Source organism: Megalobrama amblycephala, linkage group LG1 (assembly GCF_018812025.1).
Source record: "Megalobrama amblycephala isolate DHTTF-2021 linkage group LG1, ASM1881202v1, whole genome shotgun sequence".
In the NCBI taxonomy this organism is placed as follows: Eukaryota; Metazoa; Chordata; class Actinopteri; order Cypriniformes; family Xenocyprididae; genus Megalobrama; species Megalobrama amblycephala.
This window is the reverse complement of record NC_063044.1, coordinates 26,983,640-27,271,997: the sequence shown is the minus strand read 5'-3', so window position 1 is coordinate 27,271,997 and position 288,358 is coordinate 26,983,640. Positions and strand designations below refer to the sequence as shown.

At 37.6% G+C, this 288,358-nt stretch overlaps 10 protein-coding genes across 17 annotated transcripts; 8 read left to right on the top strand and 2 right to left on the bottom strand.

Moving 5' to 3' along the window:
* The first annotated feature begins 16,194 nt into the window (after positions 1-16,194).
* LOC125266458 (tripartite motif-containing protein 16-like) lies at positions 16,195-32,455 on the top strand. 2 transcript variants are annotated; one of them, XM_048187108.1, is made up of 6 exons: positions 16,195-16,846; positions 17,779-17,874; positions 17,983-18,204; positions 22,524-22,683; positions 27,929-27,976; positions 30,729-32,455. In XM_048187108.1, exons 1-6 carry the CDS (start codon positions 16,274-16,276, stop codon positions 31,244-31,246), a joined length of 1,617 nt encoding a protein of 538 aa, XP_048043065.1. In that variant the 5' UTR covers positions 16,195-16,273; the 3' UTR covers positions 31,247-32,455. The 2 variants fall into 2 exon arrangements, with proteins under 2 accessions (XP_048043065.1, XP_048043054.1); XM_048187097.1 differs by having other exon boundaries at positions 16,199-16,846; positions 17,971-18,204.
* A 2,941-nt stretch (positions 32,456-35,396) lies between these two features.
* baiap2l1b (BAR/IMD domain containing adaptor protein 2 like 1b) lies at positions 35,397-109,308 on the top strand. Its single transcript, XM_048187124.1, has 14 exons — positions 35,397-35,739; positions 40,626-40,701; positions 44,279-44,365; positions 62,284-62,345; positions 66,833-66,904; positions 69,147-69,281; positions 81,621-81,773; positions 85,118-85,273; positions 85,375-85,477; positions 85,856-86,069; positions 92,125-92,184; positions 97,181-97,349; positions 107,699-107,739; positions 108,159-109,308. Exons 1-14 carry the CDS (start codon positions 35,689-35,691, stop codon positions 108,229-108,231), a joined length of 1,452 nt encoding a protein of 483 aa, XP_048043081.1. The 5' UTR covers positions 35,397-35,688; the 3' UTR covers positions 108,232-109,308.
* A 5,158-nt stretch (positions 109,309-114,466) lies between these two features.
* bri3 (brain protein I3) lies at positions 114,467-123,933 on the bottom strand. Its single transcript, XM_048187086.1, has 3 exons — positions 123,436-123,933; positions 119,785-119,941; positions 114,467-115,623 (listed from the first exon to the last, which is right to left on the bottom strand). Exons 1-3 carry the CDS (start codon positions 123,569-123,571, stop codon positions 115,491-115,493), a joined length of 426 nt encoding a protein of 141 aa, XP_048043043.1. The 5' UTR covers positions 123,572-123,933; the 3' UTR covers positions 114,467-115,490.
* Positions 123,934-126,169: 2,236 nt separating this feature from the next.
* tecpr1b (tectonin beta-propeller repeat containing 1b) lies at positions 126,170-180,037 on the top strand. Of its 4 annotated transcripts, XR_007184494.1 has the most exons (26): positions 126,170-126,325; positions 127,475-127,707; positions 128,657-128,842; positions 131,379-131,501; positions 131,676-131,798; positions 138,206-138,380; positions 140,882-140,979; positions 141,390-141,491; positions 150,717-150,838; positions 152,844-153,325; positions 159,039-159,124; positions 159,227-159,382; positions 161,467-161,616; positions 162,037-162,194; positions 164,200-164,327; positions 168,162-168,240; positions 168,321-168,417; positions 168,576-168,655; positions 168,740-168,796; positions 170,614-170,788; positions 172,065-172,200; positions 174,070-174,162; positions 175,175-175,281; positions 178,933-178,976; positions 179,111-179,230; positions 179,468-179,489. XR_007184494.1 is itself a non-coding variant. In XM_048187061.1 (25 exons), exons 2-25 carry the CDS (start codon positions 127,480-127,482, stop codon positions 179,585-179,587), a joined length of 3,381 nt encoding a protein of 1,126 aa, XP_048043018.1. In that variant the 5' UTR covers positions 126,170-126,325; positions 127,475-127,479; the 3' UTR covers positions 179,588-180,037. The 4 variants fall into 4 exon arrangements, 1 of the variants encoding a protein (XP_048043018.1); XR_007184495.1 differs by having other exon boundaries at positions 178,933-179,230; positions 179,468-179,496; XR_007184496.1 differs by lacking the exon at positions 179,468-179,489 and having other exon boundaries at positions 178,933-179,039.
* Positions 180,038-180,204: 167 nt separating this feature from the next.
* Positions 180,205-227,285, bottom strand: lmtk2 (lemur tyrosine kinase 2). 2 transcript variants are annotated; one of them, XM_048187041.1, is made up of 14 exons: positions 226,724-227,285; positions 208,327-208,457; positions 208,047-208,197; positions 207,155-207,231; positions 206,528-206,646; positions 205,972-206,059; positions 192,310-192,440; positions 188,770-188,854; positions 188,556-188,677; positions 187,901-188,050; positions 184,935-187,815; positions 184,708-184,840; positions 182,613-182,867; positions 180,205-182,527 (listed from the first exon to the last, which is right to left on the bottom strand). In XM_048187041.1, the coding sequence occupies exons 1-14, from the start codon at positions 226,803-226,805 to the stop codon at positions 182,499-182,501; spliced, it is 4,434 nt and encodes a 1,477-aa protein (XP_048042998.1). In that variant the 5' UTR covers positions 226,806-227,285; the 3' UTR covers positions 180,205-182,498. The 2 variants fall into 2 exon arrangements, with proteins under 2 accessions (XP_048042998.1, XP_048043006.1); XM_048187049.1 differs by having other exon boundaries at positions 208,327-208,454.
* Positions 227,286-231,151: 3,866 nt separating this feature from the next.
* Positions 231,152-235,195, top strand: pvalb5 (parvalbumin 5). The gene is made up of 5 exons (XM_048187030.1): positions 231,152-231,312; positions 231,572-231,651; positions 234,144-234,276; positions 234,392-234,501; positions 234,925-235,195. Exons 2-5 carry the CDS (start codon positions 231,591-231,593, stop codon positions 234,945-234,947), a joined length of 327 nt encoding a protein of 108 aa, XP_048042987.1. The 5' UTR covers positions 231,152-231,312; positions 231,572-231,590; the 3' UTR covers positions 234,948-235,195.
* A 1,675-nt stretch (positions 235,196-236,870) lies between these two features.
* Positions 236,871-242,519, top strand: pvalb1 (parvalbumin 1). The gene is made up of 5 exons (XM_048186996.1): positions 236,871-237,026; positions 237,433-237,512; positions 239,601-239,733; positions 239,821-239,930; positions 242,228-242,519. Exons 2-5 carry the CDS (start codon positions 237,452-237,454, stop codon positions 242,251-242,253), a joined length of 330 nt encoding a protein of 109 aa, XP_048042953.1. The 5' UTR covers positions 236,871-237,026; positions 237,433-237,451; the 3' UTR covers positions 242,254-242,519.
* A 2,745-nt stretch (positions 242,520-245,264) lies between these two features.
* On the top strand, positions 245,265-246,777 carry pvalb4 (parvalbumin 4). Its single transcript, XM_048186983.1, has 5 exons — positions 245,265-245,403; positions 245,830-245,896; positions 245,982-246,114; positions 246,200-246,309; positions 246,492-246,777. The coding sequence occupies exons 2-5, from the start codon at positions 245,836-245,838 to the stop codon at positions 246,515-246,517; spliced, it is 330 nt and encodes a 109-aa protein (XP_048042940.1). The 5' UTR covers positions 245,265-245,403; positions 245,830-245,835; the 3' UTR covers positions 246,518-246,777.
* Positions 246,778-247,236: 459 nt separating this feature from the next.
* On the top strand, positions 247,237-253,001 carry pvalb8 (parvalbumin 8). Of its 2 annotated transcripts, XM_048187009.1 has the most exons (6): positions 247,241-247,472; positions 250,427-250,512; positions 251,105-251,169; positions 251,347-251,479; positions 251,845-251,954; positions 252,716-253,001. In XM_048187009.1, the coding sequence occupies exons 3-6, from the start codon at positions 251,109-251,111 to the stop codon at positions 252,739-252,741; spliced, it is 330 nt and encodes a 109-aa protein (XP_048042966.1). In that variant the 5' UTR covers positions 247,241-247,472; positions 250,427-250,512; positions 251,105-251,108; the 3' UTR covers positions 252,742-253,001. The 2 variants fall into 2 exon arrangements, with proteins under 2 accessions (XP_048042976.1, XP_048042966.1); XM_048187019.1 differs by lacking the exon at positions 250,427-250,512 and having other exon boundaries at positions 247,237-247,472.
* Positions 253,002-272,888: 19,887 nt separating this feature from the next.
* Positions 272,889-282,258, top strand: aimp2 (aminoacyl tRNA synthetase complex interacting multifunctional protein 2). Of its 2 annotated transcripts, none has more exons than XM_048186970.1 (4): positions 272,889-273,054; positions 273,598-273,804; positions 277,716-277,950; positions 281,530-282,258. In XM_048186970.1, exons 1-4 carry the CDS (start codon positions 273,040-273,042, stop codon positions 281,916-281,918), a joined length of 846 nt encoding a protein of 281 aa, XP_048042927.1. In that variant the 5' UTR covers positions 272,889-273,039; the 3' UTR covers positions 281,919-282,258. The 2 variants fall into 2 exon arrangements, with proteins under 2 accessions (XP_048042927.1, XP_048042919.1); XM_048186962.1 differs by having other exon boundaries at positions 272,889-273,162.
* Positions 282,259-288,358: the final 6,100 nt, after the last annotated feature.

The window sequence follows — 288,358 nt, the reverse complement described above, 5'->3', positions numbered from 1 at the left end:
TCCTTAGAGGTGCCAGGAGGTGCCTTATCCACTCTTGGGACCTCTCTGTAGTTTTGCTGGGCCTAGAGCTCAGTTTAAGCTCCTATATATATATATATATATATACCAATCAGGCATATCATTATGACCAGTGACAGCACCTGGGATAGTGGGTGGGATATTTAAAATAGACAGCAAGTGAACATTTTGTCCTCAAAGTTGATGTGTTAGAAGCAGGAAAATGTGCAAGCGTAAGAATTTGAGCGAGTTTGACAAGAACCAAATTGTGATGGCTAGACGACTGGGTCTTGTGGGGTGTTACTGATCTGCAGTGGTCAGTATCTATTAAAAGTGGTCCAAGGAAGGAACAGTTGTGAACCGGCGACAGGATCATGGGTGGCCAAGGCTCAGTGATGCACGTGGGGAGCGAAGGCTGGCCCGTGAGGTCCAATCCAACAGATGCGCTACTGCAGCTCAAATTACTCAAGAAGTTAATGCTGGTTCTGATGGAAAGGTGTCAGAATACACAGTGCATCGCAGTTTGTTGCGTATGGGACTGCATAGCCGCAGACCAGTCAGTGTGCCTATGCTGACCCCTGTCCACCGCAGAAAGTGCACATGAGCATCAGAACTGGACCATGGAGCAATGGAAGAAGGTGGCCTGGTCTGCTGAATCACGTTTTCTTTTACATCACGTGGATGGCTGTCTGTGTGTGTGTTGTTTACCTTGGGAACACATGGCACCAGGATGCACTATGGGAAGAAGACAAGCCGGTGGAGGCAGTGTGATGCTTTGGGCAATGTTCTGCTGGGAAACCTTGGGTCCTGCCATCCACGTGGATGTTACTTTGACACGTACCACCTACCTAAGCATTGTTGAAGACCATGTGCATCCTTTCATGGAAACGGTATGCCCTGGTGGTTGTGGCCTCTTTCAGCAGGATAAAGCGCCCTGTCACAAAGCAAAAATGGTTCAGATCTCAAGCACTCGAGCATATGTGAGATGTGCTGAACAAACGAGTCCGATCCATGGAGGCCCCACCTCACAACTTACAGGACTTAAAGGATCTGCTTCTAACATCTTGGTGCCAGATACCACAAAACACAATCAGGGGTCTAGTGGAGTCCATGTCTTGACGGGTCAGGACTGTTTTGGCAGCAAAAGGGGGACCAACACAAGATTAGGTACTCATAATATTATGCCTGATTAATGTATATATATATATATGTATATCAAGATTTGGATTGTTCTAGAAATACAGCTCTAGAAAATTCCAGAAAGTTCTAAACAGTTCTAGAAAGTTTTAGGAAGTGCTACTTACTTATAAGCAGTAGCGTTTTTTTATACAGTTGTTCCAGTTTTTCTGGCGTGACCTTTTTTAACTTGGAGGAATTAGTGCCTTTTTCGTTATTTTTAAGCAAAAGTTCATCGATTTGTGATACAGGAAATCTTGTATTTGAAAAATAATCAGCTGATCTGTGACCAAGTTTGGGTTACTTGATGTGTGCTTAACTAGATTCCCACAGAAAATGCTGTATTCCAATACAGTGACATTGCACAGGCAACAAACTCGGAGTGCAGAGATTCAGAAATGTCCAGCTCGTCGGTCAGCTCACATATCCTAATTTGATACAATGCCTCAAAACCAGAGTCCCCACATCAGTGACGACTGCTCATACACCTGTGACAGCAGAGCAAGACGAGTACACATATTTCTTACTCACATTTGTCTCTACAGGCGTAAATGATTTCATTTTATCATTTTACAGAGGATTCAGGGTGGTTTGGTACCTGCTGAGGAGCTGCACTCATAGGAGCTGCTTCACACTCTGATAGGATATGAAGAGTCTGAGATGCTGCCGGAAATGAGACTGAGGACAATGAGGAAAATGGAGAAGCAGTAAGAGTGTCTGTATACTACTGTTCAAAAGATAAAAAAATATATAGTAAAAACAGTAAAACTGTGAAATATTATTACAATTTAAAATAACTGTTTTCTATTGTTGTATATTTTAAAATGTAATTTATTTCTGTGATCAAAGCTGACTTTTCAGCATCATTACTCCAGTCTTCAGTGCCACATGATATTTCAGAAATCACTCTAATATGATGATTTGATGATCATGAAACCTTTCTTATTAATATCAATGATGAAAACAGTTGTGTTGCTTCATATTTGTGTGGAAACTGTGCTACATTTTTTTTCAGTATTATTTGATAAATAGAAAGTTCAAAAGAACAGCATTTATTTGAAATAAACTTCTTGTGTAACATCATAAATGTCTTAACATTCACTTTGATGCCTCAATTTAATGAGTCTTTCTTTCTTTCTTTCTTTCTTTCAAAAAAAAAAAAAAAATCATACTGACCAATAACTGTTGTTTGGTAGCATATGTTTTTCTGTAGCACTGCAGGGGCTCAAACTCACCCGTACATAGAGGGCACTGATTTAATTACTGATACTGACTGTAGACAGGCAGTGGAGTTTTAGACCATATCGGCTGTCTTTTACAATCATGCAGGAGAGGGAAAAAAACCAACTAGTTAAACAGTCCTGTTTCAAACAGAAGTTGTGATATCAGCCATTTTTATTATAATTTATTATTACAGGTTAAAAAATGTATTTTAGCATTTTTATTAACATGACGTCAAGGTTTTTGAAGACCGTCTCAGCAGCCTCAAAGGTGGAGTAGTGGACGGATCTGTATCCCTGGAGCCATTCTCATCCCCTTGATGTTGTACATTTGCACCTGAACTGCAACTCAACTGCTCAACTGCAGATTTTTTTTTTGCAGGACAGAACGTCACTGAAGGAGGAGGTTGTGGCACTGATGGGGTAACATCACACTGAGAGGAGCGCATGACCTTCATCTGTTTAAAGATGAGGGTGACCAGGGCATGCTCATCTGAACGAGAGGTTTAATAATAACACGCAATAAAAGATAAAAGAGAGTTGACTGTTTGGCTTTCATAACAGTTGCATTTCTAACTTTTTTACCTATCTGTCTCCACATGGATCTGATTAAAGTTCACTTCCCATCAGGGTGGGGCCCACAAATGAATCTCAACCGTGGGGCCCGAAGCAATAAAAGATATTCATTTTGTGTTTAATTCAATGTGTTTTTAACCCAGTAAAGCCTGACATATGAAATAATAGTGCAAAAAATATTTCTTTTTTAACTTTTGGACCTTTAGATAAAAAGAAAAGAAAAGAAAAAAAGTTGACATTTGTGTTTTACGTTTTATGTCATATTTGATGTCATATTTTATGCCTCATACAGTATGATATAGTGAAAATGTGGAGCTCACACTCGAGGAGGAAAAAAACAACACACTTTCATTCAGAGTGTAATATAATACTTATATTATATTATATTATAATACTATAGCAGACTACTTAAATAAAATGCATATAAGTATCAGTTATTTCTCTATATCTCCCAGTAATATTGTCATGGGTGCATTTACTATGAATCCCAAGGATGATGTGTCACAGAATGAACAATAATAATAATAGTAGACTTTTAATGGACACTAAGATATACCATATTGCCAAAAGTATTGGGACACCCCTCCAAATCATTGAATTCAGGTGTTCCAGTCACTTCCATGGCCACAGGTGTATAAAATCAAGCACCTAGGCAAACAGATTGCTTCTACAAACATTTGTGAAAGAATGGGTCGCTCTCAGGAGCTCAGTGAATTCAAGCGTGGTACAAGTGATAGGTTGCCACCTGTGCAATAAGTCCATTCGTGAAATTTGCTCACTACTAAATATTCCACGGTCAACTGTTAGTGGTATCATAACAAAGTGGAAGCAATTGGGAACAACAGCAACTCAGCCACAAAGTGGTAGGCCACGTAAAATCATAGAACGGGGTCAGCGCATGCTGAGGCGCACAGTGCACAGAATCGTCAACTTTCTGCAGAGTCCAAACTTCATGTGGCCTTCAGATTAGCTCAAGAACAGTGCGTAGAGAGCTTCATGGAATAGGTTTCCATGACTGAGCAGCTGCATCCAAGCCTTACATCACCAAGTGCAATGCAAAGCGTCGGATGCAGTGGTGTAAAGCACGCCACCACTGGACTCTAGAGCAGTGGAGACGTGTTTCTGGAGTGACGAATCACGCTTCTCTGTCTGGCAATCCGATGGATGAGTCTGGGTTTGACGGTTGCAAGGAAAACAGTACTTGCCTGACTGCATTGTGCCAAGTGTAAAGTTTGGTGGAGGGGGGGATTATGGTGTGGGGTTGTTTTTCAGGGGTTGGACTTGGACCCTTAGTTCCAGTGAAAGGAACTCTTAATGCTTCAGCATACCAAGACATTTTGGACAATTTCATGCTCCCAACTTTGTGGGAACAGTTTAGGGATGGCCCCTTCCTGTTCTAGCATGACTGCGCACCAGTGCACAAAGTAAGGTCCAGTTAGTGGAGGAACTTGACTGGCCTGCACAAAGTCCTGACCTCAACCCAATAGAACACCTTTGGGATGAATTAGAGCGGACACTGTGAGCCAGGCCTTCTCATCAACATCACTGCCTGACCTCACAAATGCGCTTCTAGAAGAATGGTCAAAAATTCCCATAAACGCACTCCTAAACCTTGTGGAAAGCCTTCCCAGAAGAGTTGAAGCTGTAGTAGCTGCAAAGGGTGGGCCAACTCCATATTAAACCCTACGGATTAAGAATAGTATGTCAATAAAGTTCATGTGCAAGTAAAGTCAGGCATCCCAAAACTTTTGGCAATATAGTGTATATCAGGTACTACCCATTAACATATCATTAACATGAGATCATGAACTGAAGAAACTGAGGGCCTGAAAACACAAACTTTTGAAAACGGGTTTCAAAGTGCTAGTTTTTGAAAAGGATACTGTTATCGTCTATGTGTAAACTACAAAAACGTGAATCGGTGAAAAAGGTGACGTCATGCTCATGAGTGTTACATGTTCAGGAGTGTAATGTTTCATTAAGTGTCATCGCCAACTACTGGCCTGACATGAATAATACAGCATTTTTAGACGTTTTTGACAACATTGTCATCTGTATGCAAAAAATGCAAAGAAAAGAAATGTTTTTAATACAATTCAGTAAAGATTTTACAGCAAAAAGATTCATGTATACCATGACCTGAAGGGAGATGTTTTTACTAATTATACTAAAAGACCTTTTACTTGCTAAAAAGTATGAACTATCAATCAGACGACAGAAAGAATGTAGTAGATTGTGTAAACGGGTTTTTCATCAAAGTTTTGATCATGTTAATAATTTAGAGTCTTTAAAAATGTGGTATCAATTCTATTAAATATGATACAGTAGGCTTTATAGGGTTAAATATGCTGACAGTTTTTCTTCCACAGTTTAGTTGTTGGATAGGACTCATTTTTCCCAGAAAACATTTTAGGTACTGGAGTGTTTTTATGTACTGAACCTCTCTTTTTTGTAAAGTGATGATTCACTCAGCACACACTTTTAGTTGCCTCACCCTCACCATTGCGCTTTACGCTTCAGCCCTGAAGCTCTATAATGTGAATGAGCTCTCACGTGTTGGAGCCGCACAGCCTCATAGCAAAAGGCCATTCTTTGTTTGGCTGTAAAAATCAGATTGCTGAGAGGCTCTGCATCTGGTGGAGCAGAACGCAGCAGATGTCCTCCCACCCGTCTCCTCACCACTTACGACTTAACACTGGTTGTGAACTCTTCTCTGAAGCCCACTTTAACAGTGTATCAAAGATAAGACTGCAACATTCAGATGATTAACTAGCAATAGACATGAAAGCTTCAGAATACTGTCAGTCAGTGGTTTTATTCCTTTAAACTACACATGAGCAAATGTTTCAAGTGTAGAAGAAAAGTTGGCTCTGAAAGCTCAAGGCCTTGGAGAATTTAATACTTTTTTTTTTTTTTTTTTTTTTAAATTACATAATTTTTTATAACTGTTAAACACATTTCCCTAAAATATTTATTATGCTTTTTTATCTCAAAATTCACATTATTCTTTCTGTTGTCTGTGAGGGTGGAGCTTTGATTGGCTGCTTTGTTTCAGCTCTGAATATTGGCACTGATCATTTATTACAGACATGAACCATTTATTTTATTAACCATCTACCATTTCTTAGCTTGTTTAAACATTTTAATTCTTTTCAGAGCATATCAGACTGCCTCAAAGACTCTTTAAAGAATAATGAGGTGGTACATGCCAAAGTCAGGGACAGATGCTGTAGAAATACCACAAAGTAACCTTTGTGTGACCTTTAATTGCCATTTATTTTCTCTGCTTTAAATTCAGTGACATTCTGTATAGATGGACGGTTACAGACAGTGATTTTTTCATTAAATAAGAGATTTTATGATTTTCTGAAAATGTTCTATAAAGTTATATAGCCATAATTTATTACACTATATGTATTTATTACACTATATATATATATATATATATATATATATATATATATATATATATATATATATATATATATATATATATAGAATGTAGTAGATTGTGTAAACAGGTTTTTCATCAAAGTTTTGATCATGTGCTGTACAATATATATATATATATATATATATATATATATATATATATATATATATTGTACAGCACTTTGATCAGAAGTGTCTGTTTTAAACTTGCTATAGAAATAAAAGTGCCTTGCCTATATGCAATATCATTATTAATTCCAACAAAGTGTTTTATTTACAGAACGAAAAATAAAATCAGTTGCACACCTTGCAGCATTGATCTAAATAGAAATGTTTTCAAAAGGAGTTAGCTTTTTTGTGTGATTGTAAAAAATAATTTCACTGTATTCATGGTTTCTGCTGATCGAGAATTGGTCTAGATATTTTTAACCGCAGATTAAATTATGTGGTCATTTTATGTTGATGCAACGTAAACACATTATGTAATGTAAACTCTCATTTAAAAGCATTGCTACATCTGCTGCAAAATATTATATTTTAAATTGTCTATTGACATATATCTAGTCTTAACCATCTGAGGGACATCATATAGGCTAATGTACAAAAATGTGACATTAAATTTGTTAAAATCTCTGGTCAATGTTTGGCTCATGTTCCTGCTCATGTATATGCATAGTCATTATTCATGATTGTGGTGACCTCTTGTGGAAGGAAAGGGAAACACATACACAGTCACATTAATACAGCTATAGCCATTCAGCTATATTATTATAGCAATATAAACGTACTTTTGTATTCCACAGAAGAAAGTCACACAGGTTTGGAACAACATGAGGGTGAGCAAATTATGACTGTTAAAAATGATCATTTTTGATAACCTGATTAATGGTATCAACATTACAGTTATTCAAATTCTATATAATTGTATTAGCATGTTTGTGGAAATATGTGGAACGTTCAAAATGATAAACGTAGCAAATTATTAATCAACAGTAAAAGAATAATTTACATACCACATGAAAATTTATGTTGCTTCATATATGGAAGATGTAATTTAAATATTTAATGAAGGGTTTTTGCCAGTGTCTGAGATGCAGCTGTGTGTGAGTGAGACGTCAAGGAAATTAATTTCACAAGCACCGCTGAACATCTATTTTGGCCCTTATGAGGTTTCGTCATGAATTGTGGTGTAACTTTGTTATAAAAAAGTGGGTGGGGGCAGAGGGGTAGCAATAACAAATGCAGAAAAAAATAGCATTACAATCTCCAGAAATCCATTTCAATAGTAGGCAAGTAGGGCTATATTGAGTTTTATTTATCATCGACATATTAGTCCTGTTTAACATGACAGTTTAATCCGTACATCTACTATGATACAATATACAGTGGAGAAAATTATTATTTGATCCCCTACTGAATTTGTAAGCTTGCCTACTTGCAAAGAAACGAGGAGTCTATAAATTTTATGGTAGTGTTATTTTAATGGATAGAGACGGAATTTCCACCAAAAAAATCCAGAAAAAACACATTACACGTTATACATTGATCAGCATTTCATCAAGTGAAATAAGCTTGTTATGTGTATAAAAGATACCTGTACAAAGAATCTGTATCTTCCATTCAAACCCGAGGACATCAGGAATGAGACTGTAGAGCTGCACAAGGCTGGAATGGGCTACAAGACCATCAGCAAGAATTTGGTGAGAAGGAGACAACTGTTGGTGCGATTATTTGGAAATAACCATCAATCACCCTCGGTCTGGAGCTCCATGCAAGATCTCGCCTCATGGGGTTAGGATGATGATGAGAAAGATGAGAAACTACACGGGAGGAGCTTGTAAATGATCTCAAGGCAGTGGGGACCACAGTCACCAAGTGCTGTGTAATGTTTGTAATGTTATGTGCTTTTAGACATGAGGTAATTTAACGCCGTCTCTTGTCTTGTGATGCTTTGTAGACTATGCTGTGTGAGTTCATGTTTTTTGAAGGAGGTGTGGCTTTGTAGACGCGCTGAAGGGAGGGTGTGATCTCATGCTTTAAAGCTAGCTCGCTATTGCTAGCCTCTCTAGAATTGCCTATCCTACCTTTAATGGTCTGGTGGTAGAACTTTTGTTAAGTGTGTCAGGATCTGGGTTCCCATTAAAACCAAGAGCATGGACCTGTTTGTGTGCTTTTTGTTTTGTGATTTCACCAGAACAAATAGTCTCCGCAATGGCGTTAAGCGATAGACTGAAGCACCCATCTGTGTGAAGTGCACGAATGCCAAGAGAACACTGTTGCTCTCCGCCACTGATAACAGCAGATCCAGGGGTTTGGCCAGAGAAACCTGATTGGCCCCTGAAGTGCCCCTGCCTTGGCCCCTGTCACTAAGATCGTTGTTCTATGTCACTTCAACCCTTGTAGACAGCGCTCATTCAAGGACATGCAGTTCAGTTGAAAGATTTCACGAGTTCACACTTACAAATAATCAGATAGAAAAATGTATGCGTAGTAGTATGCGTATTTGGCGTGCTGTCCGAGGAGAGGGCTCCGAGCTCAGTATTTTGGCCCGAACCCAGATTACTCCCCCCATTCTGGTTAGTATTCTGGAAAGTAACCAGTGCAGGTGTGAGGAGACGGGGTGGTGGAGGGATGCTGTCAAACTGTCGAGGAATATGGGTGAGTCGACCGTGTCTTATATATATGCTTTCACTTGTGCTGATTGGGTAGATATGTTGACTACTGATTGCTGACAGCTGGCCGAGATGAGGTGATGATTAGTCAGAATATTTGAACGTTGCTCCTCCCGAATTTTGTTAATAAAACATCATAAAGTTTAGAGTGGAGCTGATGAGGGTGAATGGCAGGTGTAATGTGAAGGTGACAGGTGATGGTGAAGTGACTGAAGATCGCGACATGGACATTGTTATAAGAAACATGCTGAAAGTCGCTGCAGAAACATGGCTGTGTAACTTGTGTTCTTGCAAAGTGCCAGATGAGCAGAAAATGATGTTTTAAGTTCAGGAGGAGCACGTTCAGATAATCAACCAACGTTTTCCAGCATCCCTCAACCACCCCATCTCCTCACTCCTAACTATTCCTATCTCAGCCTGGGATGGGGGTAGTACTCTGGGTTCAGGCCAAATTCTGAGCTCGGAGCCCTCCCCTCGGACAGCACACCAAATACACATAAGCTTTACTCTATCTGATTATATGTAAGTGTGAACTCGTGAAAGGACAATATAACAGATACATGTTTTGAAACCGGTGGAGATGACAACACAGAATAAAGCCATACCAGCCTCTTATGGTTAGGCTTGGGTATCGAGTATCGAGTATCGATTGGAACCGGGACTAGCTTTGCGATTTTCCCGGAATCGTTCAAAAGTTTAAGTTTCGATTCCTAGTTTCGATTCCCAGTCCGCCGACTGGAAGAAGAAACCGCTTAACACCAACGAAGAAGCGTCCACCGAAAGTGTTGGCATAACCGGGCGAGTCGAAAATGGATAGCGTGCGTCGGCGGTCCAAAGTGTGGCTTCAATTTTCTAAATAGAACGAAATCTCGGCAAAATGCAACATTTGCGGCAAGATTGTTTCATGCATAGGAGGGTGCACGTCGAACATGATAAAGCACCTCCGAGTTCATGGAGTAGAAATAAATAAATCTCTTTGATGCGCTGCGCCGACCGTCCTCCGCTGCCTCTTCCTCTGGCTCCGACCCCCAGCCTGGCAATCCACGCGAGATCCGATTTTTTCGTATCCGATCTGAGCCACTTCCAAATGTGGTTTTAAATCCGATACATATCCGATCTCTGAACATGCGACCTACGTCTAAACACGCATATCCGATTCCTATTGTAATTCCAAGCCATCAAACGGCGAGGGCGGCACGTTTGCTCACTAAACTATAGCTTCAATGTTGTATTATGAAGCAGACGTGCATGTATGCACTTGCACTAAAAATTCGCAGCTCAATATTAATGTGGGAACTTTGTCTAACATATAAGAAATTGCGCACACACATTTATTCAGCAGCTTCGCACGCGCGCGCTCTCTCCCTTGCTCGCTCGAATTCATTCAAAAAACGGAATTCTAAAACTAATAAATGTAGATAAAATATAAAACACAAATTACCTTTATTTTCCGGTCTATATCCGTTCAGTCAGAATTCGCGCTGCAATACACCCATGACAGCTGTTAACTTATCCATTCTGACAGGCTAATCATGGCCACTCCATGAATTATATAAATAATTTTAATAGCACGGCCATTCAAAACCCGAGGATCTACTATGTGCATATCAGTGACGATCATTTTGGGGCAGGAAGTAGCCTAATGTAAACACAGATATCGATACCAGTCGCGTCTAAAGTGAGTGTAAACACACTGGCCAAAAAATCGGATATGGTCAAAAGATCGGATTTGTGCATTAAGACTTGCAGTGTAAATGCAGCCTATACTGATGTGTAAATGTGTTTTCAATATATTCATAATTTATAATATTTATATTCAAGTTCATAGATTTGATATTTATATTGTAGTTGAAAACAGCCCTGTGAGAAATTCATAGTAAAGTTCATAAAAAGTAAAAAGTTCATAGAATTAAAATTGATGGACAAGGTCAGACTATTTCCTTCAGAAAGACCGTTGGTTAGCTAGCTCATTTAAAATATCCTAAACTTTTTTTGACTCTGCCTCTTAAAAGAATCGGAATCGAGAATCGTTAGGAACCGGAATCGAAAAAAGGAATCGAACTCGGAATCGGAATCGTTCAAATTCAAACGATACCCAACCATACTTATGGTTCTGGCTATGCCTCATAAATTGCACATATTCCAAAAGACAAAAGAGCGGCATGGACATACACATTGGATCTGAACACTTGCGATACACTATGTGGACAGTCAATCATTTTAGATCAGATTCCATTCGGATACACAAATAATCAGATTTGGACTGACAGTGTGAATGTAGCCTGAGATCATGTATGTGTGACGAGTAGTAGTATGGTAGTAATAGTAATACTCGAGTAGCACAGTTTCGTTTCACTTTTGTTTTGTTTGCTATTTTGTGGTCTAAAACAAGAATAAAAGCCATTATAACATTTAAATGAAAAGTATTAAAAATTAAAAATTGGACACAACTATGGGACACTGTCGTTGCATCCCACCAGAGAAAGGAACCTCAAGGATGATTCAGGTAATTGTGTGCAATTATATAGGGCCCCATTCCTATATTTTGCTTGGGGCCCCACCATAAACACAAATTACCTTGATCAAATGACTAGCAGTATGAGCACGATCTTCTAGAAACTGTTGTACATAAAACATACAAAACTGCTAAATTGTGTTTATGGTCGTAACTTGTAATAATTGCTTTAACTCTTTCCCCACCATTGTCAGAATTTTCTGGATTTCCGTGTTTTACTGTTAAATGGTAGGGGGCGCTATTATGCATCTTCTGAAAGAGTACAGAATCTCCGGATCAAAATAGACAAAAAAGAAGCAGAAACTAGCTATAAAAGAACTGCTTATGCACTTTGTAGTCTTTCAAAACAAACACGATTTCTCAGCTTTTTCTCAGTTTAAAATGTTTTTTTATGAAACTCACTCACATTCAAGTGTTGATAAAAAAAGGATTCCTAAAGGTAGAAAAAAATATTGCTGTTTAAAACCAGAGGTTTCTGTTAAAAAAAAAAAAAAAAAAAAAAAAAACAGATTTCTTTTGATATATTGCATGTTCAGATATTCATACACTGGCAGTGGCTGATAATAAAAAAAATAAAATAAAAAAAAACGCTGGCGGGGAAGAGTTGAGCTCATTGTTCCCTTACAATACTACACTTCGTACTGCGTCGAATGTCTTATTATTCAAAAGACAAGACACATATGGGGAAAACTCCTTTTCTTCGAATACTGAAACCTTTTTCATTCACGCAGTGAAAACTGCATGGCTGTTGGTTTGTGGGGTTAAAGTAAACAAACTAACGAAGGCGCAGTGGAGCTGTGCGAGCGAATGGTGAGTGAGCCCGCTCGAGCCCGCCAAAAGGGGCAGGGTACCAGGCTATATAAGCAGCCGTCTCACCATGGCAAATCGATTTATTCTCCTTCAGTGATGCAGATATCATCTCTTCTCTTGATCTATGAGACTTGAAGCCATCTTCACCTGCAAGCAGCTGGAATTCGCCGCTGATCAGCTCACCGCTCTGCAGCAGTCCCTGTTCTCCCTGCTCGCCGCTCTCTAATCTGTTCGCCGCTCTCTAGCAGCCACTGAGCAGCCTGCAGCTCTGCTCTGCCAGCTCACCGCTCTCATGCAGCTCTGATGAATGCGCCACTTCTCAGCAGCTGGATCGGTTCACCGCTCTCAAGCAGCTCTGTTCTTCATGCCGCTCTCAAACAGCCTGGTCAGCACTCCGCTCACGAGCCACCTGCAGCGCTGAGTTCCCGCATCCCGCATTTTCCTTCTGTTGCCAGTTGGAATCTAAAAGAGCTTATTTTTAAAGAGCAAATTTCTGCGAGATTGTTGCAAATGTCGCGCCACGGCTGTGGCACGTGCAGAGCCCCTCTGCACGTCGATGACAGGCACAGTGAGTGCGTGCTATATCTGGGGAAGTCCCACGCAGAAGCTGTGCTCACTGAAATGACCTGCTCTCACTGTGAGAGCATGAGTCTGGCCTCTTTGCACTCGTGGATCACTTTCTTTTCAGAGAGTGACTCCGCCCCTTGCACCCTCCTGTTTTCTTCCTCCCAGGAGCCTGTGAGGAAAAAACAGCGGGGCAGAGGATCTCAGCGCTCGAATGAGAGTGAGCTCACGTCGGCTCAGGTTCCGCGTGCCTCAATCTCTCCACACAGAGAGGCTTCCCCCATCCATTTCTCCCACCCAGACCAGCACCCCTCTGCCATCGTGAGCGACCTTGTCTTATTTGGGGGGATCTGATGAAGAGCCGGATGACAGCATGTCCTTGGTGGCTTCTGATGCCGAGGAGTGGTCGGGCTCGCCTCATGACCCCGCACCCTTGCCGTCTCTGGAGCCAATCGACGCCAGGGCATCCAACGACACGGACCTCACCCGTGTGCTGTCAAAGGGTGTCGAACAGCTTGGTTTGGAGTGGTCTGCGCCTGGGGAACTCACACGCAGCTGCTTAGATGAGTGGTTCCTGCCTGGACGCCACCAGGCACCTCCTCGGTAGTCAGCGCCCTTCTTCCTGGAGGTCCATGACGAGCTTACAAAGTCATGCCGCACCCCTTACTCTGCCCGCCTGCATCCTTCTGCCTCTCACGCTCTCACCTCCGTTGATGGCGCTGGGCAGAAAGGTTATAAGAAGCTGCCTCCTTTGGATGAAGCTGTGGCTGCACACCTGTGCCCTTACGCTGCCATTGGATGGAAGACAAAGGCCGCCCACCCATCCAAGCCCTTCCACACTACGTCAGTCCCATGACTGGCCCAGCCTCCTCCTTTAAGCCTTTCCCCCGATCGCTCTGATTCCCCAGATGATCAGAAGAATCTGGTACGATGCTCACAAGGTCCTCCTGGTGGCTCCTCTGTGGAAGTTCCATCCGTGGGTCTCAGACCTGTCTCAGTTATCGCCCATGGAGCCATGGTCGATTCCTCTGAGACAAGACCTCCTCTCTCAAGCGAGAGGAATGATATGGCACCCCAGACATGAGCTGTGGAATTTTCATGTGAGGTTTCTCAAATGGAGCCTGCTAGCCTCCCAGAGAATGTTTTAAACACTATCTCACAAGCTAGAGCCCCGTCGACTAGACGTCTCTTAAATGGTCCGTCTTTGCTGCCTGGTGCACAGCCCGGGGCGAAGACCCATTGACTTGTGACATATCCCAGATATTGTCCTTCCTTCAAGACTTTATGGACAGAGGCCATACTCCCTCTACCCTTAAGGTCTATGTCACAGCTATAGCAGCCTCTCATGCTCCTATAGCAGGGCAGTCGATAGGAAAAACAACCTTGTTGTCCGCTTCCTGAAGGGATCCAGGAGACTGAATCCTCCTCATCCCCTCACGGTTCCTGCCTGGGACCTGTCTGTGGTTCTTAGAGGCCTTAAGGGCCCTCCCTTTGAACCAATCCAGACTGCTGGCCTTCGACCCTTGTCGCTAAAAACTACCCTACTGCTAGCTTTAGCATCAGTTAAGCTTGTGGGGGATCTGCAGGTGCTCTCGGTGAGCCCCTCTTTTCTTGAATCCGGGCCTAACGACTCCAAGGTCATCCTGAAACCAAGGCATGGATATGTCCCAAAGGTCCAATCCACACTCTTTAGGGTGCAGATGATTGTTCTCTCCGCTCTTCCTCCATCCTAGGATGAACAAGAGTTGAACCTACTCTGTCCTGTCAGGACCCTGAGGACTTACATTGACCGTTCCGCCTCCTTTCGTCAGGCAGAATAGCTTTTTGTCTGCTTCGGTGGCCGCACAAAAGGTCCTCCGGTCACGAAGCCCAGGCTTTCCAGATGGATAGTCGATGCTATAGCACTCGCTTACTCCTCCTTACTTCAATGCTCTTTAGGTGTGAGAGCGCATTCCACTAGAGGCATAGCCTCCTCATGGGCGTGGTCCTGTGGCGTTTCTATCGCCGACATCTGTGCGGCGGCTGGCTGGGCATCGCCATCCACATTTGTCAGGTTTTATAATCTGGACGTTCCTGAGCTTCAGACGCAGGTCCTTTCTGCATAAGCCTCGCTGCTGTAACCAGCTTATGTTTTTCATTTATAACTCCGACCACGTCCGGGTGTAACTATATTCTGTGCCCCCTATATACGCCCTGGCCCCACTGGTGCCTTGGCTTAGGGGTTCAGGAAGATGACTACAGTGTTTTTAGACCTGTTACTCAGGGTATCCTGTTTTATGGGTATCTGTTGCACCCTTTTCTAGCACTCTGCCCTGATGCTCTGTCATCCCCCTGCATAGCACGGCGAGATGGAATATCGTCCCCATATACGTCTTATCTTATGAATAATAAGACATTGGACGCAGTACGAATTGTAGTATCATAAGGAAACGTACTCAGTTACTAAAGTAACCTCACTTCAATTAGATACAGAACAAGTACTGCGTACTTTGCCACGCTACCCGCTTCAGTCGAATCAATCGATTTGCCATGGTGAGACGGCTGCTTATATAGCCCGATACCCCGCCCCTTTTGGCGGGCTCGCACGAGCTCGCTCACCACTGGCTCACGCGGCTCTACCGCACCGTCCTTGGTTTGTTTACTTTAACTCCATGAACCAATGGATGAAAAAGGCTTCAGTAATGGGAGAAAAGGAGTTTTCCTCATATGCGTCTTGTCTTATAAATAATAAAACGTTCGATGCAGTACTCGTTCCCTATCTAAGGGAATCGAGGTTACATTAGTAACCGAGTACGTTTCTGCCTAAATGAAAACATAATGCTAACTGCATGATCTGTGTAATCTTAGAACTGTACATTCTGACATATGGACATTACTTTGACACAGCATGTAGAAACATGCATTTTCTATAAAGCTGATTTGAAACAATATAGGCTACATTGTGAACAGCACTATACAAATAACTGTACAATAAAAGAAATGAAAAAACTGACAATGCTGTAGTCTAAAAGTGAATACACTACATCAATTTTGTCCAGTTATTTGCCCAATTTCCAGTCTGGAGAAGATCATCTAGAACCCATAATTGCCATGTTTTTGACTCTAATTGAAGGGCACATAGCAGGAAACACAGCAGGAAAGTGTTTCTCCTTGACCAGCGCAAGAAGCTGCTCTACAGACACGCCTGTTTTCCACACGTCACTCAAACACAGAAGCAGGAAACTATTTCAACTGCTCAGTTCAGAGAAACAGAAACTGAAAGTATTGTTGAGCTGTTGTGTGTTTGTGTCTCTCTGTATTCATGCAGTAAAATGGCAGAAGCCAGATTTTCTCAGGATGAGTTCACATGTCCAGTGTGTCTGGATCTCCTGAAGGATCCAGTGGCCATTCCCTGTGGACACAGTTACTGTATGAGCTGTATTACAGACTGCTGGGATCAGGAGGATGAGAAGAGAGTCTATAGCTGTCCTCAGTGCAGACAGACCTTCAGTCCAAGACCTGCTTTAAGTAAAAACACCATTCTGGCTGAAATGGTGGAGAAACTGAAGAAGACTAAACTTGCTGCTGACTGTTACGCTGGAGCTGGAGACGTGCAGTGTGACGTCTGTACTGGAAGAAAATACAAAGCCGTCAAGTCCTGTCTGGTGTGTCTGGAGTCTTTCTGTCAAACTCATTTTGACCGTCATGAGGAATATCACTCTCGTAAGCCACACAAAGTGATCGATGCCACTGGACGACTGCAGGACATGATCTGCCGTAAACATGATAAAGAGCTAGAAATGTACTGTATCACTGATCAACAATGCATCTGTGTGTGGTGTAAGGAGTCTGAACATAAAAACCACAACACTGTATCAACTGCAGCACAGAGGACAGAGAAACAGGTATGAACTGAGAGGGATTGTTCACGCAGAAATGAAAGTGCTGTCTTCATCCGTCATGACGTTAAGATGAGATCATATTTTGAAGAAAGTCTCATCTGTTTTAGTCTATACATTGAAAGTCAATGGGGTACAAAAGTTTCAAGCTCAAAAAAGGAGACAAAAGCATAAAATTAATCTAAACTACTCCAGTGGTCCAGGGGCCATAGCTGTAGCTAGCTCCACTAGTGGAGGTGACATATTTCTGCCCTTGAGTGGAGCTCCACTCGCCCCTTAGTCTGCAGCCAGCCCCTGTTGCTTTGCACTTGTCTACTTACATGACGTATTTTTCTGTATTTGGCTCAAAGGGGCATGAAGTGGGCATGAAGATTGCAAGTGTGTATATAACTTTTGATTACCCAATGGGACACAGAGTTTACAGAGTGTTTACAGAGTTTTTTTTAATTGTTATTTTAAAATGCACTTCTAAATGTCTGTTCAGTGGTCTCTATGTAACTAACAAAAGACACAATTTTAAAATTGTGGTGCTTCTTTAAGTGATAACAAGTAGTTACAAATGTTGTACAAAATACACATAGCCTACTCATCTTTGCACCAATAAAATGCACAACACTGTTTTACTACCAAATTATGTGTAATATAATTAATTTTTTGACATATCTGCACTTGGGCATTTTTAAGACGTGGGACAGTCTTGCGCACTTACACTTATGTTTTAGGGTGAAATATTCATATAAATCTAGATACTGATGAAATATTGCTGACATTTCAGTTTCATATTCATTCATAATCTCATTTCAGGAAATTATGAATCTGTGGTTTGAACATACAGTAAAAACTTGTGCATTTAACCTTCCACCAATTCTGGATGTAGCTTTAATTTTTGTGTGATAATAGTTTTCTGTGTCATTTCATGTTATTGGTTTGTCCTCCAGAAACAGCTGAAGGAGACGCAGATGAAGATCCGTCAGAGAATCCAGCAGAGACAGAAAGATCTTCAGCAGCTGAGAGAGGCTGTGGAGTCTCATAAGGTGAGTCTGGAGAAGAAGAGAAGTTTGAGACGTCTCAGTTTGGACTCTGTCAGTCCCGCTGAAGCCACTGTGTGATTGTGATGTGTGTCCTAACAGCGCTCTGCACAGACAGCAGTGGAGGACAGTGAGAAGATCTTTACTGAGCTCATCCGCTTCATTGAGAGAAGCCGCTCTGAGGTCACACAGCTGATCAGAGATCAGGAAGAGGCTGCAGTGAGTCGAGCTAAAGGACGACTGGAGCGACTGGAGCAGGAGATCAATGATCTGAGGAGGAGAGACACTGAGCTGGAGCAGCTGTCACACACAGATGATCACATCCATTTCCTGCAGGTAACAGAGATCTAGAAGAACAGGATCATAGTGGATTTGAGCAAGAGAAACATTTCATGAGAGCAGAATGAGACCAACTTAAACAGGGAAAAAAGCACTCTAAAGTTCAGCCAATTTCATTTAAGAACAATTTAAACTTTCACATTCATTTCATTGAAAATAACATGCAATTAATTGTCTGAAAACATTACATCCATCTGCACTTAACCCTACTTAGAGGTTGTTCCACATTATTAAGCAAGTCACAGTTCTCATGCAATATGGGGAGGAAGAAAGATCTTTCTGAAGATGAAAAGCATGAAATGGTGCAATGTTGTGCAAAAGGCATGAAAACAACTAATATTGTGTGAAACTGAATGGAGATTATCAAATTATCATAAGATTTGTGAGTGATTTAGAGCACAGCAGAACTCGGTCAGATAAAGGCTTATTAATTTAAGTTCCTATCAAAAAAATTAATTGTATTAAAAGGGCAGCTATAAAAAAGCCAGTGTTGAGCAGCAAACAGGTATTTGAAGCTCCTGGTGTCTCTGGAGTCTTGAGAAGCTCTCCATGCAGGCTGGCAGTTGTGCGTAAAGATGCATTTTAGACACCACTTACCAAACCTCACAAAGAGAAACATTTACAGTGGGTGTAGAACAGAGGTCGTGTTAACCGAAAATTTTCCGCCATTGACAGAATTTTTTTATCAATGACAGAAAAATCTGAAGGCCGTCCGTCACGGTGACAGATTACACTCAGGGTGATCTACTGTAAATTGTAACTGTAATTTCCACCCCTGTCCAGTTGGTGGCGAGTGCGCTCCAATGTAGCAGCAGAGCACTGGATCCAGAACAAAAATAAAACTGGCAGGAATCTTTTGCTATGCGTTTGATACTGATAACGCACAGGCGAGTACCCTAAAGCTACAACTCTCTATCACGCTACATTAAAGAGCGCCAAAACGGTATTTATTGCTTGAATTTCTTAATGAAATGGACAGAATTTGAAATCTGAGACTTTTGTTCCATATCAAAAGCAACACAAAGCGTTAAGCCTATTGCGATTTATTGGATGGGAGGCGCACAATGCACTGTTTAATCATCAACTGAAAACAGCATATAGCCTACCAAGAGATCGATTGTGATTTACGAATCGATATTGGTCTCATGAATGCGCAAAACAGCAAGGAGACATTTTAATTGTTTATTAATAAAGTAATGTTTTCTGAATCAGTGTCGGCTGCAAAGATGAAGATATTTATCAATATTGACTCTCATCATCTCCTCATGGATGCGCTAGAGAGAGAATGCACTTCATTCGGTTTAGTCTACATAATCAGAGTAGCCTATTTCTTTTCGTTTTGAATTAATTCGTTTTCGTTAAAGTAGGCATTTAAAGCTTTCTGTAGATATATTTCTCATGTCTGTGAGGCAAGCAGCCGCTGAGTTTCGATTCATTTAGCTGACGCGTTCCAGTTCACTCGCCAGTGATCGCGCCCGCGCCTCCATGTCATGATTATATTGTCTGGTATATTTGCTTCTTATTTTATTACATCCAGGCAATTGGTTAATGAAACATTAATTAAAATTAAGATACAATTTTTACAAAACGAAATTCACTTTAAAGAAAGGCTTTCTACAAAATAAAACTTAATGAAGTGTTTAAAATCATGTCTGACCCTCTCCATGTCTCCCGATATATTGCGCATCTTATGATGCATCTTACTCATGCTGTTAACTTTTCATAATCAAATAGATGAATTTAAAATATAACATAGGACTATTTAAACATAAATATGAAACTACGTTTTCTTTAATGGCTACTATCGTAGCCTATAGTACAGTACAGAGAAATTTCACGTGTGAATTACCCGTCATTTTAATTTTCATATTTTAATTATAATAACACATTTAATTACTTTTATTTTTGTTCAAATGTTATAATAACACATTTAATTGCTTTTATTTGTGAACAAAAATAAAAGCAATTAAATGTGTTATTAAAATATGAAAATTAAAATGACGGGTAGTAATAGATTATGACGGAATTTTTACGACCCTGTCCGTCAAAATGACGGACAATGTTAAAGTCTAATGCAACCTCTGGTGTAGAAATACATTTTCAAACAGTTTTATTGCTGTGGTGTTTTTTTTGCAGCATGGGATAGTGCATAGTGCATTGTACTATCCTCCTTTTTATACCATAGCTGAAAATGGCCAGTTATGAGCTCCACATATCTTGCAAAACTAATTTTAATACCCTCCATCTCACTTCCCAGTATTCCAGCCCAAATCATCACCCACCAGCTCCTTGCTGATGTCGCAGTCTTGTTGGAACGTGGTGGCCATTCACCAACCATCCAGAAATCCATCCATTTAGACTATCCATTGTAGTACGGCATTAGTCAGTGAATAAAACTATTTAAAAATGAGTCTTCATGTATTTCTAAACCCACTGTAAATGTTTCTCTTTGTGAGGTTTGGTTTGGAGTGGCTGAAATGCATCTTTACGCACAACTGCCAGCCTGCATGGAGAGCTTCTTGAGACTCCAGAGACACCAGCAGCTTCAAATGCCTGTTTGCTGCTCAACACTGGCTTTTTTTATAGCTGCCCTTTTAATACAATTACATTTTTTGACAGGAACTTTCCTCAATAAGCCTTTATCTGACCGAGTTCTGCTGTGCTCTAAATCACTCACAAATCTTATGATAATTTGATAATCTCCATTCAGTTTCACACAATATTAGTTGTTTTCATGTCTTTTGCACAACATTGCACCATTTCATGCTTTTCATCTTCAGAAAGAACTTTCTTACTCCCCATATTGCATGAGACTGTGACTTGCTTAATAATGTGGAACAACCTCTAAGTAGGGTTTCATAGATCTGGCAAATTATTTTGTCTGAGATTGATACCAGTTATCTAAAAAGACATGGATAAATAAACAAACAAACATTTTCTTAGAAAAACTAAAATCTGAATGTTTATTGTACAGAAATCTTACTGATTTGTCTCTTGCATAATAATTTGGAACGCAGTGTATTTAATAGGCTAATCCATCAAAAGATTAATCATAACTACAAGCCAAGTATACTTAGAATACTTAATTATACTTACATCTCGATCAAAAGATTGATTCCAAGTATAGGCCAAATATCCCTAAACATTTCTGTCAGTATAAATCAAGTATACTTGCAATTTTAAGTATATTTCTGAGAAGTACATAAAGTATATTTCTGAGAAGTATATAAAAAGTAGACTGAAAGTACACCTTCTTATTTTTTAGTTTAAAAGAAGTATACTAATAGCACACTTGAATAAACTTCTTTTACGTAAGGGTCCATTTATCTGCTCGACCTGTTACATGGACATTTATGATCTTAGCAGATGTTTTATCATCCAAACCATTTCCAAGAAAGTTCACACATACACTAGTAGTTAATTAATTCAAATCTAAAAAGTATATTTTTAAAACATTTCATCAAATAAAAGGCCACTTAAAGAGAGACACTTTCATGACTATGTTTCTTAACACATTTTTAAGTAGATTTTTTAAGTGCACATTGTAATAAAGTCAAATTAAACATTTTAATTTGTACATTTTAAATCGTTATGTTATATTAATCTTTTATCATGTTTTAAAGAAGTGCACTTATTTTGACATGTTGACTAAAGCACATGTAACGTGCTTGATTATAATTCTATAAACTCTGGTATGTTATTCAATATTGCATTTAAAGTTAATATATTTTAAATGTACTAAATTGCAACTTATATTTTACTAATATTTCTAAACACATCACAAACAAGTTTCAGTAGAAATGACATTAAAGTATATTTTAGTTTATCATAAATGCTTGTCAGTTCATTCAGCAGTAACTTTAACCATATTTCAAAGAAAACAGAATTATGAAATTACATTTAAAGATACTTAAATCATACTTAAAGTGTTTCAGCTCTCTAAATATTACTTAACTGCATTTAAAATAAATTTAAACTATTATACTTTCATTAATATATAATTACTTTAAAAATTTTTATATAATAATAATAATGATAATTTTAAGTGTCAAAAAGCATTAATCTGCTCTTAAGTATATATTTTTAAATTATATTATTTCTATAATCATTTAAAAGTATGCTAAAGTGTACTTCTTTTTCACCAGGATTGTAAGTGTCAAATATTAGCGTTTGTAGCATTAAATAATGAATATAAGAAGAATGTTTCTGATTGTGAAAGTGCTGGATTGAGGCGAGTTACTGAAGATCATCAAGAGCTGCAAGGATCTGATATAGAGCAGGTTATTGTCTGAAGTTTTGATTTGTGTTTTCTGTAGAGTTTCCAGTCTCTCTCAGCACCTCCTGAATCTACAGATGAACCCGACGATCCCTTCAGTTCTCTCTTCTCTTTTGATGGCATGAGAGAATCTGTCCGTCAGCTGAGAGACAAACTGGAGGATTTCTGCAAAGAGGAGATCAAGAAGATCTCTGACAGAGGTAAAGTCCTGCGCCTCCATTATACAAACGTGTATAGAAAGATCACAAATGTGAACGTACAACAGTTTCTGAAATGTTCCTACGATTTATAAAATTTGCACACACACACACACACACACACACAAATGTTCTTAAATGACATTTTTCACAGTTCATCTTAAATTCAAGTGCAATATGAACAAGTTTATCTAATCCACTAAGGCCACAAATATCCCTTGTGGGCATGAGCTTTGGCTGGGTGAAATCAGCGGGTCCCATGTAGGTTTTGTAGTACGAGTCCCACATAGGAAGCCCATATGAGCTGATTACATGGGCCCCATAAGGGACAGGCATGGGCCAAGTGGGCATGGGTTTGATCTGGGAACACATATATGGGTCTTGAATGGCATATTTATGGGCCAAGTGGACATGGGTTTGAACTGGGAATGCACATATGGGTCCTGCATAGAAATTTTATGGGCCAAGTGGGCATGGGTTTGAACTGGGAACACATATATGGGTCTTGCATGACATATTTATGGGCCAAGTGGGCATGGGTTTGATCTGGGAACACATATATGGGTCTTGAATGGCATATTTATGGGCCAAGTGGACAAGGGTTTGAACTGGGAATGCACATATGGGTCCTGCATAGAAATTTTATGGGCCAAGTGGGCATGGGTTTGAACTGGGAATACATATATGGGTCTTGAATGGCATATTTATGGGTCAAGTGGGCATGGGTTTGAACTGGGAATGCACATATGGGTCTTGCATGATATATTTATGGGCCAAGTGGACAAGGGTTTGAACTGGGAATGCACATATGGGTCCTGCATAGAAATTTTATGGGCCAAGTGGGCATGGGTTTGAACTGGGAATACATATATGGGTCTTGCATGGCATATTTATGGGCCAAGTGGGCATGGGTTTGAACTGGGAATGCACATATGGGTCCTGCATAGAATTTTTATGGGCCAAGTGGGCATGGGTTTGAACTGGGAACACATATATGGGTCTTGCATGGCATATTTATGGGCCAAGTGGGCATGGGTTTGAACTGGGAATGCACATATGGGTCCTGCATAGAATTTTTATGGGCCAAGTGGGCATGGGTTTGAACTGGGAACACATATATGGGTCTTGCATGACATATTTATGGGCCAAGTGGGCATGGGTTTGATCTGGGAACACATATATGGGTCTTGCATGGCATATTTATGGGCCAAGTGGGCATGGGTTTGAACTGGGAATGCACATATGGGTCCTGCATATAATTTTATGGGCCAAGTGGGCATGGGTTTGAACTGGGAAAACATATATGGGTCTTGCATGACATATTTATGGGCCAAGTGGGCATGGGTTTGATCTGGGAACACATATATGGGTCTTGAATGGCATATTTATGGGCCAAGTGGACATGGGTTTGAACTGGGAACACATATATGGGTCTTGAATGGCATATTTATGGGCCAAGTGGACATGGGTTTGAACTGGGAATGCACATATGGGTCCTGCATAGAAATTTTATGGGCCAAGTGGGCATGGGTTTGAACTGGGAACACATATATGGGTCTTGCATGACATATTTATGGGCCAAGTGGGCATGGGTTTGATCTGGGAACACATATATGGGTCTTGAATGGCATATTTATGGGCCAAGTGGACAAGGGTTTGAACTGGGAATGCACATATGGGTCCTGCATAGAAATTTTATGGGCCAAGTGGGCATGGGTTTGAACTGGGAATACATATATGGGTCTTGAATGGCATATTTATGGGTCAAGTGGGCATGGGTTTGAACTGGGAATGCACATATGGGTCTTGCATGATATATTTATGGGCCAAGTGGACAAGGGTTTGAACTGGGAATGCACATATGGGTCCTGCATAGAAATTTTATGGGCCAAGTGGGCATGGGTTTGAACTGGGAATACATATATGGGTCTTGAATGGCATATTTATGGGTCAAGTGGGCATGGGTTTGAACTGGGAATGCACATATGGGTCTTGCATGATATATTTATGGGCCAAGTTGGCATGGGTTTGAACTGGGAACACATATATGGGTCTTATATATATTTATACAACAGTTCTGTCTGGTTCTCGAATCTGATTGGCTGATAGCCATGCAATATTTCAGCGATAACAGCACTCCTCCTACCTTTTCACCGTTTGTATCACTCCACTTGAAGTGACCGTCATGGCGGCCGACCAAATCAACCGTAATTTTTACAAATACTACTTGTTGTACCACAAACTGTAGTTTAATAGTTTTTTAGGCGAGAATGTAGTTGTTTAGACCTGAAATATGTGACTCATATTTAATAACAGCGCCTATTTTACAACTTGTGAGCTCCAGGGCGTCAGCGGGCCGTTCAGTGCTTCTGTAACCGCCGAGAACAGCTTAATCTCGGCCAGTACTTCGTGGATTTGCCGCTGGCTCTTATAGTGGTTAAACATGAGACATTATTCAATTTGAGTACATAGAACAGGCAATCTTTGGTCTTTATTAATCTATTATTTGTTCCAGAGCAAGTCGAATTGTGCTATGTTAAATTTGATAATAATAAACGACGTTATGTTACATCATTATATATAGCATATTGGCTTCAACTAGATGGGACATATCAGACGAAGACTGTTCTCCGCTCTTCAAATACGTAAAACATTAAACTTTATAAACATAGGGTTTTTTTGAGTAAAGAAAACGATTTACAAATTTTTTTTTCAAACATCAGATCTTTATTTACCTTGGCATTGCATAAAGGAGATGTCCAAACTGCGTGCGCACTTCATTCACGAGGGGAGGCGGATTAATGTAATGAGGTTTGATTGACAGTTTGAGGATCCAATGGAGTTAAGAGGTTTTGTCACAAGCTCTTTAAAATCCTTTTCATTCGTTAAATATTTGTAAAACCCACATACAAACGTAAATGTTTTTTTTTTTTGTAAATAACTAGTGCTTTGTTTGACTGAACTGTACAATTGTGCTTATTTGTTGTTCAATAAATATTATTTTATATAAATATGTCCATTAGTAAGTAATATGGATTGAGTGAAAGTTACATTAATAATTATAATAATAATTATAATTATAATAATTATAATAATAATATAATATTATGGACATCGACTTGAAGAATGAATGTAATGCAATATATCTGACACAGGTAATAGCCTACTCTCTCTCTCTCTCTCTCTCTCTCTCTCTAATACTGTATAAAATTCAATGTGTTTCAATGAAGCGACTCGACGTTCCTTCGTTACTAGTTCTAAAGTGACGTTTTAGAGTTAGTAACGGAGGCTTGGTCCAACTGACAACTTGCGATTTGAATCCGTGGCGGAAGGAGTAGTGCTGCACAAAAGAGGGTTTTAAAGACACTCCGTTGTTGTTCTTATTTATTTACACACTCGTGCCGTCGAACTGTTGTATAAACGCAATATCACACTCGTAGCCGTGCGATATGGCTGCGGCCTCGGCCTGTGGCCTCGTGCCTACGGACGAATCACAGCGTGCTGATATACAGCCATATCGCACGGCTACGATTGTGATATTGCTCATATATCTATGGGTAAAAAAGAACATTGACAACACAAACGCCATGACTGTTTTGGATGTATTTTTTGGAGAGATGTTTTGTTTTCTTTTTTTCAGACATTTTTAAAAAATATATATTTTTTATCTATTTACCGGTACGTTGTAAAATTTAAATTGTTAAAGATAATGTTTGTTGTTCAATGTATTATATAATGAGTGTATTTTGTATTGTATTTTTGGAGGTTTTTTTCAGAGATTTTTTTAAAACATATTTTTTAGTTTACCGTATGTTGTGACATTGTTTTTTAAAGATAATTTTTGTTGTTCAATTTAATATATTTCTTGCAGTTCAAAGCATCAAGTGTCTTGTATTTATCTTGTACTTACATTCATTCTTCGTTTTTAATTTTTCTTAGATTGTTTCCTTAAATGAATGGTTGGGCTTACCTTGCATGAATTGCCCAGTTAGGACCAACATAAGATCCTTACAGAGCCCACTTTAAGCCCATATGGGCATTCACGGTTGAATCCTGGTGCAAGCCCACTTTAAACCCCTTTAGGCAGGTGGGGCCCAAATGGGTCTGACACAAATTGCCCGGTTAAGACCCATATAAGACCCTTACAGATCCCACTTAAAACCCACCTGGGCATCCATGGCTGGCCCCCATGTGGATCCCGGGTGCAAACCCACTTTAAACCCCTTTGGGCAGGTGGGGCCCAAATGGGTCTGTCATGAATTGCCCGGTTAAGACCCACATAAGACCCTTACAGATCCCACTTAAAACCCACCTGGGCATCCATAGCTGGCCCCCATGTGGATCCCGGGTGCAAACCCACTTTAAACCCCTTTGGGCAGGTGGGGCCCAAATGGGTCTTTCATGAATTGCCTGGTTAAGACCCACATAAGACCCTTACAGATCCCACTTAAAACCCACCTGGGCATCCACGGCTGGCCCCCATGTGGATCCCGGGTGCAAGCCCACTTTAAACCCCTTCAGACTGGTGGGCCCCAAATGGGTTTGGCATGAATTGCCCAGTTAGGACCCACATAAGACTCTTACAGATCCCATTTAAAGCCCATCTGTGTAGCCATGTTGCAAAGCCCACTTTGGACCCCTTTGGGCAGGTGGGGCCCAAATGGGTCTGACATGAATTGCCCAATTATGACCCATGCAGTACCCTTACAGGTCCCACTTTTAGTTTGTCTGGGCTTCCACGGCTTGCCCCAATGTGGATCCCAGGTGCAAGCCCATAATGGGGCCCACATTTGCCACCCATGAAGCCCTCATCTGGGCCCCACATGTCATTGCTGGCTGGGCTCCGGGCGGCGCCGTAAATTCTACTGTCAATCAGCGGATCCTGAGCGGACCCATGTCGGATCCGCGGACGTGCACACGCCTTTACTGTAACGGTTGTATCAATTTGCGGGTCCCAAACGGACCCGCCGCGAAGGTAAGGTTTTAATCGCGGATGCAGCGCGGATGCAGCCTTCGTTGCGGATCCGTCACTGCACGCAAGTGGACGCCGATACATTTCGCGGATATGTTCCGGAAGCCGCGATACCTCTGCGGCCTATCCGCCGCGGAGTCCTTTTGCTGTGACGTTTATATACATGATGTAGGATGAAATGCATGAAATTTAGGATCAAATCTGATACGTGTGTGTGTTTTATAAATGAGGCCTCTGGTATCTCTTCACACTCTTCATGTCTGTTTATTTCCACAGTCACTTTCACCAACATGAATCCCAAGACCAGGAACGACTTCCTACAGTGTAAGTCACTAAGAAAACAAGCAGAAAAAAATCACTGAATATGTTCATGTGTCACAGTTTGGTCAGGCAAAAATGAGAAAAGGATCTAATTGCAGCTGTTTTAATTTTAAACAAAAAAGATAATCAACGACAATGAAGGTCACAGGATGTAGCAGCGCAAACGACATAAGACCAAGAACTTACCAAAGTAAGGCCTATATATATATATATATATATATATATATATATATATATATATATATATATATATATACATATATATATATACACACGGAAGAGGTTTAGGGCCAAGCAATAATAAAAAAATAAAACCATCTCGAGATTAAAGTTGAGAAAAAAAGTCGTTAAATTTTGAGAAAAAAGTCGAGATAAAATGTTGAGAATAAAGTCATTAAATTACGAAACTTTTACCGAATAAATTCCTTAGTGCACATCAAAAAAGACATGTGACTTTGTGATGGGGCGGCATAACTGGACCAACATCTGAAATGCTTTTTCGGTCATTCTGTAATGCCTGAGCAAAGTCTGTCGTTATAGTGGTTCAGTTTAATTCCCTCCTAGAAGCGCTTCACACGAATACATTTACAAACACCTGCATCTGAATGCAAGTTAACATGACGTTTATTGTGTTTCGTCTGGCGCAAATAACTTATTATAACGTTACATGAAAATATTATATACAGTGACTTCTACTGCAGCAACTTCCATTTTTCTTAGTGATATTTAGCGCCAGTTTATCAGGAAGTGACGTTTTTTCCTGGTTGACTCACTGTATGGAAACAGTGCTTTATTTGCAAATGTTTTAAATTTGCGCTTAAGTTTAATAAGCAAATTTGGATGGAAACATAGGAAATAAAACTGAACCTAAACATCATGTTGTTCCTGTAGGAGGTGAGTAAATCATGATAGAAGAGTTTTATGATTGATCATGTAAATCAGGGCTCGTCAACTGGCGGCCCGCGGGCCAAATCTGACCCGCCAGTCGTCTTCACTGCCCGTGGCACCCCAATCTCCCTCCTCCTCTTTTCCTGGCGGTGCGGTTAAATTTGGTTAGATACGTAGCCGCAGTGGGGCATGCAGCTGTACGGCTATATACGCACTGTTCGTACCATGCATGCTCCTCCGACTGACCTGAGAAACGTTTTCCATGCGAATATTTCAGCAGTTATTATGCGTGTCCCGTATTTCTGTCGACTTTCTTCTCCGTGAATTGGCCAAACTCGCTTGCATAACGATCTGAAACGATTCGGATTCGTTCGGACCGCTCTGTCACCGAATCATCTGTAGGTATTTCTCGGTCAGTATCAACAAATACAGAACAAATAGCGCTGTTTTCATGTGTTTCACTAGTTTACTTTGAACTACGCAGCACGGCCCAGTGGATAACGGAACGAAAGCTTAAAGGAGCTGCGTTTATTCCCGGTCACCATTATTAAACAGCGCTGCGACATCTAGTGAGAAATGTTTCAATTCGACACACAACTCTCAGCTACAAACTACAAAATCACCACCCTTACAAACATTTACCATGAATGAACTGTAGTAAATTACCGTGGTTTGTGGAAATGTGGAATATTTATTTATTAGGTGGGTAGGGGAATATTTAAAGGGATAGTTCACCCAAAAATGAAAATTTGATGTTTATCTGCTTACCCCCAGAGCATCCAAGATGTAGGTGTCTTTGTTTCTTCAGTAGAACACAAATGATGATTTTTAACTGCAACCGCTGCCGTCTGTCAGTGGTATAATGCAAGTCAGCGGGAACTTGGACTATAAGAGTAAATAAAACACGACAGACAAATCCAAATTAAACCCTGCGGCTCGTGACGACACATTGATGTCCTAAGACACGAAACGATCGGTTTGTGCGAGAAACCAGACAGTATTTATATCATTTTTTACCTCTAATACACCACTATGTCCAACTGCATTCATCACTCCATTCGTGAGGTCTGATCGAGCTCTGACAACAGCAGTGATGTCTGGCGCTCATTGAAGTATATGCGCGAGACATCACTGCCGTTGTCAGAGCGCGATCAGACCTCACGAATGGAGTGATGAATGCAGTTGGACATAGTGGTGTATTAGAGGTAAAAAAATGATATAAATACTGATCGTTTCATGTCTTAGGACATCAATGTGTCGTCACGTTCGAGCCGCAGGGTTTAATTTGGATTTGTCTGTCGTGTTTTATTTACTCTTATAGTCCAAGTTCCCGCTGACTTGCATTATACCACTGACAGACGGCAGCGGTTGCAGTTAAAAATCATCATTTGTGTTCTACTGAAGAAACAAAGACACCTACATCTTGGATGCTCTGGGGGTAAGCAGATAAACATCAAATTTTCATTTTTGGGTGAACTATCCCTTTAATTCATGTCTTTGGGCGTTTTTTATAGGCCTATATAACATAATATAATATCATTTGACAGTGGTAGTAGTGAGTAGCCATGTATGGTTTTACCTGTGGTTACCAAGTCTCACTGTGAGAATATTTTCATTTAAGCCTAATAATTAATAATATAATTTTGACCGATAAGACCCCCCACCCCCACCCCTTCACTTTTTGATTTGATAATCCGGCCCCTCAAATGTAACTACTTGAAGAGCCCTGATGTAAATGATGATTCAGGATATCTGGTCAGCTGTACTGAGACACTGATGATACATTGAACATTGAGTCATGAAGAGTTCAGATACATTAAAAGATCAGATTCATAATTCCTGATTCTGATGTGTTTCTCTCCATCAGATTCCCATCAGCTCACTCTGGATCTGAACACAGTGAATAAAAACATCTGTCTGTCTGAGAGGAACAGAGTGATTACTGACACTGGCACAAAGCAGCCGAATCCTGATCATCCAGACAGATTTGATCATTATTGGCAGGTGTTGTGTAGAGAGAGTGTGTGTGGACGCTGTTACTGGGAGATTGAGTGCAGTGGGATTGTTTATATATCAGTGTCATATAAGAGCATCGGCAGAAAGGGATCGGGTAATGAGTGTGCGTTTGGTCTTAATGATCAGTCCTGGAGTTTGTACTGCTCTTCCTCCAGTTACTCATTCTATCACAATAACATACGCACTGTTCTCCCTGTAAAGTCCATCAGCAGGAGAATAGGAGTGTATGTGGATCACAGTGCAGGAACTCTGTCCTTCTACAGCGTCTCTGACACAATGAGCCTCATCCACACAGTCCAGACCACATTCACTCAGCCGCTCTATCCTGGGTTTTGGGTTGGTTCAGGAACATCAGTGAAACTGTGTTGATGTTTCAGAATAGACTGTAGAGAGATTTTACCCATAATACTTTGAGCTTCATGATAAATCAGCAACAGTGAGATATTATAGAGTCTCTTATTTCCTCTTTACATTATTCATCATTGTTCATTTGAACTTTTGCTGTTGAAATAGACAATATGAATTGTGTGTGTGTTAGTCATGGTGAGTGACAATGTGTATATGTGCTTTTCTCAAGCTCTAATTGTGTTAATGGAAATTGGATGGATGGTGGGTGGATGGATGGATGGATAGATGGATGGTGGATGGATGGATGATAGATGAATGGATGGATGGATGGTGGATGATGGATGATAGATGAATGGATGGATGGATGGATGGATAGATGGATGGTGGATGGTGGATGATGGATGATGGATGATAGATGAATGGATGGATGGATGGATGGATGGATGAATCCACTTTTTGTTCAAAAAGAAGATAACCATGCAATGTGCATGCGCACACAAGGATAGTTAGTAGACTGACGTCGGCAGACTTGAACTTGAAAAATGGTGTGTATTGACGTTTTTCAGCGGTTGGAACAACATACCTTCTGATTTTTATTGAGGTTTTTTCACATTATAACTACTAGGAAGAGATGATCGGATCACATGCAACTTGAACTGTGGCAAATTGTCACATTAAAAAACTGTCATAAAAAAAAAGAAAAGAAAACTGCGACTTTGTTTCATACCAAAATTAGCTTGCTCTGTCTTGTTTATCGGCACGTTGTCAGTGTCCTCTTTGGCTTGTTGGACGTAGCAACAGTTACTAAGAGGAGCAGGTCTTTGCCATGTTTAAAGTCCCCCTGTAGTCAATAATTTTATCCCTTAAAACACACCTTTGATCACAAATATGAATATGCAAATTAGCCTCTACTCACTCACACCAGCTCAGAGATCCACTCAACTTTACTGCAAACGCTGCACAATGGCAAGTGCAAATACTGGTTTAATTCAGCCATATATGTTTGAACCAGAAACTGATTCAGAAGAAAAAGTTGAAGAGTGCATTATACAGGCTCATATACAAGTCGATGTATCAGAATGGTAATGCGTTTTATGTTCCGCTTTCTACAACATCGGACACATAACGGTAATTAATATGATTAGCCTTTTGCTTGACTATGTTATCAAACAGCTAATGTTGCTAATGTTACACAAACCATGTTCCTGTTCGCCATCTCAGAGTCAGACAGCTGCCTTCTGAAAATCAGTATCCTTAGTAACGCTTTGAACAACTCAGAATGTCAGTGGAGAAAGGCATATGTAGTTCATCATAATATTGTAATATACAACATACACATAATTCACCCGCTATATTGCTAAATGTACCTGTATTTTTCATATCAACAGAAAAATATAGCGGGATAACCTGGCTTCTCTTGAGACTCCCCTGCTTCAGAGCAGTCATAGTTAATTATATGCTAAATCCCGCCCACATGTTGACACGATTGGTTACAAGGTAGTTTGTGACATCAGAAATCACAAACTGTGTTTTTGAGACTGTCTTTGGTTCACTGCAGTTTTAAGGAGAAAATAGTCAGCAAAGGTGTTGACTTATGAATTTGCATATGGTTTGTCTTAAAGCATATTAAAAACACTACATAGACATACAAACAACATTAAAAACTTGATTTTCACCACAGGGGTCTTTTTAGGATTGGGGGTCCTCCGCACTTGAGGATGATAATATTTGGGGGTCCGTTGCATCAGATTGAAAAGCCCTAGAAGAGAGATGAGACATAAGCTATGTATGATTTCGAAGGCTGCTCTCTCCGGAGGTCCGCTGCATTAGCCTTATTTTAGCAAGGATAAGAAGGGTAACAAAGAAATTACAGTAATTTACACTTCACAAGGAATAACAGTCCACTTTATAATGGTTATTTTTTCTGGTGTGTGTTCTCCAGAATCCAAAACATATGGGACGACTTTCTCCAGAAAATTGAGGAGCAATTTGATTCTGGCATAGATTCATTATATCTAGACTGTGAGAATTTCCTCATTAAGTGGAAAACATGTTCTGATGGCAAGACTCAAATGTTACGTCACTAATTATGTTTAGATCTAACCAATCATTATGTAACACTTGGAGTATAAAAGATCGGTACTTACACATGTCTGAGTTCGCAGATGATGAAGCCAACTTTCACCCCCATCCTCCCCACCACCACCAGGATGGTACCTGTCCATACCTCCTGGGGGTCGGCTATGCCCCTGCCTTCATCTTCAGGCAGGAAATGCAGAGTCTGCATCCCTCAGGATGTGAACTACGGACAGGGCCTACGCCAAAGAACTTATCTTACAATATTTTGCTTGCATTTGCAGATTTGTTAATAAATATTATTGTTATGTTATCTTGCCTCCCGAGTCTTTCTGGTAGAACATTGAATAGAATATTTGGCTCGATATTATTATGGACTCCCCTGATGGTGACAAAATATCTGAAGCTGAACCTCTCGATGGCCCTGAATATAAACATATGCACATGTAAATTTATACTTGTGCATAGGTGAATTGAGACATATGCATATTTATTTATATATAAAAAGAGAAAAGTGCACAAAAAATGTCAAGTGCAGAAAAAAGTGAAAAGCACAATAAATTGTAATAAAGGCATGAAAATTGTAGGTCAAAAAAAGAATATTTAAAAATATATGAGCAATTCTTTGCACCAAACAATGTTGTAAATCTGTATCATTAAGGTCATCTATCACTTTAAAGTCACTTGTCATCTATGGTCTACTTTATTTATATCCAGTTTTGGGTTAATCTGTTGAATGGAGTTATTTACTGAAGTTGTAGTAAAAAAAAAAAAAAAAAAAACATCCTGCATATGTGATTTCCTGTGTTTATTTGAAGGATTTAAGGCTCTAATTTGAGTTATTAAAAGCAACCGACATATATTTTTGTTGTACTTAATGATGTTTCTTCATCTCTTTTTATACATTGATAGTAGTCATATTAGTCATATATAAATTAATTTACTTAACTACCCTTGTTTTGTTTACACAATGGGTTTTTGCTGCTTGTTCACTAATTGCTCATTTAACTTAAAGGTGCAGTATGTAATATTTTCTGTCCGCTAGAGGTCGCTAAAGTCCTATTCAAACAAAGGCGTAGCTTGATGACGCCAAGTTTGAGCGTGGAATCTTGGGACATGTGGTCTCCACCTCACAGCCAGTGGAAATAGAATAGGGATAGGACTCGGGAAGAAATCATGTTCATGGATGTGATTATTAATGTTACTGTAGTATGAAGCAGAGCAGGACTGAGTGTTGTGGGAGCTGAACGAGGACGCTGGAGCGATTGCACAACACACGCACAACACAGCAGAACTTTTATTATGACACAGTCGCCGGCGCCACTTCTGCTTTTCTGGTCATGAGTATGAGGTAACACAGCTCTGTTTATCATATTAGATACATTTGAGTGTGTTGAAAATGATGTTATAACGTTACTCTGTGCGTTCGCTCCGCAGCTGCTGTGAGACACTTGTTTGAGACACACGACAGTAAGAGATCGATTTTAGAATATCATATTAAATACTGGATGGCTTGTGTTGATAAATGGCATGCAATTAATTTTAAAACGTATTGTATGATGGAGAAAAAAAGACTAAACATGTTGAGCTGTATAACAATAATTCGTTTTATGTCTATAAACATCAAAACAGTTGTTCCCTTGTCTATTAAAACATGTAAATATTAAAGCGTCTTTGGTGTTTCCATGGTTTCTACAAAATAAAACCGGAAACCGAGGGTAATGCAGGTATGACGCAATTTACAGGCGACTCCTCACACGTCCCGGACCCTTAGTTAAAACTGCAATTTTCTCACGATTTACAAATAGTTGGGATATTGTAAGTACTCAAGTGAACAAAATATAGAACACTGGCCTAGTAGTTTTTGGATATTTTACTGCAAAAAATATTACATATTGCACCTTTAACTTAAATAAGTGAATTTCATTAATTTTAATAGCCTATGTATGTGAAATGTTTTTGAAAGCAAGAATGGTTCTGTGTGAATGTTCAGATGTCTGCAATAACGACAATAAGCAGCAGATGGCAGCATTTATCTTTTCTATCCGTCCAGTCCACCTGTCAGTGCGTCAGACCTCACCTTATCTGTGTCCCGCCCCTGACGTCGCAGACACACATTCATTCACACGCTCATAAGTTTGAAAGCAAAGCCTAGACTCTCAGCTCAACTCCACCTGTCCGCTACTGACTAACACTGCAGTCACTTTCTGTCGGAAATCTACAGCACAGCTCTTGTTAACGGCCGTCTTGCTATGAGGACTTGCGGGAGGCGATAAGCGTGCTGTCCTGTCCGAGTTATTTTGGAGTAATCGACTGAGCGGAGAGTTTTTGGCGAAGCGAATTGTCGACATTTGAGTGCGCGCGCTCGTCGCGAGAGGGGCAGAAGAATGTCGCGCGACCCTGAGGAGGTGAATAAACTGACCGAGAGCACTTACAAGGTGAGAGAAATGACACCTGCCTCACGACAAAACACGAACATTATTCACCTGTTGAGATCACAGTGGCTAGGATAAGCTTGAAACATTCACATATATGTAGACATATCAAAACAGGTCGATAACAGTTAGGACATTTCTGGATTGAGATGGTCATTTTGCTGGTTAAGAAACTTTTAACCTGGCCAGGAAACTTTTAGTTAAACTAGGTCGTTTGATGTTTAAGCTGGTAAAGCTGAAGAAGACAAACACGATTCTCTTCAGGATATTCAAATTTCGGGTTGTCATTGGGTTTTTACCACAGCACATATGGTTGTCAAATGATTTATTGACACCCAAATGAGTCACATATGAATCCTAGATTAAATCATCCAGGGATTTAGTCACACAAGTATACTGATACTGTTTTTTGCCTATTGGGGACGTATTTTATTATCACTCCACCCTTGTGTGAATTTAGCCTATGCTTTATATCCCTTTAAAGCTAGCCAAAAATAGGCTTAATATTAGCACAAACAGATATAATTTAAATTATCTGAATCAAAGTGAGGAAATCTCCCAATATGCAACATCACATTTCATATATGATGCATTATTTTGTGTTTGCTGTTGTTTTTGTCATAATCCTAAAATGTACCCTTTAATTTTAAATTTTTATTTTTTACATAATAAAAGGAAGAATAGCCTAATAATAATGATTCTGGGGCAGAATATGTCCCAGGCTTGTTCTCGACATTTTCCATGACATTCACGCAGGTTGCGTACTGATATTGAGTAACTTTTACTCATGGAGATACATTAGATCCCACACTGTAAAATTGACAAAAGATAAAAAGTCAAGGCAATGTGATACATTCAACTTTTTTTATTCTCTCAACTATTGTCTTAAGAAGTTTTCTATGTCCATATTTCATTTTGGTAATTATATAGTTTTATAGGCATGAAAATGTAGGGAAGGACTTGATTTTGTCCATGGGGAATTGATTGGATAATTGTGGTTTTTCTATTGGTGGATCTCATGTGAGTGACAGGTTGTCCCGCCCTCGTGATGGTAAACTCATTGTCCTGCAAGAGGAGGGAAAGTTATTTTGATTAAAGGCACCTGAATTTAAAAAAAAAAAAAAAAAATACTAATGTGCACAAACAAATCCTGCAATATACCATAAAATGTCCATTTTGATTTCATGGGTATTTTAATATGTGAAGTGACCTATGCTATCTTTAATAGTTTTAAAGGGGGGTACACAGACCACAGCATATGACACACAAACAATCCTCAAGAACAGTGATGGTTGTGAACAAATGCAGAAAAGATGAGCACTTCACAACACAACAGATAATGACAAAACATCAAAAATTTAAATAAAGTGAATAAAATGAATTCATAATTTAATTTTTTTTTTCAACCACATATCGTTCCTATCCTGTATGGCAGGGGATCTCAACCTTTCTGACTCCATATAAAATATTTTAGAGCTTGGCATAGCTAGAACAATGTATACTTGTTATAAAAATAACCAAATAACCTTGATATTTTTAAAATAGGTTTAGCTTATTTTAATGCTTGTATTGATTTATCTTAGATCATTTTAAGTCATCTTGAGAACCACTGCTCTAGACTTACAGTGCTTTACTCTGGAACACAAAAAATGGTATTTTGAAGAATGTTGAGAAACAGTTTTGTTTTCCATTGATTGCCATTGTAAGGTCAAAATACAATGAAAGTCAATGGGAAACGAAACTCTTTGATTACCAACTTTCTTCAAAATATCGTCTTTTGTGTTCGACAGGTCCTACAGGTTTGGAACAACATGAGGGTGATTAAATGATGACAGAATTTTCATTTTTGGGTGAACTATCCCTTTAATATTTCAGCAGTGTTGAATTTGAAATTCTTTTAGACAGCTGTGTTTTAACATATCAGGGAATTCTGTTTGGTGTAACATGGGTTTATAATGTAGTTTATTAAGTAAAAAAAAATGTTTTTTTACAGTTCAGGGGTAACAGAACGGACATATAAAAACATTTTCTTTCATTTTCGGGAAGGATATGTTTACAGTTATTTTGTGGTTCCTGATTTTACAGTATAGCCGTGCTACTGAATGAATGCTTTTATTGGGAGGAGGTTTATTATCAGAGATCCGCTCCCACGTCATATCTGTCCATGAGTGTGTCATTCCAATATAGTTTCATTCCAATATAACATCAGCTGTGCCTCCTGTCATAGGGAGTCTCAGGCGGTTCAGTACGTGTCAGGGAGTGGAGAGGAGTGGGCCGTCTTCATGAATTAGTAAGCATTAAGTAAGCGCATGTATGCCGCTTAAAGTTCAGTAAATATAACCAAGCCCAAGACTTCACTAGTGATTCATTCAAATCTCTGCTTCCTCTCTTCCTTCAAAGAAACCAGGAACAATTGCAGCGTTGGCACCTATTAAAACACATGGTGCTTTTCAGGAACTGATCTTGTTGTGAAAAGCAGTAGATTCCTGCAGTTCTCAACTTGAGTCCAAACTTTATTATTCCCATGACATCATTACCAGACTCATCGACTCAAGGTAGTTTGCAATATTGATGGAGAGCGGTACATATGAATTTGAATTCAAGATTTATTCCACACACTCTCGCTCCTGACAGAGGAGGAACTGGCACAGCACCTCAAACCCTGAGATGTGCAACCTGTGAGAACATCTACAGAAAGTATCAAGTGGGTCGACTCATGAATAGATATTTCACACTCTGAGTTTCTTCTTGAAGGTCTCTCATAGGATGTGTGTTCAGAGTTATGTGAAGCTGATGATTGGCTCTCTAAGGCCACATTTACATTACGTGCTGATTTAAATTTACGTTACATGCTTCAAGTGACCCAATTCTGATTTTTTTTCCTCCAATGTGGATATGACCCATGAACGTGTAGGGTTGTAAAATGGCAGAAAATTTCCGTAAACTTTCCAGAAACTTTCCGTGGGTAATTAAGCTGGGGAATTGTGGAAAATTTCCGAGTTGTAAACCTAACAGGAATATACAGGAATTAATTGGAAACTTGGATAATTTACACAAACTGCATAATATGCAAACATAAATATAATTATTTTGTTTGGTTATATGCAGAGATGCATGCAAAGTAATACAAGTTAAAAAAAAAATATAACATACTCCTATGAGTATAACATACTCCCTATGACCCCCCCTCAAAAAAAAAAGAGATTCAAGGGTGTGGCCTCAATAGCCCTGCAGTAAGAAGTGTGATTGAGGAATGCGCAGAGTAGAAATTCAACTGAATTTGCATTAAATCTGGTTGTTTTAATCAAGATTATGCTGCAAGATGTTTTTTTCCCAACTACATTTAAGTTCCCTGTTATAGGCTAACCTGCAATGTTGCAAATTTCCAGTTTATTCCCATTAATTCCCATATATTCCCGTTAATTCTCATGGAAAGTTTCCAACTTTGAAAATTGCCGAAATTTTGCAACCCTACGAATTTGTAAGCAGGAAAAAAAGCATGTGGATTCAGATATTCTCAAATCGGTTTCAGGCTTCATTCATATGTGGAAATAAATCTGATATGAATCGGATACATCTGCCATGTAAGCGGACAGATCGGATATTCCCATGTCAATGTGAGTCGTGCGTCATTAAAAAAAAGCGACGTCGACTCAGGTGGACAACTGCGATCACATGACTCTTTTCAGTGGCACAAAGGAGGACGAAGGCTCAACTCAGTGTTTTGCTGACCTTTAAAGATGGTGCAGAAAGCATCATCATTGATTGTCATTTCGTCTGCATCCATTGCAATTTACGCAGTTTTTACTTCCTTTTCAGCCTAAGCTTTTCCGGGTCAGTACATTGTTTTGCCAAGTGTATAGTATTAATGCATATATCGGATATGTGTCACTTATAGAAGATGTAAGGTGGTCGTCAAAAAAATCGGATATAGTCAGCCAATTAGAATTGGGCATCAAGATCTGCAGTGTAAACACGGCCTAAGTTTTTAAGTGATTTTAATCAAAACCGACCCATATGGAAAGAGCTGCTGCCCACTACTCAAGATATCCATGAATATATTCATAAATTGTCATTTGAAGTAACTCATTATTAGCATATTATGTATATAATACTATTAGCAAAACACCGAAGTGCCTTTAAGGCAAGTCTACAAAAATAAGAATAAGAAGCCAAATTAGTTTCAGAGGGACAAAATTATTGACCAAAACAGTGTTGTTTTATTAGTGCTTCTCTGATTACCTAAAATTTGTTTTGCTGAAAAATATTGTTGCTGAGCAACTTGACCAATTTTTCACCTGAGATCATGACACTCTGAACAGCATATCAAGTTCAGTGACCCAAGACTAATTAGAGACTTTCGGTTTCAGTTTTCAGTTGGCTTAATGAAAACTTTAATTTTGGTTTCAGTGTTATTGTCTGTATTTAAGACCAAACTGGAAATTGGTCCAACAGCTTGTTCTGACTCATGGAAGAGCGTGTGTGTGTGCAACTCATCACACAAAATGAGTTACGTTGATTTGAAAACACAACTTATTTATCCACTAATTACAAACCAAAGTTATCCATTAAATTGAACCTGAACCAGGTTGGAACTCAACAGTTTGTAGTTTGTCGAGGTTTGGGTAGATACTAGATCTCCATGTTTATCATCTATACAATAACAATAGCATGCAATATGTTGTTATGGGCAGAAGCAGAAGCATTCTGCACTTTGATATACCCCTGCATGCACCAAAAATTAAAGCAGAAACATTTTAAAATGGGACTGAAGAGGTTGTTTCATGGACTGCCTCAGTCCACATAATGTCATGATTGCGACTGATTACATCAGGATTGCTCATGCCAACATTTTAACCATTTCCTCTATTTAAAATCCCTCTTCACAGAATGTTATGGAACAATTCAATCCAGGGTTACGTAACCTCATAAACCTGGGAAAGAGCTACGAGAAAGCTGTTTCAGGTGAGCCTTACCTTTCAGTAACTTCCATATAGCATTGTTCTGTATTTTAAGCATTGTCGGGAATTGTAGGGTTGCATTGTTTTATGAAACATTTGGTTATTTGTGAGTCTCTATACTCTATTTATTAGTGGTTGATAATACTGAGTGTTTAATGCTCATATCCAGAGAGCAGACTGACAGATTATTTATAATGCCATACACGTCTGGCCAATTGTTTGAAATAATTAAGATTTTTAATGCTTTTGTATGAAGTCTCTTCTGCTCACCAAGTCATTTATTTGATCAAAAGTACAGTAAAAATAGTAATTTTCTAATTTAATATATTTTATAATGTAATTTATTACTGTGTTCAACACTAAATTTTCAGCATCATTACTGCAGTCTTCAGTGTCACATGATCCTTCAGAAATCATTCTAAAATGACACATCTCCTGTTTTTCCTGGGAAAATAAAAATTATTCCAATTTATTAAGTTTTTAATAATGGCAATCAAATACAAATTTAAACAAAAGGTACATCTAATGATTGATACTTGCAAAATAGCACCTAAAACATAGAGATGAATTATGGAAAGAATGGAGATTTCCTTTTTTGTGTAACATCCCTCACTCCCACTCCCTTTCTTCAGATTGCTAAATTAGAGTTGCAAATCATTTTGAAAAAGCAGGTCTAGTGAACAAAGGGTAGGTTTCATCAAATCTTAAACAAATGTATTATTACTTGAGGAACAGGGTTAGACATAATAACCATACACACAGACAAAACACAACACCTTTTATACAGTTTGTTGTGTCTGGACTGACTGAAAGGTTTAAGTTTTTCCCTCTGCCCTTTTCTTCTATAAACCCAGTGGTAAGGCATTGACTATGTTTATTTGTTCCCCCATAATGTGATTATAGTGAGATTTAGGCAATATTGCTATTAAACTTTACCTCATTTAAACTCAATACTTCGTTGATGTGATTAAGTTGATGTGATTAAGCTCATAATCGCAGTAACCATAATCGTAGTAAAAAATGTGGCTTATGCCAATTTTAATCACAATAAACTAGTGTTGTCAAAAATATTGATATTTCAATATTGAAATAACTGAAATGGTTCTAATACTCCTTTTCTGCAGTTTCGATACACCAATATCAGCTGCACATTCAGTTCTCTCTGACGGTGAATTGACACACAACCGCCTCCTCTCACTTACTCTTCTCATTCGCTCTGGTTGAATAGTGCTTGTATTGTGTATAAATGTACTCATTCCCGCAGGTTTCGCACTCGCAACAAAAGCACACGCACCACTGATCAATAAGTGGCACGCGCACATAAAGCCTGTTCTCAAACAGCTCGCGAGTACCAAATCGATTTCTTTTTCATGGCTTATTAGGCTTAAACGGTCAAATACATACACAATATGTCAAAATGCCCACCTTGCCAAGTATTCAGGTAAATACGGTCAGTTTTGGAGTGTAATTAGCTGAGAGAACATGTTGCGTTTTAGTATATTGGATCCGTGCATAAGCTCTTAAAGTGACAGCAGTCTAATAAACCTGCTGCTTTCTGTCATGTTAGTAAAAGAAGAGAAAAAGAGAAAATCACCCGCTGCTCAAGACTGAATAACTTTTGAAACTTCAATTGTTAGTATTAATCTGTATTTAATTGTACAGTGAAATTTGATTATTTTAAATTCTGTAGTATTTCTTACCCGAATACTACTGTTAGACCCACCTGAAAAACTTAAAAGCATGTTTAAATCATTTGTCTCTTTTCATTCTGTTGTTTATTTGTTCTTATTTTATTACTGACTGTTTACTCACTTTTTTTTTTCTTTTCGTAAATTTAGGTGAATGATTCTAATAAAGCCTTCCTCTGCTGTGTGTAAGCTATTGCAACAAAACTACCCATATTATCCCAAAAAAAAAAAAAAACATTTTGAGATAACAAATTATCTATATAACAGTTTACAGTATACAGCGATTTTCCCCGTGGTATTGAATATTGATATTTTTCAAGGTATCGTATTGAAGTTGGAAATTCCAGTATCGTGACAACTAGGGCTGTAACGATATCACAAACCGAACCGAAAGATTGCGATACACCACCCACGATACGAATCGCGGAACTCTCGTGGCGTACCGCGGTACTCTCACGCCTCCTGCTGCCCATTGTTGAGGTAAATGTCACTTATCTCTAACTAACTAATCTATTAATTTAATCAAAATTTTCTTTGCATACATTTGACTAAATTGCATTAGTAACGACTAATAAGAGCTTTTTAAATTCTGTTCTAAATATTATATTCCAAAGTTCATGTTTTCCAAGTGCATGTCATGTCACGTGACTTGGGAGTGAGCGTCACACGCAGGATGGCTGCTCCGCCTGAGATTGCAGGTCCCCTGGACAGATTTAAGTCTCTTGTGTGGGAACATTTTGGTTTTCCAGTGGAGTACAGGAATGGAATTCGTGTCATAGACAAAGCAGACACAATCTGTCGTAACTGTTTCATTGCTAAATTCTAAATTCATTGCTTTAATTTTGGGCGGGTGGACCTATGCAACTCAGTTTTTCATGACAATCACGGCGCAATACATTACTAAATTTATTTTTGACTAGTTTTGGAGTTATTTATTTAATTTGAGTTTACTCCGTTAAGCTGACTGTACTAAAGAGATAAATGTTTTATTCTAACTATTCTACATTGGAAGTATTTATTTCATTTTTTTTTTTTACTCAGGTATGCTGACTGCACTAAAAATGTGAAGCCAAAGTTAATAAAGAAAAAGTCAAGTTATTTTTGTTATTATTAAGTTAAGTGAATATTGTTCCTTAGCATTGCTGGTAAAATGACATGAACCCTACCCCCTCAGCGAACCAAACCGAACCGTGGCTCCAAAACCGTAAACCGAACCGAACCGTGCCATTGGTGTATCGTTACACCCCTAGTGACAACACTACAATAAATGGGCATGTAAACACTTTAATCACATCTGTTCCACCAAAAAGTGCACATGTGCTTGTGACGTACACAGATGAATTTTTGGAGTGCTAAAGAAACAGTTCATGTTGACAGTTTTGCATGACGAATATAATGCAGTATAATGATGGTCAAAAATGTTCAATAGTCCATAGAAATGCGTTGCATTCGATGTAAGCAGATTAAAAGTGTGGCCAGTACTCAACATATCGGGAATGTGAATAATGGCGGTAAAAAAACTAAAAAAACAATTCTTAGTGAATAATCAGAATAATGAAAATTGCATTTAAAGTGTGTTGTGTAAACATCTTACTGTGATTGTTCTTGAAACTTGTACAGATTGATTAAACAAAATAATATTATCATAATGTTATACTCTAAATGTACTCAAAAGTATTTGAAAAGTTTTAAAAAGCCCTGTCTGTAGATTTTTGAATTTACACAAGACACTTCTGTTAATCGGAAAATTAGGAATGTTGATAATCCCAATGCCACTATATTGTTTTAGAACTAATATACAATGTGCAGCATGTTGTAAATATAGAAAGTGAAACAAATATCTTTGGCTATTCCACCTCAGTAGAATAACACATTCTTATCCTCTCTTTGCAGCCATGGCTCTGGCTGGGAAGCAGTACTTTGATGCTGTATCTAAGATCGGGGAGAACGCAGCCGTATCTCCAGTGTCCAGGGAACTGGGTGAGTCACGGCTAATGCTTTTTATTGAGAACTGCATGAGAACTTTTCCATTTACTCTTCCTATAGCGCCAATTCTCATGTGTAGAGATGTGAAAATGTTAAAGAGGATTATATGGTGTCTTTGTTATAGAGTTCACAAAAGACAAACATCTACTGTAGCTATCACTTCAGTTCATTTGGTTGTCATTAGTGCTGAACACAAATAGACATGTAATCTTTCATTATCACTATTTCCTCTATCGTGTTAAAGATAACATGGGTCATAATCTGTTGTGATAACGTACAGGAATGTGCCATAAAGAATGTTATGTGTCCGAGTCACGTTTCAGTTTCAAGTTCTGTTCAGCATGTTTGTTTGCATGGCATTGTGTCTGCCAGATCATAATAATGGTGGATATGTTGCGTTTATTGTCATGTTTGAGAAATCAGCGTTGATAGCACATGCTCTCACATGTATTCACGGCCTGTTTTTTTGAAAAACTGTCTGTGAAACAGAATGCTTTATGAAACTAATGTATGCAATGGAATAAACATTTCAAACAACACTATGCTAAACTGTTGTCAAATGACTTCAGTACATTGCTTTCCTGGGACCAGAACAAAACTTCTGAGTGTGCTTCTGAAATTAGTGAGGGTGCTCTAGTAGTTCAAGTGCGGACATGATGTGTAGGTAATTAATGGCATTTATATTGAATATTCTTGTAGAGTAGGAGGTTGAATTTTGAATACATTAATTGTTTATTGCTTTAATCTCAGTGGTATTGAGTCATTATGAATTATTATGCAAAGTCATTTAAAAATATTATTCATGATATGAATACAGTGTTTCAATCAGCCGAATAAGGAAGTGTTGTAAAATGCAGTCTACTGTTGCTAAACTGCGGGACGTGCTTGATATTAAACATTGTTATTAAAAGCGCATTAAGCCACAAAAGGGACACTGTTACCCAGGTGGCTTTCTGTGTGTATGCTACGAGTCGGAGCCAAATGCAGAAAAGCAAATGGGCTTTGGATACGCAGTGGGTTTTGTCTTAAGTGAACGTACACAGTTGAGAAAGAAAACGTGTGTGTAACAGTATATTATATCCGTGCAGCTCTTAAAGTGACAGCAGCCTAATAATCCTGCTGCAGTCTGTCATTAATGGTCAAACAACAAATGACAAAGGAAAATCACTCCCTGATCTTGGCTGAATAACTTCAGTATTTTTAAGAAGGGTTAATCTATATTTAATGTGTACAGCAAGATTATGCAGTAGGACTGGGTATTGACACAATTTTCACGATTCGATTTCTATTCGCATGCTTTCGATTCGATATCAATTATTTTGGATGTAGTATATCAGGTACAGTACGTGGCAAATTTTCTAGAAGATAAAATCTCTCAACTAATGCTGTAAAACTACACATGGGAGTCAGTCAGTACTACTATAATAATATTGAAGGTTAAATTAACTTATTTATATACAAACACTTAAATTACACTCAATTATGTATTTATTATAAATAAAGTTTAGAATTACATAATCATATTTCTATTCCTTTTTTTTTTTTTTTGAAATATAAACATTTAAAGGTCCCGTTTTTCGTGTTTTTTTTGAAGCTTTGATTGTGTTTATAGTGTGCAATATAACATGTTCATGTTTCGCGTGTAAAAAAACACAGTATTTTTCACATAATTTACTTATCTGTATACCGCTGTTTCCACTGTCATAAAAATGGGCTGATGACTTCCTTGTTCTATGAAGTCCCTCCTTCAGAAATGCGTAACGAGTTCTGATTGTGCCAGCGGTTCCTGTGTTGTGATTCGACAGCAGCTTAGCGAACCTTGCCCGGAAAGTGCTGCACATAGTTTTACATGTGGATTATAATTTTCGGGAACCGAGTTAAACATAAATTGTAACCATTGATCTCTAAGTACAGCGTCCCTGGGAAGGCCAAACAAAGGTAATTGGACTGCGGGATGAAAATAACAGCGTTTCGACGACATGGCGACAAACACACTCTACAAACGCAACTCTTCCTCTTCTCCGTGGGAGCGCAACAAGACCACACCCCCTTTTTTGTGTATTCCTGTGGGCGGAGGTTAGTCAAAAAACTGTTTTAGTGACGTCATTAAAGAAGGAAGTAGAGGGATGTAGTCCAAACTGGCCGTTCGATGTAGGCGACTTCTGTTAAATAAAATATCTCGCTTGGCATTGAACTTTGAGCTTTAAAATTTTACAGATTTTATTTATACTCTAACAACAACATTACACACTAACTAAAGTTTGAAACATGGGATCACGAAGAACGTGACCTTTAAATCATTGCTGTCATAACTGATTCATTCAAACATGCATTAAATATTGAAGAACATTAAAAAAATTATAATGAATATGTAACAGTGCATATATTTATCAGAATGCTGCTCTCTAGAGTGCACTTTTCTAGCTGACTAACAAGTTTACGGTCACTGAATATGGTTGTTCTGAGGTAAATGTGACGTTACATTGTTTACAAGCTGTTTTATTGACGTCTTTCCGAGGTTGAAACACTGATTGAGTGATTACACAAGATATGATACAGATTTCAGTACGTTGTACTGTATATTTTAACATACCTTCAGATGTTCATTCATGTTTATTTCGTGCTGTAACTGGTATTAAAGTGGAGGAGAGGATGTTCACATGTGCTCGTGCTGCCGCTTCTCTTATTTGAGCAGCCCTAGTTTAAGTCTAAGGGAAACTGATCCTACACCAGTTATTTTGGTCTGCTTCACCCCAGTGCAGGACTTGTAAAACGCAGGTGAGTGAGAGATTCCACCAGATTCGCTTGTGCAGATGTTGGATGAATTGTAGCCGAATACTGTTTCCCAACTGCAAATTAGGAGACTGACTTTGCAAGGTCACCCACGATTACACTTATGCAGGGATTTTGTGTGCGTGTTGACTGGGATAAACTCAGCGAAATCTGCTCTGCCAATATAGACTACTATAATTTCAGCTGAGGCTGCTCTTTTTTTTTGCATTTTTAATCCAATTTTATTTTTCTCTTGGCAGTCTGATCAGATAATGAGAAGAATGAGAAAAAAATCACAGCTGGTATTATTTTCAGTTGATTAGTCAAGCTGGAAATGGAAGGTTAGGTCAAGTCAAGTGCATTGTGGGATACAGTATTGCACACAGTGAGCTCCCTTGTTTACTGCACAGTTTGGCAAATATGCCATGTGTTCAGTGCACACAGATCATTTGCGCACTAATTACATACTGCATACTGCAGAAATGGCATGAGTGGTTTGGTATTTGGTATCATTATGTGAATGTCTGGAGTCTCTTGGGATTCCCTAAAGCATTTTAAATGTTTCTTGCATGACAAACGAGTCATCAGTTATTCCAGTTTTACTTTTTGCTCGTCTTTTAGTCGGGATGACCTTTCCTCGACCTTTTCCTTTGAGGGCCGTAACATTTGGACATCACATTAGTGGTTGTTAACACAATGCCCTCCCTATCCGCAGGCGATAAGAGCTGAAACTTGCCTCTGTTTGGGCAGATAACGTCCAAACGTAGGCCTCGCTTTCCACGTCACCGGTGTTCCTCAGCGACTGGAGCCTCTTGAGCTCTGAGTGCTCGGCTGAGCTGAAACCAGAGCCGCCTTCAGGCAGATGAGCTGACATTAGATATTCTTGAGAGTCACGGACAGATTGACAACCCCCCAATGAGGTCAGGTGTCAGAGAGATGGAGATGCTTTCATTCTTAACCAGTGGCACGAAAGACAGCACATCATCTAGGTGTCCTCTGTGTTTAAACTGTTAAGCCCAACAGGTGTGACGTCCTGCTCGCTGAGAAAAATGACGGCACTGTCGATGTTTGTAGGAGGCACCTTGTTTTGTTGTGGCATTTGACAGCCTAGACTTCCAGAGACAGATGAGCATCAAATTGCTCTTGTAGAGTTCACTGGAATATCATTCAAATGCCTGCATGTGTTTTCATGGAGGTTTGCTGGTACTGTGGAAATGCTAAGTAATGCATGAACGCACATGTGCAGCACGCTTACAATCCTGCTCGGCTACTGTGTGCCTTAGTGGATAAAGAGTCCTCCTTTTACTAGGGATGTGTGCCCGACTAATTTCATTAATGTTTAAATGGAAATTTTGTTACTGACTAGTTGAGTAGTCTAAGAAACCCACAGAAGAAAACAGTCTGTATAAGCTATCCATGTCAAACAAGCTACTTAATCTATGAATCTAACAGTCAAATTCCATACTGAATGCCACTGGAAAATGGGCCATATACATGCACTGTGCTTGCTTTGGATTACAATCATTCTACAGTAAACATAAGCATTCAACATTAGCCAATAGAGACAGACAACTGAATCAGTAGGCAGTGCAGGACAAATAAGTACCAACATGATGTTTAAACCAGTATAAAATGTCACACCGGTATTGTCTCTCATAACCGATAGCATAACAAGCCTGTAAGCAAGATTAATTCTTATATGCCAGGTTGACATGACATAGCCTACACAAACCTTTTCTGTCAAAATACTCCCTCATTTTGCTCGTCTTACGAGTGGACGTTTCTTTAAGCTGTGAGTGACAGGGAAAACAAACTTTTGCCAGGTCTGAGGTAAAATTTAAATGATTTTGTTTTCTGCTCCAGATACACACTTACAAAATAATGCATTATTTTTAATGGTGCTGTAGAACGTGTTTTCAAAAGATGTAATATAAGTCTAAGGTGTCCCCTGAATGTGTCTGTGAAGTTTCAGCTCAAAATACCCCATAGATTTTTTTTTAATTCATCTTTTTAGCTGCCTAATTTGGGGCATTATTAAATATGCGCCAATTCAGGCTGCAGCCCCTTTAAAATCTTGTGCTCCCCTCCCCCGGAGCTCGCGCTTGCCTTAACCAGCATATACAAAGTTCACACAGCTAATATAACCCTCAAAATGGATCTTTACAAAATGTTCATCATGCAACATGTCTAATCATGTGAGTATAGTATTTATTTGCAAGTTTACATTTGATTCTGAATGAGTTTGATAGTGCTCCGTGGCTAAAGCTAACATTACACACTGTTGGAGAGATTTATAAAGAATGAAGTTGTGTTTATGAATTATACAGACTGCAAGTGTTTAAAAATGAAAATAGCGACAGTCTTGTCTCCGTGAATACAGTAAGAAACGATGGTAACTTTAACCACATTTAACAGTACATTAGCAACATGCTAACGAAACATTTAGAAAGACAATTTACAAATATCACTAAAAATATCATGATATCATGGATCTTGTCAGTTATTATTGCTCCATCTGCCATTTTTCACTATTGTCCTTGCTTGCTTACCTAGTCTGATGATTCAGCTGTGCACAGATCCAGACGTTAATACTGGCTGCCCTTGTCTAATGCCTTGAACATGAGCTGGCATATGCAAATATTGGGGTTGTACATATTAATGATCCCGACTGTTACGTAACAGTCGGTGTTTTGTTGAGATTCTCCTGTTCTTCTGAGGTCTTTTAAACAAATGAGATTTATATAAGAAGGAGGAAGCAATGGAGTTTGAGACTCACTGTATGTCATTTCCATGTACTGAACTCTTGTTATTCAACTATGCTGAGGTAAATTCAATTTAATATTCTATGGCACCTTTAAAATGTAACATTAACATGATAGTAACTTTGAACATAGCATTTGGAATAAAAAAAAAAGAAAATGTAAACTAGCAATAGCAGCAGCAGTATAGTTTACGTCCCTACATTAGATCAGTGTCATCCAGATTAAGTGTATATGTTAGGAGTGTGATTATGCTCATGTTGACCTGGTTACAGAACAACAACATAAAAAGTGGACTCTGCTCTCTTGAATTAATAGTTACTCAACATAGTTTTTTCCCTGCAGTTCACTCTTACCAGTTAACACTTACACTACAATTCAAAATTTTGAGGTCAGTAAGGTTTTCAGAAATACACTAAAAACAGTAATACTGTGAAATATTATAAAATAACTTTCTTTTCATATATTTTAAAATGTAATTTATTCCTGCGATCAAAGCTAAATTTTCAGCATCACTACTCCAGTCTTCAGTGTCACATGATCCTTCAGAAATCATTCTAATATGCTGATTTGCTGCTCAAGAAACATTCGATTATCAAGTTGTGCTGTTATCAAAGCTAGTTGCAGCTTTAGTGCTCATATCATAAGGACCTGATTAGTTTGTGCCCCATGACCAAAACCCCAGCTGTTCCTGTATCCTCTGGGATACTTTTAAATACACTTTTTTTGTTTGTTTTTTTTTTTTTTTTTTTTTTTAAATGCCCTCGCTAACTTCCCTCTGTCTTGTTCACTCGGATGTATGTATGTCATTGCTTACGTCCACTACTGATGGAAACCTTGCAATATGTTTAAATGGAATGCCTTAAAGGAACACTCCACTTTTTTTGAAAATAGGCTCATTTTCCAACTCCCCTAGAGTTAAACAGTTGAGTTTTACCATTTTCGAATCCATTCAGCCGATCTCCGGGTCTGGTGGTACCACTTTTAGCATAGCTTAGCATAGTTAATTGAATCTGATATTACGCTATCCTGTTTGCACAGAGAGTGTGCCTTGCAACCATGGAGACATTTGTGCGAGGCGCTGCGTAATATCATTGCGCCTGCTGCACCCATGGTACGGCAGCAAAGTTCCTTGATTATTACGCCGGAATGTGTATAGTTCCTAGCCATATCGGCCTAGAAAATCGCAACTTTTCATTTTCCATCGGTCTTAGTACACGATGTAACTACAGAAGTGTCAAGTTTTAAATAGGAAAAATATTGAAACTCTTTGGTCGTTTTTGAGTGAGATGCTAACAGTCTAATCAGTTTCAATGAACTATGCTAAGCTATGCTAAAAGTGGTAACGCCAGACCCGGAGATCGGCTGAATGGATTAGAAAACAGTAAAACTCAACTGTTTAACTCTAGGGGAGTTGGAAAATGAGCCTATTTTCAAAAAAAGTGGAGTGTTCCTTTAAACCCTTGATCATTTGTTGGTAAATCACTGAGTTGCTATTGTGACGTCACAATCGTGTTGCATTGTGGTCTGTGGATCTGCCTGAAATGTACAAATAAGTAGACTCGCTCCCTCTGTCAAAATCAAGGGGTAGAGGGTCTGTCCAAATAAACTTTCCTCATCCACTTGACGAAGTTGAACGCACTTCAAAATAGTGGCGGGGATTCACCCGAAGAGAAATACTATGGGAAGTTCATGAGTGTATGTATAAAAGTTGAGTTAAACACAGCCCTGAATTGCTCTTGCTGCCTTTAACCTCAAGACACTTTTGACAATATATAACCATGTTTGCAAAAATCAGTTTGCACTTGCTGTTTTCAACCGCCTGTATTTAGGGAGCCTGAGAGGCAAAGAGAAGTGAATTTGTATGCTATTTTTCATCTGAAATCCCCTGGCTGCTTCTGTGCTCAAAAAACACTTGGAGCATTGTGATATTACTGTGCTTTCATTCAAAACAGTCTTTCTCCTTCCCTATATCACTTCATTTTATGATCACACTGACTGTTTAGAACCATTAAAATGCTCGGCAGAACAAAAACATAAAGACACAACAGATTTAATGCACCATTATAGGCACAATATGTAAGATTTTTTGGATTAAATATCCACAAACCACTAGAACAATGTTATATATTTTGTTGACTTGTGTACTTGAATTATCCCAAATGGTTCCAACAATGTTTAAACCCAGAGAAATCAGCCATTTTAACCAGTGTAATGACAGTGATTGCTCCCCATCAGCTGTGGAGGTGAAGACGACAACTCCCATGATTCCACACTCATTCACGGCTTTATCAAGCTACGCCTTTTGTTATTGTTTTGAATAAGCGACCTCTAGCGGCCAAACTTACATACTGTGCCTTTAATGCCGGGTCTGTTTTTACTGAAATATGTCAACTCAACATCTTTCCTTTATTCCTAATTCTTTGTATGTTTTAATAGATCACACATTATATTTCTCATCTCATCCCTAATTATCCTTATTAGATAGCGTGGACAACAAAAAGGTAAAGATGTGGTTTTCTCTGCTTGTTTTGTTATGTAATGCTTATAGTGGGTCAAATATTTCTTCACTTTGTCAGGAGTGTTTGGGTTTAGTTGACCCCACCTGTTGCCTGGTGTTGTCTTTCGGGAAGAACACACAAACAAAGCAGGAGTGAACCACAGCCCAGGAAGATGCAAATCAGCCTCCGTGTTTCTAGAGTGACACAATCCTCTGCTTATCATCATTGTGCATCAGGGCATGAGTCTCTAAGTCAGGAGATCAGCCCACTCCTGACACGTTTCATTTTTTGCCAGTTTTGCTTTTTTTTTAAACAGACTGAAGGATGTTATGAACCAACGTTGAGACTTTGCTCCAGTCTGCTTGTGTTTGCTTTCCCTCTGATTGACTACACTGATATTTCCACCTTTTGTGTAAAACACCTGAACCTTCTATGGAAAAGGATTTGTTCAGCTACAAAAGACAGTCATTGTGTACTCATACCTTCATGGTATTAAACCCACAGACTAGGGTTGCCTGAACAATCATTAAAAGATTTCAATCACGATTCAAACACCCATGTGATCTTATTCCTAAATGACGATGATTCGGCTATGTTTATTAAACTTTTGACAAGTACGATCAGAGCAAACATTCAGATCTGTGTTGGCGCTGTGCTGAGCCAGAGAGAGCAGTTGTCATGTACAGGTATGAAACAGCTTCACAAACAGTCTTTTGAACCACACAGTATCATCATTTCTCTGTTAAAATAATTCAAATGATCAAGTTACTGGGATAAAAGTTTATAGTTTGGATATAAACTCTGATGTCAAGGGTAGCGATCAAAATAGCGAAAATCAGTTTTTGAAAATAACTTGACTCCTTAGTTAAAGATTGAATCAATCATTACACCATTACGACAGTTAAAAAATGGATTTGTCATTGAATCATTCATTCAAGAAAATCAATCAAAAACGCTGAGTCATTCAGTAAGGAAACAAGTGAAGTCATTGAATTATTCACTTTTTAATTAATTTGAATGAATTCAAATTAAATATTTTTAAATGGACTGCAGCAATGAACATTTTGTCACAACCTCTTGTAAATTACATGTTATTTTGTTTAGTTGTCTATTCAGAATCATGGTAGAATTGTGATCTCTTTAAAAAATAAATAAATAAATGTGATTTCTCAGTTTATCCAGAATTGTGCAGCTCTACCAAATGCTGTTATATTCCAGTGTAACACAAAAGGAGAATTTCTGAAGAATCCTTATGCAGATCTTCTCGGTATAACCAAGACTCTTGAAAGTCACTCTAAGAAGGACAAAAAAGCACGATAAAAGCGGTCCATACAACTCATTGTTTATATAACCAAGTCATCTGAAACTATACGCTAGCTTTGAAATTTGTCCATTCAGTTTTGAAAATCAGTGCAGAAATGGACCACACCAGGTTTGAGGTCAATGATGCCAAATGCTAGTCGTTCTCAAATGTCTTGGCTAAATGCTGACAATTTTACTTGTAATTTCAGTCTGTTCCTCATTGTAGACTTCAGAACAAGACTTCAATATGGAGCTTTCATAATGTTTTTGTCCTTTTTGGAGATTGACAGTATTTATTGTATATAAAAAAGCTGTGTAAAAGATTCTACAGAAATTTTAACAGCATCTAGGTTTGGAGCAACATGACATTGAGGAAATATTGACAGGATTTTAATTTTTGGCATAGCAATTCCATTCTGGTATGATTCGGGTCATTAAACTGAATAATACCGAACTGAATCACCTCACCAAACCAAATGCTTTAACTTTTTAAGTTCTTTTCCTGCTTTTTGTATTTATTGAAGTATAGTGTTTGTAAAAGAATAGGTATTCTTTTTTTAGTCTCATTGTTGAGTTTTTTTTTTTTTTTTTTCTTCTTTTTTTCACAATGTCACCTGCTCTGGTGTCCACACCCCTCTTGCTTGATTTGTGTTACAGTGAAAGCAGCAGTGGCCGCCGGTCCCCGACACACACACACAGACACACACGCACTCACTCCCTCACTGGTGCCACAAAGGAAGCTTTTTACCAGGACGTTCTGGTGACCTTTAGTCTCCTGTGTTGTTTGAACTGTGCTTAGCAAGGCTGGCCACAGGACAGCAGTCAACACACATACAAATCAGCCTCAGAATTATTGCTTGTTTGTGTCAGTTTAGCCCTTAAACTTAGATTATATTGAGTAAAAGCTAATTTCATTTAAATAAACAACTCAGTCCATGTTATGCATCAGTTGGTGCGTTCTTTGGGAATCAAACCCATTAGCTTGTTTAGCTCCCTGATCTGCCAGTCACAAGAGCCTAAAGAAAATTATCTTCATTTACTTCATTACTACCCTCATGTCATTCAAAATCTATAAGACTTTCACTCTTCTTTGAAACACAAGACTTTTGGGGCCAGATTTACTAAAAAGGGCAAATTAGCATGAGAGCGCAATTACAAAAAAGTTCAGATGGGAGTGGATCTACTGATGACTCACAAATTAAAGAACACAGATGTAGCCGGATAATTTCCATAATGACCAACACAATCTACCAAGGTAGATAAGGTAAATAATGGCAAAAATACCAGTAAATTGACTAGCGCAAACCTTAGTAAATTACCTTGCATGATTCATTTAAATACTCTCCTCCCATAAATGTTGCTTCTTAAACTCCTACAAATGCCTATGCTATAAGGTCAGCCACAAATAAAAATAACTGTCATGCTTTTTCAGCACTATTTTTTTATTTTTATTTTTTTTACTGCATGTCTTTAGTAAATCCTATCAGTTGTTTTTTTAACGGCAAAAGAGGGTTTGCGCTGGTGCAAGCTGTTAGTAAATCTGGCCATTAAGCTGGGTGCACACTAAAAGATTTTTAAAATGTGAGAGAGCACAAACATGAGGACAAAAAAATCCTAGATTTAACAGTTTTTGTGTGGTGTGCCGTGATGTGACAGAGACAACACAACACACACGAACAGATTTTCAACCAGAGACCCGACTGTGAACACGGGAAATCTTGCAAAATCTCGAGACATCCATTGCAGAAGCTATTTCTGACCAGCTCTTCTCCTTGTCGAGTCTATTGCGGTATGTTTTATAGGACACGTTGTATAATCACTCATGCTCTTGCCACAAATCGACAATCTGATCGTCCATCTCTGCTGTCCAAATCCATTTAACTTTGTGCTGCACCATGACTGTGTTTGTTATGCTTCGACTTCTGTCAGCTCACTTCTGATTTGATATTGTTTCTTTTCACGTGGTAATCTCCAGAGCATGCGCGCGTTTATCCAGTAATCGGAAACGATTAGTCGTTGAAGTTATTTAAAAGGTGTGAGAGCCCTGTTTGTACAAGAGTTGATTATTGTGATCATTACTATTAATAAATAATTTTTTAATGCTGCTGTTGATGCTATTTTCACGGCAAGTCTAGCAATGTCGCCCTGTAACCGTGGAAAAATCACTGCGACACACAGCCTCTTGTGACTCAAGTACTCCTCTCATGGGATCTGCTATCCTAGTATACGTTGCTTACTAAGAGCAGTTATCATTTGTGTAAGTCCATCTAGAAATAGTGTGGTTGAAAGCCGTGAGTTTTGATTTGTTGTACACACTGGTTCTCTGTTTCATGCTCGTTGTAGCTGGAATGTTTGCTGTTGTTGTCTTTGATAATACAGAAGCGTTGGATGATCTATGATCTATTGTATCACAGAATAACTGTCGACTGTAAAGCACTGGTCATGTCGCTGTTATGTCTCTGCAGTCATTGTCTGCCTGCAGCTTTTGTTCTTAGCAGTGGAAGTTTCTGTGTCTGACTGGGCGGCACCTACAGCTGCTATGATCAAAGTCTGTGGGTGGAAACACATTACCTCTCCCATCACAGTTCATCCTGCCATTCACCTTCAATTACTATAACATTCAAATTCAGGTGGCTTGACCAACAAGCTCTGGCCCTTATGAATCAATGAATCAATTGTCAGCTAATCTTTTCGAGGATTCTCACGGTCAAGGTAAACCTGGAAATGTCAGAGAACTGAAACTTTCTCAGGACTTTCAGGCCTGTTGAAGTTAGAAGTTTTTAGGTATGCTATATTGGCTAGATAAGGCTTTTTTTAGATGCGAGTCTCCTTTAAATCCTTATTCAGAAGTCTTTGGTTAAAAGGGCCTTCCTGCAACTTTTTGTATGCAATATGGCAATTATGTTTTCATTTACAGCTTATCATTTCAATTCAATTCAATACTGTGATGGGCCAAACTTGATTGAGAGTCATGGCTGAGCCACAAATAAATGCTGCATTATATTAAACTATATTATATTAAAATTCTAACATTTACTTTTTTATTAAATTCACTTGGATAAGAGATACATTTAACCTTTTAGAACATGAAGCTACAATCGGTGGTTTTCACATATTTAGTTTTTTTGACTGTAAAATTCAAAAACAATGTGCTATCTTCAAGTGCAAGGCATAATTTTTTTCAGAAAACAAATGGCAATAAATGATAAATTACAGTTATCGATCAGTATAGGTTACAGATATTATTACAGATATCAATTACAGATATTGATTACTGTGTGTGTGGTGAGTTAGTAAATAAAATTTAAATAGACAATAAAACAGGAACAAATTTACTGATTTGTTTGGAAAAAATGAACTATAATACATATATAAAAGTATTTTTTTGTGACACTGGGTTGAACAAAACAATGTGCTATCTTCAAGTGCAAGGCATAATTTTTTTCAGAAAACAAATGGCGATAAATTACAGTTATTGATCATTACTGTGTGTGTGGACAAAAAAATGGGAACAAATTTACTGATTTTTCACTTCAAAGTGGAAAAAATGAACTATAATACATATATACAAGTCTTTTTTGTGACACTGGGTTGCACAGTTTTCACTCAGGAGATTTTTTTTTAATTTTTTTATTTTTTTTCCCTACTTAGCCACTTCCCACGTCTTCTCAGAAATCATCCCAGTCGCCTCTTCTGCTCTGTACTCCTTCATTCGCCATGTTTGTGTTCATTTCTTTTATTATTTTATGCAATCCAAAACACACTAACCTGCCTTGCTCCATATCTCTTTGTTCAAATCCTTTCTTTCCGCTCTCTCCGGAAGCTGCTATTATTTGCTGACTGAAAGCATTACCATTATAATTACCGTAATAAGCCATATATTGCCGAAAAGTGCATCTTGTCTACTGTCAGGAGCATTTTTGATGAAGAGTTACGGTAACATGAATGCAGCTTGGTTGGGTTAAAAAAGATAAATTAGAAATGAAGTTGTTTCAATGGCATGTTTTTACCTATTTGCTCTGTGACATGACAGGCAGGCCAAATCAAAGGTAATCACAGGCCAGCTTTGGCCTGAGGGCCCTGATTTGAACATCTTTGGAGCTTTGGATCCGATCAATATGTTTTATGTATGTATGCAGACAGATATGAAACTATCTGTCCTTTTTGAGTGCCTAGGCCTTTATTCAATCTTGCATTATGCTGTTGTTGTTGTCATTATTGAAGGACAATACTAACAATGTTTATGAGAGAGCAGTAGAATCACAGAGAACTGTTTACCGCAGTCCACTGCATGTACTTCCTGAACACTGGGCCAGTAAACATCTTGAGACATGGCTCCGGATAGGATGGTTTACACTTTGCTTGGCCTAATCTTTCTTTTATGGCATTGCCGCAGGCACACATAAACAAACTCACATGCCTCAAGTGGAGCTGATAAGACATCCAGGCTGATTCAGGGTCAGAGAGCAGATAAAGTTAAAGTGGGTCAGCTGAGGCAGAGAAGGGAACCCACACCTGCTTCTCTCAGGTGGCCTTGTGACTCATGTGACTCAGGACCGAGGCTGGCTTCATGTTCTGGATCTCTGTCCCCGCCCCTCGTCTCATTCACTTGGCCTCACCTTGACTTTTTATTTTTCTCAGAGTTTAAACAACATGGTCTGTTTAGCACCACATGGCTAGAGCTGGAGCTTTTGGGTGGCAACCACTGACAACGATATGGCCGATTTAAGTTCACCCAAAAATGAAAATTCGGTCATTTACTCACCCTCATGTTGTTCCAAACCTGTAAGACTTTCGCTTATCTTCGGAACGCTAATGAAGATATTTTTAATGAAATCTGAGAGATTTCTGTCCCTCCACAAACAACCTTTGCAAACTGACACTTTGATGCTTTAAAAAGTTCATAAAGAGATTTGAATTGAGTGGTTTAGTCCAAATTTTCTGAAGAGATCACTTTATATGCTGAACAGATTGAATATAGGCTTTTATTCACATATAAACATTGATCAGTGAGCATAAACAGAAGCTCAACCGAACCTGCTTGACGCAAGAGATAGAACTCTTCTAGAAGCTCAAACGTGCTGCGTGACATGAGAATGAACCTCATTGGTTCGTCATGCGAACATGCTTGATTTTCTGTTTACCACAACTGTTGTGTGTTGATGAATGTTTATATGTGAATATGAGCCTAAATTCAATCTGTTCATCATATAAAGCGATCTCTTGAGTCTCTTCAGAAAATTTGGACTAAAATGCTTAATTCATATGGAGTAGTTTTACGGTCTCTCTTATGAACTTTTTGAGGCGTCAAAGTGGTAGTCAATAGAGGGACAGAAAGCTCTCAGATTTCATTAAAAAGGTCTTCATTTGTGTTTCTGAAGATGAACGAAAGTCTTGGAACAACATGTGAGTGAAGAATTAATTACAGAATTTTCATTTTTGGGTGAACTAACCCTTTAAGGCTGACATATTCATACTAAACTCCAAAAAACATTGCCCCTAAATTCCTTCTCAAAAGCTCCCCTCAAACTGCTAAACCGCTACCCTCAACAAAAAAACATTGCTTTCTATCATGAACAGATTTAATTTGGCTTTCACATTGAGCTTCTTTTTATGAGTTTGAATTGACATGAGGGTGACTAAATGATGACTGAATTTTCACTTTTGTTTTGAATAAACTATTTTCATGAATTGAGAAATCAACTTTTCCTTGAGCTTTTGATATATAAGAATATCCTGTAAGATTCAGAACTGAAAAGTTCCTTGTCAGTCCAAAAAGCTTTTATTGACACCAAGCCCATTGAACGACTGATCCTGGAACGTGCCTATAGATGGGTGAAACGCCGCCTCCACAGGAGAAATCAACGCCTACTTCTTCATTGCAAGGTTAACCCCGCCCACTGGCATGTTAGTGGGATGAGGAGGAGAGGAAAGTGATACAGGACTAAAAATAACTTTACCATTCAAAGGATCCTAATGCTTGGAATATGGTTATTTATTTTCAACAATGTAAATGTCCCAGTTGAGGTTTATTTATTTCTATTCGGTATTCACTGTGGATTCTTTGGTAAATCAATCGCATTTCGGCGCAGGCTTTGCAAACAGACTTTTATGATATGGATTCGACAGTAATGTAACTTGCATGTTACTTACAAGTTACTCCTATCGTTCTAATGCCTGATCTGATATGTAATGATTCATGTACAGTCAGATGCTCTTTGTCTGTGTGTCAGTAAATCAAACCAGTGACTAATGGTCAACTTCACGTTGTTTCTCTTAGTAGGATGAAAATAATCTTATTTAAACAGTGATTCAATTATATAAAGAAAACGATCAAAGAAAGCTCCCTTTTGCAATTGTTTGGAGCTGTCAATCAAACAGCGCGTGACTGGACTCGCACCAAAACTCCCGCTTTATTCAACGAATCTCTTAGTTATATCGCGTTTGCACTGTTAGTTATGATGAAAGCATTTGTTAGTGTACAGAAATTGAGTTGCAATGATAAGCGCACGAAAGCAGTGATCTCAACATGTCTGTTATCGGCTACAAAGTTCATCACTGCAACCTTTGATGCCACAATCTAAATATTATGCCATAGATCTAAATGTAATGCTGTAATCAACACTTTTCACGATTAGTTAACCTCGAGAGCTGTAATATTAAAAATGCGCTAAAAGAGAGAGTAATACTTAGCAATTTCATATGCAAAGATGTCAGCCAATCACAGCAGTGGCCGTTTACACTGAAGTCTTACAACAGACACGCCCCTTAAAACAGAGCGTTCACATCAGAGTGCTAAAATCAATGCCTTTTTATTTCTAAATGATGACAATTTTGGATGTAAAATCCATACTAACATTATAAGTGCACCCCAAGAAACATTATAAAACAATAAAACAACGCAGTTCCTTTAATATCAGCCATAACATTAACGTATTATCAGCTTATCAGACCCAACCTTCACATTGTACACTGTACACAGTACAGTATTAATCCATAGTTCATTTGTTTGGTCATTTTAAAGACTATGGGCCCTATAATACACCCGGCGCAATGCGACGCAAGGCGCAGCGCAAGTGTGTTTGCTAGTTTGCGTCCGGCGCCGTTCGCGTTTTCCCGTTCAGCGCCACGTCCTTAAATTAGTAAATGCATTTGCGCCAGTTAGTGCGCCCATGGGCGTGCTGGTCTAAAAAAGAGGTGTGTTCAGGCACATTGCTATTTTAAGGAGCTGAAAATAGACTGCGCCATGGACCAACTCAAACCTGGTCTAAAGTCTAAAGTCAATGGCGCAATATTTTGTTGTTAGAACGCGTTGATAGAAACTGCGCTTCTGGGCGCGTCCACAGTGCGCGTTGACTTTGCTTATTACACACAGGGATGCGCATCACACAAACATGCCAAATATTAAAAACAAAAGGATTACAGTGTAAAAGAATATTATTGTGTAGGTTACATAAATATAAAAATGTAATGATGAATAGTCATTGCGTGTATTAGAATTAGGCTATCTATTTTCAATTCGGCCTATGACTACTTATAATGATGAACGAAATTGGCTAATTAATTGAACAATCGTGCCAATACACACACACATATATATTAACTGACTCATCGCGTGTACGCCATGTAAATAGCAATCCGCCATGGCGCGAGCGCATCTCGCTCTTAAAGGGAATGGGAGATGACTCTCTGATTGGTTTATTGAACGTTACGCCCATTACTCATTAAGAGAATAGGGACAACCCATTTCAAAAATGCGCCCCGGCGCACGGACCGTTTTTCCGTCGTTAAAATAGCAAAAGTGGATTTGGACACGCCCTGAGTGCACCTGCGCCGTGCGCTTTACACTTTGCGTTTAGATCGTTAAAATAGGGCCCTATAACTTTGACAAGTTTCTAGGTGTATATAAATTTGCCAAGTCAGATTTGCTGCATTCTGTTTATCATCTCACATTATTTTGTCTTCGCCTCACTATCTGCTGCCAATAGTTAACATGTTGTGTTTGGTACTCTGAGAGAGTGACCCAAGAAGTCATGTGACTGAAGAGAGAGACCGAGCGAGCGAGAGTGACTGTATTATTGTTTCTATGGAAAACATTCTTATTTTCTTCTTCCACATCTACACGCATCAGTCCCTAGGGCAGGGATAAAATCTCTTCGCAGATGTCAGAGAGAATTAGCTCTCGTTGGTGCCGAGCAAGAACTTGCTGTCTGTCCCTCCGTCTCTCTGTCCGACTATCAAATCCATTTCTTAAGGGTGTTTGAGAATTGCCTCTCAAATAAGTGTTGACTAAGTGTGTGGTGGGCGGATCCTTTATATAAAGTGCTCTGATTTATGCCGTAGGTTTTGCATTTTAATCCCCATTTGATTACAGCGGGAAGGAGCATGCTGGGAGAAATATCTGTGCCGGCACAGCGTGTTTTAATTACAGTAGCTGCTCCGAGGGAGGACTGTTCTTGGAAAACAAGGCTGAGGGGGTTTATTAGACTGGGGAATAATATATTAAAAAACAATGCAACGTGTTAATGGCCTTTGTGTTGGTGTGAGAGGCTGATAAGTGTTTTTTCTCTCTCCGTAGGGGTCGTCCTGATGGAGATCTCAGATGTCCACCGGAAAGTCAATGTAGAACTGGAGGAGAACGTGAGTGTGTCCTGTTAAGTGTGTGTTTGTGTTTGTTTCCTTGCTGTAAACACATCTTGGGCTGACTGAACACATGCTCAGACTCACCCAAACTAACAATTACCATCTGCAATTTAATCTCATATCAAACATCCTATTTCCCATAAACTTTATCAACTCATTCCTGCTGACGTACAGGCAGTCATATTCGTGTAAACACCAGGAACGAGTGGAGGAATACGGCGGACACACCTACTGCCTATTTTTTTTTTTTTTATCAGCAAGTTTAAACATGCCTTTTAGTGCACCTGAGCCCAGCTCATGATGATGACACAGACGTTTCTGCTAGAGCGACTGCTGACTACAACCTGTGAATCAAAAACAGGCCACACAACAGAAGACAGGCCGTGTTTGAACAGCTCTTTCTTTCTCGTCAGTCAAATCTGATTTCATTCTCACAAACCTGACTAAGAATTAGCTGGGTAGAGATTCTGATACTAAATATTGGTTTTGTTGTTACTAATATTATTGATAATATTATAAATCTACAAGTTTGACAGCAGTCAAGGGCTAAAACGTGTATTAACATGCATCAATTTTAGTACACTAACATGAGTAGTTAGCATGCATAGTAAGACTCAAAGGGATAGTTCATCCAAAAATGAAATTGTCATTAATTACTCTCCCTCAAGTCTTTCCAAACCCAATGAGAAATCATCTTCTAAACACAAATTAAGATATTTAAGATATATTAGATTAGGGTCCAATTCTCACGGTAACGCTTTAGTATGGGGAAGAATTCTCACTTTTAACTAGTTGCTTATTAGCTTGAATATTGGCTGTTTATTGGTACTTATAAAGCACATATTAATGTTTTATTCTGCATGACTATATTCTACATCCCTTAATCCTATCCCATACCTAAACAACTACCTTACTAACTATTAATTACCAGTAAATTAGGTTTGAGGAAAAAGTTTGAGGAAAAAAGTCATAGTTAATAGTGAATATGTGTTCCCCATACTAAAGTGTTACCATTCTCATTATTAACTTATTATTAAAGGTGATAGAGAGGATTTTTTCGTCGACTAAGAATCCAAAGACTGTTAGTGAGTTTTTGAAATGAGCGCATGCGTAAGAACAACCCCCTCCTTCACAGCTCATTTCGAGGGAACGCCTCCCAAAACTCGTGCACGAGTGTTTGAACACGAGTGTTTACCACCGGCATTCGCTGTGTCGTGTTAGTGGATTCATTATGTCGGACTCACCGCAGGTAACTCATAATCTGCAGTTGTTACTCCTTTCTCCTGACAAAAACATTGCATGCAGCGCCTGTGAAGTGTGGAAAGTTACTGGAGAGCGCAGCCGCGCTCGTCTCTCACAAGGAACGTCACGGCAGTGATTGACAAGCCAGAGGGCCAATTGTTTACGTGATGATCGCGTAAACGATTGGCTGATGTTTTTAAGGCCCTACCTCGTGCACAGATGATGTATATTAATATTATTACTTTCAGTGCACCTAATAAATAGTCTTTTATCAGTTAGTTAAGACAGTTTCAAGTAATATTGCAAAAATGTATAAAACAAAACATCCTCTTTAGCACCTTTAACTACAACTTTTGCCTCAATAAACTCCTAATTACTGCTTATTATACTGCTTATATTATTAATAGTTAGTAAGGTAGTTTTTAAGTTTAGTTTTGGTTACAGGATGTAGAAGATGGTCATGCAGAATAAGGCATTAATATGTGCTTAATAAATCATAAACAGCCAATATCCTAGTAATATGCATAAATGCTAATAAGCAACTAGTTAAAGGTGCTCTAAGCGATGTCACGCGTTTTAGGCCAAAACATTTTTTGTCACATACAGCAAACATCTCCTCACTATCCACTAGCTGCCGATCCCCTGAACACACTGTAAAAAAACGCGGTCTCTGTAGTCGCCACAAGCTCCGAAAACGGCAATAAAAACAAACTGGTGCAGCCTGGACCACGAATCATAATAAACACGCTTCAGCCAATAACCGACAAGAATGATTTTAAATGCGCGTTCATGACTGTTTCAGGAAGCACGGAGGGGAGGGGGAGGGGGAGGAGGAGGGAGGGTCTAGCTCGCCTCTGTTTTGTTTGACAACACTTCGAACGTCAACAGGAAGTTACTCCACCCAGGATCGCTTAGAGCACCTTTAATAGTGAGAATTTTCCCTACAAACGTGATATCCGCACATATATGACAGCTACAAAGCTTTATTGTAGCTTGTACAATGTTTTGACTATCAGGCACAAACTTTGTGAACTAAGATACAACTCTTTATAGACAACAGGTGATCACCTTAATTAGGTGCACTCTCAATCGCACGTCAAACTATATAACCCCACACACAGAGAGAGTTTTGGGGGGAAAAAAACACTTTATTTGATAAACAGATTATTTATGCTTTTATTTAGATATAAGAACATAGGTCTTAGTTGAGGCCCTTAGTTGTGAGAGGGCCCACACTTTTTGTTGAAGGGCTGTTATAATTACATCACTGTAATCACTGTGTTTTCTGGCCTAAACACTATGAGGGTTGAAAAAGCATCTCAATTAGAGTGACCACATTAAAGTTTAAATTATTAAAATTTCATTTACTCATCGCCATGTTATTCCAAACAAAAGGAGACATTTTGAATGTGCTGGTCGTTCTTTTCCATCAAATAACAATGAATGCAGACTGAAGCTTTCAGGTTTTAAAAAGGTTGCAAATGCAAGATAAGTGTCATAAAAGTGTCATTATACCGGATGTTAATTCAAGTAGCTCCTCTAAACATGTTTATAAGGTCTACCTTTCTTAGTAAGATCAAACGGTTGCTCTATCATTACGGTAGTTGACATGTAAGAGAAAACATGCAGTACCATAGCAGAGTAGTTTTTTTTTTTTCTTTCTTTTTTTCTTTTCGTATAACAATAACAATTTATTTAGCTCACATAAAGTGATTTATAACTCAGTTTCTCAATAAGAAATAAAAGACCAGCTGAGATATTCATTGGTATATGACAAATGTAAACCACAAATGCATTCAGTGCACTGCATACTGCGAGTGATGTGACAAAACTAAACCCATTATAGACTTTGTCTAGTGTAGACCGCTTCATTGATTTTAATGGGAGCATTCATGAGGGTCCATAAGTGCATTGTTACATTGCTGCTTTGTGTATAATTTATTCAAAATTTGAATATGTTTTGTTTTTCATGCTTCAAATTACAAATCTGCTGTCATATTCACCCAACATAGAGACATTTTCTTCCCTGCGTGAGATTTCAAGCATCTGAGACCCTTTTCTATCCCATATTGATTGACGGGGCAAAATCGGCTCTGATCATTGGCTGTTTTATACTAATGTCACACAGATAATTCATTTTAATCTTAACTTTGCAACTGCATGTCAACTTATTCTATTAACCCTAAACCTAACAGTCTACTAATACTCTAATGAGAGTTAGTTGACATGTAGTTGCAAAGTTACTTATAGTTAGTAAAATGTCTAAAGTGGACCATCAAAAAAAAAGTGTAACCGGAAATGTTCTAATAAAACATCGAAAGATAAATGCCAGAAGTTATGGTTATGATTTATGGTGAGTTAACCTAAGGGTTAATTGTCTAATCAGAAAATAATCAATTGATGTATAGTTAGATGAATCGATTGAAAAATAATTGATAAATTATTTGATTAATCTGAAAAATCATCGTTAGATCAATCGATTGAAAAATAATGAATAGAATAATCAATTAATCTGCATAATACTTGTTAGATTAACAATAGTACTTGTCAGAACAATAGTCGATAGATTAATCGATTGAAAAATAAGTTAGTTGCAGCCTTACTCATGACATTTAGATACATTTCTACTTCAGTTCTACAGGCTATTATGTTACGTAGTAACCAGAACCTAAAAATACTCCTGTAGAAAAATGCAATGATGAAAGGAGAATGTCTTGAATATAGGGCAGACATGTCTAAAACACAACAGTGATTCCTCTTATAACAAATGAAGCATATTTCTGAATGAAGTCATGCATTAATGAAGACACGTCAGTGTCGGAAGTGTAGGCAAACGCTGGAAGTGTGGGATCTCACTGATTCTGTTTTTAAAGAGGGGTAAAAACAGATTAGTGGAGCAGAAAGGAGGGAGAGGGGTGGGTGGGCGCACTTGTAGCCATGATGATAAGGTGTTGATGCAAGCGCTCTCGCCCTCCTTCATTAGGTTGATGGGTTAGTGTGTGTGTGTGTGTGGGTATCCCTCTGTTTGTCTGTGACTCATCTCCTCTGTAAGCACTTTAGCTTATACAACAACAGTAAACTGCCTACCGACTCACCCAGTTGCCTCATTTTCTGTGTGTGTGTATGTATGTGTGTGTGTGTTTTATCAATGTAGACATTTCAGCAGCACACTATTATGCCAAACCATTATCATTCATTTTGTTTGTATTTTTTTTTCTTTCATTTTCTCTCTTTCTCTACAGTTCAGACGGTTTCATCGGGAGGTCATTGCAGAGTTGGAGAGAAAGACAGACATGGATGTAAAATACATGACGGTGAGCTGAATGAATATGTTCATCACTGATGAGGAAGCTACTTTAAATACTTACAACAATAACTACACCGAGGCTAATTTAACAGGAAAGGATGTTTTTAATTTTTGTAACTATCAAATAATATAATGTCTTTAAAAAACAGTATTCTGTGGCACAAAATCTCTGTTGCAAGTTGTAACATCAGTTTTGGATTTAACAGATTTTCACTCCCATTCTGTTTGCAGTCAGTATTTTTTTTAAAGAAATTGATACTTTTATTCAGCAATAATGCATTAAATTGATCAAAAGTAACAGTAAAGACCGTTTCCACAAAGATATAAAGCAGCACAACTGTTCTCAACACTGATAATAAGTAATGTTTCTTGAGCAAATCATTGATTTCTGAAGGATCATGTGACACTGAAGACTGGAGTAGTGATGCAGAAAATTCATCTTTGATGACAGGAATAAATTACATTTTTAAAATATATAAAAATAATCTTGTAAAAAAAAATCACAATGTACTGTATTTTTGATCAATAAATGCAGAGTAGGTCAGCATAAGAAACTTCTTTCAAAATTAATTTAAATTCAAACAAAAGACCAAAAATGCCCTGAAGGCTCGAACAGTGCTTTACTAACAAAAAGTCGCTGACTTTAGACATAAAGTAACTGTCAAAGCAGCATTTTAAAAAAAAAAAATCAGAGCAGTTTTTACAGTATGTCCCACAAAAACAGTGTCAGTTGCTTTGACCGCATCAAACTTAACAACTTGTGCAAAATACATCTGTTGATGCTAAAAACACCCTAATTTATACAAACTTAATTGAAAACCTAGTAGTAAACAACAGTATTAAAGGGTTAGTTCACCCAAAAATGAAAATTCTGTCATTAATTACTCACCCTCATGTCGTTTCACACCCGTAAGACCTTCGTTCATCTTCAAAACACAAATTAAGATATTTTTGATAAAATCCGATGGCTCAGTGAGGCCTGCATTGCCCAAAAAGCTACTAAAGACGTATTTAAAACAGTTCATGAGACTACAATGGTTCAACGACGAAGTGACGAGAATACTTTTTTGTGCACCAAAAAACAAAATAACTTTATTCGACAATATCTAGTGATGGATGATTTAAAAACACTGCTTCATGAAGCTTCAACGCTTTACGAATCTTTTGTTTAGAATCAGTGTGTATAAAACTGCCAAAGTCACGTGATTTCAGTAAGTGTTCGAAATTTCAATGGTTCACCACTGGGGGGCGTGACTTTGGCAGTTTGACACACTCTGAACTGCTGATTCGAATCAAAAGATTTGTAAAGCTTCAAAGCTTCATAAAGCAGTGTTTTGAAATCGGCCATCACTAGATATTGTTGAATAAAGTCGTTATTTATTTTTTTGGCGCACAAAAAGTATTCTCGTCACTTCATAACAATAAGGTTGAACCACTGTAGTCACATGAACTGTTTTAAATATGTCTTTAGTAGCTTTCTGGGCATTGAAAGTGTTAATTAACTTGCTGTCAATGGAGGCCTCACTGAGCCATCGGATTTCATCAAAAATATCTTAATTTGTGTTCTGAAGATGAATGAAGGTCTTACGGGTGAGGAACGACATGAGGGTGAGTAATTAATGACAGAATTTTCATTTTTAACTTTTTTAACACTAAAGATTATGTGAAAAGCCATGCAGGGTCTTTGAGAAACACTTCTAGGTAATGAATTTGTGAATTGTTTCTTTTTTTCTGGCCTAATTTGCTTAAATGAATTGGACTTCCCAGTGCTAGTGAGGCAGAGGTGAGAGCATGTATGTATTTGACTATTGCCTCTGCATTCTCCGTTATAAGGCTGTGTGTGCAACACAAGGTGACCTAAAAACCACTAATATATAGTGTGTTGTCACGCTTCAGTGCTGCTAGTTGGAAAACATAGATGGTAACAGGAAAAGCTTGATTATTTTGAACACGGCTACCGTCACGCTACTGAAACTTTAGTTGAATCATTGCTTTGTTCCCAGCGCTGGTGTCCACATATTATTCTCTGCAGATGTTTATAACCTTTTCCTGTGGGGAAATAAGCCAAAAAATTTTTTTTTCTTTAGAGATGGGAATGAAAACCAGACAGGCTCGTGTCACACTATTTGTTTCCTGTCTGCATCTTCAGCAGAAGTCAATCAAACTCGTCTTTGCACTTGCACACCATGCGTGTGTGGACACGTCTCCCTGTCCCTGAGTGACACTGATCGAATACTGTCTGTCCACAGGCCACGTTTAAGAGATACCAGACCGAACACAAGATGAAGCAGGACTCGCTGGAGAGATCGCAGTCGGACCTGAAGAAACTCAGAAGGAAAAGTCAAGGAAAGAACGCTTCGAAGTATGAAAGTAAAGAGAACGAGGTACGTGTGTTTTTACAGCACATATATGCAGTACCTATACACACGCACATTTGTTTTTATTTTTCAAATCCACAGACAAGCATTACTTACAGAAATTTCTTATATGATCAATAATAAGCCCTGAGAGGCCTTTCGTTTTAGGAATGTTTACATTTTTTGTTTATTTTACAAATGGTGTGAAACAAAATATGAATACGAAACAGAATCATTGATCCATAAATAAATGTATTAAACTATATTACATGATAGAAGAATTTTTATTGTGATTTTTATCGCCTCTCTGTACTATAGACTGTTTATGATTGATCAAAAATAATTTTATTATGAGTTATTGACGCATTAATTAGGGCTGCACTATATATTGTTTCTGGGGGTGCACAATATTGATTTTTTTTGCCAATATTTTTGTCAGATTGCGATACAGATATAGTTTTTTCTCCTCCCTTTGTTTGGAAACGACACCAAGTCTCTCTTGTGCAGGAATTATAAGGGCACTTTACTGTTAGCGATTAAAGGTGCTCAGGCCCCCCTGCCAAACCCCACTCCACCCTGTGCACACCACAGGTGATCAGCAAAAAAATATATACTTTCGCTAAAATGCTTCAGAAAATGAGAATGCAGCAAATATAGTTTATAATATAGTTTTTTTTAGTTACATTCAGTATATGACTCTGACCGTGCAAACCAGGTTTGTGACGTCTTCTTTTTAATGCTACATTTAGCATTATTAATCAGCATGTTAAGAGCATTTCATAATAAACAATGTTATAATTGGGGAAATAATTTGTAAATGTCAAGGAAAGGCAACTAAAACTTTGAAATTACTAGTTTACTTTGTTTTCTGCTCATTTTTTATATACTTATTTTAAACAAAATATAAAACAGCCCTGAACCCCCATACACATCTTTTCTATCACATTTTAGAGCTGGGAAACGATTCAAGTTTTTCTAATTAATTACATGATGTGGTGATTATTTAATCTAATTAATCACAAATTTATCATACATCAAATTTGGCTGAGAAATTATCCCCAAAGGATAATTTGAAGTCATTATTGTGTAAAGCATCAAATAGACATTACAAAAAGTAGATTCAGAAAGAAATATTTTATTTGATTCAACATAGAATTTATTACACAAACTTTTGGACCATGAGGTTGAGTAAATGATGACTGAATTAAAATTTTTGGGTAATGTGCAGCACGAATCTCACCGCAAAACTCGCGAGCTCTCAAATATAGCGTCCTCATGGCTCTACTCTGGCTCAGATATTACGTGTGTGCGTGCTCGGTTATGGAGTGTCGGCACCAACTGGCAGAAACATAAATCTGTGCCTATTGTCAAATATTTGAATGTGTTTTCGATCGCCTTTTTTATCTTGAATTTTATGGACATTCTAACTGCGTTATTAGGCTATATCAGGCACTGAGTTGTTTCCCTGCTTCATATTCTTCATCAGTCAACTGTAGGAAATGTTAGATGACCTGTGTAGGTCTGGGGGCGGGCCAAGTGCGTTAAATTAGTTAAATTTTAAATCGTTATTTTTTCCCATAATTAATTAATCTAATTAACGCGTTAAATTCACATGCCTAGTAAAAATAATAGCTTGATAAAACATCTGATCTTACCTTTTAATATTCACATCCAGTTCAACTGATGATTTTATATATATATATATTTTTTTTTTTTTTTTTTTTTAATTCTTAGACACAACTGCTTTGGCTCTCATAATCCAATATCCTCATCATTGATGTCTATTTTGACTGTTTAGGATTTTTTGTTTGTTTGTTTTACAAACTACCACTGCTGCCCCAATGGAAATGCACCTAAAAAGTATTTTCTGGACCTCCGCTGGGAAGGTCATATAGAGAACGGACCTCTTGGAATACCCCTGATCTAGAGGTCTGCTACCCGACCCGAGCCCGATGGGTCCTGAAGAACTCGTGGGTTTCGGGTTGGGTTCAGGATAAGGTTTCATGAATGGGTTTGGGTCGGGTTTGGGTCTGTAACTAAGAACAACTATGTAGTCTAGGCTATATAAGGTTTGCGGGCCGTCTTCTGTGTTGTGGCCGAAAGAGCACGCAAAATTGAGAGAACATTTATGATTTATATATTAATAGCGCTCTTTCGGTCACAACACAGCAGACAGCACTCAAACCTTTAACTATGAGGGCGATAAGGCAAACAATTACTGAGGGAAAACTTATTATCATGCCAAATGGTGCAGGGAAATGAGCCAGGGAATAGCACAAAATTACACAAGTCTCTAAAAGTAATGTGTGTGTCAAGTGAACGACTGTAAATTTGAGCGCAGCCGCAAATCAAATAGCCGCGCTGCCTTCTCTGTCTTAAATCTGTCTTAAAGCTCAGAAATCAAAGCTTTGTCAAGAGCGTCAACTAAAATACTACATCATTTGATATGTATATTTAAATGTTTTAAACCTTGTATGATATGATACACGAATGAGTGTTAACTCTATGAACGAAAAGAGCCAAGTGCGTTCAAAAATCAAATAGCCATGTTTATCTCGAGTCTCTCAGAAATCAGCTTTGTCAAGAGTAGGCTACTATCATCTAAAACAGTGGTTCCCAAACTTTTTAGCTTGAAGTACCCCCTGAAGGGATTACCATCCTTCTGCGTACCCCCTCTCTTCCACTTAGACTGCAGTCACACCTTTACCATTAAGGGACAATATTTGCCCCCTAAATTGATTTTTCCAGTGCATATTTTTACTTTTATGAATAACTTTATAAAATAAATGTTTTAAGTAAGTGCTAAATCCCTACTTTTACAAAGGTGCATTGTCGAGAATGACAGTAATTTAGCGCGATTTGAAGCAGCAGACTGCACGCAATCTATCATATGCATGCTGCTTGTGTGGATACAGTCATTTTTGACTGCAAATGATGAGGTAATTTGATTAAATGTACTGGATTTACGGCATTTTGGCAGTTAGAAATACATGCTCGATTTTAATATTACTTTAAGGTACAATTAAATGAACTACTCAGCATTTTGTTTGCGTACTCCCTCTTGTCACCTCACGTACCCCCAGGGATAAGCGTACCCCAGTTTGGGAACCACTGATCTAAAACACTACATCATACATTTTGTATTATTTGATATGTGTATTAAAATGTTTACATGACTGAGTGCAAACTATATGAAGCACGATAGCATGTAAATAGTCTCTGTGCGTCTTTTCTACTACTTAATGTTTCTGTCTATTTAAACATTGTACGATATGATCTTGTCATTTCAACCAATAAATAGCTTTGCAGTTACATGCAGTGTATGTCTTACAAAGCTGTCTTGGTTTACGATAGCAAGATACAGCGACTGATATAACAGTACTGGTCGGGTTCGGGTTGGGTCAAACGATCTCTGGTATGGCCGGATCCAGGCCTCAGTTTAAAGCCCGTAAAACCTCTACCCTGATCTAGTCCCTGACATGTGAACTAAGGTTAACAGTTCATCTCAGATGCTGAACTCTGAAATACACAGTAACTTCTGAACAGGTTCTTGTGTTATGCATTTATTTTTATGGCTGGAACAAGGATGTCAAAAGAGGTAACAATACAAATATTTCTGCTTCTGTTTCAAATCGGTACCCACACAATGTCCTGCTGACAGGAGGCTTGTTTTGAATGCTTGCATGCACATGAACACACTTCGTGAAGAGCTTTCACTCCCTGTGGTTGCGCATGAATGGTCAAACGCATCTCATGGTCAAACTGCCCGTCTAGACAAGTATTATTGTAAACACAGTTGGTTAGTGAATGTAAATGGTCAACAAAAAAAAAGTAATTTTGACAGCCATAAATATTACCATTACCACTAATTTTACAGTTGTAAAATAAAATTATTATTTATAACCATATTGACAAAATGTTGGTCAAATTCTGCAGCCCCAGGCACAGCAAACCTGTATTTTTTTTTTATTCAGAAACTGAATAAGAGTGTAAACGTATACTGAGTAGAGACTCACTTAGGTATACAGAGAGTGTTGTTAACCTGTGTAGGTTGAGATATAAAATGCCCTATCAGATTGGTGCATTTCTCCACCATCTATAATGCATCATAATCTAATTGCAATTATAATTTTTCCATATAGCAATAATGGCATGTAGCGTTGAAGTACTGAGTTAGTTATTTTTAGTTAATATTTCAGTGTGTATTCACTAGCCTATTTAACTGCGTTATCGGTCATCATAAAGTCTTGGTATCGTGTCAGCCCTATCTGGAATGCTGAATTGACCAATCGGCATGAAGGACTGGAACTGTCCATTTTATAGATAAATTTTAATAATAGAAGCATGTTGCAAACCCACACCCTGCCACACCTGGCACACAGTCGAATGTCTGCCACTCGACATTATCAGATGCAGGCTTGTGTTCATATGCAACACGTTCATAAAGGAGTCGTTGTCGTTGCTTATCTCGAATCAGGGTGAAATCCCACACAAACACCTCCATAAACTCTGTCCGGGTGTGACCGTAGTGAAGGATCCATCCCCTGTATAAATAAAGTCTGCAAGAAAACAGCTGTACATGAAATCTGACCCTAATCTTATGATCTGTAAAGGGCATGCGTGTTTATTCATCATAAGCACCTCATGGTTGCCAGCCCAGAGCATAGACTCTCTGCATACAGTCTGTTCATCAGGGCAGCCTGCAGAGATTAATTACTTTTCTCTGTGCGTCTGCGCCCTGATGGCTAATGTCTCACCTCACCGTGGAATTTACTGTCAGATTTCTCTCTCTCACACACACACACACACACACACACACACACACACACACACACACACACATCGATGATGGATGGATGTGCCAGTCACAGCGGGGTCTGTGATAAGAGACATACCTCTTCCCTTTGTTTGTTCCAGAATCCAGACAGCACATCATTGACATCCTGACATTTCAACGGTCCCGTGTTCCTCGTAATCAGTCTCTGTTGACCTCGACAAGCTTTTGCCTACTAAATAAACTCTTCCTGAATGTCAGGCTTGTGTACTTTTTGATGGTACCATTTTGATGGTGCAGTTTTTAATTGCACTGACTTTAAAGGGATAGTTCACCCTAAAATGAAAATTACCCCATGATTTACTCACCCTCAAGCCATCTAAAGCCTGGAACACACCAAGCTGATGCCGACGAACTAGTGGTGATGAAAGCAGACTGCGGGGTTGACTCACGTCGGCAGCATCTGTGTCCAAAGTACTGTGGCCTGACACACCAAACTGATGCTCGACAGCCAAAGGCCAAGTAGCACGTCCGTTCTGCGCCTGCGTCAGATGAAATGCCTTTCCATACCAGCAGGTGGCAGTATCTGAACAGCCAATCAGAATGATCAGACGGGCCGACGAACTCTGACGCCGATTCAACATGTCGAATTGGCCGAAAAAAAGCCTACGAGGACCAACTTCAGTCAACGGTGCGGAACACAGTGAGAAAACTTAGTCGGCCAACGAACAAAAACTGCTCGACGACAGACCGTCGGCTTGGTGTGTTCCAGGCTTTAGGTGTATATGACTTTCTTCTTTCAGACGAACACAAATCTGAGTTATTAAAGGTGCCCTAGAATTAAAAATTTAATTTACCTCGGCATAGTTAAATAACAAGAGTTCAGTACATGGAAATGACATACAGTGAGTCTCAAACACCATTGTTTCCTCCTTCTTATCTCATTTGTTTAAAAGTCCTCCGAAGAACAAGCGAATCTCAACATAACACAGACTGTTACTTAACAGTTGGGATCATTAATATGTACGCCCCCAATATTTGCATATGCCAGCCCATGTTCAAGGCATTAGACAAGGGCAGCCAGTATTAACGTCTGGATCTGTGTACAGCTGAATCATCAGACTAGGTAAGCAAGCAAGAACAATAGAGAAAAATGGCAGATGGAGCGATAATAACTGACATGATCCATGATATCATGATATTTTTAGTGATATTTGTAAATTGTCTTTCTAAATGTTTCATTAGCATGTTGCTAATGTACTGTTAAATGTGGTTAAAGTTACCATCGTTTCTTACTGTATTCACGGAGACACTTGCAGTCTGTATAATTCATAAACACAACTTCATTCTTTATAAATCTCTCCAACAGTGTAGCATTAGCCATTAGCCACGGAGCACTATCAAACTCATTCAGAATCAAATGTAAACATCCAAATAAGCATGCCGCATGCATGACGAACACTTTGTAAAGATCCATTTTGAGTGTTATATTAGCTGTGTGAACTTTGTTTATGCACTGATAGAGTCGAGAGCTCGGGAGGGGGCTGAGAGCGCGAGCAATTAAAGGGGCCGCAGCCTGAATCGGCACACTTCTAATGATGCCCCAAAATAGGCAGATAAAAAAATTAATTAAAAAAAAAATCTATGGGGTATTTTGAGCTGAAACTTCACAGACATATTCAGGGGACACCTTAGACTTATACATCTTGTAAAAAAAACGTTCAATGGCACCTTTAAATAATGGCCTGGCTCTTCCACACTTTATAATTGCAGTGAATAGAGGATGAGGTTTTGAAGGCCAAAAAAAAAGTGCATCCATCTATCATAAACGTACTCCACATGGCTCCGGGGTGTTAATAAAGGCCTTCTTAAGCAAATTGATGCATTTGTGTAAGAAAAAAGAAAAAAAAAACTAAAATAAGTAGCTTCTGCCAGACGGCCGTATGCACGTTGACTTATGTCGAAAGAGTAACCTCTGACACAAAGTAGGAGTATCGTAAGCTTAGACTCCTCTCGCGGTTCAAACAAATAGGGCTGTGCAACATATTCAAGCTCCTTGAAATCCTCCAACATTAATCTTTAAAAAAATCTCGTTTTAGACTTCACAAACGGTGTTTTGTTTTGCTCTATCCTCTGCGCTTCTGTGTTCGTCAGTACGTCATAAAATCGATGTGTACGGCCGTCTGTTGGAAGCTACTTATTTTAGTTTTTAAAGTTTTAAATATGGATATTTTTCTTACACTAAAGTCCCGGGTATACTTCAGCCGTCCGCATGACGTAATTTTTGTAGTTCTAGGAAAGAAGAAGTCCACTAGGTGGCAATACGCACAGTACTGAGCACAATGTGCAGTCGTCGAAGAAGAGTGTGTAAAGAACGATTCAAAAATAAGACGAGTAAACTCAGAAGCATGCCTTCTCCATCATTTTTGATTCCTGTTCTCTTTGTGTATCTTCTGAACTATGTTGCAATGGTGGATGCACTATTTTTCTTCTCCGATCCTGCCTAGCGAATGTCCGGTTGTCTGGTAATAGTATAAAAAAAATTGCACTGCGCACGTGTCGAACTCTGTCATCCGCGCGCATCCTTGGTTTAGTATACTTTGAAAGACGCATGGACGCGACTGCGCGTGTGATGCGTCCGGGCGCAGAAAGTGAAGTATACCCGGGGCTTAATGCATCACTTCGCTTCTGAAGGCCTTTATTAACCCCCCGAAGCCGTGTGGTTCTTTTATGGTGGATGGATGCACTTTTTTGGGGGTTTCAAAATCTCATCCTCTATTTACTGCCATTATAAGGCTTGAGAAATGTATGGGGTACTTTTCATTTTTGGGTGAACTAACTCTTTACCAAGTTGAAAGAAGTGCTGATTAGAAATATTCATATTTCATAGAGTACTGAAAGATTTAGAAGAAGTTATTGTTCAAAAGTTTGTGGTTGTAAGATTTAGTGTTTTTAAAAGAAGTCTCTTCTGCTCATCAAGGCTGCATTTATTTGATGAAAAATACAGTAAAAATGGGAATATTGGGAAAATTATTACAATTTAAAAGTACTATTGTCTGTTATATATTTCCAAATGTAATTTATTCCTGTGATCAAAGCTAAATTTTTAGCATCATTACTCCAGTCATCAGTGTCACATGATCATGAAATTGAGTTTGTGTATTTATTTTTCAAGTATTTCAAGTGGCTTTCTCATCAATGATGAACATATGTCAGCTCACCGTCATGTATTTTTCATCCATGTCTGTCACTTTTGATCAATTTAAAGTATCCTTATCGAATAAAAGTATTAATTTCTTTCCAATAAGAAATCTTACAGATCCCAAATTTTTAAACTAGTCTGCCCAATGTTTGTATGCTGACTTTGTATTTTTATGCCTATTAGAGCATCATGCCGTTCATGTAGCAGCATACTAATGTCAGACTCTGTAGGAATCAGTTGTGAGGCGTGCTGTTCTTCAAATGAGTTTCATGAGCTTTCATGATGGTTATGAAGGCAGCACGGCCACTCGCCAGGGTTCAGAAAAAATCTGTGGTGATCTGTGTGCATCTGTCTTTTTGAGGTTTGACCGTTGGTGTGTTTTTCAGGTCTTCTCCGCTGTGTGTGGCATGTCCTCTGTTTCTTTTACCTTCCTCCACAGGGGGAGAACGAAGGTGTCCATAGCAACAGACTTTATCATGGGTCTGTGATGATAAACAAGACAAATAGCACACTTACGCCCCTGTCCATCTCCCATGGTTCCATCACAGCTCTCTAGGACGTGTTCGCCTGGACAGATACGCTGGTGCTTTTAACTCTGTGTGTGTTCGTCTGTAATGTTGCAGAAAATGCAGCTGTTATCTCAGCTGACCAGACTGTGTGTCTATGTTTGTGTCTATAGCCAGACACACAATGCATATATGTAAGGGAAAGACCCTCATGTGTCCTCAATGTGTACACGGTTTGTTTTGTTTTAAAATCTGCCCACTTCACACTCAGAACTACATATTTTCAAAACTGACTAGTCAACTTTAGGATGCGCTGTATAACTCAGCTGATTCTTAAGAGTGCTTCTCTAATTTAAGGCACTTCCATTAAAAATATTAAAGCTAAAAAAATCAAGAATAGTTGATTGTCTGACAACTAGTTGACCATTCTGACCCTGCCCTGCTGTCTAGTGGATGGTTTATTTGTGGATGGTGGTGGCCTATTTAACCTCACATGATTCAGACTGACTGGAAAATGTTGGCACACGAAGGAGGAAGTGGATTAGGATCAGCTGTAAGGGCCCCAGGCCTTTCCCTTGATTACAAGGGGTTCACCACAGTCACCACTCTGCCCCTTCCTGCACCACCAGTCTTTATTGTTTTCATTTGCCATTTATAGCAATACCTGTGCTTGAAAAACAACTAAATAAAAGGCTGGCCCTTCCGCTTCATTAACAATTGATCCAGAAGTTTAATGCAGACAGGAAATGTCGTGCCAGGTGTAGCGTGTAGATTACGGTCCCCAGCTGCAAGTTGGGACTGTGGAGTTTACTGTTTTGTGTAGAATACTTGACCTTGAGTCGTCTGATGAATGAATGAAGGGGAGTTATTACAGATTTTGATTAAACCATTATGACTTTCCACTATATTTTCAGCTTCATCTAGCAAACTTTCACAAAATATCAGGCTACGGACTTTAAAAACATTTGATTTGTGTAATTTATTGTCACTACCTCGTACTACATTAACATTGGTCTGGTGTCTTTCAAATACCCTTTGCTCATACAAAATGTTTCATAACAGCTAGTTTACCGTGAGGTCAGTGACTTTTTAAACAGGCCTAAGTTACTTGAGCATTTACAGGGGCCCCCCCCTTTTTTTTTTTTCCTAACATTTTTTTCAAACTTTCTCATTCAGTGCCCCAGCTTCTCAAATGTTAAAGCATTTCAGGGTATTTATTTATATTTATTTAGGTGTCTAATTTGCATGTTTTCATAATTTGCATATTGCAGTCAACATAAATTTAAAAGAGTAAAGTCACAAAATATTTTAATGCAGCACAATTTCGTTTTGAGTAATGAAATGGAAATAAATAAATCAGCCTATTAATCTATGGTACCTTTAAATTACTAGTGTAATATTGACCTTTGCTCCAGATGTCTTTATAATTTTGGGAGAGATGCCCAAACATGTTTTCCAAAGAGTAGCTTCCACTTCAGTATATGGAGAGGAAGTGGTTAAGAAAGAGAGACACGGACAGGCAAAACAAGACATGGACAGATAGCTCAAATATAATTGAGAGCAAAATCATAGTGACTAAGTAACACCAAACAAAAGCAAAAACTTTTTTTCTATGGCAACCAGAGGGGAAGGAGGGATGTGGTGCGTTCTTTGGCTTTCATTCATCAGTGAGATCACAGTGGAGCAGCGATCTTATGAAATCCATTGTGAGATGAATGCTCTCTTACGTCACCTGCGTTATGCAGGCATGAGGGTGTGTCCATGTGAATACACCTGTAGCTTCCACAGGCTACTTACTTAACATGTGCGGTGTAATAATACCACAGTCATAATTAGTTGTGCATTGTGAAGAACAGACCAACCATTTACAGTTGTGGTCAGAATTACTGGCACCCTTGGTAAATATGATCAAAGATGACTGTAAAAATAAACCTGCATTGTTTATCCTTTTGATCTTTAATTCATAAAATTAGCAAAAATTTAACCTTACATTGAAGGAAAAGAATTGAAAGTGGGGGGGAAATCACATTATGAATTAAATGTTTTTCTCCGAAACACGTTGGCCACAATTATTGGCACCCTTTTATTCAATACTTACACAACAGCTCTAAGTCTTCACCTATAATGCCTGGTGAGTTTTGGAGAACACCTGACAAGAGATCAGAGACCATTCCAAATTCAGATTCTCTTCAGTTCACTCCATTCATTTTCTTTAGGGTTCAGGTCAGGGGACTGGGATGGCCATGGCAGAAGCTTCATTTTGTGCTCAGTGACACATTTTTGTGTTGGTTTTGATGTTTGTTTTGTATCATTGTCCTGATGGAAGATCCAACCACGGCCCATTATTGGATTTCTAGCAGAAGCGGTCAGGTTTTGATTTTTTTATCTGTTGGTATTTGATAGAATCCATGATACCATGTATCTGAACAAGATGTCCAGGACCTCCAGCAGAAAAATAGGCCCACAACATTAAAGATCCAGCAGTATATTTAACTGTGGGCATGGGGTACTTTTTATCCATGTGTGCACCAAACCCATCTGGTGGGTTTGCTGCCCTTTTTTTTTTTTTTAGTTTCATCTGACCATAGAAACCGGTCCCGTTTGAAGTTCCAGTCGTGTCTGACAACTGAATATGCTGATTGTTTTAGAGATTGTTTCTGGATGAGAGCAGAGGACTTTTCTTGAAACCCTCCCGAACAACTTGTGGGGATGTAGGTGCTGTTTGATAAAAAAATGTTTACGCTTTCTGAGACTCAAGACTCAACTAATCTCTGCAATTCTCCAACTGTGATCCTTGGAGAGTCTTTGTCCACTCAAACTTTCCTCCTCACTTCACATTTGGACGATTTAGACACACGTCCTCTTCGAGGCAGATTTGTAACATCTTTAGTTGATTGGAACTTCTTTATTATTGCCCTGATGGTGGAAATGGGGATTTTCAATGCTTCAGCTATTTTCTTACAGCCACTTTCTATTTTGTGAAGCTCAACAATCATTTTGCTGCACATCAGAACTTTATTCTATGGTTTTACTCATTGTGATGAATGATTAGGGGAATTTGGCCTTTGTGTTTCCTCATGTTTATACTCCTGTGGAGCAGGAAGTCATGGCTGGACAATTTCATGTTCATTATCAGCCTGGTGTGCTAAAAAAAAATGTAAATATGAATGGGAATATACTTCAGAGATATTTTACTCATAAAAAAATTCTAGGGGTGCCAATAATTGTGGCCAATGTGTATTGGACAAAAACGTTTATTTCATAATGTGATTTTTTATTTTTTTTTTCCACTTTCAATTATTTTCCTTCAATGTAAGGTTAGATTTTTGCTAATTTTATGAATTAAAGATCAAAAGGATAAACAATGCAGATTTATTTTTTAGTCATCTTTGATCATATTTACCAAGGGTGCCAATAATTCTGAGCACCACTGTAAGTCTTTATTCACTGAAAATCAGCTGATGCTCTCAAATCTCAGTTACGCTTGTGCACATTCAAACTTGTCAACTTTCAATCTGTAGTTGTCATGCCTCTAGAAAGTTTTATTTTTATTTATTTATTTAAATTTTTTTTGGCAATTCCGTCTTTACGTCATAACTGATACTCTATTATGATCTCTAACCGTATTCATTCATTGTACATGATGAACAACTGGTTAACTGATAAACAAAAGGTCAGACTGACCGGAGATATGAATGCAGCTCCCTTGACGCTTCCATCACAATGTGGTAATCAACTGTTCACTTTGTTCCTTCACAATCCTCACACCAAAAAGTGTGATGTCATCTTCACAATGCCTTGTTCTTTATTGAAAGCCATGAACACACTGCTTATCGGCCTGCTGATAAAAACCTGCATCCTTGTTCTCTTTGTGTTCTCCGCAGTGTCTTGAAACTCTCACTCACCGTCAGATGGACATGCAGAAGTTCATCGCTGACGGCTGTCGAGAAGCTCTGTTGGAGGAGAAGAGGCGCTTCTGCTTCCTGGTGGACAAGCACTGCAGCTTCTCCTTCCAGTTTGCAGCTTTTCATGACAAGGTTTGTTACTTCAGTCAACACAACTCATAGTTAACTGATGTCATGGACAGGGAACATTGCAGCCATGTTTGATACGTTTTGGTGTTTGTTTTTCAATAAAAAAAGATGGTGTAATTTGTATTAAGGCCTGTTCACGCCAAGAATGAAAACTCTAACAATGACTGTTTTAGCAATCACACCAATGGTCCAAACATTTTTTGTTGTTCACTTCAGTTATACACCCATTCCACTGGGTGGATTTTGATTGGCTGTCAAGGTTTTTATTGTCCTTCAGCTGGAAAAATCTCTCTAAAAAAATGAATCCAACAATATATCAGTATTCTGTTATAGTTATGGGGGTAGTGTGGACTCCACTATTCGCTTATAGCAGTGGTCTCAAACTCAATTCCTGGAGGGCCACAGCTCTGCACAGTTTTGCTCTAACCCTAATCAAACACACCTGATCCAGCTAATCAAGGTCTTCATGATTACTAGAAACTTCCAAGCAGGTGTGAGTTGGAGCTAAACTGTGGCCCTCCAGGAAGTGAGTTTGAGACCACTGGCTTATAGCAATTTTTAAAACTTGATGGTTATAGCTAACATTTTAGTTATTCTTGGTGAGAATGGGCCTTTAATCAAGTTGATGCAACCATGAACATGTTTTGTAGTTTTTGCAAACTATTAGGGATGCCTCCTAATATTTGTCGATTAGTCACAGAAAAAAATAAAAACTTTTGGCGAAGTCACGCAGTCTGTGAGGGTTCACCTATCATCCATTGACCTCAAATATGGCTTATCATTTAAAATGTGTAAGTAGTAGCAACTTTACATGGCTGCTCGCTAGGGATGTGACGGTGAGGAAATTTTCCCACCAGTTGATCGACGTGTGACACCTGTTATACCGATATAACTGGGGCATTTTCCCTTCCTTTTCCACAAAGCTTTTAAATCGTTTACGGTGCGTGTCCACTGGCGCAGAGCAGAGTGAGCATTTGCAATTAATTCCATAGCTCAACTTCCATAGGAATGAACTGAAAACACTCACTTTGCTCCGCGCCAGTAAGACACGCACCATTATGAACGCTCGTGCGGCCGTGCACATTTTACTTTCGCTTTAAAATTGGTGCCAATTCAGGTGTGATAATTCATGTGTGATAATTGCTTGAATGGTGGGTTAATTATTATTCTTCATGAAAAACGCAACAACAAAACAGTACAATGACAAACTCGCATAAATAGGCGCTTTTACATTTCAATTCATCATCTTGTCAGTCAGGAGTGTGGCGAAATGGGTGAAGTGAGGTGAAATCTGACTCCTTCTGCTGATCTGTGCCACAACTCAGGCTGAATTGAGCCGACACGTTCAGTTTTAATTTAAGTGTTTGTTCTCTAACTCAACTAAATGATTTTTTATGATTTTTAATCAAAATGATGGTATGGGTGGTGCCGCAGTGGGCAATGATGTAATTGGAGTTGCAGCTGAACACCGGTAACACCGTCAATACCAACTTTCGTAACAAGCCTACTGCTCGCTCTAACGTTAACCTAGATAAATGTGCACTATTATTAGACACATAGCAAAGTGTTTGTGCAGAGTGTGTAAGCTAAAGTATAGCACGCTTACTGCAAGACCATGATAACAGCGGAAACGACTTAAAATACTCTGTCATTTTTTGGTGATACAGATAAGAGTAATACATCATTTGATCTTTTATTTATGTAAACTCACAATAACAATAGAACATTGTGCCTTTGTAAAATAAAGAAAACAAACAGGATACGCTTTTTGCCGTCTCGGTCTCCATGAACTGGAGCGCGTCACAAAAATCACTGTGAAATCACAAACTCAGCGTATAGACTACTTGCCTCACAGACATGAGAAATATATCTATAGAAAGCATGAAATGTCTACTTTTAGGAAAACCAATTCAAATCAAAAATAAATACTCTCATCTTATGTAATACATTTCAAAGGTGCGTTTTTCTCTATAGGCGCTTCCACTATACTGCGGAGCATCGTCAACTTCATCTTTGCAGCCGACACTGACGCAGAAAACACTAGTTTATTAATACATAATTAAAATGTCTCCTTGCTATTTTTTTTTTCTGACACATTCATAATCATTACTTTTGCCGGCAATCTTTATGCATGCACTTGAGCGTGGAATAGGCTGCACAACAGAAAATATTTAGTTGGGGGCAGCCCTACAAACAATTAACACATGCATTATCATGAATAAGAACTAACTGTACTTTCATAACTTTTTGTCCAAAACAGGGACTTAAATTGCTACAATGTTGCTTTTTTTTTTTTTTTTTTTTTTTTTTTTTCTTGGTTCGGTTTGCTTTCACTGATGGCAAAGTTTTTTTTTAAGTGTACCAAAATGTTTATGCAAGTCACTTGTAAGTAAAACTGTACTGTCATTGGTCAGAGTGCACCTGCTCATAGCGTCATCCATCAAGATGGATTGATAAGTTCGCCCTGCAGGCTTATTGTAGCTGTCATTACACACACCTTTACAAATGGATATGAGCCTTCATTCCTGCTCTAACTGCTAAATTACATTCTTGTAATGCACCTGTTTCAGAGAACAGCAATTATACAACATTTTAAGATGAAGAAGGCGGTCTTTGGTATTTAACTATGATAACTAAAATGCTCACTCACACAATCAAACACTGCTACATTTTATAAAATACATTTCCATTATGAATTATGATACAGCTTGTTTCATTGGTCCATTTGGTCAGATTGCTTTCTCATCACAAGCAAACTTATTAGTTAATTTCCATTTGGGCCGGGACCACCTCATTCAGGTGGATCCGTTTGAATTGCCGTGTTCATACATGCCTAAATGGACCAAGCCAAGAGAAAACACACCATTTGTTCTGAAACAAATGCTCCAAACGAGCCATGTGTGAAAATGGCCAAATTGGCATTGCATGCTTCTCTACTGTACAATATGCAAAAAACAGCATGTAAAAAGAGTAGCATGTTTGAATTCACAGTATTCATTAAAAAAAGTACCTGGATGACCTATTTCTGATGAGTTTCTGAAGTGCACGTCCAATGGACAAGACAATATTATGACGAATGTAGTAAGTCCAGAATGCATTCATACTACCCACATTCATTCTATATAAAACGGTGGTGACAAAGTTGGTACATATTTATATTCATCAGCCTACACTGATAGAATGCAATTTCAGATGCAACCAGTGAATAACAAGGAAAAATTAAAAAGGGAACTTTGTCAAAAAGGTTACCAACCTCTGCTGGAGAACTGGAAGACCTTCATGATTACTACAGCTGCTCATTTGCTTTCCTCAACTCTTGGATCTGATTCGTTCTTGTGTTCTTGAAGGCTCGAGAGCTTCTGTCAGAGAACCTGACCGGCTGGCAGGACAAATGCGGTGACGCTACCAATGTCCCAGACAGCGTGATGTCTATGATTGAAGGTCTTCGCACTCCAGTGGCCAACACACCACAGGCGTCTCCAGCCCTCCAGCGCCACAGCAGGGTGAGGACACCAACTCCTACACTACGCACTGCTCTCATACGTGAGTACAGAGGGCCTGTTGTGCTTTGAATTCATACCTGCATTTTTCGGTACTTGTACAGGCCAACTCAGATGCAGTGATTCCGGCACCTCCATTGCCGCCTCAGACGAGTCCCCTGGCCAACATGTTCAATCAAGAGTCATCCAGACCGGAGAGAGAGCCTGGTGAGCATTACCTTACATATTACATGGATTTATCCTACCAGTCTCACCTCAGTTTTGAACCTGCAACTTGCCTAAAACTCATTCCTGATCTAATTCTGCATAACTCAACTTCTAACTCTTTGACAGATGTCATTAAGACAAATTCCTGATGAATAAAATATTTTGTTGTTTTTGGAATATCCTTTTTTACTTTGAAAAATACCATATTACGAATGTAACAAAAGCAGTGAATTACAAATTGTTATATACTGTTCAAATTCATAATTAAGCAATTCAATTCAAAGAACCAATATGCCAGTTTTTCAGCATCTATATTCAAATGTATCATTATAGATGAAGATTTGAGGACGTGTTGTCTGTCTGTCTTTTCCCCTCTAGAATACAACAACGAGGACAGTGGATTGTCCAGGTCTGTGTCGATGGCCACTGGCCTCAATCTCACAGACAAAAGACCCAAAGTGCGCACCATTTTCCCCCACAAGTCTGGAAACAACAGCACGCTGCTGAGCTTTGAAGAAGGAGACATCATCACACTGCTGATTCCTGATGAGAGGGACGGCTGGCTGTACGGAGAACTGCAGAAAACCAGACAGTGAGTGCAGCTGGTCTCATTTATAGGTGGTTTTCACACTAGAGCTGCCCGAAGTTTGACGTCAGACTTTACTTTTTAGAACCACATCTGATTCTGGGGATCTGGTTCATGAGGATGTGTCTATGCTTTTCATAATGACTCAATAATAATCATAATACTAATTTGGCTAACCAAACAAAACTGGGTGGTAAATCAAACCAAGCCATGAACATTTTTGTGAATTATTACAATTTAAAATAATGGTTTTCTATTTTAATATACTTTAAAATATAATTTATATCTGTGATGCAAAGCTGAATTTTCAGCATCATTACTCCAGTCTTTAGTGTCACATGATCCTTCAGAAATCATTCTAATATGATGATTTATTATCAATGTTGTGCTGCTATATATATATATATATATATATATATATATATATATATATATATATATATATATATATATATATATATATATATATATATAAGCCTTTTTTGAAAGAAATGAATACTTTTATTCAGAAAAGAAGTGTTAAATTGATAAAAAGTAATAGTAAAGACTTATATTGTTAGAAAAGATTTTTATTTTGAATAAATGCTGTTCTTTTTAACCTTTTATTCATCAATGAATCCTGAAAAAAGTATCACAGGTTCCAAAAAAATAGTATTCAGTCATATTAGAATGATTTCTGAAAGATTATGTGACACTGAAGACTGAAGTAATGGCTGATGAAAATTCAGCTTTGCATCACAGATATAAATTATATTTTAAAGTATATTAAAATAGAAAACAGTTATTTTAAATTGTAATAATATTTCACAATATTACAGTATTTTCTGTGTTTATGATCAAATGAATGCAGCCTTGATGAACATGAGAGACTTCTTTCAAAAACTTTAAAATGTTTCCAAACTTTTGAGTGGTACTGTAAATAAAATATTGTTTTCATAATTGTTGGAGGCTAAAATTGAAAACAAAATTCGATTAATTGTCCAGCCCTACGATCTATGTGTTTTTAAGAATGATGTGCAGGTGAAGTTTGGCTAGTGAACTGTATCTAGTCAGTCCAGCTCAGATGTGCAGAAGTGGCTCAGGAGCTGGAGAGACCTCATGTGTACACAGCTGCTGGCGCCCAGCTGTGAATAAGAAAACCCAGTTCATTGTGATGTCAATCAAAGCCACGTGAAGTCCTGTTAGAGAGAGCAGACGGGGCGGCAGCTTATCTGAGATGCAGAACACAATCTCCCCACGGACCTGAGGACTTTCAGCAGGTGGAGGAGACGTAATCAGAATAACACAGTTATGGCAGAGAAAATGATCTGAACACACCAGCATTCCTGCCAAAAACTGATGTTGTTGGTTTGAGAGAATGCTACCAGATGGCAAAACAGACAGGGTGTGTTCTGAATGCATTCAGAGCCGCCAGTGCCTTTGCCACAAGAGTCAAGTGAGAAGTTGGAATAGAGTTGGAATAAACTTTCAGGATAAAGACAAGTTGTGCAAATACAATTCAGACTTTGCAGATTGATTTTCCTTTGCCTTCCCAATGAATCCCTCATTTATATCTCTGCAGTACAAGTAAATGCATTTGGTTCTGCGATGGATACGTGATGCACATCCAGTACTTCGATTCTTAGGGCGTTTTCAGACCTGTAGATGAGAGGTCCATCGATAGTGGATTTTACCGATACGATAACTTCGTTGGACAACGCTGATCGTTAACCGATTAATCAACCAATAGTAAATGGATACTGAATGAAAACAAACATAAGACATGCAATAGTGCCAACCTTTATTACAAAAATTGAAAAACAGTACTGAACCATCAAAATGTACTGTACTTTTTAAATATAAAAAATATTGATCATTCATGTTAAGAGAGACAACTTTAAAATGTAAAAATGTATTAGTAAATGTTGAAATTAACAATGAACAATACGTTTATTCACCTCAGTTAATGTTACAAATGGACTCTTATTGTAAAGTGTTACCATTTCATATAAACCCTACGTCATGCTTACAGATGGCCATCTTAAAATATCTACACAATATCCATAGGATTGACATTAGACACATACAGTCAAAGCAAAATTTATTCAGACACCTTGAACATTTCATTCATTAATAGTTTCACTATAATAAAAGAAAATGGTAATAAAATATGACAAGATCTCAGAGTTAAACTGTCTTAAAATCTTAATTATGTCAGATAAAACATGGTCAGGTCAAAGTGTCTGAATAATTTTTGGTTTCAAATTTTTTATCAATTTTACTGCTAGTCCACTGTGAAGAATGTTTGGGTATAATATGTCACAGTTTACTTTATTTAGCTATCCTCACTTACATAAATGAACTACAGTGTCCTGCACCCACTAGTAAAAATATAACCAAAATATCAAAAATGTCTGAATAGTTTTTGGTTTGACTGTATGTATACTCACACTTTATTTACTTCTATTTTAAAGTAACAAAATATATATTACAGTGACAATAAAAAAGAACTCAACTCGCATATGTTTCTGATTTGTTTATATGTTTTTCTCAGCTATGTGAACGTCATTTTGCTTTCTCATGTCACTAGCTTTAAATATGCAAATTCTCTGCATAACGAATGCATAAAAGCAACCAGCTGGATATAAACTAATGCAAATAGATGGTAGCATTCGTGACATTAAACATTTAGGTTGGACTTGCGTGTGTTTTTGTCACAATTTTTTTTTTTTTTTTTTTACTGCTTGAGGTACTAGTAATGTTAGCATCCTCTCAGCCGCGACGGCAAACATACTGCTGTTTTCCACTAATGCAGCATCTAGTCAACAAATTAATTACTTTATAATGATATGAAAACACATACAGTAGTGTCCTGTATACATATCGTTTCGATATTTTAAATCCGCATTTGAAACGTCCCGCTCTGTGAAGCTCACAGCCTCACCTGTCAAAACAAACACCATAAGGCGTCAGTGGTAGTTTTTATTTTGCCTCTAGAGGCCGCTCTCTTACTGTATAATGATAGCAGACTCTTCTCAGCCGCTCCAGCAATGGACGCAACCTAGAAAGACTATATCAATATGGATTTTTTCTGGAACAATCGGTTATTGGGGCCGATTAATCAGCAAAACTCTACTGTATATTTTTTGCTTTGTTCCGAAACAGGGATTAAAATTGTTACAATGTTGCAATTTCTTCTCATTTCGTTTCGCTTTCAAAGGGCAACATTTTCTAAATGGACCAAAATTTGTTAATACAAGTGTGAGTAAATGGACAAATGTATCTTTTTTCATCTCCTGAATTTCCAGTTTCCCAAACATTTATTTTTTTAGCCTTCGCGTGGCACTGTTCCACTGAGCGATTAAAGCCCATCTTTTTGAGACACTCGATAAACACCTTGTAAATGTTATATGTTTTGGACAGTTGTTCTGAAATATGTTTGTCTGACCAAATTTCAATTAGGCAATTCACGTCGTCTTTGCTCCAGGTTAACCCATGATTCATTTTGAGAGGCTTTAGCAAAACAAACATTGCTGCTTTTCACACAATATACATAATTACCATCATGCACTGTGATACAGCCTGGTTCGTTGGTCACTGGGTCGAATTGCTTTTTCACCACAAGCAGATAATACATGATATTGGCCGATAACTGGGAAGCTTCATAGTTAAAGGAATTATTCAGTCATTTACTCGTTTTGGTTCATCTGTAGTGACTCACTTAGTTGTTATATATGTTGGTGGTGTTCTGCGAACTTGTCTGAACCCTATAGGGAATGATACATGAAGTCAGACTTGTCACCTAGCAACCCATTAATATGTGCCAAATTACACGCAAGCACCATTTGCAACATGAGGCATTTTAAAGCACTACGAAGACCTGTTCAGACAAAGTGACTGAGTGCTTCTATTTAAAGAAAACTTCAGACTGATTGACGGTTCTAATTAATAATACATTTGCCAGGTCAATTAAAATGTCCTCTCGTGTTCTTAAATGCCAAGCAGGAAATGGGCTTAAAATCACTGGTGAAACTTTCCAGCTTATGACACTGAATCATGGTTCCTTCACAAGCTCCTCGGGTCTGTTGAATTAAAGTACACACCCAAGCACAGATAGACAAATATTAACATTCTTTACATGGAATATGAACACGAGGGAAGAAGGCCTGTAAGTGAAAGACTGTATTTTTAAAATGCATCTCCTGACAGATAGTTTATACAACATTTACTAGAATGTAAATGAACTGAAAGCTAACAAATGTGGGCTAAAGCCACAAAACTCCACTTCTGATTTCATGTGGTCTTCAAAGGCCTACCGCTACAGCTATTGAAACATTGCTTTTGTAATAAATTCACTGCCTTAAGCCATAAAATTTACAGCAATTACTGACAGACTTTAAATCCCCTGCCCTGCTGTTAATGGTGTTCCCATGACCTTGAATAATCTGTAGGTTATTTAGTTTACTTATTCAGATGTCTTATTGAAGTGTGGTGTTTAGTGTCAATATATCACTAACAAACATGTTGAATGGAACCTAAAAGTGCTTAAATATATATGTTCGACTAGTTGTTCAGATGTTTAGATATTACACTACATTTTTCACCAGAAATGAAGGTTTTTTGTGGTTCATTGAAGCACAGGATTCAAGTGGTTTTGTAACCAATTTGGTTTTGTAAGTTCTTTAAAAATTCAGCACAGATGATCCTTTTAGAGTTCAAAACTTAAATAGCTTCACTGATCAAAGGCTTTAAAACTTTTTTTTTTTTTCAACAAAGCTTTGCTGAAAAAACTTTTGTACACAATCTACTACATGCTTTCTTTCGTCTGATTGATAGTTCATACTATTTTAGCATGTAAAAGGCCCTTTAGTATAGTTGTAAAAACATTTTCAGGTCTTTCAGGTCGAGGTTCAAGTTTTGTTTTGCTGTGAAATCTTTACTGATTTTAAAAATGTAAACAATATCAATAGATGCTAACAATATAAACAATAATATTTTAAACTCTCAATAGTACCACCTCAGTTGAGGTTCCAAGCGAGCCGTACCTATATTAAAATGTGATGTGTAAACACTGCAGATCACGGATTGGTCAGAGAGAATCGTCACTACCAGCATCATTGGATTTGAAACACAAGACACCAAACCTGCTAGATTTAAATAGTCAGTAACACACAGCAATATCATTTGTTTGCATGATTTTTTTAAACAACTTGCTTTAAACGACTGTTGCACACAACTTGAAAAAAGAAAAGGCTGTATCGTGGATCAGTTATCATCACAGCAAATGGTTTATTAGGCTGCTGTCACTTTAAGACCTGCCGCTGCTGCACATGATGCGGATCTGACGCGCATTTCATTTTCTCACAATCCTTTAAGTTCATTTAAGGCGTTATTTAACTCATTTAAGACTGCTCTTATGAGGATACTCAACAAAACAGGCATTTTGGCATAATTCTGTGTGTTATTGTTTGTTCAAGTGCGAAAGTGTGTCTTTTTTTTAGATTTTGTCTAAAGGTTTAATGAAATGTTCCATTAAAAAATGAATGAATTAATTAAAAACGATTAAATTATATGTCAGATTTACAGTGTTAACATAATCCAGTCTCTGCTGGTACACTTGATCAGAAAGTAGTGCCACAACTGTATGTTCAGAGTCTATATAAAACTCCATACAAGATGATATTTGTCTTTCCCCATGCCTTTCAGGGGTGGAGGTGATTTTAGTACCTGAGTTTCCCATCAATATTTACATTCCTTCAGTTTATAAGAACATAAACTCCTGAGGCGAACGCTCACACCAAGACAAATACTGGCACTGTAAAGACCAGTTATGTGCATTTGATGTCGACTGTCACCTTCACACCTCCTCACGTTCAGATGACGGCCCTCCACTTAGATTTCCTTTCTGAGAATGCAGTGTAACTCTCCATGTACAAATTGCTTTCAAAATGCTTTATGTCCCAGACTGTGTTCAGTACACACGGAGCGGACATTATAACAGACATTTATCCAGGCCCAGATAAAAGCATCCGCTCTGTTTTTCCATGTAAGTGATTTGTGCTGTCTGTGTGTGTTTTTACAGGCGGGGCTGGTTTCCATCATCTTACTGTCGTGCATACACAGAGCCAGCTGTAAATAACAGGTAATCAGATACCACACACACACTAACACGGTTCTTTGTTGTCCTGATTAGCTCTGATACTGATCGCTGCGCCTCTGAAGAGATGGAAACACAAGCTTCACAGCAGTCAAGCCCTATTTTAAGACTTTTACAGCCTTTATCTCAAAAACCACATCCTCTGATATTAGATTCTTTCTCTATTGCATGGATCAACAAAAGGCGGGAAATAAGCTTGAAAAAAAAAAAAGAAAGAAAAAGTGGTGTGTCTCGCTAAACCATTGTTTTCAAACAGGTTTCCTGAACACTCCCCATATATCCACTTGAACAAGCTGTTAGTACTGACTAGGGTTGCAAAGGGGTGGAAAGTTTCCAGTAAATTTCATGGGGAACTTAACTAATTTTGGAAATATTCCAATTACTTGGAGATTTTGGGAAATGTATATAAATGTATAATATTTATATAAAATGTATCATATAAAAACAAATCTAAACATTTTTTTGAAATAAGTTATTTTTCACATTCAATTAATTCTGATTTAGAAATATGTAAAATATATTTTTATTGCAGCAATTGTTATGTGTTATTTATTTCATTGTCACATGATTCTACGGAAATCATTCTAATATGCTGATTTGATACTTGATAGTTATCAATGTTGGAAACTTTGAAACTTTTTCAGTTGTGCTGCTGAATATTTTTTTGGAACCTGTAACACTATTTTCAGGATTCACTGATTAATAAAAGTTAAAAAGAACATAATTTATTCAAAATAGAAATCTTTTCTAACAATATCACTGTAATATCACTTTTTTATCAATTTCACACATCCTTGCTAAATAAAAGTATTCATGTCTTTCAAAAAAATAAAATTTTGAACGGTTGTGTATATTGTTATATTGTTTCAAAATATTTCTATTTGAAAAAAAAAATGCTTTTCTTTCACTTTTTATTCATCAGAGAATCCTGAAAAAATATCCCAGGTTATAAAAAATATTAAGCAGTATTTAATATTAAGCATATTAAACTGTTTCCAACATTGATAAATGAGTATCAAATTAGCATGTTAGAATGATTTCTGAAGGATCATGTGACACTGAAGACTGGAGAAATGATGCTGAAAATTCAGCTTTGATCACAGAAATAAATTATATTTTAATGTTTATTAAAATAGAAAACCATTATTTTAAATTATAGTTATATTTCACAATATTATGTATTTTTGATCAAATGTGAATGTTATGGACTGGGGGAATGCACAGTGCGTGTAGGGGGTGTGGCCTCAATAGCCCTGCAGTGCCGTGTGAATGTGATTGAGAAATGTGCAGGGTAAAAATTCAACTAAAATTGCATTAAATATGGTGGTTTTAACCAAAATAATGCTGCAGGATGTTTTTTTTTCAACTACATTCAAGTACCCTGTTATAGGCTAACCTGCAATTTTGCAAATTCCCTGTTTAATTAATTCCCATGGAAAGTTTCCAGCTTTGAAAATTCCTGGAATTTTGCAACCCTAGTCCTGACCCAAGCTCACAACATTGGTTGAGTTAATGCAGTATTGCTTTGAAGGGATAAAACTTTAAAGGGATAGTCCACCCAAAAAATAAAATTCTGTCATTTACTCGCCTTGATGCTGTTTCAAAAACAAAAGAAAGTATTCTGAAGAATGTTGGTAACCAAACCCATTTCGGTTCCCATTGACTTCCATTGAATGGCCCAAAAATATAATAGAAGTCAATGGGAACCGAAAATGTTTGATTACCAACATTCTTCAAAATATCGTCTCTTGTGTTCGACAGGTACAGATATGATACCTCAACATTTACTTATCGACAGATATGAGGGTGATTAAATGATGACAGAATTTTCTGTCCCTTTAATTGTTGATTCAATGTTGGTTAAATTATTTGGTCAACATCATTAATTGCAGATTTTCCGCACTCTCTGACTGTCATGCGGTCGGCAGAGAGTGAAACACTAGAAATAGGCTTACCCAGACTGACCCAGGCGTGCTTTATAAGACTTCTAATCCCTTGTGCTCTTTCCCGCTGATGTTGTTCACAGTGTGTGAGGTCAGATCATGCACCTATCTCAGCTGATGTTTGCTTGAAGAACACAAGACTTGATGCTTTCTGATGTCAAATGAAATCCTATACTATTGGACCCTGAGGGGTCCCTGTAATGCCTGATCAAAAAGCCTTTTGTGTTGCAGCAAACACTGAGTGCACCAAATTCAGTTAGCTGATTATGAATGGTAACGTGTTGGACGGCCTGTGCTAGCTCATCATTTAGCTTAATACTGCGTGTGTAGTTTCCAGGCTTGGAAAAGTCAGAAATTTCAAAACTATAATATATATATATATATATATCATAGATTTTCTGAATGAATACAATATACAATTTTTGTCAAAGAAAGTGTAAGAAATGAATAGTTTTATTCAGCAAGGATGCATTAAACTGATCAAAAGTGAGAGTAAAGACATTTAAACATTACAAAACATTTCTGTTTCAAATTAAACTTTCTATTCATCAAAGAATCCTGAAAATAAATGTATCTCAGTTCCCACGAAAAATATGAAGCAGCACAACTGCTTTCAACACTGATAATAATCAGAAATGTTTCTTGAGCATCAAATCATCATATCAGAATGATTTCTGAAGGATCATGTGATACTGAAGATCATGTGACTCAGGAATAAATTACATTTTAACATATATTACAATAGAAATCGGATAATTAAAATTTTAATAATAATATTTCACAATATTTCTGTTTTTACTGTATTTTTGATCAAATATATGCAGCTTTGGTGAGTAGAAGAGACTTCTTTCAAAAACACAAACTTTTGAACAGTAAAGTAATGCTTTTTTTGTTTGAGGAAATGGGATCATCATGTTTTGGAATAGTATGCATTAAATAATTTAGCTGAATTAAGCTGTGTGTGTATTGGTTTATGGTTTGGGAATCACTGGTTCAGGGGGTTGAGGAGATTTCCCTTGATACCACCCAAGGCTTATAACTATGTGTTCACTATAGAGGGTATGCATTGACGTCACTTTCCCGCCTGAGCGCGCCCCATCAGCTGGACTGAGTGGCAAAAGAGCTGATGCATGACTGGATTTAATAGGGGAAACTGCGAAAACGCGAGTAAAACAAATTATTAAACTAAAGGCTGAACTCGATAGTGTTCCTGTTACAACTTGCCAAAGATCCAGTAATCCATGGATATTAAAGGATTAGTTCACTTTTAAATAAACTTTTCCTGATAATTTACTCACCCCCATGTCATCCAAGATGTCCATGTCTTTCTTTCTTCAGTCGAAAAGAAATTAAAGTTTTTGATGAAAACATTCCAGGATTTTTCTCCTTATAGTAGACTTGAATGGGCACCAAACGATTGAACATCAAAATTAGTTTCACTGCAGCTTCAAATTGTTCTACACGATCCCAGATGAGAAATAAGGATCTTATCTGGAGAAACCATTGCTCATTTTCTGAAAAAAATTATATAAGTTTTAACCATAAATGCTCATCTTGAACTAGCTCTCTTCTTCTTCTCTATTTGAATTCCAGCAGTGTATATGCTGCTAAGTGTATTACTGACCTCCACAGGTCAATGTTTGAACTAAATTGTCATATACAATATTCTAGTGCAAGTATATAACAACTAGTTCAAACTTTGACCTGTGGAGGGCAGTAATACTCTTAGCAGTGTCTACACTGCTGGAATTCAAATAGAGAAGAAGAAGAGAGCTAGTTCAAGATGAGCATTTATGGTTAAAACTTATATAATTTTTTTCAGAAAATGAGCGATGGTTTCTCCAGATAAGACCCTTATTTCTCATCTGGGATCGTGTAGAACAATTTGAAGCTGCAGTGAAACTAATTTTGACCTTCAACTGTTTGGTGCCCATTCAAGTCTACTATATGGAAAAAAATCCTGGAATGTTTTCATCAAAAACCTTAATTTCTTTTTGGCTGAAGAAAGAAAGACATGAACATCTTGGATGACATGGAGGTGAGTAAATTATCAGGAAAAGTTTATTTAAAAGTGAACTAATCCTTTAACATGCAGCCAGGAATCATGTTTCCAGACATTTATATGTGCCCGATTTCAACACTAGGGAAATTTGCCTTTGAACGCTTTGTATAAATACAATAGGTAGGTCTAAATCCGGGTGATCACTTATATCAATGTTATATATCATACAGTCCTAAAACTATAGTTTTTGTCAGTGTTACAATAATATAAGATGGTAAATATTTAATTGATGTGTTGTCAATACAATATATAACAATACGATATATAGGATATGATTGAATTTTATGTCATCGTTCAACAAATATCATTACCACCGCTCCCTATACACAGTGTATGTGTGATCATGATTTAGAAAGCAAAAGTAAAAAGCGAGTGTGCGTTCAAACGCGTTTGCAATACCCCGCATATTGATAGCAGCTCCCTCGCGAATTCTAACAATCAATATATTTACTCAACTATTTAATTGCGAGAGAATGCAAAAGCATTGAAATATATTTTTTCCTCCCATCTTATATTATTTTCCATTAACGTGCCTTTAGGGGCTCCATAGAATTTCCTTTCCGAAACATAGTATTCGGCTAATACTCGCACTTTTCTTACACATAATACTAACTGCAAATCCAGGTTTCGCTGCCTGGAGTCCAGTTGTTTCTGTGAATTCCAGCGATCAATTTAATTCTTTTTTCTGTAGCTTTCAGCAGTCGGTAAAAATATACCTCCGATTTCTTGTCAAATCTATTTGTACGGTCAATCGCAAAGCTCTTTCCCGTTTTGAATGTGTTTTGTGTGTTTTTCGCGGCATTCACACTGGAAACCATTGCTGCCACTCAGTCTTTTTGCCATTCGCTTTTCAGTCACTCCAGCCGACGGTGACGGCACATGCATACGCTCTATATGTTATTTGTAAGAGTAATAAATGCAGAATAAATAAAGCATGAGATCAGTGTTCTGATGGTGATGTGATTGTGTGTTGTAGTTTTGTTGGAAACCCTTCGATGCGCAGTAAGAGCGTGGCCAACCTCATGCATCAGGAACCAGAGGACAACATGATGGTTCTGCCTCCAGCGGACTACAGCGATTCGCCCGCCAGGAGAAACTCCACCAAGAGTCTGACGCAGACATACACCCCATACACTGAGAACTCGGTCAGTCTTCTTCATCTTCCTCCTCATCTCTCCCCCCTTTACACATACCGAATGCTGCTTGGGCTGTATTCTCATCACTTTAGTCTGTTCAGATTATGGCTGATCTTTGTTTGACTTATGATTGTCATCTCACAGGTGATAAAATAGACCCATTTACTTACATTAAACTGTATCATAGAGGTAAATAACCTCCCAGGACACATAGCAACACCTTGGTATCATAGCGGTGAGTTTTACAATGGCAAGCATCAAAAAGCTCCAATTTAAGCTCCAAATGCTGTTAGTTTTAGGACAAGCTGTGTTTATTTAATTTAGCCCAGAACAACTGAAGCTCATGTGAAGTCTTCTCAGGTATAGTGTGGGTATAAATGTGTCTCAGTCAGCGTCTAGGCCGTGCCGTGACGTGTATACAGTCGCAGTCCTTGTTGTCTGAGTGGATCAGAGGATCAGGATCACTTTAAAGAGGATTTCCGGTGGAGAAAAGCTAAATCCAAACTGCTCACATAGACGAGTGTCACCTTAGTGACAACAGTGAATTAAACAAAATCTACCCTTTCAAACTCACCAAATCTCACCGTTTATTTTAGCATGTTTGATTTCTGCCTAAAAAGCTAAATAGGATTCCCTTATAATTGCACACTGTTCAACCTCATGAGACTGAGTCGTTGTTGATCAGATGTAGCTGACAGATCAAATTACAAATTGTAATAGGAGTGGGAGATAGGACAGTATGAGTAATGCAATTCACTTATTTTTGCTGGAAATTCAACCCCTAATGTATTTATTACATAACCATGTAGTAACATCTACGTGGTTATGTTATGTAATATATACAGTACATTTATTAATAATTGAAATACTAAATCATTTAATTAAATATTGAAGAAACGAAAGAGACTTCCAGCATCTTTTTTTCTAACTTAAAGGCTACAAACCCAAAGATAAGATTATTCATAATAAATAAATGATATGTCTGACACGAGCAAAACCAGCTTCACATTATAAAGCACATGCAGTCTGCATTCACTTTTCTACATTCATTATTGATTTTACACTTTACAGCAGATCAAATCCTTGATTAATATTGACATTTAATTCAAATGTTCACTTAATCTTTAATATTTGGTCACTTCTTTGCAATAGAAATGCTACAGACACTGCAATTTCTTGAACAAGAACACGTGGACATCAAAACATGCGCAAACTCAGAGCGAGGGTTTAAACTTTCATTTTGAAATTGCGATGAGCAGTTTGCATATTTAGAAACATATTGATGTATTCTCCTGTGTTTGGGATAGTTTTATCAAAGATTTACCTTACAAATCTTGTGAAATGGTGCACATTGTGTTCCCAGATGAATGTTACAAGCAACACAAACTCACAGCATATGCAGAGATGGAGTTTGAGACGCTCCACGCATGTAAATGATAACCGTTTGTGTGGAGAAGCATTTACTGTGAATGGAGCCGCTCTGAGACGCATGTAACCTGCACGCATGTGTAATTAAATATTTAATTAAAAAGAATTAAAGCACATATATATTAAACCTGCATCTAATTAAATCGCTGCCTTTGTGAATTCACAATAGCACTATGCTATTGTATGGTTTTTAAATGGTTTAATACATCGTGCAGCCTTAATGGGTTAGTTCTCCCAAAAATGAAAATTCTGTCATTAATTACACCCTCATGTTGTTCTACACCCGTAAGACCTTCGTTCATCTTCAGAACACAAATTAAGATATTTTTGATGAAATCCGATGGCTCAGTGAGGCCTGCATTGACAGCAAAATAATTAACACTTTCAGATGCCCAGAAAGCTACTAAAGACATATTTAAAACAGTTCATGTGACTACAGTGGTTCATACGGAAGAGGATTAGGGCCAAGCAATAATAAAAAAATAAAACCATCTCGAGATTAAAGTTGTTAAATTTCGAGAAAAAAGTCTAAATAAAATGTTGAGAATAAAGTCATTAAATTACGAGAAAAAAGTCATTAAATTTCAAGAAAAAAGTCGAAATAAAATGTTGAGAATAAACTCATTAAATTACGAGAAAAAAGTTGTTAAATTTCGAGAAAAAAGTCGAGATAAAATGTTGAGAATAAACTCGTTAAATTACGAGAAAAAAAAGTTGTTAAATTACGAGAACAAATTCGTTAAATTATGAGAAAAATGTTGCTAAATTTCGAGAAAAAAGTCTAGATAAAATGTTGAGAATAAACTCATTAAATTATGAGAATAAAGTCATTAAATTACGAGAAAAAAGTTGTAGTAATTTAACGACTTTTTTCTCGAACTTTAACGAGTTTTTTCTCGAAATTTATTTTTTATTTTTTTATTATTGCTTGGCCCTAATCCTCTTCTGTAGGTTCAACATTAATATTATGAAGTGATGAGAATACTTTTTGTGCACCAAAAAAACAAAATAATGACTTTATTCAACGATATCTAGTGATGGACGATTTCAAAACACTGCTTCATGAATCCTCAAAGCTTTACCAATCTTTTGTTTTGAATCAGAGGTTCGGAACGCATATCAAACTGCCCCCCTAGTGGTGAACCATTGAAATTTCGAAACACTTATCACGTAACGAAGCCTCATTTACTGAAATCACATGACTTTGGCAGTTTGATACGCGCTCCGAACCACTGATTCGAAACAAAAGCTTGGTAAAGCTTTGAAGCTTCATGAAGCAGTGTTTTGAAATCACCCATCACTAGACATCGTTGAATAAAGTTGTTATTTTGTTTTTTTGGCACGCAAAAAGTATTCTCATCACTTCATAACATTAAGGTTGAACCACTGTAGTCACATGAACTGTTTTAAATATGTCTTTAGTAGCTTTCTGGGCATCTGAAAGTGTTAATGATCTTGCTGTCAATGCAGGCCTCACTGAGCCATCGGATTTCATCAAAAATATCTTAATTTGTGTTCTGAAGATGAACGAAGGTCTTACAGGTGCCGGTCTTTTTTTTTGGTGAACCTCCCCTTTAAGAAAACTCTTTAATGGATTCTTGTCCGTGGAATGCGCCACTTCCAGTATTTTGCCAGTTACTCGACATGGATAAATTGCATTCGAGGATTTTTTTAAAACTGAGTACTCAAATTTAATCAAGGAATCATGACAGCCCTATTAATTTCTTAATACAAAATCGCATCTTTTGAATATGCAGCTAATGTATGTGGTTTTTAACATGTCAAGATATCCTAAAACATGGTAGCCCGTGTTATTTGCATGCATGCAAACACATGAGGCAGAACTGTGGGCTGGGACACATTCCTACCAATGCATGTAAATGATGGTATTTTGCCTATTCCCAGAAGACCCTGTGTTGTGTTGCGCCCACAGCGGTTTCATCGAGCAGCCTGTTATCATCAAGCAACGCAATACCAGAACTACGTAATGTCACGGTCCACGTCTATTGTATTATACTCATGCTAATTTTAGTGGTAGGGCTGGTCTGATGAGACACATGATCTCATTCCAGGTGCTCATTTAATGAGGTCTAATGACTCTGAAAGAGTCACCTAGCTGTGTAGCATTATTTGTTTGGAGGAAGCCCTGATTTGTGATATTTGTGGGGTGCGGGTGTCAATGGCCAGGCTGTGAAAGTGGATACTCCTCTCTCTGGACGCGGTGAAATATTCATCGCTCACCAAATCCTCCAGTGAGCCCCGGCCTCCCGTCACACACACGCATCCGGGCCACGGCTCAACCTTTCCGATGGAATTCCACACGGACTTCAACCTGAAACCCGCTCCAGGGTTCCAAAGCGCTCGCAGATCCACCCATTCATTTACCCCGTCGGCACCAGCGCCTGCGGCTCACCTCCTGATATTGTACACACAATAGACGTGCCGGAGCCAGATCCGTAGGTGTGAAGCCCTGTTGTTCGGCACCTGTCCTCCCTGCTGAGGGTTGGCTCATCGCTGTGGCGAACGAGGGACTCGTGCCATGCAATTACTCAAGCCAAGCTCATCTCTCCGCCCTGGAAAGCCGGGGTAAACACGGCTCCCTGTATTAGTAGATGTCAAACAGGAAAGGAGATCTTCCTGTTGAAGTGAAGCTGAGGCTGTATTTTTCCACACACAAAATGTTTTATCGGTGCAGGTCAGAGGTGGGCGAGGACGCGTCTTGAACGCTCACGGTTGAAGGCATTGTGTGAAAAATGCTCCCTACCTGGTTTTCTGTGTGTGAAAGAGAAAAAGAAAACAGCAGAGACTGATGCAAGACTGACAATAGATGTGAATCTCAAAAGAATGCAAATAGTGACACTGTAGCCATGAAAGAGCCTGTGACACTGACATCAGAAAGCCTTACTGTATAAAAAGTAGCGTCTAACCAGATTACGGCCATTTATATGCCAATGTTGATGTCAGAGACGAGATCTTGCTGATATCTGGAGTGAATATGCACAGCTGGATGATTGCAGTGGACTAATATGATGCCAGATGCCCACTAAGTGAATCAAGAGGCATCTCTTGCCTGTGTACAGTTACTGCGGTTCTCAGCTGCCCTCTGCTGGAGACTCAGATTTCAGTTCTGACTATTATCACTATAGCACAAGTATTGCCGTTACTCATACTTAAGGTTATGCATTTCAGCAAGCCACTTAAATTAATCTTGCGCTGTTTGAGCTACGAACATGAATGATGCCTCACATTGTGTGGCTTGTCAGAGATGTGTTGATCAGACTTGAGATTTTCATCTGGAGAACAATAAAATGAGCAAAATATTCCACAGACAACAAAGGAGAGACTGAAGTTAAAGCTGTGTGAAATCTAATTAAGAAAAATTGCCATTTAAAATGATTTAATACATTTTTTTAAAGCTCCATATTTGCTGTGCTGCTCGTCGAGCTGCTTAATTTATATATTAAAATAACTTTAATAATAATAATGAATAATATTTTTATTACTAAATAAAAATATTATACAAAATAGGTAACACTACCATTGTGATATTTTACTGTAAAATAAAAAATAGAGTATTTAATAAAAAATAATTTTAAAATATTTACGGCTGTCTTAATTATTTCATTTTCAATCGGAAACCATTTAATTGTGAGTTCATTTAAAACAAAACAAAACAAAAACATTTTTTAAAGCTCCAGATTTGCTGTGCTGCTTTGTAGAGCTGCTTAATTTATATATTAATATAACTATAATAATAATTAATATTATTATTATTATTAGTAGTAGTAGTAGTAGTAGTAGTAGTAATAATAAATAATAATAATAATAATAATTATTATTATTATTATTATTATTATTATTTATTTATTTATTATTTACTAATCTATTTTTCATTTTACAGAAATATTACAAAATAAGGACCACTACTATTGTAATATTTCTGTAAAATGAAAAATAGAGCATTTAATAAAACATAATACAAAAATAAGTTTATTTGACAGTATAACTGTAAAATAAAACTTATTTTGTATTGTTTTTTTTTATTAAAAATTCCTTATATTAAAATGTTTGGCTGTCTTAATTATTTTATATATATATATATATATATATATATATATATATATATATATATATATATATATAATTACTAAATATAAATATTAAACAAAATAAGGAACACTACTATTGTAATATTTCACTGTAAAATAAAAAATAGAGTATTTAATAAAAAATAATAAATATAATAGTTTTATTTTATAGTATAACTGTAAAATAATAAATATAATAAGTCTATTTTATAGTATAACTGTAAAATAAACTTTTTTTGTATTATGTTTTATTACTTTATTACTTATAAATAAATTACTAATACTACATTTTTGTCTCTCTTAATTATTATTTTTTAATCAGAAACCATTTAATTGTGAATGTATTTAAAACAAAAAATTGTGATTTCATGTTTTTTTAAAGCTCCAGATTTCCTGTCCTTGTTTGTAGGGTTGCTTGATTTGGCCAGGAATTTTGTGATTTATATCAATATGACAGTAGTAATAATAATAATAATTATTATTATTATTATTATTATTATTATTATTATTATTCGTATTACTAAATAAAATATTAAACAAAATAAACAACACTACTATTGTAAAATTTCACTGTAAAATGAAAAATAGAGTATTTAATAAAAAATAATACAAAAATAAGTGTATTCTCTTTTGTGATGAACTTATAAACAGTGGTGTAGTCGGGGCCATACGCACGTATACTCCATATACTTACATTTTGCCCAGGGCTGTTTGCATATTACGACTTCCAAGGATCAGAATTTGCGTATACCCACTTTTATTGTTTTGCGTCAAAAGTCCATAATCTATTGTCATGTTATAATAGTACACCACTTCTATTTTTAGGATTACACCACTGCTGACTCCAAAGGAGTCAGAATTATCATTGAGAAGACATAAACCTGGACTAGACATGTAATCAGTTTGTAGTAAGGAGGACAAAACAAAGTTTACATAATTCCATAGGTTGAAAACAGTTGGACACTCCCTAAACATGTGAAGAATACCTGATGATACAGTGTTACAGATATGGCAGTTGTAAGTTTCATTTTGAACCTCTTGTAAGGGGTTATGCATGCTCTATGGACGACTTTAAAATGGATAAGACAAGTTTTTGGAAGTTAAAATGAGATCAAATAATTTAGTTTTTTCAAATTTAGATTTAATAGAAATAGGCTTTCGTTAAGTTTACTTTATATTAAAGAAACGGATGACTGACCAGAGGATGGTGAGATCCAATCCGTGGGTGGACTCTTTTGACTTCAGTCAGACAACAACCACCCAGAACCGCAATGTTTTAATCTGTATGCTTTTAAATTTGCATCTTGTGATATTCTGAGTATTGTTTTGTTTATTGATACTACCTCTTATGCATGTGTTTGCATATGTATGTGACAGCGGCTGAGAAATAAATTTGCACGCAAAATGCTAGACAGCATTTACAGCCTATGAAAGACTCCCTTTTTGCACTTTCAGTTTTCTGCACACATACCCGATGACAGTAATCAGATCGTGTCTGCTTTAATACCCGTCACAACGTCACACGGCTTTAACGTACTCGTGTTTCCAGCAGGACTAGATTCCAGACCTTGTGTGCTCAGCTCTTCCTGTTAGACATCAAACCTGAATGACTTCTGGATGCAGGAACGTCTGACCTTCTGCACTTTCTTTTATTGATGTTTCAGACAGATTGAAGGAAGCTTCTCATCATATAATCAGACTGAGTTTTACTAATTGTGCTCGGAGTAGCGCCCTACCATACTTCTCAGACTATTTCTGCAGTATATTGGATGTATACTGCACATTATGATAAAATTCTGTATGTGTGGGATACATAAATGTTCTACATTTGCCAAAATGTGCTATGTATAACCAAAGCGCACAGCCAGGGTTCCCAATCTTTTTCAGAGATCATTCAAAATTCATTATGACGGGAATAAAAGACTAGGATCACAGATTCAATGGCTAAAGTAATATATTCCAGAAGTTAAAAAAAAAAAAAAACATATAGTTTGTTTTTAATTCATTATATATTATTGACGGTATTTGGAAAGCACACTATTTATATTCATCTTAATTTATTTTATAGCATATTTATATATTATATTGATAAACTACTTAATAAAATAATCCAAACAATCATATAAGTAATAATCTAATAAATTATTATAATATAAACAAACAAGATATCACAGTTGTACGGTGAGTTTTGTCATGGACACAACATATCAACTCGTAGGAACGTGATATGTTGTGGCCATGAGATATTAATTCATGGGAATGTGGTAAGTCGTAGCCACGAGAAATATATTTCGAGGTAACGAGGTCCTTATGACATGGCCTCGAGATCCTAATAATACAAATAAATATTATTATAGGCCTATCCATTTCTGATAATTCCAGGTTGCTATGGTCGCACAGGTCGTTTAAGCATTTAACTCGTGGCCATGAGAAATTATGTCGTTCCCTCAACATGACCGTGGCCATGATTTATCACGTTCCCACGAGTTAATATGTCGTGGCCACGACAAAACTAAGTGAACCGAACATCTCCCCTCCCGGTCACCGTACAATTGCATAAATAATGCTATGGCAGCAAATAACGGTCTTAACGAGTTCTTCTTTCAAACGATTCATTCAAAACGCTTATTGATTTACAAAAGAATCAAATGATGCTCTGTGTGGACGGGTCATTGAATCACTTTCTCAAATGATTTATTCAAAAATTCAAAAAGGACAAAAGACAAACAAAAGACAATTTTTTGTCTAAAATGTAAGTAACTTCTTGTTTAATGTTGCAGAAAGTCAATATCAGATCAGTCATGTAGCCTACTATTATATTACTGTAGATCAGTGGTCGCCAACCCGTCGATCGCGATCGACTGGTCGATCTTTATCACTGTTCCAGTAGCTCGCGAAAATAACAGAAATATGAGTACAAAAATACATTACATTTCTCCAGTCTTTGTATTGTATTTTTGTATTTAGTTTTATGTTATTTTCTGGAGCTACTGGGACAGACAGATAAAGGTAACGTTAAATAGCCCACATTATGTCTGAGTCTGTAAAAGGCCGTTAACACGAGGCCAGAGACGCTGAAGACGGATGCGAAGAGGAGAATATTCTGTAGCAGGCAGAGCAGCTCACTGTTCATGATGCTCGAAATATAGGAAGAAAATATAAATATTGAATTGGGGGTGAGGGATTATGAATTCATCTCTAAAAGGAGATCAGTCTTCAGGAAGATTTCGATGGCAATGGCATTTTATTTTCCTCTTACCTCCGAATAAAGTAGCTAATTATTAGCGCATTTCAGCTTTGTTTACAGCGGTAACCAAGGAAACGCTGTATCACTGCTGCTCCATAAGCGCCACCTGCTGTCAGAGAGTGAATCTGCGTCTCATTCAGCCTGCTGTTTTTGTTTCATGCTTTTTTTTGTGTGTGTAGCATTTATAATTTCACAAAGATACAGTCAGACCATTCTGTTTTTGCTTTAAATCTTGAAATTAAATCTAATTCAAATAAAAAACAACTGCTCATGCAACGTGCGTAGCATCTTTGTTTGGATTGTGATTAAAAAGCAGTGGTTCCCTCTAATTTGAAATGGCTATGTATTTTTGTTTATTATAATAATATTAATAATAAATATTTGCAACCAGTATCAGAATCGGCCAATTTGCTTGTAAAAATAAATAAATAAATCAGAATCTACATTGACCACGAAAAAAATACTAAATTCTATCTGGGCTGTCTTTTTCTATCAAGTAGATCTTGTCTTTCAAAAAGGTCGAGGTCAGGGATCTTGGGCTTAAAAAGGTTGGTGACCACTGCTGTAGATGATACAGTATAACACAAACAGGACTGAGTCATTGAATAATGATCCAAGTCTTTGCCTAAGCCTCACGTTTGTGCTGCGTGAAAAGTGAATGAATCGCTGAATGTGTGATTCACTGTGTGTTACGTCAACGGCTCATTTTGACTTCCCATATGGTTCAGAAATAAATAAAACTAGGGGGACTACATGAAAGGATTACTATGAAAAACTATTTATTATGGGGATGAAAGAAGTTTCAATAAGACTTTACATATCGATTTGCTACACCTTATCGGGCTGTCATGCGTGCCGAGCCCTTGCATATACCATATCAAAATTATTTGTTTAATAAATATTAACAAGTTTAGATAGGCCTACCTACATTCACTGCAAACATTCATGCACTTCATTCCTAGCTCCTTCAAGTGCAACCGCCAACACAAGAAAGCATCACTACGTCACAGTGTGATTAAACGGCGTAATTAAAATACTTCTCGTGTCAAAACTCAGCGGTTCAGAACATAGCGCTTTCTGCTAAAAGCGTTAATTGTTTTGGATTAATTGTAAACTGCTTGTTCTTCAATGAACAAGAGCATTTTTTAAACAAAGAATTTTCCAGGACATTTGATTCTTTCTCTCATTTTCCATGTGAACCCTGCACTGTGTGCAGTACTGTATCCCACAATGTAGTGCGCTCAACTTGACCTTCCATTTGCAGTGCGATTAAAGGAACTAGAAGCAATTAATCAAATTTCATGCTGCTTAAACTTCCAAAAAATAAATAAATAAATAACTGTATGCCACTTGCTGAATTAAACATGGAACATAATAAGGTCAAGTAACAAGTACAACTTGTATTGTTGCATACTCATTGCAGTACTGCTGGTGTGAGTGTCCGTTTCTCAGACTGCTGTGCCCTATTCACAGCTCTTAAATGTCTTATTTTTGGCTATTCACCCTCCTGTGGTACCTGGCTGCTTGTCACCGAGCTCATCGATTGCTGTCTACTCTGTAGATGTGTGACTTGTCCTGCTCTTTGTTTCCTGTAGGTCCCTCTGTCAAACGGGCTGCCAAAGCATCCTTTCCTAGGGTGAGTATTAATGGATCATGTTTGTTGTCTGTCCTCAATGCTTGCAATGTGACTGATCAACTAGTGAATCGATATGAAATTAATTTTGACAGTGATCCATTCAGTTTCATTTAGTCGAGAGCAGCTACACAGGCTTAAAACGTTTTGCTTTTGAATTTATATTTAGACATTATGAATCACTATTATAAAATATCAACTCATCAAGAAATCAATTTTTGTTGAAAGTTTGGCACTTTTTTGTACTAAAGTATGAAGTAGGAAAAGTCTCATGAAAAACAAAAACTTAGCACAGTTGTTTTGCACAGAAAAGCACAATTCACAGTTTCTAAAGAAAACGTAAAAATCTAGGTATTATAAATGTTCTTAAAAATCTGTCGTTGCGTATGATCAGCCAGAGTAACAGTATTGTGTGTCTGTAGGGGAGGGAATCCATTCGCTACAGTAAAACTTCGGCCCACGATCACCAATGACAGATCCGCCCCCATCATCTGATCGACACCACAGCTGGCCTTCATGCTCTCCCAGAGCGCACTACAGTGAACACACGCATTCCCACAGGGCTCGCTGGATTCGGACAGAGACCCTCCGCTGAGAATGCTGGGATTCACAGTAACACACTTAAGCACACAAACTCCCACATACTGTTGAACCACTATTTATGTCTGTCCCCCTTAAAACCTCCACCTCTTTCTCTCTCTCTCTCTCTCTCTGTCTCTCTCCAAGGAGAGAGAGAAAGAGAGAATGTAATATATATATATATATATATATATATATATATATATATATATATATACATCTTGAATGTGTGTGTATATAGAGAGGGAATCAATGTATATGCATATAGTTGTAAGAATCACTAAAGCAGGTAGTCAGATGTTGAACTTTCAGAGCGTCATTCTGTAAATACACGAGAGAAGATGAGTGCGATCTTAACTTTTTTTATATATATATATTTACACTAGATGGGAACCTGCTTTAGCAGAAAAGTCCTGATGATAGTGATGTGAACCGAAATGCTGTTGAAAAATTCTACTTATTGTAGGTGCTGTCTGAACTGGTCGCTATTCCTCAAAACACTTGAGCCCAATTATCCTGGTAACTAGTGGAATGAGCTTGACCTGATGGATTCCTGAGCGTGAAGTGAATTAAAGCGTTATGATCCCAGTGAAGGTCATCGATTGGAAAGTAGAGCCATGTTTATGTAAGCATGTTTACCAGAGTTAGCTGGCTAACTCGCTCAGCTAGCCTTTAGCAAGACAGTCAATCTCCAGTTTGAGCCGGAGACGTCCAGTGTGCAGACAACACCACCATCTACAAGAGCTTTTATAGCTGATTTTCTTTTTTAGATCATTAATTATTTTAGGAAAAGGGAGCTTTGCTTTTATCAGCATAGTCACAACATTGAATAATGATCCATTGTCGGTCAGTGGATAGTGATTTATTTATCTTGTGCTTTGGGGAAACTATTCATTCGGCTTTGATTGTATCAATGCACTTTTCCGCTGATGTTGGCCGCCTGAGATCTTGTAGATCATTGCTGTATGAAAATAAAAATATTTTGTTTCTAAATGTGTTTTAGTGTTAAAATATGAGAGTAATGTTGCAACTCCAAAAGAGAGGATGAATAATTTCAATTCTTGGTAATAAATACTTTTGTACATGAAGACCTCCAGAACTGCACATTGTGGATGCTCCCAGTACTCAACTAATCATCTGTGTTAGGACAGACATTCATATGCAATGCTGTGGAGGGTTCAGGAACAGATGGAAAATTGTGGTCATATTTCAGGATTCTTTACCATAGAAAAATCTCTGATACCTTGCACTTCTGGAGACTCCAGGTAGGTTGCCATTCTGGAAAATGGTGGCTCTGGAGATTAATGCTGGGTACACACCACAAGATAATCAGGCTGATTTTGGGCTGATTTCTCCCTTTCCGACAATCCTAGGTAATGTCCTAATTATCTTGAAGGTTCTACAGATTATCTTATCAGATTTTCCTGTAAGAGTGACTGAATCAATAAGTTCAGAATACTCAAAACATTTGAGGAAACTTATTACCTCAAAACATTTAAGTAAACTAACTCATTTTTTTAAAGTTGGTAGAACTTAAAATTTTTGTGACAAGTGGGGCGGGGCCGAGAGCCGTGGAAGCGGATCAAGGCCAGTGTGGTGCACAGGTGTCTCTCACTAACAATCCCGTCACCAGCATCCCTTTCCCAACTCATCATAATGTTAATTACACAGAGTTAATTTACATAAACATCACATTCAGATCTTGGTTAAATGTTGCATAGCAAATAACACATGCTATTATAACTATCAGAGAGACTGTCATTACATACTTGTATATATGTAATCAAACAACATATGTGGTCTTAAATGTTTTGCAGCTCATCCTCAACATAACCACAGGCTCTACTCTTCACCACAGTGGTAACCCTACAAAACTAACATAACAGAACCCCCCTGAATCCCAACATAACACAACATTAAACATTAACTTATATCTCCATATGTTAATCTTGTGCAAAAACACAGAAAATAACACTTAATTTCAACAGTTATTTATATGGTCTGACGCAAAGCATGCTGGGAATTAGAAATCTGCTGCAGCTTAACTCAATCATATTAAGTTCAGCTTACTACAATTTAGAAATTTTGAGTTCATGCAACTTTTTCCTATTAAGTACAATGAACTTTCATTATTATTTGAGTGAAACAAACTCATTTAATTTAATTAATTTCACTGTTCAGTTTTGCCATATCGACAATATATAGAGAAAAAAATTGTGCCAAAATTCAAGTCTTTGAAAGATATCACTGAACATTTATTTAACAATAGCAAAAGTAAATTTATTACTTGAGCTAATTTTTCATCTATATTTTTTGTTTTTATTTAAAATTAGACAAATCTGATATTATTTTAATCTCCAATCTCTTGTTTAGCAGTTTAATCCTTTACTAACTATCAGAAGACAATAACCAGGTTTAAATTCCAGTTGCGCAGATAGGGTTCGTTGTAACACTGCGTTACAATGTGCCCCACTATTAGAACTATATTATTCTATAAAGTTACAATACAACTGGCATAATCAACTTTTATGAATTTCTGTTGATAAACTATGGAAAAAAGTGAATAAAGACTGAGAGGACGAACCTGAGCATCCGGAAAATATTATTTCAAGAAATGTTCAGCATTTGTACTGTCTCGTCTATTTGTCTGGTGTTCTGTGAGTGGAGGGAGAGGAGTGTTTTTGTTCAGCTCTATGTTTTTATGAATATACTTCTTCATCTGTTTGCCTGTTTTGTTTTGACCAGTGCTGTATAGATGTGTTTTACAGAGTGTTCATTGTCAAACTACAAAATTATTTAAATTTGAATTTCTAAAAAAAAAAAAAAATATATATATATATATATATATATATATATATATATATATATATATATATATATATATATATATATATATATATATATATATATTATATGAAAAAAAATAATTATTGTGTTTTATTGACAAAATATTTTACTTGGTCCCACTTTATATTAAGTGGCCTTAACTACTATGTGCTTACATCAAAAAATAAGTACAATGTACTTATTGGGTTCATATTGAATTGCAAAACACTTTTTCTGCTATTGAGGTGGGATACGGGTAAGGTTAGGGACAGCTTTGGTGGTATGGGTAGGTTTAAGGGTAGGGGTAAGGGTTAAGGGATGGGCCAACAGTGTAATTATAAACGTAATTACAGAAATTAATTACAGATATAATTACATGCAGGTGTTTTTAAAATATAAGTACAATGTAAAAACATGTATGTACACAATAAGTGCATTGTATCAAATTATTAACTTAAATGTAAGTACATGGTAGTTAAGGCCACTTAATATAAAGTGGGACCTTTTACTTTGTCATGGATATTTTTTTTTAATTAAGTGAGATAAAAATTTTAGCAGTCATATGGTCATGTTACAATGTGCCCCACCTATGGGAACAATCCAACCATCTCCATTGACTTTGTATTGCATGAGGATTCCTCCTTGTCATTTCTGACTTATTACAAAAAACAGAACAATGCCTAAAAGCTGCTATGTGACAAGGTGTACAGCAAACAAGCTAAAAAAAAAACCCAGAACCAAAAACCCAATAGTTTTTATAAGCTGTCAACCCAAAAAATGAGCGTTTAAGGACACAAAAGTGGACACAGGCGATTGAGACAGAGCGTGGCATGTTATATTACACTGAGAACTACGCCCACTGGAGGGGAACGTAATCAGCGACAGAAAATATAATATATAAAACTGACATCTGGATTTTTGACTTACCACTGACTAAATGTTTACTGCACACGTAGGCTTACTGAGGCATACCGAGTGTCAGGATCCCAAAATTAACCAATTTTTCCTGCTGATGCTTCACTTCTTATTGCCTGTATCCACTTTTTCCTCTCCTTAAAGGCTGGCATTTATGGTTCGATAGCTTATAAAACTTAGTTCTGGGTTTTCAGAGGGCTGTTTCATAAAAGATGCTAAGAAAAGCGAGGATTAAACTCCAAAACCTGACTTGAATTAACCTAACAAATGAGTTTGGGCTAAAACGGTTTCATAAAAGGTCATTGAAGTTCATGCAGTCCCGCTAATTCGATCCAGGTTCACCTAGTCAAGATAATTTAGCGTGCACGCTTTTCTTAAGCAGCCCTAGAGGTCGATCATGGATCAAATCGATCCACCATAGGAAACGGCATACATTTTGTGCTATTTTATGCGTTTGAGACATGGTGTTTTCCTTAGTGCATCACTTACTTTTCACAAGTTTATTCTCCATCTGTAAATGTTAGAAAGTAATGCAAATATTTCCATTTTGAGGCTAAACTTCACATTGAACGAGCGCTGCTGCGCGCATGCGCGCTAAACAGACGGGACGCAATAGAAGCGCAATAATATTGTAATGGGGTAAATCAATATACTTTGGGACAATTACTGAGTTTAGATTCATCTTACCAATTAAAATTTAGTCTGTGCATATTAATTTTAATTTTTAATTTTGTGATTTTAATTTCTGCTCTTCTAATAACCATAAAGACTACTACTGCCAAACAAAACCAGAGAGAAATGTATTCATATATTTTAAAACAATCTAATTAAAAATTGGGCACAAAACATTTAGCCAGTAAAAAAAAGGAAAACCTATATATATAAAATTCAGGTTGATTAGGACACTTTTTCCCAGTCATTTCAATAGCAAAAAGTGTCCTAATCAACCTGAATTTCATATATATATATATATATATATATATATATATATATATATATATATATATATATATATATATATATATATATATATATATATATATATATATATATATGAGACCAGAGTATAGATTAAATATGGGCCTTGGAAAAGGCTAGCTGACTTTATTGTGCTTTGACTACAGTGGGTAGTTTCAGTGTGGACAACAACCATGCATGTCACTTCAGCAGGCTGCATCTTACTCTATCACTCTTTTCTTACTCTATCACTCTTTTGCTCTGAAACACTCACTTGGTATTTCTCCTGCTCTTTGTCTAGCAAAAAATCACTCATCACTTAATGAAAGCTTACAAATGAAGGCCTGATTGTTTCAGGGGCCTGGATTTCTGTGTTACTTTTGCTATATTTTCACACTTAAAACAATGATTTGGTAATCCTCTTGTATTCTTCTGTGCTAAGAAATAAGTCTCCTGACAGTTCTCTCCCAAGTGCTTCCATTGTTGTCAGCATTAAGTCTGAGAATGATTCAGTGGGATATATAACACTTAATTTTTAAGAAATTACTTCTCTTTAAATGTTTTGTTTCTCATCATACTTACCTTTTAATAAATATTAAAATAATAAAAATGTCTTAAACTACACCAATATATATTTTTATTTATAATATACACACACACACATATATATATATATATATATATATATATATATATATATATATATATATATATATATATGTTAATAAAGTCAAATAATTGTATGTGAGAGAGTCAGTTGTAATATCATTGCGTTCCTATTGGTCAGTGTTAGAGGAGCTCAGCTTAGCCTGACAGTTAGCCTGCTCCAGACCAGGCTAGCTGCAAAGTGTAAATCTCCATAGTAACTTAATGTAGATTAATTTAGCCTCCCTTCATGCAACCGAGTCAGGGCTAAATTCAGCCAGGATAACTGGAAAATCCCAGTTTAATCCCTTATGTTGCTTTTGTGCAATACCCCCCAGGTGTTAAAATGGAGACAACAACCTTGGGAGGAACCAGGCTTAGTTGGGGGGCCAGTTCTCCTCTGACGAACTGCTTTATTATGATGGGATTGCAACATTCAAAGTATTTATTCCAGTTCCATCCAGTGGAGGATCGTATTCATCATGCCGGTATAGAGGGTTTGTCACATACCAGCTTTTAGGCATTGTTCTGTTTTTTGTTATAAGTCAGAAATGACAAGCAGGCAGTCTCACGCATACAAAGTCAATGGAGACAGTTGGATAGAAACCTTTTGATCAATTAAATGAGATGAAATTCTTCAAAATATATATATATATATATGTAAATTGTTACAGGTCAGGTGAGTTTGATGAGGAAGTTTGATATACATTTCACTGATGAGGAAGTTCAAAATGTTGTTCTGTGCACTGACATTTCTAAATGAGGTCCAATAGAGTTAACAGACAGAAAAAAAACAACACTTGCAGAATTTATTTACAATTCTTTTAATGTAAAAAAGTTATAACTGATCATAATAGCGTGCCTAGTGTATGGTATGAGAATGAAATCACACTGGACACGTCCGAGACTGATTGTCGGTCACTGGAAAGAAAACCATTCCATTGTCAAAGATTAACTATGTGTCCTTGTGTGACGCATTACATTGTCCTGGCGCCAACTTCCCTTGTTTATTGCAGGTTTCAATTCAACTTTAATCTGGCTGAGGTCCATTGAGTGAAACATAACTGCATATTCACCCTCTCTAAGACGCTTTCAGAAAACCCCAGCGCATATAACATTGATCATCAGTGCAGTACGATGAAAACATGGCCCCCAAAATCAGACCCCATCAACAAGGAAAAATGGTCTAAAACTGATTCAGAAATCCAAGATATACAAATAACATTTTTTTAAATGAAGCATAAAACAATTAATACAGAAGATGAAGATAAATACAATGCTTTTTGATCTTGTCTAAGACGTGATTAACATGATTAGTGAGTATATTATAGTCAATAAAACAATGAAAAGACGTGGTGATGGTTATTTCAATACACAAGAGTAGAAGGAGCATTCTGTGGTGGAATTGAAAAGAAGAAGAAAAAAAACATCAGGGAAGCAAATCATTGATTTCATTTACACAATGTTACTCAAAGTGAGTCGGCGTTTGCCCAGAGTCGTATGGGAATTACCCTCAGTGAGTCCCGGCTCGATCAGTTCATGGTTTCTCTGCCGTCGTAAAGGCACTGGTGATTAAATGACTGGAGACTGGCTTTAAGATTTCATATAAAGAACAAAAAAGAATATAGTGCTTGCGAGGCGTGTATAAACTAAAAACATGGATAAACATCTTGAAGTAATCAAAGAGTTTGTGGCTGGTTACTATCGTGATCTGTCATTTATCATAGTTACATAAGCGACGTTTGGCATTTTTCATGTGCAATGATTACAAATAAACTATGCTGATGCTTTAAAAACTGAATTAAAAAGACAGCGACAGGGTTTTGGTCCCTCTAGCCGAAAGTGGCTCCACAGTTTGGACATCTCCTCTGACGCAGGGCCAGGCAAAAGAGAATTCCCAGAGGAAAGAAGAATATGGCACACATGATTCCCAGACAGGTGAAGTCATCCTCCAGCACGCCGACCCTGAACACAGCACAACATCACGGTCAGCGCGTTCACTACTAGCACATATAAAACATCTCATGCTAGAACAACGTTCAGAGGATGCTTCATGAGGTTTATAAGATGTTTAAAATCTGCACGTCTGGTGAAAGTTTGGAATAATTAAGATTTTTGAATGTTTAAAAAAAATATCTTCTGCTCACCAAGGCTGCATTTATTTGATCAAATATATAATCAGTTAAAATAGCTGGTAGTGTAGATTTAACGTGCGAGGACTGTGTAAACAACCCACAGTATGACCAGTTATTTAATTACATTATTAATACACCATCAATCGTTGTTTGAGAGTTAAAGGGTTAGTTCTCCCCAAAATGAAAATTCTGTCATTCATTACTCACCCTCATGTCGTTCCACACCCGTAAGAATTTCGTTCATCTTCAGAACACAAATTAAGATATTTTTGATAAAATCCAAGTTTTTTTTTTTTTTTATCCTCCAATGAAAGCAACAAAATTTCCACATTCAAGGTCCAGAAAAGTAGTAAAAACAGTTAAAATAACAATAATAAGCGACGAGAATACTTTTTGTGCACAAAAACAAAAAAAAAATGTCTTATTCGTCTCTCCCATGTCAGTCTCCTACGCTGTTTACGTCCAACGCTTCCAGGTTCTACGTCTGAACAAAGTCCCTTTAAGACAAGTCATTTCACTCGGCGGCCATCTTTGAAACGCCTCTCGGGCATCCTGGGCATCATGCAGCTCCTATCTCTTTGAATGGGGAAACATCAGATTCTCCAAAACTGTTCGCCAACCTTACGATTAAATTTCATATTTGAAATCACCAATGAAATCTGACAACAACCAACTCATACATTTAGTTTCTAAACGCTCGAATCATGACAAAAAAGCTGTATTTTTTCAGGCTGGATCAAGCTAATGCGCATGCGCAGACCTAAATGCGCGTCTCTTCGGAGGCGCGCGTCTGACTGTTTCTATAGAAACCGGTGATTCTAACGGCCGCTGAAGTGACGCGATGACTTTACCAGTCGGCGATTGGCTCTTGGATTTAGAAGGCGGGACTTATTCCGCCATATTGCGCGTTACACTTTCTCCCATTCAAAACAATATGAGTGACACGTCTTGTGTTATTCTATAGTCTTTGGTCTGAACTAGGGATGGGCATTTCAAGCAAAAACAATATTCGAAAATCGCTGGGAATTATTCGAATATTATTCGAAAATCGCACCCCTCCTCCGCATGCACGCATCACGCATGTATAGACTAATGTACACACACATGAACGGAAAGAGAGAGGGATAGAGACCATTCACGCTTTCAATCTTTTTTTCAAGACTGAACAAGACTGAAAACGCTTGCTCTCCGCACCATTATGAACGCCCGTGTGGCCGTGAGCCTTTTACTTTCACTTTCACTTTCACTTTCAAATTAGCGCCAATTCGGTAGCGGCGATTGCTTGAATGCTGGGTTCATTGTTGTTTTTAATGAAAAGCACAACAACAAAGCAGAACAATGGCAAACCCGCTTAAATGGACGCTTTTACATTTCGATTTGAAACCAAAGATTCCACCGTCGTCTTGTCAGTCAAGAGTGAGGCGAAGTGAAATCTGACTGACTGTTGCTGATTTGTGCTGCGACTCTCGTTCGGCTCGCGCTGAATTGAATAGAAACATTTATATTTTAATTGTAGTGTCTGTTCTCTTACTGAACTAAATGATTTTTATTACTATAAAAAAAAAAATCAAAACGACGGTGGGTGGCGGTGCCACGGTGGGCAAGTGATGATACCAGTGTTGAGGCTGAACAACGCCTATCGCAGCAAGCCTATCTCAAGCCATAATGATTTTAGGCTGCCTAAACGCGTAATAACATATTGTGAACAGACTGAATGACGGCACTTATGTTAAAATTAATTGTAATGTGTCGTTCTATGCCGCACAAGTCTAGTGTGTGTGGGAGGCAATGTTTGAGCTGATTGACAGCTTTTAGGTGCGTTATTGGCAGCGTGCGCCACCATCTGGTTACAAGTCACCATCGCATCAAATGGGGAATTTTATTAAGACGATAATCGCACAACCTATTCGATATTCTATAATTAAATCAACTAATCGAATATTGGAAAATCGTGACACATCCGTAGTCTGAATGTCGACTCAGTGTTGGCCGGCTCCTGCGTCAGCAGCATCACACGCATGCGTCATGGTGCTCACGTGAACAGCGTCGGCCAATACTGAGCCGGCGTTCAGACATAAACAGTGTAGGACATTGACAGGAGAGAGACAAATTTTTTGAATAAAGTCGTTATTTTTGTTTTGTTTTTGCGCACAAAAAGTAACATTAAGGTTGAACCACTGTAGTCAAGTTGACTATTTTAACAATGTCTTTACTACCTTTCAGGACCTTGAATGTGGTCATGTTTTTTACTTTTTATTGAGGATAAAAAACCTCTTGGATTTCTTCAAAAATATCTCAATTTGTGTTCTGAAGATGAATGAAGGTCTTACGGGTGTGGAACGACATGAGGGTGAGTAATTAATGACAATTTTTTCATTTTGGGTGAACTAACCCTTTAACATCTGGACTTAATTAGCTCAATAAGAGCATTATTGTATATGTACACTTCATCTTACAGAAGTTTAGCAAATTTGACTCACAATGGGATGTTTTGTCCAATCTAGCCCTTGTCTTAAAATGGAGTTTGACAGCCCTGATGTAAGATCCTCCTGGGGTTGTTAAACCACATCAGCACAAGTTGAAACAGTAAGAGCTAAAAATATGCCTTAATTCTCGTACAACCAAAGTTATTTTCACTCTGCTGTTACCATTTCTCTTCCCAAAAAAAAAATGTAAAAAAGGCATCAGCCTGTAATTCTTCTTCTTGCGCATGATTATCAAGTGAACAGTGGCCTGTCACCCATCAATTACTCGCCCTCATGTCATTCAAAACCCTTTCATTCATCTTCAAAACAGATGATTATTTTTAATACATTTTCATTTATCCATTGAATGTCCACACAAGCAAAACGTTTAAGCTTCAAAAAGTTCATAAAAACATTGTATAACTTTTTTTTTTGTAACAAAAGCTCAAACGTGCTTGCATGACATGAGAACAAGCCATTGGTTTGCGCTTCTGTTGACCATATTTGATGTGCATTGATCAATGTTTATATGTGAATAAAAGCCTAAATTAAATCTGTTCATCATATAAAGCAATCATGTGTCTTTTATTAAACTGCTGGTTTAATATAAATTACTTTTTATGATCTCTGTATGAACATATTTTGAATCTTAAAAGTTTTGGTAGACTGGACTTTCAATGGAGGGACAGAAATGATAAACAAACATGTAAAATAAGTATAAAGATGCTGGAGCTCTTTAAAGCTGGATGGATTCAGATTGGCTGTCAATGTTTTTATCGTTCATAAGCTGGAAAAAAATAGTTCTGAAAGTGATTCCAACAATCAACAAAAACATCAAACATCTTTAATGCTTAATCATAGACAGATACATACTGTTGATCTATTTATTTCTATATCTATATGGTATGTATGTTATAGTATAATATGATTTAAAAGGAGGAAGAGCGCAACAATCACATGTTTGTTTTGTGGTCATGCTCACTAAACTGGACTTATCCGGTGCATGAACCAAAGTTCAGAGTGAAATCAGTACTGTCATGAGCTGATGATGTGACATGACTCTCCATTTCTCAGAGTCACATGAGCAAGCAGGAAATGATTCTGGATTAAAACAACCTCAAAAAGCAATGCGTCCATTTTAAGCCCAGAATTATGAGTTTAAAACACAATGTTATTGTGTGGTTTTAACATCCAAGCATGAAAAATCTGATTCTGTATATCCTGTGAAATTTGTTTTTGTCTTTTTTTTTTTCTAGTCATGGCATGACATAAGTGACAGCAGACATGTCACATGCTCACAAGTGAACAGGAAGATGACTGAGCGGATAGAGAAACCACTGTGAATTCAGTTGAACTGCATCTGGTTTATTTCAGTTCTTTCCTTCATAGAACAATGACATGACGTAAAGTATAACTGGAAAAAATACTAATAGCATAACTTGTTATAAATAGAGCTGTAAGGTGGCACAGTGTATTCTCTCTCTGTGACTGGTCATATACAGTGGGTTGTACACTGTGCGACTCACCTGCAGGCCGGACATCCCCCCACCACCACCACAGAGGGCTGGACGATGGTGTAGGTGCTGGTGTAGGCTGGCTGGCTGGCAACGGCAGCAGGCACGCCTGGGGCCGCGGGATAACCTGATGGAGCCGCGGGATAACCTGATGTGGCAGCCGGGAAACCTATGAGACAAAGTTCACATCCGTTTAACACTCCACGTTTCTCACTTTATCACCTCAGATGCTGTGAGCAGAAGTGATGTGTGATCAGAGCTGAATATTGTAAAGGAAGCTATAGTTGAGGATACACCCTTGTGAAAAAGAAGTGTGCTTAACTGTAGTTAATGTGCACTTGTAGTGTACTACATAAAAGTATTTTTTAAAATGTACCTACAGGTAATGTAATAATAATAAAAATAAAATGGCACTTAACCCTTAAATGAATACCTCGGGTCTTTAGTGACCCTGGACGTCATTCACTACCCTCCTCCTCGTTCATTTTTTAAAGTTTGACATCAACCTTCTTGGTATTCCTCAATCAATTCATTATAAAGAATATAACAAGAAAAAAATCATAAAATTATAAAAGAATGCCTATTTTTGAATTCATTTTTTGTAAAAATTGTATAGGGTCACTAACGACCCGAGGTGTGTATGAGTGTACGTATATTTTTTCTGCACAACAATAATTGAATCTTAGATGACAGAATAAGTGCAATTCATCTTTATTCCACAAGGTGGCAATGTCTGATACACAATGCTGAAGTGACGACTCATTTAGACAGAAAATTAAATAATAAGAAAAACATGAAATGGCTCAGTGATTTATTGCAGAGCAAGTACTGAACGCAATCAAATATGACTAATTGTTACTGGATGGATCTGGTGAAGCTGTTAGCTATCGAAATATTGATTTTGAAGATGTTGAAAATTATATAGTTTTGAGAATACGTTTGAGATCGCGAATGGGCTCATATTCATGACCTCAAACATAAAACTAGCCTATTATTTGCTGAATTTACTGGGAAATGAGCTCTGACGAGGACAGTGATGATGGCATAAAACATCTGCTCAAACTGAGCCCTTTCAAGCTCTTACTCTAATATCAGAGGAGTTTTATATTATCGCGACAGGAAAAAATCCTTCCGATATAGATTCGGGTCGATAAAGACCCGAATATGTAAGAATGATTGGCAATCAGTCATGCATTTAAGGGTTAAGTGTACATAAAGAGTACAATTTCATGACTGTTTCTTAGCAAACTTAAGTAGACTTTTAAAAAGTGCATTTAAAGGTACAGTGATTTCTGAGAAATGCTGTTGAAAGTGGATCTGATTGAGCAACAAAACACTTGTAGCCAATCAGCAGTAAGGGGTGTGAATACACTAATTAGGGGGGAGTTGCCTGTGTTGCATAGAATGTTTGTGAATTTGTGAATTTTAACCGTACTGCGTTTTTCGACATTACATTTAAAGGATTAGTCCACTTTTAAATAAACTTTTCCTGATAATTTCCTCAACCCCATATCATCCAAGATGTTCATGTCTTTCTTTCTTCAGTAAAAAAGAAATTAAGGTTTTTGATGAAAGCATTCCAGGATTATTCTCCTTATAGTGGACTTCAATGGGCATCAAATGGTTGAAGGTCAAAATTACAGTTTCAGTGCAGCTTCAAAGGGCTTTAAACGATACCAGACGAGGAATAAGGGTCTTATCTAGCGAAACAATTAGTCATTTTCGAAAAAAATGTAAATGTATATATAAACAAATGATTTTAAAATTTTAATTTCAAAGTTAAGTGCCCGAAAACATTACATTCAGTTCGCACCAGGGATGCAAACAAGGCAACGGGGGAAAAAGGTAAGGATATTGTGTTTAAAGATATTTGCTTTACATGCTCATTTGTAGTTATTTTTTAATTTATTTTTTATTACCTTAAATGTCCAAAACTATAATTTTTCATGAAAAAAATAACATATTGTTGCAACATTTAGTCAAAATCTCATTTTATAAAATATGAAATGCTATGGAGGCTATTTAAGACCAAATTGGCTGATTAGACACCAAAACTGGAAACTGTTTTCCCTCTCTCTCTTCTCTGTTTTAAAGTAAAGAGTAAAGGAAACCCTATACAGTACTTATTGAAACTACTAGTTCATTTTTTACCCTTGTAAGTTCACAAGTACCCTTATAAGACCCCCCTTATAAGAAAGACACTTTCTCATTGGATCTATGCAAATCCCCTAGGTGACCTATTCTGATCTCAAATTGTGAGTTGTCACTGAAAGGTAAGGAGTTTGCATCTATGGTTCACACTTAAGTATATTATTTCAAAGTATATTATTTCCAGAATAAGAGCTCTTTATAAAAGGTACACTAAAGTGTACTAAACTATCCACAAGGGTGAAAGTACACTATGAAGTACTGAAGAGAGCCAATCAGTAAACCTAACTGAGCCAACCAACGTGTGTAGTCTGTGTATTTATGGCCTATGGACTTTAAACTTACAAAACTACACAAGAAACTTGTGGCTTGGTACATACCATGGTACTGAATGGTTACCTTGTACATATACCATGATATTTAGATTCTTTCACAGAATCAAAAACATACAGTGCAACCAGTGTAATACATTTAATAACAATCACAACACTACACCTAAATCGTGACCTGGAGCCTGTACTTGGGTAAAGTTGGTTTTATATTCGCACATTCGGACTTCTGATAAATTCAGACTTTCCAAAAAATGTACAATAAATTAATGTTTGCGAATTTTAAGCAGCGACATGATATTGACAACCAACGATTGTCAACTTACAACATTTTTCACAGTCGATCAAAATAGGCAAGTATTGTTTTAATGGCATATTACTTGTGAATGTCCACTGAATGTCCAACGTAGTGTGATTAACAAGGCTATTGAATACGGATGTCCGAATGTGCGAATATAAAACCAACTTTACCCAAGTGGAGCCTGTTGCATAAAACTGCCTAGACTTGTTTTACAAGTCAGTCATATTTGACTGGTCATGTAACAAATAAATCAGTTGTACGAAAACGTAGATTGCGCCTATTTGAGAATTAAAAGACGGATTATTATTAGGATTTTTTTTTTTTTTTTTTTTTTTTTTTTTAAGTGAATCGTAAATCAGATGGGTAACTCGTGATACTTAAATCAGTGCAGTATTTTATAGAAAGTAACGCCGTTCCATTCGGTAAATGTTTGCATTTTTTATTTTGTTTTCATTTCACTTTTAATCACTTTATTTAAGTTCTTTCTAATAATTTATAGTTATCAATTATTGGATGTGAAAAGTCATTAAAGAGTTACTGAAATGATTTTAAATGTAATCTTATCGTGATGATCTTAAGATCAAATGATCTTTATATATAAGTGTGTGTGTGTGTGTGTGTGTGTGTGTGTGTGTGTGTGTGTGTGTGTGTGTGTTTGTGTTTATATATCGTCTCTTCCTCAAAAAAAAAAAAAAAAAATATATATATATATATATATAATTGAAGGAACCGGAATCTGAAGCAGTGTAATTATATTAAATCACGTCCTTAATAACAATAATAACATCACATGTACGTTATGTGACCCTGCAGTACGTGAGTTATTGCTGATATAACAGTGATTTTGAGCAGGTTGAATACAGTGTCAGTGTGAGCTTCTCTTGCCTTGATAGGGCGGCGGTGCCGGAGGCTGGAAGCCCGCCGCGGGTGCAGCGGCCGCGGGGATCGAGCCGTAGTCGTACGCGGCCGGGACCGTGTTGTACGCTGGAGGTCTGTCCTGGAGGAGAGGTTTAGTATCCATATCCGGTCTGAGGCGTCCTGTCCACTTCAGCAAACTAACATTAAATCTTCTTGAGCTTCTTTAACGCGGACGATCACTGGACTAACGCAAACAAAAACCAAAACAAAGATTAGATGAAAGTTCCTCCACTCTCCCCATGCGACTTCAACCCGCTCTTACAGCTTCGGGACAGGAATGGTTTTAAGACGTATAAATGTCCTAAAGATGCGCCATAACGACCTTTTCTTGATTTCTCTCGTTTATGAGAGAAATCTAGGTTTGTTGAAGAGTGAAACTCCTTATCAAACTCAAAACGACGTTTTTCCTGCTCGCTGCACTGTCACAAGACTGACTGTCACGTGATGAACTGGAACGCGGTGGCGGGGGGTGGGTGACGTCTTAAAGTTACACACACACACTAAAAAGTGGATCAGATAAAAACAAGTTACAGTACTTTTATTTCAGTTCACAATCGTGTATCATGAGATGAATACTAACTAATAAAAACTGTGTTATTGAACATGGAGTGAGTCACTTATGTGTTCATGCCATGTCGTAATTACCATAATTACGAGATCGATGACAAACCTGAGCTGTTCACGAGCTTGGATTTGGAATTATGCGTTTCTATGGCAGCACTATCAACACCAAAATGACTCTGCAGTCAGGGTTGCCAGGTTTTCACAACAAAACCCGCCCAATTGCTCCTCAAAACAAGTCCAATCACATTTCAGGGGGGTCGACGGTAAAAAACGCTTTCTGGGGGGCAAAGTTTGCATTTTTGGCGGGGCTCCCCTTGGTAAAATTTGTGTTATTTTGGGTCGATTCAACCTGCGGACATGAAAAACAACCCGTGGCAACAATGTAAAGGCAGGAACACACCAAGCAGATGCCGACAAACTAGTGGCGATGAAAGCAGATTGTGGGGTTGGCTCACGTCGGCAGCATCTGGGTCCAAAGTTGCCCTGATACACCAAACCAACGCTAGACAGCCAATGGCCAAGTAGCACGTCCATTCTGCGCCTGTGCAAGATGAAATGCCTTTCCGAACCAGCAGGTGGCAGTATCTGAACAGCCAATCAGAATGATCAGAAGGCCCGACGGACCGACAAACTCTGACGCCGATTCAACATGTCGAATCGGCCGAACTTCAGCCGACGGACCGGAACACACTGAGAAAATTTAGTCGGCCGACGAACAAAAACTGTCAGACGGCCGACCGTCGGCTTGGTGTGTTCCTGCCTTAAAAGTAGCCCAATTCCGCGGGAATTGGCAACACTTCTGGCAAGTTAAGATTCATAAATATGTTTTGGAGGATGTTCTGTTTAGCCAATCCCGGTGAGCTTTTAATCCACCAATCAAAACGCTACCTACTGAAGAGACTCGAGAAACCCAATACTGAGCTTGTACTGTGCATTGTTACATATGATCCGGTGTTACGAGATTTATTATTATAATGAGATTTCTCCACATGCGCGAGCCGCAGGGTTGCCAGGTTTTCACAACAAAACCCACCCATCAATTGCTCCTCAAACTTAGCCCAAAACGAGCCCAATTGCATTTCAGGAGGGTCGATGGTAAAAATCGCTTTCCAGGGGGCAAAATTCGCGTTTTTGGCAGGGCTCCCCTAAACTTCGCATTCCAGGGGCTAAATATCACATTTTGGGTCGATTCAACCCGCAGACAAAACAACCCGCGGCAACAGTGTAATGTAGCCCAATTCTGCGGGAAAACAGCAGGTCAGGTTGTTCAGCGGTCATATGGTGCAAGTCAGAGCTCTCAGTAAATTCCCAGTTTACGAGTTGCAATTAGTGCTGCCTTGCGATCTGAAATTCCGCGATAATTCCGAGAGCACGTGAAGGAAGCATATAATTCCGACATGGTGTAATGCTGCCTTGACGTGCTCTCGGAATTATTGTAAATACGAGTTTCCTAGTAGGAAATTCAATGAGAACGCCTTTTCAAGTCATATTTAAAGGACCGAACAGGCCCTAGTAAGTAAATTATTACATTTACAATTTAATTTGATGCATCAGTGTCCAGATGTATTGACAGACATGGTACAAAACAACAATACAGCTGTCAAACTATTAAAGCAACGGAGTGTTACTGCATTTTACACTTTTTACCTCATATCACCTGACCTGTTATGTAATTTTGTAGAGGAGAGTCTCTGATATCACTCAGCGTGTTACTTCGTGTTAATAAAGAAAATAATGTCAATGTAATTATTCTCACCGAATACAGTCAAAACACGAGGTCGAAAAAGTGGGAAAACAACATTTCAAACACATTTTCAGCAAGATGTAAGTTGTAAGTACTAAAAAATAAAAATATTAACTCTCACATAGGCCAATGAAAAAAAAGAGAGAAAAAAACCTAAACTGGAGGTTTGTACGCCTTTTCATTTGTCAATTCATCATCGTCTATCTGTTCATTACATCAGAAATAACAGGTGAGGAATAAAAGTTAGTGCTCATGTATCACCCTTGGGTTTTAATAATTGAGAGAGTAAAGAATGAATAATTGATCAAGTAAAGGTGCGCATATGAGAGACGGAAAAACATACGTGCGCACAGTCTGTCCAATCAGAAGCTTAGATTTCGACACTTCCGTGAGCGCTGACCAATCAGAGCGAAAATACCCTTGACTTCCTGCTTTAGGTCTCTGAGCCCTTAGAATAATGCTGGGAATAATAATAAACGGACGGGTGGCTGATGTTTGTAAAGCACGGGATCGATGAAGACTCACTGCACAGGCATTAGACTACAGAGGGTGAGTTTATGAGGCTGCTTGCAGTGCATTTGAGCGGAATGAGAAACCGTTGTGTGTCGGAATTTATATCCGTCGTGTCGATTATTATCGTTAAACACCATAAATCATAAGGACATCAAAATCAAGTGCATAAATGTTTTACATTTAATCAAATTAAGCAGATAATAACACGGCTGGCCTGTAATAAGGATTCCAGAGAGACAGGTGCCAGTGGTGTCCAGTAACACTTACCTGTATCTCTTACTTAACAATTAATATAATGAGTGTATTGAGTATTATAATTTATTATATAAAATGTATTATTACAGGTCACCATGCTTGATCTATATCTATATCTATATCTATCTATATATATATATATATATATATATATATATATATATATATATATATATATAGCTCTTAGTAAACAACAGTCAAATATTCACTTCTATACCATGTTCACTAGTAGAATTTTATATATATATATATATATATATATATATATATATATATATATATATATATATTATATATGGGTCATTGATAAATAAAGCTTCCAAAAAGCTTATGTATACATATAATGCATATTTTTGAGTCATGAACAATGTGTTTAAACAAGTTTCAGTTGTTAAATAACATTTAAAAGTGTTTAAATTCATTTTTTGACAGTTTTTATGTCAGGCGGACGGTATACAGCCATATACTGTATATACTGTCGTTGAACCACCTGACATGGAAAGCACGGTTTCAAACCTAAAATGATGCCATAGTATTTAGTTTTTAATTTTTTATTCTTAAGACACCATTTTGAATAGTTTTCATCTGTTCATTTGTTTGGACAGTTGACATTTTGGGTGTTTTAGATAACAAAACATAAAATAACATGTATTATTTAGGCTATTGAATTCAAACATATTAGAATGATTTCTGAAGGATCATGTGACACTGAAGAGTGGAGTAATGATGCTAAAATTCAGCTTTGATCACAGGAATAAATTACACTTTAAAATATATTCACATAGAAAACATTTTTTTTATTATAAATAGTAAAATTATTACTGTCTTCACTATATTTTTGATTAAATAATTGCAGCCTTGGTTAGCAGAAGAGACTTTTTTTAAAAAGATAAACAAAACCTTACTGACCACAAACTTTTGTATTGACAGGGCCGATGATGGCCGGGTCGCTGCTGTGGGCGGTGGATGTGTACGGGCGGGTGTTCAGCCTGTCGACCGCTAGAGGGCGCTGGAGGCTCGCTGCCGATATAGTGCTAGAGCTGAAGCGCGTGACGGGCTCTCAACAGTGCTGCTGGGGCATTGGATGCGACCATCATGTTTATCTCAATGTGTATCCCAGTCGTGTGCCTATACGCCACCAGGAAGAGACCTATGAAAACCAGGTGTGTTCAACTTTTTTCTTAATTAAATTTTCAATTCAATTTTGATTTATTGGCATGATTAAATACTGTACATAATGAGGTCCCATTAGTTAAAGTCGTCATGAAAAGGAAGTTGCGATAGTCTTTTCTTCCTAATTGTGATGTATATCCGAGTGAAACGGCTTCTCGAACAAGAACAAATGTAGGGCGGGGCTTGATTTTGTCAAATTGGAAATTTATTGGATGGTTGTGGTTTGCTATTGGTGGATCTCGTGTGAGTGACAGGTTGCTCCGCCCTCACACCAGTAAACACGTCATCACATCATTTTTATTTAAAAAAATTAAATAATTAAAGCGTTATAAGGGATTTAAGGGAAAGTAAACTAAAAAGTTCTAGGTCTAATTGTAGCCTAGTTGTGAAGTAATTCATTTAAGCTCTGTTCAAATGATATTTTATTTAAAAATATGCACACATTCATTAATATTTGTATGTTTAATATGTCAAAAACGCAAAACGGTCATCATTCAGTTATGAATGACATGGATCATTTAAATGATACCATATTTTCAATTAAAAATGGCAAAATTCCTTAAAAAAAGTAGTTTGCATCACTGTATATTACTGTGGGTCGATAAACATATCTATCGTAAAACAGTTGTCAAATATTAAATGTTTAGCTATTTACACCTTACCACGCACTCTTTGACTGTAAACACTAAAGTGTTGCTGTTTCATTAGACTCGTCTTCTGTGAACAGTAAGCCCCGCCTTCTTTGATCTGATTGGCCATCATGTTAACAGTGATGAGCACTGTTAGACCGCTGAGGCAGACCAGCCTAAAACTGTAACTTTTAAAACTTTGTGCGAACCTAATAACAAACAGAGTGGTGCACAATGGAGTGCAGCAGAGCAGCATCAAGAATATCAAATATTGTATGTAAGTATGATTCTCTGTCTGTCTGTTTTCCAGAGATGGAACCCAGTTGACGGTTACACGGACACACTCCTCCCGACAGACCGCTGGCAGTGGACAGATGAGTCCGGCTCCAACCCACAGCCTCTTCACAGCTTTGAGCTGCCGTCTGCTAACTGGGAGTGGGAGGGCGACTGGTACGTGGATGATGAAAGCTGTGGGAGAGAATCCACTGAGACTGGGGTGAGTGACACAATCTCAGACCTCTCTGAACTCTGACCCTATCCCAAACCTAACCTACTCTACACTTAACCTATTAACTCAACACTCACCTTATTTACCCTTGTTAAAGGGAACCCCTGGTGTTAAGACTTGTATGGCTTAATATACCAAAAATTATGTCTCTTATTGAAATATGTAGTAGAAAACCCATTAAAGATTTCCATTATTTAAAAACTCCATGACATATTTGGACTGATTTGGACAATGGGCGGCACCATTTTATTTAGGTGCACAGAGCGTTCTATGTCGATTACGTTAAATGGTTATTACCGTTATTATGTCAAACGTTTAATTATCGTCATCGTCACATGACCAGCATTTACGTTGCGTCTCGTCTCGTTTTCGTCACGTGATAAGGGTTCGTTGACGACGATATTTAGTCATAATTTTCGTTGACGAAGGCAACACTACTAGTAACCCAGACAGCAACATAGTCTGGCCCAGATCCGGCCCTCATCTGGTACATGTGATTTATACGCGGACCAGATGTGGGCCGGATCTGTACCGTCACTATGTTGCTGTCAGGGAACGCATACAGGTCTTAATATCCGCCGGGTTCCTTTTAGAAACCCGATCAGCCTTTTCAATTTGAACCAGAGCACAAAATTAGTGAGGATGAAAGCATTGAAGACGTGCAATGTCTCTGTGGCTATTCGAACTACTGTTGTATGTTTGACGTGCTAAAATTGTCTGATCCCGGCAGTTGTTTAATCAATTAAAAATCTGCTCCAGGATTGTTGGCCAGCCTCTAGAGAAGTTATATGACACAACTTTTTTTTGAGTGTGTGGAATAAGTGATGTTGTGTAAGAGATGATTGTTGCAAACATGGAAAATACTGTGATGCATGAAAATTTCAGACATGTTCTGACAATAAAGTATCATATCATATCATCTCAGCGCACGCAAGCTTTGAGGCAGTCTATCTCAACCGAGATGTGTTAAAGGCCGCCCTCGTCAGTCTCCACGACAGATGCGGCATTTGGTTAAAGCATACACTTATATCCATCGCCAACTGTAAGCTCTTTCAGCTGTGGTCTGCTAAAAGCCTCAAAGTCATCAGGGCTAAAGTGAAGAGAAAAAAGATGCAGTTAGGAAGTTTTATTCGTCCACATTCTTCACAACTTCCCATTCTTTTCTCCTCTTCTTATCGCTAGTAAAGCACTAAAGACTTACATCGCTTCTCTTGTGGCTCATCGACTGAAAATTGCAACCAAAAGCTGCACAATGTGGCATCGAATATTATAGTCCGAGTTGTGTTGTGATAAAAATAGCAATAGGACAGTGTCGGTAGAGCAGTGAGTGCAACCGTTTGACGTCATCGACATAGAACGTGCTGTGCACCTAAACAAAATGGTGCCGCCCATTGTCCAAATATGTCATGGATTTTTTAAAATTTATTTTTTCATGGGTTTTCTATTACATATTTCAGTAAGAGACATCATTTACGTTATATTAAAGGGTTAGTTCACCCAAAAATGAAAATTCTGTCATTTATTACTCTGTTTCACGTTTCCGTTTCCGTTACGGCCGTTTCACACCGTAAGACCTTCATTAATCTTTGGAACACAAATTAAGATATTTTAGTTGAAATCTGATGGCTCAGTGAGGCCTGCATAGGGAGCAATGACATTTCCTCTCTCTCAAGATCTATTAATGTACTAAAAACATATTTAAATCAGTTCATGTGAGTACAGTGGTTCAATATTAATATTATAAAGCGACAAGAATATTTTTAGTGCCAAAAAAACAAAATAAGGACTTATTTAGTGATGGCCGATTTCAAAACACTGCTTCGTGAAGCATCGGAGTGTTACAAATCTTTTGTGTCGAATCATGATTCAGATCGCGTGTCAAACTGCCAAACTGCTGAAATCACGTGACTTTGGCGCTCCAAACCGCTGATTCGACACACTGATTCATTTGTGCTCCGAAGCTTCCTGAAGCAGTGTTTTGAAATCGACCATCACTATACAAGTCGTTATTTCGTTTTTTTTGGCGCACCAGAATATTCTCATTGCTTTATAATATTAATATTGAACCACTGTACTCACATGAACTGATTTAAATATGTTTTTAGTACCTTTATGGATCTTGAGAGAGGAAGTGTCCATTGCTCCCTATGAAGGCCTCACTGAGCCATCGGATTTCAACAAAAATATCTTAATTTGTGTTCTGAAGATGAATGAAGGTCTTATGGGTGTGGAACGACATGAGGGTGAGTAATAAATGACAGAAATTTCATTTTTGGGTGAACTAACCCTTTAAGCCATACAAGTCTTAACACCAGGGGTTCCCTTTAAAAAAGAGATATGATTGATTGTATTGAATGTGCACTTGTAGTGAACTTTAAAATCTTAAAAGTATATTTTAAAAACTGCACTTGCAGATAACATACTATTATTAATTAAAATAAAAGGCTACTTAAAGGGATAGGTCACCCAAAAATGAAAATTCTGTCATCATTTGATGGTGTAACGCAACTTCCTGTGCGTTTAGGGGTGGGAGTATGCAGTGGACTTCCCTGCCACCTTCACCAAAGAGAAGAAGTGGAATTCATGTGTCCGTCGCAGGCGATGGCTTCGCTACAGGAGATATAAAGCTCTGGGATCATGGGCCAAGGTACAATCCTAGTAAATGCCAGACACCTAAAAACTGTAGTTATTTCAGTGTAAATCAACCAAAGATCAACCTTACTACCAACCCATAACTATGTTATCTAATGCTTTATATTCAACACCTTTTAGCTATTATCCACATATGCAGAATCATTCAGAATGTGTGTTTTTGGTGCAGGTGCCTTTGGACCGGGGCAGACCTCCGCCAGAGCCCTTCACTGACATCAGCTGTGGAGGATGGGACATGAGTGACAGCCCTGAGAAGCACATTTACCTGTGGGCCGTGTCCCAACAAGGGAAGGTTTGTGCAAAGGAATATTCCTGGTTTAACACAAGTTGATTACCACTGAAAATAATGATACATGACCATTCAAAAGTCTGAGGTCAGTTAGATTTTTTTAAAGAAATTAATACTTTTATTTAGCAAGGACACATTAATTTAATCAAAAATGACATTTATAATGTTACAAAATGTTTCTATTTCAAATAAATTTTTTTTTTTTTTTTTTAACTTTCTATTTATCAAAGAATCCTTTAAAAAGTGTATCACGGTTTCCACACAAATATGAAGCAGCAAAACTGTTTTCAATCAGAAACATTTCTTGAGCATTAAATAATCATATCAGAATGATTTCTGAAGGATCATGTGACACTAAAGTCTGGAGTAATGTTGCTCAAAAGTTCAAAATTCAGCTTTGATCACTGTAGTGAATTCTGCTGTGATCTGATTGGCTGACTGAGTCCTTATAAGAACACCTGTGACCTCTTACTAATTAAGCTTCAGTCTCAATGTGTTTGTATGTGAGAAGCCGTCTCTCCTTGATTCAGATTCAGATATGGCCTGTGTGGAATTGTAGAATTGTTGACAATAAACCAACAATTACCAGCACTTGTCACCATGGGAAATGTCTACGCCTACATGTTAAAATAATAAACTGAAAAAAAGAGACAGATGAATGAAATGAAACTGAATGAGTTTTAATGGACCCACCATTCTGGTAGCAATAGCCAAATCAGCCTAAAATTCCTTTCATTTTCTACAATCACAGGAATAAGTTACATTTTACATAGAAAAGAGTGATTTTTCACAATTTACTGTATTTTTGATCAAATAAATGCAGCCTTGGTGAGCATAAGAGACGTGATATTTACAAACCCCAAAATTTGAACGGTAGTATATATAAATAAATAAAATTCATATCCGTAGTGAAAAACAAACACAAAAGGTACTATGGAAGATCATGAGGGATTAGCAAATATCAGGGATGTGAGGGATTTAAAAAAGTTTAGGGTCCAATTGTCACTATTAACTATGACTTTTGCCTCAATAAACTCCTAATTTACAGCTTATTAATAGCTAGTAAGGTAATTGTTAAGTTTAGGTATTGGGTAGGATTAAGGGATGTAGAATAGGGTCATGCAGAATAAGGCATTAATATATGCTTTATAAGTACTAATAAACAGCCAATATCCTAGAAGTATGCATGCTAATGAGCAACTAGTTAAAGCTGCAGTCCGTGATTTTTGGCCGTCTAGTGGTTAATAAACAGAACTGCACGCGTCTTGCGGAGGAACATTCTAGCCGGAGCTACTTTTCTCCATGTACTGTATGTCTATGGCGAGTCACGAAGTTACTGTGATACTCTGCGGTGGGTCCTACCAGTCCGGTCTGAAATAGTCAGAATATAAACACTTATTATAAGTGTACCATAATGATTCAGGATAAGACAAAAACATGGTTTGGAAAATGGATTCATGTTGTATATTCTCATTATATAATGTTTGTAAATTTTTAACACAAAAAAAGTTGCGGACTGCAGCTTTAATAGTGAAAACTGGACCTAAACTCCTAAAGTGTTAGCAAAAAAGTGATGCAGTTGTGGTTGCATTACAGATTTCTGAGCACTAGAGGGCACTGTTGTTTTGTTCTGTGATGTGTCATGTGCTGCTGCTTTAGTAGTGTTTATCTACTGTTATAGTATTTATTAATATAGTTCATGATTTAGGGGATTTTTATTTGATTCTTGTGATATTATATACACTACTGCTTAAAAGTTTGGGATCGGTAAGATTTTTAATGTTTTTAAAAGAAGTTTCGTCTGCTCACCAAGGCTTAATTTATTTAATTAAAAATACAGTAAAAACAGTAATATTGTGAAAAAGTATTACAATTTAAAATAACTGATTTCTATTTGAATATATTTCACAAAGTAATTTATTCCTGTGATCAAAGCTGAATTTTCAGCATCGTTACTCTAGTCTTCAGTGTCACATGATCCTTCAGAAATCATTCTAATATGCTGATCTGCTGCTCAAGAAACATTTATTATTATTATCAATGTTGAAAACAGTTGTGTACTCTTTTTTTCAGGATTCCTTGATGAATAGAAAGTTCAAAAGAACAGCATTGATCTAAAATACAAAGCTTCTGTAGCATTATACACTACCGTTCAAAAGTTTGGGGTCAGTAAGAATTTTTATTTTTATTTTTTTGAAATTAAAGAAATGAATACTTTTATTCAGCAAGGATGCATTAAATCAATCAAAAGTGGCAGTAAAGACATTTCTAATGTTACAAAAGATTAGATTTCAGATAAACACTGTTCTTTTGAACTTTCTATTCATCAAATAATCCTGAAAAAAAATATTGTACACAAATATTTTGTACAATTGTAAACTAAATGTTTCTTGAGCAGCAAATCAGCATATTAGAATGATTTCTGAAGGATCATGTGACACTGAAGACTGGAGTAACGATGCTGAAAATTCAGCTTTGATCACAGGAATAAATTACTTTTTCAAATATATTTAAATAGTACACAGTTATTTTAAATTGTAATAATATTTCACAATATTACTGTTTTTTACTGTATTTTTAATTAAGTAAATGCACCCTTGGTGAGCAGACGAAACTTCTTTTAAAAACATTAAAAATCTTCCCAAACTTCCCAAATTTTGAGCGGTAGTGTATAAATATAAAACATTGTAGACTCTCACTGAAGACATCAAAACTATGAATGAACACATATGGAATTATGTAGTAAACAAAAAAGTGTGAAATAACTGACAACATGTTTTATATTTTAGATTCTTCAAAATAGCCCCCCTTTGCTTTGATTACTGCTTTGCACACTTTTGGCCTTCTCTCGATGAGCTTCATGAGGTAGTCACCTGAAATGGTTTTCCAACAGTCTTGAAGGAGTTCCCAGAGATGCTGAGCACTTGTTGGCACTTTTGCCTTCACTCTGCAGTCCATCTCATCCCAAACCATCTCGATTGGGTTTAGGTCAGGTGACTGTGGAGGCCAGGTCATCTGGCGCAGCACTTCATCACTCTCCTTCTTGGTCAAATAGCCCTTACACAGACCTGGAGGTGTGTTTGGGGTCATTGTCCTGTTGAAAAATAAATTATGGTCCAACTAAATGCAAACCGAATGGGATGGCATGTCGCTGCAGGATCAGCCATGCTGGTTCAGTGTGCATTCAATTTTGAATAAATCCCCAACGGTGTCACCAGCAAAGCACCCCCACACCATCACACCTCGTCCTCCATGCTTCACGGTGGGAACCATGCATGTAGAGACCATCCGTTCACCTTTTCTGCGTCGCACAAAGACACGGCAGGTGGAACCAAAGATCTCAAATTTGGACTCATCAGACCAAAGCACAGATTTCCACTGGTCTAATGTCCATTCCTTGTGTTTCTTGGCCCAAACAAATCTCTTCTGCTTGTTGCTTTTCCTTAGTGTAACTTGCGATTTCTGAGGCTGGTGACTCGGATGAACTTATCCTCAGCAACAGAGGTGGCTCTTGGTCTTCCTTTCCTGGGGCGGTCCTCATGTGAGCCAGTTTCGTCGTAACGCTTGATGGTTTTTGCAACTGCACTTGGGGACACATTCAAAGTTTTTGCAATTTTCCGGACTGACTGACCTTCAGTTCTTAAAGTAATGATGGACTGTCGTTTCTCTTTACTTAGCTGATTGGTTCTTGCCATAATATGAATTCTAACTGTTGTCAAATAGGGCTGTCATCTGTGTACCAACCTGACTTCAGCACAACACAACTGATGGTACCAACCCCATTAAGAAGGCAAGAAATTTCACAAATGAACCCTGACAAGGCACACCTGTGAAGTGAAAACCATTTCAGGTGACTACATCATGAAGCTGAGAGAAGGCCAAGGGTTTGCAGCGCTGTCAACAAAGTAAAGAGTGGCTACTTTGAGGAATCTAAAATATGAAACATATCTAGAGTTATTTCACACTTTACTACATAATTCCATATGTGTTCATTCATAGTTTTGATGTCTTCAGTGAGAATCTACAATGTAAATAGTCATGAAACAAAACAAAACAAAACAAAAAAAACATTAAATGAGAGGGTGTGTCCAAACTTTTGACTGGTGGTGTATATTTCTATTTAGCTCTAAAGGTGCCATAGAACGTCTTTTCAAAAGATGTAATATAAGTCTAAGGTGTCCCCTGAATGTGTCTGTGAAGTTTCAGCTCAAAATACCCCATAGATTTTTTTTAATAAATTTTTTTAACTGCCTATTTTGGGGCATCATTAAATATGAGCCGATTTAGGCTGCGGCTGCTTTAAATGCTCACACTCCCCGCCCCCGAGCTTGCGACTGCCTTAAACAGTGCAGAAACAAAGTTCACACAGCTAATATAACCCTCAAAATGGATCTTTACAAAGTGTTCGTCATGCAACATGTCTATTTGCGTAAGTACAGTATTTATTTGGATGTTTACATTTGATTCTGAATGAGTTTGAGGCTGTGCTCCGTGGCTAAAGCTAACATTACACACTGTTGGAGAGATTTATAAAGAATGAAGTTGTGTTTATGAATTATAAAGACTGCAAGTGTTTAAAAATTAAAATAATGACAGTCTTGTCTCCGTGAATACAGTAAGAAACAATGGTAACTTTAACCACATTTAACAGTACATTAGCAACATGCTAATGAAACATTTAGAAAGACAATTTACAAATATCAGTAAAAATATCATGTAATCATTGATCATGTCAGTTATTATTGCTCCATCTGCCATTTTTCGCTATTGTTCTTGCTTGCTTACCTAGTCTGATGATTCAGCTGTGCACAGATCCAGAAGTTAATACTGGCTGCCCTTGTCTAATGCCTTGAACATGAGCTGGCATATGCAAATATTGGGGGCGTACATATTAATGATCCCGACTGTTACGTAACAGTCAGTGTTATGTTGAGATTCACCTGTTTTCCGGAGGTCTTTTAAACAAATGAGATTTACATAAGAAAGAGAAAGCAATGGAGTTTGAAACTCAATGTATGTCTTTTCCATGTACTGAACTCTTGTTATTCAACTATGCCGAGGTAAATAAAATTTTTGATTCTAGGGCACCTTTAATAAATATTATTTTTTCGTTTTCAGTTTTTTTGGAATTTTAGTACTGAAACTTAAACATTATTTCACTTATTTGAAAGAGCAACATTTCTAATTTTCGTTTATTTTGTTTTAGTTTTTCATCTAATATTTGTATGTTGTATTATCTCAGCTTTATTTCAATTAATAAACTATTTTTTACTAGTTTTAGTTTTAGCTCACGTAGTTGCAGTTTCCTCTGAGCAGGCAAGGGAGGCAGTGCCTCCTCAAAAAATTGGATGAGAAGATAATAATGCAACTATTACAGAATGTGATGTTAATAAGTGTATAAATCACTTGTTTTTATAAAGTAACACTGTCCAACAGCGACACCAGCATGTAAAGTTTACAGCAGGAAACTGCGTCTCTCTTACCTCCCCTGATCCCATTGAGTTTTAACAGACCCCCTAAAACATACTTTTTCAATGGTCATGAAGTAAATTTAAATTCAAACTTACTCAACAGTACAAGATTTCAGACGCAGCCAATGTCTCCATCGCACTATGATTGGATGTAATTGGTTATAATTGGATATAAATGGTTTGTGCAATAAATCCCGCATCTTGTTTTCATGCACATTCGCAAATCGGTCCAAATTAAAAAAATGATGGTGTTAATGGGAAGACTTCATTTAAAAAGTAAGTAAACAATTCACCCAGTTAGATATCACCGCTTTATTAACTGTATTTCATTGGCTTTGTCTTCATACTTTGGCTCAACGACAATAAATTGAATTAAATTATGTCACATCAAATCAAACTTGAAATGGCCTGAAAACATGATGACTGCGGGGGTTTTAGTGAGCAATCAGCATGTTGAAATTAAAGATACATCATTGTGTCTGTGACCAGTGTTGACTGAGCATGACTGATGAAAATAAATTGATTATTAAAAAGAACAGCTTAACATCAGTTCTCAAATAACATATAATGTTTAAATTGTTACTGCCTTTAGTTCTTATTTTGCAATAAATATAAAACTGCTTAAAAACTTGATCAGTTTTATTAAAGGTTATTCTTGGTTGACTTTGCCACCTCATTTCAGACCAACACCGCACGCCAGTACAGTTGCAGTACAGATTTATGACCATTAGAGCGCGCTACTGTTCTGTTGCATGCTCTTTATATTTTAAGCTCAGCCAACACCTCCTTATGGATTAACCACTTGCTCACAAGAATGTGAATGATTTCCCAGCCTAGTGGTTAATTTAAACACTCACTGAATGTTTTGTCATGTTTATTATGTGTTGAAAAGCTATTCGTGGCATCACACAGATCTAAGGTGTGTGTGTCTCTACACAGCTGTGGTTCCGCTCAGGCATCAGGCAGCAGAACCCGGAGGGGACGCGCTGGGACGCCATCCAGGTGCCCAGAGAGGTGGCACAGGTCAGCGCCGGGCCGAAAGACCTGCTTTGGGCCGTTCTCTGGGATGGACAACTGCTGGTCAGGACGGGCATCAGTAAAGACTGCCCTAAAGGTCTGACAGATTTATTCCTGTCCTTTGAATTCACACATATAGAATACAGAGCATACAGTACATGTTTTGAATGACTTACACATCACTTCTATTTATGGTCAAACTGCGATCATGGTCATGGTCATGGTCATGTCAATAGCATGACAGAGGTATGAACATACAGAGGCCCTGAAGAGAATGTGGACACTTGCGCCACATTTGAAAATGTTTGAATGTCATTGCATTCAAATAACTGACCCTGCGCTCAGGGGTGCGAGGGATGTGCGCCGTTAGTTGCAGTTTTTAACCTTACCAGTAGATGCTGCTAAAATTTACACACTGCACCTTTAATTGTATTGGATATGCACTTGTAGTTAGTGATGGGAGAAACAAAGCTTTTCAAAGCTTCAAGTCAATTGAACCAATTGCTTCGCAAAATGATTCATTGTCACATGCTGGTGACCCCTGCTGGTCAAAACAGTGTAAATGCAACAAAAACTCACACCAAACATGCATAAAAACATCTTTTACAAATCCATTGCAAATGTTATATTGAAAGTATAATCTATATCAATTTTCAGGGCTTGTTTTGTTCATTCTATGGATGGGTCAGCTAAACAGAGACTATTAACTACTATTATTCCTTTTGATTATACAAATACCTCATTACGATGTCTACAAATGTGTAAAACTCATCAGAGATAAGATAATAAACACTTTTAGACACTTAAAGGTGCAATATGTAATATTTTTGCAGTAAATTATCCAAAAAGCACTAGGCCATATTTTATTCACTTGAGCACTTACAATATCCCAAATGTTTCAAACTATTTGTAAATCGTGATAAAATTGCAATTTGAACCAAGGCTCCGGGACATGTGAGGAGTCGCCTGTCAATTGCATCATACCCGCGTTACCCTCGGTTTCTGTTTTTTTTTTTTTTTTGTAGAAACCATGTAAACACCAAAGACGCTTTAATATATTACACATTTTAATAGACAAGGGAACAACTGTTTGGTTACATTTATAGACAGAAAACGAATTGTTGTTATATAGCTCAACATGTTTATTCTTATTGTTTAAATCTAATTTTCTTGATTTTTTGCGAGTACCACACTTTATCATGCCTCAGAGAAAAACACTATTTTGTCAAGTAGCTAACATAGCATAATCAGATGCAGCTTTATTATTATTAACAATAATACAGAATTTTCTCCATCATACAATATGTTTTAAAATTGCATGCCATTTATCAACACAATCCATCCAGCATTTATTATTGTGATATTCTAAAATCGATCTATCTTACTGCAGTGTGTCTCAAACAAGTGTCTCACAGCAGCCGCCATACACTCAAATGTATCTAATGTGATAAACAGAGATGTGTTACCTCATACTCATGACCAGAAAAGCGGAAGCGGCGCCAGTGACTGTGTCATATTAAAAGTTCTGCTGCTTGTGAGGCGAGTGTTGCGCAATCACTCCAATGTCCTCGTTCAGCTCCCACAACACTCAGTCCTGCTCTGCTTCATACTACAGTAACGTTAATAATCACATACATGAACATGATTTCTTGCCGAGTCCTATCCCAAATTATTTCCACTGGCTGTGAGATGAAGACCACATGTCCCAAGATTCCACGCTCAAACTTGGCGTCATCAAGCTACGCCTTTGTTTTGAATAGGCCTCTAGCGGACATAAAAATCTACATACTGCACCTTTAATACTCAGATAATAGAAAGACACTTGTTCAATTCGCCACTGGGGGGCGATCTCAGTGAATTCGCATGATTCATGGGTTCACAAAGAAATTTCGAAACATTTCGAAACAGTTATGACATAACGAAGCCTCGTTTACTGAAATCACGTGACTTTGGCAGTGTGAAACGCTCTGAACCACTGATTCGAAACAAAATATTCGTAAAGGTTTCAAAGCTGTGTTTCGAAATCGCCCATCACTACTTGTAGTGTACTTAAAATACTAAAAGTATATTTAAAAAAAAAACTGTACTTGTATATAATATAATATTAATTTAAATAAAAGGCCACTTAAGTGCACTTAAAGAGACACTCTCATGACTGTGTTTCTAAACACACTTAAGTAGACTTTTAACAAGTGCATCTGGTAATAGTCAAATTAAAAGTTTTATTTAAAAGTACACTTTAAATCATTATGTTTGATTTTTTTTGTCATGCTTTAAAGAAGTACACTTATTTTGATGTAGTGTTTTATTAATTATTTAGAGTTGATATAATTTAAGTGTAATAAATTGCAACTTCATTTAAAATGTGTAATTACAAATATATATTTAAATACATGACATACAAGTTTCAATAGAAATGACATTAAAGTATATTTTACATTAAAGTATACATTGACATTAATATATATATTTTATCATAAATGTGTGTCAGTACATTCAGCAGTAACTTTAACCATATTTCAAAGACAATAGAAGTGATTATGAAATTACATATAAAGATGTACTTAAGTGGGTCAAAAAACACTCTGATGTTTTCAGGCTCATCGTGGGATTTAGTTCAGTCTCCAAATCAGAAAGGAGCTGTTCATGTTGCAGTGGGCATAGGTGTCGTTTGGGCCGTTACTAAGGACAACAAAGTAAGACGATACTTACTCTATTAATGCTCTGTACACTGCTTCAGCTTGACATGAATATTACTACTATGAGTTTTGCACATTCATTTAGTGCAGTTATGGAAATAATTAACCATAATTTATCATGCATAAATTCTGTAATAATTATTTTCTTACCATCAGGGTAATTGTGCATCTTCACTATCCATTTTCATCTAGTATGCTGAATGAACCTAAAGTATTATTAAGGGCTGTTTTTGTTAGGAGTAACAATGGCCCAGATGATAGCTGGATGCCTTGTCATGTGACAGTGTAGCATACTACTGAAATATTTATTGTTGCATAAAGAGTTTTGAAAATTGAAAGCAGCACTCAGCGTATAGAGGGCATAATGGCGTAAACAGTGTGTGTGTGTGTGTGTGTGTGTCTGATAGGTCTGGTTCAGACGAGGTGTGAATTCCCACAATCCCACTGGCTCAGGCTGGATCAGCATTGGTGGAGAGATGGTGATGCTCAGTGTGGGGCCCAATGACCAGGTGAGATCAGTGGAGTATATCATATTATACTGCCATTCTAACAATAAACACACTCACTGTAGAGCAGTTTTTAGCCATGTGGTCCATAAACTGTAACATGTAAACATGTAAACTGACATCATGTAGAAGGGGGCCTTCGAATTTTGTCTTTGACATTGGGGGGCCTTAGTGTCAAATAGATTGAGAACCACAGATGGTTTTAGGGTATTTATTGTATTCATGAACAAACTAGAATTTTATATAATCTGAAGAACATCTTATGAAAAAGATGCACACAATAGCCTACTTTTAATTATTTATTACAGAAATAATATGAACTGAATATTATGTTTTTGAAAGTATGCCAAATTTGATATATAGTTCAGGTGCAATGATGTAATTTTCCAGCTTTCTGTGTTTTCACTGTTATATGGTAGGGGGTGCTATTACACTTCTGAAAGAGTACAGAATCTATGGATGAAAACAGACAAAAAAGGAACAGAAACAAGCAATAAAAGCATTGCTTATGCACATTGTAGTCTTTGGGGAAAAAACGTCTCGGGTTACATATGTAACCCCTGTTCCCTGAGTAAGGGAACGAGACGCTACGTCGAATGACGTGATGGGAACCCTCTGTGTTTTGTGTTCGTGAAGCACCTCTGTATCCAACCAATGAGAAAGACGTGACGTCAGAGGAGGGTGACGTCACGGATCAGGAAGCTATAAAGCATACCCGGAACAAAGCACGCTAGCTTCTGTAATATGTCTGAAGCAAGCGCTCCAGGTATGTAGGAGGTACGGCAACGTGACGTAGCATCTCGTTCCCTTACTCAGGGAACAGGGGTTACATCTGTAACCCGAGACGTTCCCTTTCGTGGGAACTATCGACGCTACGTCGAATGACGTGATGGGAACGCTATCCCAACTACGCCGTGTCTCCGAGTGCCTGGCTGTTGTCTTGTAGAACTCTGGCACCCGGAGTAGCATTTAGGTTGAGATTATAAAATCTAATGAAGGTGTGCTGGGATGACCATCCAGCCGCACCACATATGTCGTCCAGAGAGACTCCGGACAAAAGAGCTTTAGATGCAGCCATACCTCTCGTGGAATGAGCACGCACGACTAAGGGACATGGGAGTCCCACTGTTTCATACGCTAGTGAGATGGCCTCAACCACCCACTTGCTCATCCTCTGCTTGGATGCTGGGCCCCCTCTCTTAGGGGACCCATAACACACAAATAACTGATCCGTTTTTCTCCACAGGGCAGCTCTGTGGACGTAAGCATCCAGTGCCCTCTCGGGGCAAAGCAGATTTTTCTTCTCCTGATCTGGATTTGTGAATGGAGGCGGGCAGAACGCCTCAAGTATGATGGGACCTGGGACCCTCGATGGTACCTTCGGAACATAGCCCGGTCTAGTGTGTAGAAAGGTCTTAATCATGCCCGGTGCAAATTCTAGACATGATGGAGCGACTGACAGCGCTTGTAGGTCGCCGATCCTCTTTAGTGAAGAAACGGCCAGTAGGAAGATGGTTTTTAATGTCAGGAATTTTTCTGACACTTCTTCTATTGGCTCAAAGGGAGCCTCGGCTAACCCCTGAAGCACAATAGTCAGATCCCAGGTCGGAGTTTTTGTGCGCACCGCAGGTCTCAACCTGAGTGCGCCACGGAGGAAGCGTATAACTAGGGGGTCTCGACCCACCGAAGAACCCCCTAGAGGATTATGATAAGCCGAAATGGCTGCAATATAAACCTTCAGTGTTGAGGGGGATAAGCCTTCTGAAAACTTTTCTTGAAGGAACTGTAGCACATAGCTGATAGGAGACTGGACAGGGTCCAAATTACGTTGTTCACACCATGTAGCGAACAATTTCCATTTATATGAATACAGCTTCCTCGTGGAGGGAGCTCTGGAGTGAAGTATGGTCTCCACAACCTTGGTTGGGAGACCAGATTCTATGAGCCTTGCCCCCTCAGAGGCCGGGCCCACAGTTTCCACATTTCCGGACGGGGATGGAGAATCGTACCGCCCGCTTGAGACAGGAGGTCCTGTCTGAGAGGAAGCTCTAGGGGAGAGCCGCTTAGTAGTGACATTATGTCTGAAAACCATATCCTGGTCGGGCAGTAAGGGGCCACCAATATTAGGTCGACCCTCTCCTGGCGGACCTTCTCCAGAACTCCCGGGAGCAGTGAGACTGGGGGAAATGCGTACAGACGCAACCTCGGCCACGTCTGTAGCATAGCGTCCAGCCCTAGAGGTGCTGGGTGCTGTAGGGAATACCACAGAGGGCACTGAGCTGACTCCTCTGTGGCAAACAGATCGACTTGAGCTCGACCGAAAGTTTTCCATATCAAGTCCACCACCTCGGTGTGGAGTTTCCATTCCCCTGGTCTCGCGCCCTGCCTCGACAGGGCGTCTGCTCCCACATTCAACCGCCCGGGGATGTAAGCTGCTCTCAGCGAGAGGAGCTTTCCCCGGGACCAGAGGAGGATGCGACTGGCCAACTTTGATAACCGGCGAGACCGCAAACCCCCCTGATGGTTGATGTACGAGACCACCGCAGTGTTGTCCGTACGGACCAACACATGGTGATCTCTCAGGTCTGGGAGGAAGTGTTTCAATGCAAGAAACACCGCCATCATCTCCAGCTGATTTATGTGCCAGGAGAGCTGATGGTCCTCCCAAAGACCCTGAGCCGAGCGACCACTCATGATCGCCCCCCAGCCCGTGAGGGAAGCATCTGTCGTAAGCATTACACGACGACCAGAAGTCCCCAGCACGGGTCCCTGGGTTAGGAACCAAGGCTTCTTCCACATGACCAGAGCACGAAGGCATCGCCGCGTGACTTTGATTATGCGAAGAGGATTTCCCCTCGGGGAAAACCCCTTGGTCCTGAGCCACCACTGTAAGGGTCTCATGTGCAGGAGGCCAAAAGTAATGACGTTGGACGCAGCTGCCATCAGACCCAACAGTCTCTGAAACTGTTTTACAGTGAGTGACTGGCCTAATTTCACCCCTTTCACGGCCCCGAGAATGGAACTCACACGAGCAGGGGACAATTGCGCCTGCATCGTGGTGGAATCCCAGATTACACCTAAGTAGTTTGCAACCTGACTCGGGACCAGCACACTCTTTTTGGCGTTGAGCCTCAGCCCAAGCCTTTTCATGTGTGACAGGACAACATCTCGATGTTGAACTGCTAGTTGTTCTGTTTGAGCTAATATCAACCAATCGTCGATATAGTTCAGTACGCGGATGCCCTGGAGTCTCAGCGGAGCCAGTGCTGCATCCACGCACTTCGTGAACGTGCGGGGTGAGAGGGATAGGCCGAAGGGAAGAACCCTGTATTGGTAAGCTTCGCCCCCGAAAGCAAACCTGAGGAACTTCCTGTGAGAAGGATGGATGGATACATGGAAATATGCGTCTTTCAGATCTATCACTACAAACCAGTCCTCGGACCTGATCTGAGGGATGATCTGTCTGAGTGTAAGCATTTTGAACTTCAGCTTCTTTACGGATTGATTTAGCACACGTAAATCTATGATCGGACGCAACCCTCCATCCTTCTTCGGAACAATGAAGTAGCGGCTGTAAAAGCCCGACATTTTGCTGGGAGGGGAAACCCTTTCTATAGCCCCTTTTTGCAAAAGCGTCGAAACCTCCTGTTCCATCACCAGAGACTGCTCTGGGGTTACCACTGTGGGAAGCACCCCTTTGAACTCGGGTGGTCGAGAACCAAACTGAATTCTGTATCCCTGTTCTATCATGAGCAGCACCCACTTCGAAATGTTCGGGAGACTTTTCCATTCTTCCAAATATTCTACTAAGGGAACCAGTCTCTCGAGACTGGTCTCTGGTGTTTTTTGAGCACTTGGCTCGTCTATCTGACGCGGCGCACCGGCAGACAAACGAATTACGTGCTGACCGACCCTCCTCGGAGGATCGGCGGAGACCGCTGTGCCCTGACGCACACTGGGTGGCAGGGTTGACAGGACGGCCCCCTGAGGGCACCGGGGAGGACCCGATATCCGAATCCCCCAGAGGGGGCTGCCCTCGAGAGATCCTGCATCATGGATGTCAGGACCTCTTCTTTGAAGCCTTCCGAGAGATAATGACGGTCCTCAGATCCGTCCTACCTCCGGAAGGCTTCGCCTGTGCCGCCCGACCCGGTCCCCAAGATTTTTGTGGGGGAGCACGGGAGGCGACACTGGCCTTCTGTTGCGCCCTGTGCGCTGAGGAGCTGGCTGTCGGCCGAGGCTGCTCCCGCCCAGCAGCCTTGGGGGGGATGAGAGCGGCGGGGAATAATTTTTGAGAAAGCCGCTGTTTGTTTCCGTGTCTCCTGAAACCTGTCGACGACGGTTGACATCGCGTCGCCGAACAGGCCAGCAGGAGACAGCGGCGCATCCATGAGCATGTTCTTGTCTCTTTCCTTAATATCAGAAAGGTTGAGCCAAAGATGCCTCTCCGTGGCCACCAGGGCTGCCATAGAGCGGCCGATGGACTTGGCCGTCTCCTTGGTGGCCCGGAGAGCTAAATCTGTCGCCTTTCTTAGCTCGTGAATTGCCTCAAAGGACGCTTCCCCACTCTCATCAATTTCCCCCAGCAGATCGGCTTGATATGCCTGTAAGATTGACATGGTATGAAGGCATGCAGCCGCCTGACCTGCTGCCGAATAAGCCTTGCCCACCAAGCTGGAAGTTGTCTTTAGGGGCTTGGTGGGCAATGTCGGGGTCTTGAGGGACGATGCCGACTCGGGCGAGAGATGGCTCGCAAGCGTCTCTTCGATCCGAGGCATCGCCCCATAGCCATGATGTTTTAGGCCAACAATATTACTATACAATGATGTCTGTGGACTGTATAGCCGATACTGAACCGGTCTCTTCCACGACCTCGACACCTCGGTGTGGAGGTCGGGAAAAAACGGCAGACCCCGACGCTGGGGTAGTGACCGTGCAGGGAGAAACCTCTCGTCTAGCTTGCTTTTTGGTTTACTATCAGGTCTCTCTGCGGGCCAGTCGATATTTAACTTTTCTACTGCCCTGGTCACCACCTCCAAAAGCTCCTCATATGCAGGGGATGAGGCTGGCGGTTCCTCATCGACGCTCTCCACATCAACCTCCTCGGAGAAAGATATGTTGAGCATCGGTGTCTCCCTTCGGGGGGAAGAAACCGCTACGCGTGCTTCCGCCACTAAAGGAGAGACACTGGGTCTAGCAGGTAAGGGAAGCGATAGGGCAGCGCCCGTCTCTTCCCCCTCTGCTAGATCCATCTGTGAACCCCACGAGTGCAGCCTTCGCTGTGCCTCAGCAGCAGCGGGACCAGACCCGCGGGGAACACTCGCCCCGGCGCCCTCCTCAAAGAGCGCCCGGCGCGATCGCAGCACTCTGAGGGTGAGCCGCTCGCAGTGTACACAGATGGCTCCCTCGAGAGCCGCCTGTGCATGCTCAACCCCCAGGCATCTAACGCACATCTCGTGTGTGTCTCGTTCCACAATGAAATGCGGGCAAGGAGGAGCACACTTCTTGAACTGCTGCTGCTTTTCCGCCATTTTTATATATATATATATGTGTCTTATTTGTGCTTGGGAACTCTTGTCCTCGGACGAAGAGACCACAGTTTGTATGATAGACAATACAACAATAAATAAGACAGACATACAGATAGCGCTTGCTGAAGACAACAGAAGCTAGCGTGCTTTGTTCCGGGTATGCTTTATAGCTTCCTGATCCGTGACGTCACCCGCCTCTGACGTCACGTCTTTCTCATTGGTTGGATACAGAGGTGCTTCACGAACACAAAACACAGAGGGTTCCCATCACGTCATTCGACGTAGCGTCGATAGTTCCCACGAAAGGGAAACATGATTTTCTTTTTGTTCAAAATGTTGCTTTTTTTAATGAAACTTATCCACATTTAAGTGTTGATAAAAAGAATGCATGAAGCTAGAATAAAACAGGATTTTTGTCTAAAAGCAGAGGCTGTGCTCTTCCTTTTAATATATTACATGTTCAGATATTTAGAATATTTTGGGGGCCATGAAATTTTTGTGAAAATGATCAAAAACGCTGGCGGTCGCTGGCAACGGGGAAAGAGTTAATATGGGTCTATGGGGAATTTCAGCTGTCCACCAGGTGAAAATCAAAAGTCAGATCACTAAGAAAAGTGATCTTAGTCGGCGCCGATAGCCTAGTGGTTAGAGCGCCGACATATGGCACAAATGCATTCGCAGCGACCCGAGTTTGATTCCCTTCTCGAGGTCCTTTGCCAATCCTGTCCCCCTCTCTCTAGAAAAAAAAGTGATCTCAGCAAGCTGCATGATTTGAGGTATCATCTTGTCTGTAGTGCAAAAAGTGCACGGAAAGATCAATTTAATACAAACCCGATTCCAAAAAAGTTGGGACACTGTACAAATTGTGAATAAAAACAGAATGCAATGATGTGGAAGTTTCAAATTTCAATATTTTATTCAGAATACAACATAGATGACATATCAAATGTTTAAACTGAGAAAATGTATCATTTTAAGTGAAAAATAAGTTGATTTTAAATTTCATGGCATCAACACATCTCAAAAAATTTGGGACAAGGCCATGTTTACCACTGTGTGGCATCCCCTCTTCTTTTTATAACAGTCTGCAAACGTCTGGGGACTGAGGAGACAAGTTGCTCAAGTTTAGGAATGGGAATGTTGTCCCATTCTTGTCTAATACAGGCTTCTAGTTGCTCAACTGTCTTAGGTCTTCTTTGTCGCATCTTCCTCTTTATGATGTTTCTATGGGTGAAAGATCTGGACTGCAGGCCGGCCATTTCAGTATCCGGATCCTTCTTCTACTCAGCCATGACGTTATAATTGATGCAGTATGTGGTCTGGCATTGTCATGTTGGAAAATGCAAGGTCTTCCCTGAAAGAGACGACATCTGGATGGGAGCATATGTTGTTCTAGAACTTGGATATACCTTTCAGCATTGATGGTGCCTTCCCAATGTGTAAGCTGCCCACGCCACATGCACTCATGCAACCCCGTACCATCAGAGATGCAGGCTTCTGAACTGAGCGCTGATAACAACTTGGGTTGTCCTTGTGCTCTTTAGTCCGGATGACATGGCATCCCAGTTTTCCAAAAAGAACTTCAAATTTTGATTCGTCTGACCACAGAACAGTTTTCCACTTTGCCACAGTCCATTTTAAATGAGCCTTGGCCCAGAGAAAACGCCTGCGCTTCTGGATCATGTTTAGATATGGCTTCTTTTTTGACCTATAGAGTTTTAGCAGGCAACAGCGAATGGCACGGTGGATTGTGTTCACCGACAAGTATTCCTGAGCCCATGTTGTGATTTCCATTACAGTAGCATTCCTGTATGTGATGCAGTGCCGTCTAAGGGCCTGAAGATCATCTAGTATGGTTTTCCGGCCTTGACCCTTACGCACAGAGATTGTTCCAGATTCTCTGAATCTTTGGATCATATTATGCACTGTAGATGATGATATCTTCAAACTCTTTGCAATTTTTCTCTGAATAACTCCTTTCTGATATTGCTCCACTATTTTTCGCCGCAGCATTGGGGGAATTGGTGATCCTCTGCCCATCTTGACTTCTGAGAGACACTGCCACTCTGAGAGGCTCTTTTTATGCCCAATCATGTTGCCAATTGACCTAATAAGTTGCAAACTGGTCCTCCAGCTGTTCCTTATATGTACATTTAACTTTTCCGGCCTCTTATTGCTACCTGTCCCAACTTTTTTGTTTATGAGTTCTCAATAATCAGTAATCTCAAATTTATGAGATTTGTAAATAATTGCATTCCTTTTTTATTCACAATTTGTACAGTGTCCCAACTTTTTTGGAATCAGGTTTGTACTAAAGGTTCTGGGTTGCATTGAATAAATAATTGGAGCAGTTATTTTCAGTGTGCACATTTATTTTTTCATCACTGTTTTTTGTTGTCCTGCAGCTGAGCCCACCTACTCGATATTTTTGATTCTTCTGGGTTTGTTTAAATCATTTACCGTAATATGAGCGATAATAATAGTGATGTTTGCCTTAGCAAACTTTACTAACAAGTGATGAATCAATCCGGATAAAGTTCATTGCACTCACAGCATGCTTCAATCACTGTCGCTGATATCATATTTCATCTGGTGATATTGTAATAATCATTTTCTCCTATGTGCACAACTCTAAGGGTCCCAGTACTTGCCCTTGGGGGACACCCATCTGCTGTGGGCTAGGGGTGGGGGAGGGCAGACAGTTCTGATTACAATCCTGTTCTCACATGAAGCTTTGAGGATTAACCATCATTAGATCCTCAGACCGATATTTGCACCTGGCATAGCAGGCTGACTGTATTCACTGTCCATGTTTATACGCACAAACATCCATCGTCCAATCACCTTCTCTAGCTCACACTGGCTCCTCCTTCCCGCCAGGACCGGCATGTAAGGCCTGGTGGAGTTGGGTGTCTGTGGGTGTTGATTACCAGAGCCACTGAGTCTCAGTGTGGAGTTTGCAAGCGATGCAAACCTTCTCTCTGCATCTCTCTCTGTAACTTGACGCCTGACTTTTCCTGTTGCCCACTGCCTGCCGCAGCTCAGCCCAGCCATATATATACACCTCCAATTCTTTCATCCGCATACAGCCATATGGGAGTGTCTAATTTGAGTTTGGCCACACTCCACCATTCCATAGTTCACATTTTATTACTAACCGCCTGGACCGTGTGTTCAGCTTTTCTGCGACGCTCATATTTGATCCTGTTCCTCAATTTAGCTTAATCAGAAACAATATCCTGTCTATGAGAACTATGTCAGCACATAAAAAGAAAATATTAGAAGATCATCTCATAATATGATGATTTTCTGATGCCAACTTCATTATGATGTAATTGATGTTAGTGAGTTTACTATATATCATTATTGTAATATGTCAATCAAGCATTCTGTGATCATATATTTAGAATATCCATAATATCCAGTCAGACCCTGTCTGAATTTCTAATGTACATACAGTACACTACCATTTAAAAGCTTTGGGTCTAGAAGATTAATCTAAGGGTGTGAATCAGTGTGAAGTGCCTTGTAATGTTTAGGATACATGAGAAATTACTCAAAGAGAGTAATTTTGTCACAAATGTTTTGATATCTCAGCTTGAAGAAGGTATGTAACATAGAAAAGAGACTGTGGTTGATGTGATTTGATGTGATGTATACAGATATGTAAGATATGATATGTTTTTCTGTTACACAGGTGTGGGGTGTTGGGAGCGATGATCGGACTGTGTATTTTCGTCATGGCGTGACAGGCACAGAGGTCACTGGAAGGTCATGGGTCGCAGTGTCAGCCCAGCTTGATGGCACAAATCATTCCAGGTAGTTGAAAAACACTGTACACAACAGTGATTCCTGACAAGGCCTACTTAAATAGGATCCAGAGGGGACTTTGGAAGACTTTGATTCGTTAAACCAGGAAAACAGAATTTATGACTTTAAAGTTGAAATATTAGGGCATTTTCATTTAACATCTTAGCACGTTCAATCTTACTCTATTTTTTAACACTATAAAGCCTACTGTTTCATATTTGACATTAAAGGTTTAGTTCACTTCATAATTAAAATTTCCTGATAATTTACTCACCCCCATGTCATCCAAGATGTTCATGTCTTTCTTTCTTCAGTCAAAAAAAAATTAAGGTTTTTGAGGAAAACATTCCAGGATTTTTCTCCATATAGTGGACTTCAGTGGGAACCAAACGGGTTGAAGGTTCAAATTGCAGCTTCAATACAGCTTCAAAGGGCTCTACACGATCCCAGTCGAGAAATAATGGTCTTATCTAGCGAAACAATTTGTCATTTTCTAAAAAAAAAAACATTTTAACCATAAATGCTCATCTCGCATTTGCTCTGCGATGCGCCACGCATTGCATAATCATGTTGGAAAGGTCACGCGTGACATAGGCGGAAGTACAGCGGTAGTGTGAAAAAATCCATCTCATTTTCTCCTCCAACTTCAAATTCTTTTGAGTCTTTGGAAGTTCGCTTTGTAGACACTGGATCGGTACTTCCGCCTACGTCACGTGTGACCTTTCCAATGTGATTACATAATGCATGACGCATCGCAGAGCTAGTGCAAGATGAGCATTTGTGGTGAAAATCACATATATATATATATATATATATATATATATATATATATATATATATATATATTATTTTATTTATTTTTTTAAATGGGCGATCATTTCGCTAGATAAGACCCTTATTCCTCGGCTGGGATCATGTAGAGCCCTTTGAAGCTGCATTAAAACTGCAATTTGGAGAAAAATCCCGAAATGTTTTCCTCAAAAACCTTAATTTCTTTTCGACTGAAGAAAGAAAGACATGAACATCTTGGATGACATGGGGGTGAGAAAATTTTAATTCTGAAGTGAACTAATCCTTTAATTCATAGGCCTTAAAATTACCATCATGATCAAAACCTGTTTCTCACAATCTTCTACATGCCTTCTGTTGTCTGATTGATAGTTCATATTTTTTGCAAAAAGGCCTTTTAGTATAATTCTAAAGTATCATGTCTTTTTTGCTGTGATATCTTTAATGATTTTTATAAAGTAGACAAGAATAACTTTTATACTGAAGCAACGTAGGTTTACTTGATTATCATGATAAAATATGAGGCTTTCGAGGAACATTTATCTGTTCATCTCTTAATCAACACTGTATTGCTAAAACTACAGTACAGATGTTTGATCATAAAACAAAGCATTTAAATGTCATCTAACTAAGATTGAGAGATATAGAGTGACAACTGATATTAATATGCATTTTATGTAAGAATCTGCTGTACTGTTATAAAGATCTCATTGATTTACATTCTATTACATTACCTTTAGGCATATAAATATCAGCAACTGTATCTACTACTCATATAGTATATCATACTATATGAGCCATAAAAGCCTGATGTATCAATTATGACATAAAACGCATATGGAAACTTATTTTGGTCCAAAATTTCCAAATTAAAATAGTCTGACTATTATTTCATATGTCAGGCTTTGGCATATCAGTGGATGATATTTATATATCTCAATGCAAATATAAAATGACAGATTCAGTATTTCTCAGACTGCCTCATTCTTGTTTATACCCTCAGTGATCATGCAATAATGCTCATTTCATTTCATGCTAAATGATATCCAGTATAATATGGGTTAAAAGGAACACATTTCTGTTTTGGTGTTGATGAAAGGACACTTGAGCTTTATTGATGGGGCTGTTGGCCAACTCTAGTGCCGACTGATCCTCATATTTCATGTCCATCCAGCAGATGGCGCCGTGCCTGTCAGTGTTCTGAATGGCTCTGTGTCTTTCCCAGTGTCCCCGTGCACAGTGATGCCAGTGTGTTCGGTGGTGAGGTCACCGCTCCTTCCCAGGGTTCCGTTCTGAGCTGTGATGACACGGACATTCCGAAGCCACGTGTCCCGAAGATCACGAGTGACAGCTTTATCTCTGCGCTGGTGTCTGATCGCTCCGCTCCAATGCACGACCCGCCCTCTGCAGTGCACCCCAGTGTTCCTGAGGGAAACCAGGTGACCGGCCAAGAGTCCGATTCCTCTGTCCTGACCCCGACACTTCCGAGTAGCCCATCTGATGGTGGCGACACACCATGGAGCAATGTAGACCTGGAGGAGATGAAGGGCTCTGTTCCCAGCAGCGCTCGGAGCTCAGTGGCCACGTACCCCATCGAGTTGCAGCAGAACACGGTAGTGCAGGAGGAAACGCCGCCCTGGGCCTGGGTAACCGGTGGAGGATGTGACATCCATTCCAGCTCACATGTCGACTGGTTTAACACCTCAGGTGCAACCCAGTTAAAGGGATAGTTCATCATTTACTCACCCTCATGTCATTCCAAACACTTCATTTGAGGACCTTTATGTATAATGTGTTATAGGTATTCATGTAATGTGTTATATCTTTTCATAAATAATTTTAAAATGCATTAATATTTAGAGAATTCCTGTTACATTTGAAATTGGTTGTTTTAATGCATTCTACTTTCTAAAAGTGTAACAATGAATAGATAAGTATTATAATGTATAATGTATAATTAAGGTTTTTGAGGAAAACATTCCATTCCATTTTTCTCCTTATAGTGGAGTTCAATGGGGACCAACGGGTTGAAGGTCCAAATTGCAGTTTCATTGCAGCTTCAAAGGGCTCTACACAATACCAGACGAGGAATAAGGGTCTTATCTAGTGAAACATTTGTCATTTTCTAAAAAAAATTAATTTATATACTTTTTAATAAATGCTCATCTCTCATTTGCTCTGCAATGTGCCACGCAATACATAATCACGTTGGAAAGGTCACGCATGATGTAGGCAGAAGTATCGTGGTAGAGCGAAAAACTCGCTCTACCGCTATTATATACATTTTTATTTATTTTTTTTAGAAAATGGCCAATCATTTTGATAGATAAGAGCCTTATTCCTCGGCTGGGATCATGTAGAGTCCTTTGAAGCTGCATTGAAATTGCAATTTGGACCTTCAACCTGTTGGTGCCCAATGAAGTCCACTATATGGAGAAAAATCCTGAAATGTTTTCCTCAAAAACCTTAATTTCTTTTCGACTGAAGATATTCACGAGATGCATAAGGTGCATTAAAAGGCATAATTAATGCATTAAAATACTTTTATAATGCGTTTATACATAAAGGCTTTAAGTAAAGTGTAACTGGTTTGTCAGAATATCAAAACGTGTCACACTAGGTTTGACATTAATGACGGCTCTCATAATCTCATAATCAATCATGTGGCACATTTGAATATAAACATGAAACAGACTTGTGAGATACAGCAGAAGAAAGACTTTTGACATTTGATTTTAATTACATAATTTCATATTCATAATGTTTTGGGGATGAAGGCCATTGCAGAAATGGTTAGTAATTAGTAACTTAACTAGTAAAAATCATGACACTGCACAACATTCACGGTCAATATGTTGTACATTTAAAATCTGTATAAAAAAAAAAAAAAAAAACATGTTCTGTGATTTTAATTCTGTTGGTTGAAATATTGAGCTTGACAAGGACAATGCACATCTACGGAAGAGGGTAAGGGCCAAGCAATAATAAAAAAATAAAACATCTCGAGATTAAAGTTGTTGAATTTCGAGAAAAAACTCGTTAAATTTAGAGAAAAAAGTCTAAATAAAATGTTGAGAATAAACTCGTTAAATTCCGAGAAAAAACTCGTTAAATTTCGAGAAAAAAGTCGAAATAAAATGTTGAGAATAAAGTCATTAAATTACGAGAAAAAACTGGTAAAATTCCAAAAAAAATGTTGAGATAAAATGTTGAGAATAAACTCATTAAATTACGAGAACAAATTCGTTAAATTATGAGAAAAATGTCGTTAAATTTCGAGAAAAAAGTCGAGATAAAATGTTGAGAATAAACTCATTAAATTACGAGAAAAAGCAGATTAAATTTCAAGAAAAAAGTCGAGATAAAATGTTGAGAATAAATTCGTTAAATTACGAGAAAAAACGTGTTAAATTTCGAAAAAAAAAAGTCGAGATAAAATGTTGAGAATAAACTCATTAAATTACGAGAAAAAAACTGGTAAAATTCCAAAAAAAATGTTGAGATAAAATGTTGAGAATAAACTCATTAAATTACGAGAACAAATTTGTTAAATTATGAGAAAATGTCGTTAAATTTCGAGAAAAAAGTCGAGATAAAATGTTGAGAATAAACTTGTTAAATTACGAGAAAAAAGTCTAAATAAAATGTTGAGAATAAAGTCATTAAATTACGAGAAAAAAGTCGAGATAAAATGTTGAGAATAAACTCATTAAATTAAGAGAAAAAAATGGTAAAATTCCCAAAAAAATGTTGAGATAAAATGTTGAGAATAAACTCATTAAATTATGAGAACAAATTCGTTAAATTATGAGAAAAATGTCGTTAAATTTCGAGAAAAAAGTTGAGATAAAATGTTGAGAATAAACTCATTAAATTACGAGAAAAAACACATTAAATTTCAAGAAAAAAGTCGAGATAAAATGTTGAGAATAAACTCGTTAAATTACGAGAAAAAACGTGTTAAATTTCGAAAAAAAGTCGAGATAAAATGTTGAGAATAAACTCGTTAAATTACGAGAAAAAACACATTAAATTTCAAGAAAAAAGTCGAGATAAAATGTTGAGAATAAACTCGTTAAATTACGAGAAAAAACGTGTTAAATTTCGAAAAAAAAGTCTAGATAAAATGTTGAGAATAAAGAGCCTTATTCCTCGGCTGGGATCATGTAGAGCCCTTTGAAGCTGCATTGAAACTGCAATTTGGACCTTCAACCTGTTGGTGCCTATTGAAGTCCACTATATGGAGAAAAACCTTTTTCCTCAAAAACCTTAATTTCTTTTCAACTGAAGTTATTCACGAGATGCATAAGGTGCATTACAAGGCATAATTAATGCATAAAAATACTTTTATAATGCGTTTATATATAAAGGCTTTAAGTAAAGTGTAACTGGTTTGTCAGAATATCAAAACGTGTCACACTAGGTTTGACATTAATGACGGCTCTCATAATCTCATAATCAATCATGTGGCACATTTGAATATAAACATGAAACAGACTTGTGAGATACAGCAGAAGGAAGACTTTTGACATTTGATTTCAATGACTTAATTTCATATTCATAATGTTTTGGGGATTAAGGCCATTGCAGAAATGGTTAGTAATTAGTAACGTAACTAGTAAAAATCATGACACTGCACAACATTCACGGTCAATATGTTGTACATTTAAAATCTGTATAAAAAAAAAAAAAAAAAAAACATGTTCTGTGATTTTAATTCTGTTGGTTGAAATATTGAGCTTGACAAGGACAATGCACATCTACGGAAGAGGGTAAGGGCCAAGCAATAATAAAAAAATAAAACATCTCGAGATTAAAGTTGTTGAATTTCGAGAAAAAACTCGTTAAATTTAGAGAAAAAAGTCTAATAAAATGTTGAGAATAAAGTCATTAATTACGAGAAAAAACTGGTAAAATTCCAAAAAAAATGTTGAGATAAAATGTTGAGAATAAACTCATTAAATTACGAGAACAAATTCGTTAAATTATGAGAAAAATGTCGTTAAATTTCGAGAAAAAAGTCGAGATAAAATGTTGAGAATAAACTCATTAAATTACGAGAAAAAGCACATTAAATTTCAAGAAAAAAGTCGAGATAAAATGTTGAGAATAAACTCGTTAAATTACGAGAAAAAACACATTAAATTTCGAGAAAAAAGTCGAGATAAAATGTTGAGAATAAACTCATTAAATTACGAGAAAAAGCACATTAAATTTCAAGAAAAAAGTCGAGATAAAATGTTGAGAATAAACTCGTTAAATTACGAGAAAAAACGTGTTAAATTTCGAAAAAAAGTCTAGATAAAATGTTGAGAATAAAGAGCCTTATTCCTCGGCTGGGATCATGTAGAGCCCTTTGAAGCTGCATTGAAACTGCAATTTGGACCTTCAACCTGTTGGTGCCTATTGAAGTCCACTATATGGAGAAAAACCTTTTTCCTCAAAAACCTTAATTTCTTTTCAACTGAAGTTATTCACGAGATGCATAAGGTGCATTACAAGGCATAATTAATGCATAAAAATACTTTTATAATGCGTTTATATATAAAGGCTTTAAGTAAAGTGTAACTGGTTTGTCAGAATATCAAAACGTGTCACACTAGGTTTGACATTAATGACGGCTCTCATAATCTCATAATCAATCATGTGGCGCATTTGAATATAAACATGAAACAGACTTGTGAGATACAGCAGAAGGAAGACTTTTGACATTTGATTTCAATGACTTAATTTCATATTCATAATGTTTTGGGGATTAAGGCCATTGCAGAAATGGTTAGTAATTAGTAACTTAACTAGTAAAAATCATGACACTGCACAACATTCACGGTCAATATGTTGTACATGTAAAATCTGTATAAAAAAAAAAAAAAAAAACATGTTCTGTGATTTTAATTCTGTTGGTTGAAATATTGAGCTTGACAAGGACAATGCACATCTACGGAAGAGGGTAAGGGCCAAGCAATAATAAAAAAATAAAACATCTCGAGATTAAAGTTGTTAAATTTCAAGAAAAAACTCGTTAAATTTAGAGAAAAAAGTCTAAATAAAATGTTGAGAATAAATTACGAGAAAAAAGTCGTTAAATTACGAGAAAAAAGTCGAGATAAAATGTTGAAAATAAACTCATTAAATTACGAGAAAAAAGTCGTTAAATTTACGAGAAAAAAGTTGAGATAAAATGTTGAAAATAAACTCATTAAACTACGAGAAAAAACTCGTTAAAATTTTGAAAAAAAAGTTGACATAAAATGTTGAGAATAAAGTCATTAAATTATGAGAAAAAAGTCGTTAAATTACGAGAAAAAAGTCGAGATAAAATGTTGAAAAATAAACTCGTTAAATTTCGAGAAAAAAGTCTAAATAAAATGTTGAGAATAAACTCATTAAATTACGAGAAAAAAACTCATTAAAATTTCGAAATAAAAGTTGACAAAATGTTGAGAATAAAGTCATTAAATTACAAGAAAAAAGTCGTTAAATTACGAGAAAAAAGTCGAGATAAAATGTTGAAAATAAACTCATTAAATTATGAGAAAAAACTTGTTAAATTTCGAGAAAAAAGTCTAAATAAAATGTTGAGAATAAAGTCATTAAATTACCAGAAAAAAGTTGTTAAATTACGAGAACAAATTTGTTTTTTTAACGAGTTTATTCTCAACATTTTATTTCGGCTTTTTTCTCGAAATTTAACAAGTTTTTTCTCAAAATTTAACAACTTTAATCTCGAGATGGTTTTATTTTTTTATTATTGCTTGGCCCTAATCCTCTGCCGTACACATCACCGTTCGACATTTTTTAAAGAAATTATTTATTTTATTCAGCATTAAATGCATTACATTGATCAAAAGTGACAGTAAAGACATTTATAATCTTAGAAAAGATTTCCAGTTTTCATGTAAATGCCGTTCATTTTCACTTTCTATTCATCAAAGTATCCTGAAAAAAAGTATCATGGTTTACACAGAAATATTAAGCAGCGCAACTGTTTTCAACATTGATAATAATAATAATAATAATAATAAATGTTTCTTGAGCATTAAATCATTATGTTACAATGATTTCTGAAGGATCATGTGACACTGAAGACTGGAGTAATGATGCTGAAAATTCAGCTTTTGATCAAAGGAATAAATTATATTTTACAATATATTAAAGTAGAATACGATGATTTTAAATGGTAACAATATTTCACAGTATTACTGTATTTTTGATCAATAAGAGACTTTCAAAAACATTCAGTAATCTTATGACCTCAAACTTTTGAATGGCAGTGTAAGTGTAAACAGGGTGAAACGGAGTGACTGAGGGTCACTCCCTCAGTTATATCATAAAGAAATGGACATGGAGGTTGGTGATATAAAATAAGTGATACCTTTTCTGTGTAGTGTTTTGTTGAAACAAGTCTCTTCTGTCTCAGATACCGGGCCTCTCTCTCCACCCATCACACCTGCCCTCGGTGCTGTAGACACAAAACGAGGCCAACAAGACGCCCCCAAAGAGAAGGTACCTGCACTGTGAGCGTCACACGAGAGGAATAGACAATGGGAGATCTCAAATTATGATGTAAAACACTGCTGTGTGTGTGTTTGTTTATTTGTTTGTCAGTCTGTGCGTGTGACGAAAGGTCGTATGTGTTGGTGGAGGGACTGGCCGCCACATCAGTGGGAGGATGTCAGCGTGACGCTGGAGCAGGTCACCGGTGCCGGAGCTCAGACAGGAGACATACTTTACCTCTACTACACTCACGGCCTGGAGAAGAAGGTAACAAAGTGTGAGCAGAGTGCCCTTATTACAAAGTGCACTTTTTTAAAGTCTACTTAAAGGGATAGTTCACACAAAAATGAAAAATTGCTGTTAATTTACTCACCCTCAGGCTATAGGAAGTTGATGACTTTTTTTTCTTCAGTAGAACAATTAAAGAAGATTTTTAGCTGAAAATGTGGTCCTCTGTGATTCATATAATGGAAGTCAATGGGTGCCGTCACTTTGAGATTCAAAAAAACATATGCAGATAAAACAAAATGAATACCTGCGGCTCCTGATGATACATTGAGGTCTTAAGAAGCGATACAATCTGTCTGTTCAAGAAACTGAACATTATTTACAACATTATTACCTGTAATCCACAGCCTCAGCAAACGGTCCGGAGTGCGTTCACGACAGTCTGGAGCGTGAGCTTCCTGTCACAGAATTATATATTCGCTGGAGCTCAAACATTGAGAATCTGTGAAAAGTCAATATTCCCTATTGAGATCACGCATACACTACCATTCAAAAGTTTGGAAACATTACTATTTTGAATATGTTTGAAAGAAGTCTCTTATGCTCATCAAGCCTGCATTTATTTGATCAAAAATACAGAAAAAAACAGTAATATTGTGAAATATTATTACAATTTAAAATAATGGTTTCTATTTTAATATACTTTAAAATATATATTTTTTTCTGTAATGCAAATCTGAATTTTTATCAGCCATTACTCCAGTCTTTTGTGTCACATAATCAGTTATTATCAAAGTTGAAAACAGTTGTGTTGCTTAATATTTTTTGGAAACTGTGATACTTTTTTCAGGATTCATTGATGAATAAAAGGTTAAAAAGAACAGCATTTATTCAAAATAGAAATATTTTCTAACAATATAAATCTTTACTATCACTTTTTATCAATTTAACTCATCCTTGCTGAAAAAAAGTATTAATTTCTTCCAAAAAAAAAGAAAGGAAAAAAAAAACGGTAGTGTATATTGTTACAAAAGATTTAATTTAAATAAATGCTGCTTTTTTTTACTTTTTATTCATCAAAGAATCCTGGAAAAAAGTATCACGTTATAAAAAAATATTAAGCAGCACAAAATAAATCAGCATATTAGAATGATTTCTGAAGGATCATGTGACACTGAAGACTTGAGTAATGATGCTGAAAATTCAGCTTTGATCACAGACATAAATTATATTTTAAAGTATATTAAAATAGAAAACCATTATTTTAAATTGTAATAATATTTCACAATATTACTGTTTTTTTCTGTGTTTTTGATCAAATAAATGCAGCCTTGATGAGTAGAAGAGACTTCTTTCGAAAACATTAAAAATAGTAATGTTTCCAAACTTTTGAGTGGTACTGTATATAGGTTGTGGCATCCAGAGTAAGCACTAGTAAGTATGATTTTGATGAACAATACAATTACATTGGATTACAGGTAATAATGTTGTAAATAATGTTCAGTTTCTTGAACAGACAGATCATGTCGCTTCTTAAGACCTCAATGTATCATCAGGAGCCACAGGTATTAATTTTGTTTTATCTGCATATGTGTTTTTGAATCTCAAAGTGACGGCACCCATTGACTTCCATTATATGAATCACAGAGGACCACGGTTTCAGCTAAAAATCTTCTTCTTCTTCTACTGAAGAAAAAAAGACACCTTCATCTTCGGATAGCCTGAGGGTGAGTAAATTAACAGCAAATTTTCAATTTTGGGTGAACTATCCCTTTAAGTGTGTTAAGAAACAGTCACAAATGTGTGTTCTCTTGCAGTGCACTAATATATTGTTTATATTAGTACAGTTTTTTTAATTAAACATTAAAGATTTTAAGTACACTACATGTGCACACTCAATACAATTAAGTGCACTTATTTTTCACAAGGGTGTGTAGTATATCAACAGACACATGCTGACTATATTTTTAAAAGAGGAGTTCAAAAGCTAAATTATGACAGTTTGTGGACACTTTCAATGAATGTCATTACAAATGAAGGAATGAATCAAGATGTCATTGAAGTTATCAGACTGTATCAATGTCAGTAATTTAATTCCATCATTCTCCTGATGCGTGTGTCAGTATCTGTATGCTGCGATAAAGGAGGTGACGGCCCTGGTGCCCGTGCTCAGGGACTCTCTTTACACTATGGCTGTTTACACACCAGAGAGGACCAAACAGAGAAGCCCCATCTTACTGGCAACTCCGTCACATCATGACTTCAGTACTTGGGTAAAAAGCCCTTATGAACAGCACATTTGTATAAAAAAGATCTCTATGTGATATAAAATACACAAAAGGTTCAAAATGCATACATACTTACAAGCCATGATCCCGAATTTGCATAATCATCAATAAAGTGCCTCTATTATGTTATTTTAAAAGTTAAATGTGAATAAATACATTTATTAAGCATTTATAACATGTGAGTTAAAAACAGTAAGGCATTGCATTAAAGTCGCCCTTTTTATTCATGCAGTTATAACTGCTCATTAATGATTTATAATGCATTTGTAAATAAGTTATTATTCATTAACAAACACCTTTATAAATCCTTTACAAAGGGAACCTTAATGTAAAGTGGTACCCAAAATCTTTTTTTGCATTACAGAAGGAGAATGAGATTTCAAGATGTTTCTGTGATCTTTGCAGCTGTCTTTGTTGAGCGAGTCGTGTTGTGAGTCGAGGGGTCTTGGAGAGCATCCGTCCAAACAGGCACTGTGGGCTGTGACATGTAAAGGTGACGTCATGGTGCATGAGCCGTCACCCACCTTGGAGGCGCCGGCGCAGTACTTACCCTGCGATCACATGTAAGAACCTCCCCATGTCTGTCTGTCTGTCTTTTTCTCTCACTGTAACTCTGTTCTAAACCTAGTGAACTGCTTTACTCTCTGCTGTCGACATCGACAGCACCTTCACAAATAACACTCCTCAAGCAAAGCACACAGGAGACTCAACTCACAATTGACTTCAATAGAGTTTGGCATTAGGATGTTGCTAAGCTGACATCACAATACTCCAGCACACAAATATTGGGAACAATAGTTCATTTTATGAATGTTTTTATTAATTAATTGAAATTAAATAGTTGATTTTTATTTATTCATAACCTTGTCAGAACATTTTGATAACATTCCCTATTAGCTGGGATACTTCTTGAAAATATTCTCTTAGTACTATTTAAATATGTTTTAAAATGCAAGTATATTCATTTTTTATTCTTGAAACATACCATAAACTGTACTTTAAGTAGACTCCTACATACACTACTAGTGGATTTATGCCAGTGATTCATGTATTACATATTATGTGTTATGTATGTTACTCTATTCCACCCCATAGCTGACATCTTACTATAAACTTGAACATGTAAGTTTATAACATAGTTTATAAAATGCTTGAGTACTATTTCAAAGAAGCCAATATGTGTAAAAAGTGTATTTATTGAGCTAATTTATTCAAGGGATAGTTCGCCCAAAAATTAAAATTTGATGTTTATCTGCTTACCCCCAGGGCATCCAAGATGTAGGTGACTTTGTTTCTTCAGTAGAACACAAATGATGATTTTTAACTCCAACCGTTGCCGTCTGTCAGTCAAATAATGCATGTCAATGGGAACTCCATCTATAAGAGTAAAAAAAAAACATGTACAGACAAATCCAAATTAAACCCTGTGGCTCGTGACAACACACTGATGTCCTAAGACACGAAACGATCGGTTTGTGCGAGAAACCGAACAGTATTTATATAATTTTTTACCTCTAAAACACCACTATGTCCAACTGCCTTGAGCATCTGGTGTGTGAGATCTGAAAATGCGCTCTGATGCCGGAAGTGATCTCTCGCATGTATATGTCAATGAGTGCGAGCGATCACTTCCGTGGTGTATTAGAGGTAAAAAATGATATAAATACTGTTCGGTTTCTCGCACAAACCGATTGTTTCATGTCTTAGGACATCAATGTGTCGTCATGAGCCGCAGGGTTTAATTTGGATTTGTCTGTGCATGTTTTTTTTTTTACTCTTATAGATGGAGTTCCCATTGACATGAATTATACGACTGACAGACGGCAACGGTTGGAGTTAAAAATCATCATTTGTGTTCTACTGAAGAAACAAAGTCACCTACATCTTGGATGCCCTGGGGGTAAGCAGATAAACATCAAAATTTCATTTTTGGGCGAACTATCCCTTTAAAGAAGTAAACTCATGTAAAAGCCAAGTATACTTAGATATACCTAGATATACCAAGTATACTTATTATACTTTTTTTATTATTAAGTAAAAGTATAAGCCAAATATACTCGGATTTTGCTGCATAGATGTCAGTATAAGCCAATTATAATTTTAAGTAGGGCCTACATCTCTGATAATTACAAAAAACAAAAAAAAACTCAATGTATACTCTCTTATTTTAGTTTAAAAGAAGCAAATTTTTTGTAAGGACACTGCAAAGTTGCAGTATTTGAAAAACAGCTACTTTTAGTTAGTTCCTGCCAAACACTGCTTATAAAGCTGCTTAATTACTGTCTGCCTTTTGAAATGGCCTCTGCATTATAAGTGTTTAAAATGGTCCAGATAGGCAGCTCACTAGGTTTTGAGCTGGAGTTTCATAATTTAAGTTTGCATAAAGTCAGGCTTGCATGCCACACAACTGTTTGATGCGTTTGATTTGGTTTCGTCTGGAACGTGTGTGTGTGTGTGTGTGTGTGTGAATATGTGTTTGTCATTGTAATGTGTGTCTATTGTTGGGCTTGACATGCTTCATGAGTGTCCGTGACTGTGTGTCTGTACGCGTACCTGCTGTGGGCTCAGGTTCTGGCGTCAGGTTCCTGCTCATCTGCTGTGTGTGGAGTCTAACAGTCTGGGTGTGGTGTGGGGCATTGGTCACGATCACACAGCCTGGGTCTACACAGGGGGCGGCAAGGGACCATCGGCTCAGGGTAAACACGCACCCTGCATTCGGCTAACCCTATCTCTCTCACTAACCTACATCAAGTTTTGATGCCCAGCTAACAAATATATGTTCTAAGAATGTTTTGCTAACGTTCCCATTAAGTTATATGAATGATATTTTTGATTGTTCACTGAATGTTTTTCTTGTTTATGTGAATGTAAAGGGAACATTCCATTTTGCTTCAGGAAAAAACGTTCCATGAATAATGTATAACAATCGATGTTCTTGTTCTAGTGTTTTGGGAACATTATTAAAGACAAGATTGCTTTGAACAAACATTCTAGTAACGGTACTTACATAACTTTGCCAGAATGTTAGTCAACATTCAGAGAACATTCCCTGTTAGCTGGGTGTGCATATTGCTGTGTTTTGGATACTGGTGTGCTGATGTTCCCATGAGGCTTCACCAGCAAATCCTTCTTTGTCAACCAGCTTAACCAGAAAGACACTGTTTTGCTGGTGAACAGCATCACTATGCTGGTCCATCATTTAGACCGAACCAGCATAAACCAGCCTGGACCAGGATGTAGATCTTGCTGGTCTAAAATGAACCTTGCATCAGGATGGGATATTCAGTATATGCTGCACAGTGAACAGCAGTATGCTAGTTTTATATTCAAAACACAGTCACTGATCTTCCTAATCATCTTTAACCTTCCCTAAACATTGGGTCCACATTCACTAACTACTTGTATTTATTTGCACTGGATAACTTCTCAAAAAATATCTGCCTAACTCACAACTCTTGCATACACACTTGAATTTGTTCTTGAAGAGTGTTTTTCTGTATGTTAAAGCGATCTCTGGCCTCTGTTAGTTCCTGGAGAGTCACATGGTTGTTCTTCTTTAGATGAATTTGTGGACTAAAGGTGTACAGAGCGCCCTCCGGCTGCAAGTATGAATTGAAAACAAAGTATCCAACGTTCACAGTGATGACAATAAATATTAAATAAATATTACTCCTCTGTATAGAAAATTGACATAAACATATGAGAATCCATCAATATTTCTCGAAATGTGCATGCATTTAAAAAGCCTATATGAAATGCCATAGAGGTAACATAACTGTTCAGACACTTTGCATCACAGAAATACAATATATTTTAACGCATATAATAGAATACCATTATTTTAAATTGTAATAATATTTCACAGTATTGCTGCTTTTTCTGTATGTTTGATATACACCACGATGAGCTTGAGACATGATCACAGAGGGTTTTTTCACAGCCTACCTGACTGAAAGAGCTCATTATTTATGCAGGTCATTACAACTCATTATGCGATTCTTTTGTCTTCTCAGGTGAGAATCACCCATTATTCATGATGATTCACGCCTCCACGCATACTGTGTTTCTTGCAGGGTTTCCGCGGGGTCTTAAAAAGTCTTAAAAAGTCTAAAATTCTGAACTTTAAATTTAAGGCCTTAAAAAGTCTTAAAAACGGGCAGATTTTCATCCGAGGTCTTAAATTTCATTTAGTCAGGTCTTAAATTTTTTTATCTATTTCCAGAAACGCTACCTGCTGAAAGTTATTACAAAGTAGCAAAAAAGTAGCGAGTCGTAGTTCTTTCTGGGGTATATTGGTGTTGGTATATACGCGGTGATAAAACTACAAATCCCGTGATAAATGCAATACCTGCCCGCGAAATACATCTGCGTCTCCTCAGAGTTTGTTAACGTTCGGCTACGTGTGGAAAATGGGAAAGTGTACTTTCAACGAGACATGGCTAGATCACAGCGATTTCTGCTGTTGGTTACAAGCGATACCCAGCTCCAGGTACGAGGCTCACTGCAAACTTTGCAAAAAAAAATAAAAAAATCAATTAGAGAGTCTGGGTGTGAAGCGGTGTAAAGGCGCTGGAGTCACACGCCAGAGCGGAGAAACACAAGCTAGCCACAAAATCCCTTCAGCGGACTCGGCCAATTAGCCTCACCACTGCCGTCGTCCTCCTCAATGCCTGGTTCCTCCGGTCTCCAGCGCAATATCATCACAGCTCCGTCGAACAACCTTCGGGGTACTTTTGGAGCGACTGACACATCGAAAGCCGAGGTGATTTGTATACTACACACGGTGACTAAACAAACACTAACGTTACTCATTTAATAGCAACAGTGAGATTAGCGATCTCTTCCAAGTGATGTTCCCTGATTCAGTAATCGCGAAGCCATTCTCTTGCGGGCCCAACAAGATCGCTTATGGCGAGATTTGGATTGGGGGAGTTTATAAAGAGGGAATTGATTCGTACTCTTACCGGGCCGTATGTCGTAACGTTCAATGAAAGCCAAAATCAGACCACCAGGCCATTGTTCTGGAACAATGGAATTGTTAAGTCGAGGTACCTGGGCTCACAGTTCATGGGACAGTGCGGGACACACACACACACACACACACACACATATATCAGATAATCCATTTTAGATAGATACTCTAATTATCCCGAGGTAAGTATCTATCTATCTAAAATGGATTATCTGGTGTGAGTGTGTGTGCGTGCGTGCTACATTGGTTGTTACATGGGTTGGAGTAGCCTGTTCAATCTTTATTAGGCTATTAATATGCTGTTTTGTAATGTAAATAAATATGAGATGAAATCTATTCTATTTGAGGGCAAGTTTGTTTTAGCCTATTTTCATTTTGGGCCTAAGGTTTTGGGCATTTGGCACATTGATGTGTGTGGAAGGTTACTAATGTGATTGCTTTATCTGTAAATTAAATTAATGCTTTTTCAATGACTGAATTCATTGAAATAAAATGATTTTTTCAGAATTTCTTTGATTTGAATATTTTTTGGTAATGCGTCGTGTAGGTCTTAAATTTCAATCTTTATGGTCTTAAAATGTCTTAAAAAGGTCTTAAATTTGACTTACTGAAACCTGCATAAACCCTGTCTTGACCAAAGATGTTTTAAATTTAAATCTCTCTATTGTTTTACATGAAAGAGTAGGTAGGATAATTTTTACATCATTCTAAAGCAAAAACTCTAGTCTACAACCTCCAATACCCAGAAGTCTTGTGAACACAGATTTAATATATATATTTTTGCATATACGCATAAACGTTATTCCTTCAAAAACACAAACATGTACATACATGTTCCTCACATATTATTGTTGCCTAGTTTGTGCTGAATACAGTGCAAAGACACTTTTTCCATTAATATGTTTATGAACAACTGAAAAAAGCACAAATGTCAGGGCATGTCAAAACTTCTCCAGGCCCCAAATCAGCCTCAGACTCCAGAGGGTTAAAGGCTTAGTTCACCCAAAAATCATAATTTACTCACCCTCATGTCATTCCAAACAAAAGTCTTTTGTTCATCTTTGGAACACAAATTAAGACATTTTTTATGAAATCTGAGTAATTTCTGTCCCTCCATAGACAGCTACGCAACTGACACTTTGATGCCTCAAAAAGTTCATAAAGAGTTCGCAAAACTAATCCATATGAGCTGAGTGGTTTAGTCCAAATTATTTGTAGAGACTTGATCGCTTTATACACAGAACAGATTTAACTTAGGCTTTTATTGACAAACGTCCATCAACTCGCACATCAAGCATGTTTGATTGATGTGTGAGAACCAATGAAAATCTGTATTTGACATTATTTTGTTAATTGAAATAATGCTGAAATAAAAAATTATGAAAATATTTGAACACAGATTTCATGCACAAATTTGTTGGTGAATGTGAACCAGTGTTTTCTTTTTTTCCCAATTGTATTTTCATTTCAAATATGCTTTCATTCAAGATCAGTATTTAAAGTCTTTATTTCTAAGAACAGTTGCTTCTGCCTGATGTTTGAATCTGTCCAATTTCAGGAAATGAAATAAGTGATGTGAGAAATGTGTACATCTATGAGAACCAGCGCTGGAACCCAATGGCAGGATACACAGACAAGTGAGTGTCATTTCATTTAAGCGCTGTGAGGTTGTTTAATGTGGCTTCGGCAAACGCTCTGTGTCTGCTCTCTTCCTCAGGGGTCTTCCAACAGATCGTTATATGTGGAGCGATGCTTCGGGTCTGAGAGAGTGCACTAAAGACAACACCAGCCCTCCCTCACTGCAGTGGACATGGGTACAAAACCACACTATGAGATCATGTCCTGCTGCTTCTTCTCTTAGAAGATTGTGTTCTGCATCCGTAGTATTTATAGTGCAGTGTACTTTTGTGTCTTGCCATTTAGAATATTATTTAGATTTATTGTCTGTGATATCTACATCTCGTGCTCACAGGTCTCTGATTGGGCCGTAGACTACAGTGTCTCGGGAGGGACAGATAAAGAGGGCTGGCAGTATGCTGCAGATTTCCCTGTGTATGTTGACTTTTGACATACTAATGAACAGTAGCTAGACATTTCTATTTCAAACTCATTTTTATATGTTTTATGCTCATACAGGACCTTTCACGGTTATAAGACAATGAAGGATTTTGTGCGGCGCAGACGGTGGGCTAGGTTAGTTCACATTTTTGCTGCTTTTGAACACACTGATTATTTGATACATGCATTTACATTAACAGTTTTAGCAATAACATTTTATTTCTCTGTTTCTCGGTTATGTTGGGCAAAAAATTTAAACTACAAACTCCTACAGCAGCCCCTATGGAAGCACATTTCTGCCACATAAGAAAAAATTCCTGCTTTTGTAAATCATAATTGAAAAAAAGCCAAAATTATGACATAAAAATGAGAAATTATGGCAAAAATCCAAAATTATGACATACTGTCATTATGAGATTAAAAAAAAATCTAAATTATGACATAGAAAGTTTGAAATTATGAAATACTAAGTAATAATTATGAGATAAAAAGAAAAAAAAATATGACATAAAAATTAGAAATTATAACAAAAATCCAAAATTATGAAATGCTAAGTAATAATTATGAGATAAAAAGACAAAATGATGACATAAAAATTAGAAATTATGACAAAAATCCAAAATTATGACATACTGTCATTATGAGATAAAAAAAAAATCTAAATGATGACATAAAAATGTGAAATTATGACAAAAATCCAAAATTATGACATACTGTCATTATAAGATTTAAAAAAATCTAAATTATGACATAAAAATGTGAAATTATGACAAAAATCCAAAATTATGACATACTGTCATTATAAGATTAAAAAAAATCTAAATTATGACATAGAAAGTTTGAAATTATGAAATACTAAGTAATAATTTTGAGATAAAAAGACAAAATTATGACATAAAAATGAGAAATTATGACAAAAATCCAAAATTATGACATACTGTCATTATAAGATTAAAATAAATCTAAATTATGACATAGAAAGTTTGAAATTATGAAATACTAAGTAATAATTATGAGATAAAAAGACAAAATTATGACATAAAAATTAGAAATTATGACAAAAATCCAAAATTATGACAAAAATCCAAAATTATGACATACTGTCATTATGAGATAAAAAAAATCTAAGTTATGACATAGAAAGTTGAAATTATGGCATACTAAGTCAGAATTATAATTTAAAAAGTCATACTTATGACAAAAAGTCAAAATTATGATATTATAGTACAATTATGGCACAGTCGACATTATGACAAAAATTCTAAATGACTTAAAAAGTCAATATGACATTAAGTCATAATTCTGAGATAAAAATGTGAAATTATTTTAAAAGTATAATTATGAGTCATATTTTTGACTCATAATTTAGATTTTTTAAATCTCATAATTGACTTGTCATAATTTCGAATTTTCATCTAATGACATAATTATGTCAACATATCATAATTTCAACTTTATCTCATAATTTCATCTTTTTTTGTCAATTATGACAAAAAGTCGAATTTATGACTTAGTATATGATAATTTTGACTTTTCATAATAATGACTTATTTTGACTTTTTGATATTTTGATCTCATAATTGATTTGTATCATAATTTTGACTTTATATCTAATAATTGTGATTTGTTATGTCAATTTTTACTTTTTTATGTAATAATTTGTCTTAGTATGTGATAATTTTGACTTTTTATTTCATAATAATGACGTATTTCGACTTTTTAATCTCACAATTGATTTGTGTCATAATTTTTACTTTATCTAATAATTGTGACTTGGTATGTCATAATTTTTACTTTTTATCATAATTATGACGTCATAATTGTGACTTTTTATGTCATAATGACTTACCAGAGCATGATTTGTTTTCTCATGTGGCAGAAATCGGCTTCCAGAGCCCCTTTGTATAGGAAAGGATGTAGAAAAGCTATTGCAGATTTTTTCTTTCTCACAGGAAGTGTAAGATCAGCCTTACTGGCCCCTGGCAGAAGGTTGCTCCGATCCCTCTGACTGACGTCACCATCCTGCCGTGTCTGGCTCAGTGCAGCCTGGAGCAGGTTCCTGTGTGGGCCATCAGTGAGAAGGGAGATGTGCTGTGCCGTCTGGGAGTCACCACCAACAACCCAGCTGTGAGCGCTAAACCACGTTCCTATCCTAGACACACTCTCACAAAACAGTGCCATTTGTTCACCAACATTTCATTTCATTTGAAAAGGTGAACTCAAGAAATCATATTTTCCTACCTCAGGCCCAAATTAATCACCATAGACACTGAGATACCACCAAATCCTGAATGGCACGAGTCCCAGAATAGGGACTTTATAAATAAATCTCACATAACTGACAAAATTGTATCTTTTCTTGAAGTTAAAATCAATGCAAAATGTTTAATACCAGTCTTAACTAGCAAATACATCACACAACATTATTTAGAGTATTTTTAATATATACAGGCAATATGTTTGTATTTTTTTTAATTATAGAGTATGGCATAGCCAGTAAAAGTGTAAACATAATTAAATGCTGATTTAAAAAAAAAAAGCCTCTATGAGCTAGAGGTCTTATCCAGTCCCAAATTTTTTTTAAATGAAAAACGCGACCTGAGACAAACCTGATAAAATTATACTGCGTTCACGTCACCTCGTATTTACCGGAATCTTGAGATGACAACACGTGACGTTATATTCGGAGCTGTTCACGTCCTTTTGGTCCTTGGACTGGGAATTATGCGTTTCCATGACACCACTATCAACACCTAAATGAATCTACAGCGGTCAGTTGGTACAGCGGCCACGTGGTACATGTGGGAGCTCTCAGAAAACTCCCAGCTTACAAGCTGTAATTACGAGCTCTACGAGGACGTGAACGCTTTTTACAAGCTAGAATCTCGTAACTACAGGAATTACAAGGCCGCGTGAACGCACCTTTAGACCTGAGTCCAACCCGTCCCGACAGTATTTAGCCTATTTTACTTTCATTTATTTATGTAGTTATACTTTATATTATTATCTGCTCGATGGATACAAGTTATTTCTGAGTTTGGCTTTCATTTGTGACCAGTGGATGGGAAAAATAAACGTGATAGCTTGATAAAAACCTGTGACCCATGTCTGAGGCACTCTTTGAAGTTTTGGTCCCTTGGGTTTTTGGATCCAAGTGGATCTGTGAAGACCTCTACTATGAGCAATGTGATGAAAAAAGACTATAATGGTGTAATTCCTTAAAATGTGACCGAAAGAACAAAATCTAATCTTAACAACACCAAACTTTGGAAAATAGTGTTTGATTTAGGGGAGGGACATTTTATTATATCAGTAGCCAGAGAATGAATATCGCTCTCTGGCCAGCTCCTCTCTTCTGTTGAGTTGTTGTGGTCCTCTAACCTCTGACTCTGTCAAAGCACAGGGCAACTCCTGGCTCCATGTGGGGACAGACCAGCCCTTCAAGTCCATTTGCATAGGAGGAGGCCACCAGGTGTGGGCCATCGCCAGGGACGGTGCCGTCTTCTACCGGGGCTCCGTGTCTGCCCACAATCCAGCTGGTGAGAGTCACCCTGATGTTGTGTGACGATTTCAACCAGGAAATGATGATTTTGGATTTCGAATTTCAGCAATTTATTGCAGTTTGATAAATGCGATACTCACAATTCATTACGATTACAAGTTAAGTCATGATTGACTAAAAAACTTTCTGACAAAAATGGTTTTAAGTGTTGAAGGTGTATGTTGGGACATACACTTGTTCAGTTGTTTACTATATAAAAACATATCATGGCTTTCTAACAAACGATAAAAAATAGGCTGACACTTGTCGCCTTGCCAGCATATTCCATATGACATAGTAAATAAATAATTATTTAGACAGTAACAAGTATTAGTCTTTTAAAGGGGTCCTGTTTTACTTTTTTACATGTTCAACTTTCTTTAGTGTGTAATTATGTTGTTTAAGCATGACAAAGGTCTGCACAAGTCACTCCAGCGGGAGTTATTCTCTATATCAATAACACTGTTTCTGAACTCCCTGAAACACCTCCATTGTAGTCTTGAGTTTTCTTTTGGGAATGAACACGGCAGTATTCCTCATTTAAATAATTCCCGCTCAAGGCATACACAAAATAAAGAGGCGGGGCCTGGTTGAGTTGGTTAGTGTGTTGAAACTTGCAGTTATGGTAAGTGGTGTGACATTTCACACGCTGGAAGCAGTTGACCAATCACAACACTCTGATCCAGCTGACCAATCAGAGCACAGTGTGCTTTTCAGAAGGAGGGGCTTCATAGAGTCAGAAACTAAACAGAGCAATACTGACAGACTGGGAAGAGAGGTGCTGCAACAATGTCAAATATGGGGAAAATAATGTTTTGGTTTTTTTTTTTACTTTTTAAAGCATGAAAACCTATTCTAGAAGACCCCAAAAACAAATCAAGACTTTGAAACAAAGCATAATAATGGCCTCTTTAAAAAAAATAAAGTTACTGTATTCTTGTTTTCAGAAAAATGCCTTATTTACTTAACGGGTTAGTTGACCCAAAAATGAAATTTCTGTCATTTATTACTCACCCTCATGTCCTTTTACACCCGTAAGACCTTCGTTAATCTTCAGAACACAAATTAAGATATTTTTGATGAAATCCGATGGCTCAGTGAGGCCTGCATAGCCAGCAATGACATTTCCTCTCTCAAGATCCATTAATGTACTAAAAACATATTTAAATCAGTTCATGTGAGTACAGTGGTTCAATATTAATATTATAAAGCGACAAGAATATTTTTGGTGCGCCAAAAAAACAAAATAACGATTTATATAGTGATGGCTGATTTCAAAACACTGCTTCAGGAAGATTCGGAGCACAGATGAATCAGTGTATCGAATCATGATTCGGAGCGCCAAAGTCACGTGATTTCAGCAGTTTGGCGGTTTGACACGCGATCCGAATCATGATTCGACACAAAAGATTTGTAACACTCTGAAGCTTCCTGAAGTAGTGTTTTGAAATCGGCCATCACTAAATAAGTCGTTATTTTGTTTTTTTTGGCGCACCAAAAATATTCTCGTCGCTTTATAATATTAATATTGAACCACTGAACTCACATGAACTGATTTAAATATGTTTTTAGTACATTAATGGATCTTGAGAGAGGAAAAGTCACGTGGCTATGCAGGCCTCACTGAGCCATCGGATTTCATCAAAAATATCAAATTTGTGTTCTGAAGATGAACGAAAGTCTTACGGGTGTGGAACGGCATGAGGGTGAGTAATAAATGACTAAATGAATAAACTTTAATTTTTGGGTGAACTAACCCTTTAATGTCATTATTTACATATAAAATAAATGAAAGGCACACCCACCAATTTTGTTAAATTACTCATGGTTTATTTTCATTTAATTGTGTATTTCTTTCCTTTTTCAGGTGAGTGTTGGTACCACATCCCATCTCCTCCAAGGCAGATGCTGAAACAGGTGTCTGTGGGCAGGACCTCCGTTTATGCTGTGGATGAAAACAGTGAGACAGTTGTTTCCACTCACTTCTTTTGTTATTTGGTTGAATCAAGGGGCCTCATTTATAAAGTGTGCATACACACAGATTTGATCTTAGAGTGTGTGTACGCTTAAATCCACACCAACGCTCATATTTATAAAAACAGTCTTTAACGTGGAAAAGTGCTTCAAGCCACATCAGGGTCTGAGCAAACGTACACACTTTTCCTGTCAGATTACTGCAGGTTTTTGGAAATCTAAGCTATTTTTGCAGCTCACGGTTCCAAAATTAAACAATTTGGATGATGACTGGTGATCTTTTATATGTAAATGACATTAATTAGGTTTTGTTTACAATGCAGAGAACTGAAACCATTCAGCTGCACACAAGTTCAAGATCATTTGCGATTTATAGATTTCACATCTGAAAGAGAGGCGTATGCTCGTTTTCTGTGTACGTTCATTCTGTGAATCACACGTATGCACATCGGAGAAATGATCGTAAGATCAAATTTAGGACTGTTTCTGCACAACATTTTATAAATGAGGCCCAAGGTGTATGAGCTCCTAATAACTCTTTCTTCATTATGAAGTGTGTCAATTCAAAGTATGCACATTTTTCTTTGTATGAATTGTTTGGAATACCTGAATGGTCAGCTATATATGTCAAAATAAGATTGCAAACAGAGTACAACTTCAGCTCTGTTTCCAGTGTCATATATGAATATCAGCCCCAAATATCAGTCGCATCTTCCTTGATTTGTTTTATCAATCAAAGGACATTTTTATACAAAGAAGGATTAATAATTTCCAAAGAACTAGAAGACACTCACTGAATTTAACATTCAACATGATGACGTCAATGTAACACTGTTATTTGAAATGTCTTATCGTTGCATACTTTCAAATACTAAACAGGAAAATAGTAGACGTACACAATGTGCAGTATGCAGTAATCAATATGCTGTTCAAAACATTGTACCACATATAGAGCAGATCTCTCTCCAGTCAAGTCTGAGCTCAGTCTGTTTGTGCAGGTAATCTGTGGTACAGACAGGGTTTGACACCCAGCTATCCTCAGGGTTCTGCATGGGAACTCATCTCCAGTAATGTGTGCAAGGTGACCGTTGGACCACTGGACCAGGTTTGAAACCTTTTACTTATCATGGTCATGTGTTGACTTCCATACTGCAGTTCATGTAATGTACTTGATTATAATTTTGACTTTAGTGTTATTCAATATTACATTTAAAGTTAATATTTTGTACTAAATTGCAACTTCATCATTAAAAAACTGTATAATTACAAATATATATTATCTATAGAAATTATATTAAAGTATATTTTAGTTTACCACAAATGCTTTTCAGCACATTTAGCAGTATAGTTTAACCATATTTCAAAGACAAAATAATTATGAAATTACAAGTTAAAGGTGCAATATGTAATATTTTTGCAGTAAAATATCCAAAAACCAGTAGGCCAGTGTTATATATTTTGTTCACTTGAATACTTACAATATCCCAAATGTTTCAAACTATTTGTAAATTTAAATTGCAATTTTAACCAAGGCTCCGGGACGTGTGAGGAGTCGCCTGTCAATTGCGTCATACCCATGTAACACCAAAAACGCTTTAATATATTACATGTTTTAATAGGCAAGGGAACAACTGTTTTGAAATATTTATAGACAGAAAACTAATTATTGTTATATAGCTCAACACATTTAGTCTTATTGTTTAAATCAGTTTTCTTGATTTTTTAGCGAGTACCATGCTTTATCATGCCTCAGAGAAAAACACTATGTTGTCAAGTAGCTAACATAGCATAATCAGATGCAGCTTTATTTTTAGTAACAGCATTACAGCATTTTCTCCATTCATACGTTTTAAAATTAATTGCATGCCATTTATCAACACACGCCATCCAGCATTTATTATGATATTCTAAAATCGATCTATCTTACTGCAGTGTGTCTCAAACAAGTGTCTCACAGCAGCCGCCGAGCGAACGCACAGAGTAACATTTTCAACACACTCAAATGTATCTAATATGATAAACAGAGCTGCGTTACCTCATACTCATGACTCAGGAAGCTGCGCCGGCGACTGTGACATAATAAAAGTTTTGCTGCTCGTGAGGCGAGTGTTGCACAATCGCTCCAGTGTCCTCGTTCAGCTCCCACAACACTCGCTCCTGCTCTGCTTCATACTACAGTAATGTTAATAATACATCCATGAACATGATTTCTTCACAAGTCCTATTCCTATTCTTTTGCACCGTCCGTTGAGGTAAAGACCACATGTCCCAAGATTCCACGGTCAAACTTGCCGTCATCAAGCTACACCTTTGTTTTGAATAGACCTCTAGCGGACAGAAAATATTACATACTGCACCTTTAAGATGTACTTAACTGGGTCAAAAACTCTTAATTTCAGCTAACTGCATTTAATGTTTAAACTAATACATTTTCATTTAATTGCAATTAAATGTAAACTGAATAATGTTTTCAGACATGTTAAGTATGTTATTTCTGTAATAAGTACTCTTTTTAAAAGTATGCTAAAGTGTACACATGGGAAGGTTTTATAATTGCACTACGGTGTTCCTGAAGCATTCTAGTCAAGGCTTTAGGCCCCGTTACAGTACTGAGACTGCACATGTTAAAGTTACAGTGCACAGCATAAATGAGTACACCCCCTCTGAACAAATACAAAAGACGTATTTTCTTTATGATCACTAATACAATTCATGGAAAGATGGCAAAACTAAAATGTATTAAACATATACATAATAAAAACTGAGAAATATATGTCATTAATAGCCACAAAATAAGTGAATTAGCCAATTCTGTTTAAATGAAGGATTGCAGAAATGAGTACACCCTAGATTTAATTCAACAAATGTATAATATTCTAGCACTTAATATGCCCTCCATAATTTTGAATATACTGCTCTGACCCTTCTTGGCACGGAGTGTACAAGTTCATGACAAATTGTCACATCTGTCCTGTTTAACTCCTGGATGATGAGCTCCTTAAATGTCCTGATCTTTAATGGGGAGTGTTGCTCAACTCGTCTCTACAGAATCCCCCACAGGTGCTCAAGAGTGTTAAGATTGAGTGCAATACAGAAGGTTTTTCAACTTGGGAGAATGCATATCCTCATTGTCATGTTGAAAAAATGCCCAACAATGCAGGGAATGAGGAGAGGGTAGCATCTTCTGTGTATTAAATTACACAGTGGTGTGGGAATTCATGACAGCACTGATAAAGTACAACTCCCTCACACCTTCAGCACTCATACATCCTTATATAAGAGCTTTACTACCACTGAACTTTACTGTGGGAACCAGGCACTTCTCACTGTACTCCTCCTCTAGCAACACCATAACATTCTGGATGCTGTTAGATCCAAAATGATTTATTGATTCCCAGAATCGATATTTTGTAAATATGGGCTTTGGAAATGGCTAACTGACTTTATTGTGCTTTGGCTACAGTAGATAGTTCCAGTGAGAACCACCATACATGTCACTTCTGCAGGCTGCATCTTACTCTGTGAGATAAACAGTCACACTCTTCATAGCTTTTGCTGGTTCTGAGACACTTGCTTGGTATTTCTCCTGCTCTTTGTCCAGCAAAAAAATCCCTCATCACTAAATGAAAGCTTAAAATGAAGGCCTGATTATTTCAGGGGCCTTGTCACAAGTCCATTGTTTTTGAATTTCAGTGTTACTTTTACTATATTTTCATACTTAAAACAATGATTTGGTAATCCTTTTGTAGCACTGTCCTCTTTTGTGCTAAGAAATGAGTCTCCTTACAGTTCTCTCCCAAGTGCTTCCTTTGTTGTCAGCATTAAGTCTGAGAATGATTCAGTGGGATATATAACACTTTTAATTGTCAAGAAATTACTTCTCTTTAAATGTTTTGGTTCAACATACTTACCTCTTGTTCAAACATTGCCTTAAACTTACACCAGAACATTTTTATTTCGTTTTTAGTAACTTTTAGGAGGGTGTACTCATTTTTGCTACACAACATTTTATCACCTTGATAAGAAAATCTTATTTTCCTGAATTATTTTGACATGCTTCTTTGGTAATTGATTAAGCAGACTTGCTGGAACATTATATCTCTAAAGAACCCTAACATGTCTAATAAGTAATTGAGTAATTGCTGATTTTCAGAAGTTTCAGAGGGGGTGTACTCATTTATGCTGTGCACTGTATGTATGATCTTCTTATGTCATGCAACTGGGGTTATTTTTCTTCGCTAGTTATTCTTCTAGACAGGCTTGAGAGCTGTTGCCATTTCTTAACTCTTTCCCTGCCATTGATGGAATTTTTGGACAATTACTACGCTTCCCTGCCATTGACAGAATTTTCCGGCTTTCCACTATTATGCATGAGTACAAAATCTCTGGATCAAAACACAGGCAAAAAGAAGCAGAAACAAGCAATAAAAGCATTGCTTTGTGTAAAGGCAGAGGCTCTTTTAGATATTCATACAACAATATATTCTGGGGGCCATGAAAGTTTTATGAAAATTATCAAAAATGGTGGCAGTGGCGGGCAAAGAGTTAAAAGTTTTCTGCCTGGTTTAAATCCTACCAATCAGATCGCTACCACTTTGTGTGTGTAAATGAAAAGGTATCGGACCTAACAAAAGTTCCACAAGGCTCTATCTTAGGCCCTTTGTTGTTCTCCTTATTCAGGCTGCACAGCTCTGTATGCTGGGAACTATTGTTTCCTTTTCTCACTGTTACTTTATACTGCCTTTTCTTGTTATAGAACTAACCTTTCCTCCATCTACACCTTGGAACGCTCCTCCTGAGGTTTACCAGCTCCCTTCCAGATCGAACCCTAACTACCCAAATATGAATAATAACATGATACTGGTATAAAACAAAGTTTTACAGGTTTGATGGTTGTGAAACTGGAAAGTGGTTGTGATGTTTTATCTGTCCAGGTTTGGATAATTGCTGATAAAGTGGCAGGTTATCCATTAGAAAGCTCAGGAACTGTATGCCACAGACTGGGAGTGAAGCCCATGCAGCCGAAAGGCCTGAGCTGGGACTTTGGTATCGGGGTAAGTCTTTCCATCACTGTTCACATGAAGTCCATGCCTGAATTTTGCCTTCCTCTGAAAAGAGTTCCAAAAGCTAACTGAATTGATTAGCATCCAAACAATGAAGGAAAAAAAACAACCTATCCTCCCATTTTGAAAATAGTGTAATTTATGCAAGTTACATAAGGTCTAATTTAGACCTAGTGTCAACAAATCTTTACACCAAGTCTCATTTCTTCAACTAATGCACTTACACAGGGCGGCTGGGAGCACCTGTCTGTGAGAGGGAACTCTTTAGAGGCTCAGCGCATGGCACAGCGCAGTCCAATGCCCAGTCGGACTCAGAGTCAGGTGAACGGGAATGCTGTGAGCTGCTAGTCATTTTGCTCACCCGATACCATCATCATCAACTTCATCATGCTTGAATGCATGTCCCAGCTTGCTGTTCTTGACACCCTTCCTGTCTCTGTGCCCAGTGCCCTTCCAACCAAATGTGACTTTTTTTTTTCTTTTCTACTTGCCTGAATAACAAACTTTCACTTCTGTGAAAATAAGCTTCTGGGTGTGACTGAACTTCTTTTGATTTCTGTACATGTGTTGAATCACCCGACCCACTGATATCACTTTGTTTTGAGCATGTCACATTTTCTTTTTTCTGTAACCTGTAGATGCCCATTTTCTGTTATTGGTTTGATTATATTATTTTAAAATAATATAAATAGTCCACTTACATAATCAGAGACAGTGCTGTATATGTGGACACAACTTCCCTACTGTGATCTTTCTTTGGACATGCTTTTTTCTCCAATAAAGATCTGTTAAAAAGCACCAGCTTGTTTCTTCTTTGTGAGTTTAAGTACATAAATTTCAAGTTAATAATAATAAAAACAGGTTTTCTAAACCCTACCCCATCTGTTCTTGCTCTGACAATCTTTCCCCAAACTCACACCATTGCTTGAACCTGTGAATAAAAAAAGAAAGAAAATAATACAAGACAAGTTCATTTTCATTTAATTCCATAATAAACAGAGCAATTCATTATAAACCATTCCTTCAATGACACTGGGCATGATCATCGTCATCAATATGAAGTAAAAATATCACCATTTTTTTAAAATTTACAAGGTTACAAGGACATGATGACCTGCATTTCCCCATTTATTTCATCATTAATTTGTCTTTTTCGATCACTTCTCACCCGTGACGTCACATTTTAGCTTTAAATTACAAAATCAGTCCTCGTACCTATTCCTAACATCATACCCAATTTACAGACAAAATTAAACATTTATATACAGAAGAACAATTCAACATTAAGTTACACTTTAAAGATGTGCAAGATTAAGCAAAGTATACTGTAGAATAAAACCAAAGAATTTCCTTTCATAAAATTTCAATTTGAACTGAAATCGAGTGCTGGTAATACAGATATTCAACGGATCTAAAACATAGAGATTACTGTACTGAATTACAAGGGGATGTAGAAGCTATGAACCCGATTATTCCAGCAATAACCTTTACAAATAATCAGGCTCTAGATAATCTTGAGTGTCAAACCAAAATCAACGTTCTTCCAGATTGAACCAAGGAAATATTCTGTGATGTCGAACGTTCTTCCCTCTGATTGTGTAGTTTCACCTTGATTTGATTTCTACTATATATACATCAGTCGATCACGGTCATTGTCAACCCAAGGAAAAAGCATTCTGAGCAGCAAGATTGGCAAATATAAATGATTCAAATGACCCATGACAATTGCCTTTCAGGTCCAATGAATAATACATGCACAAAAAGAGGAAAAACGAAATCATTTCCAATCCCTTGAGTGTTTACAAGCTGCTCTTTAAGGTTAACACAGGGGAATCAGAAATTTAAGGAGGTTCTTTTGTTTTTTTCTTTTAAACAGTATTCCTATTCAATGCTACAAGCAGCCATCGCCTTTGGAAGTCCAGCTAGTTGCTAGCTAGTCTCTCTGCACCACTAGTGCTTTCAGAGTTACTCGCTGAACATGTAGATCAATCTACCGCCAACAATGACAACTTGGTGGTGAATCTCACAAAGAATGTCTTGGGTCACATTTCAATCCAAAATCTAGAGAAATACTGAAAACTTTTTCAACTCAGTAAAACAAAAACTACCATTATAATACAAACACTTTACAATTTAAATATAACATTACTTTTTTCCACATCACAGTAATGAGAATTTGTAGGGGGGAGGAATGTGCTCAATTGTCATGAAATAATGCCACAATGAAAAAGTTTTACTCATCCTAGAAATAGGCTTCATTTTCTGGCGAAATACAAGTTCTTGTTACTTTCTTTTGATTTTGAGGTGAAATATGACCTTGATATGTTCTTTGTACTGAATAATAAAACTTGCACAACATAAACCTGAACTAAGTTCAGAAAGGATGAAGACGCAGGGCGTCCTCATTTGGGCGGAGAGGCACTGCGATGGCCCATTCAATATACAATCTGCCAAAGCTTCAGCAAAAAGCCCTGATATGCAGCACTCCTTAAGTATTCCTCATGAATAGACTGCAATGACAAAGACTGCTCACTACTTTAAGACTTATTAGCGTCTCGTGTCCGAAACCACTCAGCTGCTCGTATCCTGACTTTTACATTTTTTAATACAAAACATGTCACTGAAACTATGCAAGTTGTCGCTTGGGTGAAAGTGGTTTGTTGCTATGACTGAACAGTCTAAACACTGTACAAAAATATCTATGGAGACCCATACTGACATGAGTGTTGCTTCTATTGGACATCTAATCCATTACACAATCATATAAATAAGCATGTCACACTAGATTTCACATTTAAAAAAAATTAAAATCCAGTGTGTTAAAATAAAAAGGCAAGTATTGTACGATTTCAATTGCACAACTGAGTTTGAGTCTATTGGCTCATTAGTGTTTAAGAGAGAGTCCTCTGGTTAAACGATAAATTTCAGCTTCATACTTCTGAAGTAAAATGTGGACACTAAGAAGAAACGCATATGAGCAAAAGAAAAAAAAAAAAAGAAGTGAGGCAGGACACTTGGGAAGCGCGTGAAAGTTTCTAAAGCATATGTGAAGCAAAGTTTCTTCCAAATTGCACTGATGAAAAACATTGCAAATCATTTGCAGAATACAGGAAGTCATCACAGGATGCCACCAGCTTAGTTTCTGCAGTCCCCTTCATAACCTCAAATAAATACCAATGCTGCCTGAGAAGCAATCAAAGCCTTCAAAGCAAATATTTCCATCCATTTCTCCAACATTTATACGTGGCCGATAGATTGGTTAATCTTTCTCTCCATCTTCACCACTTCCTGAGAAAGAAAACGAGAAACAAGATTCAGAAGTTCAGATTCTCACTACTGTTTGATCATGTGTGGATGTTTGGGTTCAACTTACCCCCTTGTTCAATGTCGGAGTCTGTGAGGTGGGTGAGGGAGAAGCTAGCGATGCTGGCTGGGGAGATGGAGAAGCGTGAGTAGTTGGAGGGACTGTTCCAGCTCTGCTCCAGGGTGCGGTTCGCAGGGGGTGGCGACAAATACTTAGAAGCTGCTGAGGTCCCACTGGACCGACTGGCAGAATGATCACTGGCTGCTTTTGAAAGAAAATTGGGCTCTGGAGATGGGAAGTCATCATCCCATTCAAATGCACCACCTGTGAAACAAATCCAAAGGTTTAAAGTCTTGGTAATCAACCTGAGGCTTGCAAGTCTCCCATGGCTCTTTGATTACAGTGTACTTTTGATTACAGTTAACTTCTTTGCACCGAATGCTGAGGAAAAGTGCAAAATTTCTTTTTGGTTTTTGAAAATGTCCATTTTAAAACAACTGACCCTTCGTAAAGACCCGCCCCCTTTAGTTACTGTTGCTTTGTCCGACAAGCCATGGCACGCCACAGAGTGAAAAATACATCGCGGAGCAAAGAGGACACTGACAACACGTCGACAGACAAGACAGAGCAGGTTACTTATGATATTAAACAAAGTTCCAGCTTTCAAACTGTGTAATTTTTTAAAGAAATCTGAACAATAAAAACCGTTTTGTGTCATGACAGATTGTTGTTCAATCTAGTTCATTTCATATAAACATGAATGAACATGAGAAGGAATGTTGTTTCAAACGCGGAAAGACGTCAGTAAACACCATTTTTCAAGTTCAAGTCCACCGAGGTTAATCTAACTCCTGACTGCTTTGTCAGACAAAATGGCGGATTCGGCATTATGATTGGTTAGATCGCTTGTCAATCAAACTCCTGGTGAAGGGTCAATTGAATCCACAGAGACACCAAAATGTTTAGAAATTTGGTTTCTGATTGGCCTTAGGTTAAGTACCATTGGTTTAATGGGTTCACAGTTAAAATGTAGACCAGTGCTTGCCAACCCCGGTCATGAAGTATCCACCACACAGCATATTTTGAATGCCTTCTTAATCAAACACACCTGACTGAACTCACTGGCTCATTAGTAGAGACTTCCACCCTGCGTCCCAATGTGCATACTATCCATCATAAATAGTATGTGACAAAAGTGTAAATGTGTCCAAAAGCATAGTATGTTGAAAAAAGTATGCTGAAACATCACCGGGTGGTCTACTATTTCTGGTAGATATTTGCAGTGTGGATCTGTGTCCACTATAACGGCTAAAATTGCCCACAACCCATTGTGCTTTGGAGGAGGATTCAGTTCAGAAGTACAAACAAATAAAAAGAACAAGCAGCATGGCGTATGTGCATGAGACCGACAGTTAAGCAGAGACACCCTGAAAAGGGTTTGAGTAACTAATAATCAATATCTAATCTAAAAAAAAGATGTTGTTTGTGTTATATTTAACATGCAAAACGTGAATTTTAATAAAGATACAAATAGCACAATAGCAAAGCAGAAATGTTTGGTCACTATTAAATCCATCATGCAAAAAACAGACTTGTAGATCAATGTGCTGCTTGTTTTCTCTCTGACATTGTAGGAAGCACTGTTGATGATGTTAACTGTGACACGATGTTTGATAGGCTGCTTTATGGTGACAGAATGCAGGTAACTACAGGGGACAATTTTAAGACACGGAAGAATATCCCAAAACTTGCCATCTGCTACACACTCAAAAGACTCAAAAGAATACTTTTAGGGCATAGTATAAGAGGAGGAATAGACCTTTTTCACACTTCCGTGTTTTTGGCTTCCGGAGTGATCCACGCCGGGTAAAAGAACCAGCCTCAATCAAAACCAGCTCGGGAATCAAAGTCGTTTTACGAATTAAATGTCATGAAAATGTGTGAACGTTCTTGGTGAATTATTGTTGAGACTACAGAGCTCTCATTAAGAGCGAAATTTAACAAATAATTTGAAGTGATGATTTCCGATTCTTGTGAAAAAGGTCTATTGGGGGAGAGCACGAGACCTGAAATGGGAGTGTCAGATAATAACATCCAAAAAGTGTGCTGACAGTTGGGAAACACTGATGTAGAATGTAAAAAAGAAAATTAACACAGTCATTACCTTCTTCATCGGTGGAGCTCTCAGAGTTGGTAAATCTATTAAGGTAGTTGGAGGAGGACACCGGACTGCAGAAATCAGACAATTGACTACTGGGGTCAAGAGTATGCTCACCAAGTTCCTTTGTTGGAGTTTCCTATTTGGTTGAAAAACAGAGAATCAGGCATAGAAAAAGCCTCTCTTAAAAGTTGTATTTAAAAAGAGTTAAGAATGCAAGGAAAACATCAGACCTGGTCAAAAAGGTAGACAGTGACGTCATCAAAGAACGACACACCACGTCTATTATTTCCATCGCTGCCCTCTTCTGATGTTGTTTTAGCAGTCTGAAGGGATTTGGGTTTCAGCAGGCTTTTGAGGTTGAGGGAACTGCTGTCGTCCGAGATGATAACAGGTACCGGGTGCACAACTTCATCCTCACTGCACTCAGAGCTAGAGCTGTGTAATCGGTAGGCACGCATATCCTCATCTGACTCATCACTGTTCTCATCTTCTTCATCAGCATCCATTCCATCCTCAGTGCCATATTCCAGCGAGGATCCATCGAGCTTTCCTAAATACCTCCCCTCCATATCTGGCTCTTTTTTCTTTGTTCCCTCCCCAGCATATGTTCTTGTTAGTTTTGCATGGACCTTGACGTCTGTTGAGGGCTGTGTTGAGGTAGCGGATGTTGCTGCATGTTCTGGGGCTGCATGGGGATGAGTTTGGTCTGAGTCATCAACAGTCAATTGTTTATCCTGGCTCCAATCTTCCTCAGTGGTGTGAACCAACTCAGGAGTCCTTATAGCCTGTACATCACCATCAGTCGATTCTAAAGTAGGACCTGCAGAATCGGGGGATATCTCGGACACCGACTGCTCCTCAACAGCTTCAGTTCCTTGACTTTCACCAGCTTCTCGATTGCTCTGGAGCCAAAATGAAGCATCTCCTGTGCTGCTTCCACTGACCTCATCACTCTTCTTATCTAGCTCCTCATTGTCTGAGAAGTAAGCAGAGTCTCGGTAGTTTCCTCCCAAGGAAACTTCACCAAGTTCTTGTTGGTGATCAACTCTACCACCATTTACCTGAACATCAGGTACACTGTCCACCTCAGACACAACAATTTCTGGTGGAACCAGTGCTGCAGGCTCCATGGCACTACCCATCTCATTCTCTTCAGGGGAATCCCTCAAGACTGTTTGAGAGTTCCACTCGGGTGACTCTAAGTTCTCGGTTTCATACCCACTGTCAGCGGCTTTGTATGGGGGTTGAAGCTTATTATTAACAGGATTTTCCAATGACTGTCCATGCACCACGTCCCTATGCATGTCCAAAGAATCTAATGAATCTGGCGTTTCAGCCGAATTCTCAATGGTTGGAAGAGTGGATAAGGTGCTATCATCAAGAAGGCTGTCCTGACTTATTTGGTCAAGACAGGAGTCTGAAACCAACAGTGAGGACATGTCCTGAGTTTCATGGTTGTCCAATAAAGTTTCTTGATCTTGATCGATGGCTTCTGAGGGCAGACTATCCTTGGCCGTCTTCTTGTCCAGCTCCATTATATCACTCATTGAGTCACTACTTGTTAGACCTTCAGTGAGGCCACCTTCTGTACACTCACCAACAGGTGAAGTAGTAAAGCTTAGTACAGCTGTGTCGATGATTCCTTCATACTGCCCATTCTCCGTTGAGGCTCCAAAGCATTCTTCAAGGCTGGGGGGTTTGGCATCTATGCACATATGTAGTGTATCTGTAGTGGCACTTTCAAGGGACTGATGACTATCAGATGGACTGTCAACAATGACCTCAACGCTCTCAGAGGTAGACTCAGAAGAAGAGTAAATCCCAGATTTTGGGGAATGCAAAGAGCCATTTGTGTCTGGCAGGTGGTTGCTACAGGTTTCTCCTGTTACTAATATATCAAAAGGCACCATTGTTTCTTTTCCTTTCAAAGGCGACAAAAAATCTTCTAAAATCGGGCTGACTAAGTCCAAGAATTCATCCTTAAGCTGCGTAGAATTCACAGCTGATTTCAAAGACCCACCTGTAAGGTTTACACTATCTGAGACATCCGTCTCAATAATGGAGCTCATGGTCTCCTGAATATTTTTTGAGTCGGGCTGTGAGAACGCAGACTTGTCCTTCATCAGGCTGTTATCTTTAAGAAACAAGAAGTTTTCAGCCAGTTTCTCTGTGTTAAGAAGCTTCATTACATCTGAAGTGTCCTGATCAGAGATCTCTAGATGAATGGCTTCTGGTCCAACCCCTAAAAAAGACTTTGGAAAACTATTACTTGCCTCTTTACCATTAGCTTCACCATCAGAATCCCTCTTCGGTAGATTCATCTCTGGGAGCTCCATGAAACCTTCCCTGAATGAATGAGTATCTTCTAGTTTTACATCACTCTCACTGAAAATGTTAGTATGGTAAGGGCTCTCATGTTCACTTGAGGACCATATGTGGCTGTCCTGAAGGTAAGAGTCTTTTGAGTCAATGCTCTGATGGAAGAAATCAGCATCTGTACTGGATTCATCCAATCGGACATCCTGCAAAACTACATATTGATTCTGTTCTGAAGCATTGGTACCTTCAGCACCCTCACTTTCTCCCATCCCAATTTCACTCTCATCTAGCTCCTCCAACTTAATAAAATAGTCATTTCCAGAGGATGCTTTGTGTGCATCAAAAACTGGCAAGGTTTCCGGGACTCTGCCATCTTCTGCTTGCGCTACAGTGTCAGGGAAATGAGCCTGAATATCTTGCCTTGGCACTGGAAAGAACATACTGTGGTAATTCAAAGTAGTGTCCAAGGCAGAACGATTGTGGCTGTCATAGTGGTCATGCTTGGCTGCCTCCCACACATATTCAAAACTTAGTCCACGACTCGTTTCAGTGACAGTGAGCACCTCGTCTGGTTCTCGGCCGTCATCAAACTGCTCCAGGATGGGGAAGGAGGAATGACTGACGGTGGCCTGACGAGTGGTAGGATTGGGTTTGAGAGAGCTCCAGCGCTGCTCGAAGTCATCCTCCACATCTTTCTGACCCTGCATACGGAGGTAAGTGAGCAGGCGGTGGACCTCTTCAGCAGTGGCTCTCTTGTCTGCAGGCAACCAACAAAACTGTAGAACTTCAAACCTGTAGACCAAAGCATAGAGTTAAGAAGTTTCAAGAGAGAAACTGATCTTGTTTATAAAAATAGAAGCATCTGTGAAGGACTAACCATCTTTCTGAGTATGGTAAGTCCAGTTGTGGCTTGAGAAGTCTGACTTGTTGATCCTTGAGCACATGGTGGAGCACTTCTCTATCTGACAAGTGAGGATACGGCTGCTTTCCACTTTCAAACAGCTCCCATAATGTCACACCCAATGCCCTGAAAAGACAAAAATCTTATGAACATAAGTAATGTTACTATTCAATTATATTACCTATAATTCTACATTACATCTATAGCATATTAACAACAAAACTGTTTATTACAATCTAGGTCATTCATTAATATAACTCAAATCAACTTTCCAAAAAATAAACAAAGACACTAAAAATCCATTATCCATATTCAACTTTAATATAGAAGAATCTGTAATAAGATGAACTAATATGCTCATGAAATAGCTGGCTGACATCCAAGCCATCATTTGGTCAGTCTGAGTGATTCATAAACCTTTAAAATGTATGACCCTGCTTTCAGACAAGTGTAGTGGTACCTCAATTACAGAGTGCTATCATCTGCTGATTGCTGTGAGAGGCCAAAACATTGCTATCGTCGTTTACCTTTTCCCTCCACATATTTTTTTAATCTCAAAAGACATGAGACTGCAAAAGTGCATTCCGTTAAACAAGTAATTGTAACATAACTATAATTTTGAATTACTTACCAAACATTGCTGGGTTTAGTCTGTTCTGATGTGATCAAGCCCCCATGCAGCTCACCAATCAGCTCAGGGGCAAGCCAACGCAGTGCAACACATTGGTCATCCTCTGTGGTGATGTAATCCTCCTGCAAGGAGAGAGAAAAAAATAACGTAATAATAAAGTTAAGTAAAAAATAAAAACAAATATTAAGAATAATGATGCCTTTTCAAGTTTTACCTTAAAACTCGTAGGGCCAATGCCATAGTCTCCTACTTTGACAGTCAGGTCTGTTGTGAGATAGCAGTTCCTCAAAGCCAAATCACTGTGATAGGAAGGAAAAAAAAATTACCTGACATGCCTTTAAACATATAAAATGGTTCACAGATAAAATGATTCTCTTGTAGTGTGATACTATACTGCCTACATAACTATTACAAAAAAAAAATCATCTTAAAGTTGCAATGAAACTTAAGTATCTGACAGAACTTCTCTTCCGTATTGTGACACATTGTGAAGCATGTTATTTCACAGGAAGGTTTTGATTAAACATTTAAATTTAAAATTAATTATTTAATTTTAATTAATTATATGGTCAAATAAAAAAATAAACAAATGGATGAATCGTTTTACAAAAACATCCATTTAGAAAATATGAATTACAGTGTGAATTTTGATTTCATGTCGACTTTAAACATTTGGATCTCATCCACTAATAACTAAGAAGTGTCCATGTTGCAAATCTGAGCAACTAGCTACTTGTTGAGCCCTGCTCACCCCCTTCATCAAAAACATTGATCCTGGAGCTTTTCCCAACCCACACGTTCCCCAGAGGGGAACAATATGCCCATTGAGGCAGTAAGCGGGATGGGAAGACATATGGTGTCTGATTCAAACGGAGCTTGTGAACACAGCAGCTCTGATTTCAGCTTTGCCCATCTTTTCTGAGTAGTGTCTCTTTTACACCCTCTCTCGGGAAACTGCTGACACTAGTGGTGTCTTCACACAGCACAGGGCTACTGTCATGCTCACTGAAACCACCGCAAGATAAATGGACAGATATTTTAGACGCTGTACTCTGACCTTGGCAAAAGGGGCAAATACAGTACTGTTGGCGGGTCACAGGGAATCAGAGCTGTGCTTTTAACCATACAGGGAAAATTCACATGTGCAGACCAGGGTTATTATGGTTAGCTAAAACTTAAACCATAAAAAAAGTTTTAAAAAATCGTTACTTGGGGAAAAAAAAAAAACTCATTTTTGTTTAGTTGACTAAAACTAATAAATAAAAATGAATAAATAATACAAATAAAAACTAATAACTAATAAAAATGATAATGATAATTACACATCAAAATTATAAAAAAATTAAGTAGAATTCAAGTGAAAACTGAAAAATATACACTTTTTTTTCTTTTCTGATAAATCAGAGCTTAAATGGAAAATGCCATGACTGAGAGATTTGCCAGACCTCAGGGAATTATTCCAGCAAATATAGTTCTGGGACCGTATTCACAAAACATTTTATCTTACCACTAAGAGTTCTCCTAAATGGCAGTAAAAGTTCTTAGTTAAGAGTCTTCTCTGAAAACCTATTCACAAAGCTGCTGAGACCAACTTTTACTAAGGAAAAGACAGAAGTCTCAAGCTAAGAGTAAGGGCGGGGTTGACCTCGTTGCTATGGATGATGTCAACACGCTTACTAACTATGACCACATCGATTGGCTGATGGGGAAGGAGTCGGTCAGCGATTTAATCATAGAAATATTGCAGAATGAGATAACATGGTGCCACATCCAAATAAAGGTTTTAAAATAAAAATGTTTAAAAAATGTAGGCTGTCAATAATTAAACTACTATATGTTCAGCTAATTGTCAGCCTCTTACATGTCTGCGAAAGATTGCAGAAATCAAGCCACAAATTATGTTTTATAAACAAAGTTTGGGAGGAGCGCGTTCAAACGGTCTATCAAATCAGCTCGAGAGGAGGAATGCACAGATGAGAGCCAACTCAACTAGTTACCTCGACAGTTTTCTGCATCCCTCTGCCACCCTGTTCCTCACTCTTGGCTGGGGATATGGGGGAGAACTCTGGATTAGGGCTAAACTCCAAGCTCGGAGCCCTCGATCCCATTCAACAGCATGCCAAATACACTTATTATATTTTTATCTTTAGGTGTGAACTTGTAAAAACAACTGCCACAGGTAATCGGACATTATTTATTTATTTAAGATTTATTTATATACACGGATCCAGGGGGGTTAATAAAGGCCTTCTGAAATGATTTGATGCGCTTGTGTAAAAAAAAAAACATATTTAACAAGTTATGAAGTAAAATATCTAGCTTCTGCCAGACCGCCTTCCGTATTTAAAGTTACGAAGAAAGTGTAAACTGTCTCGTCAGTTACACTTTTTACATAATTTGAACAGGGAAGGCGTAGGACATAGTGTAAGCTTTTTGAGCTGCAAGAGTTTATTAGGCGGTCTGGTGGAAGCTAGATATTTTACTTCATAACTTGTTAAATATGTTTTTTTTTTTTTTTTACACAAGCACATCAATTCATTTCAAAAGGCCTTTTTTAATCCCCCCGAGGACGTTTAGGATGAATGGATTTAAACGGAGACACTTTCTTCAACACATACTCGTGGCCTCTGTTCACTGCCATTATAAAGCTCGGATGCGTCAGGATATTTATTAATATTTCTCAGATTGTGTTCATCAGAAAGAAGAAAGTCATATACACCTAGGATGGCTTGAGGATGAGTAAAGCTTGGGCTAATCCTTTAAGATGTTTTGTGAATACGGCCCCTGGAGTTTAAAGTGAAACAGAATAGTGAATGTATAGTCCTTATTATTACGCCACCTAGTGTTGTTTGAGTGTCTGTGCACTTGCCTCAGTAGTGGGTGGGATTTTGGGTCATTCTACCAAGAATTTCCTGGACACTTTAGGGCATAAAAATAAGGGTTAAAAAGGTTGCCTCTTTAATGCTTGGACCCCAAAAAATAGACCAATGACTTTAAACAGGGTTCAGCAGGCCTTTAGCACATGAGCAGTCTAAAAAAGTTGCATTTGGACATGCAAAGCTGCTGACCATGGCTAAATTTCCCAAGATACCACTGCTCTTTGGGCTTTGTGCCATTTCAGACAACTAAATGTGTAGATGCCCACAGTGGGAGTGTCAAACAGCATTTTGCAGTAAATCACCTCCGAAACCAAAAATCCAGTATTTTCACGACAGCCACAACAACAGCTCGGAATCTCCATGCCTCCTTTGGAGTTGTAGCCCAGACGACCCCGCCCACTCCCCGTGCCCTATACGAGGGGATCCTCTTACGCTCAAACCGCAGAATCATCATATCCCAGCGGTGGAGGACAGCCAACACCCCATAATCCAGGGGAGCTGTGCAATCGGACACCTTTCAGCATATTCTGAGCATGCGGGAGGGTACAGACGCGCTCAGCATGGCAAGACACCCTAGATAACTCAGCCTTCCTCCAGAAGACTGGAAGGGAAAGAATGAAAGTGCAACGTTGCCTTTCACAGCGCCGTGGCCTTTTTTGGAAAAAAAAAAGAGGACAGCCAGCACGGATGAGGAAAGGCTGGACAAAAACACACACGTGCATTCAGACAGATGCAATGAGTTGCATTAAACATGCCTGTAAGATGTTCGCATAACGGTTAAGTAATGTCAAATCACTGAGAAATGGAACGGAAATGTAATGTATCTGCATCTTTGAGATGTAAAGTGAGCTGAATGAGAAATTTGTAGGGTTAACCTGTGCAGGAAGTTGTGTTTGTGCATGTGGGTGACTCCCGCTGCGATCTCGCAGGCCATTTTCTGCAGCTGTAGTAGTTCTCCATTCCTGTAAAGCCATTCATGCTGAGAGACGTAACTCTTCAGGTCCCCCTACACACCAAAACACAAGGGCAAGAGTTATAGGACATTTACAACCCAACCACAAAGAATCAAGGTTTAAGACCACAGAACCAAATAATTTGCTGAAACATGATCATAAGCATCTTGAGAAGCAGATATCAGAGCACATACAGTATTTAGATTGAAATGATCAAGTTTTGTTGAGGATAAATCAGCATGGATATATAACAGCCTGTGTGAAAGGTAACTTGCGGAGGCAGCCACAGAGGGGCAGTATTCTCTCTCTGTAGAGATGCTGTACTGCCGCCAGGGTAACTCAACCAAATAAGGGAAAGGCTATTTAATAGTGACTACTATATGCTGTGTCACAGTAATTTAAAAATAAAAAAGCAGCAGTAAGACCGTGCGGGCAGATCAGGGCTGTTCAGCTGTGTTGGGTTTCTGGGCTCAAAGACTACAGGTCACTTTAGCTCTTGGGGAGACTGCATTTCATTTCATCACATAATTCACAATTTTCAGTAACGCGATTGGCACGGAGACCTGGAGGGCAAAACATCCACATCCATCCAACTGCAGCACAGGCCTGTCACTTTTCCATCTGTTTCAAGCCATGAATACTTAGATCACCTCTCAAAAGAAGAAAAAACTAAAATATGTGAGCATAGTTTTGGGCTCTTGTGATCCATATACAGCGCCTGCTGCAGTATTTCAATCACTAAAAGCAGCAGGACATTCTAAAACACATATGAAAAACACTTAAAGAGACTTAAAGTACTAAAATGTGGTATTTAAAGATCAAATTCAGTATACATCTTAATGATGATGCATACAGGCAAGCAGATGAGCCCATGAATGCAATGCACTAAATGATTCTTTATAATGGTTTTCTATGAAGAAAAAAAACGAGAAACTGCTTTGTTTATATTCTGGGTTCATCGGCTTGCTTGTATACAGTATGCATCATCATTAAGATGTATACTGAATTAAGTCTTACTATATTAGTACTCAGTACAAATCTAGTAAAATTAGCTGTTGGGCAATGGATGAAGGCTGTGACGTCACGTGAAAACTATTTATTCTGATAACGTTGAAGCTCTTGCATAGAAAGTATTATCTTTTGCTAATTAAACTGCACACTCAGCCTCCACTTATAACCATGTCAATAAATAACATATTAATTAGTCTGATGAACCTTTCAACCGTTTCCAGTACTTCAAGTCTACTCGCTCAATGACTGTGTATTATTACGCAAGTCAAGGAGTGCATAGACATTGGTCTCAAGAGGATCCTGTTATCTCAGACTCCTAGCGACACACAGGGCAAAGTACTCCCTTTGGAATACTGCAGGAGAAACAGCGTTACAGCTGGCAGCCATGTAATATATGATTAACTTTCTGTTAAATCAGCCAACCTGTAAAGCAAGCTGGCAAAGGAGCTTTGTTTGCACCTAACATAAGGCTCGGAAAACTGCCATCAGTTCTGCCTTTAATTTATCAATTTTAAAAAAATTGTCCATTATTTATGACCAGCCAATGATATGAATGAAAGAGTATATGACTCAGTAAACATTCATTCAACAGGATGTGAATATTGAGAAAAACAAAAGGAAAGAAGAGGAAAAATTATACATTGCCAAATGAAGCTGCAGCCTATTTTTAGTATCAATCTTTTTTTGCATATAATATGACAATATTATTATTATTATTGTTATTCAGATGTAGGGCAGAGCCGTAGATCACTGACAAGCCACGCAATATCACGTTCATTATCGCAGATGAATCGCCTTCGATAATGAACGCGATATTGCATAGCTTGTCAGTGATCTACGGCTCTGTCTATTAAATGGCACTCCATTTGAAAGCAAGTGATGGCGATTTAGCGACAATCAGGGAACCGGCTTTACTGACGAAATGCGCGTGACAATCGCATGCGATATATCGCCCAGCCGTATTCAGATGTTGTATTTAGTTTCTTTGTAATTCCCATTATTCTCACTGGTCATTGTTATTAAATTCTCATTTCTGAAAACACCATAATTTTTTAGGGGGGTTACGTTTTTGTAAGAAAAATATGCATATCCATAATAACTGGCTTCAGGTAACGGCTGTTAGTGAGTCGAGTTCTGGCGGAAGAGTGACCTCTGACCCAATGTATCGCGTAGGATGTAGGAGCAGCTTAAGCTTAGGTGAGAGTAGATGCCTTTCACGGTTTAAACAAATAGGGCTGGGCAACAAACTCAAACTCAAATCCTCCGACATTTCTATTTAAAAATGTGTGTATTTGTGTGTGTTTTCCTCTGCGCTTCTGCATTAGTCAATACATCGGGTCAGAGGTCACTCTTCTGCCGGAACTCAACTTGCATACGGCTGTTGCCAGAAAGCCAGTGATTAATTATTGTTACAAAAATGCATCACTTTGTTTCAGAAGCCCTTTATTAACCCTTAAATGCATGACTGTTTCGCCAATCATTCTTACATATTCGGGTCTTTATCGACCCGGATCTATATCTAACACGGAAGGATCTCTACCTGTCGCGATAATATAAAACTCCTCTTATATTAGAGTAACAGTTACAGAAGAATAAAATAAAGCATATTTTGTTACCTTTTGGAGCTTGAAAGGGCTCAGTTTGAGCAGATGTTTTATGCCATCACCATGTCCTCGTCAGAGCTCATTTCCCAGTAAATTCAGCAAATAATGGGCTAGTTTTATGTTTGCGGTCACGGATATGAGCCCATTCGCGATCTCAAACATTCTCAAAACTATATAATTTTCAACATCTTCAAAATCAATATTTCAATCGCTAACAGCTTCACCAGATCCATCCAGTAAGAGTTACAGTCATATTTGATTGCGTTCAGTACTTGCTCTGCAGTAAATCGCTGAGCCATTTCATGTTTTTCTTATTATTACACTTTCTGTCTGAAAGAGTCGTCACTTCAGCATTGTGTATCAGACATTGCCACCTTGTGTAATAAAGGTGAATTGCACTTATTCTGTCATCTAAGATTCAATTATTGTTGTGCAGAAAAAATATACATACACTCATACACACCTCGGGTCGTTAGCGACCCTATACAATTTTTACACAAAATGAACGCAAAAATAGGCATTCTTTTATAGTTTTATGATTTTTTTCTTGCTATATTCTTTATAATGAATTGATTGAGGAATACCAAGAAGGTTGATGTCTAACTTTAAAAAATGAATGAGGAGGAGGGTAGTGAATGACGTCCCGGGTCACTAAAGACCCGAGGTATGCATTTAAGGGTTAACCCCCTGGAGCTGTGTGGATTACTTTTAGGATGGGTGAATGCACTTTTTTGGGCTTCAAAATCTTGAGCCCCATTCACTACCATTATAAAGCTTGGAAGAGTCAGGATATTTTTTAATATAACTCCAATTGTTCTCATCGGAAAGAAGAAAGTCATATACACCTAGGATGGCTTGAGGGTGAGTAAATCATGGGATAACTTTCATTTTTGGGTGAACTAACCCTTTAATTGTCATAATATCACAAAGTGTTTTTTTTGTTTCGTTTTTTTATTTTGGGGGATATATGGCTCAAGCTTGTTCTTGACACAAATGTACACGTTCTCTTTTTTTAAAGTAAATTTTAAGTGCACAACATTGTGAAACATACAAAAGCTCTCCCTAAATCTTACCAGGGGCATGGTCTGGCCTTTAAACACAAACACGCATACACTTGTTGCAGCTCCCTAAAGAAAGCCTTTACAGGAGAGACTGTCACTCAATCAGAGAGCAACTGGCATTCTGCAAACCAGCTCCAGTTGCACCCTGCTGCTATATTTCTCTCTAAAATGCACTGTGTCAGGGTTACTAGTAGTTACCAGTGATACACAAAGAAAATCAGCCATCCAATTCACATGTGCTTCTCTCTACCTTGGGAGAGCAAAACATTAAGCAAACATTTTAATATAAAGTAAAATATTAAAATCAGTAATGGAACATTCAGTCTCAAAAAAAGAACTTCCGGCTCTGCACCATATAACCTGGAAATGAGTAGACCAGCAGCTGACTCTCATTAGAAGAGCGCTGCTGCTGATATGTTCAGAATAGAGAGGCCATTGATCAGAACCGTCTGGTTACCAATCTTGCGTTTGGAGCAAAATCCGGCCGGTTCCAATCGATGGACGGTCGATCGTTGTTTGCTTTATTTTGGCTGATCTCTCTTCTGACCTTGCACACAAACTGCATTGCTATCATTTCCCAAAATGTAATTTGTGTGAAAAAAATATTATGAAGTCTGTAAACAGGATGTTAACAGGCCAGAGACGGGAAATTCTGAAGATGAACGCAAAGAGGAGAGGAGAGCACAGAGGTGCCTGCAGAGCAAATACTGTACCTGGCACAGCAATAGAGAACTGGGGTTGGGGTTTATATGAATGTATCTCTAAAGGCAACTGACTGTCTTCAGAAAAGTGTGGATGGCATTTTCTTTTCCTCTTTCCCATAAAGTAGTGTTTATAAGTGCAGCACAGATTTGTTTACATGCTGTTCCATAAGAACAATCTACTGTTACAGAGTGATTTTGCATTTTCATTCAGTCTGTCTGCTGTTTTTGTTTTGTGCTGGTATATTTTATGTAGCATAATTTGTGAAAGCTAAAGTCAGAACTAAAAGTCAGAACATTCTGTTTTTGCTTTAAATCTTGAAATTATCTATTATCTAGTGTATCTAAAATGTATTACACAAAAATATGAAGCAGCACAACATTGATAATAATCAGAAATGTTTCTTGAGCATCAAATCAGCATAGTATAATGATTTCTGAAGGATCATGTGACAATGAAGACTGGAGTAATGATGCTGAAAATTCAGCTTTGATCACAGGAATAAATTACATTTTACAATATATTCACATAGAAAAAAGTTTTTTTTTTTTTATTGTAATAACATTTCACAATATCACTGTATTTTTGATCAAATAAATGCAGCCTGGCTGAGCAGAACAGCAGAAACAACAAAACATCCTACTGATCCAAAACTTAAGTGACAGTGTATGTGAAACTGTAAAACATTATGCAACCAAAAAACATTTTAAAACTAACATTTTTGTCACATGGTCTTATCAAGTTTAAAGACATCAGCATGTGTAATTACCCAACTGGGATCTAATTATCTTGGAAATGTTATTTTTGCCAGTCCAATAAAATGAGTCAAGAATGAGATAAAATTTTGAAAGAGAAAAAGTGGTATCTATCACATGTCCATCTAGCTAAGCACACTGAATTGTGATCTGGTTGTTTGACTACACTACACGTTTTGTCAAACATAGTAGGTCACACATCCAGAAAACCACACTGTCCAGAGTAAACATACTACACCCTGAAAAATAATACAAGTAGTATGCTATTCTGAACTCAGCCATCGATGACCTCAACCAAACCTCTCGATAAGAATGTCAATATGCCGCACAAACTGGTCTAGTGTGGGAAATAAGGCCAGAAATGTGCAACGAAATGCCCAGGCTTCTCCATTATTCTTCTTAGATGAGAAATCGTAGGACCATACGCCCAAATTGGTCTATGTCTCAGCCTCTTCTTCCGTGTGAAGCTACACTCTGACTTGGGAGGGAACGACTTGGGTCGAAACCCGAGCTGAAACACCAGCTAAGGAAACAGCCCAGACTGCATTACGCAACAGCGGGCCGCAGTGAGCTCATGCTATCTCTGGAGACGGGCGGCATGGCTCAAAGCCATCCACCTGCTCAGGCCCAGAGGATCCCAGACCACAGGCATTGTTCCTAACAACTGGTCAGGTGTGCAGGATGTTACTAACCACTACCGCTGTGGGATTAACAGCTAACTAATTACAGAGCATGAGCAGAATCAACCCCGCAGCGGAAACTGAAAGGAACCAGAGAATATTGTCTCTTTCTCAGATGATTCAAAATGTGAGTTTGCACAAACACCAAGCAGTAAACTGGCATATAGTGTTGTTATTATTATATTTAATAATAACAACAACACCCACCCATTACATTTGTCAAAATCCTTTAGTTAGACTTTATAACTTAAGCTTTGAAGAACGGATTTCCAATGGGGCTATTTACACCTGTTCATTCATGCATTTTAACTGATCAGATAGATATCCATTTTGTTAAAACTGTTCCATTTACTCTTGGCCACATAAATACGGAAGATTGTTTTCGCCATGGAATAAAAAATAAAAAAGGTATAATTGTGACTTTTTATTTCACAATACTGACTTTTTTCTCAGAATTGTGTGGTATAACCCACAACTGCAAGTTATAAAGACAGAATCGCTTGTTATAAATTCATAATTGCGAGATGTAATCTCACAATTGCGAGTTATAAAGTTAGAATTGTGTGTTATAAAGTCAGAATTGTGAGTTATAAAGTCAGAACTGTGTGATATAAAGTTGCAATAGTGTGTTATAAAGTCAGAATTGTGAGTTAAAAAAAAAATTTCCTCAGTATTGGACTTTATAACTTGTCATTGTGAGTTTATATCTCACAATTCTGAGAAATAAGTCAGAATTGTAAGTTTATAACTCAAAATTATGACTTTATTTCTCGCAATTGTGAGTTTATATCCCAATTCTGAGAAAAAAGTCAGAATTGCGAGTTCATATCACAATTGCAAGAAAAAAGTCAGAATTGCGAGTTTATATCACAATTGCAAGAAAAAGTCAGAATTGCGAGTTTATATCACAATTGCAAGAAAAAAGTCAGAATTGCGAGTTTATATCACAATTGCAAGAAAAAGTCAGAATTGCGAGTTCATATCACAATTGCAAGAAAAAGTCAGAATTGCGAGTTCATATCACAATTGCAAGAAAAAAGTCAGAATTGCGAGTTCATATCACAATTGCAAGAAAAAGTCAGAATTGCGAGTTTATATCACAATTGCAAGAAAAAAGTCAGAATTGCGAGTTTATATCACAATTGCGAGTTTATATCACAATTGCAAGAAAAAAGTCAGAATTGCGAGTTTATATCACAATTGTGAGTTTATATCCCAATTCTGAGAAAAAAGTCAGAATTGCGAGTTCATATCACAATTGCAAGAAAAAAGTCAGAATTGCGAGTTTATATCACAATTGCAAGAAAAAGTCAGAATTGCGAGTTTATATCACAATTGCAAGAAAAAAGTCAGAATTGCGAGTTTATATCACAATTGCAAGAAAAAGTCAGAATTGCGAGTTTATATCACAATTGCAAGAAAAAGTCAGAATTGCGAGTTCATATCACAATTGCAAGAAAAAAGTCCGAATTGCGAGTTCATATCACAATTGCAAGAAAAAGTCAGAATTGCGAGTTTATATCACAATTGCAAGAAAAAGTCAGAATTGCGAGTTCATATCACAATTGCAAGAAAAAAGTCAGAATTGCGAGTTCATATCACAATTGCAAGAAAAAGTCAGAATTGCGAGTTTATATCACAATTGCAAGAAAAAAGTCAGAATTGCGAGTTTATATCACAATTGCGAGTTTATATCACAATTGCAAGAAAAAAGTCAGAATTGCGAGTTTATATCACAATTGCAAGAAAAAAGTCACAATTGTGAGTTTATATCCCAATTCTGAGAAAAAAGTCAGAATTGCGAGTTCATATCACAATTGCAAGAAAAAGTCAGAATTGCGAGTTTATATCACAATTGCAAGAAAAAAGTCACAATTGTGAGTTTATATCCCAATTCTGAGAAAAAAGTCAGAATTGCGAGTTTATATCACAATTGCAAGAAAAAGTCAGAATTGCGAGTTTATATCACAATTGCAAGAAAAAAGTCAGAATTGCGAGTTTATATCACAATTGCAAGAAAAAAGTCACAATTGTGAGTTTATATCCCAATTCTGAGAAAAAAGTCAGAATTGCGAGTTCATATCACAATTGCAAGAAAAAAGTCAGAATTGCGAGTTTATATCACAATTGCGAGTTTATATCACAATTGCAAGAAAAAAGTCAGAATTGCGAGTTTATATCACAATTGCAAGAAAAAAGTCACAATTGTGAGTTTATATCCCAATTCTGAGAAAAAAGTCAGAATTGCGAGTTCATATCACAATTGCAAGAAAAAGTCAGAATTGCGAGTTCATATCACAATTGCAAGAAAAAAGTCACAATTGTGAGTTTATATCCCAATTCTGAGAAAAAAGTCAGAATTGCGAGTTCATATCACAATTGCAAGAAAAAAGTCAGAATTGCGAGTTTATATCACAATTGCAAGAAAAAGTCAGAATTGCGAGTTTATATCACAATTGCAAGAAAAAGTCAGAATTGCGAGTTCATATCACAATTGCAAGAAAAAAGTCAGAATTGCGAGTTCATATCACAATTGCAAGAAAAAGTCAGAATTGCGAGTTTATATCACAATTGCAAGAAAAAGTCAGAATTGCGAGTTTCATATCACAATTGCAAGAAAAAAGTCAGAATTGCGAGTTCATATCACAATTGCAAGAAAAAGTCAGAATTGCGAGTTCATATCACAATTGCAAGAAAAAAGTCAGAATTGCGAGTTTCATATCACAATTGCAAGAAAAAGTCAGAATTGCGAGTTTATATCACAATTGCAAGAAAAAAGTCAGAATTGCGAGTTTATATCACAATTGCGAGTTTATATCACAATTGCAAGAAAAAAGTCAGAATTGCGAGTTTATATCACAATTGCAAGAAAAAAGTCACAATTGTGAGTTTATATCCCAATTCTGAGAAAAAAGTCAGAATTGCGAGTTCATATCACAATTGCAAGAAAAAGTCAGAATTGCGAGTTTATATCACAATTGCAAGAAAAAAGTCACAATTGTGAGTTTATATCCCAATTCTGAGAAAAAAGTCAGAATTGCGAGTTCATATCACAATTGCAAGAAAAAAGTCAGAATTGCGAGTTTATATCACAATTGCAAGAAAAAGTCAGAATTGCGAGTTTATATCACAATTGCAAGAAAAAAGTCAGAATTGCGAGTTTATATCACAATTGCAAGAAAAAGTCAGAATTGCGAGTTTATATCACAATTGCAAGAAAAAAGTCAGAATTGCGAGTTTATATCACAATTGCAAGAAAAAAGTCACAATTGTGAGTTTATATCCCAATTCTGAGAAAAAAGTCAGAATTGCGAGTTCATATCACAATTGCAAGAAAAAAGTCAGAATTGCGAGTTTATATCACAATTGCGAGTTTATATCACAATTGCAAGAAAAAAGTCAGAATTGCGAGTTTATATCACAATTGCAAGAAAAAAGTCACAATTGTGAGTTTATATCCCAATTCTGAGAAAAAAGTCAGAATTGCGAGTTCATATCACAATTGCAAGAAAAAGTCAGAATTGCGAGTTTATATCACAATTGCAAGAAAAAAGTCACAATTGTGAGTTTATATCCCAATTCTGAGAAAAAAGTCAGAATTGCGAGTTCATATCACAATTGCAAGAAAAAAGTCAGAATTGCGAGTTTATATCACAATTGCAAGAAAAAGTCAGAATTGCGAGTTTATATCACAATTGCAAGAAAAAAGTCAGAATTGCGAGTTTATATCACAATTGCAAGAAAAAGTCAGAATTGCGAGTTCATATCACAATTGCAAGAAAAAGTCAGAATTGCGAGTTTATATCACAATTGCAAGAAAAAGTCAGAATTGCGAGTTCATATCACAATTGCAAGAAAAAAGTCAGAATTGCGAGTTCATATCACAATTGCAAGAAAAAGTCAGAATTGCGAGTTTATATCACAATTGCAAGAAAAAAGTCAGAATTGCGAGTTTATATCACAATTGCGAGTTTATATCACAATTGCAAGAAAAAAGTCAGAATTGTGAGTTTACATCAAAATTGTGTTTACAACACGCAATTGTGAGTTTATAACTCGAAATTCTGACTTTATTTCTTGCAATTGTTAGTCTATACCTCGCAATTCTGAGAAAAGAATTCAGAATTGTGAGAAAAGGTTGCAATTACTTTTTTATTTTTTATTTGGCGGTGGAAACAGGCTTCCATACATAAATATGTCTCCGCAAAACTAATCTAAATCTAATCTTCAATCCCCACGCCATTTGCAAATTTAACAGAGTTCACGTCAAAGAAAGCAACAGATATGAGCTGCATTTTATTTATCATCAGCCAATTTTAAGATCAAAGACTGCAACTGGAGAGAGAGCAGTAACAGCACTGGATAATTCAGTGTCACTACTTTTGATGAAGACGACTGAGTGTTGAGATTCAGGATGTGACGCTGAACTTTCAGTTTAATTTGCGGCAGTTTGCACGCAGAGAGATGCTCAGCTACTCCTCTGCGGTGATGCGTACTGCAGTAGCGCTGTCATATCTGGGCACCGGAAGGAGTTATAACACGCCCTGGCATATTTCGTTTTTACTATTTTAGAAAGATTAAGGATTACATATGTGGCTTCAACAACCAGATTTTTCCAGTTTCATCTAGTTTCATCTTGAATGTGAAAGATGTAATGTTTTTTCACGATTGAATAGCTATCCGATCAGAAAAAACACATGAAGTGACCAGGTATGCACGAGTTTCCACATGCATCAAAGTCATTTCGATGTGTGTGGAATATTTAATAGGACTTATTCGTGGTTGAATATCTCCAAAATTTATAGCATTTACTATGTACAGAGGAAAAAGCTGTAAGCTGTCAGTCAGTAACTTGTGTATGCGCGATACGCAGTGGTCGCTCTAATGGTTTGTGAGAGCTGCAAGATTTCATTGACTTGCGCAGTTTAATTCTCACACTTTGATAGTATTTATAACTCCTAACTTAATAAAACAAGCTGTGTTACTATGAGGAATGATTACCTCAAAATGTAGATCTGTATGCAGGTACGAGGTACTTTATCTGAATGGAATACATACACCTCTCACGCTTTTGTTCACGTGCCAGCGATTACCCCTCTGCGTGCCAGTGTTGGCACATGTGCCAGAGGTTGCCGACCCCTGCCTTAGAAGATGACATCTGTTTTTTTGTTTTTCACACTTTGCACTTGCACATGTATGACTTGTAAGAACACTGTGTGTCTTTATTGTGGCAATTTAGCATTGGTAATAGTAATTGATATGTAACTACATCTTGAAAATTAGAAAATTACATTTCTGAGGCAAGTCTGTTTCAATTATTTATTTATTTAATTTATAAATATATATATATATATATATATATATATATATATATATATATATATATATATATATATATATATATATAATATTTTGGTTTAGCTGCACAAATATATAAATCTAAAAAGTTTTGCAAAGCCTCAAGCCAAATTTGTTGGAAAATCACTCTCAAAATCATATTCTAGCTCCTAGTATCTTTTGCAGCATGGTAATAAAATGTACCAACGCAGCAAGATGTAAGAGTGACAGTGTCAGTAAAAGAATCCTGTTGCTTTATTGGGATATGAGGGAATCGGAGAGCTACCTACTGCATGCAGTTATGTGCCTCATATCCTTCTCAGGCACAAGTAGCGCACTCAAAATAGATCAAGAAAAACAGAAAATAAATCAAAGGGGAAGAAGCAGCCCACTGACAGACACTGGCTGTGCAACTTATGACGGATGCTGACCTAATTAAAGTGCTGGGAACAAATGAAGAAGTGAGGTATGCTGGAGTATCTGTGCTTTCATCAGACTTGTCCGAAATGAATTTGAGATGCCATATGTGGCTGTGAAACAAGATTCCACACCAGCCAATTCAGCTGTTTACAAGAGTGCAAGACAAGATGATCTGGAGCACTAGACAGATGCTGAAGAATTAATAAAAAAAGATGTTTTCAGGTATCTAATACATCACTAACCACAATAAGACATTAATAATGAGTACCAAACACAAATAAAAGCACTAAAGATTTTACTGATGCCATAACCAAGCATTACACTATGGCTGCACGATTAATCGAAATTAAACCGAATGAGATTTGGCAAAGGCTGTTCCATCTTAAAGCCAGAGGGCTCTCTCATGCAGAAACTCCAAATATGCACCGAAGAAGAAAGATAACGCACGTCATTCCAGGAAATCCCTATTGGCATCTCACTACCACTGTAGCTGAATAAGAAAAAAGACTGAAACGCTCTGATTGATTAAACATGACTTAAAGGGTTAGTTCACCCAAAAATGAAAATTCTGTTATTAATTACTCACCCTCATGTCATTTCACACCCGTAAGACCTTCGTTCATCTTGGGAACACAAATTAAGATATTTTTGTTGAAATCCGATGGCTCAGTGAGGCCTCCATAGGGAGCAATGACATTTCCTCTCTCAAGATCCATTAATGTACTAAAAACATATTTAAATCAGTTCATGTGAGTACAGTGGTTCAATATTAATATTATAAAGCGACGAGAATATTTTTGGTGCGCCAAAAAAACCAAAATAACGACTTATTTAGTGATGGCCAATTTCAAAACACTGCTTCAGGAAGCTTCGGAGCGTTATGAATCTTTCGTGTCGAATCATGATTCGGATCGCGTATCAAACCGCCAAACTGCTGAAATCACATGACTTTGGCGCTTCGAATCATGATTCGACACGAAAGATTCATAACGCTCCGAAGCTTCATGAAGCAGTGTTTTAAAATCGGCCATCACTATATAAATCGTTATTTTGGGGGGTTTTGGCGCACCAAAAATATTCTCGTCCCTTTATTAATATTGAACCACTGTACTCACATGAACTGATTTAAATATGTTTTTAGTACATTAATGGATCTTGAGAGAGGAAATGTCATTGCTCCCTATGCAGGCCTCACTGAGCCATCAGATATCAAAGTCCGATGACCTCAACCAAAATGAAATGCTGTGGCGGAACCTTAAGAGAGCTCTGCATAAACAGATGCCCATAAACCTCAATGAACTGAAGCAACGCTGTAAAGGACAGTGGGCCAAAATTCATCCATAATGATGTGAGAGACTGATAAAGTCTTACAGAAAACGATTACTTCAAGTTATTGCTGTTAATGGTGGTTCTATAAACAATTGAATCATGGGGTGTACTTAGTTTTTCACACATGGCCTCTCAATTTTGGCCTTATTATCCCCCTGTGGTGAAAATCAAGTTTTTATGATGTTTATATGTCTATGTGGTGTATTTAATGATGTGCTTTAAGAAACCATGTGCAAATTCATCGGTCAACACCATTGCTGAGTATTTTCTCCTTAAAACTGCAGTGAACCAAATAGTCTCAAAAACATGGTTTGAAATTGCTGGTGTTTCTGACGCCACAAACTACCTTGTAACCAATCACGTCAAAGCATGATCGTAATTGAGTGGATCTCTGAGCTAGTGGAGGCGGGGCTCATTTGCATATTCATAGAACAGACTATACTAAATGAGGCAAGGGTGTAGAGTTACATTCAAGCTATTTTAAGATATGAAGACATTTTTTAAGGAAAAAAAACATTTAAATATGTCATTTCGGTGATCAAAGATGAGTTTTAAGGGATAAAATTATTGACTACAGGGGGACTTCAAATAAATAATGACATTGTAATATGTCATGTATTGTTGTTCATCTGAGGTTGTACTTACCTACATTTATAGACACACTCACATATACATATACACTTACCAGTTCACAGTACTCAAAGATGAGCAGGAAAGGAATGGCCTCCACACACTGACCAAGACACTGCAGTATGTTGGGATGCTGAAGAACCCTGTAAAGACGCAATTAACACAAAACATTAAGTCCAGCCATATATAACAGATTCTGCTTGCATACAATAATATGCAAAGACAACAAGAGGCACTGCTCATGTCTGTAATGAAAACTGTGCAGGACAATTACATGCTGAAATTTAATACTTACAGTTAAGTGTCAGATTAAAAAGTATAAGCAACAATAATAGTGATGGTTGCCTAAGTAAACACCACTAATAAAAGCATAGCCTAACATGATTACCCCATCACAAGCCAACCAAATCCCAATGGATAAACTCAAGTCCCGCCCTACATAATTGGGTGGTTTGAGCTTCAAAAGCACCATAATGGTGTAATGCTTTAAAGTTGGCTTAGTTACAGTAAAAAAAAATGAATCAAATTTACTCAAACTACTGAAATAATCACTGCTAAAATGACAAACACTTATCAAACCTAATATAGAAGAACGATGAAGGCCCTCTCACCTGTACGGGTCGCCCTGCTGCAGGAACTCATTCTGCTCTTTGGAGCTGGCGTTGGCCTTCAGCTCTTTGACAACGGCTTGGGCGACTGCAGGGTCCACATAGATCTCACTGAGCAGAACCTGTCAGAAGCAGACAAACAGAGAAATTACTTTGATAAAGAACTGATTCAAGACTGCCAAGTAATTCAGACAGGAACTGAGTCCTTCCTGAAAACAAGGCCTGTTAGGCGGACCACAGCGCAGCAGGTGGCTCAGATGAGGATGTTCCCATGGCTCAGCTAGGCAGGAAAAAGCACCAGGAAACAAGGTTTTCCCTTAAGTCTTAATCTTGGTAAACACATCCACACACAGGCTGCGGGAGGACAGCTTGAGTGCCCTATAATGCTCCCTCATACACGTCAAACTCTGGCCCCTGAGGACCCCCGGCATAGAGATGAGAGCAAGTACCAACAAGATCACGAGATGTGATTATTTAAGATTAATCCTCAGGCGAAATTGTACATTTGTCCTTGACAAATTTTTAGAAGTCAGTGTTTTGCTTTCACACAATATGTGTCGCAAGACACAAGTCTATCAATACACCTTCACACTTTCAGTGTACAATGTAAACAAAGGAAGTCAGGCTTACCTTTCCAAACCAGCCGTTCCCAATCTCCTGAATGTAACTGAGAGAGTGTCGTGCCACGTGAGGACCCGATGAGACGTCTAAAACACCAAATATTAGACAAACATGGAGATAGGATCAATGTGAGCAAATAAACAGCAAATGCAAGAAATAGGAAAAAAAGTCAGCTAGTCTGAATATAAAGCTTAAAATGAGAATGAAACCTCCCGAAGAGCAAAGTCATGAGAATCTATTACTCCTAAACTGCTTATGTAAAGCTGACCCTTCATTAATCACAATACTTTTTTTATTTTCAGAACTATGTTTGGATTATAAAAGCGGTAAAACTATATATAAACTCGCAGTTGCGAGTTATAAAGTCAGAGTTGTGTGGTATAAAGTCGCAATTGACTTTTTCTCAGAATTGCAAGTTTATATATCGCAATTCTGACTTTTTTTTTCCCCCCTCACAATTCTGACGTTATATCTTATACTAGGGCTGGGCGATATATCGCACGAGATTGTCACGCGCATTTCGTCAGTAAAGCCGGTTCTCTGATTACCGCTAAATCGCCATCACCTGCTTTCAAATGGAGCGGCATTTAATAGACAGAGCCGTAGTTCACTGACAAGCCACGCAATATCGCGTTCATATCGAAGGCGATTCATCTGCGATAATGAACGCGATATTGCGTGTCTTCTTAGTGAACTACGGTTCTGTCTATTAAATGGCGCTCCATTTGAAAGCAGGTGATGGCGATTTAGCGGTAATCAGGGAACCGGCTTTACTGACGAAATGCACGTGACAATCTCATGCGATATATCGTGCAGCCCTAACTTATACTATAAATATTTGTACTCAACACATTGGAGTGCATTTGCAGATTGCTGTCAGGGGAAGGTACATGCTTCTGACCTGACATGCGGGGCAGCTGGAGGTGAGGGGGTCCAGGGAGGGGCACAGGTGGAACAGCCAGTGTGTAAACCTCCGCAGGCGACTGCATAGAGGGAGTGTCCTCCGCTGGGGGCGTAAAATCAACCTCATCCTCAAAGTGGTCATCAAACTCCTGACAGATCACGAATCACATGAATATTAGTGACAATCAAGAAATCCTCTTGAACTGTTGAACAGAAATGGCTACAAAACAATCTACAGACTTCAGAGACAGAAAGATGCAAGAGAACATTTCACTCACCTTAAAGTTGATCTCTTGCTCTTTGCAGCAGGAAGCACAGTTGAGCAGCAGAACCACGAGGGCCACCAACACAGCCAGAGACAGCAGCAGTGGGATGGTCAGAGAGAAATCCACATATCCAGCAGCCTCTGCTGAACACACAAACACCTGATTACAGCTCAGTGCGTTACACAGCGGACGGATGCTAATGGAGTGATAATCTCTCAGAGGGAATCCCGTGTGTAGTATACAGTATTTGAAATGAGAGAGACCACACACTCACTCATTTAATCATTCCTGTGCCCCAGGACACTGATCTGCTTAGGTTTCTAGAGTAACAACACAGCAGGTCATCATCGAGAGAAGCTAAAGGCCTACTTAACACCAAGAACTGATTATAATGGTAGCAATTTAGTTCTGACACTTCACATCCGATAGACACACTGTATGTATTTTACAGGCTGTATGGTAGCAATTAAGGGCTGCACAATATAAGAATAAAAACTGATATCGCCATGTTTTGTTTTTCTCCATTTATATTATTGCATATACATATACACGCACATACATGATACTGGAATTTACAACTTTGATACCTTTAAAAATATCGATATTCAATACTATTTTCGATATCACAGGGAAAACTGCCATACCACCATACAGATTTGATATTACCTCATAATTGTTTGATAATTTGGGTAATTTTGTTGTAATAGCTTACACACAGCACAGGGAGGCTTTATTGAACTACATTTACAAAAAAAATACAAAATTAAAGTAATCAAATGTAAAATAACACTGACTGGACAGTCATTCATTGTAAAAAAAATTTAATTCAGATTAATGCTTACAATTAAAGTTACAAAAGTTATTCAGTCAAGAGCAGCGGGTGATTTTCTTTTTGTCTTTTCTTCTTTTATTAACATGACAGAAAGCAGCAGATTTATTAGGCTGCTGTCACTTTAAGAGCTTATGCACTGATCCAATATACTGTTACACAACATGCCATTTCTCTCAAATATTTGTGTTCCAAACCTTAAGGCCCGTACACACCGGGACGAATATCGCACGCGTTTATCGTCAGCGTTTTTCGAGACGTTTTTTGTGTTCACACCCAAGCGATTTTCACCGGCGATGCGCCGAGTTAAAGTGCAAATTCATTCCCTGACAGTATGTGGCGCTTGTGCTTAACGGTAGTGCAAATAAACATATGATATTAATAAAGTTAAAGAAGATAAAAAAAATGCATATATAAAATGGCATAGGCCTACATATATATATATATATATATATATATATATATATATTAGTCAGAAACGGTAGTGCAAATATGTCACAATGACAGTAGTGCAAGTGAACGGTAGTGTAAATAAACATATTTATGAAACAGACATTCTCAACTATATTTCTTGAATGTAAAAGAAAAAAAAAGTAAAAATACAGAAATAATACACATCTGTGGCAGAGCACCCATAGTGTGCATCTCAATCAGCTCTCTACTTCACTAGTCAGGGCACTGATCAGGGAGTCGGCCACATTCATTTACATGGTATACTGATACACGACCTAGGAAGCTAGGGAGCTGTTTGAGATGCAGGAATAGTTTGTAGGGGTCTTCCTCGTCTACTTACTTTCTCTTCGTCGTCTTGTGTGCTCGGCAAGACCGTTTTGTGCTTGAGCGCCACCAAGTCGTGTTTTACTGTAACTTCAGCAGCTCCAGGCACGTGAACAAAAGCACCAATCTCATTGGTCGGCCAATTTTTTAACGCGGCGCGTCAAACCAAAAAAACGAACCCGAGGCGTTTTTTTAAAAAACTTTTACGCCTCGCGTTTTTCGCGTCGGTGTGCACACTCACATTGGCGCCCGTTGTTTAGTCAGGAGGCGTTAAACGTCGGCGAAAATCACGCGCGATATTCGTCCCGGTGTGAACAGGCCTTTACTGTATATACTCGCCAAGATAGGCATTTTGACATAATTTTGTATGAATTTGTCCGGTTATGCGCAATAAGCCATGAAATAAGTCAATTTAGTTCTCGCAAACTATTTGAGAGGCAGCTTTATGAGCATGCCACTTATATAGATCAGTGGTGTGCGCGCTTTTGATGTGAGAGCGAAACCTGCAGGAAAAATTATGCACAATACAAGCACTATACAACCTTTTTTTCCACACAGCCCTAGTAGCAATTATAGAAATTATTGATTGCAATAAAGACGAAGCTACTGGGACTGTTTAAGAAATGCCGTGTATGTAATTAGACACGCACACGCATTATTTTTTTCCAGTACTTCAAATGTTATTTTTAATGTGATGACCACAAACATTGTTTATTCTTCTGAGATTGTCGCATTTGTAAAACCGAACTATTCAAAATGTAGCAAATCCAAAATTTGATAGAAAACACTAATTTAAAAATAAAAAAGACTGTAATTACAAACCAGCAGGTGGCAGCAAAGTGGAATTTATTTGCGCATATATCAGCCATTTCCTCTAATGGTTTTTCGCTTAGTTTTGTTTTTGACTAAATATTAAACATTATAAATAACTAGGTTTAAATATACATTTCGTCAATGTGAGGTATGAAGTCCTCACAAAATCTTATGAAAAACAATAACTTTTCTTGTGAATGAATTACACAGAAAGCGAGCACCACACTTTCCCTTTGTAATTACAGCAACTATCAGTCAGTGCAGTGTGATTTCATCACACTTGTGAAAACACACATTTTATTCAATTAATCTAACTAAAGTGCACAATAAATATTTAATTCTGATGCTTTTTTTCCACACAAAAGTGTGAAAACTGATGATCGAATTGAATATAGCTGAGGAGGAACACTGAGGTATGTCTTTATTTATTTATTTATTATGTCGTCTTACGTTTGAATAACAAAATAATGCTATGTCTGACTATTCAAGTGACTATATTCTGATTATAAACTAAGTATTCCACTACTGCTTAATACACCAGCAAATGACATCTCACCGGAAGTTTTCCAGCTAGCTTATATTATTGCAGAAGTTCTAAAGAACATTCCGTGCATTCAGTCAATATTGATTCACAGCCCTAGTAGCAATGTCGTAATGTGCTGCATTAATACAAAATTTAAATGAAGTGTGGTCGCACAATTTGCAGTGGCTTCAAATAAGGCTTATCGAGTTCATTTTATAATGTATTTTCCTTTTTTTGCAGTGTACTTAAGAAACCGATTATATGAACAGCTCAGCAGACAGCTATAATCCCCAAAAACATGCTACATGAAAGAAAGAAAGAAAAAAAAGGTGCAGGGTGAATTTTTGCACTCAATGTGAAGAGGTCTCTCTCTCTCTGAGGGATTATGGGATGAGTCTGATCTCTCAGTGGCCTACACACAAACCATTTGCAGGACACTGTGCTCTGGACGGGTCCAACAACAGTTCAGATATCAAGTGTTGAAAGGCTGGATGTACTTCAGCACCTGTTCTGTCACTACAACACCATTAACACTGCTCTCCATTCCTCTCATCAAAACAAAACAACTCTCTGGGGTTCAGAAGAGCAGGCAGTATAATTGGTGGCAGGAGAGGTCAGTAAGACAGATCTGAGATCAGATGAGTTGGGCCACCAGTGTCACATGTGTCTGTGCATGTTTGGCGTGTTGCTAACCCAGTAGTTTGTCTTATGCAATTAGATGACAAGGATGTGCATGTATGGATAATATGCTAAGATGAATCTTTCATCAGTGGCTGGCATGATCTCCCATAATAGCAATAAATGTGGCATCAGTAATCCTACAGGCCACACACAGAACCGCATGAAACACGAGCAGCAAAGGACTGAGCTATTTTAAACACTTACTCATAAAAGGTGGTTTGCAGTACAGGGTCGTTGCTCGATAGTAAACTTTCATTCTACCATAATCTCACATGTAAGATTCATAACTATTGATCCTTCCCTGACTTTCGTGTATGAGAGACAGATTTTCCAGATTTAAACATCAGTAACAGCTTTAGAGTTTGGAAAAGATCATTTGATCATTTTTAACTATAATTTACTGTTTTAGGGGTGTAACGGTACACAAAAATGAGGGTTCTGTACATACTTCGGTTTTAAAGTCATGGTTTGGTATGTTTTCTGTACATTTAGCAAAATACATTTTAGAATTATTCCACTCCGATTCTGTTTGACGCACATATATTTGGCCCTGTTTACACCCGGTATCAAGATCCGTTTTGGTTGATCAGATCACAAGTGGACGATGCTAAATACAGGTGTAAATTGGGTCTAAAATGTTTTGAGCTTGTCCACTTTCGACCACTTCCAGCGGTAGTTGAAAACGCATTCGACCGGATTGCTTTCGTAGTGTAAACACTCGTGGTCGTCTGTGTTCGAACAGCCACTAAAGACCACATACTCTTCTGACCTAATGTGTAAACATTATGGGGAAGTGCTCTAGCCAGACGGGATTTAATCTTTGTCAGCTGAAGACCCAAGATTGGCACAATGTTCTCTCACCATTCCTAATTTCTAACACGGTCTTGCGGCTGTCAGAGCAGAAACAGTTTTTCTGTTGTCTCCGGGCATGTTTATATGGAAATTGTGTGAGCTTATTTCATCCATTAGATCAAAAGATCTGAAAAAAAAAAAAAACATATTTACCCACCCATAGACCCTCCCCTCAAAGAAATCAGGACAGAAGTGGTTGAAAATGGATAAAAGAGACCGATTTAAACACCAGGTGTAAACACGAATGTGTCTTCCTCATTTACTTGTGACCCGATCAACCAAAATGCATCTTAATACCGGGTGTAAACAGGATCCAAACTTTTGAATGCTATATATTTGAAGAGCTCAGATGCAAAAACCTCTAAGTCCGTCTGATGGTTCTTTTTTTTTTTTTTTAAATGAGCATTTTTTTTACCAGGCTCTTATGTTTAGGTTCGGTAATTTCACTTTAATGGCAATGAAAAGGTTATTAGTCAGTTAGTGAAATGCATTATTTTCAAAAATGTCTCTTTAGACAATTCACTGGTATTTAACAAATTTGACTGTCTTTTGCTGCAAAACCATGTGTGCTTTTTTGCAAAAACCTCTAAGTCCAACTCTCTGAACAACAACGCATATTAAAACATCCATTTCTGTCAGTTTTACAGCAGCAAAAAGGAACACTGTTGTGTTTACTTGATACTCGCAAAATCCTGTCATTGCCGCTGTAACGATGGACAAAACATGATAAAAACTTGCAGCTCGGCAAATGAAAGTCGGCTCATACGCACACCGTCATTCATCTTAAAATCAAATTATTCCATTGGCATCCTCCGACTGGTACTTCTGTGGACTTAGAGGCTTTTGCTAACAAAGAGAAGTGGCGTTTAGTGATTTCTACAAACTAACCGGTATTTCTGAATGGGCTGCTGCTGGGATTTTGCAGATTTGAAGCAAAAGTATTTGATGAACATATACTATGTACATCTGAACTCTTCATTTATACATGTATAACTGGCAATTAAAGAAAAAAATTGGTACGGTTCTTTCAGTTTGGTATGCATGTGTACCAAATGAATACAGTGTTGTTTTAACCACTGCAACTTCTCTGTGTGCATAATGTGATTTCAAACTCAGAATTTACCCCTATATATCGTTTATATCAATATACTTTGATGTCACAAACCCATCTGAAAAATAACAAAGGATAAGCGCTGTTGGATACGTGCACAATCAAACATGAGATGTGCTTTCCTACATGTTGTATTTTTTTGTAATTGCCAGTTCCTAAATTAAACCCGAGCTGCAGAAAATTGCTTATGCGAGATGTTTGCAGAATGGGAGTTACCATCCAGCCACATCCCTTTGACTGTAATGTACACCTGAACTCCTCAGTGCAGAGTCAAATGACATTATAATCTAACCCTGCAATTACACTGAGAGCTCTGGGATGTACATGAGAGACCTGTTGCATGGCAGCCAGGAGAGACAAGAACACCCAGGCACATACAATAAACCAAAGTTAGCTCATTAGAACACAAACACCCAGTAACACAGTAATGTGACAACCGATTCTGCAGAAAGGACACCCACCTACCAAAACACATGACATTAAATGTAATTGTTGTTTCCAGAACTTTAACACGTTTTTTTTTTTTTTTTTTTTTTTAGATAATATGGGCAATACAAGCTAATCGAGTTGCTAAGGTACAGCAAATCTGGTAGTGGCGAGTTACCATAATTGTCATTTTGCAAGACTTTTATTTTTAAGACTTTTATCGACAACAATTTATTTCAAATGACAAAGAATGACGTGAAACCCACATTTTATGAATTTTATAGAAAATATGTTTACTTTTTACTTGATGGTTACACTACAGTATGTTTAGAGTCAATAACTTCTACGAACTTGACAAACATTTTAAACTAGATTTTTAAATGTCCTTTTATCATGAACACTTATGTCATCGACCCACAAACAGATATGTCTTGACACTTTGACACCAGTCCATCTCCAAAAATTGCCAGACATGAATGCGTCTCCGGTTGCGAATATTTCTTACATGAAAAACCTTTGCCACCAAACGTGTTAAACTGTTGGTATCCATCGTTCTTGGTTACAGGTATGAGATGCTAAAACATTGCTATGATTATCCCTACGTCAAACACAATCACAATTACTGGAACGACCCCTGCACTCCATATACAGATGCAAAATGTTTATTCAGGAGATTCTTTACCGCATTCCAATATAGTTGTCAATCACAAACATTTACAAATTTTATGCACATTTTAAACAAATTGTCTTACGGTAAAGTCAATTCACTGGGGTTATTTCTCTCGATCAAGGGCACAACCAGTGTTGTCACAGTTGTTTTTCATGTCTGTGGGTTGAAGCGACCCCTGATAACATGATATTTAGCCCCTTGAATGCAAATTTTACCAGGGGAACTCCAACAAAAACGCGGATTTTAACCCCCAGAACGCGATTTTTACTGGGGGACCCTGCCGAAACCCAATTGAGCTAGTTTTGGGCTACTTTTGAGTAGCAACTGGGTGGATTTTGTTGTGAAAACCTGGCAACCCTGGGCACAACAGTTCATAGACTGCAGGGCGTGAACGTACAACTTTCCGACTGTCGGCTATAACACACAACTGTGCAGAAAGGAGGTCAGAGGTTTAATTATTAATTATAAATGGTGCCTATTCGAGTGACAATTACAGACATAAAGAACTTGAGCAAGAGTGCACTACATTACTTATTTCTTGAGTTTGGGAGTAAATCAATAACAGTGTTGCATCATGTGCTCTGAAAATTAAACAATCAAAGGCCGAAGTGTCAATGCACCATCTGAAACCAAGTGAGAGCAAAAGATGGCAAGGTTTCAGCTCAGTAACTGCAAAGGTTAAGAGGGGTTGAGAGATGTCTTGATCATTACTGTGGTCAGTGCTAGTCTATCAGACTGCTGCTGCTCCTCCGATGAGTGACAAGCAGTGGGCAGGAGCACAATCACCTCCCCATTTGTTCTTCTTATCTGAGTCATGAATTTATATCATGACTTGGCAAGCAGCACAAATTATTCAACTGCTTCCCAGGCCAATAAACACCAAGCTGCCAGCTCTTATTTCGGCTCTCTTGCATAATGAAGCGATGTTCGCTCACACACAAGTGGAGATGACCCAATTGGACAGGGTGTTCTCTTCTCAATTTGGCATACGTGTGGATAGATTCAGGTGAAGTTTTAGACGGTCACTTGAAAACAAAACTCGTAGTGTTAGCTAGTGCCTTATGGGTTTCAAGTAAGAATGACACTATCATCCAATAAACGACTACCTGATAATATGAATACTAAGGTCTAATTGGTTTAATTTTAACCCAACCAGCATTTATTTTAGCTTAAAAACCCCACGAAACAAAACTGGAGCTCTGAGGCTTCCATTAGCTTTGAGATCATTCATATCAGACAAATGAAAGTTTTAGCAGTCACACTTTAGATTAGGGCCCAATTGTCACTATTAACTAACTATTAACTACGACTTTTGCCTCAATAAACTCCTAATTACTGCTTATTAATAGTTAATAAAGGTAGTTGTTAAGTTTAGGTATAGAGTGTTGCAACTATGACACATTTTTGTAGGCCAAAACCCAGAAGTGAATTAGCATTTTAACACTTCTGGTTCCATCGTCCCAAAGTCAATGGCTGAAATAAGGTCTGTGGTGAACACATGCTCAAGATACATCCACATTTCATTCTACAACATAAAATACATTAATATTAACCTACCCGTGTTTTTTTTTAAGCTGTTTTTTGAAAATGACGGTTGCTAACAAGTGGCTAAATCGGACTACAGAGGCTGTTGGCGACATTAAACGTCGTCACACCGAACAGGTAAGCTCAGTCTGCTTTTACAGCCTAGTTATGCTTAGAACTGCGCTCTTACACACTATTCTAATTCAAACTTTTAGGGAAAATGTTTTTAGATAAAGACTTGTCGGAAGCTTGGTCATAGTGATGTTGGAATTGTGGGACCGTGGTGTAGTTCTCTTATAGCTTACCTTTAGCTTTTGGCTTCTCGTGACTGCATTTAGGCTTCAAAATTCATAAAAGTTGAACATTTCATAAAAATGATCTTCATGGACAAAACACGTAAGTATCATAAACTTTTGTTGATCACAGAGCTTATTTTCTGCGATAATCCAAAAGCCTCTGGGAAAATCCTAGGGGAGTGACAAGATCTCATGCCACAAGATCTCACGAGATTAAAATGTGACAAGATTTCTCATCGAGGTGAAAAGCTGTCTCGTGGCACGGAGTGTGAGGGTGACATTAGGATAGCATATGCCACCACTACATTTACATTATGCCTCCACTGTCGTTTTTATTTTTATAGAAATAAAAACCATTTAATTCAGTTGGATAACGGTCGCTTCAATTCCATCCAACTCATCCAACACGAGCTGCCGAGTCGTATATAATGCAGCAGGAATCAGAGTTCAATGATCATGTGACGACAGCAAGTGACAAGATGACTGACAAGACCATTGCGGAGGATTCGTTGCACAACAGAGCTTAAGCGTATGACAAATGTCTTATCTTGTAGAATCCGCACTCAGCACCGGCGCTCCCGATTCTCCGAATGCGTATGATTGCGAAAGTAAAACAATCGCTTCGAGATCACCTGGCCAACGAGGTGGCCTCTGTTCTTCAGAAAAATCCTTCAGCTCCTGCAGATTCTTCAGTTTTCAAGCATTTTTGCATATTTGAACCCTTTCCATCAGTGACTGAATAATTTTGAGATCGGTCTTTTCACACTGAGGACAACTGATGGACTCAAACACAACTATTAAAAAATGTTCAAACATTCACTGATGCTCCATAAAAAAAACATGATGCATTAATAGACGGGGGGTGAAACTTTTTGAATTTGAAGATCAAGGTAAATTGCATTTAATATGTCTTCTGGGAAACATGCAAGTATCTTCTGTTGCTTCTGAAGGGCAGTACTAAATGAAAAACGATGATATTTAAACATCTTCATCCTGTTCAAAAGTTTTCCTCCCCTGACTGAAGCATCAGTGAATGTTTGAACCTTTTTTAATAGTTGTGTTTGAGTCCCTCAGTTGTCCTCAGTGTGAAAAGACGATCTCAAAATCATTCAGTCACTGTTGTAAAGGGTTCAAATATGCAAAAGATGCTGGAAAACTGAAGAATCTGCAGGAGCTGGAGGATTTTTCTGAAGAACAGAGCTCAGTTTAACTGCTCAGAACAAACAAGAGACTCGTGAACAACCATCACAAAACAAACAAACAGTCGTAGATCATCCGGGTAACCACACACAGTATTAAGAATCTGCAACTGTAATTAAATACATAATATATGTATAAGTGTTTGCGTGTGTCTCGACAGCTACAGATAAAGCCACAATAAGCTCAATCAAGCAAACTGTCAATCCATCTTGACGGATGACGCAGAGGAAACTCCAATAAGAGGACAGTTTTACACGCATGTGACCTGCTTAAAAACTTTTTGGTGAAATTCACAAGGTGAAAGCGATCCAAACCAAGAAGAAAATGCATCATAGTAACAAATTAAGTCACTTTTTCGGAAACAAAGCAAATGATCTACAGGTCTTAAAATGCAGAGCATTCAGTTTTATACGAAACGGATAAACATTAATCTGGCAACATTTTATTACACTGGTTGATGTACGTATCATGGAATTCCGTAAACAGCACTTAAATCTAAATGCTCTATCACCTTTGAAAATAATGCATCTGCAGATCTAAACCTAACCGATAGTGTTAACAAATGCAAATGAGAGACAAAAACACATTTTTCCAATGAGGCTGTGTTGGTCAGGATTGACGAATGTTAAAACTATACATGTGACGTGATCTTAAATTCTGCCTTATATACTGATGATTTGGGGTTAACATTATGTCTTTGGAAAGGAACGACACACATCACAAGTCTACACTGGCTGACTGTCAGTGTGCTAAAAATAAAGTGCTGTGTGGGTGAACTTCAGCGAAAGCTAAAAGGACCTTGTACAATACAACATTTGCAAGATTATATGGATTACGACTCTAAATACAATCTGTGCCACAACGCCAATGCTAAAACCATCAAAGCACAACTTTTGTAATAAATTCACCACCTTCGACAATAAACCTTATGCATAATCCATTTTTGTTGGGACCTTAATAGCTGTGTGCAATAGCAGCTCAGCTTTCACCAATTTAGCCTATTTATTAGTTACACTATCAAAGGATTGCACTTCTCTCCATATATTGGTAAGAAACACATCTGACTCATCTCATGCACTTTATCCTAAACCAGCCTGATTAAAATTCTTCCTCAAGTCAGACTAGTCAACTTTTCGTTCCAACCCACAGAAATTTTGATTTTGAAAATGTGTAGATTTGCATGTCCCTATTTAGGGTTAGTCTGTCCATTTGAATCACTCAACTGTGTGTGAAGGATTAGAGCTGTGCACAGGTGTTTTCATTTGCTAAAAGGGCATTTGCATTTGCTTTGTCTGACTGGTTTAAGCAGTGCTGCTAGATTGCTCATAGTGTTATTGAATAATAATGACAGTATGACACTGCAACTGCCCAACTGAAAATAAACAATGATGATTAAGTCACATTTTGTGTGTAAGGTATAATCTTTTTGACAACACCTCTCAAAGAGCGAGAACAGGGCGTTTCAAAAAAAGGCTTGGACTTCTTGACGTTAAAGTCTGTTGCTGAGAATTTGTGTCAGAGGAGCAAGTTGAAACACAGTCAACTATCAATAGCACTCTTTCCACATTTAGCTCATCAACATAGAACATAAGTGAAATGTGAAGATGCAGCCATTGCCAGAAATGAAAGACACTCACAATCTACGCAAATGACCAAAAGAAAAAGGCTAAGAAGCCAAAGCTGAAAACAAAGTCAATCTGACTATGACTAGGCATAAGGAACATTTGTCAGTGCATTATGGTGCATCGATCTGACAATGAAAATTCAATGCATTAATTACAAAATGTAATAATCAATTATCAATCTTAGTTTAAATGTAAGAGAAAGTACAGCCATTTGAAATTTTGTCAGCTGCTTCCAGTTATTTTAGCTCTTCAAAAACAGTCCATTATGGTGCTTGACAATGCAAAATTAGGGGTGGGACAAAATATTGATAGGGCAATATATTGTTGTCCTTCTCCATGCAATATGAGAATCGATAAGAGGGCACCAAATATCAATATTTTAAATAATAAAATAAGGCACTCTAAATAGATATCCCTGCTCTCAGTGTCTAAAAACACGCGGAAAACGAGGCAGCACCGTTTTCACCTTCTTTCCAAAGAAGCTTGCGCTACCGTGGTGTCTACTGTTGCTAAGCAATCATGAACCACGTTCTCTATAAAGACAAGGACATTTAGCAAAGGATAAACAGATTTCCAGCCACTATATTAGCTCTACTGCTATATATATTTATGGAGATGAGAACTAAAAAAAACGCCATGATCAGCGTGGACAACAGAACAAAACCTCGTCGGAGCCGTAATGGTCCGCAGACGTGTGCAGTATGCGCTTGCCAATTGTCTACTTTCGAAATATCGAACTTGAGCACGCAAAAGACAAATGTTGAACTGTGAATTTCTTTTCTGTATGTCATGTGCGGGCTCCGTATTCCAGCTCTTTATGATGAGACGAGAGGAAAGGTTGAGAAAGCGCTCCAGGTTAATTTTGAATTGTACCACGTTTATATAAAGTTGATAAAGCAGTTAAATGTGGTGGTTTACACACAAAGAAAAGTTTAAGTTTTTAGGTTTAATGCAAGTTGCTGCAAAGCACTAAAATGTTCCCAGGTTTATTTTAAGGAAGCTGGTAAACACTGAGATCTTCCCAGGTTTAAATAAAAGATCTTGGTAAATGTCGAAATGTACCAGGTTTATATAAAACAAGTTGATAAGCAGTTAAATGTGTCAGTTTAAACACAAAGAAAAGTTTAAAGGTGCCATCGAACGTTTTTTTTACAAGATGTAATATAAGTCTAAGGTGTCCCCTGAATGTGTCTGTGAAGTTTCAGCTCAAAATACCCCATAGATTTTTTTTTATTAATTTTTTTAACTGCCTATTTTGAGGCATAATTAGAAATGCGCCGATTTATGCTGTGGCCCCTTTAAATCACGTGCTACTCCGTGGCTAACGGCTAATGCTACACTGTTGGAGAGATTTATAAAGAATGAAGTTGTGTTTATGAATTATATCGACTGCAAGTGTTTAAAAATGAAAATAGCGACGGCTCTTGTCTCCGTGAATACAGTAAGAAACGATGGTAACTTTGACCACATTTAACAGTACATTAGCAACATGCTAACGAAACATTTAGAAAGACAATTTACAAATATCACTAAAAATATCATGATATCATGGATCATGTCAGTTATTATTGCTCCATCTGCCATTTTTCGCTATTGTTCTTGCTTGCTTACCTAGTCTGATGATTCAGATGTGCACAGATCCAGATGTTAATACTGGCTGCCCTTGTCTAATGCCTTGAACATGGGCTGGCAAATGCAAATATTGGGGGCGTACATATTAATGATCCCGACTGTTACTTAACAGTCGGTGTTATGTTGAGATTCGCCTGTTTTTCTGAGGTCTTTTAAACAAATGAGATTTATATAAGGAGGAGGAAACAATGGAGTTTGAGACTCACTGTATGTCATTTCCATGTAATGAACTCTTGTTATTTAACTATGCCAAGATAAATTCAGTTTTCAATTCAATGGCACCTTTAACCAAAAGTACAAGAATAAAAGGTTTAATTACTTAAAATGTTAAATTTAATTTACAGAACTTTTTGTGCTGTTTTCTAACAGTTTGGTCTACACTGCACTTAACCTTTTCACAGGCATTTTGTTTTCATAGTGATGTATCATTATAGGATTGTCTAGCAATATATCAATTTTTGCAGAAATGCTGCATCATGATATTATCAGTAACGTGTATTGTGTATAGTATCATATCATGAGGTACAGTTATTCCCACCCCTAGTGCAAACCGGTATTTATCATCATATTTTAATTTTTTATCATAGTCATAAACTGGTTGGCAGCGCAAATAGTTTTACTGTTTACTTCTAGTTATTTACCTATAGCGACTAATGAATCGAAAGAATAAGGTGGATAACACAATAATAAAATCCAATGTTTGTGTATATTTTTGCTTTTCAGATGCAAAAAAAAGTCCCTCCAGAAACATAAAAAGAAATATTTATGAATCATAGAAAAATGATAAATCTGAATCAATATTAAGAAAGAATCATGACCAAATTTCAGATTTCTTAATGCACTGCATCATTGAAAAGAATCATAATCAAATCAAATCCCTGACAGAGTAAACATTTACACCCCTGCACCTGCCTGGCCGTTTAAAAGACTGCTGGTCAAGCCTGAACCATCAGTACAAATATAATCACAAAAGCAAAGCAGTGAAGAGACTCCATCTGGGACACAGAGCTATTAGTCAGCGCAGACTTCATCATACTGCTGTGACTGCATCATCATCAGTACTTCCTAATTAACTGCATCATTTGTTTACTGAGAGACAAATGGCCATGAAAGTGGTCTTAAAAATAAAACCCATCACATGACGATTGGTCATGTGATCAAACATGATTATAAAGTGCATGTAATGACCAAGTCCTCCTCCTAAACCAAGTAAATCATTCACCACAGATAAGAGTGGCATGCATGGGTTTATGTGTTGACTTACTGTAACTCGCACTACCTGTAATAAGGAAGTAGTCCTATCAATATTTTTCCAAGCGAGTCTAAATTATGGGTGGCAATTCAGGTTTGTGAAACTTCCACTCAAAAGGACAGAAACAAATCATTTCAAATAATAAGGTTGCGCTACAAATAATCCTTATCCGTCAGTTTGACTGAAAGGGTTAGTTCACCCAAAAATGAAAATTCTGTCATTAATTACTCACCCTCATGTCATTTTTATCTTCAGAACACAAATTAAGATATTTTTGATGAAATCAGATGGCTCAGTGAGGCCTGCATAGCCAGCAAGTTAATTTACACTTTTAATGCCCAGAAAGCTACTAAAGATGTATTTAAAACAGTTCATGTGACTACAGTGGTTCAACCTTAATGTTATGAAGAGACCACCAAAAAAAAAAAAAAAAAAAAAAAAAAAAATCGCCGAATCTTTTGCCGCTCTGAATCACTGATTCAAAACAAAAGCTTCGAAGCTTCATGAAGCAGTGTTTTGAAATCGGCCATCACTAGACATTGTTGAATAAAGTCGTTATTTCGTTTCTTTGGCGCACAAAAAGTATTCTCATCGCTTTATAATATTAATATTGAACCACTGTAGTCACATGAACTGTTTTAAATATATTTTTAGTAGCTTTCTGGGCATTTGAAAGTCTAAATTAACTTGCTGGCAATAAAGGCCTCACTGAGCTATCGGATTTTATCAAAAATATCTTAATTTGTGTTCTGAAGATGAACAAAGGTCTTACGGATGTAGAATGTCATGAGTGTGAGTAATTAATGACAGATTTTTCATTTTTGGGTGAACTAACCCTTGAATGAGCTGTATATTTTCAGTCATGATGTAATTTTGTCTGTCAGGTAAATACTGTAATGCTTGGTATTTTAAAGTGACAAAAATATCTGTGACAAGAGCTATTTTCAGTCCGCTGAGTTCTGTTCTAGCTGTAACGATATGGAGAAGACATTTTGGCCTACTCTCACGATTTAAGGAACATGAATTATTTGCTTGAATGAACTAAGAAGAATCTCTTGTTTTTCTCCTCAAATCCTTTCCCAGTTTGTTTTCACATGGGTGCTTTATAATGCAATTTTCTTTCTTTTTCACTGCTATCCTTAAGTGTTCACTGGAATTTTTCTAAAGAAGTTAAAATGTTATGATGGAACACTTGCATGTTACATAATATATAGACTTACATATGGTAATATTTAACAAGCTTGTAATATTTCTGCGGAAAGACTCATTTGATAATTTATTAATTGTATTCTATTGTATTGTATATCTTTATGGTCTGCTGAAAGTAATTTGTTAATGCTTTTTCCACTTTTAAGTTTCCTTTTGATGTTCAATGGTTAAAGGGTGATGAGAATAATGTCACTGTACACAGTTTTTGAAAATGCCACAGATCGAACCTTTAAATGTTTCTTGGCAGTATCTGATTGAATACAGTTTAACAGTTTAAGTTTCTCCCATAATTCATGCAAAGTATCATGGGGGTAGAAAAGGGGTGGAGAGAGACCTCACCAAGCGAAACCACTAAACCCATTTAAGAGTAAACTGAACAACAAATTGAGTTTCTATAGCTCAATCAGCAGAGCATGGGCTAACAGCACCAATGTCATGGGTTCAATTCCTAGGGAATGCATGAACTGATAAACTGTACACCTTCAATGCAATGCACAATACTTTGGATAAAGGCATGTGCCAAATGCATAAATGAAAATGTAGAGCATGTCAGGCCCTAAAAGTTTTCCTTTTCCTACATCAGCAACAATCAGTTTTTGATGACTGTATCACTTACTCACCACATCTGCTCGCAATCCCCTCACAGTGACACATTATAGTGATGCACTGAAATTTCAGCTATACGAACAGCTATTTTCAGTTTAGGGCCGAAATGGTTTGAAATGGCCAAAATCAGTGACCGAAAGAGACGTTTAATTAATTAGCGCTTCTCAGATGGCATGTTCTGACTGTGTTCAGCATTTATTTTCTGCACAAAACATGAATAAGCTACACCAGTTAAACATGTCAGCTCTGTGGATACTAGCTCTGGATTGACAATATTCATTTCTCGATTTTATTCAGTATTGATAGGATTTCTTGAAATTAAAATCTTTTAATCTGTGCTGTTTTCTGTTGATGCATGAACAAAACTTCACCAAACATTTGTAGTGCGCCTGCCATCCAATAATCGCAAAAAGCTTTGTTACTTTAAATATGAAGCATAGTCTTAAATTTAAAATGTTGTCAGTTTTATTACAAAATGTTGTTTTGGTGCTCTTTAATACTGCAGATCAAGTGCATGTGAACTGATCATTTCTTCCTCTTTACTACTAGTTACAGCACAAAATAAACATGAATGAACATCAGAAGGTATGTTGAAAGATACATTACAACTTATCGAAATTAATCCTGTCTCATGTAATAATTGCTCAATCAGTGTTTCAACTGGAGAAAAACGTCAATAAAACAGCTTATACACTCTAAAAACTAATTCAGGGGACCTTTAGTCATTACTTAAATATATATATTTGTTGTGAAATAAAAAATCAAGTTCTGAAATGCTGTTAGACTTTTTACTTTTGTAATTGTTATTTTATTGAGCTTGGAAGACACACAAATTATGCCTATTGACTCAATATACTATCATGACTTGTCATAGTTTAACATTTTCAGTTAATCGAAAATGTATGTAATTTAAAGTTCTGTTAATGTAAAATTTAAATTTTTAAAATAATTTTACATTATAAAATTAAAAAAAAAATTATAACGTAAAATTTAAAAATGTACAATTTTGTTTCATTGTTTTGAGTTGTATGAACACTTCTTTTAATTTAGACGAACTTAAGTTAAGTGAAACTGGGCTGGGATTTATATTTCCCATCATGCTTTGCCCATGGCACTTGAAAGGGAGAGTAAATGCTAAAATTAAGTGTTATATAATGTTTTTTTTGCACAAGATTAATGGTAAGGGAGATTTAGCAGTAATTAGTGTTTTGTTATGCTAATTTAGAAGAGTTTCTGTTAATGTGGGTTTTTGGAGATTTACCATCATGGTGACAAGCGGTGCTTGGTAAGTTCATGTTACTTAGAAATGTGTTTTATTGTGTCCAAAAAGCATCTTCACCTTACTTAAAACATTATGTTGGATCAACTTAAATAGTTGCATTCATGTTGACAATTTTTAAGTTCATGTTACTTAGAAATGTTTTTAGAAATGTTATGTATTACATAACCTGTTAGTGGTGTCTTTATTTAAGGTATGTTTGAATAAATCTGTCATGTTATTACTGTAAGTTTTTTTATTGTCATTAAAATGTTTAGGCTATATTTCACCAACAAACTGTAGAAACAATTCTATTAAAAAGTTGATATAAAAAATAAATGTTTGTATAATGCAATTTTAGCTATTTGAGTGTTGATTATTAAATAAGTTTTATTAATTTAATTGATCATTAATATATTATTTGTTTTTGGCCAGAATTTTCATTTCGGTACGCCCCTAATATATTGGGATAATTCAGAAGGTTCACTATCTACCTGTTACACAATACTGACTAGTACTACTGACTCATTAATGTGTTCATAAGTCTAAAAGCAGGAATAATTCAATGCTGGAGCGTGATCAGTCATTCATGAATGAATTTCCAGTTCCAAAACAATGGCCGTGTTGGATTAGTGTTAATCTGCTGGTAGTTTTGCTCACGGTCAAGGTGGTTTGTTTAGAGACAGGTCAGCTGTCAACTCACCCACTGACACCATAACAAGAGACTAATGTGGTTTGGGACACGTCCCATGACAGTACTGTGTTGGCATAGATTTATTAAGTACCATACCATAGTGAGCAGAACAAAAGGGAAAGTAATCTAAGGTAACTATGAATGAAACTAAATATTCCCTAAATGTAACAGATATATATATATATATATATATATATATATATATTACAAAGGGGCTTCAGACATGAAACTATATAGCTGGCTTTTAAACGTTAGGATGGGGGTGGGGGAGACTGATCATATTTGGGGGTCCATGGCATCTAAAAGATTGAAAAGCCCTACTGTAAAGTACCATGTAAATATACATTGGTCGCCCCACACAACTTTTACAACATGAGTGAAACATGAGCAAACACACATTATAATGTCACTGGCAGTGCTCGACATCTTACCTGCGTGTGTCTTTGAGACTGGAGCAGCTTGTGAGAGTGTGGCAAATCCCAGTAAACACACACCTGCACGAAGAGCCTCCATCCTCACCACTGCAGCTAATCCACTAGCTCAACTACCTATAAACAGCTATTACATCTAAATAAATAACGCGAAGGACGCCTGAATTGGCTCATCTATGTCTATGTATATCTATATTGTCATATCCGCCGTGTCAAAGACTCATGTTGTGTGATATTAGTCATATGTCGTGTTATGAGCGTTGGCTAACACGACAGTGCTGTGATGTTCATCAAGCTAAGCTAATGCTAAGCGCTCCCGGCGTCTTATTTACGATTATTTCTCATCGCTTAAAACCGCTCGTTCGTTTACTACCTCTCTAGGACGATTAAATACGAGGATACGTCTTTTCCCTGCATTGTAAGACTCTTGAGTTCGTGGAAAAATCAAAAGCGCAGTAAACACAGAGGTCCAGCATCACTTTTCCGCACGAGCGCCATGTCTCGTGACGTCAGGCGCCGCGTCACGCGAGCCGCACGCGAGGGCGGTGGTGACAGAAACTGACAGCGTTCAGATGACACACAGTCTGGCCATGTCATTGTCACTGAGAAAAGTTTTGACTATGATGACGAGCAATGCAAAACCTGTTTTAGGAGGAAACCGTGAAGCTGTCATAACATGCTGTAGGCTACTGAACCATTTCAGAGGGATTACTGATTTGTTTTAGCACATAAGCCTGCTATTCATCCATATCTATATGGGAGAATAGATATTATTTTATGTATTATAAATCCCATATTGTTAGTATTGTTATCCAAATTAAAATAAATGCCTAAAAACACCACCTTTCCTAAACACTTGTATTTCCCAATTGTATTTCAAAATTGCCTTGATCCATGAGGTCATAACGGCAAAAGGCTGATTTTGAAGTAATTTGATCAAATGTGAATGATGCAGATGTATAGAATCTCTGGAATTATTATATATTTTGGGACTTTTTGTACTCACCCCCATGTCATCCAAGATGTTTATGTCCTTCATTCTTCAGTCGAAAAGAAATGAAGGTTTTTGATGAAAACATTCCAGGATTATTCTCCTTATAGTGGACTTCAATGGGCACCAAACGGTTGAAGGTTAAAATTATAGTTTTAGTGCAGCTTTAAACGATACCAGACGAGGAATAAGGGTCTTATCTAGCGAAACAATCAGTCATTTTCTTTTAAAAATACAATTGTATATGCTTTATAAACACAAAATGATCACCTCGCACGTGCTTCCGCCAAAAGCGCACTTTCATATTCTTCAAAATGTTTACTCTGTATGTCGTACGCTTTCCCTATTCAACTTAGGGAACGAACGCAGCGCAGTTAAATTTTTTCCGTAAGTAGAATAGGGAAGGCGTAGGACATACAGCGTAAGCTTTTTGAAGAATATGGAAACCCGAAGTACATTCAAGGTGATCATTTGTGTTTATAAAGCATATACATTTTGTATTTTTTTTTATAAAATGGCAGATCGTTTCTCTAGATAAGACCCTTATTCCTCGTCTGGTATCATTTAAAGCCCTTTGAAGCTGCACTGAAACTGTAATTTTGACCTTCAACCATTTGGATGCCATTGAAGTCCACTATAATGATAATAATCCTGGAATGTTTTCATCAAAAACCTTAATTTCTTTTTGACTTAAGACAGAAATAAACACCTTGGATGACATGGGGGTGAGTAAATTATCAGGAAAAGTTTATTTGAAAGTGAACTAGTCCTTTAAAGATGGTATTTGGGGTAATATGTTTTGTTGTTGGGGAGTTTTGTATTGGAATTGTGGTATGAAGTACTTTAATGTTACAAAATTGTCTTCAAAATTGTATGCATATGGTGACTTTCTGCTCTATCACTCTTGATCTATACACTATACCACTTTAGCAACCCACTCATGTTTCCTGTGCTCACCACCGTATTTTATCATTCATTTTCACTCAAATTGTTTTGCTCCTTCAGTTTTTCAGTAAAATATATCACACACACATTCCATAGACATAATGATTTTTATAGGCTACTGTACCAACACAACACTCAAAGTGCCTATGAGCGGACCCCCCATGATCGTCTGTTTGGGAAGGATATTTTGTCTTTCGCCCCAAGTCATGCAAAAGACGGTGCACGGTTCTCGGCCCGAGGCACGCCGGAGCGGCCCCAGGGTGATTCTCTCAGTACGTGTTTCATTTTTCAACCACTTCCTCCCAGATGGCCTCATTTTGACACTCATTCTGCACTCACAACCTTCAGCCATAAGGAGCACAGATCTGAATTTGCAGTTTTACATTTTCAAAAAACACAATTTATTTATAAGCTGTTTTCCTCACAGGGACCAACAAATGTCCCCATTTTGTTCTCATAACGTAGGGTTTAGAGGACACCACACACACACACACACACAGGTTTGTTTTTGTGAATTGTAGGCTTAATGGTTTTTATACTGTACAAACCGTATTTTCTATCCAACCCTACCCCTAAACCTAACCATCACAGGAAACTTTGCACATTTTTACTTTCTTACAAAACTCATTCTGTATGATTTATAAGCCTTTTGAAAAATGGGGACATGGGGTAATGTCCTCATAAGGCACCCTCTCCTTGTAATACCTGTGTCATACCCATGTCATTATACACATTTGTGTCCTGATATGTCACAAAAACATACACACCCACGTATATATACATTTTCCTAAAGAGCGGCCTTTAAACCTGTTACACTGTAAAAAAAAAATGCTCGTTTAACTTAAAAAATTAAGTTATCTGGTTGCCTTAAAAATTTGAGTTCATTGAAATTAAAAATTTGAGTTAAAGGTGCTGTAGAACATCTTTTTAAAAGATGTAATATAAGTCTAAGGTGTCCCCTGAATGTGTCTGTGAAGTTTCAGCTCAAAATACCTCATAGATATTTTTTTTTAATTAATTTTTTTATCTGCCTATTTTGGGGCATCATTAACTATGCGCCGATTCAGGCTGTGGCCCCTTTAAATTATCGTGCTCCCCGCCCCTGGAGCTCGCGCTTGCCTTAAACAGCATAAACAAAGTTCACACAGCTAATATAACCCTCAAAATGGATCTTTACAAAGTGTTCATCATGCAGTATGTCTAATCGCGTAAGTATAGTATTTATTTGGATGTTTACATTTGATTCTGAATGAGTTTGATAGTGCTCCGTGGCTAAAGCTAACATTACACACTGTTGGAGAGATTTATAAAGAATGAAGTTGTGTTTATGAATTATACAGACTGCAAGTGTTTAATAATGAAAATAATGACATGACTCTGATCTCTGTGAATACAATAAGAAACGATGGTAACTTTAACCACATTTAACAGTACATTAGCAACATGCTAACGAAACATTTAGAAAGACAATTCACAAATATCACTAAAAATATCATGTTATCATGGATCATGTCAGTTATTATTGCTCCATCTGCCATTTTTCGCTGTTGTTCTTGCTTGCTTACCTAGTCTGATGATTCAGCTGTGCACATCCAGACGTCCTGCCCTTGTCTAATGCCTTGAACATGAGCTGGTATATGCAAATATTGGGGACGTACATATTAATGACATATTAATGACTGTTGCGTAAAAACTCAAAATAGTATGTTATCTGAACCATTGAAGTTGATTTGTTGATTTGACAAAAGAAAATGTGTGATAACAAATCATGAAAATTCTTTTTTACAGTGTACTTTTCTGGGGATTTTAAATTGAAATAATTAAAAATATGAAGGCACACACACAAAAAAACAAAACAAGTTTGCCATTAAGTAAAGCTATAAAAATAAGAAAATCTGATACACTGCAAACATTTCAACCAGCTTCAACTTTCAATTCCTGCCTATAAAGGCTTTTAGTACAATCAAAGTGATACCAGAGTTAAGTTATAGTGAGAAGTTCTTTATACGGTTCTCGGCCCGAGGCACGCCGGAGCGGCCCCAGGGTGATTCAGGGTGAGTTTTTATATTTTACTGATCATCGGGATACATCCTGATAGAAATTGGAGTTAAAGGGATGGGAAAAAATGATGAAAACATTTTTTCAGCATAAAAAAAAATGCTTCACAAAAGCATACATATTGGTTTTTGGATTTATTTTGAATATTTATTTGACAAATCTATAGGTATGAAATGCACCTCATCTCATCATCATCAACTTTTCTATGCTGATTTAATGTTTTATTTCTATATGTGATGTATAATTTGGTTTCGCAACTAAGCATCATCCTCAAACTAGAACAAAGGCAGAGCATGTACCTTCCCAGCATCATTACAGGTCTCAATAGTAACCCACAGCCAATGACCTCCGAGCTCTTCACAAGCATATGCAAAAATCGCATTTCAAACCAATAGCGATCAGAAACGATCTGCTTGGATCAGCTAATGAGGAGGGAGGTGTTTTGTGGTGAGGAAGGCCTCCGTGGGTTTAAGGGCACGAGTGTCACCCTCTCTGTGCATTTCAGGTCCCAGAACTGCAAGAGAAGGTTTCTGTGTCTTCATTGTTCCAGAGGATAAATCTGAGGATACAGATCACTACTACAGCCGCTCCAAAGGTTAGTGTCAAATAGATTTTACTGCCAAATTGTTCTTGTTGTCAGTGGTGTCAGTTATGTTTCATTGAAGATCAGTTCAGAGATTCATAAGTTTAGCAACATTTTTGTTCATGTTTATATACATATGTAAGTATTCAAATTTGACAGAAAAACTTCCACTGTTATGTATATGATGATGCAATTTTAGATCACACATGCAGATTCCAACATGCTTGATTTAGTGTTTTACTGGATCTCTAATTGTAATGTGTATTTGTAGAACTTCTTAGTGAAGAATCATGGCACTTGCAGGACTCCTGAAACAAGACAGCATTGCAGCAGCTATCCAGGCTTGTCAAGGTGTGATACATCTGCCACACACACACATACAATCACTCATCAGTACATGCAACTGATATTTCTACTCGTATGTGCTTACACATGTAAAACAGCTTTGTTATTCGCACTATCAACAACAACATAAATAGCTGCTTCAGTTACAGTTGCACACACGCATGCATGCTCTAGAGAGATGCCCATAGGCCGGTGCATTGGGGATGGGTAGATCCAGGTATCCAGGCACCCGGAGACTGTGGAGCAGTTGCCACCAGGATACCAGTGTGTTTGTGCCGAGCATCCAAGATCATAGGCTACACACTCACCCCAGCAATACATGTCAGATCACAAACATGCTGTATATATTCATTAAAATGGCACACAAAAGCATGTTGCCCAAACCAATGCAATAATAGGCTAATATATCTGATTTGTTTTTATCACATTTGCATGTTTTCAAAAATTAGGGATGCAGTTGAACTTATTTAAAATGAACTGTATAGGCAGTTAAAGCTGCAGTCCGCAACTTTTTTTGTGTTAAAAATTTACAAAAAATTATATAATGACAATTTACAACATGAATCCATTTTCCAAACCGTGTTTTTGTCTTATCCTGAATCATTATGGTACACTTATAATAAGTGTTTATATTCGGACTATTTCAGACCGGACTGGTAGGACCCGCCCCAGAGTATCACAGTAACTGCGTGACTCGCCATAGACATACATGGAGAAAAGTAGCTCCGGCTAGAATGTTCCTCCGCAAGATGCGTGCATTTCTGTTTATTAACCGCTAGAGGGCCAAAAATCACGGACTGCAGCTTTAATGCAACTACACTAATATATAGTAACCTAAAATGGTTACTTCTAAATTATCTTGTTTTAAGACCCGTTCACACTAATGACAATAAAGATATAGTTCTAAAAATAGCAGCGACCACACCACAAGTATAACGATAACGGTAGAGAGGAACGATATTGTTGGAATCACTTTCAGAATGATCTTCTTCAGGTGATGATGGAACGATAAAAACATTGACAGCCAATCAGAATCCATCATGCTTTAAAGAGCTCGAGCATTTAAAGCGGCAGATGACAGAACTGATTCACACCAACTATATCATTAACGATAAAAAAAAATATATATATATAGTTCTAAGGGTACGTTTACACGACAACGATGTACTAAAAACAGATGACACGACAACATTATCAAAACTATACCTGTACTCACAGTTGAGTACACTTAGATGTTCTTAAGATGATCTTCAGTAGTAAGAATTTTTATTTAAGAATTTAAGTACAAAATTAGTGTGCGAAAATAGAGCACTTTAAGTACATTAGAGAAGTGTACTTTTTTTTCACCTGGGACACATTCACAGAAAACACCTTATTTATGCGTTGAAAAATAAGGTGGATAGACTAAACACGTAGTACACATGTGCAATACGTCACTGTTTTCACAGATTCGCGTTTTTGCAGTTTACATGGAGATGATAATTGTATAATGCTCGAAAACTTCCACTTTGAAACCTGTTTTCAGGTTGAAAGTTTGCGTTTTCATACCACCAAAACGCCATGAATGGCCAAAACACTAAATTTTCCGTTTTTAGTTGAAAAAATATTAATTAAATACATTAATTTAATACATTAATTTATTCAAAAAAAATTGTTTTATGGGTTAAAGGTGCAGTGTGTAAATTTAAGCGGCATCTAGCGGTGAAATTGCGAACTGCAACGACAGTTAACCCCTCCCTTTTGCATAATTTGAGAAGCTACGGTGGCCGTCTGGCCGACACAAGACAAAGATGTCATCGTCTGAGAGAGCAGAGAGTAGCTTGTGTGAAGCAATGAGGTTTTTTCTTACTTCTAACAAAGAACGGACTCTGCTTCTAATAAACCAGATGACTACTACTACTACTACTACTTCTTTGTGTGTATTCAACGTAGGGACGACGCAAGTTGCCTCTAAAAACACAAACGATTTAAAAGAACAACATAGTGACGAAACGCGCTCTGTAGAGCAGTTTGTCCATTTAGGGATTCTGTAGAAACATGTCGGTGCATAATGGCGCCTTAACATGTAAGGGGACCCGCGGTGTATGAGACAGAAATGGCTCATTCTAAGGTAATAAAAACATAACGGTTCCTTATGTAAGGTCTTTATACACCACTGAAAACATAGTTATGTATAAAATATTGCATTTCTATCAATAGATCCTCCCAAATTTTACACATTCCACCTTTATATCAGATAGAAATAGCTCTAACGTGTTACAGTGTATGACTAACTGTGAAATAAGCAATATTCGATTAATTCAAATGTAGCCTATGAGATTAAAATTTTTGGATGGTAAATATATACTGTAAACCTGGCTATTTCATTCACGTACGACTGACAAATGCACCACATTAAGTTTATTAGTTTATATTAAAACTGTGTAATGGAAAATTGATACATGCATCTTATCTTTAGGCCTTAATATTTAATATTCCATTTTTTTTTTGTCTTTCAGCCCCAGGAACATTCAACTACAAGTCGTTTTTTGAACAAGTGGGGCTGATAGGTAAAGCCTCTTCCGATGGGGAGAAGGTGTTCAAGGCCCTGGACCAGGACAAGAGTGGATTCATTGAAAAAGAGGAGCTAAAGTAAAGCATTCTTTAAATTGTTTGTTTGGGGATTGTATTCTGAGACACATTATATGAATGCACAACATGAAGCCCTCTCTGATTGGTGCGTGCTGTTCTTTGATTGGGTCTCCAGACGCTTCCTCCAGAACTTCTGCTCAGGGGCCAGAGAGCTCACAGAGGCAGAGACCAACACCCTCCTGGCAGCTGGGGACAGTGATGGAGACGGCAAAATCGGGATGGAAGGTAAAGCCAAATCAGCAGTTAGGCCTTCCAGAACAGGCCCTGTGGGAGTCGTACTCCTATAGAAACCAGGGCTCCTCTTTCACTGTCTGGCTCCTCTGTTAGCCTGAGGGATTAATCAGCTGTACAAATGAGAATTAGACCAATTCTACTCCCTTTAGCACGCACAGACGTGCTGATTATCTCGGAAGACTGGGAATTCTCTTGTGGGATCTCAATTTTCCCAAGGCAACGTCTTTCCGGCAGGGTGTTTGACTCTGTCTGTGAAGAAATAACTTAGATTTGCATGCGAGAAGCATCCACACTTTGATATGTATAGGGCGTGTGCAGATTTTCTAAAAAAGAATTCTTACTATATGGACAGTATCAAGTGATTTAGATGATTGGACAATATTTCACTCATTTTTTTCTCTTTTCCCCCCTCAGAATTCTGCTCCTTGCTGAAATGAAAATGTGGAGATTGTCTTGAATGACTTGACTTCATTTCACAATTCTCTCTTATTTATTTGCATGTATTATTTGTGATTCGTTTTTTTTTGTGAGTTGCTAATTTAAATATGTTTAGTAAGTCTTTGTAGTAAATGTGCAAATCATGATTGGGAACAAAATTAAAACTTGCTTCTTTAACTATAGAGATCATAGAAAATGAAACTGCTCAATAAAGTGAAGTCTCCAAGTATGGGAATTCTTTTATCCACCTTTGCTTCATGTGATTTTTCTTTGAAATATATGAAACAGATGGCATAACAACAATAAAACATCACAATAACAACTGCAGTAAAATAAAAAATACAATGATAAGATAATATATAAAAAACATGAAATATAAATAATATAAATAGTATAAATAAAATAAAATAAAATACAATAAGATAAAGTAAAAAATATAATGACATGACAAAATAAAAAATATAAATTTAAAAACAATAAGATAAGATAAAATAATAAAATAAGCAGATATATAAAATAATAAAAAAATAAGATAAAAAAGGATAAGATAAGATCAAATAAAAAAATAATAAAATGTGATAAGATATAAGATAATAAAATAAAATACGATAAGGTATAATATATTATAAAAATAAAAAATAAAATAAGATAAGATGATAAGATAAAATAAAATTAAAATAATAAAATACAATAAGATAATATAAGACAAAATAAAAAATAAAATATGATAAAATAATATAATATATAAAAAACAAAATATAAATAATATAAAACAACAAAATAAAATAAAATACAATAAGATAAAATAAAAAAATGATAAGAAATGACAAAATAAAAAAAGAACAAATAAAATACAATAAAATAAAATATAATAAAGATATAAAATAAAAACAATAATAAAATAAGATAAAAAATAAGATACGATAAAATAAAATAAAAATAATAAAATATGATAAGATATAATATAATATATATAATATAAAAAATTTAAATAAAATAAAATAAATTAAGATAAGATGATAAGATAAAATAAGATACAATTTTCAAAAATAAAATAAATTAAAATAATATGATAAGATAAAAATTAGATAAAATAAGATATAAGACATAATATATAATAATAAAATAAAAAATAAAATAAGATAAAATAAAATACGATTAAATAAAATAAAATAATAAAATACAATAAGATAAGATATAAGATAAGATAATATAAAATAATAAAATAAAATAAAATATAAGTTTAGATAAAATTCGATAAGATAAAATAAATGAGATAAGAATAAAATAAAATAAAAAGGAAGCATTACAAATATTGCAAAAACAAATAGAATAAAATAAAATTATACTATTAAAATAACTTGAATTTAAAATCATTATCAGGAAAGAATAGCAATGAATCAGTCTGTTTTACATTGTAATGAAGGTTTCAGATTGCACAGTCTGATTCATGTAAGCCATGCAATATGAACACTGAAACCAAATATCTAATCCAGCCTGCATGTGACATAAACACATACTTGACTGCTAAGATTCAGTATTGATAATAACAAGTCCACTGATCTTATGAACGTTGATGTGTCACGCACTGACACGATTTACGGCCTTGAGACGCAGATGATTGCGCCACAACTCTCCGTCCAGAGTTTCTAACCTGGAAAAGAAACACGATCCACCCCAATCGAACATGCATATACGCTCAGTGACATCTGATGTGTTTATCAGTCCTTTTGTGCAGAAAAGTTCAATCGAGGAGGAATGAAAGTAAACAGCCAAGTCTTGAGTCGGGTGATAAAGTGGGAAAGGGACGGCTGCTTGACCCCAGCTCAAGGAGGAGGGCCTCATGATCTATAGGGTCCCACACATGGTTCTGAGCATCGTTTGTGAGACTAAAAATAGCCCAACTTGACTACTGGACACATTTTTTCGACACTATTCCAAACGTAGACCTATCTGTTACTGAGCATCAAATTCCTGTAAATGGTGAGGCTGAGGGTATATAAGCCAGGAGCCGCAGAAGAGCCGCTCACACCTCGACTAACTCCTTCGGTTTTTCACTCGCCTTAGACAAGCACAAGGTGAGTGCAGTGGATGAATTCATCTGACATGCTTTAATGCTTTAGGATCAGGCTTCTCTACTGAACATCATCACAGCTCACGGACAGGGACTTTGGAATATGTTGTATTGGTAACGGAGAGCATCAGCAGAGCATCTGTGCTCGGGGTCACACATCCGGATGCTAAAGACCGCAGACCTTGGACACTAAAGTGTTGATGGCTTGCCGCTGAGGATGGCTAGATAAAATAAGGGGTCGTGTAAATTAGGAACTGTCAGTTATTGTGTTTACTGTGCTTTAGCCTCTGCTGATATGCTGATTGTGTGAAAGAGGAAAATCATGTGTAGTTAGAACTTATGGGGGAATATATTGCATAAGCTGAGTTCATTTATGAATTGTTCTTATTTAATGTTGTGCTGTTTCGCAGCTTAATCAGAACCAGAAAAATGGCCGTTGCTGCTATGCTCGCCGCAGCTGATGTGGATGCTGCTATCGCTGCCTGCCAGGGTAAGACATCATGTGATCATCTTAGATTGCAGTGTATCACATCTGGGGAAATACTATATAATAACTGCCATTGAGAAGACAATAACAACCACTGGTCATTAGCTTGTGTGCATTCAAATATAAAAACGGATGAGCCAAAAGGCTTCTGACGATATTATATTACCTGACTGCATGAATGCACATGAACTAATGACGGGTGAAGTGTTGCAGAATGCATGGATGCTTGCTAATCATTTTAAAGAGATTTTCATACGAAAATCATTTTCATTTCAGTTACCAATAAGTGAAATTTAATCTGAATGAATAAATATAGATGTATGAAATCCAAAATAAATAAATAAATAACATTTAAAAGGTAGGCTATATTGAAACAATTTAATTTATTATATTATATTATATTAAATTATATTATATTATATTATTATTGGGCTATGTACAAACATGATCTAAAGACTTCTGCCTCAGGATATTGAGGGGGGGGGAAACAGTCAAAAAGAAGGCAGATGAAGATTTGGTATACATTAGACTCATGATATTAAAAATAAATTAATAAATAAATAATGTTTAAGAGTATAATAAATAATAAATCAAATTAATATATTATAACACTTATGAGATATATATCAGATAAAACACCAAAGGAAGTCATTTACAAATTGGACAGAATATTGAGAGAGGAAAAAAACATCAAAAAGTGGGCAAATTTAATCTGAAGATTTGATATATATGAATAAATACACACTCGTGATAAACAAACAAACAATTATTTTGGTTATTTAGAAACATGATCTAAAGACTTCTGCTTAAATGCTTGAAATTTGATTGGTAGAAGTTTAATTTCTTTTTCAAAACTACAATATTAATGAATATTTAAATTTTAATAAATATAATACATTTTTACAGGATATTTATGGGAAAACAGTCAACAAGTGGCCAGTATACACAGAAATACTATGATAGTTTTGATTAGTTCAATTTTTTTGTTCCATAAACATCTATTTAATATTTCTGTATTTTTTGATGACTTTTATTCTGAAATGTATTTGATGGCTGCCATTCTAAGATGTTAAAAATAGCAATAAGAAATGAATCCGCAAATATTTAACTGGTAGTGTATATTCTGGCCTTCTTCCCAGCTAATGTTTTGCTAACGTTCCCATTTAGTTTAGAAAACGTTTAAGACTAAGTCATTTCACTCGGCGGCCATCTTTGAAACGCCTCTCGGGCTTTCAAGTGCAGCTCCTATCTCTTTGAATGGGGAAACATCAAATTCTCCAAAACTGTTTGCCAAGCTTTCGATTAAATTTCATATTAGAAATCACCAATTAAATCTGACAACAACTGTCTGATAAATTTTGTTTCTAAACGCTCAAATCATGACAAAAAATTATATTTTTTCAGGCTGGATCAAGCTAATGCACATGCGTAAATGCGCGCCTCTTGTGTCTCATTTCGCGTCTGACTGTTTCTATAGGAACCAGAGCTTCTTGATGCAATGACTTTACCAATCAGCGATTGGCTCTTATTTAGAAGGCGGGACTTATTCCGCTGTATTGCGCGTTGCACTTTCTCCCATTCAAAACAATACGAGTGACGCTTCTTGTGTTATTCTATAGTCTTTGACATTATTTCTGAATATTGTCTGAATGTTGAAAATGTCGCTTTTTTTATGCAAACACTAAGGGAAAATTCCAGTTTTTCATTCCTCAAACAATGGAAATGTTACTTTTGAATGTTCTCTGAACATTAGTAGTAGTGATATTTGAAAAATGTTAGGCGAACGTCCAACTAAAATGTTTCATAAAAACATACCATGAACCATGTATAAATACCATTTTCGTGCTAATGCTAACATTATTAAAGACTAGATAACCTTGAATGAACGTTCTCTAAATGTTACTTGACAAATGTTTGTTCATAACTTTGAGAAAACCTTGCCACAACATCAGCCTGAGAACGTTCTGTTAGTTGAGTTAGTGTAAAAGTGCCTGGACTCAGCCGGGCCTCATTAGCATCATAGCAATATTTCAGTTAGAATATTTTGATCAAATGAATGTCATGTTTTGACACAAAACTCTCTCTCCACAGCTGCTGACTCCTTTGACTACAAGTCCTTCTTCGCCAAGGTTGGCCTGTCAGCCAAGTCCGCTGATGAGGTCAAGAAGGCTTTCGCCATCATTGACCAAGACAACAGTGGCTTCATTGAGGAGGAGGAGCTGAAGTGAGACTCAGAATAAATCATACACATTGGACCATGTCAAACAGAGGCAGTTGTGGGCTTCATAGCAGGCTTGTGCTCTTTCTGTAGGCTGTTCCTGCAGAACTTCAAGGCTGGTGCCAGGGCTCTGACCGACAAAGAGACCAAGACCTTCCTTTCTGCTGGTGACAGTGATGGTGATGGCAAGATTGGAGTTGATGGTAAATGAAAAATGCCATTTCGATCTAATTTTACACCTCAGAGTTGAACACACATCAAGAAAGTGCTTTTCATTAAAGTTCGGTAGCGTAGCTTAATTTTTGGTGAGAAAGCTTGGGTACAAGCTCCAGAAATTGGGTAAAGCCACAGAAGAAACTGTCGGAAAAAGAGATATTTAGGATTTCGTCTAGCATAATAATATAACAACATTATATTACATTAAATTTTTTTTCTGCTTGCTTGGTCAGGTTAGTTTTGCCAACTATTTTCAATTAAAAGTAGCTAAAGCCTGCTCAAAAAGTCACTAAATGTCGCTAGATGACGTAATGTGCCAACTTTCGGCACTTTACATCTGTTTTCTCTCCTAATCCATACTCACATACTGTATCTTAATATAATATACAGCAGAATATCCAATGAAGCTGTCCTCATTTACATATTATCTGTGAGACAACGGAAAGAGTGTGATATAGTGATTGACTACATGTCAACCAGCAGTCCAAAAAGTCGCTAGATTTGTCGCTAGTTACTTTTTTGAAAGAAAGGAAAAAAAAAGTCACTAAAGGGGTGTGAAAAGACACTAAATTAGCAACACTGGGTCAGGCCAAACTGGAAAATGTAACTATTTCATGAGGTGACGATTTCACATTAATTCGTATGATTTGAATCAAACAAAAATGTGTGATTTTTAAGAGAAAGCCTTTATGAAAGACCGCCCATAACCCCTAAACGTACCAATCACTGGGGTTTAAACAGATCGTATGAAAACGTACAAGCGAGATCATACGAATTAGCCACCAATTAAGCAAAACATAAAATAGTTACGAATTGCTGTGAGATTGTGTTGGTCATTATAGCCAGTAGCTCAGATTTCTACTTGCTCTGCCAACATTTATACTCGCCTCAACATGAATAAAATACAGTGAATTTTTTTTTTTTTTAATGTAAATCTAATTGTAGAAATATTTTACATATATTTCAATATTTACTTAGATATATATTTATTCATATGCAAATTATAAATAAATACATAAATTAGGGCTGCACGATATATCGCATGAGATTGTCACACGCATTTCGCCAGTAAAGCCGGTTCCCTGATTACCGCTAAATCGCCATCACCTGCTTTCAAATGGAGCGGCATTTAATAGACAGAGCCGTAGATCACTGACAAGCCACGCAATATCGCGTTAATTATCGAAGGCGATTCATCTGCGATATGAACGCGATATTGCGTGGCTTTTCAGTGATCTATGAGGTATATTGAAGCAAATTAATGTATAAATTGTTCTAAAATATAACAATAAAAAGTAATTTTGCAATTATATTACATTATAAGAAACATTTAAAAAAAAATGTAAATTACTAATTGTGTGTGTGTGTTTATATATATACACACACACACATATATATATTAATATTTACTTAAAAATATATTCATATGCAATTTATTATACATCTTTCATGCATATAAATGTACATTTTTCATAAAATTTTAAGTTTTCTTTGTCAAAAAATTGCAATAACATTTTCAACCCATTCTTACGGATGCTACCAAGAGCAAAAATCTTAAAAAATAAATTCCTAATTGTACATATAATATTGTAGATATATACATATAAATATTTTAATTTTTACATAAAATATATTTATTTATATGCATTTTTTATTGATTATTATACATTTTCCACACATTTACATTAACATACTTGTTTGTTTTTTCCATTAACTTTTAAAAGAAAATTTTCAATAACATTTTAACCTATTTTTACAGAGACTACCAAGTGAAACGTTTTTGAAAATGTACATTTCTAATTGCAGACATACATTTGTTTTACATATATATTTTAATATTTATTTCTGCACGTATTCATATGCAAATAAAAACCAGTATTTATTATTATACATTTTCTGTACATATAATTTATTTTCATAACATTTTATTTTTCTTTACAAAGACGATTTGCAATAGCATTTTCAACCCGTTCTCACATATTGTACCAAAACTATCACAATTGATTCTTGCAGTTTCAACATGATCTATGTTAGTCAGGTAAATGATTTTAACTAGCCAACAAATAGTCCAAAAGAATTTACAACCAAAAGGCCTAAGAATGTACTTTCCTGCTTTTTTGGTGGCATCTACTGAAGCTCTATACTGTGGTCTAGGATGATGATCGGCAGTGCAGTTTATCAACACTAGCAGACCCTTGATGATATTTGGAAATGAAATTGGTGATATTTGCAGAATTAATGAATGGTAGTCTCATCTCTGTCTTATCTTTGTCTCATCTCACAGAGTTTGCTGCTCTTGTAAAGGCTTAAATTTTCATCTGACCAAGACCCTTCCATATTCAAGGAACCAGAACTCATGACAGCTCACACCTTTCTCAGCTGAACTTTTTTATATGATCTTATTTATGACTGACTTTGGACAGTTTACTCAGTTTCGAGTATGTGTCTGGATAAGGGTATGTTTGTGTTAGTTGGATGTTTTATTTCAAGCCCATTGGCTTGTGCAAATGTACAATCTTGAATGCACTTCTGGGGAAGAGTGAAAAACAAGGAATAAATATAGTTTTGGTGTAAAATGTCTTTGAAGCGAGCTTTTTTACGCTTTCGCTGCTAATCAACATTCCCGTTATATTGTCAGATGTCCTCCAGGGAAACTCTGTTTATGATAATGCCCTCATATGGTGCGTTCAAGTCATGACAGAGAGATCGTATTTACAAGTTGAACACATATGAATGCCACCACAAAGTCGTAAATACAAGTGGGAAGCTCGGGATTTCTCTAAGCCCCAAGTTTACGAGTTGGGGGCGTGTCAGTGAAAAACGTGGCGGAATACAATACTTAGGCTACGTTTACATGACAACGATGTACTAAAAATATAAATGTTTTTCTTTTGCATTATTTACGTAAAGACGACACCATTGTCAAAACAATCCCAGTTCACATGGATCCCCGAAAATGACTAAAAACGCTGTATTATTCATGCCAGGCCAGTAGATGGCGATGTCACTTTGTAAAGAAACTACGCGCCTATATATTGAACATGTAATAATCATGATGTCACCGTTTTCACAAATTTGCATTTTTATAGTTTACAGTTTTATAGTTTGCACTTTGAAACCCGTTTTCAAACGTTTGCGTTTCCAGGCCCCCAAAACGCAGTTGTCATGTAAATAAATGGTCAAAACGCATAAAAAGTTCTGCGTTTTCAATTATAAATGGTTGTGTAAACGTCCCCTTAGGTTATAGGTATTTAGCAGTGACATCCCTGACAGCAACATAGTGTTGCCTGATCTGGCCCACATCTGGCCCGGGTGTAATCCACATGTACCAGATGTGGGCCGGATCTAGGCCACACTATGTTGCTGTCTGGGATTGTCAGGCTTTTTTATTTACAACAAAATAAGCTAATTGCCTGCACAAAATACAACAGCGTTGTCATAATATATGTAATGACAAGTTTACAGTGGCAGTGTTTATAATTTATTTAAAAACATTAAAAAGCAAAACACACCTGATGCACATTCTTCGTTTTCTAGAAGTAGAGTTAATCCTTGCTGTATTTTTATTTAGTTAATCAAGAGGAGGTACACCGCCATCTTATTCCGATGAAAGTGACTTGAACGCACCTGACATCATAAATACGATTTCCCAACTGGTAAATATGTACTTCCCAGGCAGGAGGACTTGAACGCACCAATAGTCAGGGATGTCCTGCAGGACGCACTTGGCACAAGGCTGGATGAGAGAAGGCCCGGAGATTTGCTGAGGTCCACTGGAAGGGATTTGCAGAGGATAGTTTTCGCATGCCCAATTAGAGTCCATGGCAGCTTCCCGAATGCTCAGAATAGCTCATCGAACACTCAAACAAAGCGCCGGCCAAGCTCAGTCTTCCAAAACCCATTAAACGCTTTGCAATGGTCACGATTTCATCAGAGCAACTGGCAACGCTCATGTAATAATGTTCTACTAATCACAATGGTGATAAAATCGTTGACATTTCTAATTAGACCTTTAGACAATTTAGAACATTACACCATGTCTACACCGTGACCCGACAAACATGAAGAGAATCCATTATAATAAGTGGTGCTGTCTAGACTGAATTCAGCGCGACGAATCACGACAAATTCCTGAGAGTAAACTGATTCCGTTCTATTTCTGACGTAATAGACTCGCGCTACTTCTGACATGAAGAACGAATAGATTTGCAACGGTCGCGTTGTGATTGGGCGGGACAAAGCGACCGTTGCAAATCCATTTGTTCTTCCTGTCAGAAGTGGCGCGAACGCTTGAAGTAGGCCTTCGTCAGAAATAGAACGGGGTAGACACGGTGTTAGCCTTCATTTCTAGTGTAAAACAAAATTCATTAAAGTACTTACTTGTAAAACAGTTCAGCTTTCGACGGTGCAGTAGAACAAGTAGAACAGTTTCAGACCTGTGAAAGCCATCAGACAGGACGAGCTCTGCTGCTCTCTGCTGTTTGAATGCTGTAGGCATTGCAAATGTCAGGTGCAAATGAAGAGTAACTATACTGTGTACATACACTAAAAAGAACAGGCAAATATGTTCCATTTTAATTAATTTAATGGAGGAAAAGATGTAGCCATAAATAAATCAAAGATTACTAGAGAAAAGAAAATACAATTTCAGTTTTTGTGTTAGGCTACTTGCCATTTCTTTGTAAGTAATTGTGAAATTTAGGCCTACAAGCAATTTCTGAGTGAAAATTATACACAAAATTTGTTTTTCAGTGTAGCAACTATAGCTGTAGTAAATTTAAGATTACCATATATCAAACGTAGAAAAATTAAATCAATGAAACATAATGGTCTAGTAAATCTTAGAGTTAAACAACACTAAAATGTTAAATTAGATTTTTGATCTATTTCCATACAGAAGAAAACCAGGACAAATTCAGACAACATGTTTAATGTGGCAAAATCCAACCAACACAGCATACGCAAACAAAGATAACAGCAAAATCTTGTGCAAAATGATCTATTTCCATTATAACTAAATGAACAAATGAAGCATTTTACATGAAACTAATAACCAGTGCTACAAGCAAAATCAACCAGAGAATCCATACCCTGACCACAAACAGAAATGTCCCTCTGACAAGCGTCCCGCAAGCTTCCCTTCATATAGTCTTTCCAAACCCCATGAGTGAGTGTCCATAGGAATATATCCATGCACTATCAGCAGCGTGTATTATTAGCATGCAAGTATATGATGGACTTTTTTTCAAACGCACCTTTTAAGCATCTTCATTTTTGAGGATAAATATAGTACAGAGTGTCTGCTGGGTGCATGTCAAGCCTTCAGCGGGTGTCTATTACATTATGATTCATATTTGGAGTGGCTGAAAGTATATAAGGGGGAGATCAGGGGCCCGGAGATCACTGCAGTTCACAGCTCGAGTCTTCTGAAACTACCTTCAGCACCAAAAGACAAAAGAGGTGAGTTTGCACGGGCAACCCAGTCTATCTACGGAGAAAAAAAACGGGACTGGTACTTCCAGATATGTTTTGGAGCAGAAATGGATCCTAAAATTAAAGTTTGCATCCTAAATTTTCTCATCATCTCAATCGGCTGTGGAATTTTTTTCCCGCTGGCTTATTTTAAGAGGACCTCATGGACCCTTTGGGATTTAACGTCCTTGTAACTCAAATCCACATGTGAAACGTTTCCCTTTTCGGTGGTTTTATGGGATTTGCATGGGTTGAAATGATGGCATAAAGTGTTATTAGATGAAATATTATATGTTGAGCTTTTAAGTAAACTGTGAAATGTCTATATTCAGGAGAAAAGCTGGACTAAATACACCTGAGCTGTGTGATGACAAACATTTCTTGTTTTAATGTTCTGTTTTATATATCATTCAGCTAAAGATGGCATTCGCCGGAGTCCTGAACGACGCTGACATCGCTGCAGCACTGGAGGCATGCAAGGGTAAGATGGCGTGAGCAGCCAGATCTTTAACGCATCGTCTTCCATTAAAGCATGTGTTCATCACTTTCCCATATTTCCCACACAGCTGCTGACTCCTTCAAACACAAGGATTTCTTCGCCAAGGTCGGTCTGAGTGCCAAGTCCGGCGATGATGTCAAGAAGGCTTTCGCAATCATCGATCAGGACAAGAGTGGCTTCATTGAGGAGGATGAACTCAAGTAAGAGCAACTTTGAGCTTGCTTATGGACTGATAGAGCTACCTCCATCATAAATGTACTCATAAACTGAATTGTGCACTGGCAGACTGTTCCTGCAGAACTTCAAGGCTGACGCCAGGGCACTGACTGACGCCGAGACCAAGACTTTCCTGAAGGCTGGAGATTCTGACGGTGACGGCAAGATCGGAGTTGATGGTCAGTCGTCATCAAGATTAAACTTGCTTCAAACTTTCCACATGGTCTTGGAATGTCTTGCGTACATTCCCAGTGCTCCTCAATGTGCTTTAAAGTGCTATCAAAATGCATATTATAGAAGGTTAAAACAAACAGATTTGATTGAAAACCATGATTGACTGTTTTTTCTTTCTTTCTCACAGAGTTTGCTGCCTTGGTTAAGGCATAAATTGCTTCTGACCAACAACACCTCTTGCTCTGAAGGAACAACTTTGCCCAAGACCTCCCATTTTCATCCTACTATAAATAATTTTTATACTCATTATGCTTATGAGAAGTTTCCTCCCATCCAGCACACTGTCAAAAGGATGACTGTGAATGTAGCGGTTGTGTCTCCTGTCTTAAATATGAACTTTGCTTACTGTAAAATCTGATGCACTTTTACGGGAACGGACGATACGAAAAGAATAAATATTCTTTTTCAATATAGCCTAGACTTCTTTTCATTTTTTTGGATGCAAATTTACTTTTCACTCTAGCTGTATGGAGAAAGTTTATAATAAATCACATTTGCATGAAATAAAACTTTAAACTTTTTATTAATTAAATGAAAATACATATATTTGGTAGGCTTATTTATAGGATCGCTGCCATAAACACTATGATTTATTATTATTATTATTATTGTCAGTGGCTTGGTGATTATATTTACTGTTTGTTTTGGTGCATCACACTCATTTATTCAGTTTTATTGCAGACTTATACTTATTAAGAAACTATTACAAAGGTTATAATTGCTCACAAACAGGCCAATGTTTACCTGTTCAAATACATAAATACATTTCTACCACGAGGGTGTTTTAGTTAAATCGTCCACTAGATGGCGTTACTTTACAATGAGTGAATGGGTAGGAAAAGCATCTAAATTCTTCGTTACACAAACTCCTTAGAAAGCTTTGAAATAACCGCACACATACCACACACAGTGAATTGCTTATTGTTTAAAAATTATATTGCACACATTTTTTTTACTTACTTTTTAAGAATGTAAAAGTGACTAGTACATATACGTTTTTATATTCACTGACTGTCAGAAAACAAATGTGGAAAAATCGTACCTTGCCAAGTCCTCGGTAGATTCCCGCGGAATTGGACTCCTTTCATGCTGTTGCAGCGGGTTAAAGGTTTGACATATTGCATACATTTTATTTGACTGAAATGCTTGTATTGAAATATTTTATATTCTACCAATGATAAAACTGTTGTAGATGTCAAGTTTTGCGAAGGAGGGCCACTGAGCTTTATGTTCACTACGATATACAGGCCTAGTGGTTTTCAGTTTGCACAACAGTGACTTTAAAAGATTTATTTTAGGTATAGATATTGCTTATTTTGAGTTTTAATATTTGGGATTTGGGATACATTTGGGCTATTTTTGACTGGCCATTGGGCTAGTTTTGTTACACAGACCTGTCAATCTAGTAGTAGGCCTGCAAAGATACATTAACTGTACTACTAAGTTACTACTATGCACCTTTCATATACGGCACAAATATGTACCTTAAAATGCTGCTGTTGTACCCCTAAAGGTACGTTTTTTCTTTCTTTTTTTTCTGAGAGTGTAGAGGCTAAAAAGTGGCACGATATGCTAGTTAGCCTCTGACACACAATAAAATGTAGCTGAGTGTTGCCAAAACAGACACCTTAGTAGAGGTCATGTAGTGTAGCTTAGTGCCTGCAAAGAATATAAGCAAACGTAAATGAATAAATGATTGCTCAGTAACCGTATAGGATATGAGGTATCATCATGGCCCGTGACATCAGTGTTTCAGGGTAAGTAGCACCTCTGTATCCGGTGTCCTTGTCAGCTCGAGGCTCTTGGGTTTCTCCGTGCAGCATCACGCTGGGTTATCCCATGCATGGACTGTCCCAAAGCATTTCACAGCAAACACCTCGTCCTAATGCATTTAAATGGGCCATGTGCACCCTGCAACTCAATAGCATGAACTAACAGTCTTTTGTGATGCACTCAAACATGACGGTTAATGTAAATGCGTATAGCGGTTGACACTAGCAGATGTGCTGAGTGCAAATACACTTATTTTCTATACTAATGATAGAAGTTATTAAAATTGTTCTATAAAAACAAGTTAAAACTGATGTTAAATGACAGATGGCAACTGCTACAATTTTGTTTTGTTTTTTGTAAAGAAATTCATCCTTTTTTAGCTATGGATGCATTAAATTGGTCAAAAATTACAGTAAAGACATAATAAAACTACTAAGAAATCATTACAAAGATTATATTTAATAACAAACAAATGTTTACCTGTCCAAATAAATAAATACAGCCAAAATCTTTGGTGTTGGTAAGATTTTGATGTTTTTGACAAAAGTGCTCACCAAAGCTGCATTTATTTGATCAAAAATACAGTAAAATATTATTATATTGTGTAATATTATTACAATTTAAAATAACTGTTTTCTATTTTAATATAATTTAGAATTTAATTTATTCCTCTGATGCAAAGCTGAATTTTCAGCATCATTACTCCAGTCTCCAGTGTCACATGATCCTTTAGTAATCATTTTAATATGATGATTTGATTCTCAAGAAACATTTATTATTATTATTATTATAAATGTTGAATGTCTTTCAGGATTCTTTTATGAATAGAAGTTTATAAATAGAAATATTTTAAATGTCTTTTGTAACTGTCATTTTTGATCAATTTAATGCTGCGTCCTTACTGAATAAAAGTATTAATATCTTTCACAAAAAAATAAATAAAAAAATCTTACTGACCCTAAACTTTTGAATGAAAGTGTACTTCTGGGAAGCTGATATGTCCTACAATGTGACGTACTTTAAAACTAGCTAATTGTTTGCTAATTACAGTATTATGGATGCAGTATTATTGAGATACATGGACTATTTCTATTTATAAAACCTTGATTAAAAAAGTTAATGCACATTATTTAAATGCACAAGTTGTCATTGAAACAGTCATGCAGTGACACGTAAACCAATACCATTTTATTCACATTTTTTGTTTATGAGCATTAAAAGCATGCGATAACTCAAGAAAAAATCAAGAACAAAAATGGTCACTATATCTGTTACACACGTATGAAGGATGCCCTGTCTGTAACTCCATCACCCCGAGGGAAACAATACCTCAATTTAATTGTAACATGGGGTTTGGTAACAAAAAGTTGAGCAGTGTCTTTTTTTTCTTTTCTTTTCCTGCACTTGAAACCATAAAGTCCTGACATATTGCACCCTCTTACATAATATATGCGTCTAGCAGGTGCATTTTAAACATTGATTACAGCGTTCTGCTGGGCACTAGTCAAAAGGTGACCTTGTATCCCTGAATCAGCAGAGGAAAAATGACAGCTCGCTGTTTGCCTGCCTATAGAGGGTGAAATGAGAAGGATAAACTCTCATGACACTCTCTATAACAACAGAGTAAAAAATGTGTGTGTGTCCACAGCTATACCTATGAATTAGTTTTGCATCTGGTGAGCAGTGGATTATGGGCTCCCATCTGTTCATAAAGCAAAGAGAGACAATATGGAGCAGATTACGGCATTGACGACAAGTCAAAAATAAAAAATCCAGTTCAGATTATGGGATTTATAAAGTCATAGAAATCCGGAAGCGATAAAAAAAAAGAAAAAAGTTTTCAAGCATTCCATAATTTGTCCACCTCCCAACAGCAATGCATTATAAAAGTGCTTATATAATATTATAATTAGGAATTCAGAATGACCTCATGTAAAGCAGTGGGAAAAGAGGGAGGGACAGACTGACCAACCTGAGAGGAGGATCGGATGTGCATGAGAGGGGTGAATGAGTGTGAGAGCTTTTGTGATGCGTGTATTATGATATAGGATGGGAGGGATGTGATGAGCAGGTAGACAGCAAAGCATTTATTACTTAATTTGCCTTTTACAAGGGCGTCACAGATGTCTGAGGGTTGGCCCATACACACACACACACACACACACAAGTCAAACAGATATAAATAGTACAGGTTAATTAGTTAGGTAAGTAATTTGAGCCGGGGCCTGGCAGTTAGAATTTGATCCACTGAGTGGTAACTCAAGAATTAGCCATTGTCACTGCATTCAGACCTATATAAATCGCACCTGGACAGACTCACAGTCACCACTCAGCCTTACTTCTGTTGACTCACCTGCCAGGAGAACTTCACCGAGGTAAGAGTCTAAACTTCCCCACCGAATCTCTTTTTGTGTTTAGCAGCATATTGTGCTCTGCTTTAGCTGAATATTATATTCAACCTGCATGCAGGTGCCAGGTTTATTTCATGAAGGTTACTGTAAAATGGAATCCATATCATGCAGTTTTTAATGCAAATGTATGTGTTTTATTATGAAGGGCATTAAATGCATGCATGTACATTTTATTATGAAAATCACATTAAAACTGCAACTGTAGGGTTTTCGTGAAGTGCATGCACGTACAAGTTTTTGTTTTGAAAACCGCATTGAAAATGCATGCATATGGAACTTTTATTTGATAAAAATTGCATTAGAGTATATTTGATAAGACAAAAGAATATGTAAAATGTCAAACTTGTGTCATCCTATTTATTTATTAGTTGGAAAGCATAGCTCAACAACATTTCTGGCTGATAATCTTTTTCATTTTAATCTAGGCAAGATTTATTTGAATCTAGTCTTGGCTGATTTGTGTATTCAAATGTATTGTAAATTGTCAGGTTGCTATAGAGAGATATTACAGCTGCTTGTGAAAATGAGTTAATTATTTAAAACCTTTCTTCTTCAGGACCATGTCACTGTCATCTATTCTTTCCGCTGATGCCATCGACAGTGCGCTCAAGGACTGTCAAGGTAGGATACACCGTCTCTCCTGTATCAGCATGTTTGCGCCTCATCAGCACATTAGGAATTGGGCATAGTAATATTTTTGAATCATCTTTTCTGCATCTGAGTCTAATTCAGCTGCTCCTTAAATGACAGTGTCAGATTTCATGTGTTTTAATCGGGTATTCCGTTGTCCTTTTCCAGCTCCCGACTCATTCAACCCCAAAAAGTTCTTCCAGCTGTGTGGTCTGACAAAGAAAAGCCCTCAGGATGTGAAGAATGTCTTTAACATCTTGGACAATGATGCCAGTGGATTCATCGAGGAGGATGAACTCAAGTACATAAGTTTTGCATGCATTTAAAGCCACATGGAAAAGTAGATTCTTTCAAAATAGACAACATAAACTTTCAGGATCTTTAACTTAATAACTGCATGTGCAGAATCAACAGATTTGAGCCTTTGATGGGCTTTCCGAGCACATGAATCATTAAGTATTCATAAACAGACAGGGATTACCTAGCCTGACAACTGTCTGTTTCTATGCGCTCAGCTGCAGCCTTTTAATTAAGTAAGACACTTTATCCTTCTGCTTTTTTGCATCCTGTTTCTGGCTACCAATATTTTGAGTATTTCCTTCCCAGACAGGAGGATTGTCTGATGTGGGACATGACTTGACTCTCTTTCTGATGTGGTTTGTCCAGGTTTTTCTTGCAGCGGTTCTCAGCTGGTGCTCGTGTACTGACTGATAAAGAGACAAAGGCTTTCCTATCAGCAGCTGATGATGACAGCGATGGCAAGATTGGAGCAGATGGTAATTATGGCTTTTACATTATATTTCCATCATTTATAATTAACAGAATAATAGCATGTTTGTTTCCATTTGATTTCTATTCGTCTGGCATGATTTAAATAGCTGCCACCTACCATCTATGTAAGGCTAGTAGCAACTCTAATATCCAAATCATGCTTAGTGGGATGTATATCTAGTTCAGTCATGAAACTCTAGATGGCACAGTCTGATCGGTCCTTTACATGCAATCTGCAAGGAATCACATCATTACCAATGGAACAAGCTGATTGGCCTCTGCTGATCCTGCAGCCAATGAGATTGCTTGCTCAACATTCAAGTAGTTTGGTACAGTGTTTGCTATAAGCTAGTCCTGCAGGCAGTGCTCTAACAGAGTTCGTCTGAAACCCTCCACCTCCCCAGCTCCAACTGCCTAGATCTGCTACAGAATTTGTCTATTTATACAGCAGCAGCATATCTTACATGCTCATAGCAGCATATCTTTGTATCTATCAGCAGTAGCAAGTCCATACATGCTCTGCAGAAGCAATAATCAACAGCAGCAGCAGCAGAACTAGTCCGCCAAGTCCAAATACATTAACACTGCCATATTCAATGACATGCAAAAATCATTCTGAGAGTTGTCATGATTGAAATATATAATATATATCATCATATAATATTTATCATTATCATATTTATAAGGGAACTACTGTTAATTGTTTCTTTGAGCATCTGCAGGTTTACAGCCCACATGAATGAACTCTGTCTCTGATCTCTTGCAGAATTCCAGGCGTTGGTTCTGTCCTGAATGATCAGTACACATCTCACCCCTCTCTTGTACTCAGATTTCATTTCAGTTCAGCAGTCTCGCCATTCCATACACAGGACTCTTTCCTCCTGGGGTCCCCCTGGTCAATAGAGTCCACACACGCAGACGCATACTGTACACACTCCAGAGGTTTTATTTGATTTTTGAATATGTAGAGGGGCGCACATGGGCATTGACCAAATGTAAAACTACCTGAAAACTATTTAAGTGAATAAATAAATGGATCAAAATATTTCAAATGTTGTCTGTGTTATTTTCTTTACTGTTATTAAATATTGGACCTGAAATAACACCTATCCGAATGAGACAATGAGGTTTGATAAATGTCTATAGAAAATAAAGCTTTAAGATGACTTTGTGTAGATACACCTGATAAAATGTAGCTACTGGAAGTCACTTTGGACAAAGTTGTCAGTTAAATGACTTATGGTAAATGTTCACCAGAAATGAAACATAAATGTGCCATAAAATAATATGTAAAACTCCTCATGCACAAAGAATCACTCACATTTCTGATTGCAAGATACAAATATGTATAGATGATGTAGGATTGCAGTGTATTAATACAATTATATATTAATAAAATTATTAATCAACAAAAATAAGTCTTAAATTTAATAAATGAGTGAATGAAGAAATAAAATATAATGAAATTAATAATTAATTAATAATAAATAATATTTTATATTAATAATGAATTAAATAAAACAATTAATTAATTACTGCTGAAATATAATTTGTTGTAAAAGGATATGACCACAAAATGAATTCCATTATAAAAGCTTGGAGCTTGAACAAAAGCTTGATCATTTTGGGGTTTACCTTAGCTAGAGCATATAAAGTGAGTAATTCAATATGAGCACACAATGCACAAAGACAATGTGTGAGCAAATATTATTAGGAAAAATATGGCTGCTTTCAGTCATCTTAGAGTTACCGTGCACAGTTTTGCCATTGGCATAAATCTAATAACAGACAGATAGATAGATAGATAGATAGATAGATAGATAGATAGATAGATAGATAGATAGATAGATAGATGAAGAATGGTTGGCTTGTAACCCATGTTTAGTTGGTTAATTGGTTGTTATGGTCATGCTTCCTGTTGTTATCAGTCATGATGTTGGTGGAGAATTCTGGCACCACATATACTGTAATGTGTATCAATGCATTTTCTACACAAATGCATGTTTTCCAAACAGTCAGCTCACTGTAGACTTTTAATAGCTGAGAATTACACAACAGGACCTAGAATTAGACAGAGCATGTTGACCACTAGACACCACACCCTGACATTAGCACTAGCAGCCTGTGTATGAGTGCTCTGCTGCTTCACAGGATTTCACCAAAAACAGTAACAGCAACTTCCACAGTGTTAATACTGTACTACGTTTCGCTGTAGGTTATGCCATTTTCTGTTCTAACACTTCATAGTTGTGTTTTCTCTGTAATTGTTTGTGTTAGGACAGAAAATGACATTGTCTCCATTGATTTCAAAGTAAAATTCCAATGATAGCATTTTGCTGTAAGAAATGATTGTTATAACTTCTGGACATATAGGGTTTGAGTAAGCACTCTGATTAATGACTGTAAGTTGTCTAAACTATTAAACGTTGTGCTGAAAGACATTAATAACATGATGTGCATTGTGATCCTTAATATCATGCACCCCATACCACCAAAATTTGGGATTGTAAGGGATCTCTTCAAAATTTACATCAGTTTTTCATCTGTTCCACTACAGTTTAAAGGGGCAGTTTTGAAGCATTTAAATAACCAAGGACTTTTATTTTACAACCCTGTATTATTATGATGATTATCGTCTAGGTTACTAATGTAACCCTCATTCCCTGAAGGAGGGAATGGAGACGTTACGTCAGGCTGACGTCATGGGGTCTCGCCTAGGAGCCCAATCAGACAAGATCCCGGTCATTCAGGTGGTTCAGGGCTGTGGCAGGGGGGACATAATGTCTCTGTTCCCTCTTTCAGGTAATAGGGGTTACATTAGTAACCTAGACAATCCCATTCTGTAAGTCACGTTCAATGTTACATCAGACTGTTATCATGGGGTCCCTATGGAAAGTGCCACAGCCACTGAACTGTGTTACAAGTGTTGGAGACGCAGATGCTGGCAAGCTGCCACATGCCCTCTTAGCAACTGCCCTCACAATGACATAACCTACCCAGCACACCAAGTAAGCCAGAGGGGTAGTCCTCCATACCAATGGGATGGAAGGGACAGGGTCTTCCCAGTGGGCAGAAAGCCACTCAGCAATCAGACTCCACTTCAAAGCATAAGTGTCTGGTAGAGTGGGCTCTAGCTTAAGTGATAATGTCTACCACTGCCAGTTGTAGGCCACTTAAGTCCTCTGTGTCCCATCCAGAGACCACACGTGGAGGTTCCAGAGGTCTGGATGCCAGTGCCATATGGTGCCCCGTCCCTGAGAAACCAGGTCAGGACAACTGGCAGTGGGAGGACTCCTGGGAGGCAAACAGGTCTACCTGTGCATCCATGAATTGACTCCAGATCAGCTGGACCACCTGGGGGTGAAGCCTCCATTTTCCTGGGAATGTGAGCTTTTGTGAGAGCGCATCAACCTTGGCAGTTGATGTACGCAACAGTCGCAGTGTTGTACGTGCAGATCAACACATGCTTGCCCTGAAAAACAGAATTGCCAGCAACTCCAGGCAATTGGTATGCCAGTGCAGTTGAGGTCCTGTCCAGGAGCCTAAGCTGCACGCCCATTGCACACAGTGCCCCAACCCATTCTGGAGGCATCTGTTGTAACAACAACATGCCTGGACACTTGTTCAAGGGACACTCTAGCCCGTAGAAAGGCAAGGTCTGACCAAGGGCTGAATATTTGGTGACAGCTCGGTGTGATGGCCACACGCCGAGCGTGCCTTGGCACCATGCCAATCTCAGGACTCATTGGTTCAGAGCAGCTCCCTATATCTCTGGGCCACCCGTCTCAGGGCTGCTTCGATGTGTGCTTCGAGGGTTTAGCGGTCCAGATTGGCTGCGTTGCCTTCCTGCAGGAGCCTCGACGGGGTGGACAGGATGACTCCAGTTGCCCCAGAGCTAGTGCAGCTGCATGGGGACACCCTCGGTGAAGAGGCAGCCCGCCATGGCTTGATGGCAATGTCACTCCACTTTGCGAACTTTGTTTGCATCCTTCATGTCAGCTAGGGCCAACCAGAGGTGGCGTTCCTGGACCATCAGAGTGGACATCGTCTGGCCTAGGGCCCGCACTGTGACATTCTTTGCCTGGAGGGTATGGTCATTCACCGTGCACTGCTCCTGTATCAACCCTGGCTCAGAACTACCCTCAGGGTTTGTGCCAGGGTTTGTACCCTCAGGTTTCAGCCTGTGGGGGCTGGCTCGGCGAAAAAACTTCTACTGTAACCCTCAAGTATCCCAAAGTGTTAACCAGACCCACGGCTCTGTTCTGAGAAGCGCCAGCGGGCTGGGTAATAGCAGAGGGGACTCATTACTCCATGTTAAAGAAGGAGAGTTGCTGCTGCAATACCAACATGGACATGCTTTCCCAGTGAGAGCATGCACCATCCATGAACACTCTCTCAGCATGCTGTTTGCCCAGGCATGAGAGACAACGATCATGGCCGTCAGATGAAGTCAGGAAAAGACCACATCCAGAAACACATGGACAGAAAGACATCTTTAAAAAGACGCTGACCGTGCCATCACAGAGATCCTACGATGATCTGCAGAAGCAATTAAAATAGCTGTTTTTTGGAGAAAATCTCCTAACAGCAATTAAAATCACTGTTTGATCTTTTCTGCTGTCAGAAATGTACTCTTTCTTGCAGGTAGATTGGAATGGACAATCGCTGTACAACCAGTCGGCTCCGAAGCAAAAACATGAATGAAGTGAGTAATGCCAGTCATATATATACCTGTATGTCCGGGTAGGTGTGATTTGGGATGAAGATCTCACTGGCCAATGTCTATTGGCCCATTTAGTTACCACTTGGAGGTGATTGGACTCCCAGGCAAGACCCCATGACTGGCTGATTGAGAACATTATGTTTTAAAGCAGTTTTAGTAGTTGAAATACATTGGCATTTTAATATTACATCAGTTAACTATGTGTATTGTATTGGAACCATAAAATGCACAGGCACCAAAAAGCCATTGCGTAATGCTGTGGTGTAGTATCATGAATGTGATTTCACCAAGTAGAACATGATCCTGAATCAACATCCTTGCTGATGCTGGAAAAACACTGCAATCAACCGGATTTGAGGGATAGGTTTACAGTTAATGTCAAGTTTAGCCATACAACCAGGGTTAGGGGCCTCTACATCAGTGTTATTCACCTATCATTTCCCTCTGATTTTAGGGATAAGTTATAGTTTTAGGGGTAGGAATAGGGTTAGGACTATATATATGCATATTTGCATATTTTGCATCAGAATTTTGGGCTGCTGGTGGTGCTTGAGACATTGGCCCAGTCCCAAATGGCACACTTAAAATGGCCGCCGCATGCGTGTGCACGTGTCCGTTAATGCCAAGTTTACACTACAGGATTTTAAGCTCGATTTAAGCCCGGTTTGCAAGTTAAGAAGCTCGCCGACAGGTTGGGCTGCGATCGGGGGAAAATGAGTTGATGACATGGTGAGAAAAGCAGTACATCTGTCATACAGTGTGGCTGGCTGGCCGCGGTGTGTCACTTGAGGAGCATGGCGCATTGTCATGGAAACAATAATGGAAACGTTCTAAAATAACAGTCGCCTTAACTCTGGGAAGTCAGCCAGAATGTTTTAAACTTATGTGTGAAAGGGTTTAATTTTAATTAAATTTAATTCAAAATGTAATCTAATCTCCTCCCAACATCCATTTTCAAATAAAGTAGTTGGGTGACAGTTTTCATCAGCTCGTGTAGTGTGTAACCCCTTTACATAGTGTCACGTAGTGCGAACACCACAACGACACAACGATCCATAGCAAGTCACGTTGTCTGAACAGCACAGTGATCTGTCGACGTTTAAAGTCCTGTAGTGTAAACTTGGCTTAAGTCCACAAGACCGAAGTGTGTCCCATTTGTCATTTTAGGTTTCAGAAGATTAAGAACATGCTAAAAATTACATATATCCTTTTGTATAAGTAAACAACATTAACTTACGACTTCTCTTTTTGTTCACATTTGCCCTTAGGTAGATTGCATACAGCAGCAGCTCAGTGTAGTAGGCTCATAAATATTAATAACAATATGTGCAATCAGCCAGTGGGATGACCACTTGTGTGTTTGTCCCGCCCACTGCTGAAGCATCTGATTGAGGCTTTTGCTTGGTCTTAAAGCCTTCTTTATATTTTTGCAAATCATATATTTTTCCAAGTAATTTCCACTGTTTCAAATTATATTGCCTGAATATTTAATGCTGCTGTTTTGACATTTTACTATTTGCTCCTAAGAAATTCCTGCTTAAATCCTGAGCTGAAAATTATTGGTGTTGGCTAAATGCAATGTTTATCAAAATAGTTTACACATTTTCATAATCTGTTGTCAATGAACAGAAAACAGTTTAAATAACTAAATAAATAAATGAACAATGTCAAGTGCATATTAATGAGAAAATTTTCTTAAACAAGCAAGCAAGCAAGCAAACAAACAAACAAACAAACAAACAGAAAAACCTAAATATTAAAACTGACCTACAGTGACTTTAGAGCTGTAAATGAGGTGCATTCAGTGCTGCTGGTATATATAAGGCTGGGATAGTCATAGATACCACTATTCAGAGATACAATAGATCTATGACCCCTAAAGGATCAGAAACCATGACTAGTAAACAGGAAGGAAATCGGAGACTCTAGGTCCAGGCTGACTCACTGGACAGTAGAGTGGGATCATGTGACAAGGACAGGTGAGCAGGACAGCTTTGACAGTGTAATATTATTACTGTACAGTCAAGCTGCAAAATGTGAGAACAAGATGAAAGAACACAAGGCAAAAAGCCATTTTTATGGTTTTTACAAATGACTGAATCACAATACTGCATGTGATGTGATAATTATAGCATATTTAGCCACCATGCTTGTTTTTTAGTTAGTACTTGTCTTACTCACCTTTCTCACCTTACAACATATACAATTTTAAAAAATAATAAGAATTTTTTAAAGTTTAATAGTGCAGAAATGTGCAAAAATAGATACACTTACCAGTTGCCAACTTTTTAACCCTTGCATTACATTCAAATTCTGGGTTCGATTTTTGTGCTGCAGGTCAATTGACCTGAATTGGATTCAGTATAATTCACCAAAATAAATAAATAAATTAAATAAAAACAAAATAAAACAAAAAAATCAGGGTAAAAATAAACCAGTGAAAATCAGTGAAAAACAGAACTCTCTGAAACGAGTTATCAGTAATTCAATCTTACTTCCTGCACATGCCTATGTAGGTTTGTAGCAAATTTGCATAAATGCAAATCATGGTCTTCATTGGCTACCTGCGAACTGCATCTATTTTGACCCTCAAACAATGTAGTTTTAACTAAGACTGAAAGTTTGGTTTGTGTTGTTGACATGTCGAGAACATGCTGTTTTCTGAGCGAAAGCAAATCCACTTTTATGTACTTCCAAAGGTGAGCACTCACGCTCGAACTGATATGGTAAAACCAACACCATTGTTACTGTTCATATCTGTCAGGGTTCACATCTGTCTGTTATGTCTGCCTTGTCTTGGTTCAATGTTTCCTTGTTTGTTTTGTGCTTGAGCACATGGCTCTGTTTCTGTTTATGTTGGCCATGTGCTCCTCTCGTCCAGCCTCCTTGTTTCCTGTTACCACGCCCCCTTGTTTAAGCCCTTGTTATGTCTTCATTGTTCTGAGTGTGCTCACCTGTTCCTCATGTTCTCTGCTCCCTATTTATTGTGTTCTCTTTCCCTCATGCCCATTCTTCCAGTTGTGGATTTCATTGTATGTTGTTCTTGTCTACATTTCCTGTTGTGTGGGTCAAGTCAAAGTCAAGTTGGTCTTTGTGCTTTGTTCCTTGCCTTCTGTTGGATTGTGTTCATCTCCTTTCCCTCCATTTTTTGTCCTGTCTGCCATGTCTCAATAAACTTTTTAAAACTCATTCTGCACTTGAGTCTTCTCTCACTGTTCCATGACAGAACGAACTGGCCACTATATGACTCGGCAGAGATGAACTTCAGAATCTTACCACCGGCGAATGTTCTGGAGAAACATGCCCATCATCGAGGATTGACTGCCCTTCGGCAGCAGGGCTCAGATGTGGGTGCTTTTGCCCAGATGTTTTAGACAATGGCTTTGGGGCTAGATTATAATGACTTTGTGCTCAAAGACTGGATTTCTGGAACTTCTTCAGATATTGTGGCCATCGCAGTCAGTAGGGAAAGCCAAGTCAACAAGAATCTTCCTGCAGTGACTATCCTGTCCACAACGAGTCAAGTTCATGATCCTCTTCTGACTCCAACCAAGAAATGTAAGTCAAAGAAGAAGAGGGTGGTCCAGACCAGTACATCTACCTCAGAGTCTGAGTCTGTTAGATTGGAACAGACATGACAGATTCTGGGATGACTGAAACAGTTTCTGCAAACTCTGGGGTGGCTGGAACAGTCACCTCACAGTCAGTCACATCTGTTCCAGCCACCCCAGAGTGTGCAGACTGTTCCAGTCACCAAGTCAGTCTGCCAAGTCAGTTTTAGTCACTGCTGGGTTGGCAAATATCACTGCAGTTCCGCCTGAGTTGGCAGAGTTAGCTGCAAGTACCCCTGAAGTGGTCAAGCACACTTTATCAAGCCTTCAGAAGCAGAAGAAGGGAAAGTCCCATGCTGTGCAGTCTGTTCCTGAAAGTATAACCTCCCAGTCTGTGCTTGTGAGTGAAGTTCCTGAGCCCACTCCAGAGAGAGCAGTTCCAGAGTCCCCTTCAGAAGAAGCTGTTTCAATTCCTGAGCCCAGTCCAATGTCGGCTCCAGCCCCTGAGGAAAGTCCAATGTCGGCTCCAGCCCCTGAGGAAAGTCCAATGTCGGCTCCAGCCCCTGAGCACAGTCCAGTGTTTGTTCCACTCCGAGTCTGTTCCAGAGAGTGAAACCCTCAAGCCTGTTCCAGAGTGTGCCCCCATCCCACCCTCTGGATGTCCTGGCTGTTATGGTTCCCCTAAGCCGGTACCTCCCTGGTCAGCCCCAAACTTTTTGCCTGGTCCTGTTCCCACCTTGGTCCTGCCTCATCCCTCCCTCTGTTTCCTGGCCAGTGTGGGACTCCCATGTTTAAAGACTGGGCAATCAGAGCAGAGTAGGCTCTCGGAAGGGAGAGGTTTACAGAGACTGGATTTTTTTTTGTTGCATATTTTGCATCAGAATTTTGGGCTGCTGGTGGTGCTTGAGACATTGGCCCTGTCCCAAATGGCACACTTACAATGGCCGCCGCATGCGTGTGCACATGTCCCTTAAGTCCACAAGACCATAATGTGTGCCATTTGTCAATTTAGATTTCAGAAGATTAAGAACATGCTAAAAATGACATATATGCTTTTATATAAGTACACAACATAAACTTACAATAGTCAGTCAATCACTTGGTCATCTGACCAATCAGAGCAGAGTAGACCAATCAAAACAGACTGGGCCATCTGACCAATCAGAGCAGAGTGGATCACAACAGACTGGCCATCTGACCAATCAGAGCAGAGTGGATCACAACAGACTGGGCCGTCTGACCAATCAGAGCAGAGTGGATCACAACAGACTGGGCCATCTGACCAATCAGAGCAGAGTAGGCTCTCGAAAAGGAGAGGTTTATAGGGACCGAATCCTTTATCAGACTGTTTCATACACTATGAAGATGCAATGTTATTTTATTATGAGAAAATTAGGTTTTTGTTTTTTTTTTATCTTGGATGCATGTAAACCTATTGTAGGAGACTCCAAAACAAAATGAGGAACCTTTAACCTTTAAGATATTGTCTTTTAGCACCCCTAACATATTTATTCAAACACCATCTACTTTATACACTTTACAGTTTTTGATATTCTTTTTCATAATACAAATTTGTCCCTTATATTACATATGCTGTCAACTCTAATTAAGGTCTATGGTATTATATTTCAGCAAGCTGGTAAAAAAATAAATAAATGTCAAATCCATGTTTTAAATGGTCATGCACCTTTTCACCTCCCTTCCATCGCATCTAGTAAATAATTGATGACTGCACCTATGTCACCACAGTCCAGTGAGATATAATGCACATTTAATGATAATCCCATGTAATTAACTTAAGCTACGGTAAACAGTATCAAATGCATTTTATCAATAGATGTGGCCCGAGCACTTGACATCTCAGTCATGCATGGGGCCATGGAGAAAACCTCAAGAAAGGGGAGAGATCGGATCCCCTGGATTTGAGTCGGCGTACCCTGGGTGGGATTATCGCTCTGTAACTCGAGCAGGGCTTCCCAGCAAGATTTGATGAGCTTGTCTAATCAAGGCAGCAAAAGAGTGATGTAAATAAGTAATGCTGGCCAAATTTCTTTTGTCCTGCCGTGGCAATTAACTGGTCTGGTGGGGTGAAGGCCGTTGATCCACGGACTGGTTCCAGCGTCTTGTGCCTGCTGTCTTTCTGCCGGTCAATAATTGATGCACCTTGCTTCATTGTCACCAAAAACTCATACCAAGGAAGAAGTGTCAGGGTCATCTTACTTATTAAAGGTCTCTGAATCTTTAATGGGCACCTCATCCTCCGTGATAACACAGCGCTACCGGCTAGTTCATAGCTCCAGGGTGTTTGTTTCGGCTAGATGGTGTATGAAGTATGAAAAACAATAATTACAGATTCAGATGAAGGGGATTACCTGCTGCAGGCTGTACTATTATTCAGATCTGATTCAATTCGGGCTCGCCTGAGTTCTGAAAAAGCATGAGCATCATAAAAGTTTTAAGTGTTGTGGAAGATAACGGTTGGGTGGATTCTCATGCATTATGCAGCGTGGGCTTCTGGCCAGCGAGTCAGCTGCTATTGTTTAATCTCTGCGTAGGGTTACAAACTGACACTTATACATTATGAGAAATCTCAGCCAAGGTTGAGAATGACATCAGCTCTGATACGGGTCATTCCTCTTATGCAGGACATTTTAAGCGTGTCTTAATTCATAATTTTTTAATATAGAAGTCATATGAGATTTCTTTTTTGAATAAGCAGACAGAGGGGATGTGGCTTAATAATTTTACTCCTTTGGTTTGAGCAGATGTTGCCAACATTAAACCTGCGCATGAAAAAGTGGCAATTTAATGTTTCAAACAAAACATGTTTTGTTTTGATATTGTTTTAATATTATTTCCATTTTGAGTTCCACTTTCCATCCTGTTAGTTACTTAAGGGCAGTTACTTAATGGCATCATCCTCTAGGAAGTGACATCATTTTAGTGGGAAAACAACAACACAATCATCAGTAAGTATTGGTAATTAACACTTAAGTGCACTTAAAGAGAGACACTTTCATGATGTTTCTTAACACACTTAAATAGACTTTTAAAAAGAGCACTTTGTAATAATGTCAAATTGAAATATTTTACTTTAAAGTGTTTTAATAATCTTTTGTCCTGCTTTAAAGAAGTACACTTATTTTAATGTTGACTAACATACTAAAGTACTTGATTATCATTTTAGCTGTAGTGTGTTATTCAGTTATTCTTGCTGGTGTGAATAATGAAGCTATAACACTTGAGCTTTTATTGAAATATACAGAAATATTTCCTTAAAATACAACACAGGTACAGCTTAAAAGCTATTATGTAATAGGAGTGGGTTTGGCTTTACACATGTGTTTCCTTGTGTGAAATAAATGCAGACATCCAATCACTTCAAAATAATATCTCCATGTCACAGGGTTAGATAAATAGCAAATCATCAGTGCAATACTCTTGTTTGGATTCACCCACCTTTGCAAAAGCAAATACATGCAAAGTGAGCTATTGTCAGAGGAGCCGCAAGGGTTTTCAAAAACAGGTCAAGCAATGGAGTCATGAGGTTTTGTCAGTCTTGTGTTTGTACTTTATGGTTTCTCTTGTGAAAGAAAGTACTTATGGAAATAATATACTTTTGAAAGAATATGCTCAACTTTGAACTGTCTGTGATGTTTTTTGGAAACTTTACTGCATGTTATATTCCATTAAATGAACATGTATTATAGTTTGCATTTATATAAATGCAATTAGCTGAACTTTAGAGTTTTTTTGACTTACTTAAGTACATCATTATATGCAATTTTATAATTACTTCTGTTGTGTTTGAATTATGGTTAAAGTGTACTGCTGAATGTACTGACAATCATAATTTGAGCAAGATTTGAAGTACACTACAAGTGCACATTCAAAACAATCAAGTGCACTTCTTTTTCAAACAGGGTTTAAAGACCTTTTTTATTATTATTATTCACAGTGCACATGGAACCCATCAGTTTTTCAGATCTTTAGGACTCTAAATCTTTTAGCAAGTGATGAAATAATATCTGTTCATTTAGTCAATATCCAAACTGATTTTTTCTGTACAAACAACTAAATTGATTCAGATCTGCCAATAAGTTTGTTTTTTGTTGTCTAAACTTCCTCTTTTGCCTCATATGCCATGACGTGTTGGGGGTGGCAGTTCCAGATCACCCATTCAGGTTCTTAAGGCATTCAAATGTTGAGGAATACTTCATTTGACAATAAAAGACCATTCAAATGTTTGGTAATACTTCATTTGATAATAAAAACCTTGTGTTGGCTATATAGTCATCCAAATGCACACAGCACTGATGACATGTTCCATGAAGATTCAGTATAGGCCAGAAGACTGGCCAAGCAACTGTGACTAAATTGTCCATTCAGTATACATGGTCTGTATTAAACAGTATGTTAAACTGCTGGACTTTGCATTAACCTGAGACATGTGATCAGTTCTCGCTCCAGGAGTTCTGTTTATCAGAGACGCTCCGCTAGCTGGTGGAGTTCAGGCCCTGTCAAACCCCAACACAAAACGCTGTCGTTCTCGCATCCCCGCCGAGCTCCATTTCCCCTCTCCGCTCCAGTTTCTGCATGATTACAGGAGTCACTGTTGGGTTTCAGCCGTGGCTCAGTTTCGACTGTACGGCCACCAGATCTTCTCATTATCTAACGGGGTTCTACACAACATACCCGTCACATCTCCAGGACTTCACCGGACAGTGAATTATTTAAGCGTAACAAGCTGTCGGGACACCAAACTCAATTGTGCGTTTTAATTAAATGTCTCTCTCTCGCTCTGTCTGCCTCCTTTCTGCTGACAGTGAGACGGTGGTGTTTGAGATGCTCCCTTGAACAAACAGGGAACGGGACCGTTTTTATCTGCTTAGTTTCAATCAATGGTTTTGTGATTTTCTTATTTAATTATTCATTTATTAGTGGTGTTTGTTATTATTGCTCATACTTTTTCAAAATGAATGATGCATCAAATTGTACTTTTTTTTTAAAGGTGCGCTAGAATTAAAAATTGAATTTACCCTGCATAGTTGAATAACAAGAGTTCAGTACATGGAAATGACATACAGTGAGTCTCAAATGCCTTCTTATATAAATCTCATTTGTTTAAAAGATCTCAGAAGAACAGGCGAATCTCAACATAACACAGACTGTTACGTAACAGTCGGGATCATTAATATGTACGCCCCCCAATATTTGCATATACCAGCTCATGTTCAAGGCATTAGACAAGAGCAGCCAGTATTAACGTCTGGATCTGTGCACAGCTGAATCAACAGACTGGGTAAGCAAGCAAGAACAATAGCGAAAAATGGCAGATGGAGCGATAATAACTGACATGATTTTAGTGATAAATGTTTCGTTAGCATGTTGCTAATGTACTGTTAAATGTGGTTAAAGTTACCATCGTTTCTTACTGTATTCACGGAGACAAGAGCCGTCGCTGTTTTCATTTTTAAACATTTGCAGTCTGTATAATTCATAAACACAACTTCACTCTTTATAAATCTCTCCAACAGTGTGTAATGTTAGCTTTAGCCACGGAGCACTATCAAACTCATTCAGAATCAAATGTAAACATCCAAATAAATACTATACTCACATGAGCCGAAGCATGCATGCAGCATGAATGACGAACACTTTGTAAAGATCCATTTTGAGGGTTATATTAGCTGTGTGAAGTTGAGAGCTCGGGAGGGGCCGGAGAGTGCGAGCATTTAAAGGGGACGCAGCCTGAATCGGCGCATTTCTAATTATGCCCCAAAATAGGCAGTTAAAAAAATGAATTAAAAAAAAAATCTATGGGGTATTTTGAGCTGAAACTTTACAGACACATTCAGGGACACCTTAGACTTATATTACATCTTGTAAAAAAATGTTCGATGGCACCTTTAAGGAATGCTTAAGTGTACTTTTTTTTTTTTAAGGGTTAGCACCACCCAAGCAACTAAGCATTAACCACACATTAGAATTAGAATTGTGGTGGCGAGCTTTCTTTAGAAAATGTGCATCTTTACAGTATTAACTAGTATATGGCTGGATGTCTAATAAAGGGTTAGTTCAACCAGAAGATATTTTGAAGATATTTTGGAAAAAAACAATTAATTACAAGGCTGTAGAGAACAGTGCACTATTGCAGACTTATATACTAAGATTTTAATTACATTATTTTAATATAGTCAGTCGTGAATTAAAGTGGGCCGGTCTAAAGGCAGGAACACACCAAGCCAACGGTCGGCTGTCGGGCAGTTTTTGTTTTCCCAGTTTTTGTTTTTGTTTTCCCTATGTTTTCTCAGTGTGTTCCGCACCGTCGGCTGAAATTGTTCCTCGTCTGCTTTTTTCCTGCTGATTGGACATATTAAATCGCCGTCGGGCCACCTGATCATTCTGATTGGCTGTTCAGCTACTACCACCTACTGGTACGGAAAGGCATTTCATCTTACGAAGGCGCAGAACGGATGTGCTACTTAACCGTCGGCTGTCTAGCGTTGGTTTGGTGTGTCAGGGCAACTTTGGACCCAGACGCTGTTGACGTGAGCCAACCCCGCAATCTGCTTTCATCGCCACTAGTTCGTCGGCGTCGGCTTGGTATGTTCCTGCCTTAAGGCATGAAACTACAGGGCTGAAAATGAGTCCCAATCCGGCCCTGTTACTACCTTTCTGGGGCTTCAAAGTGGTAGTTGCATAGACTGTCAGTGGAGGGACAGAAATCTCTCAGATTTCATTATGGGTTTGGAACGACGTGAGTAATTAGTGACAGAATTTTCTTTTTTGGGTGAACTATCCCTTTAAGTTAGTTTACATATTGCTTAACCACGTATACATACAGTATATATAGTATTTTTTGAACTATTAAACCAGATGTGTAGGTTTACAATAACCTCCTGACCCTTCTGAGGTTAACCTCAACAACTTACAAACACATAAACACGGTTCCTCCTCACGCACATCACACACAGCGGGGCAGATCAGCAGGCTCAGCGGTAAATGAGCAAACGCAGGGCTTAGGAGGCAGAACAGATCACAGGTGTGCTGACAGAACAGAGCCGCTGTCCCTGAGCGGATGAACACCGAAATAACACACACTGCACAATAACATACACAGCAGGTTGCATGCTAAAGACCACGGGAACTACAGTCACACACATGACTGAACACATCCCAGGCACACTGGTTCTGTTTATGACTGCGAAACACAAGCTGTGATAAAAACATAATAGAGATTTGGGTTCCCACACCTTTTAAACAATAAAGGTCTATGACTTTTACAGTTGCTTGTATTTACTGAATAAAGATTTTCAAAAATCACTCACAGCTTACAAACAAAACAAAAATGTATGTTAATTGTCATTTTTAAAATCTTTGATATACATTATAGCTTGTAGGCTATATAATATTCACCTTGCTTTCACTTATTTGTAATTGATAAAAAATACAAAATCTGTAAAGTTTATCAACTACGACGAGGGTGGTTTAGAAGTGTGCAATACATTACAGGGACAGTTCACCCAAAAATGAAAACTCTGTCATCATTTACTCACCCTCATGTTGTTCTAAATCTGTATGGCTTTCTTTCTTCTGCTGAACATAAAGGAAGATATTTTGAAGAATGTTGGTAATCAAACAGTTTCTGGTCCCTACTGACTTCCAAAGTATTTGTCAGTGGGATCCATCAACTGTTTGGTTACCCATATTCTTCAAGATATCTTCTTTTGTGGAAATACACTCATACAGGTTTGGAACAACTTGAGGGTGAGTGAATGATGACTGATTGATTCATTGATTCATGAATGATTCATTTTTGGGTGAACTATCCTTTTAAACATGATTGAGAATCAGAATCCATTCACTAATGTCAATGTCATGCCCTGCATGAATTTATTTACCCTCCTGTATCATATGTTGTACCCTGCTGCCCTCTGCTGGACACTAATATGCACAGGCAAAGGGGTATTTGCAGAATTATTTTGAAAGGCATTTTAATGAGTTATTTTATGCCAGAGCACTATGTAATGAAGGGATGGATTCTGGAATCCACTGCCACTTCAATATATATCTTTTAAGTTATTAATCAACATTTATATCTCTGTTAAATTATTTGAATGACTCCTTCAACCTATGTTAAAGCATTTATTTTCCTTTTCAAACACTAGAAAATAAGTTTAATTATTGTCTGTACCTCTCACTGAAAGAAAAAAGAACATGTTATCAGAATGTTTTGGGAAAGTTTCCTGCTTAGAGCAGAGCTCAGATCAACTTCAACCTTGAAGAAGCTGTGAATCATGTGTATCTGTGTATGTGCGCAAAGTGTTTTGTGCAGGTCCTTTGTACTGGTGGACAACTGGCATTCTGCTTGAGACCAGCAGACGCCATGTCATGACCCCAAAAGGACATCCAGTACCTAAATCTAGAGTCCCCTTGTCAGCATCGTGACGAATGGAGATATGCTTCTGACTATCTGTCCATGTGTGGAAGATTACCAAATTTGTCTATTTTTCTTAACCAATCAGAATCATTCAACCTGAAGTAATGACGTAGTCAGTAGACACTGTTAGAGTATAATTGTTATGGAAATGTGAATGTACGCAGAGTGGCCTACAAACTCCTTGTGAGACTTGAAGCTGGCTTCTGCTGATGAAACTGCAAACTATTCTACACTATATTCTATAAACTATATTCTATACACTATAAACTATTCTTCATTCAATTTTTCTTCAATTTATTATTTTTTTTTAAACTTTGACTCTGGGTCTTTATTCAACATATCTGGTTTCAAGGGTCCTAAACTGTTTATCCCCAACAGCCTAATATAAAGACGAACCCACAGGAAAGTGTCACTAAACCATTACAGTAGCAGCAATTATTCAAAGTTGTTTTATAATGTGCAGAAGAGGCAGCTAAGCTTGTCAAACATAATAACAAAAATGAAAAAGTAAGTTACAAACAGCTTACACTCAAAAAAATATTTCAGGCTAAACATAAGTTTTATGTAATTGAATTACATATAAAATTTCCATCCATTTGGATTACATAGTTTTTACATAAACAAAATAATAAACTTAATGTGATTCATATTTGTAAGTCATATGTAAATGAAATAGGTAAGATTTATCTAATAGTATGCCCAGTCTATATAACACTGCTTAGTGTTCACGTGTTTGCGCACTACTGAGTTAAAGTACCATTGAAGCATGTGTCAGAGTTAATGAGATAATTAAGTGATTAATTGAGTGATGATTGAGCATTATTGAAGACACCTGATGATAACAAGCAGAATCACCAAAGGAGAAAATCACAATTTTTGAGCCACCATCGTGGAGATGAGGGTTTGCTTTAGTTGGGCTCTTGACCTTTGACCATTTAATATTAGTTTTTGTTTGGACTGTTGTAAATAGCTAATCAAGCAAAGAGAAAAGATGATCAGGTGGTGTTGGTTATGTTTTCACGTAATCATTATTTGTGTGAATAACTGAACTAATTTAGAGCTCAATCTCTGAGATAAATTAACATGATTGATTGCAGCAGCACTGTGATTCAATATATCCAAAGTTATTCTCAAAAGTTGTTCAGAATAAAAAAAAAGAAAAGTCTGTCTTTTAGGCACACACAGACATCAAGAATCAGCCTGTGAATCTCAATGACGGTGACAAGCAACATATTCTGATCAACAGATCAACTCTGAACATTAGAAAACAAGCTACTAAAAAGTCACAGAAAAACAGAAAAAAAAATAGTGACAATAAAGGAAATTACTAAGACAATTCAGCTCATAATTTATTCATGCAGCAATGCATGATGGGAGCCATGGATGGATTTTGATTGGTGGCTCCCAGAATGCATTGCAACATGCTTTTTGATGGTCACCATTGTTGAGATTCACAGGCTGATTCTTGATGTCTGTGTCTCTAAACACGTAACTTTTTTTTTTTTTGATCAGAACTTTTGAGAGATTTTTCAGATTATGTTGTTGTATAAAGCTGGTTTTCTACTGTAGAATACCAGTGCTGCTGCAATCAATAACGTAAATCTAATTCAGAGATTGGGCTCTAAATGAGTTCAATGATTCAGATCAAATAATGATTATGTGAAAACATAACCAACACCTGATAATCTTTTCTCTTTGCTTGACTAGCTGTTACAACAGCCCAAACAAAAACTAATATTAAAGAGTGAAGGGTCAAGAGCCCAACTAAAGCAAACCCTCATCTCCACGATGGTGGCTTAAAAATTGTGACTTTCTCCTTTGGTGATTCTGCTTGTTATCATCAGGTGTTTTCAATAATGCTCAATCATCACTCAATTAATCACTTAATTATCTCATTAACTCTGACACATGCTTCAATGGTACTTTAACTCAGTAGTGCGCAAACACATGAACACTAAGCAGTGTTATATAGACTGGGCATACTATTAGATAAATCTTACCTATTTCATTTACATATGACTTACAAATATGAATCACATTAAGTTTATTATTTTGTTTATGTAAAAACTATGTAATCCAAATGGATGGAAATTTTATATGTAATTCAATTACATAAAACTTATGTTTAGCCTGAAATATTTTTTTGAGTGTACGTGTAATAAACAGCTTCGCAAAATATTTAATATGTCACAAACTGTAGTTCCTTAACATAGTACAAACATATTGTGACCATAAATGCTGAATATATTTAAATGTTAAAGGGTTAGTTCACCCAAAAATGAAAATTCTGTCATTAATTACTCACCCTCATGTCGTTCCACACCTGTAAGACCTTTGTCATCTTCAGAACACAAATTAAGATATTTTTGTTGAAATCTGATGGCTCAGTGAGGCCTATGGCAAGCCGTTTTGACTTTTATTCACATCTCAGGATATGAATTCTTGATATCAACAATTCAATTGTATTTTCACTAGTGAAATGTCACCATATGCCATTCAAATTCACTTGTTGATATCAAGAACTGATTTCTTACTAGTTGAAATTCCAATTTCACATATCAGAAATACAATTCTTACTAGTAAAAAACGTAATTTTTGATATCAATAATTACACTAGTAAAATACAAATTTGAGATATCAAGAATTCAATTGTCACTAGATGAAATGTTGGTTCTTGATACCAACAATTGGATTGCTACTAGTAAAAATGTTCATTTTTGATATCTGAAAATATATTTCTGATATCAATATAATTTCAGATATCTAAAATGGCTTTCTTACTAGTAACAATCACATTCATGATATCAAAAATTAACATTTTTACTAGTACCAATTCAATTTTTGAAAACAAGAAATGACATTTCAACTAGTGACAACTGAATTATTGATATCAAAAATTATTATTTTTACTAGTAAGAATTGTATTTCTGATATGTGAAATTGGAATTTCAACTAGTAAGAAATCAATTCTTGATATCAACAATTGAATTTGAATGGCATATGGTGACATTTCACTAGTGAAAATACAATTACAGATATCAAGAATTCTACTAGTGGAAATATAATTCTTGATATCAAAAATTAGCATTTTAACTAGTGAAAATTGAATTGTTGATATCAAAAATTAACTTTGTTACTAGAGGAAATGTAATTCCTGATATCAAAAATTAGCATTTTAGCTAGTGAAAATTGAATTGTTGATATCAAGAATTTATATCCTGAGAATGAATAAAAGTCAAAACGGCTTGCCATAGAGGCCTGCATAGACAGCAATGACATTTCCTCTCTCAAGATCCATTAATGTACTAAAAACATATTTAAATCAGTTCATGTGAGTACAATGGTTCAATATTAATATAATAAAGCGACGAGAATATTTTTGGTGCGCCAAAAAAACAAAATAACGACTTATATAGTGATGGCCGATTTTAAAACACTGTTTCAGGAAGCTTCGGAGCGTTATGAATCAGTGTATCGAATCATGATTCGGAGCGCCAAAGTCACGTGATTTCAGAAGTTTGGCGGTTTGACATGCGATCCGAACCACTGATTCAACACGCTGATTCATAACGCTCTGAAGCTTCCTGAAGTATTATTTTGAAATCGGTCAAAAAAACAAAAATCTAATTTAGTTTTTTTTGGCGCACCAAAAATATTCTTGTCGCTTTATAATATTAATATTGAACCACAGTACTCACATGAACTGATTTAAATATGTTTTTAGTACATTAATGGATCTTGAGAGAGGAAATGTCATTGCTGGCTATGGAGGCCTCACTGAGCCATCGGATTTCAACAAAAATATCTTAATTTGTGTTCCAAAGATCAATGAAGGTCTTACGGGTGTGGAACGACATGAGGGTGAGTAATAAATGACAGAATTTTCATTTTTGGGTGAACTAACCTTTTAAAAGGTCATCATTTACTCATACTCAAGTTGTTGAATTTCCTTCATCTGCTAAACACAAAAGAAGCTGTTTTGAAGAATATGAGTAATCAAACAGTTGATGAACCCTACTGCCTTCCATAGTATGGGGAAAACAACTGTTTGGTTTCATAGTTTCACATTTTGCTACAAGTCTACAAAATTTCAAAATGAGCCAGTACTGAATTAGCTAAAGCAAGTCTTTGCCAAAGACTTCTGCTATCTTAACAAATGCTCATAAACTCAAAGCAGATTTCAGCCTCTGGCGTCGCTGTGCGCGCGCTTTCACTCTCACCGGAAATGACGTGCGACGGCCTTTTCTCCACTCAGCTACTGTTAGCTGGCTGCTAGACGGACTGTCGAGAAATCGACAAATCCCGTCAAAAACAAACATATCTGGAGTCCGTGCTTTTATTTTGGCACTGGAGTGCGTTGGTCACCCGTCATCATGCCCATGTACCAGGTAAAGCCCGTCAGTCCCGGTGACATAAAGATTGATTTGCCAACGTGCATGTACAAGTTACCGAATATCCACGCGCAGGGAATGAACTGCAGCGAGCACGCGCTTCAGGTAATCACATTACTGATCAATTCACCTTTCAGATGCCACATATGAGCACTAAATAATACAAATGCGTGTGATACACAGTCGCAGGTTGTCTGATGCAATAGACACATGCATGTTGGGAATGATTGACAGCTGCAGTGCTCTGGAATGAGAGGTTGGCTCTCCAGAGAGATGTTTGATGATTACTCTTTGAGTTTAATACTGCTTGCCAGGAACTAACAACAAAAACACGCTGAGACACTTAGGAAAGAGATGGATCATAATCGAAAAGAGGAGGATGATGATGATGATGATGATATGGAAAATTGATCTAGCTATATGTATATTATGGTCCATTTGCAATAGCCACAGTTAGTTTAATGCAGCCAAATGTTGTTTTGTGGTGTGAAGTTATATGCAGTTGCATGTAAACTGTCCCTTCTCATCTGTGTGTCTCAGAACGGGGAGGTGGATCCTGCTCTGAAGGCGCTGGAGGACCGACAGGATGAAGTCCTGAGAAGACTGTATGAGCTCAAGACGATGGTTGACGGGCTCACGAAGACTGTGTCCACTCCTGATGCAGACTTGGACGCCACCACACTCTCACAAGCTCCTGCTGAATCGGTGTTAAGAGGAACGGCAGATCTAGACTCCCTACTGGGCAAGGTCAGCCTTACAATGGTTCAGCCATATATTTTCTCAAACATGCTAATGTCTCCACTAAACCAGTCTAAACATGTCAATCCGGTTAACCTAGTTGTGATTGTTTGCTGTTTGTTCTGTTTCTGTTTTGTCAGCCATAATTTGGGATGGGCATTATGGCAAAAATCTTGTATCAAAAATGAAGTGTTTTATATAACTCGTGGTAGTCGTTGAGCTTGCGCTGCAGCTGAACTGAAGTAATAACAACTTCATTGCTTATAAAGGAAGCACCAAAATAAATAAATAGAAGCACACACTGCATAGTTTCGTTATTGACAAATGCTCCTATAATTCAAGTTATGAGGGCAAAAAACCCTTGTATGTTTTTTTTTTTATATTTATATCGTATTGATGTAGTTAAGTAAGAAAGCCGGAGCAGAACATTTGTGTGCAACATTGCTGTGTTTCGTTTCTGAATGAATCCGTGATTTTGAGTGAATCATTTGAATCCATGATTCACTGACAGTGGCTGCTTTCAAAATCGCATACTCTCTTGAGTAGGTACTTATTTTGAATAATTACTTAGCGACTGCTAAAAAAAAAAAGTATGTTCTATATAGTAGAGATGCGCAGATTGCAATTTTCTTGGCCGATTTCCGATTTTTTGTTAGTGTGATCTGCCGATACTGATTTTTGCCGATTCCGATTTTCTTTCTAAGAAATATAATTGACAGCATACACAAACAAAAAACAACACAAACTTTTCTTCAATGCAAAGTTTTATTTTCATAAAAAAACACAAGTAAAAAGTCAGTAATAAAATATAAAAAGCTCAAATAAATGCAGTAGAATAAAGAGAGCTATGAAACTTTTTCAGGTTAACTGGGTTTCTATTCAGGTAAGAAACACTACAGAAATTAAAGTGGCCTAATCAGTGTTATTTTACATTGGTTACCTTAATTTCTGTAATCTTTATTGTAAATATTAATACAGATCAATTCTTACTATTAAAGCAGAACTAAGTAACTTTTTTTACCTTCATAAAAAGTTTTCTAAGTCCTTACGACGGTTAATTGACTTGTAGTGGTGTGTTTGAGGTGAGCACTACCCCCCTCTGGCACGTCTACGCCAGAATACAGCACTTGCAAGTTGAGCTTCGCCGACCCGACACAACCTTGCCTCATGTTCATGCGAGAGTGACAAAATGCTTTACGGTAATTCAAAAACAATGTATATATTATGACTTTATAAGACAATTTTGAAAATTACCCACCTCCATCGAGATTTCTTGTACTGTATTTGCAAAACTACTGCGCTGGTGAGCGTTGTAGTCGTTGTAGTCCAGAGCTGCGCTTGGAGTATTTACGACAGTGTGATTCACTGAAGGAACCTGTAGGGGGAGCTTCGCAAATCTTACTGAGTTCCGCTTTAAAGTTATAAAACGTATTCAGTCAAAAGCAGAAAGTGATTTTTTTTTTTTTTTCTTTGTCTTTTGTTCTTTGATTAACATGACCGACAGCAGCAGGAATATTGGACTGCTGTCCCTTTAAGAGCTTATGAATGGTGTTCAACGGACCCAATACTGTTACACACAACTTGGGTTCACTTTCTTAGCTATTTAACGATTCAAAATTGACTGTGTTTATCTGAAAGATTGCCTGGTTTTGACATACTTTTGTATGTATTTGACAGTTTAAGTACAGTAAGCCGCTCATTTTGGTACTTGTGACTCTGTGACTGAGCGTGGCTTGTTCGCTTCACTTATATAGATCAGTGGCGCATGCGCTTTTGGTGTGAGTGCGAAACCTGCGGTAATAACTAAAATCATGCGCAATACAAGCACTATTTAACCGGAGCGAATGAGACAAGTGAGAGAGATGAGGCGCCCACGCGGGCGTGTGTCACTTCACCGTGACAGAGAAGAGAGCGAAAACTCGCAGCTGACGTTATTGCCTGTGCCGCTTGTAACAAAACGGATCGGCTCGGAATCGGTAAGAAGTGAGACTGGTTCCGATCCCTGGCCGATCGATCGGTGCATCTCTATTATATAGTATGAATTTGTGTCGTATGAATGTAATATGGACGCGCTACATTTTTCATGTTGTCATTATCTTGTGACCTACGGTGTTACTTCTCTGCCAGTCATAAATCCTCTCATGTGGCCTCATGGGACACTACTCGTCACATTCTGTTTTTTTGCCTACTATATAGTAGGGAAGTATGCGATTCCGGATGCATCCAGTCACTTGCTTCTTATATAAATGAATCATCCGTTCTGGATTGCTTGAGTGAATGAGTCAATGAATTACTTAAGACAGGGACTTGCCGCCACCTACTGGTGGTTTTTGTTTCATATTAATATATGACGCCTAGACCAAGTTTGCTGCACATGTCCTGAAAAGTGACACATACTGGCTGCAGTAAATGTCATAAGCCCTGCCCTCTCCATGTAATCGAATGGGATGGAAGCCAAAAAAAAAAAAAATCAATTACACTTCAAACCATTTTTTTCCCCAAAGATGATTTCTGTCATTTTAGGTAGTTCTTACCACGCAGACGTATGTTCAAGTGTTCGTCTTCCCATTAACTTTGGTTTTAGTTAGTTATATGATGTTATAAAAATGGGGTGTGATGACATCAGATTGACAGCAGTGCTTGCGATCGAGTCTGCGGTAGTATGTCCGGGACCTTTATACCGTGCCTCCACCTCAGGATCACACAGACTCTTGACTCCGAATAACCTAATTGGCAGCAATCGTTTCTGGGATATTTTGGCTTCTGGGATTTGTGGAGACATGTCGCCCATGTTTTTTTTTTTGTTTATTAATTTTTTTATACAATCTATGACCTAGACCAGCCAAAGTAGCAAAAACAAACTCGCAAAATATTATCTAAATATCGTCACTGGAAAAAAATGCCCAAAAATATTGAGATATAATTTTTGTCAATATCGCACACCCCTAACTGAGAGGTATTCATCTCAATTTATTTTTATTTGAATGTGGATAGGTGTAATATGGAAGAGTGTTTCTGCCACAAATAATAATTTTTTTTTTTTCTCGCAATTGCAAATTTATATCTCACAATTGGGGACTTTTCCCTCGAAAAAGTTTATATCCTTCATTTCTGAGAAAAAAATGTCAGAATTGTGAGATTTCCGTAGCGGAAACAAGTAGGGCTCGGACAATACGTTGATTCTGATATTTTGTATCGCGTATTGATTGATTTTGTATTGAATGTATCGCGATTCTCTCTCAAATCAATTCTGAGCTTAGTTTTTAACAGCAGATGGCGCTCTAGGCAAGTTTTTAACCGCACACTCGAATGTTCATGAAGAAGAGCGCTTGTGCATTCGGGTGAGTCACGTAAGTGGTTAAAAACACTCGACTTTTATGGTGCGAGATTAATGTAAACAGACCACTGCAAACACCCTTGTAGTTCACTTCAACCTTTACGAACTTTATGAATAATTATTTCATAGAAGGTTCAAGTGGTGTGTGTAATGAACTTGACTGAAGCAAGCAGAGTATGGTGTTTCTAAAACATGCAGTGCCATCTGCTGTTAAAAACTAAGCTCAGAAATGATTTGTGATATGTTCGGAAAATATAAGAATCAATTCAGTATAATTGTATCATGAATCGAGAATCCATGCATTGTCCCAGCCCTAGAAACAAGCTTCCATGATGTAAACCAAAACATGAGTGGTAAATTTAGTGTCCGTTTGAAAATAAATTCATGTTTTGTAGCACTATATTATAAAACTGATCGCCAGACACTGAATTTGCATCGAACCACATTTGAAATCTGTTGTAAATTGACTTTAGACACACCCGTGATTCAATGTTTGCTCGGCATCTGGAAAACAAGTAACTCACTGTACTCACTGTTCAGTCTTCAATCTTACTGAATTTCCACATTCCTTGTTGTCCTCCAGGACCTGGGCGCGCTGAGGGACATCGTGATCAACGCCAACCCTGCCCGTCCTCCTCTATCCCTGCTGGTGCTTCATGGCCTGCTGTGCCAGCGGTACCAGGTGCTGTCCAGTGTGCATTTGCACTCGTCTGTGAGCGCCGTGCCCCCTCCGCTCATGTCCTGCCTGGGCCCGCGCCACATAGACAGCTACGCCCGCCATCGTTTTCAGCTTGGTTTCACTCTCATATGGAAAGATGGTGAGAGGGTACAAAGAGAGATTTATCAGAACGTGTTTTCCTGGAGGGCCGCTGTGCATTCAAGGAATCATGGTTCTCTTGTGTAACCAGAGTGAAACTGATCTGCTTAACACTCCTCTAGACTAGAGGATGTGTGAAGATGTCATGCCAAACGCATACGACTCAACTAGGAATGAGGCCAGAACAAATAAGCTTGAAAAGAAAGCAATAGCTTGAAAGTGGGGGTGTCACTTGAAATACAGCACTTTAAAATATTGAAGGCAAAATGCCTGAAGACTCGCTGGCACAGAATTTGAAAGTGTTTTTGGTGTGCAGTGTGGTCTGATTAACATTTCAACATTAATTTTCCTGGCAGTTTCATGGAAAATCTCAAAGGCAATATCCTACATATTACAGTGTAGTGAGATCTTGGGTTTCCATCATATCGTCCCCTTGGAATTATAAGGTTCTGAGCAGTTTTGAAATAATGAGCTTCAAAGTTTTTGCATTCCATATAGCAAAAACTATATGGGGAACAAGTTTCTTTCAAACATGAAAATGACAGAGACCCTAAATGTATTCTAAATATACAATATCAAAATCCTCTCAGATTTGTAAATGGGGATTTTTGGAACGGGTCAAATGCAGATCTAAATTCTAAAAAATCTAATTCTAAAAGGTTCTTTCTGCCAAAAAATTAACTGAAGCAATAATTTTCAAGAAACACAGTTTACTTAGAATTTGTTTTAAAACAAAATTAGTGTTGTAACATTGTGTTGACATGCATGAGAAAGTTAAATTTAATGCTTTTTATGACATTTATTTCATATTCTAAATGAATATTTTTTTTCTTGTTCAAGTTAAGCATAAAAAGCAGTGCTAAATATTTTATTATAATAATTTAGGTAGGAATATGATTGCTAATTTAACACATTATTGCAGGAAACATTTAAGTCTAATTTTCCCTTTGTTTAGACAGGAAGCAGCTAGAGGGACAGGAAAATGGCTTTCTCTCTAGACATCAGTAGGGCTGAAAGAACATGCTAACATTTATTGTTGTAATCAAGACCCCATCAATTAAATAATTGACTATTTGACTTTTAAGGCTTAAAATTGTAAAATTTATGACATTTTAAGACTTCAAGAAAATAGACAATGCTTCAGCAAAGGTGTTTAACAAAGTTTAATAAACATTGAAAGATGTTTCACCCTCTATATATATAATTAAAATATTTCACATTTAAAATATTTAAATTACTTCTTCAACTATGCAACAACTAAAAAAAAAGTACCAAAATATACACAACTTAAAAAAGAAATATCACATAATGTAAATAAGTTGTCACAGAATATGAATTTGTGAATAACTAAATTTTGACAAAAATGTCAGATAGAACCTTATAATTCCAAGGGGACGATATATTTCTTCAATAGCATTCTGGAAGATAAAATCTCATTCATTTTCTCTATTGACTTGATTGTTGGCGATACTTTCTTGGAAACCTAAAGTCTAACTTAATTAAACCCTAACTTAATTTAAAAAAGTACACTACCATTCAAAAGCTTGGGGGCGTCTCTTTTGCTCACCAAGGCTGCATTTATTTGACCAAAAATACAGTAAAATACTGCAGATTATTATTATAATTTAAAATAACTGTTGACTAAGTGAATATATTGTAAAATGTAATGTATTCTTGTGATCAAAGCTGAATTTTCAGCATCATTACTCCAGTCTTCAGTGTCACATGATCCTTCAGAAATCATTCTAATATGATTTGCTGCTTAAGAACAAAACAAAACAGCATTTTTTAAATAGAAATCTTAGGTAACACTATACATTTCAAGTTTAATTTGCCTTTGCTGAATAAAAGTATTAATTTCTTAAAAAAAAAAATCGCTTCAAAAAGTCTTTGAATGGTACTGTAATTAAAAGCAAATCTCTGGTGGAAATTTTACAGGGTGTACTGAGCAGATTGAAAAAACTTTTTCAAATTGCGAATAGGTTATACTGAGAAAAGTGATCAAAAAGTTATTCCTTTATAATCACTGAAGCTTTTTAATCACTTCAGTTCACCACTAGCTCACTTGCTAGCTCTCGCTAACACTTTATTTTACCATGTCTGTTACATATATTTCTTGTAGTTACTGTAACAGTAAATTATGGTTACACTTTATTTAGTGTATGTGTTACACTGGATTAGGGATTGGTTTAGGGTTAGTTATATTTACTTATGCATAATTTATAGCTATTACTATAGTGACTGCATGTAACAATGACAGTTAAATAAAGGGTAACACTTTATTTTACAGTGTCACTGTTACATTTGTTACATGCAGTTACTATAGTAATAACTATAAATTATGCATAATTACATGCAACTAAACCAAACCCTAATCCTAACCCTATAGTAAGTACATGTAGTGACTTAATAATACGCAATACTTAAATGTATAATTACAGTGTAACAAAGACGCCTTAAAATAAAGTGTAACCAAATGAAGTGTTACCTAACATTTGCATAGTTACATATACCTAACCCTATAGTAAGTACAATTATTACTACTCAGTACTTAAATATATAATTACATTGTAACAAGGACACCTTAAAATGAGGCGTAACTGAGTTCTTCTTCAGAAACTTTCAGAACAGTTATAATCAAAAAAAGCTGTCTACACTGCACAGATTTCTTATTCCGTGTTTGCGAGCATGCGGATCTCAGTCAGTGAGCTAGAGCTGAACTAAGACTCTTTCAGCAGTATAAAGTGGATTCTGACTAACTTAAACTTATTTGATTGGATTGAAAGTGATGTTCAACAAACATGTGGGATTGGCTACAATGCTCAACGCTGGAAAAAAACGCATTGTAAATAGAAACTCGGACGTTTCACAGAGCACTCCCACAAACCTCTGTACTACCAGTACTGCAGAAAGGCAGGCATTGTTACATTTTTAAAATGTCACTATCAACTTGGTACCAAAGTACAGGCGCTTTTGGCAGCAATAGATGCGATTGTGAATGCTGGGTGTGTATACCAGCCAGACCTGTTGATTGTGGTGGACGACTCCTCCTGAAAATATTTGGCTACCATTTGACATTAGCTAAAAGAAACAAACAAAACATTGCTTTATAGGTGGAGCAGTTTATTAGATTTTGACAAACGATTACGTTTAATTAGGTTACAATTATTATTTTTGTAATTATGTGTATAGATTGATGACTATTTACAACATGTTTTTGAAGCGTTGATCATTGTAGCCAATCACAGACATATCTGATGAGTGTGTGAACACAATGGCCAATCAGAGGTGTTTAGGAATTCGCTCAACGGTGCTCAAAGCATCACATTTTTAAAAGTCAGTACTTTTGACAACACTAATGTAGTTAACTAATATTAACAAATGAAATCTTATTGTAAAGTGTTACCATTTATCCTGAGGAAAATTGAGAAAAAAAATACCCTAGCAAAAAATGTTATAAGAACCAATATGATATTTATATTCCCTTAATGTTATATTATCCATAAACTGTATATAGTGTTGTAAAGAATGTAGTTGCAGTATTGAGTAGCTAATCATTGTGTCGTATGTCTCGTTTCAGTGTCGAAGCTGCAGATGAAGTTCAGCACACAGAACATGTGCCCCATCGAGGGGGAGGCCAACGTCGCACGCTTCCTCTTCCGTCTTTTGGGTGCCGAACCTCAGGACCCGGTCGCCGCCACGCAGATGGACAGCTGGATCGACACGGCAGTTTTCCAGCTGGCCGAGGGAGGCAACAAGGAGCGGGCGGCCGTGCTGAGGTCACTAAACGGGGCTCTGGGACGTTCGCCGTGGCTTCTGGGTCAGGAGTTCTCTCTCGCCGACGTCGTGTGCGCCTGTTGCGTCCTGCAGGCCGGTCAGACCGGCTCTGCACCGGCGAACGTAGAGCGCTGGCTCAAGTCCTGCCAGAACCTGGGCCACTTCGACTGCGTGTATCCGTTACTGCAGTGACGAAAGCTGTGAGATCAGTGCAGGTCGTACTCTAGCTAAAACCAGGAAACCGATACACCACAGTTAAATGTGTAATGAAAAGGGAAATGCAATGTGGCATCATCAATAACCAAATGTAAACCTGTTCTGCCAACAAACACTGTTACATCCCAGAATCCGGTGTTACCTGAGCTCAGGTCTGTAGTATGACACGTGATGATGTCATTGATGAAGTCATGTTGGTGATTTAACTGGAGTGGATCTGGAACTGATCCCAGGCCAGGTCAAACACTCAGAGAGAGGGCATTACTGTAAACTCAACTCCCTCCCGCCTTGTGCCTAATAAAATGCTGTACTAGAAGATGTTGTGTGTTTGTGTTACATATTATATCGGGTGTTAAACGAAGCGTTTGAAATGTCAACCCAAGGACCTGCAGGTATGTTGATGTATGAGAGGTGATACTTTGTAGCGTCTTTTTCGCAAAACCTATTAAACATTTTCACTTCGGGTCAGACGTTTACGGATTGATTTCTTTTTTAATACAGCCATATGTAAAATAGTACGATTGCTGTCATGTTTCTGAGTGTTAGACCAAAGGATGGCAGATTTATTTTGTTCTATTTATGGCGTTCTTTAAAAAGCAAAATGCACTCTTTGGACTCGGTGAGATTTATATATATTTTTTTAAGGATTGATACTTTTATTCAGCAAGGACACATTAAATTAACCATACGTGACACTAAAGGCATTTACAATTTTGCGAAGGATTTCTATTACAAATGTTTTATTTTTGAACTTTATTCATCAATGAACCCTGAAAATAAATGTATCACGGTTTCCACTAAAAAATATTAAGCAGCACAACTGTTTTCAGCATTGATAATAATAATCATAAATGTTTCTTGAGCATCAAATCATCATAGAAAATTTCTGAAGAATCGTAATACTGAAGACTGGAGTAATGATGCTGAAAATTCAGCTTTGATCACAGGAATAGATAGAAAACTGATATTTTAAATGGTAATTGGACTAATCAATGTATTGAACTAGATTTCTATATACAATAATAAAAAAGGTTCTTTACTAATTAGGAAACGGCATTTGATTTATTGCAACCAAAATGGCCCAATCAAAGAGCCTGTAATACTTCATGTAACCTGTGGATGGCAGCAAAGTCCTCAACTCAATACACTGAAGTAAATTTCCCTTTAGGCAAAATAATTTTACTTTCACAGCTCTCAGTTCTTTCCTCCGCTCACAGAGGAAATAATTCACACACTATACTGATCAAATCACACTTTACCGAGGTGAAAGGTTTAAAAATATGATTTAAGCAATTATTGGGCTCCTGGATCGACATCTCTAATTACTGGAACCCAGACTATATAACCACATATTTTGTGCATCAGGTTGATAAGAATATCTATAGAATCACTAAACTCAATATACACAATAATACACTGGTTTAGGTTGATATGAATGTTGATGCTTGGTAAAATCACGGTCATCTCTAACCTCACTAACAGCTACTCAAATGGTACGTCCACATGTTGTTTACAACAGTATGACACCGACATTTATAGCAGATAATTAAAAAAAATGTAAAAAGTATTTTCTCCATATAGGCCAGTTATTACATTTCAGTTGTAAAATCGCATTCTTTTAAATTCGCTGTGAAACGGAAGGTGCGACAGTCTTTTCTTCCTTCTTTCTGACGTATATCTGAGAGAAAGGGCTTCTCGAACAAGAACAAATGTAGGGCGGGGCTTGATTTTGTCCATGGGGAATTCATTGGATGGTTGGATGGCTGTGGTTTGCTATTGGTGGATGTCATGTGAGTGACAGGTTGTTCCACCCTCACAACAATAAACCCATCATCAGAGAAGAGAAGAATTATAGAATTATAAATGATAAATAATTTATGATAAATATTGCAATATTAAAAAAAAAAAAAAAAAGGTCCATTTGGAGTTCATGGTGATTTTAATATAGGAATATTTGTTTCTTTGTCATTTAGGTTACAAGCTAAAGAGGTTATGGATTCAAGGATGGTATTATCAGCCTAGCGTCAATCGACCCTTCGCCGGGAGTTTGATTGACAAGCGATCTAACCAATCATAATGCCAAATCCACCATTTTGTCCGACAAAGCAGTCAGGAGTTAGAAGATTAACCTCAGTGGACTTGAACTTGAAAAATAGTGTTTACTGACGTCTTTCTGCATTTGAAACAACATTCCTTCTGATGTTCATTCATGTTTATTTGATTCTATGAATGAACTAGTAGGAAGAGATGATCGTTTCACGAGCCGCTTGAGCTGAGGTGCTACAGCAATCTGTCACGACACATTAAAGAGCCACAAAACGGTTTTTATTGTTCGAATTTCTTAAAATATTACACAGTTTGAAAGCTGGGACTTTGTTTAATATCACGAGTAACCTACTCTGTCTTGTCCGTCGACGTGTTGTCAGTGTCCTCTTTGCTCCGCGATGTATTTTTCACTCTGTGAGCGCCATGGCTTGTCGGACAAAGCAATAATAACTAAGGGGGGCGGGTCTTTGCGAAGGGTCAATTGAGCTGAATATCAGTTTTCTCTTTCATGTTAATGAGAATATTACCTACAGTACCATTAGGGAAACACTCTGTAAGGGTATGTTCTTTTTTTAGTTGAGTTATTACACCTCAAGGTCTTGACAGCTGTGCCCAACACTCTTTATTTACATGATTGCTGTTGTGGAATATAATGGCTTTCATGACTGCAGGCAGGAGTAAAACAAACCTGATGTCTTCATTACACTAACATCACTCTACTCATCTATGATGATACTCAAGGGCATACATCTGTCATCATTTAAGCCGTGTATTTCATACGATTTGAGAAATATTTGATTTTTGGACTTGTCTGTTTCTGGCTTTTGATTGGTCAATACTGTGTTCCAGCTGATATTCATCATAGAATATTGTTATGACACAAACACTTGTTCACTATATTTCTAAATAACAATTTTTGGTTTTTGGAATATTCCCCTAATAATCTTCATAATATGGGTGATTACATGAATACAAGTATGTTTTTTTGTAACATGTATTTATATAAAATTGTAGCACAATAAAACATAATCTAGATTTTACATTTCTTTTAGGCCTACTGATCAGCACCATAACAAATCATTATTAGATTAGACTGAACTCTTTGCCCTTGTGCAGAGTACAGTATAAAGCCAATGAAATATATTTTTGTTGCATAGCAACGATCTGTAATGTCAGGGACTGAATTCTCTGAAGGATATCCACTTAATGAATATTTAATAAATATTTTCCGATTTTATAAAAATGTTACTTTGTATTTTTAGAAGTCAGAAGACGTTGTCCAAAGATGTTGTCCAAAAGACCCCTGTTCACACAGATCCGTGAGAACAACTAAAAACGCTGTATTATTGAAAAGTTTGCATTTTCAGGCCCCCAAAGCAGTGTTGTAGTGTAAATGAAGTGCTAAAACGCATAAAAAGGTTTCTGTTTTTAGTTGAAAACAGTTGTGCAAACTAAATTTTTTTCCCTACTCATCTTTTCTGACTGTTTTTCACTAGTTTTGCATTTGGCTAGGGTCAGTGTCACTACTGGTAGCACGAGGCGATACCTGTCATCGCCAGAAGGTTTGCTGTGTCTCCCAGCACAGTCTCAAGAGCATGGAGGAGATTCCAGGAGACAGGCAGTTTCTCTAGGAGAGCTGGACAGGGCTGTAGAAGGTCCTTAACCCATCAGCAGGACCAGTATCTGCTCCTTTGTGCAAGGAGGAACAGGATGAGCACTGCCAGAGCCCTACAAAATGACCTCCAGCAGGCCACTGGTGTGAATGTCTCTGACCAAACAATCAGAAACAGATTGCCTGACGTCCTCTAGTGGGCCCTGTGCTCACTGCCCGGCACCGTGGAGCTCGATTGGCATTTGCCATTGATTGGCAACACCAGAATTGGCAGGTCTGTGCTTTTTAGATGAGAGCAGGTTCACCCTGAGCACATGTAACAGACGTGAAAGGGTCTGGAGAAGCCGTGGAGAACGTTTTGCTGCCTGTAACATTGTTCAGCATGATCGGTTTGGTGGTGGGTCAGTGATGGTCTGGGGAGGCACATCCATGGAGGGATGCACAGACCTCTACAGGCTAGACAATGGCACCCTGACTGCCATTAGGTATCGGGATGAAATCCTTGAACCCATTGTCAGACTCTACGCTGGTGCAGTGGGTCCTGGGTTCCTCCTGGTGCACGACAATGCCCGGCCTCATGTGGCGAGAGTATGCTGGCAGTTCCTGGAGGATGAAGGAATTTACACCATTGAATGACCCCCACGCTCACCTGACCTAAATCCAATAGAACACCTCTGGGAAATTATGTTTCAGTCCATCCGATGCTCAGTGATTCCCTGGTCCAGATCTGGGAGGAAATACCCCAAGACACCCTCCGTCGTCTCATTGGGAGTGTGCCCCAACATTGTCAGGCATGCATACAAGCACGTGGGGGCCATACAATCTACTGAGGACCATTTTGAGTCGCTGCAATGAAATTTCAGCAAAATGGACTCGCCTGCTGCATCATTTTTTCACTTTGATTTTCAGGTTGTCTTTGAATTCAGTCCTCAGTAGGTTGATAATTTTCATTTCCATCAAACGATGTGGCATCCTTTCATTCCTAACACATTACCTAGTTCATATCAGTATAGATATCCAGCATGATATTTTCCCCATTGAGATCTGATGTGTTTTCAAAGTGTTCCTTTAATTTTTTTTGAGCAGTGTATATTCACAGAGAAAACAATTATTTAACAGTGTAATAATTTTTCACAATATTACTGTTTTTACTGTATTTTTGATCAAATAAATGCAGTCTTGGTGAGCATGAGAGACTTCTTTCAAAGACATTAAAAATAATCTTACAACCCCAAACATTTGAACAGTAGTGTATATCAGTATTTGTGACAGCAATCATAATGTAAAAGCCATATGCAGGCTGCCTGTCAGTTCTATTCTTCATACACAGGTCAAGGTGGAATATGCCCAGAACCTTCTTTCAGCAAGTGTTTTCTAAAGATAGTGCTGTATAAAGGTCAGAGTTCTGACCAGCCTTTCTGACAGTGCGGCCTCTTCTATCAAAGCATCATGCTCAACCTGCGGATTTAATTGGTGTCAACATCACATTTTCAGGCTTTTTCACACCCACCGCTCTTCAGTTACCACAGTTGCATGCTGGCAACATCATCTCAAGTGCTTTCATTTACACGGCATACATCAGTATATAGTTGTGAAGACACATGGGATTTGTCTGCGGCTGTGTTCTTCAAGCAGTGACATATCAGAAGAGGTTGTGTTGTCACTCGTCTATTCATTTAAATGATTCTTACTATTGTTCATACTTGGGTTAGGGTTACTTATAGTCAGTAAAATGTCTAAAGTGGACCATCGAAATAAAGTGTTACCAAATATTCCCATAGACTAACAATTGTGTCATATCTAGACATAAATATCATAGAGACTTAGGGGTGGTTTTTTTTTTTTTTTTGGACCAGTGAGCCCAAATAAAATATTCTATTCTCCATCAATTTTCCAAACCGCCTGTCCTATGTAGGTTTGCAGGGGTGCTGGAGCTTATTATATCATATTATAGGGATTCTGAAGCCTATTATATCATATTATTTCTATTCTATTCTATTCTATTCTATTCTATTCTATTCTATTCTATTCTATTCTATTCTGTTCTTCATCCATTTTCCAAACTGTTTGTTCTATGTAAAGTTGCAGAGATGATGGAACCTTTTCTATTCTATTCTATTCTATTCTATTCTATTCTATTTCAAACTGCTTGTCCTATGTAATTTTGCAGTGATGCTGGAGCCTATTATATCATATTAATTCTATTCTATTCTATTCTATTTATCCATTTTCCAAACTGACTGTCCCATGTAGGTTTGCAGGGAAGCTGGAGCCTATTATATCATATGAATTGTATTCTATTCTATTCTATTCTATTCTATTCTATTCTATTCTATTCTATTCATCCATTTTCCAAACTGTCTGTCCTATGTATGTTTGCAGGGATGCTGGAGCCTATTATATCATACCAATTCTATTCTATTCAATTCTATTCTATTCTTCATCCATTTCCTTAACTGTCTGTCCTATGTCAGTTTGCAGGGATGCTCTATTCTAATCTATTCTATTCTATTCTATTCTATTCTATTCTATTCTATTCTATTCTTCATCCATTTTCCAAACTGTTTGTTCTTTGTAAAGTTGCAGAGATGATGGAACCTTTTCTATTCTATTCTATTCTATTCTATTCTATTCTATTCTATTCTATTTCAAACTGCTTGTCCTATGTAATTTTGCAGTGATGCTGGAGCCTATTATATCATATTAATTCTATTCTATTCTATTCTATTCTATTCTATTCTATTTATCCATTTTCCAA

What these genes read in the sequence shown, in the direction of transcription:
- LOC125266458 (XM_048187097.1), top strand. Translation starts at nt 16,274, where the DNA reads ATGGCAGAAGCCAGATTTTCTCAGGATGAGTTCACATGTCCAGTGTGT. An exon ending in ATCACATCCATTTCCTGCAG is followed by an intron (nt 18,205 to 22,523) that starts GTAACAGAGATC and finishes TGTTTTCTGTAG; the next exon opens with AGTTTCCAGTCTCTCTCAGC. An exon ending in CAAGAAGATCTCTGACAGAG is followed by an intron (nt 22,684 to 27,928) that starts GTAAAGTCCTGC and finishes TTATTTCCACAG; the next exon opens with TCACTTTCACCAACATGAAT.
- baiap2l1b (XM_048187124.1), top strand. Translation starts at nt 35,689, where the DNA reads ATGTCGCGCGACCCTGAGGAGGTGAATAAACTGACCGAGAGCACTTAC. An exon ending in TGACCGAGAGCACTTACAAG is followed by an intron (nt 35,740 to 40,625) that starts GTGAGAGAAATG and finishes CCCTCTTCACAG; the next exon opens with AATGTTATGGAACAATTCAA. An exon ending in ATGAAAGTAAAGAGAACGAG is followed by an intron (nt 69,282 to 81,620) that starts GTACGTGTGTTT and finishes TGTTCTCCGCAG; the next exon opens with TGTCTTGAAACTCTCACTCA.
- bri3 (XM_048187086.1), bottom strand. Translation starts at nt 123,571, where the DNA reads ATGGATACTAAACCTCTCCTCCAGGACAGACCTCCAGCGTACAACACG. An exon ending in GGCACCGCCGCCCTATCAAG is followed by an intron (nt 119,942 to 123,435) that starts GCAAGAGAAGCT and finishes TTTGTCTCATAG; the next exon opens with GTTTCCCGGCTGCCACATCA. An exon ending in GGGGGATGTCCGGCCTGCAG is followed by an intron (nt 115,624 to 119,784) that starts GTGAGTCGCACA and finishes TGCTGTGTTCAG; the next exon opens with GGTCGGCGTGCTGGAGGATG.
- tecpr1b (XM_048187061.1), top strand. Translation starts at nt 127,480, where the DNA reads ATGATGGCCGGGTCGCTGCTGTGGGCGGTGGATGTGTACGGGCGGGTG. An exon ending in GAGAATCCACTGAGACTGGG is followed by an intron (nt 128,843 to 131,378) that starts GTGAGTGACACA and finishes CTGTGCGTTTAG; the next exon opens with GGGTGGGAGTATGCAGTGGA. An exon ending in CCGTTACTAAGGACAACAAA is followed by an intron (nt 140,980 to 141,389) that starts GTAAGACGATAC and finishes TGTGTCTGATAG; the next exon opens with GTCTGGTTCAGACGAGGTGT.
- lmtk2 (XM_048187041.1), bottom strand. Translation starts at nt 226,805, where the DNA reads ATGGAGGCTCTTCGTGCAGGTGTGTGTTTACTGGGATTTGCCACACTC. An exon ending in AGTCTCAAAGACACACGCAG is followed by an intron (nt 208,458 to 226,723) that starts GTAAGATGTCGA and finishes TTGTGTGTTCAG; the next exon opens with CAGAGGCTGCTGGATATGTG. An exon ending in TCTTTGAGTACTGTGAACTG is followed by an intron (nt 192,441 to 205,971) that starts GTAAGTGTATAT and finishes TTTGGTGTGTAG; the next exon opens with GGGGACCTGAAGAGTTACGT.
- pvalb5 (XM_048187030.1), top strand. Translation starts at nt 231,591, where the DNA reads ATGGCACTTGCAGGACTCCTGAAACAAGACAGCATTGCAGCAGCTATC. An exon ending in ATTGAAAAAGAGGAGCTAAA is followed by an intron (nt 234,277 to 234,391) that starts GTAAAGCATTCT and finishes TTGGGTCTCCAG; the next exon opens with ACGCTTCCTCCAGAACTTCT. An exon ending in CGGCAAAATCGGGATGGAAG is followed by an intron (nt 234,502 to 234,924) that starts GTAAAGCCAAAT and finishes TTCCCCCCTCAG; the next exon opens with AATTCTGCTCCTTGCTGAAA.
- pvalb1 (XM_048186996.1), top strand. Translation starts at nt 237,452, where the DNA reads ATGGCCGTTGCTGCTATGCTCGCCGCAGCTGATGTGGATGCTGCTATC. An exon ending in TGCTATCGCTGCCTGCCAGG is followed by an intron (nt 237,513 to 239,600) that starts GTAAGACATCAT and finishes CTCTCTCCACAG; the next exon opens with CTGCTGACTCCTTTGACTAC. An exon ending in TGGCAAGATTGGAGTTGATG is followed by an intron (nt 239,931 to 242,227) that starts GTAAATGAAAAA and finishes CTCATCTCACAG; the next exon opens with AGTTTGCTGCTCTTGTAAAG.
- pvalb4 (XM_048186983.1), top strand. Translation starts at nt 245,836, where the DNA reads ATGGCATTCGCCGGAGTCCTGAACGACGCTGACATCGCTGCAGCACTG. An exon ending in AGCACTGGAGGCATGCAAGG is followed by an intron (nt 245,897 to 245,981) that starts GTAAGATGGCGT and finishes TTTCCCACACAG; the next exon opens with CTGCTGACTCCTTCAAACAC. An exon ending in ATTGAGGAGGATGAACTCAA is followed by an intron (nt 246,115 to 246,199) that starts GTAAGAGCAACT and finishes GTGCACTGGCAG; the next exon opens with ACTGTTCCTGCAGAACTTCA.
- pvalb8 (XM_048187019.1), top strand. Translation starts at nt 251,109, where the DNA reads ATGTCACTGTCATCTATTCTTTCCGCTGATGCCATCGACAGTGCGCTC. An exon ending in TGCGCTCAAGGACTGTCAAG is followed by an intron (nt 251,170 to 251,346) that starts GTAGGATACACC and finishes GTCCTTTTCCAG; the next exon opens with CTCCCGACTCATTCAACCCC. An exon ending in ATCGAGGAGGATGAACTCAA is followed by an intron (nt 251,480 to 251,844) that starts GTACATAAGTTT and finishes TGGTTTGTCCAG; the next exon opens with GTTTTTCTTGCAGCGGTTCT.
- aimp2 (XM_048186962.1), top strand. Translation starts at nt 273,040, where the DNA reads ATGCCCATGTACCAGGTAAAGCCCGTCAGTCCCGGTGACATAAAGATT. An exon ending in GCAGCGAGCACGCGCTTCAG is followed by an intron (nt 273,163 to 273,597) that starts GTAATCACATTA and finishes TGTGTGTCTCAG; the next exon opens with AACGGGGAGGTGGATCCTGC. An exon ending in CACTCTCATATGGAAAGATG is followed by an intron (nt 277,951 to 281,529) that starts GTGAGAGGGTAC and finishes GTCTCGTTTCAG; the next exon opens with TGTCGAAGCTGCAGATGAAG.